Genomic DNA, 241816 nt, shown 5'->3' with positions numbered 1-241816 from the left:
GATTATTTGTTATCATCACTATAATATAGCATTTATGTGCCAGTTCAGTAAACACTACCTATATTACCTCATGTAAACTCACAACTGCTCTGGAAGTGGGTATAATTATTATTCATCTTTACAGGTGAAGAAACAAAGGCTTAGAGAGGTAAGGTAATTTAAGTCCCATATCCAGTAAGACACAGAGGTAGTATTTGAACCCATATAGTTAGATTTCAGAGGTTGCACCTCTAAGCACTATACTCGATTGCCTTTGCTGGGTATCATCATGGATTCGGCATTTTTTTATTTGGTGGCCATGGTCCACATGTATTTTTCTGGGAAGAAAAGCCTTGGTTTTCATTATGATTTCTTACACAGTAGTCCTTTACCTCAAAGATGAAGAACCAGGGGCCTCCCTGGTGGCACAAGGGGCCTAAGTCTCAGCACTATCAAGCTGTCTGTTGGCAGCCACTGCAATATGAGTTCAATCTCCAGTCAAGGAGCTGACCCACATGGTGCAGCAGACGTCTCCTGTCTTGCCCACTGCTCCCCTCAGCAGTGTATTTCAGCAGATGTGTCTGTTTTGCTCCCCCTCAGTTTTGCTACTGAGCCCCTTGTCACCTTCTCATGCCCCTCCCCCACACACCTATGGCCTACATCCCAGCTCTTGTATGCATAAATGAGATAAATCTTTAATTTAAAAAAAGTGCTAGCTAACAAATCCCACAGAATCACTACCATCTCATCATCTGTTTACATAGGCCTCAGTTATATCTGTCAGATGAAATGCAAAGATCCTATTGCCAAAAGCCCTCCCCGCCCCCATCTTAGCCCTTATGCCCAAGTTCCTGCTCAAGGACAATATCCCTGGCTAGGAGGAGGAAGATCAGATTGCCTGTCCTGGAGACAGCAGGTCATGGGAAGTGATGATGGAGGGAAGGAGTTATCAGACCTCAGAAGTCCTTAAGTATGAACACAGGGTTGGACCAGGAGGCTCAAAGCTCTCAATTAGTTTGTCCCTGGGTGAAGATGAGAAAGGAGAACCCCTGCTCCAGGAATGGAGACACCAAAGAGGTAACTGTGGATTTGCTCCTCTGCCTCCCAGTCTCCCTCAGGACTAGAACCTGCTAGGGATGTCTGGCCACTAAATCCTGACCCTCCACATCTACCTCTAAAGGTGGTCAACAGTTTTGCTACTGGGCCCCTTGTCACCTTCTTCTACAGATATTTCCATGTTTCTCATAGAACTCCTTGGGGGCATGTCCACATTACATTCCCTAGAGGCATTCTACTCTTACTGCTAACCCACTTGGGATATATCTGTGCTTGTCGCTACCTTTCCCATTCTCTGGGAATGTTTTTAAAATGCCACAGAATCATCTAGTCTCTATCCCCTGAGAGCATTTCCACATTTTACAGTCCCACAGTATGCTCCAAAAGGAAGTGCTCACTGGCTGCTGGTTCTACAGGGATTATGAAAAGTTAGACCACCCCAACTTGTGCCTGCCCAGCAAAAGTCACATATGCTAGTCCTTCTGTAGCCACAAAGAGCTAGTGACTCATTTATCAAAAATCCAGAAAGTTTGGTCCCTCCTGGAGGAAGGGGAGATTGGGAGACACACCCTCTTTCTAAGAACCTACTACCTCCTTAAAGAAGATGAAAAGGAAGTTAAGAGTTACTTCAGGAACCATCATATTCACCCAGCCCATTTTACAATCTGAGAATAAGAGAACATAAGTCAAAAGCCTCCTTGGCTAGATGGTAGTAGGTCAGGCTAGGCCCAGGTCACTGAATATCAGTCCTGTGTGTACGGTCAGGAAAGCCTCAGCAAACAACCCCCAAGAATATGATACTGACGCAGGGAAGGTCAAGAGGTCATACAGAGTGCTTGATGGAGTTAATGTCCTTCTCAGAGGCCCTCTGCAAAGATATAAAAGGGTCTGGGATTCCTGGAACCAAGATTCATCATGCATTATCCAGGGCACCCACTGTGTACCAGAGCCTGCTCTGGCCCTCATCAAATTACAAACAGATTGAGGGAGGTTCAGGGGGGGTAAGCTCCCTGCCCAAAGTCACACAGTAAGTTAGTGACAGAGCCAGGAGTGACAACAGTACCAGCCAGCCAGTGCCCGCCCCCTCTCCTGACCACTGCGGGAGCCTCCCAGATTTTCTTTCCTGGCCCTGCCAGCTTCCTGGTTCTCACATTCCCAGCTCAGCTCTGGGGAGAACCATTCCCTTTAATAACGACAGCAGCTGTGCCCAGAATATTTTTATATTGCTTTCCAAGCCACCTGTATTCCAGTCTATCCTTGAGCAAAGAGCAGGCTGGGATGGCACTCCCACTTGGAAAGTCAGAAGTTCTCTTCCTACCCCTTCTCTTGCCCCTTTCTGTGAGCCCAGAGAAGGACAGCACAAGCCTTGTAATCATCAGCACTAGCCAGTTCCTGTCCTTCTTAGTGGGCAACTCTGGCAGTTGGGGAGCTGCTGAAGCACCAAATACAGGGAACTCTCAGCCCCCACCGCACCCTAACATCAACCCTAGAGACACCCAGATGCAGCCAATGACTCACCTTTCTGTGGTCAAAACAGCTGGGAGGCAGCAAATTTACTGGGCTCTGGGACTCCAAGGTAGAGAGTGAGGGTCAGGACCACAAAAAGGGACCCCAGTCTCCACAGACCTTCTGGAAAAAGATCCAGGAATGAGGATATCTAGGAGCCCTATCAAATGTGAATGGTGCTGAGTCCAGGGGGGAGTTCTCAGTAGAAGGAGATGTGTGACTTATGTTGTGCACTTACTAGGTTTTTGCCCATTAAAATGCATGACTCTGATTGGCAGCATGACCTCCCTAAGCCGCTTCGCCCCTCTGGGCTTGTTTCTCCTTTCCAAGATCCAACCTAAAATATGCACTAATTGGAGCTCTAAGAGTAGTTGCACAAGTCATCTCATATGAAGTCACACTAGCCATTATTTTATTATCTGTTCTTCTAAGTTCCGTTTTGGGGGCTGGGAGTAACGTCTGGTGAGGCGCTGCACACTTGTCTGGGATTAGGAGCATGTTATTATATTAGGCCGAGGGGGAGGTATGAGTGTGTGTGTGTGGGGGGGGGGTTTGTTCAGAATCTGCAGCAGGAGGGAGGGGATTCAGCCACCATCTGGCGCTGCCCCAGCGCCCCGGACCTGGCGTTCCAGGTCGCCTCCGAACTCCTAATGACCCCCCAGTTAGACCGAACTGCGCGGTCTCCTCTCAAATCGCAAAGAGAAAGTAGGGGGTCAGAGGCCTGACCTCAGACCTTGGACTACCAGGAAACTGTCGAGGCCCTTTCAGTCCCGCTGCCTTTCCGAGCCCCTCGCCCGCGGGCCCGCCCCCGACTCAGCGCCCACCGGGTCACCGGAGGACAAGCGACCCAAGCGGGGCGGGGGCGGGGGGGCGTTGCCGGCCTTGGTGACGTCTCAATGTCATATGCAAATAGGGAGACGTCACGGTCCCCCCGTGCGGTAGCCAATCCAGAGCCTGGAACTCAGCCCCGGCGGCGGCCGGCGGAGACAGACAAAGACCCGGGAGCGGGGGACGCGGGACGTGCCCCGGGGCGCGGGGAGCCCGCGTCGGGGCGTCGGGACTCACCTCGGGGCGGAGGCGGGGCGGCGGGCGGCGGCGGCGCTGAGGTAGCTGTGCTGCGGGAGTCCCGGGCTCTGCAGCGGGTCACAGGCCGGGCCGCATCGCGGGGACTCGGCTGTGAGGCGGCGGGGATGCGGGGCCGGCGCCCGGGGCTGCTGCGCTCGCCCGCGAGCCTTTGAGTCTGTGCAGCCGCAGCCGCCGGGCTCACGGCACAAATTAGAACGTTCAAACAGCTGATTGTGACGTCACAAAGGGGCCCGCCCGCGTCGCGTCACCGGCCGGCGGCTCGGCGGCCAATCCCAGCCGGCGGGTCCCCCCTCCTTGCTCCCTCCACGGTTCGTCGGCCCGCGGCTCCTGCCCTCCCGGAGCCGGGCGCCGGGCTTCTGGAGGCTGCTTCGGCGGAGAGGCGGTTGCTGGGAACTTAGCCCTTCCTCCCCAGGACGCCCCTCAAACCTCTCCGCGAGAAGGGTCATTCTTTCCTACACAACCCCATCTTCCTGCATTCCCTCCACACGTCCCAGCGCCCCCATCCCTCCCACAGCCCCCCACAGACTTTCACCTGCATCCTGCATCCAAACTCCCCAAGCTGCACCCTTTTCTCAACTTCCCCACCCCGTCCATTCTCCCCCATCACCCTTCTCCCAGCTCTTCGTTTTCACCTCCCTCCTACTCACTTTGCTTCCCCACCCGGTTTCCTCTGCTCGTCAAACTTGAGAGGTAGGGGATATCTCCCTTTCTTGGTTGGGGTGTGAGGCATCAGGGAGTGTAAAGGCGTTGATTAGGCTATTGGGCAATTTTTCAGAAGCGGACTTGGAGATCAGTTGCTCTGTGCTGAATAAACATTGACTAGAGACGCATCTGTGTTGGAATCTCTACACATTAATACATGTTGCTACCTGGATTGGACAGAAAAGTGTCAGGACCAGGATTATTACTCCTAATTTACACACTGGGAAGCAGGCTCACAAATAGTATGATTACTAACAGGCTCACTGTTAATATGTTTAATAATGCACTCAGTGAACATTGAGTACCTTACTGTTGCTGCTGCCAGCCCACTACCTGACATTGATTGGACACTTACTGAATGACAAACACCAGGCTAAAGCATTTTATGTGTGTTTTGATCATCAAAGCAAGCCAAAAGGTGGTATTTATTTTACAGATGAGAACATAGAGAGGCTAAGTGACTTCCAAGTTCACAAAGTAATAGTAAATGGCAGAACCAGAATTTGAACTCATAAATCTTCACCCAATCTTCTGTGTCCAATTGGCCCCAAATTATCTAAACCTGGAGTGCTTCAGCCGCCTCAGGGGGACCTTGGCTTAATCCTGACTGCCCCAAATTTGCTGTGTAATCTCAAGCAAATCATGGTGCCTCTCTGGACCTCAATTTCCCTTATCTATCAACTTTAATATATCCAAGCTTCCTTGCAGAACTGACATGGTAAAGTTCTTCCAAATTGGGTACCCTCTGAATTGTGCCGATCAATCCCATGCTCTAGACCCCAGCCCTCCCATTGGGCTGGGAATTGACTGGGAGAAATCACAAATACACTCCTTAGAATCTCCAGGGCCAGAGGTTCTGTGTCCTCTCTCAGTAGAGCAGGGTTAGTGGGAGAGAGTCTGAGTGGTGCCCATCTGCTCCAGCAGAAGGACGGGGGTGATCTAGGTCGGAACTTCATGCTCTGATTACTAAATCCTGTCTAGCCTGAAACCCCAGAAGTCCACTCAGGAGAAGGAGCCAGGAGAAGGAGCCAGGACATAATACTCAGAGGCTTGAAGAGAGTAGGGGAGAGAAGAACAATGTTTTGGCCCTGGAGTGATGTCTCTCCAAGCAACCCTGAGCCTCTGCACATCACATCTACTTCCTCCTAACCTCTACCCTCTCTTGATCTTCTTACTGACTTTAAATAATCCCTAACATGCCTCTCCTGTCACACCACTTGTCTGCTTAACACAACATTCATGGCCTTCCATGATCCAGCCCCAGGCCTCCCCAACTTCATCTCCACTACTCTCACATGCACCTTGTGCCGAGGTCAAACTCTTCACTGTCTACTTGACACTCTCCCACATTCAAACTTTGCTCAAGTTCTTTCCCCTGCCTAAATTAAATTTCTGAATTTAAATCTTTCCTGTCTGCAGTATTCTATTCACCCTTCTTTGGGTAGTTTTTCTTATCCCTCATGTGCTCCAAGCTACCTTAATGGACAGTCGTTTATTTGTTCAATAAATGACAATTAATTGTGTGTGTGTGTGTGTGTGTGTGTGTTCCCAAGTGGCATCCAAGGGCAGAATCTTTGTTCATTTATTCCACAACCAGCCTTTGCTGGTCCTAACACACAGTTGACTCTAGGCAGTCCACTATCAAAGCTCAGCACTTACAGCCCCAAAAGGGTAGCTGGTATGAGTCTACACCTGAACCCTCTATTCTGGCACAGGAGGTGCGCGCCAATCCTATGTACAAAAATGCATATACATGGGCGATCTGTGTGTATACATGAGATGTTCATGTACAGACATACATACTTGGGGTGCATGAGCTCACATCATAGGGTTAACATGCCTACACCCATGTAATCTGTACAAATGTAAGCACCTGCCAAATTTGATAGGATTCCAGGATTGGAGGTCAAGACTTTGCCCTCATCAAACCCTGGGAGCTCATCCAAGTCTTGGGGTCCCCTACTTTAAAGGACAGAGATGTGTCAGCCTGGGTGTGTCCCTCATGGGACCTTGCATGAACTCACTGAAAAAGGTATGAACCCACTGAGAGAACTGGCTCAACTCTCCCCCTACCTGCTTTCTCCCTCAAATAAAGGACAAAGCTGAAAGGAAGCCCAGCCTTGGAATGTGAATCAAAATCAGCAAACCCTGATTAATATAGAAGCAGAGCTCTCCCCATCCCCCCAGCACTAGCCCCAGATCTATAGAGTTCGATAATACTATTGGTGTTTCTATGTGCCTGGTGTCCTCTGTGTCCTTACCTGTATTGATAACCCATCTAATCTTCACAACAATCCTCTAACATAGATAATGTTTTACTGGTGAAGAAAATAAGACAGAGAGGCCAAGAAATTTAATCGATAAAGTCAGGGCAAAGATAATCCCCACATTTCCCCAACAGATGGGGAAAGGGCCTTAACAAAGGGCCACAAAGGGCCACACTCCCAGAATGTCTACTCAAAAAACTTTATTGTTCAACCTAGAAATGTCTCAACCGAGGGTTACTCTGTGTGTGTATGTTACTCCACAAAGAAAAACTCCAGGTATAATTGTCAGTAAATTCAGATTTCAATCATAGTTCTGTCCTGGGCTCATTGCCTGGCCCTAGACAAGTCGCTTTCTTTGTCTGAGCCTCAGTTTCCCCATCTGCAAAATGGCAGACTCCAGACTTCCTAAATAATAACCTTCATTCCTGACCTCTCTGTATCGGGTTTGTTTTGTGAACTGTGCGTAGTGTCATCACAATGGTCAGAAAGGATTTATTTCAGGAAGAAGAGGCAGGAAGTGAAATCCCTTAGTTTTAGTTCATCTGTCCTTGGTGTGAGGGTGAGGCAGTGACTGGGGTTCTGTGGGTTTGTGAGTGTGAACAATTACCTGAGCAAGCTGCTCTGGTGTGAGTGCCCTACATGAATTTCCATGTTTAGAAATCCTGTGGGGAAATGCTTCCCTAACCACCTGTGGTGGTTAGAGGCAGCTTTGGGACCACACAGGAGCAGGAGGTGTCTGGAGTTGTACTCTCTGTTCTTGCCCAAGAAGGGCCAGATTCTGCACCTACTCCTGGGACTCTGCTGAGGGTTCCTAGCAGATGTTGAGGATGGTGAAGAGAGGGTGGACATCAGGGTTCCCTCCTGATGAACTGCACACTTTTCTTGGAGTAAATGGACCCCCTAAAGCTCAGACAACTGCCCTTTCCTATTCACAGGTTCCTTGGCTTCCTACCTTCCCTAAGCTCAAGTCAAAATGCTGGTAAAGCATCCTTTCACCATACCTGGTACACAGTAAGCATTCAGTAATTACTGACTGGGTGAGTGAAGCTGCCCTTACCTACATTTTAGTCTTTTCCGTCAACACAAACACACACACACACACACACACACATACCCCATATGCAAATGATCACACTTCAAACCACCACTAGCTTTCCTGCTTTCAGAAACTGATTATTGCCATTTCCTCCTCTTAGAAAACTCCAACTTTTCACCTACTTACCTCCTTGTGTCTAGATCACCTCTATTATTCTTCAGCACTTATACACTAATCAGCAACATATTTATTGAGCATTAACCATGTACCTGTAGCTCTCCAAGATGAGCACTGTCGTTATCCCCACTTTATTTTTTTTGAAGATTTTATTTATTTTTATACAAGAGCTGGGGTACAGGCCAGAGGCACGGGAGGGTAAGAGGATTCACCAGAGACAGAGTGGGGAACAGAACAGGCAGATGACAGAAATACACTGCTGAGGGGAGCAGAGGGAGCGACAGGAGAGGTCTACCACTCTCTGTGGGATTCTCACCAGCTGAGGGAATTGTACCCACACTGCTGAGACTGCGGACAGCTTCACAGCGTGGCGCTCAACATGCTGCGCCACCGGGGAGGCCCTGTTATCCCCACTTTACAGATGAGTGAATTGAGTCTCAGACTGCTGAAATCCAAGATCACAGAGATGATAAGAATCAGTGCACAGTTCCATGTATTCAACCATGTGCAGAAATACCATATGTGCATGTGTAATAAATAGTATAAAAATTATGAGGCTTATGTGTGAAACATGTACAATATTTTACCTAACATAAAACCATTTTCCTAAGCTGATACTCCCAAGTCGACCTCCACATTGTGGAGATGGCCACACGGCAAGGATCCAAGAGGGCCTCCAGAAACTGAGAGGGGGCTCTGGTCAACAGATAGCAAGAAAATGGGATCTCAGTATGTAGCCACAAGAAAATAACTTCTGCCAGTATAGGAAACTCGGAAGTCAATCTTCCCTAGCTCAATATCCAGATGAGGACTCAAGTGAGCAATACTTTGATGTCAGCCATTGAGCCCCCCTGAGCAGAGAACCCAAATGAGCTGTATCTGGACTTCTGATTTATAGATCTGTGAACTAATATAATTTATAGATCTTTGAACTAATGGGTCTTGTCTTGAACCCCTAAGTTTGTGGTGGTTTATCACACAGCAATAGAAAACTTCTACACATGTTGATTAAAAAGTGGTTTTTTTTGTTGCATGAAAATTAAGAGGCACTAGTTGAGTTACTAATCTTACTCCAGTACATTTTGTTTTAGTGTAGTATTTTTGTGAAATTCATAATCAATTGTGTTATCATTGGGAAAAGTCATTTTTCTTTTTTCTTTTGCCAAAGCCATATAATTAAAATTGAGTGATTTGAATATGTGGGATGCAACTCTAGGTAATATATCAGCCAAATGATACTCCCTCCAACAAGCTCTCCAAGATCTCTTATGGGAGAGATAAATGTTTGCCCTTTCCTCCCAGGGCACTGCATATATTTTCAATTCACCAGATGCTCAAGTGTGCCTAGTTATTTCTGAGAAATAGATATCTTTCCTATAATTGAGAATCTTTTTTAGTGTAAAGAGAAACATAATCACAGACATTATAATACAGAGAGATGAGGGCGAGGACAGTGGGTAGCACAAAAAATGGAATAAAAAAATTGGAATTCAAGGAAGACTTCTTGCAAGAAAGGACATTTGAGCTAGAATTTGAAGGACGAGTTGGAGCTTGCCTTGGGGCAAAGAGTTTAAGGGTTTGAAAAATGATGGCCTCCCGGGTGGCCTAGGGGTTAAGTCTCAGTGCTATCACCACTGCAGCCTGAGTTCAATCCCTGGCCAGGGAGCTAATCTGGCACAGCAGACCCCCTCCTCTCTTCACTGCTGCTCCCCTTAGCAGTGTATTTCAGTAAATCCACCTGTTCTGCTCCCCACTCTCTTGTGAATCCTCTCACTATCTGCACCTCTGGCCTACACCCCAGTTCTTCTACACAAAAATAAATAAAAATCCTTATAAAAATTAATTAATTAGAAAAAGAGTCTGGAAAATGATTTCAAATCAGGAATCCTACACTTTGTCTTGACTCTGTCCCTCTGTAGGCCTCTGTCAGTACAATGGGGGAGTGGATAACAGATTCCTTTGCCTGCTCCCTTTTCTTCTGACCTTTGCTTTTTAGGGAGGGTTTTATCTTGTTTACCTGCTTTCTAGGCTTTTGAGATACAGAATTGAAATAACAGGGTGACAGAGACAGGATGGAGAGGTGATCGGAAAAAGGGAAGGAAAAGAAAAATCAAGGTTTGTGAGAAAGGGCCAAGAGAGACAATTTTTTATAGTGACAGATTTGGTGAGGTTACTGTGAGGCAGTAGATTATGAGAGGATTAATGAGAACAAAGGAGATTGTAAGGAGTGCTGACATGGATTAGAGGCCCTTTGATGTTTTTCAAGAATTACAAATATATATTAAAATCAGTTTTAAATTATTTTGGTGAATGGGACTATTGTTCTTAGATTTAACAGATTTTTATTTTTTGTGAAAAGGTTAAAAACGCGTGTGACTCAAAATCCCAGAGAACAAAAGAAAATAGGTTTCATTCCCAACTTCTTACTTCAGCACCCTCTAATCAACTTCCACTCCCAAGGACAACTGCTATTACCAGTTTCTAGTGTGAATTGTTAGAAATAGTCTCTGCCTGTACAAGTATGGATATGTACACGCAATCTCTCCATTTTGAACATAAATAATAGTGTATTATGCACACTCTTGAGATTTGCTTTTTTTTTTTAAATTCAACTATACAACTTGGAGTTTGGTCTCTGATAGTACATCCTGAGCTGCCTCATTCTTTATTAACAGTCACAATATTTCATCGTATCAAAGAAGTTACAAAATAAAGTTATTCAATCATTTCCCTGTAGCTGAACATGTAGGTTGTTTTCAGCAATTAGCTCTTTATACTGCAGTTCTTGAATGTGCTATTGAAAGTACTAAGTCCCTGAGCCATGTGGGTCCCTGGGATTTGGGAGTTTTGGGGTTCAATGGTACATTTGAAAGATTCTCATGCATTTCCTGGATCATATTCTTTCCTCTCTCCTTCCCCTTCGCACTACCCACCCTACTATCTGGATCCAGAGTGACAGCCTCAGTCCTTCAGCGTGGCCTGCTTTTTGAAGTCCTCAGAGATTGCCCCATGCAACCCTCCTGGCCCCATCTCCCTGAGTCTAGCCAAAAGTCTACAACCAGGGGTTTTGGCAGAAAAGTCAGGGAGAGAGACTTAGAACAGAGTATAAATATTTATTGATCAATTTCTGAACTTGACTGTGACCTCCCTGTTTATTCTCTACCTCTTGTCTGGTTTTGTTGGATTTTGCCCTCCCTTTCTGCCAGAGGCATTCACTGGGTCTATTCCAAGTGCCTGTGAGCATTTAAACAATGTGCCATTTTATAGAAGAAACCCTTCCACCTATAATGAAATTGCATGGGATGGTTATTTTGAGATCATCCAGTCCCTTGTCTAGTTTACAGATGAGAAAACTGAAGCCTGGATGGTGGGGAAGGACTTGTATAGGAAAACAGAACAAGTGAGTGAAAGTGATAAAACAGGGCCTCCCCGGTGGCACAGCGGTTGAGCGCTGGGTTGCAAAGCTGCCCGCGGCCTCTGCGGTGACGGTTCGATCCCCGGCTGGATCCCCGGCTGCTCCCCGGCCACCGGAGGAGGGTCCCACATGGCGCGCAGACCTCTCCTGCCGCCCGCTGCTCCCCTCAGCAGTGTACTTCGGTCCTTCTGCCTGCTCTGCTCCCTGCTCTGGCTCTGGTGAATTCTCTCACCCTCCCGCGCTTCTGACTGTACCCAGTGCATGTGTAAACAAAACAAACAAATAAATAAATAAATAAAACATGCCTCTATTAAAAAAAAAAAAAAAAGAACATTTCTAAAAAAAAAAAAAAAAAAAAGAAAGTGATAAAACAAGAAAATTTATGTCTTCTAGCTCCAGTTCTTACAACTTTACCCTCTCCTCTCCTAAACTTCCAAACTTTATTCTCTCAAGATCTAGTAAATGAAGGCAACATAAATGTGAAGCACAGGTGTGTGTCACTTATATTCTGAGAAATATGTCATTTGGCTGTTTTCTGTACAAAGGCAACAATAGCATTGGTTTTGCATACTTAGGGGCCTTGATGAACAGAACAGTGAAGATGAAATCAAGCACAAGGGAAGTGATGCTATCAAGAGATCCAGTAAACTTTCGATGGATGAGGTTGGTGTTGTAGTAAAACCCTATGACTGTAAGACGGCTACTATGTCTCCAGTCAATAGAATTAGGAGATCACATCTGTATCTGTCCATCCTTTACCAAAAACGTTATGTGACACATGACTGTTTTCAAACAAATAGCTACCACTCAGCAATTAAAAAGCAATGAACTGCTAGTGCGAGCAACCAGTTTGGATGAAACTTAAAACCCCATGCTAAGCTGAAGAAATCAGATGCAAAATAGTACTTACCATATGATTACATCTATATGAAGTTCTTGAACAAGCAAAAGTAATATATACTGACAGCAGATCAGTAGCTGCTGGGAGATGGGTGAAAGGACTGATTACAAAGGGGAATAAAGGGAACTTTCTGGAGTCAGAGATGAATGTATTCTATATTTTGATTGTGGAATTTGCTACACAGTTATATGTATTTGTCAAAACTCATTATAGCTCAATGAAGTTGGTTTAAGGAGAAAAAAGGCAACATTGAAATATAATTACTCAATTCAGTTAAGAAAATATAATGTGACCACTGACCTACACACACAAAATCAGCATTGACCAATTCATTTGCTAAGGGGCAAGTTCAGCAGTTCATAACTCGCAAGCCAGACATTTTCCATCATTGAAGTAAAGTTGAGACAGATTTTGAAGTTGTGACAGAACATCGTTTTCCTTAGATTTTTTTTTTAAAAAGAACTTCCTCTGTTGTGGCAATGGTCTCAATTTGGGTTGGATTAGATTAGTGACTATATCCAAGTGATTTATTAACTTTTCAGTTTTAGCTTTTCTTCTGCAGGGGTCTTCAAAACTTTTTAAATTCTGTCCTTTACAATAAAGTATTTGTACAAGTAATCATAATCATGACTAACATTCTAAAGATTTCTCACAGGACATCTCATCACAGCTTCATAACAACCCTATGTGGGAGCTATACTTATTTTTCCCCATCTTGCAGATTTGGAAACTGAGGTACATATATGAATCTAAGTTTCCACAGCTACTAAGAGACAAACTAGAATTAGAATCCTGTCAGTCTGGTTCCAGAATTCACATTCATTTTTTAAAGATTTATTTTCATCTATTTATGCACACAAGAACTAGGTGCAGGCCAGAAGTGTGGGGGGTTAGAGGATAAACCAGAGACAGAGTGGGGAGCAGAACAGGTGGATCCACTGAAATACACTGCTAAGGGGAGCAGCAGGCTAGACAGGAGAGGTTTGCTGTGCCATGTGCGTCACCTCCCTGGCTAGGGCTAGAACTTGTGCTGTAGTGGCTGTGGACTTAACCTGATAGTGCTGAGACTTAACCCTTTGTGACACCAGGGAGGCCCCAGAATTCACATTCTTAAGCACAATACAGGTTGCCTATTATCATGATGCTAAGAATGATAACAAAGTCCCTTTGCCTCACAATCCCTTCCTCACTGGTGTTATAAACTCCATCATAGTTAAGTATTGCCACCTTTAGATACCTCCTAAAAAAGAACTGGTCAAGAGAGGAGGAACACTAAGTCTCTACACATCTAATTGAATGGATTTTTTAGATCCCTTTTCTCCACTGAATGAACTGAAAGAGAAACACAGACTGGGAGATGAGGAAAAGGGTGGTTGGGCAATGAAGGCGAAGAACAGAGAAGCAAGCGGTCAAAACCAGATGTGCCAACTCCCCTGTGTTGGTCCTGCTCAAACTTACACTGATAAGGCCCTCTGGAAATTTGACCCTATGGTTAATCAACTCCGGGTCTCAGTCCAGAACTCTGGGGACAAGGAGCCAAGTGGGTAAGAGGTGACAGGAAAGGTTCTTTGGAATGCTGCAGGGATTTGCCCAGGTGCCTACTTCTGAGCCAGGGTGTCCTTGGGGAAGACAGGTAGGACAAAGGACAGGACAGGAATCCCTCCCTCCGAAGGTCAGCCTCACATTTTTACCCAGAGGTGGCTGAAGTGTATCTACCTGAAGTCTATTTTTAAAAATTACAATAGCTTTTAAATGATGCAACAATTTACACAAATATTGCATAAACTCCAAGCAACCTTTGTAATTAATATAAACATAAAATTCAAACAACCAAGTCAAGGTCTCTCTTGACCACTCCTCATCCAAGCTCAGAGATCTTTCTCCATTGTCCCGAATTTGGAATGTCTTCATTTCTCTTTTCTACACAACACACATATAAACATAGAGGAAGTGTTTGTCTCATAGGGCTTGTTTTGCTTCTAGTTTTAGAATTATATTTTAAATTGCTTAATTTACTTGCTTACTTCGGGGATATAGTTCAAATTTCCAGTTTCAATAGGGAGTACAATGAAAAACAGGTCTCCCTCCCTCTCCTGTTTCCCAATCATCCAATCTCCTCCCTGGAAGCAACCACCATTTCTAGTTTTCCGTGATTCTGTCCAAAGATATTCTATGCACTTAAAATCCTACATATATACATGTATGTATTTTTCACAAAATAGATATACTGTTCTGCACTTTGTTGTTTTCACTTCACAGTACATCTTGCAGTCTTTTCCTTATCAGTATGGAAAGCAGTCTTACTCATTTTCACACATGCAAAGTAGCCCATTGTATGTATACACTATATTTATCCAATTCCCCTATGGAAAAAAAGGTAGCTTCACATATCTTGGTATACAAGCAATGCTGCAATTAATATTTTTAGCCACTTTGAGGTTTATTTAAAGGTGAATAAAAAATAGTGGGAATTAGTTGATTAGGGTTATTTTAATAGTTTAAATTAATATTTCAAAAGTTGATAGATGTTGCCAAATAGTCTCCATGATGTATCAATTTATGCTTTTTGTAAGTCTGTCTGTTTCTATGTAAATATATCATATTATATACTTGGCCCTACAGACTCACATTTTTTCCTCAGCAAAATGATTTGGAGTTCTACCTATGTTGACACAGGTAGATCTACCTCATTAAAATAAAACTTGTCTTGGCGGAGCAACATGGCGGCGAGGAGACGCTGCGAGTAAGATCTCCCATTAAAAAAAAGTTAATAGGGAGGAAAAGCGGCAGGTCCCAGTGAGAACTGGGACACGGAAGATAAACGGACGACTCCAGCAAACTGCCCGAAGAAGAAAGTTGCCATAAAAGAGGACGAGAAGGGAGGGAAGCGCAGAACCCTGCTCCCCTCCCCCGCCCACAAAGTCGGCACTCTCCGACCGACCAGCAGAAAGGAGGGAAACAACAAACCAAAACGGCCAACAAGAAAAACGGACGCAGCAAGTGGGACTGTGAGTGGAAAGGAACTATTGCAGCCACCACACCCCGTGAACGGGAGAGGCGAACCCTGCAGGATCCGCCGCGGAGGTGAGCTCCAGGCGCCATTAAAGAGAGCCCCGCCCCCAGGAGGAGACCAGCACCAGCACACAGCCCCGGCCGCCCGGTAAGGTTGCGTGCGGAAAGCGGCGCGGATCCGGACCGGATCGCAGCTGCCCAGGTCCCCGCGCCTGCGACCTAGGCTTGCGGGGAGACGGCGGAGGCCCTCCCTGAGTGAGCAGGAACAAGGCGCCCAGGCAGGGGAGCGGGATTCAAAAGGCGCCATTCCCGCGCCACTGATCTGGGCTACAGCCTGAGTCCTGGAACTGAGGGCTTTGGAACTGAGACCCGGGGCACGAAATTAGGGGGAGACTGCGGAGGCCCTCCCTGAGTGAGCAGGAACAAGGCGCCCAGGCAAGGGAGCTGGATTCAAAAGGCGCCATTCCCGCGCCACTGATCTGGGCTACAGCCCGCGTCCTGGAACTGAGGGCTTTGGAACTGAGACCCGGGGCACGAAATTAGGGGGAGACGGCGGAGGCCCTCCCTGAGTGAGCAGGAACAAGGCGCCCAGGCAGGGGAGCGGGATTTAAAAGGCGCCATTCCCGCGCCACTGATCTGGGCTACAGCCCGCGTCCTGGAACTGAGGGCTTTGGAACTGAGACCCGGGGCACGAAATTAGGGGGAGACTGCGGAGGCCCTCCCTGAGTGAGCAGGAACAAGGCGCCCAGGCAGGGGAGCGGGATTCAAAAGGCGCCATTCCCGCGCCACTGATCTGGGCTACAGCCCGCGTCCTGGAACTGAGGGCTTTGGAACTGAGACCCGGGGCACGAAATTAGGGGAAGACGGCGGAGGCCCTCCCTGAGTGAGCAGGAACAAGGCGCCCAGGCAAGGGAGCTGGACTCAAAAGGCGCCATTCCCGCGCCACTGATCTGGGCTACAGCCCGCATCCTGGAACTGAGGGCTTTGGAACTGAGACCCGGGCACGAAATTAGGGGGAGACGGCGGAGGCCCATCCTGAGTGAGCAGGAACAAGGCGCCCAGGCAGGGGAGCAGGATTCAAAAGGCGCCATTCCCGCCCCACTGATCTGGGCTACAGCCCGCGCCCTGGAACTGAGGGCTTTGGAACAGAGACCCGGGGCACGAAATTAGGGGCGTGGGTTCCCCACGACAGTGGGGCACAAGGCAGACACAGCACCCCAAAGCCGTTGAGGTGTACCCTATCATCCCCGCTCTGCTCCCTGTCCCACGGGGTGGAAAATCAGCTCCCCAAGGGCTCTAGGAGAGACCTCTGGCACCACCTAGCGACTTGAAGCCAGCAGAGGCTCCTGAAGGAGCTAGTGGCCAGCTGGGGAGTTTGCCCACACCGGGCCCCTTCCGAACAAGTAGTCTGAGCCCTCAGGGAGAGCGAGCACCCACAGCCGGGGCAGACCAGGCGCGCAGAAGAGTGTGCCTGAGACCAGACACGCAGGGAGTGTGTCCCACATCACCATTTTAGAACAGGGACATTTCTTCAGTAAAGACTACCTGCAGAAGGCTTCCTCAGGAGCCAGAGGTGAGCGGGGGAAGTTCGCCCACGCCAGACCCCCTCTGGCCTGCAGTCCAAGCCCAGAGGGGAGCAGGAACCCACCGCCGGGGCAGACCAGGCGCACAGGGGAGTGTGTCCCTACATCGGCATTTTAGAACAGGGACCTTTCTCCAGTAAAGACTGCTTGAAACTGACAGATGACTCCTGGAAGAACCAGAGGGGAACAGAGAAGCCCACCCAAGATGCCGGCCAGTCCCAACTACACAGTGTCCCAACGCATACGGCAAATTAGAAAACAGACAGTAGGGAAGAGAAGAACCACACGCAACCTAGCAACTCTCCAGAGAAAAAGCACACCACAAAAAGAAAGCCAGCCCCCAGATTGCAAAGACAATAACTTGGAAGAATTTCTGAGCCTTCCAGAAAGAGAATTTAAAATTGCCGTGATTAAAAAACTAACAGAAGTCATAAAGGAAAACAATGATAAGGGAAAAATAATCAACGATCAGAAGAATGCAATTGAGTCCCTAGAGAGGGAAAACAATGGTCAGAAGAAAGAAATTGAGTCCCTAAAGAGGGAAGTAAAAGAAATGCAGGAGATCAAAGAATTAATGGAAGAACTAAAGAATTCTGGGAAAAGCAATGAAAGCAGAATAGATGAAATGGAAGAACGAATAAGTAATCTTGAAGACATAGAAATAAAAAGAACCAAAACAGAAAAGGAAAGAGAAGTACGAAGGAAAAAGAACGAAGAAAGACTTCGGGAACTATCTGACTCCATGAGGAAAGGAAATATAAGAGTTATAGGAATACCAGAAGGAGAGGAGAGAGATGTAGGAACAGAGAAAATATTCAAAGAGATAATTGAAGAGAACTTCCCAAATGTGAAGAAGGAGCTGAAAATTGATATACAAGAAGCAAGAAGAACACCAAACTTCCACGACGAAAGGAAAAATACAGCAAGACACATAATAGTAAAGCTCCCAAGAATCCAGGACAAGGAAAAAATAATGAAGCTGGCAAGAGGGAAGAAACAGATAACATTCAAAGGAAAACCAATCAGGCTGACATCAGACTTCTCCGAAGAAACACTACGGGCAAGGAGAGAGTGGAGGGACATAGTCAACAGACTCCAAGAAAACAGATGCCAACCAAGAATACTCTATCCCGCAAAGCTCTCCTTCCTCTTTGAAGAAAGAATATGGACCTTTCCAGACAAACAGAAACTCCGGAATTTCATTGCAACTAAACCCCCACTCCAAAAAATACTACAAGGAGTCCTAAAGCCAGAACCTCAGAGGGACGAATAACAATGAAAGAAGGCCAAAAAAAAAAAGTTATTAAAAGAATAAATAAATAAAATCAAAGGAAAGACAAACACAATGGCAAATACAGATGTTAACATATCAATAATAACTCTGAATGTAAATGGACTAAACTCTTCAATAAAAAGACACAGAGTTGCAGCCTGGATTAAGAAACAAAACCCAACCTTTTGCTGTCTCCAGGAAACACATTTAGCTACAAAAGATAAAAATAGGCTCAAAGTTAAAGGATGGAAAACAATCCTACAAGCAAATGGACCAAAAAAGAAAGCAGGAACAGCTATACTTATATCAGATAAAACAGATTTCAAACTCAAAAAGATAAAAAGAGACCCCAAGGGTCACTACATTATGATCAAGGGGACAATACTTCAAGAAGAAATAACACTCATTAACATATACTCACCAAACGAAGGAGCACCAAAATATATCAGACAACTGTTGTCCTCTCTGAAAACAGACATCAGAGAAAACACATACGTAGTGGGAGACTTCAACACACCACTATCAACAATGGATAGATCAACAAGACAAAAAATAAGTAAAGAAACTAAAGCTCTAAATAAGGACCTAGAGCAATTGGGCTTAACAGACATCTATAGAACACTAAACCCCAAAAAAACGGAGTACACATTTTTCTCAAGCGCACACGGATCATTCTCCAGGATCGATCACATACTGGGGCACAAGACAAACATCAACAGATACACCAAGATTGAAATCATATCAACCATCTTTTCTGACCATGAAGGCATCAAACTAGAAATAAACCATAAAAAGAAGGCAAGGAACTTTCCTACCTCATGGAGATTAAAAACCACACTACTGGAAGACCATTGGACTAATGAGGAGATCAAAGAAGAAATTAAAAAATTTTTTGAATTGAACGACAAGGAGGACACCAATATCCTAAATGTATGGGATGCAGCAAAAGCAGTAATAAGAGGAAAATATATAGCAATAGAAGCTCACATCAAGAAACAAGAAAGAACGCAAAGAAACAACCTAATCTCGAAGCTCAAAGATCTAGAAAAAGAACAACAAAAAAACCCCAAAACCAGTAGAAGAAAAGAAATAATAAAAACCAAAGCAGAAATAAATGAAATTGAAACTAAAAAAACAATCCAAAAGATCAATGAAACCAAGAGCTGGTTCTTTGAAAAAATCAATAAAATAGACAAACCCCTAGCCAGGCTCACAAAGGAAAAAAGGGAGAAAGCACAAATAAACAGGATCATCAATGAAAGAGGAGAAATCACAACGGACACAGCAGAAATCAAAAGAATAATCAGTAACTACTATGAACAGTTATATGGAAACAAGTTCAACAATCTAGAGGAGATGGACAAATTCCTACAACTCTACAATCACCCAAAGCTAGATAAAGAAGAAATAGAACACCTAAACAGACCAATTACAATTAGCGAAATTGAAATGGTAATAAAAAACCTCCCCAAAAACAAAAGCCCAGGACCTGATGGATTTACAAATGAATTCTACCAAACATTCAGAGACGAATTAGTGCCTATCCTTCACAAACTCTTCCAAAAAATTGAGAAGGAAGGGACAATACCAAACACGTTTTATGAAGCCAACATTACACTAATACCAAAACCGAACAAGGACAACACAAAAAAGGAAAACTACAGGCCAATCTCCCTAATGAACACTGATGCAAAAATCCTCAATAAAATTTTAGCTATCAGAATCCAACAATGTATCCATAAGATAATTCACCACGACCAAGTTGGATTCATTCCAGGGGCACAAGGATGGTTTAACATCCGAAAATCAATCAACGTTATCCAACACATCAACAAAAAGAAATATAAAAACCATATGATAATATCAATAGATGCTGAGAAAGCTTTCGACAAAGTGCAACACCCATTCATGATAAAAGCCCTTGAAATTCTTGGGATACAAGGAACATACCTCAACATCATAAAGGCCATCTATGACAAGCCAACAGCCAGTATCATTCTCAATGGTGAAAAGCTGAAAGCAATTCCATTAAGATCTGGAACAAGACAAGGATGTCCACTTTCACCATTGCTTTTCAATATAATACTGGAAGTCCTAGCCAGGGCAATAAGACAAGAGAAAGACATCCAAGGAATCCAAATAGGAAAAGAAGAAGTCAAACTATCACTATTTGCAGACGATATGATATTATATATAGAGAACCCCAAAAACTCCACAGAAAAGCTAATTCAACTCATCAATCAGTTCAGTAAAGTGGCAGGATACAAAATCAACACGCAAAAGTCAGTAGCCTTCCTATACACAAACAATAAATCTGAAGAAGAAGAAATCAAAAAGACCATCCCTTTTGTTATTGAAACAAAAAAAATCAAATATTTGGGAATAAATCTAACAAAAGAGGTAAAGGACCTATACAAAGAAAACTATAAAACACTGTTAAAAGAAATAGAAGAAGACACAAAGAAATGGAGAGACATCCCCTGCTCATGGATTGGAAGAATAAACATTATTAAAATGGCCATCCTTCCAAAAGCAATATACAGATTCAATGCTATTCCAATCAAAATTTCAATGTCATTCTTCAAAGAAATAGAACAATTATTGATGAAATTCATATGGAATCACAAAAAACCCCGAATAGCCAAAGCTCTCCTGAAAAAAAAAGAAGGAAATGGAGGCATCAGACTCCCAGACTTCAAACTATACTACAAAGCCATAATCATCAAAACTGCATGGTATTGGAACAAGAACAGACATACAGACCAATGGAATCGAATAGAAAATCCAGAAATAAACCCACAGATTTATGGTCAACTAATCTTTGACAAAGGAGCAAAGACTATGCATTGGAGCAAAGAAAGTTTGTTCAATAAATGGTGCTGGGAAAACTGGGTCGCTACATGCAAAAGAATGAAGCTTGACCACCACCTCACACCATACACAAAAATCAACTCAAAATGGATTAAAGAACTAGACATAAGACCTGAAACCATAAAATATATAGAAGGAAATATAGGCGAAACACTACGTGATTTGCACATCAAAGACATCTTTACAGACACATCACCCAAAGCAGTGATAGTGAAGGCAAAGATAAACAGCTGGGACTACATCAAATTAAAGAGCTTTTGCACAGCAAAAGAGACAATAACAAAAACAAAGAGAAACCCCACCAACTGGGAGAACATTTTTGCACCCAACACTAATGATAAAGGACTGATCACAAAAATCTGCAAAGAGCTGATGAGACTCAACAACAACAAAGAAAATAATCCAGTCAAAAAATGGGCAGAAGAGCTTAAAAGAAACTTCTCTGAAGAGGAAATGCAAATGGCCAACAGGCATATGAAAAAATGTTCAACATCACTTGTCATCAGGGAAATGCAAATCAAAACTACCATGAGATACCATCTTACACCAGTGAGAATGGCACATATTAAAAAAACTAGCAACAACAAATGTTGGCGAGGGTGTGGAGAAAAAGGAACTCTTCTGCACTGTTGGTGGGAGTGCAAACTGGTCCAACCACTGTGGAAAGCTGTGTGGAGATTTCTGGACCTACTAAACATAGAGCTTCCATATGATCCAGCAATTCCACTCCTAGGTATTTACCCAAAGGACACAGAAACATCAATTCCAAAGAACACCTGCACCCCTATGTTTATAGCAGCACTGTTTACAATAGCTAAGCTTTGGAAACAACCCAAATGCCCAAAAATAGATGACTGGATCAAGAAGATGTGGTACATATATACCATGGAATATTACTCAGCATTCAAAAAAGATAAACACATGCAATTTGCAGCAACATGGATGGCGCTGGAAGGGATCATGCTCAGCGAAATAAGCCAAAAAGAAAAAGAAAAATACCGGATGGTCTCACTCATAGCAGGAATCTAGAAAACTTAAATAAGGGACCAGGAAAATGAATAACTATAAGATAGTGAAAATCAAAATCAACAAAAAACTATGAACCAGAGACACTTTTAGGGGGGCGGGAGGGGAGGGATTGGGGTCAGAATGGGGGGGCTGCAATTGTATGGGGAATATAACAATAAAATTTATTTAAAAAAAAAAATAAAATAAAAAAAAAAAAAAAAAAAAAAAAAAAATAAAACTTGTCTTATGGTTTTCCATTGTATAGTTGTAGATAGCTTTTTAGTTAATGATCTTATTGGTGGACATTTAAGTGGTTTTCAATTTTTGCCTGCCACAAACAATGCTACAGTGACTATTCTTGTACGAATGGAATAGATTCACAGGAGTATATTGCAAGATTAATAGGTACACATATTACAAATTTCAATAAATGCTATCAAATTTTTCGCCCAGTTTAGACTTCCACTAATGGTGCATGGGAAGCTGAGATTTACATCTAGAACTGGCTCATGTGATTACTCCTGAATCAAAGCTTAAAATTCCAGTTATCACTGGCATCTCCTTGACCCTGAGCCATGCATCCCCTGAGGATGGGAGGTAAGAAATTATCTCCTGAGAATTTTCTTTTTTTTCGATAATAGCTTCTTCTTCTTTTTTTTTTTTTTTTTTTTACAGATTTATTTATTTATTTATTAATGCAAGCATGGGTACAGTCAGAAGTGCGGGAGGGTGAGAGAGAGCCAGAGCCAGGAGCAGAACAGGCAGACTGACGAAGTACACTGCTGAGGGGAGCAGTGGGCGGCAGGAGAGGTCTGCGCGCCATGTGGGACCCTCGCCCAGGGGCGGGGGATCTAACCGGTGCTGCAGAGGCTGGGGGCAGCTTCCTAACCCAGTGCTCAACAGCTGCGCCACCGGGGAGGCCCCTCACCTGAGAATTTAAAGCCACACCCCTGCCCTCAATGAGCCTGAAGTACATATTTATATCAGCTGTATGACTTGGAAGTCCCAAGCCTGGAAATTGACATCAAAGGAGACCTACTCTGAAACTATCAGACCTCTGGTAAAAATGGAGTAGTAGGAGGATGTACAAAGTAGAAAGTACCAAGGGAATGACTGTTGATATCTTACTTTCTCAGGTGCAAATAGGTCAGAATAGTGAGGAATGGGGCCAAGGTGAGAGATAGATCATGTTGGCCCTCGCAATCTCTCTTTTTAGGTTCTTATTTACTTTTTTTATTTATGCAAACAAGAACTGGGGTTTAGGCCCGAGATGTGAGAGGTGGTGAGAGGACTGATCAGAGACAGAGTGGAAAGCAGAAGATCTACTGAAGTACACTGCTGAGGTAGCAGCGGGCAAGACAGGCGAGGTCTGCTTCATCATGTGAGCTAGCTCCCAGGCCAGGGATCAAACTCATGTGGTAGTGGCTGGTAATAGCTTGACAATGCTGAGACTCAACCCCTTGCACCACCAAGGAGGTCCAGATTTTGGTTCTTAAACTAGGTATAAAAAAAAAAATGAAGGACCTCCCTGGTGGCGCAAGGGGTTAAGACACAACCTATGAAGCTACCCGCAGCCTCTGCAGCACGAGTTCAATCCTTGGCCAGGGAGATACCCACATGGCGTAGCAGACCTCTCCTGATTCGCCCGCTGCTCCCCTCAGCAGTGTATTTCACTCAATCTGCCTGTTTTGCTCCCTACCCTGTCTCTGGTAAATCCTCTCACCCCCCACATCTCTGGCCTGCACCCCAGCTCTGTATGCATAAATAAATACATCTTTAAAAAACAAAACAAAACAATGAAGGGTTTTCCGTGAGGTTTAGTGATATTTGGGAGAGTATTGCAGATATCTAGGAGAGAAATGCTGGTGGCAGAAACAAGGCTTAGACCAGGCTGGTGGTAGTGAAGATGGAAAGAAGTAGGTGGTCTTAAGTGATATTCATGTCGAAACTTGAAGTTGAATTAAATATGAGAGAAGGTGTAGGGTAAGGTAAAAAATCAGGCTTTTCTGGCCTCCCACCATCAGGATAGACGAGGGAACCCTGTGATCCTGAATGCATGCCTGATGGTGGGCACCTGAAGTGGGTACACCTGTGCTAAGACTGTGCTTTTTAAGGGCAGTGTCACAGGGACGCCAGTAGAAGCCGAAAGAGAAGAAGCCTGAAGCAGAAGCAGAGAACGCCAGAGAGCCCAGATAGAGTGAGGATTTGCTGGGGGCTGGGAGGACTGCCAGGATCCTGGCCCCCTAGCACCCCTGCCTGCCATATGCCTGGTGAACGCCAATAAAAGACCTGCAAAAAACCACTGAGGACTCTGACTCCTCCTTTACCCGGTCTGTTGGATCAGAAAACCTGCTCTGTGGTCTTCCTGCCCCTTACAGAAGGAGAATAAGGTGTCAAGGCTGATTCCCAGGTTTTTGGCTGAGCAACTGAAAGATTAGAGATGCCATTCATAGAGATAAGGAATGAAGAAGGAAGAATGGGTTTTTGGAAGGAAGATCATGAGCTAAGTTTTTGATCTTAGGAGCCTGAGGAGACTTTGGGCCATCCAGATAGAGATGTCTAGGAGGTAGTTTGATATGCATCTCTAAATCTCAAAATGAGAAATCTAGACTGGAAATAAGTATCATCAGTCATAAACATGTGGTTGGTAACCCAAGCCAAGGATGTGCATGAGAGCTCTTTTCCAGGCTGAGTTCCATCACCTGTTGTATGGGTTAAGAGCTTTTGGTTACGAGTAACTGAAAACCTAGCTAAAACTGCCACTGGACAAAGAAGCATGCCCGGGGCCCTCAGTCCAATCCCAAACTCCACCAACACAGGCAGATAAGCTGGGACCTGTTTAATACTGGGAATCGGAGGGATGGGCTGGCGGGGCCCCACTCCCAGTCCAGGAAAGGGCTCTTGAGGCTCTCTGGTCAAGATTTGAAAAGAAAACTCTGCATACATTTGGTGAGGGAAGGCAAGGAGTCAGCGTTTATTGATTAGCAAAAGAGCAAGGAAAGAGAGCTGAGGGATGGGAGGAAACTCTCTGGGCATGAGAGAGATTTTCTGAGGTACTACAGCTAGGGATCTATAGGATTTTAGGACTGGGGTTTGAGAATAAAGGCATTTAGCCTCACTGGCTGAGAAAGCAAGGAGAGTAGACTCAGCTAAAGTCTACTTAAGGTGCTAATTGTGAACACCAATCAGCTGCAGCTCAGTGGTCATGCAGGGCTCAGTGACCATTTCCAAGGTGAACATCTCATGGAGGTTGTCTGGCCGCAGCCCCAGCTCCAACTGGCCTGGTCTCAAGTCTGTGAATCTTTTCTTCTGGGTTTGCAACTCCCTTTTCTTCCCATAACAGCCAACTTGATAAGCTGTGGGAAGATAACTCAGAAAGGGAATTTATGGCAGCAGGTGTCCCCGCCTAGCGTCATCAGTTTTTTTTAACCTCTTGTTTACCTGCCCATGGGAAGAGCAAGATTAAACAGCAAAATTTTATCCTGTCCTGTTCTTGTCCTAGGACCTTTTGTCTTAAAACTGGTTAAAGTAGACAAGGAATTTGTCTACTTTAAGGAATAACTGCTTTTAGGCCTGGTGTTTCCAAGCTCAAATCCAGCTGAAAAGACGTGTTTTCCAAAATAATTCAATCCAAAAGTCCAGAATTGAGTCCTATTTGTTCTGATTGACCTAATATGGGTCACATGCTCATCCCAGAACCAAGCACTGTAGCCAAGGGTATGACTAGTTTAAGCCATTTAGGGCCCAACCCTGAAAATGGGGTTGAGGTGAAGCCCACTCAAATCACTGAGACATACTGGGTCCTGTTAGGAGTGGGGAGGAAGCAAGAAGCAAATTCCACTCTACTTGTCTCCTTTCCCAGAGGGGGTGGGGAGCCTATGTATGTTTGTGGGGAGGGTGTGAGGTGTCTGGATGCTTCCATTTCTGGGGAAGGTGTCGCCCCTGAGGAGGAAGAGGTTTCAGAGTGAAGGTTAGGGGAGGGAGTGCCAATCTTGAAAGTTGAGGTTTTAGACCTCTTTTACATCTTGGTTTTGTTTTTCTAACAGGATGGCTTTTGAAATGGTGGGCATTTGCAGGTAGGAGACAGGAAGGAAGCTGAAAGGCCTGGAGGTAGAGGGTCCCAGAAACCTGTACTCCGGACATTCTATAAGGTCTGGTCCCTGGGTCCTTTCAGAGGCCCTTACCATTCTTGAGGTCCAAGGATTAAGAAGAGCTGGCATTGGTCTCCCAGTGGGCCTCACCAGAGGCCTCAGCCCAGAAACAAGAAGCAGCTAGTGTAAGAGACAGATGGTGAGAACCCTGGTTTCTGGGCCCCGTGCCACTGCTGACTTGCTGTGTGATGCTGCACAGGGCTGCTCCTTGCTGGGCTGTATTTCCTCAATCTGTACAGTGAAATAGAAAAGACCTTTCCTACTTTGTCAATGTTAACCATACCTTTCATTACTTCTCCCTACATGCTTCCAGTCACCCCATTTGTTGTTACTGTTTAAGTTTTTAAATAGTGTATTGTCTTCTGGGGGAAAATCTGCCCAAATGCAAATCAAGCCAATACTGTATCTTTAATCCTTTTTTCTTTTAAAACAATCCTTTTTCACTCTGTTCTTGAGTTTCTTTTGCTGATTTTGTGAGTTCTTTCCTTCTTATCCAGGTCATATCTTACAAATCTGTGCTTGGGTTGATTTCTCTTTACATAACCCAAGGAACTGTAAAAATTTTTTTTTTTTATCAAAGTCTGTTATTTTGCCATTGCCAACATGGGTTGAAATCTGAAGACAGAGGTAATTATCTGGTGTGGTCTGGTACATTCTAGTTAGTTTTTCTAGGATTTCTGATTTAGGTATTGTTGCCTTCCCAGGGAAAGGATCTCTGTGACCATTTGTTTCTGTGGGAACAGTTGGTATGTCATGAACTTCCTCACTTGGTTGGTTACTGTGTCATTCATAATGGCAGCTGGTAATCAGGCTGTCAGGGAAGAAAAAAGCCTTCTGTTGTGTTTACTTGTCAATCTGAGATCATTGCTCTAATTTTCTGTCTCTCAAATTTTTGTTAATGCAAGTCTCAGATTTTGTCCTTTAAGTATTTAAGCAGCCAGGGTCTGAGTGCCAGCAGGAAGCTCGAAGGGGTTTGGGAAACAATTCATCAATGTTACTTCCAGAATAATCTTGAATCCACTCACTTCACTCTACCACTTTATTCAAAACCATTATACCTCTTGACTGCACCAGCCTCCTCACTGGTCTACCTGCTGCTACCCTCCTTCTAATCCATCCTTTGCTTAGTAGCCAAAGGCATATATATCCATGTATTTTTACATCTTATTTATTTTTTTAAAACTTACTTTTTTAAAAAAAATTTATTTTATTTATACAAGAGCTGGGGTACAGGCCATAGGCATGGGAGGGTGAGAGGATTCACCATAGGCAGAGTGGGGAACAGAACAGGCACCGCGCTGAAGAGGCTGCAGACAGCTTCACAGCGCTGCACTCAACCCACTGCGCCCAACCCGCTGAGCCACCCGGGAGGCCCCTATTTTTACATTTTAAAAGGACAGGTGTATTATATAAAAATAAAAAAAGGAAAGAAGATGCTTGCACAAACAACTGGGCAGGAAGAGCTGCTGTTTTGCAAGGGGAAAAGTTTTGTGAAAAGAAACACCTGTGGAGTCACAGGTGGCCAGGCAAACTGCCGCCAAAGGAATATTTTTAAAATCTAAATTGTGATCATGTTCCAGCTCTATTTGTAACCCTTCAGTGGACTTCCCATTTTCTTAGGATAAACATCCAATTTAGCATCATGGGTCCATAAAGGCATTTGAGCCTTTCTTACTTCCCCTTTCTCAGCTCTTGCTCACTTCACTCCAACATGGGCCAACACTCCAACATTGAGGGATCATTGCAACCTCTTTGTAACCTCAATCCTCTCCTCCACACACCATCCTCAGTTCTTTACATCAGTGCTTCCTTCTCACCTTTAAGTCTCAGTTTTAAATATCACCACCTCAGGCAGACTTTCCTAATCACAATCTCTATTTTATTTGTCTGTTTAGATCTATTTTTACATGACTACCTTCTAGACTATAAACTCCAGTATAGGAGGGACTGTATCTATCTTTGTCACAACCATTAAAAGTGGACATTTACCCTTCACCCAACGACTTCCCCAGTTGCCTTCAGGGGGTGCTCTCCTAAGGCAAGCATGGTAGCCTCACGTTCCAGAGTCCCACATATCCTTTTCTCTTCCCCTACACATAGTCAAGAGTCAGGTACTAGACATAATCTCAATCTATCTGTTCTTTCAAGAACTTTGACTCTTGAATGGCATGATGCAAGATCACTAAAAATTGGTGTTGGTTCCTGCTACTGAAGACCTGTGTTGTTGCCTACCTGCGCCCCAACTTTCCAAGTCTAGTTTCCCAGTCGTCTCCATGACACTGTGAGTTCCCTAATAGCTTCCTAGTTGTTTTCCTTTATTTTAAAGACAGACAGACCAGTTTGCTATTTGAAATAAAAGAGATGGACTTGATAGATTAAACTGTATCTCCACAGTCTGGTGTAGGACATGGCAATGTTCAATAATGCTAAAGGAAAAACTACCCAGGTGTGTGGCTTAAAGGTGGCTACTTAATATCTCAGAGCCTCAATTTCATCCTCTTTAGTTAGGCCATATATTATCTGGTTTCCAGGAGATAAATCTCCTTGCTTTCTCCTTTATTATTTCTCTCCTTTTGATTCTCTACCCTTCATTCTCAACTACAGCAACAAAACAATAAAACCCAACTCAGCCCAACCCAATCCAAATTCCTCTCATTTTCTCAGGCTGAGTAGTTTAACCACAATATCAGAACCCGGATATGCCATTTACTAGCTGTGTGGCCGTAGACAAAATTACTATATCTCTTTGTGCCTTAGTTTCTTTTTTTTTAAGTAGGGTTTTTTTTTTTTAAAGATTTATTTATTTATGCATATAAGAACTGGGGTATAGGCCAGAATCCTCTCTGGTGAGAGGATTCACCAGAGACAGAGTCCGCAACAAAACAGGCAGATTGACTGAAGTACACTGCTGAGGGGAGCAGCGGGCAAGACAGGAGAGGTCTGCAGCGCCAGGTGGGTAGTTCCCTGGCTGGGGATCGAACTCGTGCTGCAGTGGCTGCGGACAGCTTCATAGGTTGCATCTTAACCCCTTGTGCCACCAGGATGTGCCTCAGTTTCTTTATGTGTTTGTGGTGATGGGAAAATATAATGCCTATAATTTTATATGTATTTTAAATATATAGATGTATATATATACATTATACATATAGTGAGATGAAACATGTAACATAAGAACTTAAAATAATACTTAGCATATCATAAGCACAAAATACTAGCTATTTTACTTTTTTCATCTTTCTGATGAAAAAAATGAATTCTTATGCTTTCAGGGTAATGTTTTTCAAAGTATGGATGTTTTTCAAAGTATGGCTCTTGAACCACCAGGGTCAGAATAAATTGGAGAGATTAGTCCATTCCAGACCCAGTAAATCACAGTCTCTATGGCAGAACTAGGAAATTTACACTTAAGAAATATATGTCCTAAGTGATTTTTTAAAAAAGATTTATTTTATTTATTTATGAATACAAGAGCTGGGGTGTAGGCCAGAGGTGCTGGGGTGTGTGTGTGATAGAGGATTCACCAGAGACAGAGTGGGGAGCAGAACAGGCAGATCTATTGAAACACGCTGCTGAGGGGAGCAGCAGGCAAGACAGGAGAGGTCTGCTTTGCCACGTGGGTAGCTCCCTGGGCAGGGATCCAACTCCCTGATAGCTTTATTGTGCTGAGCCTTAACCCGTTGTGCCACCAGGGAGGCCCTCCTAAGTGATTCTGAGACTCAGTAGTTTTGTTTGTTTTTTAATTTTTTTAAGATTTATTTATTTATACAAGCACTGGGTACAGTCAGAAGCGTGGGAGGGTGAGAGAATTCACCAGAGCCAGAGGGGAGAGCAGAGCAGGCAGACTGACGAAGTACACTGCTGAGGGGAGCAGCGGGCGCAGCAGGAGAGGTCTGCGCGCCATGTGGGACCCTCGCCCGGCGGCCGGGGACCAAACCAGCACTGCAGAGGCTGCGGGCAGCCCAGCGTTCAACCGCTGCTTCACCGGGGAGGCCCAATAGTTTTTTATTTTTGCATATGAGAACTGGGGTGTAGGCCAGAGGTGCGAAGGGTAAGAGGGGATACCAACATTTACATCTTTAGGAAGAAAGGTTGTATAGACTATATAGTTTATAGTTCATGTGTGTTAAAGTTCATGTGTGTTAAAAAGTTCATGTGTGTTAAAAATATGACATAGTGCTTGGCAGAGCAGGACACAAAGGAGGAGAGTGCTTTTTTTGATTCCCTTCTCCACTAGAGACCTCTCCTACTGGTCTGGAAAGTTATGAGCTCCACAACTGATTTTTTTTATTGTAGCATCCTGCTCCCCCTTTTCCTTCTCTCATCATGGTTTGTGATTTTACTTTTCCTTTTGTTATTCTTAAGAGTATTACATCTCTTCAGTTATCCTCCAAGGGTCATAAAGACAGGGGCTATAACTTTGTCACCGCTGTATTTCCCAACACTCTGTACAGGTCTTGGGGATATATTGATCTTTAAAAAAACTTAATTTTCTGGTTTAAAGTTCTCCAATAGCACAGATTGCTCTTTGAATAAAGCCCAGATTCCCAACCATGGCAAAAGATCCCTACCTGATTGGCTCTCTGCCTTTCCATTCACACCTCTATCACTCTCTCCACTTGGACCATCCTTGTTTTCTTTCTCAAACACACCTTGTAGTTTACTGACTCAGAGTCTGTTCCCTTTGCTTGTAAACTCTGATTAGTTTCTCAACCTGTAGGTCTCAGCTCACATGTCATCTCTTTTCAAACTCTCCTCTTTCCACCCTGTCCAGTGTTACCATCCTTCCACCGAATTATTTTTTGTTCGTGAGTACTGTTTCATTTTATTCACAGATATGAAATTTCCTTGTACATTTATTTAGTATTAATTATAGTCATACTTAAGCACTCACCGTAAGAACTAATGAAGTGGTATGCTGCTTAGTGCTTATCAATGAATTCTCCAAACTCTAAAAGCCTGATTTGTAGTGTTCGCATATTTCTGTAGTATAAACACTCCCAGTGGGAGGGAGTTCAAGCTACCTACTGACGTCACTGAACACTGATTCGGGAAGAGAAGGGCAGTAGCACATCACTGGGTAGTATTTGAAATATTGATGTAGCAGAGGTAAACAACCTCAGTTGCACCCATAAAAAAAAAAGTGTATAAAATAATTAGGAAATGATGCGTTTTGAGTACTTATTACTTCGTTTTTAATATTCAATCGTAAGATTATATAATTTAATTTTGAAAATGGTTGTGCTTAAAAGCGGCTGTCAACATTTTTAAACATTCTCCGGTCGTTTCTTAGGGAGACTGCAGAGCTGACAACCAGCACATTTTTCAGATGAGACTCACAAAGGTTAAGCAAATTGTTCAAGGTCGCAGAGCTAATAAATCTGTGGACCACCAGGGAATCCACTATCCACAGAAGCCACTGTAGTGCCTGGCAAAGACTTGGGTTTCAATAACAATTGTGGAATAAATAATTATTTAGTAGTCTTTAAAAAGCTAAAAGGGAAACATTTAAATATCAAAAAAATACACACAAGTGAAACTGACAACTCTTTAAAACGCGCTCACAAGCAAAGCGCAAGATAACTGCTTCCGCTTCGGTCTACTTTAAGCCGCAATCCACCCCTGAGCGGTTTCACAATTAACCAGCTATTGGAGGAGGAATCGCCCAACCCTTAGCTGACAGTTTGCGACGCCCGGATTTTGTCGTTCGCCTATTCTCGCCGCACGGTGTTCTGGGAGTGGTAGTTTCAAAAGCGCAGCAGCATCGGCTGCAGCCGCTGGCCGCGCCAAGCCGCGGACTACAGACCGTGGCGCGCAGAACTCCAGGCTCTTCCGCCTGGACTTTCGATCCCCGCCTGCGCGCCCGCCCCAGCTATCATGGCGGCTCCCTTGGCCCTGGTGCTAGTGGTGGCCGTGACCGTGCGGGCGGCGTTGTTCCGCTCCAGCCTGGCCGAGTTCATCTCCGAGCGGGTGGAGGTGGTGTCCCCACTCAGCTCTTGGAAAAGAGGTGAGGCCACCGGCTCGAGTAGGGGCCAGGACACCCTGCTGCTCTCTCCTGGCCTCTGTGAATGAGAGGCGGGATCTGTGGCTACAAGCTCGAGATTCTGCGGGAACCGACCCACTCCTGGGTACTTCCCTGAGGGCGGGGCTGCTGAGAGGAGGGGGCTTCGGGCAGTGTGGTGAAGTTTGAACCCGGGAGCCGAATCATCTGGAGTGGGGACCTGAGGGGGTGTGTCTCACTCTGGGTCTGGAGCAAAGGGGCGTGGTCTGAGGAGGGGTCTGGACGAGCAAAGGCACTTTGGGTGTAGTGGCATTTGCTGGTGGGTTTGGGATTTAGCGTGGGTTGCAAGTGGTGCTCCCTGGGATAGAAGGTCGTGCGTGAGAGGGGCCGGGATGGAGGGACCAATCTTGCTAAATGAAGAGAGTGTGGGAGTGTGGTTAGACGCTGCTTCTCAGCCTGGGACTTTAAGTGTTTCGTCTTATTTAAATACTTCATCAAACTTTGTTTTATACTAGCTCCTACTAGAAGACAGAATTTGGGCTGAAGGATTCACAGGCTAATGGGAGAGACAAATAGTTATAGTCATTTATGAAAAGTGTACTTCCTGTACACTTTCAGTTCTTTAGAATTCTGACCCTGAAGAAACTGCCCTCTCCCTTTCCAGTTTTCTAAGGATGCAGAATTTGAGCTAACTGTTGAAGAATGTGGCGCTTGGAAAGGATATTAGAGAAAGGGGAGTTCCATGTAGCAGAAGGTAAACAGAATCAAGAAATATTGAAGTATGTAAAGTGTCCCAAGTAGAGTAAAAGGATGGGGATTAGGTTAGGAGCAGAATTTGAAGATTTATATAACTATATATATTTTTTAACCGAAGTACTATATACATACAATGCGCATATAGTAAGTGTGGAGCTCAGTGAATTGTCACAAACTATACTCATGTAGCCAGCACCCAGATCAAGAAACAGAACACTGTCCGTAAACCAGCAGTCCCTTTCATATCCGTAAATGAAATGCTAGTTTTGATGTTATCCCGTAGACATTTTGCAACGGACATGGCATAATGAATGGATGTTTATGAATAATTAGAGCTAAGGTTTTAAAAAATACTTTATATCAGGGGCTATGCTAGCCTCATTTTATCCCCCTGTTCTATGTGAGAGATAGTGCTATTTTCCCCCATTTTGCATATGAGGAACTGAGATTTAGAGAAATAAAATGACTTGCTCAGGGCTCCCAGTTGACACATGGTAATAAATATAGTAGTAATTCATATATGTGATGGTAAGAGCTTGGACTTAATACCTTTGCATATATTTGCATATAATTATTTGTTGAACAAACAGAATTGTTGGTTGAGGCTCCTTTGTTCCTGCTTTCTTCTGAATAAGGGAAGACCCAAGGCAGTTTTAGTTTCTCTTGCTCTAGCACTTTCCCTATACCACAATTAAAGAGCATTTTCACTTTATGTCTAATTACTCCACTGTACCATAAGCTCCTTGAAGGCTAAGATTGTTTTATTTATTCCTGAATTCTTTATACCTGACATAGAGTAGGTGCATAGTTACTGTTGATTAAATATTGAAGAAAAGAAAACATAAGATCTAGTTACTTAGAGGACAGACAGGGTGAAGGATCCAAAGATGAGGCAATGTAGTGTGATGATTAATTAAAAGCATAGGGTTTATAATCTCAGAAAGGGTTTTTGAATCTTTATCTGTTTCTGCCACTTACTAGTTCTGTGATCTTTAATGTGAGTTTTTTTCTGTCTGTAAAATCATCAGTTATAATATGTACCCCACAAAATGAAATAATCTGTGTTGCAGCTCCTAGCACAATTAACAGAATCCAAAATGGCTAATTCTAAGAGTTTCAGTTTAAAATAATAGGGAGAATAGTGATGACATTGACTGAAATAGGTGAGTCAGAAAGGACAGCTGCAAATATTTGAATTATATATATTCAGAGGATTAGGGCTGGAGTTTGTGGCCAATGTTAGAGCTACAAAAAGAAATTTGGTAATTACCAATCTGGATCTGTCAAAGTCAGGATAACTATTAATATTTGTCCCATTTGGGTCCTCCCCGTGGCGCAGCGGTTGAGCGCTGGGTTGCGAAGCTGCCCGCGGCCTCTGCAGCGCCGGTTCGATCCCCAGCTGCTCCCCGGCCACCAGAGGAGGGTCCCACATGGTGTGCAGACCTCTCCTGCCGCCCGCTGCTCCCCTCAGCAGTGTACTTGGGTCCTTCTGCCTGCTCTGCTCCCCACTATGGCTCTGGTGAATTCTCTCACCCTCCCGTGCTTCTGACTGTACCCAGTGCATGTATAAACAAAACAAACAAACAAATAAATAAAAATACATGCCTCTAAAAAAAAAATATTTGTCCCATTTGGGTGCACAACATCTGTAAGTATCACTTCAAAGTATACTTTAAGATGGGATTTTTTTTTCTTGTGTTCTAATTTTTTTAATTGAGGTAATGGTTTACAACATATAAGATTTAGTGGTATAGATTCACACTTCTTCAAATATCTGTTACCACACCAAAGCACAATAATAAGATGGAGTATTTCAAAAAGCAGTTGATAGTTTTGAACTCTGAAAGGAGGCAGCTCTCTTCCTGGTCTTCCTGTGACTATGCAGGTGTCTCTCTTTTTTCCTCTTTCCTTTTCCTAATAAACCTGTCCTTAAAAACCAACCAACCAACCAACCAAACACAAAAATCCCTAAAAGACAAGGCATTTAAAATATTGAAGTAGATGGAATCTATATTGTGTTGCAAAGCAGTGTTACTGCAGTTAGAATAAATAAACACATACATGTATTTAACTTGGAGTCCTTTTGATTTCACATGACATTTTGTTTTTTATATGAGTCACCAATTCTTTGGGTTAAGGGCCCTGGATCCAAATAGATTTTGATTCACCATAATTGTATACTGATTTTTAATAGGAATACATGAGAGGTTGTATACTTGGGGGAGAGGGTGATTGTTTCTTCAAATATGTGAAAGATTTTTAATTGATGCGTTGTCCGTTCATGAGCAGATGACAGAATCCTAACTCACACTATCCAAATGACAATAAAGAGTGTACTAATTGGCCAACTTAAGGGGATAATCCAAGGTTAGATCCTTACTTCAGGCCCAGCTGGATCTAGAGACTCATGGATTTCCTCAGAAGTTCTTTTTCCATTTTGATATTGACTGCATTCAGGAAGACTTTTATGATATATTGGCAAAATTAGCCACAATCAGAATCTGATTTATATCCTGATAGTGTCTGGGGGAAAGACTTGACAATAAAAAGCCTTGAAATTTAGTCATGTTGAACTTATTTAGGTAATATGTCAATTCTTAAAACAATTACTGATTCAGCCTGGATCATGTATCTATCTACTTCTTTGGAGAAGGGGCAGCTTTCCAAACTATGGAAGAGGGGTTATCCCATAGGAAAACTAGGGTGTTGTTGCTAGAAGAGAGGTAAGTTGATGCTATACAGGTGAAAATAACAGATATCCAGGAAAAAGAGGAAAGATTGTTTTTGTGTCGTCTATTTGCACAGATCAATCAGTTTAATAGTCCAACTAAAATTTATACCAGTTTCCTGCTGACAACATATAAGCATGTGATTCTGAGTCCAATAAAACTGATGATAATACTGATATAATACTTTCCACATGCCAGGCACTGTTCTAATCACTTTTGGTATAGATATAATTAAACTAATTTTATCTCTGGGCCTCCCCGGTGGCACAACGGTTGAGCGCTGGGTTGCGAAGCTGCCCGCGGCCTCTGCGGTGCCGGTTTGATGCCCGGCTGCTCCCCGGCCACCGGAGGAGGGTCCCACATGGCGTGCAGACCTCTCCTGCCGCCCGCTGCTCCCCTCAGCAGTGTACTTCGGTCCTTCTGCCTGCTCTGCTCCCTGCTCTGACTCTGGTGAATTCTCTCACCCTCCCACGCTTCTGACTGTACCCAGTGCATATATAAACAAACAAACAAATAAATAAGTAAATAAAACATGCCTCTATTAAAAAAAAAACTAATTTTATCTCTGCAATGATGTAAAAAGTAGCACTACCCCCATTTTACAGACGAGCTCATTGAAGCACAAAGAAATTATGTTATTTGCCCTAAGTCACATAGATAACAATTTTTTGTGTGAATAACCAGCAACCTCTAGGCATGGCTCCTCCACTAGAGTTCACTCTATAATATCTTGTGTAGAAATCTATCAGGAGTAATATTGGAACCTTTCTGCATATTTGGGTATCTCCTCAGCCTTTGACGTAAAGATTAGGATTTAGTATAGGCTTAGCTTCCTAAATTCAGGATAGAGCCCAAGCTATTAGTGCTTATTTAGAAAACTACCTCCAATGCAGCTACAAGAGTGATGGTCAGGAGGAATACTTCTGATATCACTATAGTAAAAAACAAAACACTGCACTTTTACTGTGAAATAAAATACAGAATAAGTCACACAACAATTTATTGCACTGTGAATTATTATAAGGCAAACATTTTTGTGACTATCATCCAAGTCAAGAATCAAAATTTTGCCATTTATTCCATAAGCCCCATCTTGGTCATAACTCCCTTACCCCCTCCTAAGTAACCATTATTTTGACTTTTTAAAAAAAATATTTATTTATGCATACAAGAACTGAGGTGTAGGCCAGAGCTGTTGTGGGTGGGGTGAGAGGACTTACCAGAGACAGAACAGGGAGCAGAACAGGCAGATTGACTGAAACACACTGTTGAGGGGAGCAGCGGCTGAGTCAGGAGAGGTCCACTGGCCATGTGGGCCAGCTCCCTGGTCAGGGATTGAACTCATGCTGCAGTGGCTGCCAATAGCTTCATAGTGCTGAGACGTAATCTCTTGTGCCACCAGGGAGGCCTCTATTTTGACCTTTACAGTAATGACAGCTTTGTGTTTTTTCAGTTTTATTACCCAAATCCTTAGACACTTTAGCTTTGTCTTACCTTAAAAATAAAAAAATAAGGATTTATATACCTTATAAGTCTCCCTTAATCTTTAGGGTCCCATCCATCCTTTCCTTTCTTCTCCCTTTGAAGAAACCAGACCATTTGACCTGTAATTCTAGGTCACCCATAGTTTGAATTTTCCTGATTGCGTATTCATGGTACAGTTTAACATGTTTCTATGTTCTTTGTATTTCCTGAAAATTGACATGTGGATATACCACTATTTTGTTTGTTTTTTATAAGTTACATCATTGTATCTTTGGGGATTATAGGTTTAAACCACTACAATGTATATTTTCACACCATGCCCACCACCAGTGCCTCCAATAATCCTCCACCATTTCCATTGGATATCCCTCCCTCCCCCATTCTCCCCCTTACATGCTTCTCTTCCAGTTGCCTCAGTTTTGCTGTGAGATGTTAGTTTATTATTGCTTCTGATTTTGACTGACCCTTTGTTATGTCTCTCTATGTGTTTTTTAGCTTTGATATTTATACACTTTAGCTTTGATATTTATACATACATACATATATACATACATATATATTTGTGTGTATATCTATATATAAATAAAATTAGGATTTGAGGACTCCCCCAAGTATTCTTTTATTCTGTTATACAAAGAATAGATTCACTATTTTATTCTAGGGGATTCAGGTACTCTATAACTCAGACTTCAAACCATGCCAGAGTTTCAAATCATGTGCACCAAAATAATAATAAAAAGGACATTGTGAGAAGTGTATCATAAAGCTAAATTTTTTAAGTAAAAATATTGTGTTTATATTCTTACTATGTTTTTGTTATAGATGGTGATAGTAAATAGTAGTGTTTGTTTTCTTTTAAATATTTTTATATGAGATTGATTCATCCCTTTGATCAGTTAAATAATATGAGTCATATTTACTCATACTTGATGATCGAGATAGCAGAACCACATTCCAGGCACTTGTCTGAGAGAATACATTAACAAATTCACTGGTTTTCTATATCTAGCAAAAGCATAGCTGAGAGAAATTACATTTTAGACAGATTGCCTCACAGGTTAATAGTCTGTCCTCTAGCTGTATAACCAGGAGTCTCCCTCTGGATTAAATTGGTTTAGAGTGATGTTCTTGGGCAGCACTTTATATGTCCTCTGTAGAGTTACCTTTACTGCTCTGGGATAGGATACCATTGACTTAGGTTGAGAGTTGCCTTATGAAGTGTCTTGATGAATCATCTCCATGGGTCTTCAGCAAAGCTATTAGTAAAGGATTTAATAGTTATGCTACATAGTAGCCTCTTTATGGAGCTCCTTGAGAGAAGTTTCTTTCTGATGCTAGTATGAGGACCAATTACAATTGTCTTGAGCAACCAGCTTTGTTTTATTTATAGATAAAATTGTGTAACTGATTGTTTCCTTTTAGGGTGAGTCTGTAAAGTTTCAAGTTTTATTTATGGTCCACTTATTACAAATACATGGTTTTTTTGAACAGCCTTTATAACTTTGATTTTATTTGTTTGATTGATTGATTTTTGAATAGGTAATTCATGTGGTTCAAAAATCAAAGGTGCAAAAGGCTGTATGATTAAAAGGCACCCCTCCATTGCTTTCCTATAACCACCCAATTCTGTTTCCTGGAGGCAATCATTGTTATCAGTTTCTCATGTCTACTTCTGAGATATTTTGTGCATTTATAAGCTTATTTATTATTATAGGTTTTTGTGACTCCATTTTATGTTTTTTTATATCTTGTTACTTCTTAAATTTTTCTATTTTTTAAATAACTAGAAAATAATACATGCTCATGCTAAAGATTCAGAGAATGAAGATAAAAGAAACTAAGCATCTTCTGTAATCTTATTACCCAGAGATGGCCATTGTTAACATTTTTGTGTTTTTTTTTTAAAGATTTATTTATTTATGCATGCAAGAGCTGGGGAACAGGCCAGAGGTGTGGGGGTGGGGGTGAGAGAATTCACCAGAGACAGAGTGGGGAACACTCTGGCGGATTGACCGAAGTACACTGCTGAGGGGAGCAGTGGGTGAGTCAGGAGAGGTCTGCTGAGCCATGTGAGTTGCTCCCTGGCTGGCCGGGAATCGAACTTGTGCTGCAGTGACTGCGGTTAGCTTCACAGGGCTGTGTCTTAACCCCTGCACCACTAGGGAGGCCCAACATTTTTGTGTTTATGTTTATTTTATTTAATGTTTATTTTGAGACATTTCTCTTTGAATACAGATTTATTCTCTTCCAAATAATTAAATGAACAGATGCTTATAAATATTTGAAATAAAATTTGACCATTTTATGATCTCCTTTTCACTTAAGACTATTTCATGGACATTTTTCCTTCAGTAAATATATGTGTAGTGTACTATTTAATTTTAACTCCTTCTTTTGAAATATTTTAGATTTTAAAAAAGTTGCAAAATAATAGATAGAGCTCTGTTTACTCTTCACCCTGCATTTCTTCTAGTGTTAACATCCTGTGTAAGCATAGTATAATGACCTAAAACAAAATTAACATTGATAGAATACTACTAACTAATCTGCAGACCTTATTAGAATTTTACCAATTGTTCTACTAATCCTTTTTAGTGGAATCAATCCGTGATTCCACATTCTATTTAGTTATGTAGAAATCTCCTTGAATTTAATATTTTTAAAGATTGCTTGCCCCTTATTTTGTCATAGTTTACATTTGCCTGATACTTACCCATGATTATGCTCTTCTGGCAAGGCTACACGTTTATGGCAAGAGGACCACAAAAGTGTTTTTATCCCTATTTCAATGAATCATATCAGGAGCTAGTTGATGTTAATTTTAATTGGTCAACATATTGCTGGTGATATTAACTTCGTTGACTTGATTTAGGTAGTGAATGCTAGGTTTATCCACATAAAATTATTTTCCCCTTGCAGATATTCTGTTCCATCATATTTTTACCAACTAAGTTTTATATCCATTGATGATGATTACATTCACAATTATTACTGAGGGCTCTGCCAGATGGTGATTTTCTATTTCCACCTTTCCTTTTACATTTGATAACTTAGAATTTTCTTTAAGGAAGAACTTTCTTTTCTCTTCCACTAATTTATGTCAAAGAATGATTTTTAACTATGACATATTATTATCTATATATGTATCTATCCACACATGTGTGCATATGTATATATGAGTCATTTAAATAAATCTCCCTTAATAGACATTGGGGTTATTTTAAGAGTTTCAGTATTGAACACTGTAATAAGCATAGTTATTAAGCACTTGTTCAGTTATTTCTCTAGGATAAATTGCTCTAAGAACAATCTTTTCTGGGTCAAAAAGGTCTGCACTTAAAAAAAAATACATATTGCCTTGTAGAAAAGCTAACACAAAAGCATATGAGCATGACTGCGTATTTCCTCACACTATGGACATTTCTCACCACCGTCTAATTTGCTATCTTACTTGTATTTGAATGGGGAAGAATATACATAAATGAAACACTTTCTAGAGTGGGTGGTAGTTACAAGAAAATTGAAGGGTGTTTACAGTTTAACATAAAAACTTTCTCATAACGAGCACTGCCCAGCAGTGGAAAGGGGTGCTCTGTAAGGAAGACTTAAAATCACTTGTCTGGGAATGGAGTAAAGGGGGTTAGATAAACTGTGAGGCACTTCTTGGTCCTGCAAGTATTAACACTGGTTTTTAACTATCTGCATATTTCACTGAATTAAGAGTGAACTTGGTATTTTGCTTTTCAGTGGTTGAAGGACTGTCACTATTGGATTTGGGAGTGTCTCCATATTCTGGAGCAGTATTTCATGAAGTAAGTGTTCTTGTTTTCTTTCCTGGCTACCAAGAGTAGTTTATAGTCCCAGATATCAAAACCTAATCTCTGTTTTGTGCAAATGTTTTAGAAGATCTATTTTTAAAAATCCGTATTTAGAAACAATCCTTTTTTTAGATGTTCTCTACATAAGAAGGAGGTTTCACAATTGCAATGAAAATGATCCAGATTAAGATCGTAATGTGGGGAAGCACACGAGAATTCTGTGCAAGTTACCATTTTAATGGAAAATAAATTGTGAACAGTGTTCTTAGTCCATCAACAGGTTGTATGCTAATTGGCATGTTATTGGTTCTTTGAAACATGCTTTTTGATGAAAATTGTGATAGCAGTCACACTATCAGCATAACGTCTGAACACTGATGTTCAGAGTATAATGTTCAGAGCATAATGTCTGAACACTGACGGAAAGCCCACAAAAGCCTTTTAACACATAAAGTTAGTTCTCAGGAATTGTAAAATGACTTTTAGGTCACCATCAACTCTTGCTTGGGTTTCTGTAACAGCTTCCTCACAAATCTTTCTGCATTTTGCTTCTTTACTCTTTATTCTGTAATTCAAGCAGTCGTTCTGAAGTGTGAAAGTGATTTTGTCTCTCTCCTGCTAGTATCTTTGAGTGCTCACCTCTGATCCCAGAATAATCTCTAAAAAACTTCAGGGGTGTACAAAGCCCTGCGGTCCTGCTCATCACATTAACTGCATTTCTTTTCTCTTGGGCCTTCCCATTGTTAGTGACCATATCACTTTAACGTAGAAGTCTTCAAATTTGGTAACTTAATCCCTAATTTTTACAGTTGTCTTATGTCTACTTCGAGAACAGTTTCTTTTTTTTTTGTACTTTTATTTAGTTTTTTGAAAGCATTCAACTTGGTTCTTATGGCTGTAACAATGATCTCTTGTATAATACAAAGATATTTGTAATTTGGGGAAGCACATGAGGCTCCTGAACAAGTTAACATCTAATCGAATTGCAATAACAATTACTAGCAGAAACTGGTTAGAAGCAACTTACGAAACTCTTAATAAGCACATATTCAATTATTGGTAACAGATGTGTATGGACATAATCAAAGAGTAGCCATGAGGGCTCTGTGTGATACGTACCTTGGGTAATGTGCTTTCTGGACAGAATAGGAAATCCTGACATACTCTGATTATGCTCCAACATCATATTCCTATTACCTGTGTGTCTTTGCTCATGCTGCTATCTCCTTATGGAGAGTCATTCTTACCTCTTTTTTAGTTGGCGCTACTATTCAGATTTTTTTTCAAAGATTTATTTATTTATGCATACAAGAACAGGGATACAAGCCAGAGGTGCGGGGCGGGGGAGGGGATGGATTCACCAGAGACAGAGTGGGGAACAGAACAAGCAGATAGACTGAAATACACTGCTGAGGGGAGGAGTGGGTGAGACAGGAGAGGTCTGCTGCACCATGTGGGTAGCTCCTTGGCCAGGGATTGAACTCATGCTGTAGTGACTGCAGGTAACTTCTTAAGTGGCGTCTTAACCCCTTGCGCCACCAGGGAGGCCTACTATTCAGATACTAAATTTTACATCCTCTAAGAACCCATTCCTCATATTAGAGTAGGTAAGATGTTCCTCCTGTATCTTCCAATTCAACTTGTGCTTAGTCCTTTTCATGGCTCATATCATACTCTTGAAATTGCCTCTGTACTTGTTTTTTGTTTTGTTTTTTAAGATTTATTTATTTATGCGTATAAGAACTGGGGTGCAGGCCAGAGTTGTAGAGGGTAAGCGGATTCACCAGAGACAGATTGGGAAACAGAACAGGCAGATTGACAAGAAATATACTCTTGAGGGGAGCAGCAGGTGAGTCAGGAGAGGTCTGCTGTGCCATGTTGTTCACCTCCTTGTGCTGCAGAGGCTGCGGATAGCTTCATAGTGCTGTGCCTTAACCCCTTGCGCCACCAGGGAGGCCTGCCTCTGTATTTGTTTTGTCTACCTTGGTACATGCTCCTCAGAACAAGTGCTGGCACCTTTTCATCATTATTCTATTCTTAGTGCCTAGTCTATATATGCGTATGTATTCTGATTGTCCCCTTTTCTATTTCCTTTAATAAATATTTGTTAAATATGCACTAAATGCCAGCTACCCCGTTAGGTGCTAAGGATACCAAACAAGACACAGTTCTTGGCCTCATAGTAGTTATATGTCTGAGAGAAACAGACATTAAGTTAGTAAAAAAGAAACAAATTCCAGAGCAAAGAATATGCCAGTATAATGAAGGTCACAACATAACAATCCCAATGTTAATGCATCTAGTAGCAGTTTCAAAATACATGAAGACTGGGAGAAATAGACAAATTCATAATTATAGTTGGAGATTTCAATATCCTCTCAATGGATTCCCGAATCTCATTTATAGTGTGAGATAATAAATGCGTGTTGTTTTAACATGTTAAGTTTCAGGATAATTTGTCACACAGAAATAGATAACCAGTACACCTAGGGAATGCATTTACATAAAGAAACATACAGAGAACTGGAGCACTCCAACACGGAGGGGAGGGGAGTTAGCAAATGAAGCTGAAAAGGAGGAAAATCAAGAGAGTGTGGTACTTGGAAGCCAGATGAAGAAAGTGCTGCAAGAGGGAGTAAAAACCTGCACGTTTGAGAAAATTTGGGCAGAACAGTCATCATTGATTTGTCAAATTGAAATCTTTGGAGACTTCGGCAACAGTAATTTCAGTGGAGTAAAGAGACAAGAGACAAGGAAGTAGAAAAACAGGATAGATAAGCTTTGAAGGGAGTTTTGCTTTAAAGATAGAGAAATGGTATGGTAGCTGTAGACGTCAAACGGAGGACTGAAAATACAGGAATCTGTATATTTAATTGCTGATGGGAATAATCCTGTGGATAGAGAAGTTGATGATATAAGAGATAGAGGATAATTGAATGAGCAGTGCTTTTGAGGAAGCACAAAGGGATGGATCCAATTCATAGGTGGAGGATTTCCTGTAGGTAGGAAGAAAGGAATTTCATCCATTGTTAGTAAACTGAGAAAGGTAGAGGGAAGGATATCGGAAGCTTGTCAACTGGGGAGTAGGAAAATAAGGTGGTTCTCATCTAATTGCCTCTCAGAGGTATAAGAAATGAGGTTGTCAGCTGGATGGAAGTTGGAGGTTAGGAGTGGGAAGATATGAACTAGTCTTTTCATGAAAAATAAATGGATAAATGGAAGAGCTATGTTGATCTACTTCACCATCATTTAAATGTTGTTTCTTTGGAAAAATGTATTTTTAGATACAGTAAGGGAGCCTAGTACACTTTCTTTCTCCTTATCAGGTTATGCAGGTTGTGTGTGTAAGAGGAGATTAAGGCATGAGGTAGTAATTTCCTGCTACCAAAAGTATGTTAACGCTATGTACCTTATAACAACTCCTTTTGGACTGTTCACCTTTAAGAGTGGTGAATTAAAGGGCAAGAATAGTTGCTTTTCCTGTGTATGGTGATGGGAAATGCTCCTCATTCCTGAATGTGGGTTAATTTGCTTATAGGGTGGGTATTCATAAGAGCTAACTGTATTTTAATATAGTTTTTCTAAGTAATAATTATGTCAAGCCAAATGAAAAGAACACTTGAAGGGAAAGCTTATCATTGTGTTCTTTCTTAATTTTCAACAGACTTTATTATCTAATTCATAGGCAAAGGTAAGTCTGTCTGTTGATAGGGCTTCTTGAGGGATACTTTGTTATTTCTGAGATCTACTTTCCCATTCTAAACCATCTGAACCCAAAAAACACTTTGAAAAGCTATTGGTAATATAAATATCAAGTTATTACTTCTTACTGGCAAACATAAATGCAAAATAGAATCCATTAGTAGATAGTTGTAAAAGCTTAATTCTCTTAGAACTTTGAAAGGCAAAGCTGATGACCGTTTTAAATATATATATATATAAATTATCTCAGATAGTTACATAATTGAGGTTTACTGTATGCTAGGCACCATGCTAAGTGCTTTTGTATGCTACCAGTTAGTCCTCTCAAGAACCCTGAGGAAAGGTGGCTATTCTTAACTTTACAGCTGAGTAAACTAAGGCTCAAAGGGAAAAACAACATGCTCAAAGGCACACAGGTGGAACCTGGTTTTAAACCAAAGTGTGACCCCAAAGCCTTTTTAAAAAAAGATTTATTTATTTATGCATATAAGATTTGGGGTGTAGGCCAGAGGTGTGGGGGACATGTGAGGGTTTACCAGAGACAGAGTGGGGAGCAGAACAGGCAGATCTACTGAAATATAACGCTGAGGGGAGCAGTGGGTGAGACAGGAGAGGTCAGCTGGGCCATGTGGGTAGCTCCTTGGCAGGGGATCAAACTCGAACTTCAGTGGCTGTTGATAGTTTCATAGTGCTGAGACTTAACCCCTTGTGCCACCAGGGAGGCCCCCCAAAGCCTGTTTTAATAATACCATATTAGTTTGTTCTCATTAAGAAACCTGTTGATCATCTTTACAGTACGGGAAGACACATTTTTACTTGTGGTTGGGATTGGAAAGAGGTGCTTCTGTGTTACCAGCATGGGGTCACTAAAACCAAATCATAAACTATGTTTCTGAGTCTGGTGTTTTGGTGAGCTGGCTTGTAGCAGCATGTCAACCCTCCCACCTAGAACAACTAGAGAAGCAAGTTAAATACAGAAAACATGTCTTTGAAGGCAGTTGGAAAGTACCAAGATAGCCAGGATGCAAAGGCACAAATTCCCAGAGAGGAAAGTGCAAAAAGTGAGAATGACAGACTGAATTGCTTTCTTTTTTATGCATTTACTCATTTGTAAGTGACACAGACCAAGGGAGAGAATCAGAAATTGGCTGGTAAGAGGCTAAGAAACTAAGCAAAACTATCGGCAGTTTTATAGTGCTGGGGAAACAAAAATCTGAGTGCATGGCCAGCTGAGGTGGCAGGGCTCTGGTAAAAGACTCGATTTCCAGTTAGGAATTGGGGTAGACTACATAGACTAGTCTTACAAAGACTAAATCTAACCTCTAATTAGCTAAATTCCTAATTGAATTAAGATGATGCAGTTGTATTCTAATTGCTTACTAGAAGCTTAAAGAAATCCTTTCTGGGATAGACTCACCTAGAACCTCTACACTTTTTCATATACAATGTTCATCATCCAGTCAAAAATTACAAAGCATAGTAAGAACCCCCTCCCCCAGACTCACGGGTGATCTAGGTATTAGGGTTATCAACCTTGCACTTTTGAATAACTGTGAACAATGATTAATATGTTCAGAATATAGATGATGAGATAATTTTACCATGAAACTGGAATATACAAAAGTAAAATTCTAGATTTGGAAAACATAGTATCAGATTAAGAATACAATATACAAATTTAATAGCAGAGAACACAAAGTTAAACAGAGTGTCACTAAAGATAGTGATCTGGAAGATGTGAGAGAGAGAGAGAGAGACAGAGAGAGAGAGAGAGAAAATATACACAAATGGGTTCCAAAATGGGAAAAGAGAGAATGAGGCAGAAACAATATCTGAAGAGATTAGTGGCTCAACATTGTTTCAAAATTTATGAAAGATTTCAGTTCAGGAAACTCTATAAATCCACATGGCATAAATCCAAAGAAAAGCATATGTCATAATAAAACCACCCAATCCAAACATTAAAAGCAGCCAAAGGGAGATAATTATCTTTAAATAACAGTAAGATTGAAACTAACTTTTCAAAAAATAATGATGGGGTCCCCCTTGCTTGCACAAAGGGTTAAGATGCAGCACTATGAAGCTATCCGCAGCCACTGCAGCACAAGTCGGCCAGGGAGGTGACCCACATGGCGCAGCAGACCTCTCCTGACTCACCTGCTGCTCCCCTCAGCAGTGTATTTCAGTGGATCTCTCTGTTCTGCTTCCCACTAGGTCTCTGATGAATCCCCTCCCGCCCCCTCGCATCTCCAGTCTGCACCCCAGCTCTTGTATGCATAAATAAATAAATCTTTAAAAAAAATGATGGCATACAGAACACAATAGAAAGTTATCTTTACAGTGCTGAAAGAAAATATCTGCCAACATAGAATTCTATGCTGAATGAAAATCTCTTGTAAATAAAAGCAAAATAAGGACCTTTTTTTTTTTTTTTTAAGATTTATTTATTTATACAAGAACCGGGATACAGACCAGATGAGCGGGAGGGTGAGAGGATTCACAGAGACAGAGCAGGGAACAGAACAGGCAGACTGATGAAATACACCATTGAGGGGAGCAGCGGGCGCTGACAGGAGAGGTCTGCTGTGCCATATGGGATTCTCGCAGGCTGGCCGGAATCGAATCCGTGCTGCAGAGGCTGCGGACAGCTTCACAGTGTGGTGCTCAACCGCCTGAGTCACCAGAGAGGCCCAAAATAAGGACATTTCTAAGCAAATCAAAATATATAGAATATATTGCCTGCAGACTTACATTTAAAAGCAAAAAAAAAAAAAAAAAGTCAGGATTGTAATCCTAACTAGCATCATAAAAAATGGGATGACTGAATAACAATGAAAAGGTAAATATGTGGGTACATCTAAATAAATATTGACTATATATACAACAACAATAATAGGGCCTCCCTGGTAGGGCAGGTGTTAAGTCTCAGTGCTATCAAGCTATTGCCAGCCACTGTGGCATGAGTTTGATCTCTCACAGGGAGCTAACCCACATGGGGGCAGACCTCTCCTGTTTCCCCTGCTGCTCCCCTCAGCAGTGTATTTTAGTAGATCTGCCTGTTCCGCCCCTCACTCTGGTGAATCCTCTCTCACACACACCCTCCCCCCCACCCCCCAACCTCTGGCCTGCACGCCTGTTCTTGCATATATAAATAAATAAATCTTAAAAAAATAATAATAATAATGTCTGTGGGTTTAAAATATGTGTAAACATAAAGATATAACAAATAATAGAAAAGGCTAGGAAGTACTATATGGAATTAATGCAAAGAATCCAAAGATTCTTATATTGCATAGAAAGTGGCAAAAATAATTATATTGTACTATAGTTACAGTGAAGTGTATATATATTATAATCTGTAGGTTATCTATTAAAATATAGTAGCTAAATGTGTAACCAACAAGCTAATAGAAGGGAAAATGAAACAATTAAAAATAATGCAGAGGGCCTCCCTGGTGGCCTAGGGGAAGAAACACTAATCACATAAAACTTCTCAGAGACCTGTAGGAGGGAAAACATTTCCCAACTTACTTCATTAGTTTAACAGTCTTGGTCCACTGTGGAATTCCCCTTGGCTGTTATATGTGACTTAAAACTAAACTTCACTGCATTCCTTCAGTATGTTAATAATTCCTAAGCAAATAGTTAACACATGTCAGATTTTGTTGATTCCCTTTACTCAATTCAGCAGATAGTCCCAGTGGCACAAAATAATCAGTGATACTGAATTACTCCCCATCATGTGTACATTGGTCAGCCAAGGTAGAAATGTATTCTAGGAAAGCAAGATTTTTGCTGACAAGTAGCCTTCAGGACATCTCCTACTCTAGAAACTGGCTGTGGCATATTTAACTAAAATTTTGTTTGTTTTTCTCCTGCAGACACCACTAATAATATACCTCTTTCATTTCCTGATTGACTATGCTGAATTGGTATTTATGGTAAGTAACCTTCCACATAAAATCAATATGTATATATTTTTAATTTTTTAGTCTTTTATTTTCTTGTTTTTAGAAAAAATCTGAAAAAAAAAAATAAAAAAAAAAAAGAAAAAATCTGTTTTAGGAGCCTGAGGTTATCAGACTAAAGCAAAAATCCATCTTCAATTTATAGTCATTGAATATAAGTTGTAAATAGTTTATGACATCTGACCAGTTCCAGTTCCTCATACTATTTAGAATTTGGTTTCTGTACTATCTAGTATTGAAATTTCTAGCTCCAAGATTCTGTGAATAGTTTTAACTCTGGTGTCAGTATAGAGGGCATGCTGAACGTCCTAAACTTTATGCTATGAGATTCTGTGAATCATTATGAAAGAGGACATAGGCCTAATAAGACTTCCAGGGGCAAGAACTTCAAAACTGAGATGATAGGGCTATATTTTGAGAACATAGTAATTTGAAATACTTGCCTAATCTATGGTTAAAACCCTGGGTCACAAAATACCTTGGAGAACCTCTGAGATGGTCTTTCTTAATAATGTTTATGGTTGCTGTTTATCGAGGACTTAATATGTGCTAAGCACTAGACATACAACAGTCCTATAGAGCAGAGCATATTCTTTCTTTTTTTTTTTTTAATAAGATGCTCTAATTTTTTTTTTTTAAGTTTTATTTATTTATTTATACAAGCACTGGGTACAGTCAGAAGTGCGGGAGGGTGAGAGAATTCACCAGAGCCAGAGAGGAGAGCAGAACAGGCAGAGTGACGAAATACACTGCTGAGGGGAGCAGCGGGCAGCAGGAGAGGTCTGCTCGCCAAGTGGGACCCTCGCCCGCGGTCAAGGATCGAACTGGTGCCGCAGAGGCTGCAGGCAGCTTTGCAACCCAGCGCGCAACCGCTGCGCCACCGGGGAGGCCCAGAGCATATTATTTCTATTTTACAGAAAAGTAACTTGCAGTTATAGAGCAGACGTAGACACCAAACTGACATAGCCTCGAAAAGTCCTAATGCTCAGGGTTTTCTTCTCCCCAAAAAGGCTTATCTTTGGGTAGTCAAAATGAGGGTTGAGGTTCTGCCTGACTATGAGTTCGTACTGAGGTTCTGCCTGACTATGAGTTCAGTACTGAAGTTCTGCCTGACTATGAGTTCAGATAGTCTACCACCATCCAAAAACTTCAGGCCCTGGCAGCATTCCATGACTCCTATACTAGTTTTGTTCATTTCCTATTTTTTCTCTTTCTCCTAACAGATAACTGATGCACTCACTGCCATTGCCTTGTATTTCGCAATCCAGGACTTCAATAAAGTTGTGGTAGGTAGTCAGTGGGTGGGACAAAATTGGTGGAATTTGGTTGCTTGCTGGTCTCTATTATTACAAAGAATCAAAGGTCATAGATCCAACTCTTTGAAAAATACTAAGTGGGAGTGAAGCTTTTGGCTTGTTCATTCAGCTCTGTAGTGGCCAAAGCCAAACCCACAAGGTAGCTTTAATAATAGATTACACAAAGGTCACCTTAATCTATGTAGCATAATATCCGCTCACCTGTACAAATCCATACTTTCTGGAGCAGGTGGAGTGGCACTACATCATGTCAATGAATACCTTTAAAAAATCTTCCATTCCTTTTGTCAGTTCCTCTTGTCAAAGGAAAATGAACTCCTGATTGAAAAGTGTCAATGTAAACTTTAGTCTGAATTCATGTATAATAACCAAGGGGCACTGTATAGTGGGACCATTCTTATTTTCCTTGTTTCTGGGAGAGTTAATAGATAAGCAATGTGTACTATCACTGTCATTATTTTAAAAGTTGGCTGTGTTCCTCCTCCCTGATTGGCTGGGAGCCACTGAGAGGATTTAGACTGGGGTGAGAGAAGGCTGCATACCATGGGTGTCTGTTTGTGATTCATTTTTCTCCTGTTACCAAGTAATAGGAATAGAAATAGCAGTCTGCCTTTCTGTGGCACTGGTCATCAGTAACAAGTAAGCTGGTAAATTCTAGAATTTTAGACCTCAAAGAGATTTTTATAATATATAAATTGAGGGTTCTTAACTTGGGGACCATTGATAGGCTTAGTAGGTCTGTAAAACCTTAAAATGGTATGAAAAATTGTATGTATATGTGTTATTTTTTTCCCAAGTAGAGAGTTGGTAGCTGTTATCAGGTCTTAAAAAGTCCTTGACTCTTCTTCTAAAGAATTAAGAAAGACATTTTAGAGAGTTGGTATCACTGAATATCAGGGATTGCACATTTTATTTTATTTATTTTATTTTTTAGAGATTATTTATACATACAAAAACTCGGGTACAGGCTAGAGATGCAGGGGGTGAGAGGATCCACCAGAGACAGAGTGGGGAACCAGAACAGGCAGACTGACTGAAATACACTGCTGAGGGGAGCAGTGGGTGAGACAGGAGAGGTCTGCCTCGCCATGTGGGTTTGTCCCTGGCCGGCCGGGGATCAAACTCATGCTGCAGAGGCTCTGGATTGCATCATAGTGCAGTGCTTAACCCCTTGTGCCACCAGAGAGGCCCGGGGATTGTACATTTTAAACTAATGGAACATTTTGGGATGCATGGATGCATCTTGAGGGCATTGTGCAAGTGAATAAGTCAGATAGAGAAACACAAATTCTATATGATCTCATTTATATGTGGAATCTTAAAAAGTTGAATTGATAGAAACAGATTGTAGAATGATGGTTTGGGGGGGCAGTGGGGACATGTAGGTCAAAGGGTACAAATTCCTATTTGTAAGTTCTGGGGATCTCTTATACAACATGGTGACTACAGTTAACAATAATGTATTATATACTTGAAAATCATTAAGAGAATAGATTTTAAAGGTTCTCAGCTCATGCACACACACATACAAACGCACGCGAAGGTGAAAGGAAATTATGTGAATTGAATGATATTCCAGCTAACCTTAGTGTGGTAATCATTTTGCAGTATGTATCTGTATTAAATCATAACATTGTATACGTTAAACTAACACAAAATCATATCTCAATATATTTAAATAAAGCTAGAAAAGAAAAGAAAATTTTATGGGCTGAGGTGAAATGCTTTAACAGTATTCCCTTGAGGGCTTAGAGATGAAATAATTGAGGAGGAGATTCATAAGCTGAGAAATTCTGAGATTAATTGTTATTTTTTTTCTCCAAGATAGATTGTGCACGTAGACCACAATCTTTTTTCTTTGAAGTTAGATGCTAAAATATTTAAGAATGAGGTGTCATGATATCTGCAATTTACTTTCAAATGATTCAGAATTTTTTTCTTACAGATTTTTTTTCTTATTTTGTGTGTGTGTATGTGTAGAGATAAAAGAAATGTAGTAAAATGATAATTGGTACGTCTATTGTTTTATTGTTCTTCTAATTTCTCTGTAGTTTGAAATTCAATTTTCAATACAAAACACTGAGGAAAAAATATATCCATGTGACTACCCACCAATGTCTATATGTTAGACATTACACACACAATTATAAGATATAGATATGATTAAATACGAATTAAGGGGGTGTGTGTGATAGCTTTCATTTAAGAAAACAGCCAGTCAGATCCTTTTAACCAAAATGTAAAAATGAAATGTGTTTTAATGAAAGTTAATTAAAGATGCCAATATCATATGTATTATGATTTTTTTCCTGTCTGTCCTAAAAATACCACACATAGATCTTAATTAAAACAAATTTCTAATTATTGAGGTACTTTATTGGGGAAGCAACTAGGTTTTGGTTACTTTTATATCAAAGTGAGCCTTCAATGTCATTAGTAGAGATATTTTTAATATAGAGTACCAATAATTTTAATTCTTCTGTTATTTCTCAGTTTATATGGAAACATATTTGTTTCCTTTGTGTTATATAAAGAGAATGTGAGAAAACTAAATGGGCTTTTGTTAATACTTTGTTTTTTAGTGCACAAACATTCTTTTATCACTAAGACTGAATTAAACTTTGGAATAGTTTGTTTTTCTATCAGAATTTGTCCTATTGGAACATTAGGTTTCTAGGTTTCTTGGTCAGAATAAGAGTTTTATTTATACTATGTCAAAAATTAATTCATTCTAGATGACAGACCATTGATTTGGGTAGAATATCAGCACATCTTCCTTCAGATCTTCCCCTCTTTGTTAGAATGGGCCCATATCATATAGCCTGGAAACATTTTTAGTTTTGTTGGAATTTGAGATTTTTATCCCTGCTTATTAAAGCAGTGTCTGCACCAAAATGCATCCCAGAAAACTATGGTGCTGAGAGGGGAACTCCATCTCCACCCTCCATCTCCAGCTAGCCTGTGTAAAGTGAATGCTGATTGGTTGTAACATGTTGATTCCCATGACATTTTACATCTGCCTTCCTTGATTAAAAACAATGTTAATCTAGCCAGTCTTTTGCTGAGATTGTGCTTCCACCTTGAAACTCAGATTTCCTGTTAGAAAACTGCAAGTGGTTTGATAGGAAATGATAAAAACCTGTATCCTTTAATGTGTAACTTTGGAGGATAGACTCCTGAATTTGGAAAGTGATTCTCTCCCACTCCCCATGCCCAGCACCATAATTTTGGGGACGCAAATTCGTGTAGACACAGCTTCAATGATTAGAAAAAGCTCTTTATATTTTGATGTAGGGGAATTATGTCCTTGCAAAACCAGGTTTTCCAAGGGACAAGAAAAGGGCTTTATGGGGGAATGGATAAAAGAGAAGGAAAACCCCACTTTGGAGTTCTTTTGAAATTCAGAAGTTTCTACGGAAATGTAACATGTATGGAAAAGCATACACACATCAGTGTATAAGTGTATAAGCTGATTAATGATCATAAATGTACATCGAGGTAGTTACCCTTTAGGTCATTTTTTTAAAAGATTTATTTATTTATGCATACAAAAGCTGGGGCACAGGCCAGAGATGCAGGGGGTTGAGAGGATTCACCAGAGACAGAGTAGGAAACAAAACAGGCAGACTGACTGAAACACACTCCTGAAGGGAGAGCAGGTGAGTCAGGAGAGGTCTGCTGAGCCATGTGGGTTGCTCCCTGGCAGGCTGGGGATCAAACTCATGCTGCAGAGGCTGTGGATTGCTTCACAGTGTGGTGCTTAACCCTTGCACCACCAGGGAGACCCCCCCTTTAGGTCATTTTTAATCTCTCCTGTGATGGCTTTAAATTTCATCATTTTCAAGGTTGCTGAATATCTATACAAATACTTTTCTTTTGATTTTAGACCATGCTTTTTAACCTCATTTATTTTTGTACTTCTCAAATTTTCTTGGGGTGTGTATGTGTGTTTAATTTTCCTTAGATTTTTAGCCACTTTCCTATCTCTAACTAGCTGCAATGGAGAATTTGGAAAGAGATTTTGTCTATGCTTAGGGAAGCTGCCAGTATTGGGCCCACCAGGCTAGGCACAGGGCAGCTGTGCTGGTGAGACTGAGGGAGGCAAAAGGAAAGGTAGCAGAGAACTTGAAGACTGCCGCCCTGACTGCCCATCTCTTGGAGGCTTCTTTGATGAAATTGTTCTGTTTTTAAAGTATTTGGGAAAATTGGAGCTATAAGGAAGTACTTTTCTTTCATTGTTGGTGGTGTCACCTTTGTGTAGTCTACACATCCCTGTTTAGCTGCCTCCATCTTTTTATATAGTCCTGCTGGCTGCCCTCCAGCCTGGGGAATGGGCCTGCATTCCCACCTGTCTCTGGCTACTCCTGGATGAACTGCCTGTTTCCTTTTAACAGGTTTCTTTGTGGCATTCACACTCCCCAGGTGGCCTTTTTTTTTGCCACTTCAGGAACCCCTAGCTTGGCGGGAGGAGGGGGGGCTTCTTTCTAACGCTGCTGCCCCTGTCCTCACTAAGTGCTTTGTTTGCTGAGCCATCCGCCTTCTCTCTGATAAAAGCACCTTAGTTTATATTTTGTCCTTTTAATTAAACAACCTCAGCTGTGAATCGCAGCATAAATCTTACTGATGATAATTCGTACCACTTAACTTGGGCTCTCAGTGATGATCAAAAGGTTTTTAAACTTTGTTCAGGTTTTCTGATTAAGCTGCTATTGCAAGAAATTTGGGGTTACCTGTATTCTTGTGTTGACCTCTTATTTTCCTTTGAACTGAAAGATGATTCTTTAAAACATTTTTTATATTTTAAATTAAAAAAATTCTAAAACAGGGCCTCCCTTGTGGCGCAAGGGGTTAAGTCTCAGTACTATGAAGCTATCAGCAGCCACTGCAGCCTTAGCTTGATCCCCCCGGCCAGGGAGCTGACCCACATGGTCCAGCAGACCTCTCCTGTCTTGCCAACTGTTACCCTCAGCAGTGTATTTCAGTCAGTCTGCCTATTCTGCTCCCTACTTTGTTTCTGGTGAATCCCCTCATCCCCTGCATCTCTGACCTGCACCCCAGCTCTTGTATGCTTAAATAAATAAAATAAATCTAAAAAAATTTCTAAGATACAAAATGCATGTATAATAATACTGTGAACCTGTTTCAGCGAACCTATTTCAGCTTAAAAAATAAAACATTACATATAATAGTTGCTTCTCTCTGATAATTTCATCTCTGTATCCCACCCTCTCACTAGCTACCACAGTTTTTTGCCCCATGTTAATTAAAAAAGTTTAAAGGGAAAATTATCCATCACTGTAAATAACCCTTTAGCACTGTTGGAATATTTCATCTTGTGCATATATGCTTTATTTATTATAAAATACCACTATTTTGAATATAGTGTTTGTCATTCCCATACATGACCTTAACTTTTACTACATTGGTAAATATCGCTAAATAACTTAGTATTGGTTTTCTTTTCTTTATGTTGAGGTAACATTAGTTTACAACATTGTATAGGTTTCAGGTGTAGTTACCTCAGCAACTGTGAATGTCATACCACACCCACCTCTCAGTGAGACTCAGTATTATTTTACATGCTTTTAACTTAATGTAAATGGTACAATGTAATATGTAGCCTCTTGTGATCTGCTTTTGTCATCATTAAATATTTAATCAAGCACAGAACATAAGAACTTGCTACTCTGGTTCCTCAAAATACTCTGATTTATAATAGGTTGCAGCAAAGACTTTATACTATCTAAATAAGATTCTGTGATTATTAAATCAGCAGGGCTACCCATTTTGGGTTCAGAGGCTCTTTCCATCTATAGCCTGGCCTGTTTGCTTATAGTATTGCCTAACTTTTTTTTCATTCTGGAACACACCCATGAACTTGTTGGGATACACCAGGGGAAGGTAAGTACTTTCCACCCCCATCTCACTCCCTCTTAACTATTCAGCTGCCCAACCACACCCAGTCCTCCTCTTCTTCATCAAGGCCATTCCCCACCTCCTCTGTGCAAGCCAGAAATCTGAAATAAGAGAGCCCTGGAGAAAACCCAGGATACTGTGACATTCAGGGGATTATTCCAATCCACATGAAATAAAGATTTTGCTTTGTGATGGAACTTTGGGTTCTTTGGACAACTGATGATAGTTCTTCAAAATGGCTAAGAACTTTGCTTTGCCACTCATTATTCAGCCATTCAACAGATATTTATTTTTTGTTCACTGTGGCAGGTGTTAGCACATTAACATGGTCTCTGCCCTCATGGAATTCATAGTCTAGTGAGGGAGAAGTGTATTAACGGGTCATATAAATATCGTTGCAACTGTGCACAGTGCTATGAAAGAATGTATATAAAAGGAAGTTTTCATCTAGCCAGGGGAGGTGAGTGTGGAAGTAATGATTTAACTGAAATCTAAAGACTATGTAGGAGTTTATTAGGGAAAGACAATAAAAGGTTATTCTATGTTCAAATGCAAAGGCCTGAGAGCAGGACTGGGGCATAGCTTGTTCTTGGTGCTACAACCCAAAAAGGGAGAGGTGGGTGTGAGATGAACCTGGAAAGGTTGGGCCAGACCAGGCAAGTCCATGCCATGGAAGAACTCATATCTTCCTTCTAAAAGCAATGGGAAGTAATATGTTTCATGTGTTTTGTCATTTTTTTTCCAGTTTAAAAAGCAGAAACTCCTCCTAGAACTAGATCAGTATGCCCCAGATGTGGCCGAACTCATCCGAACCCCAGTGGAAATGCGTTACATCCCTCTGAAAGTGGCCCTGTTGTAAGTATTCTCTGATAAAACAGGGCTTAGTGCCAACGAGTGCGAGGAAAATTTGATGAGACTTTCTCATGTTGTTTGTTGTATTTTTGGAGATTTGCAGTCTTAGTCACCAAGTATTTGCTGTAGTTCTGTTGCACAACTGGGGTTCTGGCCAGCAAAAAAGACAGAGCCATTCTGTCTCTCTTGAGACAAAGCCTTACACAGGGACATGCACAATCAACCCTTCACAAATGCTTTTTCACTTGATGCTGATATGGCCTCCAGCCTACTTATAACCAGTGTTTCTTTAAAAAAAAACAAAAAAAAGTGTCTCCAGTTGATACTCATGGATTGAATAAAATTCTGATCTATATGTGGCTGTTGTTTCAAGCAGCTCCTATGTTTTAGGTATAATTTAGTCCCTAATTTGTAGTTCATAAACTGAAATAAAGTGCCAAACAGACATACCTTAGCTTGGTGACCAGTATGGGAAAGTGGAGCTTAACTAAGATTTAAAAAAAATTTGCTAGGAGTACTCAGTGCTGCCAGTAAATTTAAGTCTTTCAGGTTAAAAAAAAAAAGATAATCCCTCAGGTTATTCCTGTTTATATTCCTGAGATAGGCAGATGTGGATACATATTCAGTCAACTAATAGTCATTGAATATTAGTAATACACTAGTTTCTAGGAATACATAGTAAATAAGACAAGTTTCCTCATGGAAAAATATGACCATAGAACTTCTCAGTTAAAAGGGACCTTATGAGGACAGTTTATTCAATCTTCTGCCTTGTGTGCAAATCTTTTATTCACTATCTAGATGCCTCTTGAATATCATCTGTTATTTAGAAATGGCTTTTTCTTTCCTTTTCCACAAAAAGCTTGAATATCAGTTCACATCTGTGTATTTCAGAAATATTGATGGGAACTACCTAATAGAACCAAAGATTTAGCAATATTATGAATCCCTTATGGACTTATGTCTCTTGGGGATAGTTTTGTAATAGCAGTAGACATTTTTTTAAAGGTTGTATAATAGGACTGTCTGTGATTGTTGAAAGAAAAAAAAAACCACCAACAATTTCTAGGCCTTTGGTTTTAGAACTGCTAATCTTACAACCCTGGGAGGTATTGGATTTAAGGTCTTTATTTGTTAACAATAATATAATCTCTTTCTGAGACATTGGTATGTTTCATCCCATCTGATAGTCAGAATTATGTAATTGGTCTCCCTTTTCACTTTGTCTGCCAGGACACTCAGAGCCAGCTTTGAAGCTGATTATTACAATGTTGTAGGTTTTCTTTCCCTGGTCCTTCTCTTTGGATTTGTTTTCTCTGTTCTCAATTCTTTATTTCTATTTTTATTTTTAATTATCTGTTCTTATTTGAGCTACCACAAATCTTTTGAAGAAACAGGATAGAAACAAAAGAAAGTAATAATACATTATGACTATATAAAATTTCCCTACTCACAACATTTAAAATGTATTTTCATCATCCATTCCTTCTCACCTCAGGAAAAGACTAGATGTTTCAGATTAATTCATTTTTAGTAGTCCAACTTCAGATGTCCTGTGAAGGTCTGTGGCAACTAGCTTGTGAGTTTAGCAGATACTTATTTTGTCCTTAGGGTCTGATTCAGTGGCTATCAAGAGGGCTAAATCCAAGCTACTTTTGAATGAGGGGAGTGGGCTGTGTCAGACCTTAGGCACCTAATTGAAGAAAAATAGTTTCCTGGTTTTCATAGACAGCTGTCACCTTTCCTAAAATATATGGCTCTGTGGGAACTGAAGAATTTTATCATTTTTGAAGTCTGATGTAGTAGAAAGACCATAAGCTTTAGAGTTAGAAAGACCTGAATTGAATGTATTAGCTAGTGAAACCTCAGGCAAGCTAGTTAACTGCTGATTCTCAGCTTCCTCCTCTGTAAAATAAAAATAGCGTTATTGCTAGTTTATAGGATTTCTGGATAATTAAATATGATGGTTTTCTATAGAGAGTAGCACAAGCTGGCAGTGACGATTCAGTGCCCTCTACTCACTACCCCAACCCCATTGTATTCTCTTTTTCTCAGGAGAACTCATTTCTAAGAAATTGCCTCTCTTGAGTATGCTTTTAGTAAAATCTCTTGAATTTCCTGACTGTGGTGATCATTACCCCCAGGTCCTTTACCAGGATTACTAATGCCAACTATGTGTGTTCTTCCCCAGCTATCTCTTAAATCCCTACACCATCTTGTCATGTGTTGCCAAGTCTACCTGCGCCATCAACAACACCCTCATTGCTTTCTTCATTTTGACCACGATAAAAGGTAAGGCCCAAAAGAAAAGTACAAAGCTCAGCTCTTAATTTGTAGGGTTTATAACACCATGTTGTGAACTTTTAAAAGAACAATGCAATCCTTAAGAGCATTGTAAAAAGTCACACAAGTGATATAAGATTAGTATTTAAAAGTTAAATAATTCAAGAGAAAAAATTAATTAAAATATTTTGAAATTCTACCACTCAAAGAATCACTATTCACATAGTTAAAATTTTTTTCCTAAAAGGCTGATAATGGGACTAGCAACCTTCTGCCTTCCTCTTTCTACCCCTTGTTCAACTTCTTTGAAACAACTGCTTTCTGACTATTGCTATTATTTACATCTATATTTCTAAATAAGACCTTATTTTTCCAGTGAATTATAAATTTTAGACATTATCAATTTCATTCCCACTGTGGGATATAAATATTCAGCTCTTTTTTTTTTACCAGTATCTCTACCTCCCCTCTACTAATTGTCCTAAAGGAATTATGTCACACTTTTGATAAAATTCATAGTATCTGTATTTTGTGACACTATATACATTATTTACTGCTGAGCTAAGAGTAATATGTAAGTAGTAGGTAGCAACTAAGTAATTAACTGATTTTATTTTTCTTGTATAATCTTTTCTCTTTTCTCTTTCCTCTTTCTCTTTCTATGATAATTATCTTTTTTCTTTTTTTTTTTCCCCTCCCTATTCTTTTTATACTAATCACATTTTTTTCCCCCTTCAGTTGCTCTGCCAGATCTATAAAGTGCCTAGCAGTAGTTGGTTTGTTTTTTTGTAAAGATTTGGGTTTTTTTTTATTTATGCATGCAAGAACTGGGTTGTAGGCCAGCGATGGGAGATGGGGGTGGGTGAGAGGATTCACCAGAGACAAAGAGGAGACCAGAACAGGCGAATCTACTGAAATATATTGCTGAGGAGAGCAGTAGGTGAGACAGGAAAGGTCTGCTATGCCATGTGGGTTAGCTCTCTGGCCAGGGATTTAACTCTGGCCAGCTTGATAGTGCTGAGACTTTAACCCCTGCACCATCAGGGAGACCCAAGTTGGGTTTTATTTTTAATGCTTAGATACATCAAGTAGTCCATTGGTTCCATTATTATTCTGGAGGCCTCCCTCACATATCTTCCATCCTACCCTAATTTGTCCTGGTTGTTGTCTGGACATGGTGCAAAGCAGTCATACCGAGACTTCTCTTTATAATTCTCCCATGTTGTATCCCTTCTTTCTTTGATACCTTGTCTCCTTTATTGATTTTTTTCTCTTGCTGAAGTATTTAGTAGTTTTCTAAGACAGGATATAGGAGATCTATATTTTGAATCATCTGAAAAATGTCTTTGTTCTAGTTCAGTACCAAATTAATCACTGGGTTAGTATATAGAATTTCTAGACTGGGAAATCTTTTTCTTCAGAATTTTGAAGGCATTGTTCTATTGTCTTCTAGCATCCTGGTTGCTCTTGAGCAGTTTGATGCCAGTATATGTAACCCAGTTTTTCTTTCTGACAGATTTAGAATCTTCTTTTTATTTTCAATGTTTTGAAATTTACGATGTTGTATCTTAATATGGGTCTTTTCTCATTCATTATCCTGGGTACTTGGCAGTCCTTTTCAATATAGAAACTAGGTCCTTTAGTTCTAAAAGGTGTTCCTATACTGTATTTCAAAATATCTCTTCTCTGTTTTCTCTGTCTTCTTGTTTGGTACCTCTATATTGTACTTGCTTGCTTGACCTAATTTGTGCATTTTATTTTCTATTAATTTTTCCATCTTTTTTTACTTTTTAAAAATTTTTGTTTTTATCTTCTGTTCTGTTGAATTTTTAATTTTTAAGTTCTTTTTTTTTTTTAAAGATTTATTTATTTATGCATATAAGAACTGGGGTATAGGCCAGAGGGGTGAGGGGTGAGAGGATTCACCAGAGACAGAGCAGGAAACAGAACAGGCAGACTGACTGAAATACACTGCTGAGGGGAGCAGCAGGCAAGACAGGAGAGATCTGCTGTGCCATGTGGGTTGCTTCCTGGCTGGCTCAGGATCGAACTCATGCTTCAGAGGCTGTGGATTGCTTCATAGTGCAGTGCTTAACTCCTTGTGCCACCAAGGAGGCCCTTTAAGTTCTTTTAGTCTCCAGCTGTTTCCTTTAAGCTGTTTCCTTTAATATTATTTTATTACAGCATATTTTCTTATCTCTCTGATTTTTTTTCAGTTTCCATATGATCCAAGCATGTCATCGTCTTCCTGGTCCCCCTTCCCCTTTTTTTATTTGTTTTGGGAACTCTGCACAGCAGGATGTGAGCATGATGCATGTGTGTATGTGTGCATGTGTGCTGATGACTCATCCTCACCATGGAGACATCAGACAGTGGGCTAACTTTTTTTTATTGGAGGTATCTCTAAATGTCATCATTTATAGATTTTCTTTTCCTCTGTAACTATTTAGTTTTTCCAGAGAGGAATACTCCAACTTCCTGCCTAGGGGTAGCGGAGTTGGAGTAGCTGTGGGTGCGGTTGTTTATGTGATCAACTGCTGGAGTTGTGAGAGCAGAAACAAAGGATTGCAATATGGAGAGTGATTTCTTTATTTTTCAGCCCATTCTTCTTCTCAGACTAGTGCTGTATATAATATCCCCTCCTCCTGTGTCACTAATTTTCTCCAGAAGAACCATAGTCTCCAGGGGATGGAGTAGAAAGTCAGGGGGGTGAGGTATATAGGGGTAGTCAACTGACTACACATAGTTTGGATGAGACCTGGGGTTCTGACAGGACTGTTTACAAACTTTCAGCTTTATTTCCATTTCTGTACCTTATCCAAATCTTTTTTTAAAAAAGATTTATTTATGCATACAAGAACTGGGGTACAGGCCAGAGGTGCAGGGGGTGAGAGGATTCACCAGAGACAGAGTGGGGAACAGAACAGGCAGACTGACTGAAATACACTGCTGAGGGGAACAGTGGGCAAGACAGGAGAGCTCTGCTGCGCCATGTGGGTAAGCTCCCTGGCCAGCTGGGAATTGAACTCGTGCTGCGGATAGCTTCATAGTGCTGTGCTTAACTCCTTGTGCCATCAGGGAGGCCCACCCCAACTTTTCATAGTACCTGGTTCCTTCAAAGTGCTGAATTTCTCACAAGTTCTGTGGGGTGAGTTCGCCTGATTTTTATTGGCATTTCTGTCTGTTGGCCACTGGACTGTAATTTCTTCCACATTGGTAAGTCATTTATTACTGCTCCACCTGCTTTATATTTCCACTATTGTGTTAAAATTTATTTTGTTGTAATCTCCTTCTCTAATTTTTGTGGTTTAAGACTAGTTTTGTTCCTATATTTTAGTCAGGTTTTTTTCCCCTTTCTTTTTAAGAAGTAATACACAGGTGGTCTATCTATCATTTTTGACTGGAAATGTATTTCCAGATTTTTTTCCTCCATTCTTCTTTGGGACTTTTAAATATTTTATCAATTAACCATCACCATAAAATGTTATTTAATAAATCACTCCAAAGCTCAGTAATTTAAAACAACAGTGAGCATTGATTTAGCCCATCTGTAAGTCAGGTAGTGGGGCAGCTGATCTAGGTTGGATATAACTGGGCAGTTTGTTGGTTTCATTGGTCTTACTCTTACATCAATGGCTGACTGTAGTTGGCTTTTGTAGGCTGGGCTCTTTTTCACATGTCTATTATCCTGCATCAGGGGACTAATTTAGACATATTCTTCCCCTAGTGATGGCAGAGGCACAACTGTGAAGAAGTCCAATTCAGGAATATGCTTTTTAAATTTCTCGTTGTATTATATTGTGGTAACATCGATCATCATCATCATCGATCATCGATTATATTGTTGTCGTCAATCAAAACATGACACAAGGCTGAGCCCTGAGGTGGAGTCTTCCATCCTGTCCACAATGCAAGAGCACTATAGCATTATAAGGCAGAGGGCCTGGACATAGGGAGAGGTGGAAAATTGGGGCCAGTAGTACAATCTACCACATATATCAAAAAGGTCTATTCTGCCATTTTTTTTTTTTGTTTTTAAAGATTTATTTATGCATAGAAGGACTGGGGTACAGGCCACAGGTGTGGGGTATAGGCCATAGGTGTAGGGGGTGAGAGGATTCACCAGAGACAGAGTGGGGAACAGAACAGGCAGATTGACTGAAATACGCTGCTAAGGGGAGCAGGGGGCGAGTGAGGAGAGGTCTGCTGCGCCATGTGGGTTAACTCCCTGGCTGGGGATCGAACTCATGCTGCAGTGGCCGCGGATAGCTTCATAGGTTGCGTCTTAACTCCTTGTGCCACCAGGGAGGCCCGTATTCTGCCATTTTTTTTAATGTTTAATATATTTTATTTTATATAATTCTTACATCATTTTTCATTTTTGCACAATGTATGCATTTTCATTTTGGTTATATTCCTCACACAATTGCACCCCCCTTATTTTGACCCTAATCCCTCCTCTCCTTTCCCCCTACCCCCCATAGTGTGTCTCTGGTTTATAGTTGCTTGTTGATTTTGATTTTTTCTTTATTATAATTAGTCTTTTTCCCCGTCCCTTATTTAGGTTTTCTAAATTCCTGCTATGACTGAGACCATCTGGTATTTTTCTTTTTCTTTCTGGCTTGTTTCGCTGAGCATGGTCCCTTCCAGCTCCATCCATGTTGCTGCAAATTGCATGGGTTTATCTTTTTTGAATGCTGAGTAATATTCCATTGTGTATATGTACCACATCTTCTTGATCCAGTCATCTATTTTTGGGCATTTGTCTTGTTTCCATAGCTTAGCTATTGTAAATAGTGCTGCTATAAACATAGGGGTGCAGGTACCCTTTTGAATTAATGTTTCTGTATCCTTTGGGTAAATACCTAGGAGTGGAATTGTTGGATCATATGGAAGCTCTATCTTTAGCAGGTTGAGGAATCTCCACACAGCTTTCCAAGTGGTTGGGCCATTTTGCACTCCCACCAGCAGTGCAGGGGAGTTCCTATTTCACCACATCCTCGCCAACATTTGTTGTTGCTAGGTTTTTTAATATGTGCCATTCTCCCTGGTGTAAGATGGTATCTCATTGTAGTTTTGGTTTGCACTTGCCTAATTACAAGTGATGTTGAACATTTTTCATATGCCTGGTGGCCATTTGCATTTCCTCTTTGGAGAAGATTCTTTTTAGCTCTTCTGCCCATATTTTGACCAGATTATTTTCTTTGTTTTTGTTGAGTCTCCTCAGCAATTTGTAGAATTTTGTGATTAGTCCTTTATCATTAGTGTTGTGTGCAAAAATTTTCTCCCAGTCGGTGGGGTTTCTCTTTTTTTGGTTATTGTCTCTTTTGCTGTACAGAAACTGTTTAATTTGATGGAGTCCCATCTGTTTATCTTTGCCTTCACTATCACTGCTTTGGGTGATGTGTCTGTAAAGATGTCTTTGAGGTGCATGTCATGTAGTGTTTCGCCTATATTTCCTTCTATATATTTTATGGTTTCAGGTCTTATGTCTAGTTCTTTAATCCATTTTGAGTTGGTTTTTGTGCATGGTGTGAGGTAGTAGTCAGCTTCATTCTTTTGCATGTAGTGACCCAGTTTTCCCAGCACCATTTACTGAACAAACCTTCTTTGCTCCATTGCATATTCTTTGCTCTTTTGTCAAAGATTAGTTGACTGTAAATCTGTGGGTTTATTTCTGGGTTTTCTATTCAGTTCCATTGATCTGTGTGTCTGTTCTTGTTCCAGTACCATGCAGTTTTGATTATTATGGCTTTGTAGTATAGTTTGAAAACTGGGAGTGTGATGCCTCCATTCCCTTCTTTTTTTTCAGGAGAGCTTTGGCTCTTCAGGGTTTTTGGTGGCTCCATATGAATTTCATCAATATTTGTTCTATTTCTTTGAAGAATGTCATTGAACTTTTTATTGGAATAGCATTGAATCTGTATATTATTTTTGGTAGGATGGCCATTTTGAAAATGTTAATTCTTCCAATCCATGAGCAGGGGATGTCTTTCCATTTCTTTGTGTCTTCTATTTCTTTTAACAGTGTTTTATAGTTTTCTTTGTATAGGTCCTTTTCCTCTTTCATTGGATTTATTCCCAAGTATTTGATTTTTTTGTTTGAATAATTAAAGGGATGGTTTTCTTGATTTCTTCAGATTTATTATTTGTGTATAGGTAGGCTACTGATTTTTGTGTGTTGCTTTTATATCTCTTTCCTTTTCTGTTTTGGTTCTTTTTATTTCTGTGTCTTTGAGAGTACTTATTTGTTCTTCCATTTCATCTATTCTGCTATCACTGCTTTTTCCAGAGTTCTTTAGCTCCTCCATTAATCCTTTGATCTCCTGCATTTCTTTGACTTCCCTCTTTAGGGACTCAACTTCATTCTTCTGATCGTTGATTATTTTCCCCTTATCGTTGTTTTCCTTTATGACTTCTGTCAGTTTTTTGATCACGACAATTTTAAATTCTCTTTCTGGAAGGCTCAGAAGTTCTTCCAAGTCACTGATGTTGCAATCTGGTGGGTAATTTTCATTTTGTGGTGTGTCTTTTCCCTGAGGACTTGCTTGGTTGCTTGTAGTTTTTCTTCTCCCTGCTGCTTGTTTTCTAATCTGTCCTATGCGTTGGGACACTGTGTCTCAGGTACTGGCTGGCATATTTTTGGTGTGCTCTTTCTGGGATGTCAGAAATTGGTGGTCCAGTCGAATCAAATACTGTTAAGCCAGAAGTCCAGTAGGGCAGTGTTAATATGTTAATGGTCGCTGTCACAGAATATCTCCTCCTTCTGTATTTGTTTAATTCCAAAGGTATGTCTGCCCTGGAGGTGGGGTGGCTGTATTGCTCGCTGGGCTCCAAATCACTGGATCCCCGTCTAGGCTCCGACTGTTGGCCAGATGGGTCCTGGCATGAGGGGGCTTCCCAGCTCACCTCTGGCTGCAGGCAGTCCTCTCCCAGTTCCAAGCAGTCTTGGTTGAAGCAAAGGTCCCTAATCTAAAATGGTGAGTCAGAAGCACACGTACCTGCGCCTGAGGTCTGCCCTGGTGGCAGCTCTCTGCCATTTTTAATGACTTATAAGATCCCATTGTATGGATGAATGTATAGAAATTCTTTAATGATCTTCTATTAAATATTTACATAATTTTTCAGTTATTTAAGTAATACAGCAAGTGATTTTTTCTTTTTTTTTTGCATAGACAAACTGGAGTATAGGCCAGAGGTGCGGGGGGGTGAGAGGGTTCACCAGAGATAGAGTGGGGAACAGAACAGGCAGATTTACTGAAATATACTGCTAAGGGGAGGAGTGGGTGAGACAGGAGAGGTCTACTGCACCATATGTGGGTTAGCTCCCTGGCAGGGTATCTAGCTCTGGCGGCAGCAGTGATAGTGTCATAGAGCCACCAGGGGGGCCCATATATGATACTTTAATAACATCTTTTATATGACTTTTTAAGTCTGTGGAAAGATTTTATTTGTGGGAGAAAAACATGTAAAAAGTTTTATGTATCTCTTTTGCAGCCTTATTGTTTTTGGTTCCACAGAGGAAAAAAATGATGTCATTCCAGATTTCTGGAAGATGAATTCATTGACATTTTTATAATATACACATAATTTTGTTTTACTTTTATCACTTATTTTACATGAATCATATTTGATATTGGTCACCTATTTGTTGACATCTTTAAATTTTGATTTAATTTTAAAAATGTAGAGGAAGTTCAAGTACTTGCTATGAATAAAAGAATTTCAAACATATAAAATAAAAAATAAAATTCTCTGATGACCCAGCCCCAATCTCCACTGCCATTCCTCATGTATATTTTGCCGTGGGGTCCCACTCCTTCCTTTTTGCTGGATATTTATTTTCCATTGTTGGCAGTTGTAAGTAGAAACGATCACAAACAGTATTTCTAATCTAAAATATTTGAAGAATTCTATTTTAGTTAGGTCTCTGAACTACTCTAGCATTTGAGTATGTTAGAAATCCTTACTAACAGTATAGAATAGTCAGTTATAAAATTGACAAACTGTATTTCTGCATTTCACATTTTTATCACATAATTACTTATTTAATACACATAAATACTTATTTACTTATTTAATAAAAGACTAGCTCACTCTATTTAAAGAAGAAAGCAGTTGGGAGAATTCGTAAGAGTAAAAATTGTAAATTGTTGAAAAATATGAAAAAATATTCAGCTCTGGGCCTCCCTGGTGGCACAAGGGGTTAAGTCTCAACACTCTGAAGCTATCAGCAGCCACTACAGCACAGTTTGATCCCGGGTTAAGCAGGTGACTCACATGGCAGAGGAGACCTTTCCTGTCTCACCTGCTGCTCCTCTCAGCAGTGTATTTCAGTCAGTCTGCCTGTTCTGCTCCCCACTCTGTCTCTGGTGAATCCTCTCACCCACCCCTACCCTACACACCTCTGGCCTACACCCCAGCTCTTGTATGCATAAAATAAATAAATCTTTAAAAAATACATATATTCAGCTCTGTAGAAAAACAAATTGAAAGAATAAAGTAACCTTTTTTTCCCCTTTCAAATTGGCAAGGATTCTAGGAGATAATTCTCAATGCTGTGAAAGGTGCTATCAAATAGACATTATCCTACATGGCTAAATCCTACATGAATTATATCAGTACAGCCTTCTTGGGAAACCGTTTGGCAGTTGTCTTAAAATGCTTGTAGTTTTGATTTACTAATAATACTTTTGAGAACCTATCCTAAAGTAATGCAGAATTATAGACAAACATTATGTGAAGTCATTAATTGCAGAATTTATGACTGGAAAAATTGAAAAATACTTCAAAAATAGAGGAATGGTTAAGTAAAATATGGTTTACCCATGTAGTTAAATAAAATACAGTTTACCCATGCATACAGTATTTAAAAATAATTGTAAATTGTGTGAGAATACATTAAAGCAGAATACACTATTGTGTATTTTAATAAAATATAATCCAAGCTATGTTAAAACAGCAACAAAAACAGATAGAAAATAGATTTCATAAGAATATTACTTGTCTGTGTAGTGATTTTTATTTCCTTCTCATATAATTTTTTTCTCCAAGGTAAAATAACTTGATTAGTAAAGAGATAGATAGTGGAAGTAAACTTGGCAATTCTCTCCTCAGACTTCCATGGAGTTGGTGTCCTGCAGAAGTGAGGGCTTTGTTTATTCTGTCCCCTTAAACCCTTCTACTTGCTCTTCCTTGACTTCCTTTGTGGCAACCCAGGGTTGCCTGGCACACACTAAGACAGGCCCAGGCCATTGTATTGTGGTGTCCTTGTTGGGCTGTTTATAGGGAAACAGGTCTGTGGGCAGGGATGTTATTTTAAAGGAGCAGCTTGGTTTTCACTTCTGGTTTAGGGGTACTCTGTCTTCCAGTGAGCTAATAAAAATAATTCCACTCTGTAAGACAGTCTTTGTTAGGAGCTAAAATGAAAAACAAACAGGTTACTTCTGCTTGTTTATTGTTGGTGTTTGTCAACAATGAGATATAATAGAAGGAATTCTTGAGGTTTGCCACTCAAGGACCCTTCCAACTGTTAATTCAACCCTATGTGACAGGGAACTTGCTATCTAAGGAAAAAGAAGGATTAATACTATCAGAGGCAGCCCGAGGTGATAAGACCTTAGGATTCTGTGATGTATGATCTGATAGTTAATCCCAGTTCCATCATTTCCTGGGTTTATCACTTTAAGCAAGTCATTTAACTGTTCTGGGTCTCAGTTTCCTTATCTTAACGTAATTGAAACAGTTCTTACTGCATTGAGTGAATGTAAAGGATGAATGAGATGATGCATATAAAACACTTAGCATAGTGTTTTATAACACCATGTCTTAAGTGTTCAGTAAATGGTGGTGTTGGTTGTTAATCTTAATAGTATCTTCCCTTTTAAGAGATCCCTTAGGTATTTTGGTGGTGGGTGTGGTGTTGTAATATAAATCATAAGAGACATAACCCTATTTCCCTAAATCATATACAATGTTGTATACCACTATTACCTCAGTAAAAATAATAAAATTACAAATAAAATCCCTCAGACTTGATAGGGTCTCCCTGAACCTTTTTAGGGAGGACTAGGAGAAGGTTAAAATGAGAGATTCTTGGGCCTCCCCCGTGGTGCAGCAGTTGAGCGCTGGGCTGTGAAGCTGTCACAGCCTCTGCAGCGCCGGTTCGATCCCCGGCCACTGGTCAAGGGTCCCACATGGCGCACAGACCTCTCCTGCTGCTCCCCTCAGCAGTGTACCTCGGTCCTTCTGCCTGTTCTGCTCCCAATTCTGGCTCTAGTGAATTCTCTCACCCTCCTGCACTTCTATCCAGTACTTATATAGATAAATAAATCTTAAAAAAAATAACTAAATAAAATGAGAGATTCTCTCCAAAGAATAATCAGAGATTACTATGAACATTTATATGCAAACAAGTTCAGTAATCTAGAAGAGATGGACAAATTCCTAGAACTATGCAATACTCCAAAGCTGAATAAAGAAGAAACAGAAAACCTAAACAAACCAATCACGAGCAATGAAATTGAAACAGTAACCAAAACCCTCCCCTAAAACAAATGCCTAGGACCAGAAGGTTTCACAAATGAGTTCTACCACATGTTCAAAGATGAATTAGTTAGTGCCTATCCTACAAAAACTATTTCAAAAAAATCAAGAAAGAAGGAATACTACCTAATACATTTTATGAAGAAAACATTACACTAATACCAAAACCAAAGACAACACAGAAATAGAAAACTACAGGCCAATCTCCCTAAAGAATACTAATGCAAAAATCCTCAATAAAATCCTAGCAAACAGAATCCAACAATTTATCAAAGAGATAATACACCATGACTAAATGGGATTTATTCCAGGGGCATAAGGGTGGTTCAACATCCGAAAATCACATCAACAAAAAGAAAAAGAAAAACTATAGGTCATATTAATAGATGCTGAGAAACATTTGATAAAGTTCAACGTTGGTTTATGATGAAGGCCCTCAAAATTCTTGGGATAGAAGAAACATACCTTAACATAATAAAAGCCATAGATGACAAACCCACAGCCAATATCATTCTCAATGGTGAAAAGCTGAAAGCCTTCCCTTTAAGATCTGCAAGACAGGGACGTCCTCTCTCACCACTGCTTTGCAATATAATACTGGAAGTCCAGAGCAATAAGACAAGAGAAAGACATACAAGTAGGGAAAGAAGAAGTAAAACTGTCACTTTTTGCAGACAGTATGATAATATATATAACTCTAAAAACTATACATGTAGACTAATTAAAATAGTAAACCAGTTTAGTAAAGTAGCAGGATGCACAATCAACTCACAAAAATCAGTAGTCTTCATATATGCAGTCCGTGTGAAGAAGAAATTAAGAAAACTATCCCTTTTATAATTAAAACCAAAAAAAATCAAATACCTGGGAATAAACTTAACAAAGGAGGTAAAAGACCTATACAAAGAAAATTATAAAACATTGTTAAAAGAAATAGAAGACACAAAGGGAAAGACATTCCCTGCTCACGGATTGAAAGAATTAACATTATCAAAATGGCCATCCTACTGGAAGCAATTTACAGATTTAATGTAATTCTGATAAAAATCCCAATGGCATTCGTCAAAGAAATAGAACAAATATTGATGAAATTCATATGGAATCACAAAAAAAATTTCAAATAGCCAAAGCTTTCCTGACTAAAAAGAAGAATGGAGGTATCACATGCCTAGACTTCAAACTATACAAAAAAGCTATAATAATTAAAACAGTATGGTACCAGAACAAAAACAGATACACAGATCAATGGAATCAAATTGAAAACCCAGAAATAAAGCCACAATATATGGACAACTAATCTATGACAAAGGAGCAAAGAATATGCAATGGAACAAGAATAGTCTGTTCAATAAATGGTGCTGGGAAAACTAGACCACCACATGCAAAAGAATGAAATTACTGCCTCACACCATGCCCAAAAACCAATTCAAAATGGAAAAAGACTTAAACATAAGGCCTGAAACCATAAGATATATAGAAAAATATATAGGCAAAACATTCCATGACATACATCTCAAAAACATATTTAAAGACTAATCCCCCAAAGCAAAGAAAGTGAAGGGAGGGCCTCCCCTGTGGCGCAGTGGTTGAGCGCTGGGTTGCGAGTCTGCCTGCAGCCTCTGCAGCACCGGTTCGATTCCCAGCCACCGGGCGAGGGTCCCACATGGTGCGCAGACCTCTCCTGCCGCCCGCTGCTCCCCTCAGCAGAGTACTTCGTCACTCTGCCTGTTCTGTTCCCCTCTCCGGCTCTGGTGAATTCTCTCACCCTCCCGCGCTTCTGACTGTACCCAGTGCTTGTATAAATGTATAAATAAATAAATAAATCTTAAAAAAAAAAAAAAAAGAAAGTGAAGGGAAAGACAAACAACTGGGATTATGTCAAACTAAAAAGCTTCTGTATAGCAAAAGAAACAATAACCAAAACACAGAGACACCCTACTGATTGGGAGAACATTTTTGCATTCCACACAACCCATAAGGAACTGATTTCAAAGATCTACAAAGAGCTGACATGAGTCAACAAAACAGCAAACAAGCCAGTCAAAGGATGGGCAGAGAACTAAAAAGACACTTCTCCAAAGAGGAAATGCAAATGGCCAACAGGTATATGAAAAAATGTTCAACATCACTTATAATCAGGAAATTGCAAATCAAAACCACAATGAGATACCACCTCACACCAGTGAAAATGGCACATACTAAAAAAACTGGCAACAACCAATGCTGGTGAGGATATGAAGAAAAAGGAACTCTTACGCTGCTGGTGGTAACGCAAACTGGTCTAACCACTATGGAAAGCTGTGTGAAGGTTTCTCAGATTACTAAGAATGGAGCTACCATATGACCCAGCAATTTTCCTAGGAATCTACCCAAGAGATGCAAAAACAGGGCCTCCCGGGTGGCGCAGCAGTTGAGCGCTGGGTTGTGAAGCTGCCTGCGGCCTCTGCGGCGCCGGTTTGATCCCCGGCTGCTCCCTGGCCACCAGAGGAGGGTCCCACATGGCGTGCAGACCTCTCCTGCTGCCCGCTGCTCCCTCAGCAGTGTACTTCGGTCCTTCTGCCTGCTCTGCTCCCCACTCTGGCTCTGGTGAATTCTCTCACCCTCCCGCACTTCTGACTGTACCCAGTGCATGTATAAACAAAAACAAACAAACAAACAAATAAATAAATAAAAACATGCCTCTAAAAAAAAAACAAAATAAAACAAAACAAAAAAAACCAAGAGATGCAAAAACATTAATTTGAAAGGAAACCCACACTTCTATGTTTATTGCAGCACTGTTTACAATTGCTAAATTATGGAGACAACCTAAATGCCCCAAAAACAGATGGCCTGATCAAGAAGATGTTGTATATATACACAATAGAATACTATTCAACAATCAAAAAAGATAAACTCATGCCATTTGCAACAACATGGATGGAGCTAGAGGGGATTGTGTTCAGTGAAATAAGTCAAAAGGAAAAAGAAAAATATCAGATAGTTTCACTTACAGGAGGAATATCAGGGAACCAAATAAGGGATCAGGAAAAAAAAAAAAAGACAACTAGCAGGCAACTATAAATCAGAGACATTCAGCAGTGGGCCTCCCCGGTGGCGCAGCGGTTGAGCACTGGGTTGCAAAGCTGCCCGCAGCCTCTGCATCACCAGTTTGATCCCAGGCTGCTCCCTGGCCACCAGAGGAGAGTCCCACATGGCGCACAGACCTCTCCTGCCGCCCACTGCTCCCCTCAGCAGTGTACTTCAGTCTGCCTGCAAAAATGAACAATGATGATTGTGTGTGTGTGTGTGTGTGTATATGATATTCGCCTCCTGCTGGACTGATAATACTGAGGCCTGACTATCCCTTCACTTCCATGTGAGGTTCCTCTAGAGTAAAGTCATGCCCATGACCCAAGGACAAATAGTTTTCATCAGATCAACCCAGCTACAAAATCTGTCCCTTCCAGTTACCAATTCTGTAGCCTCAGGCGCATTATAATCTCAAGAGCTTCAGTCTGATCACGGGAATAATGTTGGCCTCATGGGTTAGTAGAGGAATAAATGAGAAATATAAAATGCTTAGCATATGCTTCCTTAGCAGAACCTCTTCAAAAATAGTTGCTGCATTATTATGACTTTTATGGGACAGCCAGAGATTGAAATCAAGAAGGTACAATAGTGATGCAGTTGAAGAATATGGTGATATGGAATGAGGTGTTGAAATCCTATGATTATTACTCACTAGTTTTGTAACCCGTGGCAAATGGTATCTCTGTCTTTTTTCTTATCTGTAAAGTGGGGATAGCGTAGTAGTATCCATTTCATGGAGTTACTAGAACGGCTAAATGTTGTAATATGCGTTGTGTAAAGTATTTATCGAGGTGACTGGGACAGAGTAGTGTTCAATAAATCTTCATCATCTTCGTCATCTCTGATGGCTGGACTATTCTGAGAGAGCCTGCCCTGTTATAAGGACATCCTTGGCTAGGAATGTAGAACATAGGCTAGGCCTTCTTCCTCTCTGGCAGGCTTGCTGTTCAGTCCCTGGTGCTACTTCGTCTTCGGTGTGTCCTGTGGAAGCTGAGCCCTTTTGCCCACATTCCAGTTTGTCCCACTGCCTGTCCTGTTACAGGTCACTGTCTGTGACCCAGTCTCTGCTCATTCCACTGGAAGTCCATATCCTGAACCAGTCCCTACTGCTCTACCTCATCTATTTTTCCCACTCAACCCTGTAGCTTTGCCACTCACCCAGATCATGTCAAGGTGCAGTCTTTGGGGGAAGAGTTTTACCCCAGGTCTTACCAAGACTTGTTTTGTTCTCTCTCTCCACCCCTCGCCCCCCAACCTACACAGTCCCAAGATGTGTTCAAAACTAGTTTTGGGTAGATAATGAAATTCCCTATAGCCAGTGCACATACCTTTGACTGACTGACTTTAATATTCCTGCGATAAGGCCAAAGGCTAGAACTTATACAGAAAACCTGTGTCTGAGTATCTGGGCTATACTAGCATATAAACAATATATTATATCTTATTTTGGTAAAACTCATAATCCTCTTGGTACTGTTGTTCTGCTTGATAGAACAGATGAACAAATGCTTTAGCTCTTGCCCACATGAGGCTGCTGTTTCAGAAATGATAATTTTAGATGCCCTGTTTAGGCCTGTGGGCAGATGTTTTTGTTTTTGTTTTTTTAATTATTTATTTATTTATACATATAAGAACTGGGGTACAGGCCAGAGGTGTAGGGGGTGAGAGGATTCACCAGAGAGTGAGTGGGGTGCATAACAGGTGGATTGACTGACACTGCTGAGGGGAGCAGCGAATGAGAAAGGAAAGGTCTGCTGTGCCATGTGGGTCACCTCCCTGCCTGGGAATCAAACTCATGCTGCAGTGATTTGACTGCAGATAGCTTCATAGTGCTGCAACATAACCCGTTGCGCCACCAAGGAGGCCCTGGGCAGATGTTTTTGAATGACTATGCAAGCTAAGCCTTCCATGATCTGACCTCTACCTACCTATTTGCTGAGACATTTTAGCTTATATCTTCACTGATGTATAACATGTATAAAGAAAAGTACAGAAATCACTGGTGTGCAGTTCAATGAATTTTCACAAAATGATGAGTAATTAACACTCGGATCAAGAAAGAGAATGTGACCAACATCTGTAAGAGTTTCTTTTGTGCCCTCTCTAGTTACTCCTCCCTGCTCTTATCTCACCCAGTTTTTGCCATGTTGAGTTGATTTACAGTCCTCACCCCGCCACCCCAGCACACCACTCTCTCTCAGTGGGCCTATGTTGTTCCCTTGGACTGTCAGGGCTTCTACTCTGTTCAAAACTCAGGTGCCAGCTTCCCTTAATGGGTAGGTATAGTTCCTTCTTACTTTCTTCGCATGTTTTGTCATTGTTTGCTGGGAGCTCCGGGAGGACAGAAATTGTGTGAGTCACCAGTCTCCCTGGTTCCCAGCAGTGGGCAGACACTCCAGAAATGTTTGCTTATTGCACACTTTGTCTAAAATATTTGAAGTCAGCTTTTACTTTTATTTCCCCTGCCCCTGCTCCAAGCACATAACTACTTCCATCTGCCTTCCTAATCTACTCTTCTTGCACCTTCTAGTTTTTTTACAAAATGTATCAACCCTGTCTCAGTCTGTGTGCCTCCATACTCCCCCTCACTTTTGCTCAGACTGTGTGTGCCCTATCCACACCTGTCCCAGCATCCCACACACCAGGCTCCTGGCTGTTGTAGCAGCACAGTGCTGCCTCCAGAGCCCGGAGTGCAGACCGAGCCACCCAAAAGTGTACTCTGATAGGCCGAGACACCCAAAAGTGTACTCTGCTGAGAGCATTCTCCATGCCGAGCCCCTGCCACAAGTCCCCAATTACTTTTCTATAGTTCTGTTTTATTCAAGTCAGATTTATTTTGTACTCTGCCAATGTTCATTACCCTGTTTTATACTTCTTAAGTTTTCCTTCCCCATGAACATTGGTTTTCTTTTATATGCTTTCCTTTTTAAAGACACATGAAATCGGGCCTCCCCTGGTGGCGCAGCGGTTGAGCGCTAGACTGCAAAGCTGCCCGCAGCCTCTGCAGTGCTGGTTCAGTCCCCAGCCGCCCACATGCGCGAGGGTCCCACATGGCGCACAGACCTCTCCTGCCACCCGCTGCTCCCCTCAGCAGTGTATTTCGTCAGTCTGCCTGTTCTGTTCCCTACTCTGGCTCTGGTGAATTCTCACCCTCCTGTGCTTCTGACTGTATCCAGTGCTTGTATAAATAAATAAATAAATCTTTAAAGACACATGAAATGCTGTGTATCTCTAAATGAGATCATTCATCATATGTGCCAGGCACCGTGCTAAGTGCTAGAAATACAAAGAGAATTGTATTGCCCTTGAGAAATTCAGACAGAGTATGGGGAGAGAGACACATTAGCTAATTATTTTTTTTTAAGATTTATTTATTTATGCATACAAGAGCTGGGGTATAAGCCAGAGATACAGGGGGATAAGAGGACCCACCAGAGACAGAGTGGGGAACAGAACAGTCAGATGACTGAAATACACTGCTGAGGGGTGCAGCGGGTGAGACAGGAGAGGTCTGCTTCGCCATGTGGGTTGCTCCCTGGCCAGCCGGGGATTGAACTCGTGCTGCAGAGGCTGAGAACTGCTTCATAGTGTGGTGTTTAACCCCTTGTGCCACCAGGGAGGCCCTGTTATTCCTTTTTAAAAATTTATTTATGCATGCAAGAACTGGGGTATAGGCCAGAGGTGCAGGAGGGTGAGTGGATTCACCAGAGACAGAGTGGGAAGCAGAACAGGTGGATTGACTGAAATACACTGCTGAGGGGAGCAGTGGGCGAGACAGGAGAGGTCTACTGCACCATGTGAGTTAGCTCCCTGGCCAGGGATCGAACTCATGCTGTGGCAACTGCCAGTAGCTTCATAGTGCTGAGACTTAACCCCTTGTACCACCAAGGAGGCCCACATTAGCTAATTTTTATAAGACAGAGACAGTATTGAATGAGTTAAGAGAATGGGCATTGGAATTAGCTGTGTGGTTTTGGATACATACTTAACCTTTCCTTTTCTGTGTCTTGATTTCTTCGCCAGTAAAATGGGTAGAATAAAAATGTGTGGGAAAATAGAGCTTTTATGATATTATATTTACTGGGGGCTTTTTTTTTTTTTTGAGTCGGGCCCTATTCTTGATGCAAAGAGAGTAACTGCCTGGCACCTAGTGTGATGAGTAATGTTAGCTGTGATCTTTATTATTATCATCTTTGTTTAGGTCTCATAACAAGGAAATAGCATTCACTCACCACTGAAGGATGGGTCTCTAAGAGGGAAGGTAGGGAAGGATCAGCTGAAGCAGAAGGAAGAGCCTGAGAACAGACATAGAGGAATGAAAGACATAATGTTGTCCAAAATTGGGGAGTGATCTGTGTAGCTGGAAGACAAAGTATGTGTAAGAGCACCCTCTTATGCAGAGCTACTGCTGGGGAAATAGGACCCAGCTAGTGAAGGGTCTTGTTTGCTATTGGAGTTTGAACTTAATCCAATAAAAAAGAATCATCAGAAGTCTTTAAAGAGGACCTTGTCATAATCTAAATTGTGTTTAGAAGGCTCCTTCTGGTATTTCTGTAAAGGGTGGACTAGATGGGAAGAGGCTGGGGAAACAATTAAGAAGAAGGAAAAGGCTTCTGAAAACTCTTGGTGAGAGATGATGAGACACAGTGGTGATTGGTGCTGTGGTTTAGGAGTGTGGGAGCTGGTAGAATGAAGAGTGGCTGGGGTATTTGGAAGGATCTTCATGCCACTAACCAGCAAAGATACTAGCAGAAGGAACAGGTTTTTCCTTCCTAGTGATTTCTTTTTTGTTTTTTTTTTTTTAATAGAGGCATGTTTTATTTATTTATTTGTTTGTTTGTTTGTTCGTTTGTTTTGTTTATACATGCACTGGGTACAGTCAGAAGCGCGGGAGGGTGAGAGAATTCACCAGAGCCAGAGCAGGGAGCAGAGCAGGCAGAAGGACCGAAGTACACTGCTGAGGGGAGCAGCGGGTGGCAGGAGAGGTCTGCACGCCATGTAGGACCCTCCTCCGGTGGCCGGGGAGCAGCCAGGAATCGAACCGGCGCTGCAGAGGCTGCGGGCAGCTTCACAACCCAGCGCTCAACCGCTGCGCCACCGGGGAGGCCCCTTCCTAGTGATTTCATCCCAGGAAGAAAGACAGCTTCTTCCAGATCTTGGGAACAAATATTCTAAAACTTTCAAGTCCAATCTATCAGGCTATGAGCCATTTCTTCTCTCTTGGGCTTTATAAATAATTGGTTGCTCCAGACAAACAATTACTGATCTCAGGCAATAAGGGCAGGAGGTAGCTGTGTTTATTTCACTCTCTGGTGTCTCCTGGGGGAAAAAGAGATGAAAGTCATATGTTTGTTTTCATTTTTAAGAATGGGTGGGGCTGGAACATTAGCCTTCCTCCTCAGGTAGCAGCACATGGGCCTCCTCTGTCTCCAACCCCCAAACTCTGATAGAAAACCATGTTTAACAGGGTAAAGGCCATGTTAAATCAAAAAGTTCTTTCCAATTTTTTCCCTCTTTTAAATTGTTTCCCACAAAATGTCATGCACAATTTTGGCCAAATCAAGTAATCCTGAGCCCGTGCTAGCTGTTGGGCTGCAGAATCTTACCCACCACTGCTGTCTTCCTATCTCAGAGTGGACATGGTTCTGGTTCTAGGTATCTGTGGCTCAGCATGTATGTGTGGGCCTTTGCTGGTAAGCACTGCTTGACTGGGCATGACCCTGTCTCTGCCTAGTCATACAAGTGTCCTGGATATAGGATGTCGTACCAGCCATGGTGAGACAGCCTGCCCCATACAGTTCTGTCCTTGGCCTTTATACTCCAGCTTCCTCCTTTCTCTGCCTTTCTTCTCCTTTGTTTCAGCCAGGAATTATTCCTTACTATAAATTTCTTTGGTTTAAGAGATAGGCCACTCAAAGTTCTTTTCTCTCCACTCTATTTGAGGTAGTCAAGTTTATAACCTTCCCTCTTCCAAGACAGCTCCTAGACATTTCAAGTATATATACCACTTTGGTGGGCATAAATCTGTATGGATCATCTTTTGTCTGTCTCTGGACTTGGGTTGGAGGGGGCATAAAATTCTTTGTACTGATTGACATGATTAGTTTCTCCATTTATGAAACACCCATTGAAAGGATGTCTTATTTTTGGTAAACAGTTGACCCTACACTAATAAGAATGATGATGGGTATTGCCATTTTATGAAACATAATCAGGCACCAGCTTTGTTTTTTTTAATATATATATTTTACATCATTTTTCATTTTTGCACAATGTATGTGTTTTCATCTTGGTTATAGTCCTCATACAATTCCCACCCACCTCGCTTTGATCCCACTCTCTCCTCCCACCCCTGCAGTGTGTCTCTGGTTTATAATTGCTTGTTGATTTTGATTTTTACTTTATTATAATTAGTCTTTTTCCTGGTTACTTATTTAGGTTTTCTAAATTCCTGCTATGAGTGAGACCGTCTGGTATTTTTATTTTTCTTTCTGGCTTATTTCGCTGAGCATGATCCCTTCCAGGTCCATCCATGTTGCTGCAAATTGCATGAGTTTATCTTTTTTGATTGCTGAGTAATATTCCATTGTGTATATGTACCACATCTTCTTGATCCAGTCATTTATTTTTGGGCATTTGGGTTGTTTCCATAGCTTAGCTATTGTAAATAGTGCTGCTATAAACATAGGCAGGCACTGACTTTGAATATTAATTGCACCCTGCTGCTTTCTGAGCCACTTTCAAACTTCTTATAAACTGGATTCTCAAACCTTGACTTTAGAGTGCTCTCTTGTCTTGAGCAGTGTGGAAGGGAATAGCTTTTTTATTTTTAAAGAAAACTGTTTTTTCTTATGACAAGAACAAAGAATGTTCATTATAAAAAGTTTAGAAAATACAGAGAAGCAAAAATGAAAAACCATTCATAATCCAACTACCCAGGGAAAAAATACTGTAAACTTTGTGGCTTAGCTGTTTATGTTGAATCTTTTTTAAAATATATTTATGCATTTTTTTTAAAAAGTGATCATCATATTTATCTCTTTCCACATCATTGCAAATTCATTATAACAGCAATGTTCATTGATTCCATAGTGCTCCATTTAATGTTGGGGGACATTATTTATAAAAATGAATATATTTTAATTTGAAAGAAAAAAAGAGACATGAACTGAAGATAGTACATAAGGAAGGGGGGTTATAAAAATAATGATGGGTGTTGCAACATCCCAAGAGATAGTTTTCAGTGCTCTGAAAAGCACAAACAATAATTGTTAGCTTTATTAATGGTAAGTTAAATAGGAGATGGATGTTAATTAGCTTGATCCCTTTATTCACTTTTGGGCTAAAGTTTTATAAAACCTTTATGGGTCTGAAAATTTTACAAGAAATATACCTATGATGTCTCAGGTTGCTAAAAGTAAATGGTTTTGACTTCCTTGCTTTCCTTTCATTGAAAATCAAATCAAGAAGACACTTTCATTCTGTGTTAGTTTGCACAGTACCGGGAGACATTTGGTAGGCAATTATTTGAGCATTTATGGAGTCTACTCCTGGTCGATGAGAATGGATTATCCCATACATATTCTTATTTCTTTTTACAGGTAGTGCCTTCCTCAGTGCTATTTTTCTTGCCTTAGCAACATACCAGTCTCTCTACCCACTCACCTTGTTTGTCCCAGGACTCCTCTATCTCCTCCAGGTAAGCACTTGCTGATCAGAAGCCAGCACTTAGTTGGCATCTAATGTGAGTCCTGGCCCCTCTTTGGGGGAAGGAAGGGCAAAGGTCAATAAAGACAATGGGACTGGGTCCCCAATTCAAGCTTGCTTCTAACTGAAAATACAAAGAAACTCTATGAACTTTAAACAAAGTAGACCTAATAGTTATAAAGTTCTAATTATGTATGTTATTACAAATATGTAAGTGCATTTCATTTTATGTATTTGTAGTTGGGATCAACCAGCCATCTTTTATTCTCCCTTTCTTGCTAAATGTTCATAAGCCTCCTCTCTGAGCTCATTTACTTAAACTTTCGGTGTAGTAATATTATATAAGGTTTTTATAGGGATTAAATGTAATGGGCACATGTAATGCAGTGCTTGAAACATAGTGGGTGATCAATAAATCAAAGAATTCAAGTTGCTGACATTTACTGAGAAATGACTACATGTCAGGCACTATGCTAATCACTCTAAAGGCATCTCATTTCAACTTCATAAGAATTTTATGGGGTAGGTGATATTATTAACCATGTATTAGTCTAATATTAGCCATATCAGATGTATGAAGTATAACTGGAATGTTGGGTAGTTTACACCTCCAGTATGCCTAAGGTCACACGGCCAGTAAGTGACAGTGTGGAGATATGAACTCAGACATCTGGGGCAAAAGCCTACTCTTTAAATGTCTCTCAAATAAGAATACAAACATCATCTTTTTTTTAAAAAGATTTATTTATTTATTTATTTATTTATTTTACTTATTTATACAAGCACTGGGTACAATCAGAAGCGCGGGAGGGTGAGACAATTCACCAGAGCCAGAGCAGGGAGCAGAGCAGGCAGAAGGGCCAAAGTACACTGCTGAGGGGAGCAGCGGGCGGCAGGAGAGGTCTGCTTGCCAGGTGGGACCCTCCTCCAGTGGCCGGGGAGCAGCCGGGGATCGAACTGTCGCTGCAGAGGCTGCGGGCAGCTTCGCAACCCAGCGCTCAACCGCTGTGCCACTGGGGAGGCCCACAAACATCTTCTTAAGAACAAGTAACTGCTTGCAGGCCCATGATCCACGTATTCTCAGAAGAGAAATATTTCTTGAAAGAGTTTGAGGGGAGCAGTGCCAGAATTTAAATGAAGATGTGTCTGATTTCAGAGCCTTTTTGCTTAATTATAAACACTGTTGTTTGAACCAAGTATGTACCCCCATTTATTGAAATAGGCCTTTTGCTTATCATTTTAAGTGACTTGTTACTGTATCTTTGTGTTGATGTACCTATGATACATGGTTAGCTTCATCTTTCTCCTATTCAGAGAATTTGAGATGTGCCCTATCACTAGTAGTATAGAAATGTATTTTTCTTAAAGTTATTTCCAACTGAATCATTGGCCCCAAAGGTATGGGAAGTTTCATAGTTATTATGCAGGATGAGATGATTCACCAGAAAACCTGAGCTAATTTGCAATGCCACTCTCAGTGTCTAAAGAGAAAGAAAATATTTCCTTCCAGGCTGCCTGCACTAACTTCACTAATTTGATTTATGTTTGTCATTTTAATAGATGTATCACCATACATATAATGAAGTCTTTTGCTTTTTCCACATAACACTGTGCTGTCTATAATTTCTTTTTTTTATTGTTTAGAAAATCTGAGCACTAAAGAGAATGCATGCACCTGGGATTTTTGTGCAACTGTTTATTAGATAAATACTATAGAAATATATTATTCCTACATATGAAATGACAAAAAATCTTTAAATGGGCTTGTTAAGTCAATTTCTAAATACCATTTTACGTTAAACAGCTTTTGTTTAAAACTCCAGGATATTTCTTGACAACAGTGTATAGTACAACTGACTCATTAAATCAGATAGCTCAAGACAGTCACTTTATTTGGTCCCTCCCTCTACCAATATTTACTGAACACCTCCAGTATGCTAGATTATGCTATGTTAGGCTCTACAGATAGAAAGCAATTGCGGGTTGCTGAGCAGGGCAGTCCTCCACTAAGTCTGTTCTGGCACAGCCTGTGGGGTGTGCTGAAGTTGGGAAAGTTAGACCATCTTATTAGATTGATTCAGAGAGGGAAATTGGGGGCCTGAAACAGTGCCGGGGAAAATGGAGAGATGAAGGACTAGAGGCAGGTTTTTAGGAGGTGAAAGTGCTTGTGCTTAGCAGCCATCTATATATAAGGAAACAAGAACAAGAATTTAAGATGTACTTAAGGATGCCATCCAATTTGTGCAAAAATTAAAGTTCCAGCCCATACTGTATGTCTTTATCTCTGTCTACCTATCTACCTATTTATCTACCTATTTATCTATCTATCTATCTATCTATCTATCTATCTACCTATCTATCTATCTATCTGGCTGGCAGGCTGTTTGTCTGTCTGTTTTCATATAAGTAGATGAAGTGACCTTAAAGACAGTAGGCTTTTTGTGTATTTGGAAAATCAGTCCAGTCACATCCAGGAAATAAACCGACCTATTTAAATATGAGGTATAGGGCATCACTGGTGGCGCAGGTGGTTGAGCGCCTCTATGTGAAGCTGTCCGCAGTCTCTGCAAGGCCAGTTTGGTCCCGGCTGGCCAGCCGGCAAGGGTCCCACATGGCGAACAGACCTGTCCTGTCACCCCTTCCTTTCCCCTCAGCAGTGTATTTCGGTTGGTCTGCCTGTTCTGTTCCCCAGTCTGTCTCCGGTGAATCCTTTCACTCTCCCCCACATCTGGCCTGTACCCCGGAGGGTGAGAGGATTTACTGGAGACAGAGCCAGGAACAGAACAGGCAGACTGACGAAATACACTGCTGAGGGAAGCAGCGGGCAAGACAGGGGAGATCTGCTTCACCATGTGGGTTCTTGCCGGCCGGCCAGGATGGAACCAGCATTGCAGAGGCTACGGGCAGCTTGACAGTGCAGTGCTCAACCGCCTGCGCCACCAGGGGAGACCCTAAGTAAATCTTTAAAAAAAAAAAAAAATGAGATATAGAACAGAAGAGGAAATTACCCACTAGGGCTGAGTTCTGCAGAGACCAGAAAGTGGACCTTCTTGGCCTGAGTTTCACAGAGATCCATAGCTCCAAGGGGAAAAGCTAGAAGTAATGGGTGGGAGCTACAAGCAACTCAGTATAAGGCAGTTGCAAAGTATTCCTCAAAGACTAAGTTCATAATTATGCTAAGTTTATAATATTTAATCTAGGTAACATCATATATGGTTGACTATTGTATTAGTTTTTCAACTTTTTGAAAAACAAAAAGAGGGAAATAAAATACAGGCTTTAAAGTTGGCTTGGCTTGGGTATTTATGAGCTCTGGCCCTGGGAAAGTGACTACTTCTCCCTGCCTCAGTTCCCTTATCTATAAAATGAGGATAATATAGGAGTTAACTGCACAGAGTTAATGCATGCCAAGTATTCAGAACAGAGTCTGATAATAACTCAGTAGATATTAGTTGTGATTATTGGTATTCAGATGTTTGTAGAAGGGAAATGGTCATGGTCTAGAGGTACATGGGTAATGCAGGGAAGGAAATAACTCACTTTCCAAAGAAAAATGAACTGTAAAAAGCAGTTTTACTTCTTCCTTTGACACTGCAAACCTGTTTCCATTCTGCTGGTATACTTTTTAGAGGGTACAAAAGACAAGTGATAGACAAGCTAATATCTGCTCAGTGCCAGAGGCAAAGCTGTTTTTCTCTTCCCATGTGAGTCACAGGAAGGCTTCAGGATCAAAGGCCAGGGATGCTGCATGTGGCTCCCTGGTGAGTCACTTAGGAAAATGGTAATTTTGAGCTCATCTGCTCCCTCTTCCCCAACTTTACTCTTCTCTGACCTTGGCTTAGGGCCTGGTTTCCAAAGTTGAGAGAAGCTTAAAACGTCATGCTCTTATAGCATACAAATAAAAGAGCCTTAAGAGACTATAGACCAAGAGACGATGGTGAAGGATACACCAAGTGCAGCAGACAGGCTGAGGCTGGCAGAGGCTCATGTTGTAGTCAGGAAAATTTCTAGTTCCTCCCTTCCTTTTGCTTGGGATTTCTAAAGCCTTCAAATCCCCCTCCCTCCCCACTTAGGTAGTTTGAAGTCTTTATTTTCTTTGAAAGAAAAGTAATAGAAACCAGGGGAAAATAATACCTTATATGGGCTTTTATGTTTCCTGCTTTAATCTAATCTAAACTCTTATCTTTGAACCAAAAAGGTTAATCCTGTGATTTCTATACTTTCTGGAGCCTGGGAAGGTCACATGACACTACCTTGTACCAAAGGAGCCAAACCCAATCTAGGCCTGTCTCCATACTTTCTTTGGGGCTTGTTTAGAATTTTCACATCTTAACTTTTCTTTTCCCTGCAACTTTCTATTGTTTCTGCTCATTCCAAGAGGGGACCAAGGCATAAGTGTCAATTCTGTTAACTTCTTTTCATTTTAAAGTAGATAAAAATGAGGGTAAGGGGCCTCCCCCGTGGCGCAGCGGTTGAGCGCTGGGTTGCGAGGCTGCCGCAGCCTCTACAGCACCGGTCTGATCCCCGGCTGCTCCCCGGCCACCAAAGGAGAGTCCTGCATGGCGCGCAGACCTCTCCTGCTGCCCACTGCTCCCCTCAGCAGTGTGCTTCAGTCCTTCTGCCTGCTCTGCTCCCCGCTCTGGCTCTGGTGAATTCTCTCACCCTCCCACGCTTCTGACTATGCCCAGTGCTTATATGAATAAATAAATAAATAAATAAATAAATAACTCTTTAAAAAAAAAATGAGGGTAAGGGCATAATCATGCACTTGCAATAAACTTTTCTACCAGTTTTATTGCCTATAATATACCTGTCATATAAAGTGTCTGTGTTTGAAATTTTATAAATATATAAAATAAATCTCCTGGGTCTCAAAATGAGACTCTACGAGCCTAGGTATAAAAAACATTTGTTAGGTTTCAAATTTCTTTGAGTTTATTCTGATAACTGACTTTCCCCCCTCTCATACCATGCTTCTGTTTATTGCTTTAGAGAGTTGAGGAAACGGGGTGGAATGAAGATAATTATACATTCCTCCTTTTCTATATTATAGTTTGACTTTTCCTGAAATAGTCTGAGAATTTGCTTACTTCCCTAGCATGCTGTTATATGTTAGTAACAATGTGACTTCAGAGAGAGAACTACTAATTAAATTTCTAGATTGAGGAGGCATAGCCCATGGACTGGGATTTTGTTTGACTCTAATGTTTAATTTTTTTTTAATTAGTTGTCAATATTTTCAAAAATCATATTAAAAATTTACATTTCTGGCTTCTTTTGAAAAATTGGAAGATATGTCTCCTTTAGTCAGGGCATACTCTGTACAGTTAACCACTATCTCTGTGCTTCATTTCTGTCATACTGTTACTGGGCAGGGGGCGGGGACCCCCAAACTGGCCTGCTCTAAATAGGTTCTGCCATCTGCCGTGACACATCAAGACAAAACATACTCTAGTGTTTAAAGAAACTTTAATATAATTAGTGTGCAATAAAGAGAAGAGAAAGGAAAGAATAGATAAAATAGTTTTCACACAAAACACCCAAAGTTACCCATCCTCTCATGGCTAAATGCCCAGTAAAACAGGGTTGGCCAAAAGCAGGACTGCTGAAGCCCAATAGCTTGCCATATGTCTAAGGCACCTTCTGCTGGGGGCCCATGGGAAAGGAGCAGAAGAGGCCAGACAAGTCTGGAAGGAAAAGAGCAAAATCAAAAGCAAGATAAAGGCTGCCACTGTTAACCTCCCCAGGGTCTCTCACCCACTGCTGTTTCAAGTGTCTCCTTCCATGTTCCCCAAGTTCCTGGTACCAGTTCAAAGCCAAGAAGCAAACACAGCTTCTTCACATGTCCCTCTGCTCCATGTGTCTCCTCCAGGCCTTCCTCTTGGTCTCCTTCCTATTTCCCAGGCTTCTCTTCACCTTCTTCTCTCTGCTCAGTCCACCCTTCCTTGGGTAGGGCAGGGAACCTGAAACCACCCCTTTCCCCTGGGGACCACCCTGTTATAACACTTCACTCATTTTTTACCTGTGTGCTCCCTGTAGGTATTTGAATATATATGTGTATATGTATGTGTTCATGTCTGTATTTATATACACTAAAAAGTTTAGACACAATGAGCATCCTTGGGGCCTAGATTGTGATCTTAAAATGTCATTTACCTATTTTTTTTTTTTTGGTGACTTTTTTTTTTTTTTTGTATAGAGGCATGCTTTATTTATTTGTTTGCTGGTCTGTTTGTTTGTTTTGTTTATACATGCACTGGGTACAGTCAGAAGCGCGGGAGGGTGAGAGAATTCACCAGAGCCAGAGCAGGGAGCAGAGCAGGCAGAAGGACCGAAGTACACTGCTGAGGGGAGCAGCGGGCGGCAGGAGAGGTCTGCGCGCCATGTGGGACCCTCCTCCGGTGGCCGGGGAGCAGCCGGGGATCGAACCGTCACCGCAGAGGCCGCGGGCAGCTTCGCAACCCAGCGCTCAACCGCTGCGCCACCGGGGAGGCCCTGTCATTTACCTATTTTAAAAAATGGGTTTTCTTAGAGAAATGGCTGATTCTAGGTTTAGGGCAGGAAATGAATGGGATGATCCTGGAATGCTGTGATACCAGATAACAAGGAAGCTCTCAAAGACTACTGTGGTTATCACAGAAAGACTCAGAATTCAACTTGAAGATCACTGACCAAAGATGAACTATTTGGGTATTAAAAAGAAAACCTAATTGGGCCTCCCTGGTGGCACAAGGGGTTAAGACACAACCTATGAAGCTATCTGCAGTCTCTGCAGCACAAGTTCCATCCCGGGCCAGGGAGCAACCCACATGGCGCAGCAGACCTCTCCTGACTTGCCCACTACTCCCCTCAGCAGTGTATTTTGGTCAATCTGCCTGTTCTGTTCCCCTCTGTCTCTGGTGAATTCTCTTACCCCTCGCACCTCTGGCCTGTACCCCCGTTCTTATATGCATAAATAAATTTAAAAAAAAAAGAAAACCTAATTGATCAAATTAGAAAAATTCATTGGCAACTAATTCATTATCTTTTTTTTTTTTTTTTTTTTTGTGGGACCCTTGCCAGCGGTGGGGGACTGAACCAGCGCTGCAGAGGCTGCGGGCAGCCTCGCAGCCCAGCGCTCAACCACTGTGCCACCAGGGAGGGGAGGCCCCTAATTCATTATCTTTTATTATCCTCCCAACTCATTATCTTGAAAACTGAATACAAAGGTAAAAATTAATCATTCATCCTGCCTTACCTGTACAACTAGGTAACCACATAGTAGGTGAGGAAAAACATCTGTAAAATTATTACAGCTTACAAATGAAAACAAGTTGATAAGCATGATTTTACAACACAGTTGACCAAGGCATTGAGCATTAATAGCTACTAACATCAAAGAGAACACATCATGCCTGCTGATGAAAGAACACACTCCCACACCAAAGTTTTGCCAAAAGGATCAAATTCAAACTTGCTCAGGTGTCTGGATCCAGATGCCAATTGCAAAAATCAAGTCCTATACATTAAATGCCCCAGGTTCTTCAACAGATGAATTGTAAGAAAAGAAAATAAAGACGTGAATGGGAACTGAAATGGAGTGGGCGATCTGTAAATTAAGACTTAGAAGTTGTATTAGTTTTTTAATAATGGGCAAGACCAAACTATAGTGTAAAGGAATGCATATTTAGATGGAAATGAAGAAATGCAAGGAAATGATTACTGCGAAAGCCAGTATAAATGTTTATTTGCAGGGAAGAGGTTATGGTTGGGACAGGGCAAAGAGAGAGTCTTGGGGAATGGCTAGAAATTTCTTTCTCTTGACCTGGGTAGTGATTAAAATGATGTTTGCCTTATAGTTATTCACTAAGCTATAAATTTGTTCTAAGTGGGGTTTTGTTTTGTTTTTGTTTTTTGTTTTTTGCTTTTTTTGTGTGTGTGTATGTGTTTTTTCATTTTCAGTTTTATTTTACCACAAAAGGGGTTTAAAAAAAAACTGATCAAAATGTTTAAGACAGCATTCTTCCATCCCTTCTGTTTACATCTTTTTTATTTTAAGTCAGCATTTGCTATTGGGCAAAAGAAGTAGGTAAAATGAATGCTCATCTGTCCACTGGGAAATTTGCAATGTCGACGTCTAGCTTAAATTTGACTCTAGAATATATAAATAACAAATCATCAAAGGATTGCTTGAGTTTCTTTTTAAAGAATTTCAGGCATGCCTCACTTTATGTAATAGGAGTAGTCCTAAAAGATTAAGTGTAAGCCTAGTTTTTATAATTAGACTCAGAAAATATTCCACATTACTTTATATTTTTAGGGCTCTATTCCCCAAAGCAAAACTCACTGTAAGAAAAATCTTAAAGTCAAAATTATACCTAAAATTTAATGTACATTTTATAATCATAAATTTACCAGAAATAAATTAATTCTCTACTCAAACATCCGCAATAACACTTCAGTTCTCACAGAGCACTGAGAACATGGTGGCAAACAGAAACATGGGGGCAGATGATGGGATTTGCAAAGAGTGAAACCTCCTTTCCTGAAGATGACCTTAGGACTCTCCTGAGAAAGCTATTGGGTTGTCAGAAAAGTCATGATGTATTTTTTGTTTTTCAAGCAAAAATTCATCATAATTCTTCTAACAACCCAATACTTTTTTTTTAAGATTTATTTATTTATGCATACTAGAACTGGGGTACAGGCCAGAGGTGGGGGGGGTGAGAGGATTCACCAGAGACAGAGTGGGGAACAGAACAGGCAGACTGACTGAAATACACTGCTGAGAGGAGCAGTGGGCAAGACGGAAGAGGTCTGCTGCGCCATGTGGGTTGCTCCCTGGCCAGGGATGGAACTTGTGCTGCAGAGGCTGGGGATAGCTTCATAGGTTGCGTCTTAACCCCTTGCGCCACCAGGGAGGCTCAACAACCCAATGCTTTGACGAGTCTACCTGACTCAGTTCTTCATGCTGCCCTTTTCACTTCCTGCCTTTTTTTTCTTTTTTAAAATATGTATTTCATTAATAGGGAGGAATGGAAAGCAAAAGAAAACTTTTGCTTTCAATTGTTTCTTCCCTCCTGGGCGTGTAGTTTCCTCCTTCCTCCCTTTCCTCTCTTCCTCCTTTACTAGATGGCATCATTTTCAGGAAGAGAGATCAAGATGATCAAAGGCAGGTAGAACTCTAGAATGGAACTCAGATCATAAGTGCCCTCCTCTTTGAATTTATCTACGATGCCTCCTTTTTGATAAATTGTTTTCTATTCCAGAAATGTATTCTCTTGAAACTTTGTTCTTTTAGAATATGATTGTCCAATAGAACTTCCTGTGATGATGAAAATATTCTGTATGTGTTGTCACAAGCCACATGCAGCTACCGAGCACTTAAAATGTGATAGTGGGACTAAGGGATGCTGTTTTTAACAAATTTAATTTTAACGAATTTTTTTTTCTCTCTCTTTTTTTTTTTTTTAAAGATTTACTTATTTATACAAGCACTGGGTACAGTCAGAAGCGTGGGGGGGGGGGTGAGAGAATTCACCAGAGCCAGAGCGGGGAATAGAACAGGCAGACTGACAAAATACTCTGCTGAGGGGAGCAGTGGGTGAGGCAGGAGAGGTCTGTCGTGCCATGTGGGATCCTCACCGGCGGCCGGGGATCAAACTGGCGCTGCAGAGGCTGTGGGCAGCTTCTCAGTCCAGTGCTCAACCGCTGTGCCACCAGGGGAGGCCCAATTTTAACAAATTTAATAAATAATTTTTTTTTCCAGTAATTTAAATTGCCACATGTGGTTAGAGAGGGGCCGTAGGTTGGATCAGTTTCCTTTCCCCTCTGTATCTGTTATCAGTCATGTTATCTCCAGCTTTCCCATTCTCCTTAAAGTCTTTACACATGGAGTTATAATATCTAGGTTTATTTTATTTTATTTTTTTAAAAAAGATTTTATTTATTTATTTATTTATGGACCCAAGAGCTGGGGTGTAGACCAGAGGTGCAGGGGGGATGAGAGGATTCACCAAAGACAGAGTGGGGAGCTAAACAGGCAGATCTACTGAAATGCACTGCTGAGGGGAGTAGTAGTGGGCGAGACAGGAGAGATCTGCTGTGCCATGTGGGTTAGTTCCCTGGCTGGGGATCAAACTCGTGCTGCATTAGCTGCTGATAGCTTGATAATGCTGAGTTAACCACTTGTGCCACCAGGGAGGCCCTATATCTAGATTTATTTTAAAATACTTATGCGTAGACCATGTGATAGTGTATATGTGCCAGTTAATTTCAAACTAAACTCAAGGGGCATTGAGTTACTGGTTTTTTGATGTATTTTACATCATTGTTCATTTTTGTACAATGTATGCTTGTGTGGTCTTTCAGGTGTATTCCGCGTAATAGTACCATCACCAGTATCATCACCATGAACCATCACCACAGTCTCTTGTGCCCTTATTCTCCCCTGTATTGGCATTGAGTTACTTTAATGAAGCACCCAATCCCCACAGTGATCCTCTAGCTGTAGAACAGAAAGGCCACACTCCATAGGCAGCTACTGTCAGTTCTTCAGTTCTCTAGTTTGATTGATTTATTAATTTATTTTTACAATTTATACTTTAATGAAAACACTTTCTCACCATCTTTAAACAAAAATGATTTCCACTTTTTAATCTGAAACTGCTTTGGCATTTGGACTTAGTTGCCTTGTAGTCCAGAGGACTTAGGTGCCAGCCTACCACTAGTGCTTGAGGCACCTGTTACTGAGTCCTCCTCCGCAGGAAGTCCTTGCGGCAGCTGTAGGTGCTTGATTCTTTTTTTTTTCCTTTTGGTTTGGGTGCTTGATTCTTATCAAATATTTAATTACTTTCAGTTTTGCATTCACTGAAGGGATATGAACTTGAAAAGTATGTGCTTTTTCTAATCCAGGCAGATTTACTGAAATGCACTGCTAAGGGGAGCAGTGGGCGAGACTGGAGAGGTCTGCTGTGCCATATGTAGGTCAGCTCCCTGACTAGGATCAAACTCAGGCTGCAGTGGTGATAGCGTGAAAGTGCTGAGACTTAACATCTTCACTGCCAGGGAGGCCCTTTATCTGAAATTTTTGACTTGGTAAATCTGTGACAAATCAGTCTGTGCAAATGAGAGACTCCACACCTTTTGTCACAGTCTGTAGTCTAGGGGGTTGTTGGACTCCTGAGCACAAAATCCCTGCCATATATGGTGACTATTCTCCCTAGGGCAATGACTGCTGAATGTTCAGGCTGAACTTCTGTAGCTCGATTTATGCTTTTGCTCATTAGCACAATAAATGTGAGGAGCAGATTGGGTTTTTGTAGGCTAGATTAGTATTTTACTAACTAGCAGAATAAATATTAGACATAAACTTGGTGGTTAAATTGAAGTATTCAAAAAAAGTGAAATTGTCTAAAATATTTTCGAGACACATCCTACTTAGATGAAGAGGGACTAAGAATCTAGGAAGACCTGTAACTTCATCCCTTGGATATGGTGCCTGAGACTTAATTCCTAATCAGTCCTTTGTTAGGAGAATTTCTGGTTGTCTGATGTGACTCCTAGAACAACAGAACCTTGACTCTGAGATATTGTCACTTCTGTCTTGAGTAAACCTCTCTCAGGTGATGATTGTAACAACTAAAAAGGGGGCCTCCCTGGTGGCACATTGGTTGAGCGCTGGGGGATAGTTTAAGCTAGCTTCTAGAATAGTTTGTGTGAACTGTTTGTTAACCTGCTTGCTAATGAGTCTTTGTTTATTAAATGCGGATAAGTGTGCCATAATCCGGTCTGGAATTTGTTCTCTTTGTGGTGAGAGTGTAGAGGGAGCTAACCCTCATCCACCCCACACTTTTCCAAGGCAGTTGTTAAAGAACCTATGTAGGGGCCTCCCTGGTGGTGCAAGGGGTTAAGACGCAACCTTTGAAGCAATCCGCAGCCACTGCAGCACAAGTTCGATCCCCAGCCAGGGAGATACCCACATGGCACAGCAGACCTCTCCTGACTCGCCTGCTGCTCCCCTCAGCAGTGTATTTCAGTCAACCTGCCTGTTCTGTTCTCCACTCTGTCTCTGGTAGATCCTCCCACCCCCCACGCCTCTGGCCTGTACCCCAGTTCTTGTATGCATAAATAAATAAATCTTTAAAAAAAAAAAAAAGAACCTATGTAAAGACCTATGACCCACATGGCTTAGATCCTGTATAATTTCTGATTTGAATACTCCCTACCTCTCTAGGTTTATCTTGTATCACTTCCCTCTCCATACACCTCAAGCCACACTGGCCTTTTTTAGTCCTCCAATGTGACAAGCTCCTTCCCACCTTAGGACTGTGCCCATGATGTTCCATCTGCCTCAAATGTAATTCTTCATTTTAAATTATCTCTATTTTATAATAACATGTATAATAAAATAAAGACCAGTGTTCCCACTACTCTACTTAACAAATATATTATTTCGAGTACTTTTGCAGCCCCGTGGCTTCCCCTTTCTCATTGCATCTCCTTCCCTCTACCCCAGAAGATATAGCTACTTTAATCATTCTTGTGCTTTCCTTAAGAATTTTACCACGTGTGTGTGGATGGCTAAACAGTTTACTTAGCTTCATATTTTCCCACCATTTTATAATGAAGAATTTTAAAAAGAGAGCAAATATGGACATTTAATTACCACCTAGATTCTAGCATTAACGTTACCAATTTGCAGTCCTCCCTGGTGGTATAGGGGTTAAAGTCTCAGTTCTTTCAAGCTATCACCAGCCCCTGCCACCTAAGTTTGATCCCCATCCTGGCCAGGGAGCTACCCACGTATGGCACAGCAGACCTCTCCTATCTAGGCATCTGCTTCCCTCAGCAGTGTATTTCAGTAGATCCACCTGTTCTGCTCCCTACTCTGTCTCTGATGAAGCCTCTCACCCCCTGTACCTCAGGCCTGCACCCTACTTCTGGTATATATAAATTACAAAAATAAAAATAAATCTTTAAAAAAATTACCAATTTGCTCACATATTCATTTTTCTATTCATCAATTAGTCCTTTTTTTTATGCAGTTCATAGTATGTTGCATATGTCATGCATGCCTCTAAATAATTCAGCATCTATATCATTATATAAAGCTCATTATCTATTTACAATTTATTTTGCTTGAGGTAAAATTTACATACAATGAGGTATACAAATATTAAGTATACCATTGCATAGACCTGCGTAATCAAACCCCTGTCAAGTCACAGAATGTTCCCTCAGGCTCCTTCCCAGTTACTTCCCACCCTGTCCCTTCAGGGACAACTGTTCTGATATTTTTTTAAACCACAGACTGGTTTTGCCTATTCTAGAACGTTATATAAATGGGGTAAACGAGATAACTCTTTTGTATAAGGCTTTTTTCAGTCAGTTTATTTTTGAAATTCATCCATGTTGTTGCATGATTTCCTTTTTTATTTCTGGATAGTTTTTTGTTGTGTAGCTATACCACATTTTGTTTATCTGTTTCTTATTGTTGGAAAGTTGGCCTGTTTCCAGTTTCTGTCTGTTATGAATAGAGCTGCTGTGCACGTTCTTGTACATGTCTTTTAGCGAGCTTACATTTTCATTTCTCTTGGATAAATACTTAGGACTGGAATTATTGGGACATAAGAACATGTGTATGTTTAGGTTTACTAGAAACTGCTAGACATTTTCCCAAATTGTTTGTACTATTTTACACCCCCACCAACCAATAATAAGAGTCTTGGGCCTCCCTGGTGGTACAGGGAGCACTCCCACCATTTGTCTCAGCGCTGTCAGGCCTGAGTTGAATCCCTAGCTAGGGAGCTAACCCACATATGGCACAGCAGACCTCTCCTATCTCATCCACACTCTCATCCTGTCCCATTGTAACAGGGTGGTCCCCAGGAAAGGGGGAGGTTCCCTGCCCCACCCAAGGGAGGGTGGAGCTGAGCAGGAAGAGAAGAAGCTGCAGAAGCGACTGAGGAAGGAAGCAGGATGGAGCCAGGAGACCTGGAGGAGGCACATGGAGCCTAGAGACACGTGAAGAAACTGCACTTGTCTTTTGGTTATAGACTGGGTGACACAGATGTGGGTGAGACCCATGGGGAGGTGACAATGGCAGCTTTTATCTTGATGTTGATTTTGCTCTTTTCCTTCTGGGCTTGTCCGGTTGTTTGTGACCCTTTTCTGTGGGTCCCCACTGGAAGATGCTTTAGACTTGTGGCAGGCCTTGGGGCCTTGCTCTGGGCCAATCCCATTTGGATGGACTTTTACCCACGAGGGGATGGGTAACTTTGGGTGCTTGATTTAGAAATTAGATTCTTTGCCTTTCCTGTATTGTTTCCTAGTTTTATTAAAGTTCCTTCCCCTTAAAGTCTCCTATGTTTTCTGTTGATGCGGCGGATGGCAGAACCCATTTAGAATAGGCAGGTTTGCGGGGTTTTGGGCTGCCCCTCTCCCTGTCCTATAACACCCTCAGCAGTGTATTTCAGTAGACTTGCCTGTTCTGTTCCCCACTCTGTCTTTGGTGAATCCTCTCCCCCCCCACCTTTGGTCTGTACCCCAGTTCTTGTATGCATAAATATATAAAAATAATCTTTTAAAAAATGATTCTAGTTTACAATAATTCCTTACCAATGTTTGGTGGCATTGGTCTTTTTAATATTAGCCATTCTGGTGGGTTTGTATTAGTATCTCATTAAAGGTTCAGTTTTTTGTTTGATTAAAGGTTTTACTTTATTTTTGAAAATTCAAACTTGTATTCAACTAATACAACCTTTAAATATAGAAAACAAAAATTGACACAGCTAGGAGAAAATGATAAACCAGCTATCAGATTTTAACACAATTCTCTAAGAATAAGCAGCCAAAAATTTTAATAATTACAAACTTTTTTAACATCACAATTAGCATGCTTGATTTTATGAAGGTTAAAAGCAAAGGGTGCTGTCTTTCATACAGCATACATATACTGTAGAATTCTCTGATTTTTAAAATTATCTGCAAAGTATTTTTTTAACCAATCTGGCAGCAGTTTTCTCTCTATTTTTAAAAACTTTACATTTTGAGTCAATTTTAAACTTAAAAAAATAACTTGCAAAAGTAGTTTATAGGAAGGCTTTTCTTCTATCACTTACCTCACTTCCCCTAATGTTAACACCTCACTTCCCCTAATGTTCCCCTAATGTTAAACTTAAATAACCATAGCATAATTATCAATAACAAAAATTAACATTTATGTAATATTATCTAAACTACAGACTTTATTAGAATTTTGTCAATTTTTCCACACTCAGGTGTGGTCACCGTAGTTCTCCCACCACCAAAGCACCCACAGTCCACTTCCCAGCCCTTCCCCCCACCCCTTGTTTGTCCCTCTTCTCACCTCTGCATCCCCTCCCTTCATGGATGCCTCTTATTTATGGTCAGGTTTCAAGGTTTTTCTTTGTCTGACCCTTTATTTGGTTTCTCAATATTCCACATATAAGTGAAACCATCCAATATTTATCTTTTTTCCTTCTGAGTATTTCGCTTAGCATCAACTCTTCCAGCTCCATCTGTCCTGCTGCAAAAGAATGTTTTTCTTCCTTGATCTGGAATTGCTTTGAATCTGTAAATTGCTTTTGGTAGGATGTTCATTTTGATAATATTGATTTTTTTCCAATCCATGAGCAGGGATCTTTCCATTCCTACTATCTTTCCATTTCTCTGTCTTCAATTTCTTTTGACAGTGTTTTATAATTTTCCTTATGTGGGTCCTTCACCCCCTTTGTTAGATTTATTCCCAGGTATTTAATTTTTTTTTTTTTTGGTACAATTGTAAATGGGACGGTTTTCTTAATTTCTTCCTCTTCAGGTGATTGTTTGCATATAGAAAGACAACTGATTTTTGTGTATTGATTTTGTAACCTGCTACTTTACCAAATTGGTTTATTGTTTTATTTTTCCCTGAAATTTTTAGGGTTCTCTCTATATATTATCACATGATCTGCAAACAGTGATAGCTTTACTTCTTCTTTCCCAATTTGGATTCCTTTGCCTAATTGCTCTATCTAGGACTTCCTGTACTATGTTGAATAGCAGTGATGAGAGAGGACATCCTTATCTTGTACTGCATCTTAGTGAGAAGGCTTTCAGTTTTTCTCCATTAAGAATGATACTTCCTGTGGGTTTGTCACATATGGCTTTTTTATGTTGAGATATGTTCCTTTTATCCCAAGTTTTTCAAGGGCTTTCATCATAAATGCATGGTGAACTTTATCAAATGCTTTCTCTGCATCTATTGATATACTCATATGGTTTTTATCTTGCTTTTTGTTGATGTGGTGAATTACATTTATTGACTTTCAGATGTTGAACCATCTGTTGTGTGTCCAGGATAAATCCCGCTGGGTCATAGTGTATAATCCTTTTGATGCATTATTGGATTCATTTTGCTAATTTTTTATTGAGGATTTTAGCATCTGTGTTCATTAGAAAGATTGACCTATAGTTTTCTTCTTTTATGTTGTCTTTATTTGATTTTTATATTTGATATTTGTGATATCAGCCTCATTAAATGTATTTGGAAGTATTCCCTTCTCAATTTTTAGAGAGAATTCAAACAGAGTAAGTATTAGTTCATTTTTGAAAGTTTGGTAGAACGTGCTTGTAAACCCATCTGTTCCTGGGCTTTTTTTTTTTTTTTTAAAGATTTATTTATTTATTTATACAAGCACTGCATACAGTCAGAAGCGCGGGAGGGTAAGAGAATTCACCAGAGCCAGAGCAGGGAACAGAACAGGCAGACTGACGAAATACACTGCTGAGGGGAGCAGCGGGCGCAACAGGAGAGGTCTGCACGCCATGTGGGACCCTCGCCCGTGGCCGGGGATCAAACAGGCTGCAGAGGCTGCGGGCAGCTTTGCAGCTCAGCGCTCAACTGCTGCGCCACCAGGGGAAGCCCTGGCTTTTGTTTTTTGATAGTATTTTGAGTACTGTTTCAGTTTCCCTGCTTATAATTGGCTTAAGTTTTCTATTTCTTCCTTATTAAGTCTTGGCATAATTCAAGGATTTGTCCATCTCATCTAGATTGTTGAACTTTTTGGCATATAAATGTTCCTAATAACCTCTCTTATTATCCTCTGGATTTCTGCTGTGTAATTTCTCCTCGTTCATTAATGGGTTTTCCTCTTTCATTATTTTAGTTTTCTCCATTTTTCTTTGTGAGCCTAGCTAAGGGTTTACTATTTTGTTTATTTTTAGAAAGAACTAGGTTTTGTTTTCATTGATCTTTTATACATACTGTCCTTTTGACTTGTATTTCATTTATTTTTGCTTTAATTTTGCTTTAACTTTTGACTTGTATTTCATTTTATTTTTGCTTTAATTATTTTCTTCCTAATACTTGCTTTTGGGTTTTTTGTTCTTTTTTTAAAGATTTGTTGGTGTGGGGCAGCGTGTGTGAGAGGCTTCACCAGAGACAGAGTGGGGAACAAAACAGGCAGATCTACTGAAATACACTGCTGAGGGGAGCAGTGGGTGAGGCAGGAGAGGTCTGCTATGCCCTGTGGGTCAGGTCCCTGGCCAGGGATCGAGCTTGTGCTGCAGTGGCTGCTGATAGCTTCATAGTGCTGCAACTTAACCCCTTGTACCACCAGGGAGGCCTGGTTTTCTTGTTCTTTTTCTAAGAACTGACATGTTATAATGTTGATCATTCTAAACAATAAACAGGGACATCTATTCATTTGTTGAAGTGTATTTTTGTGTCTTTCAGGAGTACTTAAAAATTTTTCTTGAATAAGTTGTTACACATTTCCTATTAAATTTAATTCTAACTTTTAATATCACTTAATACTATAAATGTGATTTTCTCTGCTCTTGTGTCATCTAGTGTTTATTATTTGTGCATATGAAAGCTATCTATATGTTAATATTATATCCTGTTACTAAACTGAATTATTATTTGTTATTTTTATCATGAGTGGTTAAATTTCTTTATTTTCTGTATAAAGATACAAGTAGGATTTTTTATGTTTAAGTTGCGTGTGATACATATATTAATAGTTTTCCTTATATTGAACTAACATTAACTTTTTAAATACACTATCTGGTTAAGCCACTTTATCATCTTTTTCCCATGTTGTTGAAATATTAGATATTTAGTATTTTTATACTTGTGTTGGTAAGTGGCTTCAGTATCAGGCTTAAAGTATTTGCTGTGAAAGAGTTAATCTAAGATTAGATTCATTAGCTTCTTGAATATTCGTAGAACTTTACTGTAAAGCTAGCTGGGCCTGCTCTTTTCTTGATGGGAAAACTTTTTCATTACTAATTTGATTTCTTTAATAGTTATAGTACCATTCGAATTTTCCATTTCTCTTTGAATTATTTTCCTAATTTTATATTTTATACTTTCAGAAAAGTTGAAAAAGTAGTATATTAAATACCCTATATTTAGATTTTCATTTTGCCACATTTTCTATATCTATGTCAATATATGTGTTTTTCCCTTTGACTCATTTGTAAGGAAGTTATAGACAACAAGATATATTAACCTTAAATACTTAGCAAGAACTAGAACATTCTAGTGCCTCCCTGGTGGCACAGGGGTTAAAGTCCACGCTGTCAAGCTATTGCCAGCCAACCACTGCTGCCTGAATTTGATCCCAGGCCAGGGAGCTGACCAATGCCACAGCAGACCTCTCAGGTTTCGCCTGCTGCTCCCCTCAGCAGTGTATTTCAGTCAGTCTGCCTGTTCTGCTCCCCACTTTGTCTTTGGTGAGTCCTCTCACTCCCCCCCCCCACTTCTGGCCTGAACCCCAGTTCTTGTGTGCATAAATAAATAAATTTTTTAAAAAGATTTATTTATTTATTTATACATGCACTGGGTACAGTCAGAAGCGCGGGAGGGTGAGACAATTCACCAGAGCCAGAGCGGGGAGCAGAGCAGGCAGAAGGGGAGGGGAGCCGCGGGCGGCAGGAGAGGTCTGCGCGCCATGTGGGACCCTCCACTGCCGGCCGGGGAGCAGCTGGGGGTGGAACCGGCTTTGCAGGGGCTGCGGGCAGCTTCGCAACCCAGCGCTCAACCGCTGCGCCACCGGGGAGGCCCTAAATAAACTTTTTTAAAAAACATTGCTTTATGGCATAATTTAGGTAGGTGGTAAGTCTTTGGAAGTGCCCTAAAAATGTTTTAAAAGAATGTGAATTTTCCGTGTATTAGGTATGCTGTTCTGTATAAGTATCATGTTTTAGGAGATCAAATTTTTTGATTACTAATTTTTTGTCTGTTCTACCAATTATCGACTGATGATATATTTGTGTGTTTTTCCTTTGCAGTTTTGTTCATGTTTGTTTTATATTTTGAGGCTATGTTATTAGATACATACGAGTTTAGAATTATTAAATCTTTTGATGAATTGAACCTTGTATCATCATGGATTATTTTTATCTCTGAAATACATTTTACATTAAAATCTGGTTTTTGTCTGGCAAAAAAATTGTAACTTAAGCTAGTTTTCTTTTGGTTAGTGTCTACCTAGCATATCTTTTCCATCCTTTGATTTTCAACACCGGGGAGGCCCTATCTTAAAGCTTAAGTTGATAACCATTCTCTATCCTTGATGTCCCTAAATGTATCATTTTGCTTTCACTCCTAGCGGCAGTACATCCCTGTGAAAGTGAAGAGCAAAGCCTTCTGGATCTTCTCTTGGGAGTATGCCATGATGTACGTGGGAAGCCTGGTGGTAATTGTTTGCCTCTCCTTCTTCCTTCTCAGCTCCTGGGATTTCATCCCTGCAGTCTATGGCTTCATGTAAGTAATGACCTCATTAGAAAATTTTGAAATGTAGTTTGGTTCTTACAGCTCACATGGAATTAGAGGGAGAAGTGAGCATAGGGAATATCTAGAATAGTGGTCCTCAAATTTTAGTGTGCATTAGATTCATTTGTAAGGCTTGTTAACATCTAGATTGCTGGGCCCTCCCCACAGAGGTTCTGATTATGTAAGTCTGTGATAGGGCCCAAGAATTTGTATTTCTAACAAGTTTTCAGGTGATGTTGATGCTACTGATCATGAGAATCCCTGGTCTAGGACATTCCTTCAATCTAGTGGAATTCAAGAGTATCCTTTAGGAATGTATGAATTCTGTGGGTATGCCAAGAGAGATGTTGCTGCCCAAGCCTTAAAGAACTCACAGCTCAGTGAGTGATAGGCATTCTGGCAGGGCAGGGCACGAGTCTGGAGTCGCAGAACACCCCTTGGGGATTCTGGACTGCAGAGCTGTGTTAAATCCTGATTAACAGTAACTTAGTAACTTTCAGCTCTTCATGCTCTCCCTTGGATAAGATTTTGTACTTTCTGGTTAAAATCTTTTACTGATTTCTGGCTGGGCTAAATTGTGTTCCTTACTTCGTTCACAGGAAAGGAGATATAGTTACAGCAGGAGGCAAACTTGTCCTGTGTGGAGGCCTGGATCAGTGAAGTCTGACCAAGAGCCTTTACTATTTCTCCCTCTCCATATTTCAGTTGTTATCCCTTTAAAATTGTGAAATAACATCAGTTTCAACTCTGTATTTTAAAAAATAAAATATATAATGTGAGTTTTATTAGAAGAACCAGAATTGCAGCTGATCTTTATCTAATATAGCTGGACAAAGAGTTTCCCAGTTAAATGTTTCTCAGATGAGGTCTGGGATCCTAGCCAGACCTTCCCATGGTTCATCAAGCCCCCAGAGGTCTCTGCAGTGTCAAGCTTTCAGTCTTCTGGCTCCTGCTGGGGAAATGGAGCAGGAACAGGGAGGAGCAGGACCTTTTAGTCTGTTCCTGTAGGCAAATCTCTAGAATGACCAAAATAGATACTGTTTATTTAAAACCCATTCCTCTTTAGTTACAATACTGAGTATCTCCTGGTTTTACATTTGGGTGGTAAAAAGGGCCTGGACTTTTGATTTCTAGCATGAATCACTGCTTTATTTTAGGTCTTTGATTCATGCCAGAGTTTGGATTAGCTCTTACCGATTTTAGTTTATTAGTCTCTGTGTCTCTGCCCCCTCCTTTTTTTGTTCATTACCTGTATTCATTGTACCTGGAGAGCCCCTCATCTCTGTAAGGACAAAGATCCTTGGCTGCCAAGCAGTGACCAAAGTCTTCAGGAGAAAACCAGGCCAAAGGAGATCATTTATAACTTTGCTTTCTTTTTTCTCTCCTTTTGTTTTCTTCATTCCAGACTTTCTGTTCCCGATCTCACTCCAAACATTGGTCTTTTCTGGTACTTCTTTGCAGAGATGTTTGAGCACTTCAGCCTCTTCTTTGTATGCGTGTTTCAGATCAACGTCTTCTTCTACACCATCCCCTTAGCCATAAAGCTGAAGTAAGTGGTTCGACTTGCTGCTTCTTCATCCACAGAGCCATCTGAGTGTTCCCTGCCGCCCGGGAGCCTTACAGGTGGTCTTCACACTGGGAGCTTCTGCCATCTTTGCCTCGGTGCCAGTGTCCTTTGCCAGCAATAGTCACACACCGATGCAGACTTCAGAGAGGGTGCTTTAAGCCCTGATATTTCCTGTGGTCTCCTCACTTTGGGGTATTTAACCCCAAAGTTGGCTGCTGCTGAGCTGACTCACTGTTTTGCACTAGAGCAAGGGTGTAACATGGGCGAGTGTCTTTAGGAAAAGTGGATCTTGTTTGATGTCTTCTATGAGTGGCCCACTGCCAGATTATCTGAGGGGCTCCAAGATATGATGGTTGGGTCACTTGTAGCTGTAATTAATCTTTTGATCAGTTCCCCTCAAAAGGGTTTCCTAGGGAGCCCCCTTCTGCAGTGTAAGAGAGCCAGCATTTGTTGAGCCCTGCTCCCTCCTAGCTTTCTAGACTCTCTGAATTGTAATTATACTGAACCCGCCCAGCAGCTATTGGAGGAAGGCATTATTTTATTATCGTGACTCCCACTTTATAGTTGAGGACACTGATGCCCAGAGAATTGGAACAATTTTCCCAGAGTCACATAGCTAGTAAGCACAAACTGGGATTCAGACCCAGGCTTGTCTAGCTCCAGAATCTATGCTCAAGCCTCTACCATGACAGACTTCTGAGAGAGGTCACTGGTAGTAACCTCTAGAAATGATTCTGCTATCCTAGGTAATCACAGAAGGGAAAACATGCCAACAAGCACTGACAGTTATGCTTAGATTGTCTAGAAAATCTGTAAGAGAGAGAGTTAGATTTCAAGAGCTTGAGTTCTACCTCTAACTTTCCTGCCATTCTCCATGGCCAGTTCACCATTGGTTCTCATTACATAAAAACTCAGAGCTGATGATGCCTTCTCATGACACAGCCTCAGCCTGGAATCTGACAGAAAACCATCCTTCCTTGTTCTGGCAGACTGTAGAACTCTTGACAGTCTTGTCCACTCAAGCTCTCCAGTGGTCTGTGGTTCACCTTTCCTACCCTTGTTCTGGTCAGATGTAGCACCTGAGCTGAGAGAAGCAGAGGCCTGGAGCACATTTCCTAGCTCTGTGTAGAAGCTTTTATTGTTTACGGAGTAAAAGCCACAGCTAGCTCCTGGGTAGACAGTGGGTCCACTGTCGTGTGAGCCCCCCAAGCTACAGCCTCAGACTTATGGGGACAGAGGCTATGAAGATACCTGACCTCCCTCACTGCTGACCTCTTCTGCCTGGATATGAAGCACCACTAACTCTGCAATCCCTTCGGTGCTTACTTTCAGTGCTAGCTCTGTGAGAACAGGGCCCTTCTGGTCACCCTCGCCCCAGGCAGTGTCACAGGAGGTTCTGGTCTCCATGATTTTAAAGATTTATTTTATTTATACAAGAACCAGGGTATAGGCCAGATTGTGGGGTGTGAGAGGATTTGCCAGAGACAGAGCAGGGAGCAGAACAGGCAGACTGAGGAAATACACTGCTGAGGGGAGCAGTGGGCGAGACAGGGAGAGGTCTGCCACACCATGTGGGTTGCTCCGCAGACAGTGAGGATTGAACCCGCACTGCAGAGCCTGCGGACAGCTTCACAGCTCTGCACTCAACCGCATGCACCACCAGGGAGACCCTCTGGTCTCCATGATATTTTTTTTTTTTTAAGATTTATTTATTTATACAAGCACTGGGTACAGTCAGTAGCACGGGAAGGCGAGAGAATTCACCAGTCAGAGCGGAGAGCAGAGCAGGTGGACTGATGAAGTACACTGCTGAGGGGAGCAGCAGGCGCAGCAGGAGAGGTCTGCGCGCCATGTGGGACCCTCACCCTGGTGGCCGGGGATCAAACCGGCGCTGCAGAGGCTGCGGGCAGCTTTGCAGCCCAGCACTCAACCGCTGCGCCACCGGGGAGGCCTTGGTCTCCTTGATTTTTAATACCACACATTTACTGTCCTTTTCATAGAAATATTATCACTGTTCCCAGCTACCTAAAACACCCAGGCAATGATGTGGAATGTGTTTAAGAAGATTTTCATTGAGCCTGCTGAACCCTTCTTAGAGACTATGGGATGATGTGACTGTCAAGCTAAATTTCTGCTTGTAAATTTTGCTATGTAAAAGCAGTGGCATGTTTGGGTGTGTGCATGTTTGTCTCCACATCTCAGATTTATACCTTTTGAGTCATCTGACCTTTGCTTTTAAGACAAATATGCCAATGACCTCTGAAGAAAACCTTCATGAGTTGAGCATCCAGGAATGAGCCACATGCTTGTTGTTTAGGGGGAGCCAAGGAGGGTGTGTGGTGTCCATCTGACCTCTTTCAGTTAGCTTCCCTGTGGCATTTGGTCAGTTTTTGGAGGAGCACTGGAGATTGAGCTCTGTCCCCACTCTCCCTAACTAGACCTGTGATGGTGCTGGCCACTCAGGAGAACAGGATCAGTATCAGAGGTGGTTAGGAGTTCTGGAGACAAACAGCTCCTTTTCTTACTAACTCATTTACCTTCTCTGGAATTCAGTTTCCTCATTTGCAAAGTGTGGGTGAGGGCTAGTTAAGTTATAGTGAGACTCATGTGAGATGAAGCAAGAAAAGCATAGAACTTAGCACAGAGTGAGGTTCAGGAAAAGGTAACAACTCCAGTTCAGGCCCTTAAGAAACAAAAAGCTGTATGCAGTTTTAAGTTCTCTTTTTTGGAAAGGAGCTCATCATAGCTCATGTTCTATGGACCCCGTAACTATGCTGTCAGTGAAAAAAGCATCAGTGAGGAGGCATTTCTGCCCTGAGTCCAGTCTTCAGAGGGGCCTTTGGCAAGGGAGACTGCCTAATTATTCTGACAAGCAGTCATTTAAGCCCAGTAATAAAGAGTGCTGACTTCATTTGTTTTCTTCCTGGGTGCCTCCTGGGGGAAGGCCCAGAGCTGGTAGAGGCTGGGGCTTGATGGGAAATGTCTCTGTGGGCTGTTTCTCTAGTGTTTGCTGCACCCGCCTCGCTACCTCTGGGCATTTCTGAGTCCCCCCAGTTTTCTGCTCCTCTATTTGGTTTTAGCCTCATATTTTGTGGGTAGCTGAGCAAGCCCCTGCCTGTGTTCCCTAGGGAGTATTTTTGGGTTCTCAGAATGGAGTCAAAAGTCTCTTGGGGTGGGCCCTGGTCCCTGACTGATATTTCTCTTTCTGTTTGTCTACCTTGCCCTGCCCCAGGGAGCACCCTATCTTCTTCATGTTTATCCAGATTGCCATCATCTCCATCTTCAAGTCCTACCCGACGGTGGGAGATGTGGCCCTGTATATGGCTTTCTTCCCCGTGTGGAACCATCTCTACAGATGTGAGTACTCCACCTCTAACCCCATGGTGGCTGATGTCTATCTGCCTGGCCCGTGGGTAAAACAGCTGGGGAAAAGGGATTGATAGGCATGCACTAGGCATCTGCTGTACTGAGAAGCACTCTAGAGAGGCAGTAACATGAGGCTCAGTATTTACCTCCTGGGTGTTGTGCACTTGTGATGATGATAAAAGTAACTATTGAGCACCTACTATGTACCTGACCAATATGGTTCTTGGAGTATTACATGTACTAGCTCATTTTATCTCTACACCAGCCTTTGAGAAAACTGAAAGGTAGAAAACTGAAAGGTCTGTTCAAGGTCAAGTGATTAGTATGTGGGAAGCACTGGGATGAGAATCCAGATCTGGAGCCCTAGCTGGCACTGCCCAAAGGGCTTTCTGTGATCCTGGAAATGTTCTGTATCTGCACAGTCCAATAGAGTTGCCACTTTAGTGGCTGAGAAGTTGAATTTTTTATTAAAATTAAATTTAAGAAGCCATATTTGGCTAGTGGCTACTATATTAGTGCAGCATGAGACCTTGAACTTTGAACCAGTGCTGGACCCAAAGGACCATAAACATTAGACTTCCTGCCTACTCTGAAGACTCCTTTAAGTTCAAACCATCTCCCCTCAGAAGATAGTGTAGGGGGATCTAGTGTGATTCCTAGGCCCCCCAGTGTTCCCCTGATGTGGGTTCTTTCCAGTGTTTGTGAGCATCCTTTGGTAGGCATAATGACTCCATTGCCTGTGTCTCTGGTCTCCAGGATCAAATCTGATGTGAACAACTCACAGATGAGTGAGTTGTGGATGGGTATTTCAAGCCTCCCTAAATAAGCCAGTGTCAATGGCCCAACACTGCTTCATTCTCTAAAATGGGAAGGGAGCTGTTGAACTTTCCTTGCCTAACATGGGTGCCCAGCAGGGTTCAAGAATGAACCAGGGGAAGGCAGTCTTCAAAGGAAGTGAGTCTTTGTTGTTGTTTTGGGCCTGTCTGGGTGTCAACCAGGAAGTGAAACTGACCAGCTGCCAGAAAGAAATTTACCTGTAAGAGTGGGCCTCTGAGCAAAGGTAAACAGCTGGGTGGGCGGGCCAAGTCAGGGCTCTTCTTGCAGGTGATGGCCTGTAGGGCCGTGACTAGTCCAGCCTGACTGAAAGGAGGAAGTAGCTTCTCTGCCTGCAACATCCTCATTGCACAGACAAGAATCACCCAGTCTAGCGAGATTCAGTCAACCTCAGGCCTCTTAGCAGAGCGATTGCTGACAAGTCACAAGCCCACCAAATATGTGGATATACCCCAGTTTGCACCAGGGTGGATCTTAGGGATATTGGCCCTCTCCTCAAAAGTAAAATTGTTTTTCCCTAACTATCTGTCCACACAGGGCATCTCTCCCTCAGTTAATACCTTTTATCCCACATAGCTGAATAATCTGGAGCCAGACAGACTTAAGTCTGAAACCTGCCTTTCAGATTATTAGTTGTGTGTTGTTTTTGTTTTTTGTTTTTTTTTAATTTTTTTTATTTTTTTATTTTTTTATAGTTGTGCGTTTTTAGGCAAATCATTTAACCTCTCTGAGCCTCCCATTTTTCCATCTGTCAGGTGTACAGAATATATATCATTTAAGAAAGAATATATATGAATAGCACTGCAGTTATTATCATCAGTGATAATTATGTGGTGGGGTGGGTAGGAGCTCCAGCATGATCAAAGCTTCAGGCTTGGTAGCCAGAGTCATTCAAGTCATTGGAATAAACATAGTTTCCAAAACTTGAAATGAGCTATTTTATGCCCTCTGGGGTGATGAGAAACAGAAAATAAGGATGAGGTTTCCAGAAACTTGGGTGATCTAATTGATGCTGTTGCTGGTTTTACTGAGCAAGATCAGCTTGTCTGAAGGTCCTGCGGCCAGCGCTGGCTGCCACCTTTGGACACCCAACTCCTGTAACAGAGAATATTTGCACTTGCAGTAGCCGTTTGGAGTTTGATAACTGAATCTTTATATTCAGCCAGGAGTGTCTTCATTCCTGGTTCTTTGGACCTACGAGTGGAGACTTTGGAAAGTCTTTAAGTATGAATGTGTTCAGACTTTTATGTGGTTAAAAATTCAGTTTAAATATTAGTTACCAGTGCGAACATGCCTACTGGTGCATTCACCTTTTTGTTTTCCTGTCCAGTTCAGTGGGCGGAGAAAGAGGCATGTGGGCCCTTCCCTGCGTGTTGGCCCCAAATACTGGGACTCTGTGGTGCTTGGGGCCAGGATGAGTCATACAGACACACAAGTGTGGTGTTAGGGAGCAGCCTGCTGGTAGAGCCAGTGCCAGCCTGCAGTGGTTGAGCTGAAAACCAATTACCAAAGGGCGAGAGAGAGAGAGAGAGAGAGAGAGAGAGAGAGAGAGAGAGACATGTGTGTATGTGTGTGTGTGTTTTCATTTTGTTTTACTAGCCAGTGTATAGAAAGAAAACAATACCGTGAAAGAATAACACAATAAATTCCCATTAACCTAGCACCTAGTTTAAGAAATGGGAACATCACCACGACCTTTGAAGTCCCTAAGACCCCTCTGTGCCCCTCCTTATGGACAGGGCTTTTCAAGTGGAATTTTATTTCTGAATACCTGTGGCTAAGAGAGGGAGAGTCACTCGCCTGAAGTGTCAGTAGTGGAGCCAAAGATTAGATAAGCCACCAAGTGAGTGTAGTGGGGAATCTGATTCCGTCTGACCTAGTAAGTCTGATGAGGGCGAACCCTTTCATCTCATTAGACTCCGACATCTCTGACACCTCCTGGTGCCTGGAACAAGCTGTCCTGTGCCCTGGGTCCCCAGCTCCATTTGCTCTGGCAAAGAGCCTTAATCCTCTGGCCCGTCAGCCAGCAAGAGTGAGCAGCAACTCCCTGCTCCTGCAAAGGTCACCACAGACCAGAAGCCAACAGATTGCTGGTGACCATTCCTCCAGGCACATGAGAGTGTATCTTTGCAACTCTTTGTCATTGTACCCAGGAACTGCCTGTGAGCCTCGCTCGGTTACTATGCACTTTGGTCACCTTTTTGTCACCCTGTCTGAAATCCGGTGTGGCTAAAGGCATGGAACAAAAACCCACCTGGGCTGTCAGGCCCCAGTTTTATTTTAAGAATAGTGTATATTCTTTTCAGCAAAATAATTTCTAGGGACTGGGGAAGAGAGGAGAGAGCACAGCGGATTATGGTAGCGGTCTGTGGGTGGTGGATGAGGCGTGATAACAGCACCAGGAAGGAGCGACCTCTAAAACACAAACAACATGGTAAACCAGTGTTACTCAGTTAAAATAATATAATAATTTCCAGGGGATCAGAAAGACCCATGGAGATATGTAACTAGTGATGTTGGAGTGGAGGAATGGTAAATAGATTTCTGCTCTTGAGGCTAGGAAATGTTTAATAGTAACAACATTAATAACAGTAATAATAATTCTCAGTGCAAATATCCCTCTTTCCAGACTTCTTATTCTGGAAGCATGTACCAGAGGCTTTCCCTGAGAGGTCCCAGGAGCTTGAGTCAGGGCTTTACCTACTCAGCTTTGAAAACCCAGAACCATGGAAATTTCAGATCAAGAAGCTGGCTTTACAAGCCTTCCAGACCAGTATTTCCAAATTGTGGGGTTTCACATACCACTAGCATTTCACAGAACTTTGGTGACAGAATTGCCAACTTTTTATTTTGCTGATGAATCAATACAGCCAGCTATCAGTCATTCATCCACATTTCATAAAAAAAAAAAAAAACAAAAAAACAAAAAAACTTCACAACAACCAGCAACAAAAAGACAGCTCTTATTTCTCAATAAAGAAGGAACCTTAAGTTGCAAGTATTCAGGTTTACTTTGTCCTTACTGTTCTCACTCTGACTCTGACCAGTGAATCCTCTGTTGTGGACTGGTAGGGGCCTCTTATTTGATAAGGGTCTGTAATTCAATGTTTCGCAACCCTGGCTGTATATTGGAGTCACTGGGGAAGCTTTTAGAAACTAATATGGATGCCTGGGCCCCATCCGTGGCAACTCTTAGTCTGGATTGGGCTCCTCACGTGATTTCATTTTGCAAATGACCTCTAAGTTGAGGACCTTCAGCTGCGGAGATTGGCCCCGATTAGCCAGAAGGGCCAGTATAATCCCTAGAATCCCTAGACACGGAAGAGGAAGCAGGGCGGAACAGGAAGCAGAGCGTGTATAAGAAATCTCTATCTTCTATTCAGTTTCGCTGTGAACCTAAAAGTGCTCTAAAACGTAAGTCTATTTCCAAACAAAAGGTGAGAGAGGGAAGCAAAAGAGGAGGTCAGAGTGATACTATGTGAGAACTTAATCTGCTGGTTGAAGGAGGAAGGGATCACACGCCAAGAACGCAGGCAGCCTCAACAAGCTGCAAAAGCAAACAAATTGATTCTCCTCTAGAACCTCCAGAGGAAATGCAGCCCTGCAGATACTTTGATTTTAGCCTGTGAGACCCATTTTGGACTTCTGACCTTCAGAGCTGTAAGATATATTGTTTAAGCCACTAAGTTTTGTAGTAAGTTTTATGACAGCAGCAATAGAAGGAAAACCAGTACCTGCAGTAATACATCTGTGCCGGGTTTTCAAATATCTTAATTCATATACATATGAAGTAGGCATTTTCATGCTATTTTAGAGATGGGGATACCAAGACTTAGAGAAACGTGCTGGCAGAGCAGGAATTTTAACCAAGGTCTCTCGAGGCCAAGCCTGTGCTTTACAGTCATGCTGCCTTCCCCTCCATCAGCTCCGGCTTGCCCATGGACCACTGTCAAGGTCATCCCTGGGCCTTAGGGAGCATGGGGCGTGGGGGGTGGAGGGGTAATGTCAGAGAGAGAGGGTGTCAGGAAGAGATTGTGTAATCATTTAAGGAAGAGTGGGGGACATTTGAGGAGCAAGGCAGGGGGGAACTAAGACATGAATTAAGGTGGATAGAAAATGTCTTCCCAAGACCTGGGCCTGTGGCACCATAGGAACTTACTGTGGGGCACTAAGCTCCACAAGCTCATGCTGCTATTCCCAGCCATGATCTGATGTGGTCAGACAGCACCCTGCTTGGGAGAGGGGAGGAATTACTCTGGGACCCTCTGAGATGAGGTATAGACGCAGTGTCTTGCTGAAATATCTCGTTGCTGCACCCAGAGAATTCACTCCATTGCCAACCATAGCTGATCTTCAGCCAGCCAGGCCTACAGAGGGAGATACAGAGTGCAAATCTAGGACCTGCCGCCAGCTTTGGCCGTGGGGAACATTGACTCAAGGGTCGGAGGTTTGCCTCTTGGCAGTCGGGTGCCTCTGAGTGAGGAGGGGGTTCTACTTTGAAGCAGCACCATGCTCTCCCTGGGCCTTTCCATCCTGTGGCACCATCACAGCAAGGAAAGGGTCCCAAAGAGAATCTCTCGCACTAACTGTGATTGTCTGTCTTTGCAGTCCTGCGAAACATCTTTGTCCTCACTTGCATCATTATCGTCTGCTCCCTGCTCTTCCCTGTCCTGTGGCATCTCTGGATTTATGCAGGAAGTGCCAACTCTAATTTCTTTTATGCCATCACACTGACCTTCAATGTTGGGCAGGTAAGAGTCATGGAAATTGAGGGGACAGGGATTCATTTTATAGCCTCAGACATTTGATCTAGGCCCTAAGCTCTGCAAGCGAGAGATGTCAACCTGGATGAGGGGACAGTTCCTCCCCTCTAGAAGCCCATGGTCTGGTAGAGAAGATAGGAAAGTAAGAGCCAAGGAAAACTGAGTCTGGCTAATATTTATAGGCACCACACTGAGCCATGGCCTCTGAGTTCTCACACCAAGCCAATGAGATGGTGTTATCTCTATTTTACAAATGGGAACTAAGGGGCCAGAGGTTTTCTCTTGCCCATTTTCATCAGAGGGACCAATAACTAAATTCAGGGAAGGATCAATTTCTGAGGCTACCCTCTCTGTAACAGTGCCTTGGCTTCTGGAGTCTAAGATGGGTGCCTCTTGAGAGTGGGAAAGGTAGTAGGAGCAGGGACAAGGAGCTTCTCAGACTCCAGACCAGCAGGAGCAAAGGCAGGAGGTAAAACATAGTTTGGTCTCACTGTTGGGTGAGTCCAGAGAAGAGATTGTGTAGCTGAGATTATGGGGAGAGGAGGCTGTGGGGGTCCCAGAATGAAAAATACCAGCAGGAAACTCCAACCTCCCTTTGCCCTGGACAGAGCCTCTCCTTGGTGCACTAGAGCAGGGTTCTCAAGCATGAGACTCATGGGGGAGCTTGTTACAAAGGCAGATTTCCTATTAGTGAGTTTTAAATCCTGTAGTCATTTTGTGATTGTCGCAGTTACATGGCTTTGGTTGTCTAAAGGGAAAAAAAAACAGATGATTCCCTGGTCCTCCTTGCAGAGATGTTGATTCAATAGATGTGGGAAACAGCATCAGGAACTTGTGTTTTTAAATAAACTTCCCAGAGATTCTGTTGCAAGTGGCCAAGCAAACTTCTCTGAAGTTCCTTCGTCCACTGTCCTGTGTTCTCTCAGGTCAGCTCTTTCCTCGCTGTCCAGGCCTTATGAGAATCAGTTGTGCCATGCACCATTTCAGTGGCATTGGCGCAGCCAGGCATTTCCTGTGCACGCGGGACTGGATGAGAAGCATGGTGAGCTGGAAGGACTGATCGTCCTGGTGAATAAGTCCCAGGGGTAGTCTTGTTCCGAGATTATGAACAAGAAGGCAACGAAAGGCATTAGGGCTTTTTGCAGTGAGTGAGAGGGCTGGTGTTTCCTCTGTGGACACTCCTGGACTATTAATGTCTGGCCCAGCTATTTATCTTGGTTTGTGAACAGCAGTAACAGAGATGGAGGCCCACGTAGCCTGGTGGGACCAGCCCAGAGGGCCCGTTCTGCCTTCACAGAGGTTATTATTTTTCTTTTCTTTTCTTTTTTTTTTTAAGATTTATTTATTTATTTATACAAGCACTGGGTATAGTCAGAAGCGCGGGAGGGTGAGAGAATTCACCAGAGCCAGAGCGGGGAACAGTACAGGCAGACTGACGAAACATACTGCTGAGGGGAGCAGTGGGCGCGGCAGGAGAGGTCTGTCGCGCCATGTGGGACCCTCGCCGGCAGCTGGGGATCGAACCGGTGCTGCAGAGGCTGCGGGCAGCTTCGCAGTCCAGCGCTCAACCACTGCACCACCAGGGGAGGCCCGACACAGAGGTTATTGTTGCTGGGTGCTCGGCACCTCCTGCCTATGGCACATGCAGACAGAAGTCTGCAGGATCCAACTTAGAATCTCAAAAGTTCTTCTAGCTCTTCTGTTTTACTGAAATCCCCTTTTCCTTTGAAAGTGATGACTAGTATGGGAGGGCTCTGGACCTTTGGGGAGGTCAGCACGCTGACCTGAAATAGTTTACAGCTGTTTGGTCATAAGTGTCAGGCGTGGGTCAGGACTATAGTTGCAGTGATTATGAAGCATCCATGGAACTTGCCAGATAATGTCTTTTTCCTTGTGGCTCAGAGACAAGGGTCTCTGAAAATGGCACAGGAGAAGTTTGAAGGTAGTTGGGTGCCACCGAAGGCTAGAGAAGCTGAATTGTTGGGGAAAGGAGCCTGGGGGTGGGAACCAAAGGCCACACCATTGGACTGTGTTAGTGGCTGAACTTACAGAGAAAAACCAGACTGTGCCTTTAGGCTTTGTGTTTTAACTTTTTTAAAATCTCTTTTTAAAATGTATTTTAAAAAGTGTAAGTGAACTTATACTTAAAAAGTATAAGTAATACTTAAACGTAACTTACATGAAATGAAAGTCCCTCTGGGCCCGCATCCGTCCCCACCCCAGTGCAGGCGTGATGAGTGGGGCCATTTCTCTGTGTCTTTGCAGACTTTCTCTGTGTATTACAGGCAGCTCCAAGGACATGATGCACAAACAAAGAGCTTTTTTTGTTTATGTAAAGAAATGGCATCATACTCCAAATACTGTTCTTGGACTTACTTTTTTTTCACTTAATGATCTCTTCTTGAGATCATTTTTTAATGGCTCCATGCTCTCCCATGGTTAGGATATACTGTGATTTATTTGGCTAGGTAGGCCCCTACTGGTGGACATTGAAGTTCCTTCTGGTTGTTTAGCTACTGTAGCCTTGCACATTCCTCCACATGCCAGTATTTTCTGGGATAGATTTCAGGTGGTAGGATTTGCTGGGTCAGAGGGCACATGCACTGCACATTCTGGCAGTTATTGCTGAGTTGCCCTTCAGACAGGTCATAGCGACTGCCAGACCTCTCAGCAGTGGTGCCATGCCCCTAAGCTGGCAGTTTGCTCTGGCATCCAGGCTCCCAGCAAGGCAGTGTGATGGGCCTCCTTGGGGTGAGCTCTGTGGCTCTGAGCCAGAGACAACTCTGCTGGGTTGCTGCTTCCTGGGACTCAAGGCTTTGGGCTCTTTGGCTGTGCTGCCGGATCACTAAAGAGATGCTCATGGGGCACTAACTCACCAAGGTGGTCACTCAAATTCCATCACTGTCCAGGAGCTCTGACTGAGGTGCAAGAGTGCACTCATGAGGGGTCTCCTCAGATCTGTTGGGAGACTCAGAGCAAAGAGACCTTTGGGATTTTAGTAAGAGTGACATGTCACTTTCTTCACGAGGCCTTCCCTGAGGTTCCCCTGCCCCACTGTCCCAGCCCCCTAAGTGGAGCAGGGGAACCTCAGGGAAGGCCTGGGTTAGGTTCATAGAACTTAACTCAGTTTGTATCTTACTTCTCTCTCTGCCTCCCGGACTAGCCTTTGAGCTTCTTGAAGTCAGGGTCTGCCTGTCCTACCCACCCCAGGTCCCCAACTCCCAGATTTGTGCTTGGCACAGAGCAGTCGTTGAACAAATATTGGTGTAAAGAATGGACATCGTGTGTTTAATGCCAAAATATCTGAGAGTAACTGCTGGGGGCACCTAGGGGGTGTGACCAGGGAAAGCCTTCTCCTTAATACCTTATCCTCACCTGGTCCCCGTTCTTCCTTCTGGGAGGGGAGCTCAGAGGTATCTTGGGAACCGGTGCCTATGGATTTTCAGCAGGTGTCCACAGTTTGGCCCATCATCGCTAATTACTGAGCTAAGTAGAGAGAATTCTTGGCTTACAGATTTTTTTGCTCTATTTTATTTGAATGGTCACTGTCATACCCTATTAATAGGAACAATTACTGGTGGATTATTAGTTACACCAGCAGGTAAACTAGTGACTTAGACCTGCCCCTCTTTTCCCCTGAGGCCATTAAGTATTTTTCAGCTTGTGGCATGGGTCATTTGCTAATTATAATTATGCCTCAGAGTCAGTAATCAGGAAATGACAACAGTAAAACATCCACAGGGTGGGTGGGTGGGTGGAGGTGTGTGTGTTTGAGAGAGGAGGAGGAACTGAGGTGGTTTGGTTGATGTCCTCCTCTGCGTCACTGTGTGACCTCCAACAAGTGATTGAACTACTCTGGGATGCAGTTTTCTGGAATGAGGATGATAACCCCAATCTCCCAAGGTGTTGAGAGGATTGAACACAATGTGTGGGTCCTGGTGTCATCATCTGTATGTTGACATGGGCCATAGGCTCAGTGGCAGACTTTTCACATTCCCAGAGCAAACTCCTAGGGCAGCGCTTAGAACCGAAAACTGAGAGAACTACTACCCCTCCTCCTTCTTTTTAAAAACTCTTTTCTTGTGTAGGTTAGAAGGAAAAGGTCAGTAACCAGCAGAAGAAATATGGTTATCAAGGGGTTATATAAACAAAGGAATGTGCTTAAATTTAGCTATTATAAAAGAGTAAGATAAAATGTTCCACTCACCCTAATTCAACTTAAAAAACAGGGGACATAAAGAAATATTTCCCTGAAATTATAATTAGCGGTGGCTCATGTTTAAAGAGCGCTCACTCACTAAGGCCCGGCCCGTGTGACCCCTTTCGTCATCTTGATCATGTGCTTGTACAGCCTTCTGGACCTTTCCTTGTGTGTTTACATGTACTTGTATGCTGGTGGGGAAAGAGTGAGTGAGTGAGTGTGTGTGAGAGAGAGAGAGAGAGAGAGAGAGAGACTTGGCATTATGATGAAAGTATGATTCTTTTCCTTTTAATGAGGCATCTTGGTGATCTTTCCTTGTCTGTGTGAGAGGGGAAGCTCCTTTTTATTTCGTTTACGTCTTGCACATGTGGATTTACAACAGTGGATATAACTACTCCTTACAGCTTGTTTTGTTTGTTTTAAATATACCTATTTTTAAAAAATTAAAAAATGTATTTACCAAGATTTTTTACATTAATTTTTGCTCCTTAACATCCTTGTAGTCTCCATAGTTCTCCTGCCCCCGTGTCAGCCATGAAGCATCACCATATTCCCTTGTGTTCATCCCTCCTCTGTTTTGCCCCCCTCCTCTCTCTGTGTGCCTCAGTTCTGTGGCACACAGAACTGCTTTGACTTTTTCTTGACCTTTTGTTTGGTTTCCCTATATTCTACATATCAGTCCTTACAACTCTTTTAGTTGGCTTTTGTTTTGTTGTGTTTTTTTTTATTTTTTTTTTAAGATTTTATTTATTTATTTATACAAGCACTGGGTACAGTCAGAAGCGCGGGAGGGTGAGAGAATTCACCAGAGCCAGAGGGGAGAGCAGAACAGGCAGACTGACGAAATACACTGCTGAGGGCAGCAGCGGGTGAGGCAGGAGAGGTCTGCTGCACCATGTGGGACCCTCGCCAGTGGCCGGGGATCGAACCAGTGCTGCGGAGGCTGTGGGCAGCTTTACTGCTGCATCACCAGGGGAGGCCCTTGGCTTTTGTTTTTTAAATTGAGCTAATGTTGACTTGCAATACTGTATTTGAGGAAGCATCACACAGATCCGTTATCTCTCACATGTAGGTTATCACAACGTGCCCACCAGCAAAGCACCAGTAGCCCCCACCACAGTCCATCGGGCCCTCCCTGCTCCCTCTCCCCAACTTGTAACCTCTGTAGCTCTACAGTCAGAATCCAAGGGTTTGTTTGGGTTTTGTTTTCTCTGTTCCTTTGTTTTGTTTCTTCACCTACTAGTGAAATAATCCAGCATTTGTGTTTCTTCTCCTGACTTACTTTGCTTAGCATAATTCCCTCAAGTTCCTTCCATGTTGTCACAAATGGCAAGAATCCATCCATCTTTATAGCTGCTGAGTAGTATTACACTGTCCTTATACACACGTCTTTTTTTATCTGCTCGTCCACAAATGGGCACTTAGGTTGTTTTCATCACTTGGCTATTGTAAGCAGGGCTGTAGTGAATATAGGAGTGCATGCATCTTTTTGAATTTTTTTATATTCTTCAGATAGCTACCTAGAGGTGGAGTTGCTGGATCATATGGTAGATCTATTTTTAATTTTTTGAGGCATCTCCAAGCCATTTTCTATGGAGGCTGTATCAAGTTACATCCCCATCGACAATACACAGGGCCAAAACTCCACACCCTGGCCAGAACTTCTTGTTTCTGGTCTTATAGGCCTTTCCTAAAGGTGTGAGATCGTGTCTCACTGTGGTTTTGATTTGCATTTCCCTAATAACAGGTGATGAGCCCTTGTCCATGTGCCCAGTGGCCATCTGTACATCGTCTTTGGACAAATGTTTGCTCAGATCTTTTACCCATTTTTTTTGTTTTTGTTACTGAGTTGTACAAGTTCTTTATATTGCTTGGCTATAAATCCCTTGTTTGATGTATCACGTGCAAATATTTTCTCCCATTCAGTGGGGTGTGTTTTCATTTTGATGATAGTTTCTTTTGCTGTTCAGAAGCTTTTTAGTTTGATGTAGTCCCATCTGTCTGTTTGCTTTTGTTTCCCTTGCCATTTGAGTAAGTCCCCAAAGACGTCTCTAAAGCCAATGTTGCGGGGCCTGTTTTGGTTTTGTTTTTAATATATTTTATGGTTTCAGGTTGTATATCCAAGTCTTTAATCCATTTAAGTTACTTTGTGTGTGTGATGTGCGGTAGTGGTCTTCTTTCATTCTTTCACCTGAGACTGTCCACTTTTCCCAATACCATTTGTTGAAGAGACTTTCTGCATTGTATGCTCTTGGTTCCTTTGTTGTAAATTAACTGGGGGGGGGGGGGAATGCATGGGTTTATTTCTGTACTCTTCAATTATTTTTTCCTAAATATTTATTCTGTTATGCATACAAGAGCTGGAGTATAGACTGGAGGTGCAGGGGGTGAGAGGATTTACCAGAGACAAAGTGGGGAGCAGAACAGGCAGACTGACTGAAATACACGGCTGAAGGGAACAGGGGGAAAGACAGAAGAGGTCTGCTGCGCCATGTGGGTCACCTTCCTGGCCGGGCATGGAACTTGTGCTGTAATGGCTGCGCATAGCTTCATAGTGCTGAGACTTAACCCCTGCGCCACCATGGAGGCCCTGGATTCTTCAGTTCTATTCCACTTATCTGTCTACTTTTATTCCAGTACCATGTTTTGATTAGATTGCTTTGTAGAATTGCTTTTTTCTCAGGATTGCTTTGACTGCTCAGGATCTCTTGTGGTTCCACATAAATTTTTAGTAATGTTTGCTCCAGTACTTAAAGAGTGCATGTGGAATTTTGATAGGGATTGCATTGGATCTATATATTGCTTTGGTAAGAGGGCCATTTTACCAGCATTAATTTTTCCAGTCCACAAACAAGGAATAGCTTTCCATTTCTGTATGTGTTCTATTTCTTTTAAAAATGTCTTATAGTTGTGTGTAGGTCTTTCACCCCTTTGTTTATTCCTAGGCACTTAGTTCTTTTTGATGATTATAAATGGGATTGTTTCTTTCTCTCATTTGTCATTTGCATTTAGAAACACAACAGATTTTTATATATTGATTTTGTAGCCTGCCACTTTATGGATTTATTGTTTCTCGTAGTTATTTAGTGCAGTCTTTAGGGTTTTCAGTGTATATGTTCTCCTTTTATTAGGATAAAGGACTTCACTTAATCCTCATAATAATCCTTTGAGAGAGACACTTATTATCAACTCATGATACAAATTAAGAGGTTGAAGCTTGGAAGTTACAAGCTCCAAAGTGGTGTATTTATTGTTGCTCTTGTTTATCGCACCGTCTCCATAGACTGTGGGTTCCATTAGGGCAGCCTGCAGGTTTATCTTGTTCATGACTATATCCGCAGCACCAAGAAGAATATTCAGTGACTATTTATTGATGAGTAAATGTAATGAGCTGGAATCAGAAGCCACATTTTAGAGTCATCTCAATCTTGACATCCTAACCTACTACTTTTAGTCTGTTTTGGTCAGAAGTTGGCCTGTGATAGGAGTTAGATTCCTACCAGGTCGGAGCCAGAGCTCCCTACCCTCATACCCGGTGGCTAATACCAAGGACCAGCCCCTGCCTTGTGCATCCAAAACAGACTCTGGTAGCCCCTTCTTTACCCTTCCTCGCTGGGTCTGGAACATTCCATGGGCTGTGACTTCTGCACCACAGGGGATCAGAGCCATCCACCACCTTGTGCCGAAGGTCCTGTAGATCCTGGGCTGATCCTGCTTTGGCCATTCAGGCCTGGCTCCTGGGGTCTGGGCAACCTACAGGCCCATCTCCTGGGATTGCCTCTCTGTTGTTCTGGGAGTGGGAGCAGTGAGGAAATGTTCGGGAGCATGTTAGGCAGGTCATCCCTGGCAGGGTGATGTGTCGCCTCCAGATGCTGGGGTCGCCTTTCAGGTTTATACCTTTGGCTTGTGTGTAGCCCTGGCTGCCAGACCCTGAGTCTGTGTGTGGGAAGATTTGTTCCTCCTGACACGAGGTGCCATGGCCCAGCCTGGAGCCCTCGCCCAGCTAGGTGTGCGTGTTCATTTTGCCTTCCTCAGCCTGTGGTATTTTGTCAAGATCTTAGTTCTTTCCTTTGTCCTGTTCATCCTCAAACTTTTAGCTCATGCTCAGCATCTCAAGCTTGTCTCTCACAGGCTCTTCACCTCCCCCCACAACCAGAGTGACAAGAAGAGTCTGGACTTAATATAGAGGGGCAGAGCCAGCAAGAGGCCTGGGCTTTGGAGATCTGAACTCCATAGTGACTCCCAGCCCCATCATCCTGGCTTGCTGGCTCTATGCACGTCACATAACTCTGTGGGGCCTAATTTATTTATTTACAAATATTAATTAGATGCCTACTATTTGCCAGGCACTCTGCTAGGAGTGAATGGGACACAGTCCTGCTTTCAAAGAGCCTACATGTGGGAAAGAAGGAAAAGGGGGCCTCCCTGGTGGTGCAAGGGGTTAAGGCAGCACTGTGAAGCTGTCCGCAGCCACTGAAGTGCAAGTTTGATCCTCGGCCAGGGAGCTGACCCACATGGTGCAGCAGACCTCTCCCATCTCACCCACTGCTCCCCTAAATAGTGTATTTCAGTGGATCTGCCTGTTCTGCTCCCCACTTTGTCTCCAGTGAATCCTCTCATCCCCCGCATCTCTGGCCTGCACCCCAGCTCTTGTATGTATAAATAAATGAATCTTTAAAAAAAAAAAGGCAAAGGAAGAGGGTAGGACAGGGCATCATGGGAATGCTATAAATGGGGCTTTTAAAGAAATTTCTGGCAAAAGGTGCTTGAGGCACCTAAAGGATCTACCCAGGGTCTAGGTGGGGAGACCTGGGGGTGAGCGTTTGAGGGCATCAGTATGCAAGGAGCTCTGTAGGAGGGGCGTTTGCCCCCTGGTGGTGTATGTCAGGATGGGGAATGAGGCCATTTTAGGACAGCGTGAACACAGGCCTCACCATGCTGAGCACCAGGCTGAGGACAGATTCCTGGGATAACTGGGATCAAATTCATGCTCTGACAAACCTCGCTCTGCCTGGAAGGAAAGAGGTGAGGGGTGTGAGCCTGGAATCTGGAGCAGAGGGAGGAGGCTGCTGAACCAGGTGTAGGTGACACCCGCCTTGGTCTCCTCAGCCCGGCAGGTGGTTGTGAGGGCCCGGTGTGGAGTGGGGCGGGAAGCTCTTGTGAATTGGAAGCGCCGTGTGGACGTGAACCCCCATCGCAGGGCTTTGCTCTTCCTTGTGACCTTCCAGACCCTAAGGCCGCTGTCCAGTGGGTTCCCTGCTGTGTCACATCCTCAGAGCTGGAGGGCGGGGCTCTGCTTCTCTGCCATCTCCTCCCACTTGGTGTCCATTCGGGCCGTGAGTTGGCAGGTCACGCCAAAGCCCAGTCTGGCTTTACACACTGGCCATCAGCCCTCTTGCTCCGGGTGTCCTAGATGCCTATGCAGTGTGGCGAGAGGAAGCCACAGTTGGCCGACTGTGACATCACAGGAGCGCCCAACACACAGTCTGACTGTTGAGTGTCAGCATCTCCAACAGGAGCAGGAGACCTGGGGACCAGGTCGTGCCTGGGGTGCCAGCGCCTGCTTCTCCAGGAGGCTGCACCAGGGTTGGCTGGGGCTGCTCTCCTGAGCTCTGCAGCTTCCAGAAGCACTGAATTACCGGCCTCTGCTGGCTTGATGTCTCAGAGACTTTGGCCTTTTCCCAAAAAACTATGTTCTTGGCTCAGTGACAGAGCTGTGAACAGGGGAGCACAGCCTTGAGAGGGGTGTCGGTATGGGTCTGCACGTAGCAGGACCTGTTTGGGTGCTACCCCTTCTTCCCACTAAGCATATTTAATTGAGGGGCTTGTGGGGTGACAGGAAGAATTCGAGTTTGGGCCTCAGATAGGTAGACGGACATGCAGCATCACCACTTCCCTTACTCTCACAACATCTGGGCAAAACCCATAACCTCTAAGTTTGTCATCTTGTATTGGGGGTTACACAAGGGGAGGTGACGGTGTGGGATACTCAGATGTTCATTTCCTCACTCTGCTTTCTTCTGGCTGATCTGTGCATCCCACTTCTCATTCGCCCTCCCTGTCCCTGTCAGCCACCCTGTTAAGTCTTCATCTTGGCCCATAGGGAAGTCCTGGAGGGTTCAGGGCGGCCAGTGAGAGGAATGTGGTCTGGGGAGCCCTCATTGAGGGCAGTGCTGAGGGGCGGGGGCCCACAGACTGCTCACAGAGTGCCAGCCCTGTGCTGGAGCAGATGCCACCCCGTTGGGTGGGAGGCCAGCAGAAAATGAGCTCACTTCAGGTGTCACATGCACAGGCATGGGTACAGGAAAGACCCCAGGGGAGAGATGCTGCCTCTGCAGGGATAAGCAGGAGCCCTGAGGAGGAGGAGGTCATTCGGGCCCAGGGGTGGGTCATGAGCAGTGGCGCCAAGGTGAGGTGTATGATGGGCACAGAGGGGTGCAGTGGAGGCTTCTGTGCAGGCAGATGAAAGGCTCGAGGGGTGGGGGTCTGTGTGTGCGAAGACGTGGTGGTGAGAGGGTGAAAGGGGGCTGAGTTGGATGTCTGAGGAGGGGAATGTGGATGGGGCTTTGTGGTTAGTGGCAGGAGAGACACTGAGGCGCTCAGCCACCCTTAGTGTGGGCAGCTATAAAGAACAGGCCACTGAGAGGGGTGGAGCCAGAGCTCAGGCCAGCTCCAGGGGTAGGGGCCGCGGGTATAATGGACTAGTTTACCACTGTCCTCTCACAGCTGAGGAAAATGCAGCTCAGGGAAGGGGAAGTGACTTCCATGGGGTCCCACAGCCACAAATTCACCCCTATTTCTACTCCCCTTGCCCAACTTCCCCTGCCCTGGCGTGGCAAATGGGGTCTGGCCTCAGCTGCCATGTTGGCTGAATCCTGGGGCCTCTGGGAAGTCCCTTCTCAACCCAGAGGGAAGGTGTCAAGGTCAGAAGAGGTCGCTCGGCGCTTCCCTTGGACAGACCAAGCCTCAGGCCAGCCTGGTGTCTGGAGAGGCCGCCTCCGCGCTAGGGGCAGGGCGCCGGCTTTCTCTCTGTCCCGCCACTCTCCCCAGCTTTATTTTGAAAATGTTCACACACACACACCACCCCCCCACCACCACCACCCCCCCAGAATGAAAAGACCTAACACTTCGCACCCACATTCCCGCCGCCCGGACGCCGCGGTCCGCTGCGCTGCACGGCGCGTTCTCCCTCCCGGCTCCGGGAGAGGGTGTGGCCGGGGCTGCCTTTCCTCCTCAGCGTTGTCGTGGGCGTTGTTCAGGGGCCCGTCGTGCTCACATGCACGAGTGTGTACCTGAGCGCACGTTCCCCGTCCCACGGTCCGGTGGTTCTCAGTCCATTTCCGCGGCGCGCACCGGCCCGTCTCCTCCCCCGCCCCGCGCTGCCATGTTCCTCTCCTGCGCAACTCGTGGTGAGAAGCACCGTCTCGCGTGGCCATTTCCTGAAGCTTTCTTTCCCCCAGACGTTGGGAGGACCGTCCCTGCCGGGAGGCGTGGTGACAGCTTGTTGCTGGAAGAGCTCCAGGCAGCGCGGGCGTGCGCCCGACCCCCAGCGCCCTGGTTCACATTCCGTGTCGCGTGGCGAGCTCGTCCGAGCCAGGAGACTGACCTGGCACGTTCTGTTGACCAAACCAACTGTGGCTGCCCGTTCTCCCCGGGATGCCCTCGGGCCTCCTCGCCCAGGCCCAGGCCCGGGCACATCCCATTTACTTGTCGCGCCTGCCCACGGCCCGGCTTGCTTTCTCGGCGTTTCCTGACTCCTCACCACCTGGCCTGTCTTAGCCCGTGGAGGTGCCCAGGTGGGCTCTGTCGGGTGCTTTTCTCAACATCAGACAGGGCTTGGGGTGTTGAGCGTGTCTGAGAGAGACCGGCTGGCCACGCGATGTCCTCGATGTCCTGCTGGCCACGCGACCCTCCCTCGCTGTAGGGCTCGCAGGTCCCTGCGGTGCCGTCACTCCGCTCGTGAGTCGCTGAGTCTGGCCCACGCAGGACTAGGGGGTAGGGAGTGGGCAAAAAAGTTGACTCCTGGGGGGGGTGATGATTGAAATTTGGGGGAAAGCCACAAGATTTGGCTTTTCCCTCATTATTTGTGAGCTGATTGTTTTTAACTGGACTTCAGTGTTCATCAACATATGTCACAATTCATGTAAGGAGCATGAATAGCTCCCAGCGCCCTGGCTATTTGTTCTGGTACTTCTAAGGCGCATGCTTTCTCTACTGTTTGTACTGATTTTTCTCCTTTTCTGTTAGTGTGAACCATATGTAGTAGCCAATATGCAACCATGCTTGGACCATACGAAGGTGCCCATAGCAGCCGTTTTGAACCATTTCACATGATTCAAATAATACTTAGCGTTTGACTTCCCGCTTGTCCAGCTGACGGTGTGTGACAAGAGAGTTGAGTTTTGTGTGTGTGGAATGTGATTGCACCTCCTCTGACCTGGCTTGGGGATTAGCCCCTACCAGCTTAGCCTTAGCTCCCGGCTCCCCCTTCCCAGACCAGGCACCTCGGGCCAGGGTGAGAAAGGCGCTGCAGAGTGTGATGACGCCCCTCCCAGCCCCCTTCCCCCCAGGGCAAGACCTCAGCAGCTCCCTGGACTCATCTACTCTCCTGACCCCCTCAGCAGTGGAATTGTGTGCCTTTGGGCACAGATTGGACCCCCAATTCCTGGTGTTGCAGGTTTGATGGCTAGTACAGCTCTCAGCATAGCCTTAGGCCAACTGGAACCCACTGAGTCTCAATTTCCTCATCTGTGAGACAGATACCATCAGCCTGGCCTTCCCAGTGGGCTCCTGTGGTGATGGCTTGGTAGTTCCTTCCCTGAGGCCATCGTTGTTGGTCCTGAGTTCCCCTTCAAGCCCCTACTTACTCTTTCCTGGCCAAGGTGTGAGAGATGCTGCCTCGGGCAGGGGTCTGGGGGTTAGAGGTCAGTGTCTGCAGGGGTGAGTTACTCTCCCTTTCTGCGGGGCTGGGCCTGGCCTACTGCTCCAAGTGCTGGAGAGCTTGGGTGAATGACTGTAACCCTGGCAGGTCTGGCGTTTAGGGCACTGTGGCAAATCCCTGGTCCCCTCTGACTTCAGCGTGGTAGGATAGAGGGCTCGAGATACTCAGGCCCATTTGACTCTATGGTCCATATGGGAAAAACAGACTGAGCTGGGCATAGACACTAGGGTGTCCAAGGTGAGGGGCGGGTACTTGCCTGCTGACAACTGGGAGGCAGTGGGGGCCACCACAGACATCAGTCATATGGATGGACGTAAAAATGGCACTTTGGGTGAGTTTGTGCTACTAAATAGAGGCTCATGGGCCAAGATGCAATCTAGGGGGGCAAAGGATGGCTTCTTTGATGCCTCCTGAGAACTGAAGGACAGGAGGCACTGAAGAGACGAAGGGGAGAGAACATTTCAGGCAGAGGAAACAAAGATCCCACAGTAAGGAAGAGGCCAGTGTGCGGAGCCAGGCGAGGTGAACTGGGGAAGGGTGATGCGTGCGCAGATGTGGGAGTGCAGGGGCCAGAAGGGTACAACGCCTCAGCGCCCCAGGGAGGCTTCTCTTCACTCTAATAAGCCAGAGAAAAAGCCTTTGGAGGACTTTAAGCTGAAAGGTAGTATGACAAGATTTGTTGTTTGAAAAGCTCCCTCTGGCTACTGGAGAAATGGACTTGGGGTTGGGTTGGGGGTGAGGCCAGGGAACGAAAAGGGAGAGTGGCTTGTCATCTGGACACGCCATAGCGGCCAGTACAGCTGCGAACGGGTAGATCTGAAAGCTTAGAGGGGAAAACTGACGGACACATGGGGGCTGGTTGTATGAGAGGGATCACGTGAGCACCTGGTGGATTGGGGGGGCATGCGTCCCTAGTGGGAGGTTTGACAGGGGCTGGGTTGTCAAGACCTGTGCACCTGAGAAGGTGGCGGGGTCTGTGGTGGCAGATGTACCCGTCTCAAGTTTCAGGCCAGGGCTTGGGATGGAGGCGTCAGCCAAGGGAGAGAGTGGGAGGGCAGTGGGTTGAGAGCTCTGCAGGTCCCTGGAGGCTCATGGGTAGGCCCAAGGGTGGAATGGGAGGGCGAGGGAATCCCTGGGCAGGGTCCCTCAGGGACCCGAGGTTGAGGGGGAAGCTTACCGAACCTTCTCATACCCTCTCTCTCCAGATCCTGCTCATCTCCGATTACTTCTACGCCTTCCTGCGACGGGAATACTACCTCACACATGGTCTCTACTTGACTGCCAAGGACGGCACGGAGGCCATGCTTGTGCTCAAGTAGGCCTGGCTGGGCACAGGGTTGCACAGACTTCAGGGGGTGGAAGGACCAGAAGTTGGGCCAAGCCCTCTAGCCAGAGTTGCCAGCCGGCGCGTCCTCCGGCAGATGAGGTTCAAGTCCAGGATCATGAATCTCTGGCTCTAGAGGAGAGTCATGGCTTGCAGCAAAGCCTGTGGGGAATAGGCAGGAGCACCTCTGCTTGGACCCCACTTTGTGGCTCTGTACACCAAGGAGCCTCCTCCCTGACAGGAAAGGGGAGGAAGCAGGTGAGCGGGCTTGCTAGGTTGTGGCTACTTAATAAACGTGTTTTGTTATGAAGCAGCACCGAGATCACGCTGCATGCCTGGGAGTGGAGGTTGGGCACCTAAAATCACCCTGGCGCACGACACACAGGTGGGGTTCCCCGAAGTTGCATGTCTGTGCACCGGTGTGCTGAGAAGGCCTGGGACAGCCCCACTGGCACCCCCCACACACACTCCCCAAACAGCTGGAGGCAAAGGGCCAGGCAGGCCTGAGCAATCTTTATTCTGCAGAGGGACAGTGACTACAGATCCATACACCATATCAAGATCGAGCCAGGGGCCAGTCCTTCAGGGTGGGCAGGTCCAGGCAAGGGGGCAGAGCTTCAGGTGGGGCAGGGCAGGTGGGCAGACAGGCAGGGGCCTAAAAAAAAGACAAACCACACAGAGCACAAGTGCTGGGGCTGCTCCCCACCCTCCCCATTCCAGCCGGCACTGGGAGGGGCAATCCTAAAGAGACTGCCCAGGCCCCACCCCAGGGCGGAGCGGGCATGGTGGTGCCCCTCCCCAGGGAGTGGCATCTCTGCCCAGCCTGCAGGGTCAGAGGCAGCTCAGTTTGGGAGCCAGGAGCTCCCTAGACCGATCCTGACATGACCCCCCACTCCCAGACCAGCCCCTACAGCCGGCTCAGAAGCCGAAGGTCTCCTGGGAGGCGTAGACCATGTAGAGGAAGCCGTCCTCGTCCTTCTCCTGTTCGTAGATGTCCGCGATGGGCGTGGACACGCTGACCATGCTGTGCTGGTTCACCAGCAGGAAGAAGGCCTGCGTGGGGTTCAGCTGCAGGCGGCGCCTGAGGTGGGGAGCAGGGCGACCGTGAGGGGCCTGGCCGCGGGGGTGGGGGGGCACCCTGACTCCCTCCCAAGGATGCTTCCCATCCTCCACACCCACCGGCCCCTTCTGGAGGTTCCCAGCGCTGAACCGACACGGCCCCCCCCCCCCCGGCATTTCTCAGCCTCCCCGGGACAGGGACCCAAACCCACGTCCTCCGACTGCCCGCGCACCGGATGATCTTGACCAACTCGCTCATGTTGACGTGGTCCGGGACCAGGAACTTGGTCTTGTCCAGGACTGGCAGCTGCTTCTCTCCCTTGTAGCGCTCGATGATCACCTGGGAGCCCAGCGGGTGGGGGACCGTGAGCCCGGGGCGGGGCGGGGCGGGGCGGGGACGGGGCAGGGGGTCGAGGCACTCACCGGGATCTTGCTGGGGTGCTGCTCGCGGATCTGCTGCACCTCCTTACAGCGGTCGGCTGCCGGCGGGAGGTCGCGGTGAGGCCGGGCCTAGGTCCGCCCGCCGCGGGGCCGCCCCGCCCGCCCGCCCGTCCCCAGGAGGCGGGGCCCCTCGCCCCGCCCAGGCCTCGCCTCCGCCGCCCCCTCCCCCCGCGGGGGCCGTCAGGCCCGTCAGCCCCGGCACCGCGGGGCTGGGAGGCGGAGGCCCGGGGCCCAGGCCAGACTCGGCCTCCCAGCCTGGGGTCTGGCCAGAGCCTGACGTCACGGGGCTGACGTCAGCTGCGGCAGTCGGGGTCGGCAGGTCTGCACCCCCGCCCTGCGCCCCCCCCCGCCCGGGCAGGTCGCCCACCAGCGGGCCTCACCGAAGCTCCGCCGCTGCTTGAAAGGCCGGTCCGAGGGCATCGCGCGGGCCCGGCGGGGCGCGCAGGCCGGGGCTCCCGGGCGCGGGGATGTGGCTGCGGCTCAGGGGCTCCCGGGGCTCCACGCCTGGCGCTGCTCGAGGGCTCCGGGGCTCACGCTGAGCCCGGCGGCGGCGGCTCGGGGAAGTAACTCGCCCGGGTGACGTCAGGTCACAACATTCCTTAAAGGGGAGGACGGTGCGTCGCTCCCATTGGGCCGACGCAAAACCCGCCCGCCCGGCCCGTGATGTCACGGCGCAGCGAGCCTGGATTCCCGGCCCGCGCAGTGAAGGGCGGGGGCTCCGAGGGTGCGTCACAGTCCCGTGACGTCACGACCCAGCGCCCCGCTCCCAGAGGCCTTGGCTGGAGAAGCTGGAAAACTGGTGAAGCCCTTGGGAACGCAGCTCCGCTGCTCCCGCGGCCGGAGCGCGCTGGCCGGGCTGGGCCGAGGACCCGTCGCCGCGCGCCCGCGCCCGGCCCGGGGCGACCGCGCTCAGCCTCGCTTTCCAGGAGCTCCGTTAGAAGCAAGGGGGGGGATTAAAACATAAGAGCAGCACATTAGAGAGGAACACATGGAGGTTGAAAGACATTTCTAGTTTAAAACTCTTGAAATTCACATCTCAAAGGATGAGGCAAGAAAGATTAGACACAGCAGGAGAGAAGGTCATTGACCTGGAGGAGCGATCAGGAGCAGTTAGGCAGAGAAACAGGTGAAGGAATGAATACGAGGCCTTGACAGGACAGGGAGCGCGCACAGGCCAGTAAGAGCTCAAAAGGGAGCTAAGGAGCCAGGGCTAAAGGGGGCCCCGTGGTGGCTCAGTGGGCTGAGCACAGCGCTTGGAAGCTGCCCGCAGTCCCCGGAGCCCGGGCTCGATTCCCCGAGGCCGCACAGCAGACTGGCCGCTGAACGCCGCTGAACGCCTTGTCTCGCTCTGACAGACGGCTGGCTCACCCAGCGGCCCCCCACTCCATCTGCCCACCCAGCTCTACGCTCCACCCCTAGCAAATCCCCCCACAGGCCCGCACCCCAGCTCCTGTATACCTAATTTTTTAAAAAATGACATTCTTGGAGAGAGTCCAACATTGACTTATAGACCAGGAACCTCACCTAAAATGCAGAGCACGGTAAAGAAAAATAAAATCAGCATCTAAGCACACTAAGGAATCTGCAAAACTCTAAAGAAACGAGATGAAATGGGGTGTGCAGAAACTGGTAAACATGTCAGCAGATGGAAACAAGCACTTAATTGGAACGTGACTAGTGATGATTAATCTGTGGACTACAAAACAAGGTGCAATACAGGTACGACTGGAGGGGTAATCAGAGTTAAAGGGTGCTAGGAAGCTTGATTTGAGAGGAAAGATGATGAAAATTTTCTCTGTAAAAATCAAGTGTGTATTTAGGACATTTGAGAGATCATTAAGAGAATAGAAGCTATAACTGCCAATGCAGTGGGGGGAAAGGTTAGTAAAGGGTATTAAAAGGAGAGGAAAAAATAAAAGGAGAAAAAGGAAGGATGGGATATAAATATTGAAGCAGAAAACGTTTTACATCCATCTATTAAAACAAATGATCAGATTGACCAAGAAAACTAAAATGCAGCTCTTAGAGTCAAAAGACGGAAAGAGGCATTCCAGGGAAAAACTCACCTACAGGTCTGCCCACAGCAAAGTCAGGCAGACAAGGCTTTAAGCTAAAAGACATAGGAGGGATACAGTGAGTCACTACAAAATGACAACAATTTTCTAGAAAGCTACAATTTTGAACTTGTTTGTCCCAGGTTACAAAAACAAAAACTTGGGCCTCCCTGAGGGGTTAAAGTCTCAGCGCTATCAAACTACCTTGACCGCCACTGCAGCTCGGGTTCAATCCCTGGCCACACGGCGCAGCAGCCTCTCCTGCCTCACCCGCTGCTCCCCTCAGCAGTGTATCTCAGCAGATCTGCCTGTTCTGCTCCCCACTCTGTCTCTGGTGAGTCCTCTCACCCCTCACACCTCTGGCCTGCACCCCAGCTCTTATATTGCACAAATTTAAAAAATTTATAGATTGACAGAGACATTCTGCAGGGGAGGAGGAGGTAGAGGAATGAAAATGGGAGAGAAGAACTGGTGATGGGAATTTTAGGGGGGCTATACCTGAAAGCATACATTGGACAAAATGAACTGATGTTTATATATATTTATATATATGTGTATATATATATATGTTTTTATATATGTGATGTATATATATATTTATATAGAAACTGATTATGTATATAAAATATATATTATAATTATATATATATATACAGAGAGAGATTATAATACAATTACTAGTTCTGAACCTAACATGTTTTCAAACAGAAAATGTACCAAAAATGTACTAGGCTCCCCAACAAGCCTCTACAGATATCACATACTCACTTTGATTCAGACCATCCTTTTACCACAGACAAAAGTAAAATGTCCAAAATCTTGGACATTTACCTCTAAAAAAAAATTCAAAGATGAGACTATATAGAGATGCAAAAACTATTTGAGTCAAACCAAAGGGCCTCCCTGGGGACGCAAGGAAGGGGTTAAGATGCAACCTATGAAGCTGTCCGCAGCCTCTGCAGCACAAGTTTGATCCCCGGCCAGGGAGCTACCCACATGGTGCAGCAGACCTCTCCTGACTCACCCGCTGCTCCCCTCAGCAGTGGATTTCAGTCATTCTGCCTGTTCTGTTCCCCGCTCTCTCTCTCTGGTGAGTCCTCTCACTCCCTGCATCTCTGGCCTGTACCCCAGCTCTTGTATGCATAAATAAATCTTTAAAAAGTTTTAATAAATAAAATGTGCTTCAACTGGAATCTTCCTATCTATGATCTGACTCTTCTTCCCTTGACCACTTGTCCCCCCGAGCACACACACCCAGGCCATGTTCAAAATGTTTGCAAACTATCACTTCTCATCGCTCCCACCACTGCCACCCAGACCAGAGCCACCATCCTCTTACCGGACTACTACTGGGGTCTCCTCACTGGTCCCCTGCTTCCGCCTTGCCTGCTTCACTGTGACAAGAGGGATCCAGCGCACAGAGGAGTTAGATCTGCTATTCCTGCAGCCCCTCATTTGGTGTGAAAGTCAAGCTGAAAAGTGATCCAGGAGACCCACTGGATCTGGCTCCCTGCTCTCCCTCTGTCCATCAGCCTCCCCGCCTTGCTTTCAGCCGCCCTGACCTCCTCACTATTCCTGGAACCCCAGATACGCTTGTGCCGCAGGGCCTCTCTGTTCTGGCGGTTCCCTTTACCTGGAACATTCTTCCCTGAGATCTCTTTGTGACTCACTCTCATTTCCAAGGTGTCCCCAGGGAGGACTTCCCCAGTGATACTTAGTATTGCAGCCCCTACCCCAGTCATTCCCTATCCTCCCAATGTCTTTTTTAAAAGATTTATTTATGCATATAAGAGCTGGGGTGTACCCAGAGGGGCAGGGGGATGGGATTCACCAGAGGCAGAGTGGGGAACAGAACAGGCAGATTGACCGAAATACACTGCTGAGGGGAGCAGCAGGCGAGACAGGAGAGGTCTGCGGCGCCATGTGGGTAGCTCCCTGGCCGGGGATCGAACTCAGGCCATAGCCGTGATAGTGCTGAGACATACCCCCCAGTCCACCAGGGAGGCCCTCCCAATGTCTTAATTTCCCCCCAGAGCTGTTAGTACCTTCTAAAATGTTATATATTTTTTCCAAGCATTATGAAAAATTTCAAACATATAGAACATTTGAAATAATTGTTCAACAATCACCTATATACCCACCAGTTACATTCCACACTTAATGCTGCATTTGCTTTATCCTGCCTGTTTGCTCATCCATCCATCTTGTTTTTCCAACATCCACTTGTGATAAAAACACTCCAAAAGTGGGTATAGAGTGAGTGTACCTCAACGCAATAAAACGATAGATAAGCCGACAGCTGACATCACACTCAGTGGTGAAAATGTGTCTTTTCATCATTGAAAGTTGCAAGTTTTCTCTACAGTCAGGAACAAGGCAAGGACGCCCACTCTCCCCACTTACATCCAGCACAGGACTGCAAGACCTACCCAGAGTAGTTCGGCAAGAGAGAGAGACCTCCAAACTGGACAGTGGGAAGTGAAACTCACTGTTTGCAGGTAACATTTTATACAGACGGTCCCCAACTTACAGTGATGCCACTTAAGATTTTTCACCTTTCCAATGGAATGAAAGCTGTATATATATTCAGTAGAAACTGTACTTTGAGGGGCCTGCCTGTTGGCCTAGGGGTTAAGTCTCAGCGCTATCACGGCTATGGCCTCAGTTTGATCCCCGGGCCAGGGAGCCGACCCACATGGTGCAGCAGACCTTCCTCTCCTGCCTCACCGGATTGGGTAAATCCACCTGTTCTGCTCCCCGCTCTCTCTGATGAATCCTTCTCCATGCCCCCCCACCTCCAGCCGACACCCCAGTTCTTCTATGCAAAAATTAAAAGGACAATGAAAAAAGAAACTGCCCTTTGAATCTTGATCTTTCCCCAGGCTAGCAGCAGGCAGCACAGCACTCTCTGCTGACCCTGGACAGTGGCACAAGCTCAGCTTCCAGTCAGCCATGTGGTCACAGGGGTAAATGGGTACAACCACCAATAGTCTATGATGTCCTGGGTTGTCAGCATTTTTTGACTTACATGTCTTCAACTGCTGATGGGTTTATCTGGATGTAACCCCATCATAAGTGGAGGAAAATCTGAAAATAAACTGAGTAGATTTGCAGGATACAAAAATCAATATATAAAAATCTGTTGCTTTTAATAAGCCAGAAAGAAAAAGAAAAATACCGGATGGTCTCACTCATAGCAGGAATCTAGAAAACTTAAATAAGGGACCAGGAAAATGAATAACTATAAGAAAGTGAAAATCAAAATCAACAAAAAACTATGAACCAGAGACACTTTTTGGGGGGCGGGGGGCAGGAGGGGAGGGACTGGGGTCAGAATGGGGGGGTTGCAATTGTATGGGGAATATAAAAATAAAATTTATTATAAAAAAAATCTGTTGCTTTTTTATATACTATTATGGGCTATCAAATAAATTAAGAAAACAGTTCCATTTACAACTGCATCAAAAAGAATGAAACAGGGGCCTCACTGGTGGTGCAAGGCGTTAAGCGTCAGCACTATGAAGCTGTCTGCAGCCACTGCAGCCTGAGTTTGATCCCCAGCCAGCCAGGAAGCTAACACACATGGCGTGCAGACCTCTCCTGCCTCGCCCACTGCCCCTCAGCAGTGTATTTCAGTCAATCTGCCTGTTCTGCTCCCCACTCTGTCTCTGGTGAATCCTCTCACCCCCCACAACTCTGGTCTGCACCTCAGTTCTTGTATGCATAAAATATATCTTTTTTAAAAAAAGGAATCAAACACCTAAGAATAAATTTATCAAAGGAGGTGAAAGACCTATATGCTTAAAACTATAAGCCACTGATGAAAGAAATTAAAGACACATAAATGGAAAGCTATTTGTGCCCGTGGATTGAACATTGTTAAAATGTGCATATCATCCAAAGCAATCTACACATTTATTACAGTCCCTTTTAAAATTTTGATTGTATTTTTCACAAAAAAAGCACACACAATATTAACATTTGCATGGAACCACAGAAGATCCCAAATATCCAAAGCGATCTTGAGTAAAAACTTGCAAGTATCGGGCCTACCCTGGCGGCGCAGCGGTTGAGCGCCATGGTGCCCGCAGCCTCTGCAGCACCAGTTCGATCCTGGGCCACCGGCGAGGGTCCCACATGGTGTGACAGACCTCTCCTGCCACACCCGCTGCTCCCCTCAGCAGTGTATTTCATCAGTCTGCCTGTTCTGTTCTCTGCCCTGCCTCTGGTGAATTCTCTCACCCTCCCGCGCTTCTGACTGTACCTAGTGCTTATACAAATAAATAAATAAATCTTTTAAAAAAAATTGCAAGTATCATGCTCCCTGACTTCAAACTATTACAAGCTGCAATCACCCATCAGTATGGTATTGGCATAAAAATAGACACATAGATCAATGGAACAGAATAGATTCCAAAATAAACTCACCCAGGGCCTCCCTGTGGCGCAGGCGTTACAGACAACGCTATCGAGCTACTGCCAGCCACTACAGCACGAGTTCAATCCCCGGCCAACCAGGGAGCAACCCACATGGCGCAGCAGACCTCTCCTGCCTTGCCTGCTGCTCCCCTCAGCAGTGTACTTCAGCAGATCTGCCTGTTCTGCTCGCCACTCTCTCTGGTGAATCCTCTCCCCACCACCCCCGCACCTCTGGCCTGTACCCCAGTTCCTGTATGCATAAATAAATCTTTAAAAAAAATAAATAAACCCATCCATATAGAGTCAACTTACAACAACGGCGCCAAGATGATACAGTGGGGAAAAGACAGTTTGTTCAGTCAAGGGTGCTGGGCAAGCTGGTCAGCCACGTGCAAGAGAATGAAAGGGCATCCGCAACACCGCACACAGTAACGCAACATGGATTAAAGAACTGACTGTAAGACCTGAAGCCATGAAACTCCGAGATGAAAACAGCTGGTCAGCAACTTGATATTATTCTCTGCACTGATGGTTTTGGATTTTATGTCAAAAGCCAAGGCAACAAAAGCAAAAATCAACAAGTGGGACCACATCAAGCTAAAAAGCTTCTTCACAGCAAAGGAAAGCAACAAATGAACAGGCAGCCTACTCAATGGGAGAAAATATTTGCAGATCTTATATCTGATAAGGGGTTAATATCCAAGACATAGAAAGGACTCATACAAGTCAGTAGGAAAAAAAAGCCCAACTGAAAAATGGGCAGAAGACTTGAATAGTCATTTTCCCAGAGAAGAGATACAAATGGCTAACAGGTAATGAGAATGGGCTCAACATCACCAATGACCGTCAGGGAAATGCAAATCAAAACCACAATATGATGTGACCTCACACTGTTCAGCTGGCTATTATCGAAAAGATAACAGATAACCAATGTTGCAAGACTGGAGAAAAGGAAACCAGTGGGCATGTGGACTGGTACAGCCACTCTGAAGACAGTATGAAGTTCGTAAAAAAATAAAATCTCAAACTAACATATGATCCAGCAATTCCACTTCTGGGTATTTCTCTTAAGAAAATGAAAGCACTAACTCAGAAACTTTTCTGCCACCCCACGTTCACTGCAGCATTGTTTACAACTACCAAGATATGGAAACATCCTAATGTCCAATGACAAGTGAGTGAAAAAAGTGTATAATATATACAACTGGAATACATGCTGTGGAATATTATTCAGCCATTAAAAAGAAAAATATTGCCAATTGTGACATGGATGGACTTTGAGGTCATTACACTAAGTGAAATAAGGGAAAGACATATCACGTGATCTCACTTATATGTGGAATCAAAGGAAAAAATACCTGAGCTCATTAATACAGAGAATAGATTGGTGGTTACCAAAGATGGGGTTCAGAGGATGGGTGAAAGGCGTGAAGAAGACCAAAAGGTACATACTTCTAGTTATACAATAAATGAGTCCTGGGGATTTGATTAGTATTAGTAGTATTAACAGTCATGCTGCACATTTCAAAATTGCTAAAATTAGGTCTTAAAAGTTCTCATCACAAGAAAAAAAATCTAACTGTAAGCTGATGATTGTTAGACTTACTGTGGTGATCATTTTACAATACATACAAATCCCCGACGGCATTGTATATCTGAAACTAACTCGTCCATCATATCTCAATGGAAAAAAGGAAATTAAAAGATCAGAGTAATTTGCAGTTCACTTTATTCTTAAACCCTTCATAGTCAGATTAGTATTTGGTTCTTTTCTTTGGGTGGGGGCTGGAATGTGCACACAATTAAATGCGGGTTTGAGAGTGCACTTGATGAGTTCTGACAAGTCCCCACACCTGCAGCACCCCAACCCCCATGGAGACACCGCCCTCTCCTCTCAGGAAATTCCTCTCCCCCCTCCCGCTCCAGCTCCACAGGCACAGCACATCCGCACCATCACAGGCCACTAACAAATGACTCCCAAACCCCAAGTTCCCTCCTTTTCGCTCCCTATTTCAGGCCCTGGTTCTGCCTCCTGGTCAGGGTGCCTCAGATTTAGGCATCTCAAACAACACATCCACATGAAGTTCCCATCTTCCCCATCACTAGCCGGTCCCCATCACCCCAGCCTGGCCCAAGCCTGAGCTGGTCCCCACCCCCCCAATCTAGTCACCCTTGGAATCCTCCCGAGTGGCTCTCAACCCCTCTGTCGCCTCCCGCTCCCCCCTGCTGTCACTCCTCCGGGCAGCTCTCCCCTGGGACCTGCTCCATTAACCCCTGGCTTCCCACTGTCCCATCTACCCCCCCCCCCCCCACTGCAAGGGCACTTCGGGGGACACTCCTGCCCTCCCAGCTAGATTTCTGCTTCCCCTCTCAGTCACTCCGCTGACTCCTCCTCACCGAGCACAAACCCCAGTTCCCTCATAACTACTTTCAAAAGCACTAACTCCCTCTTTCCTCTGCTAAACGAGTGGGGCTGGCCCCCAGGCCTGGTGAAAGGCAGCCCTGCGCGTAGCGCACGCTGCACCCTTGGCTGAGGCGATGCAAACTTGGGCTCTAAAGCCACCCTGGGCCGTGCAGCCAGCGCGCCTCACCGTCCGGGTTTGAGTCCTGCCCCGCAGCTCCAGCCCTCCCTTCCTTACCCACCCCCGGCCCTCCCTCGGCCTCCTCTTGGGGCGCAGGGGAATGGCTGTCCCTGCTCTAGGCTGAGGCCGGGGCTTCTCCTTGCGCCCCAGGCCACCCTCCCTCACCCCCTCCGGGCTTGGCTGCTCCTCAAGACGCCTCCGGAGCTCGGCCCCGCGGACAGACGCGTCAGTGACTCACCTCCAGCCCCGTCTCCCACTTCACGCTGAGTCTCCCCTTCTGGAGTGAAGCCCGCCGACGGGGACCCCAGGAGCTACAGTCCCCCTCCCCCCCCCCTCCGCCTTTGACAGAACCTGACTGTCCCTGGGGCGGCCGTGCGTCCAGCTGGACTTGGGTCTCAGCCTCACTGACTGCGGCGAGGAGCGGCGGGAAAACTAACTTGTCGGGGACACCTACGTGTGTGGGGGGGGGCGAGCGAGCCTGCGGGGCAGCGGGGCGTCTCCAGCAGGAAGACCCGGCTTAGCCGCGTGGGATCCCGACCTGGGCAGGCGCCCCGCCCCCGCCCCCGCGCCCCCGCCGCCTGCTCCGGCGCCCGCACAGCCCGCGGCCCGGCTCATTGCAAACCTGTGCGCCCCAGGCCGCCTGCGAGACGGCCCCGGACCTAAAGCTGGAGCCAGTGGACAACTGTGGGGCCCGTAACAAACACGAGGTCTGCAGGGGCAGCTGTGCCCTCCCCACCCGCAGGCTGCCGGGAGCCGCTGCCGCCGGCCGCGCGCCTGGAGGGCCGGGCTCCTCGGAGCGGCGTCTGCAGACCCGCCTCCCAGGGGCCTGCCCCAGCCTCCTCCCACCCGGGCCCCCAACACCGCCCCGCTGGGCTCCCGCACGGAGGCCGCCCGGGCCGGGGAGGCTGAAGCCCGCCCGCCCCCTCCCGGGCCGGAGAAGGCTGTCCTCGTCTGGTCAGATTGTGAAGCAGAAGGTTTTTGGGGATAGATGGGCACAGGCTTCCCCAAAAGCAGCGGAAAGTGCAGGGAGTGTCCTTAAAGGGCTGGGGCGCCAGCAACTATTTTGAACCAGGCCAAGGGCTAAGCCCTGGGGACAGCGCACCTCCAAGCTGAAAGGAGCCTGGGTCCCTGACTTCGGGGCGTCCCCATTCCAGCCCTGGGCCGCGGAGCAAACTCTGATCTTGCTTAATGAAGCCACTGCTAGTGTGAGTCTCCACAGCTGAACTGAATCCTCATTGAAACAGCTTTTGCTTCAATTGACCCCCCCCCCCCCCCGCACCCACTTCCTATTTTTCACGGGCTCCTGCTGCCCAGCTGATGCCTCTCATGCCTCTCCTCTCCGCTGCTGCTTTCACTTTGGTGAATTCATGTAAGTCCCTTGGCTTTAATCACAGGCTTATGGCTCCAAATCTCTGTTCAGCAGGACTGGCAGAATCGTGCATCCAGTAGTGTGTTCAACAAAGTTTACTAGACACACAGTTGTCAGACAGGCTCGAGTAGAGCAGGCCACCTCGAAACTGCTGGCCCTTTCTTCCCCTGCAAACTTGCTCTCCGGTCATCCCCATCTCAGTAAATGGCAGCACCTGGTTGCTGAAGCAAGCACCTGCGGTCTTTGAACAAGTCTACTTGCTTGTTCAAAACCCATCAAAATGTCCTGATGGTCTCCTGGAGAACGATCCCCTCCCCAGCAGTGGCCCCAAGCTACCCCTCTCTCATCCAGGCCCCCATGGGCACTCACCTGGCTGACTGGGCTCCGGATTCCACTCAGGCTCTGCATTCTCCATGGAGCCACCAGAGTGCAAAATACATGCACAATTTTAAAGACAGGAGACCTCAAAGACATTTCACGCTTGCATTGGGTATGCTTTGGTCCACTCCTCCAGATTCCCTCTGGGGTTCTAGAACTCTCCTCATTCTTCAGTCACTTCATTGAGAAAGCCAGCAGCATTGGCTTTCTTGTAAGCGTAGCTTTAAGTTAAGGCAAACTTAAACTTTTACCCAAGTAATATCTGTAGTATAGAAATCACAGAATACTTTACATGCAGATGTTCCTTCTGAAACTTACTTTCATGTTTCTAAATTGTGGTTTTCCAGTTTCTTTCATTTTTACCACGGAAGGGGACTTGACACTTGCCTCTTTTCGTCCTCCCATCCCCACCCCTAGTGTTAGCACTATTCAGGATTTGTAGTATTTTGCTTACATAACTATTAGCAGCTGAGATAGATTATATGCCCTACCTATGGCCTGCATTTGCTTTTTTTTTTTTTTTTTTTTAAAGTTTTGACTTAATTTTCCATGGCCCATTACCAAATTATTCCCCAAACTTCTTGCAGGGCTTTTGGCCCCTTGCAAACCATGAGCCAAATGGAAAGTGGGCTAGCCAGAGAGCGTATCACTCAAAGGGGGTAGTGGGTGGGAGATGCAGGCTGAAGGGGAGAGGGTGGTGGGCACAGGGCAGCCCTCTGAAAACTCACAACAGATGCAACCAGAAGCACAAGTTTCCACTTTAAACACACATCAGGTGGAGAGGCAGCAGTCAACTCACTACAGTATTGGTGAAATATAAACTTGCCTCATCTCACTCACTTAGCAACATGGGATAAAAGAGGTGGCAGCACAGGTGGGAAAATAAAGCCAAGGTCAAACTCTTGCTCCTCCTTCCCCCTTCAATACAGCAGGGCGAGGCAAGCTGTAGGCCCAAGCTGGGGAAGAGGTGGCCTCTATCTCCAAGTGCAATTCACAAGTATCATGGTCACCCTGGACTGGGCACTCAAGGGGGAGGCTTCCAGGATCCTAAAGTGATGGGAGGAGACTTGGCCTACATTCTCTTTGGCAGCAGAGGAAGGTGCCAGAGAACAGATCACAGCAGACCAAATGGGGCCTTTTGAGCCACTGGAGCTGTGATGGCAGAACTAGCTCTTGTGCTATTTTCCTTCGCAACTGAAAAGCTTGATCAGGTGCAGCTCATCGACATTGAGTGTTTGTACCAATTTGATGAGCTTGGCAACTTAGCAATTTTCACCTGCTGCAAAGATTGCCATTTGTGATCTCACAATTTCTCTTTTCTTTCCCCTTGTAATTCACCAGAACCTGAATTTAGTGTGGGATGTTGGGTTAGTATTCTGAATGGAGAAACATACAAAAGTGCAGCTGGTTTGAGAGCCAAACATATTAAAGGGGATAAAGCCTGTTTCCTTTAGGGTTTTTATTTTTTTATTTATGTATTTTTTTAAAAGATTTATTTATTTAATATATTTATTTATACAAGCACTGAGTACAGTCAGAAGCGTGGGAGGGTGAGAGAATTCACCAGAGCCAGAGCGGGGAGCAGAGCAGGCAGAAGGACCGAAGTACACTGCTGAGGGGAGCAGCGGGCGGCAGGAGAAGTCTGCGTGCCATGTGGGACCCTTGCCCCGTGGCCGGGGAGCAGCCGGGGATCAAACCGGCGCTGCATAGGCTGCGGGCAGCTTCGCAACCCAGCGCTCAACCGCTTCGCCACTGGGGAGGCCCTCCTTAAGGGTTTTTAAAGCACATTTTTGGAGAAAAGGAAATACCAGCTCACAGAGAACACAATTCTGTAGCCTGTGGCAGGTGCTGGGGTAGAGGGCTGGCGATGGAGGGCAGTCCCTGAAAGGCAACCACTCATCTGAAATGTAGGCCTGCTCAGGGACCCTGTGGAGGTGCACCTTGGAGGGTAAAGAACATACCTGAAGGGAATCAGAAAAGGTGTTGCCTCTGGTGAGTGGGGTGGAGACTGGGGAGCAGGAGAGCTTTCTGGCATAATGTGATCTTGAAATGGGGGGACTGGGTTGACAGGTGTACCTGCTAGGATTTATGCATTTCATTACTTTAAATCTTATCCACCCTCCACCTGTATTAAAACAATCTTATCCACCTGTATTAAAACAAACTAGTTAATATGCATGTTGAAATGTTTGGCCTACAATTATATTTTGAAATGCATCAAAAAATACGATGGATAGAATGGACAGATTACATAAAGCTAACTAGAAATTACAGAATAGAGGACATACAATTATTTCCACTTGTCGATATTAAAATATCCATAATGGTGGGAATAGACACACGCGTGTTATTTTGGCAAATTCACTTCTAAAATCCAGAAACCATACCCTTCCCTCCATGCCCAGGGCATTTGTCAATTTCTAACTCTAGCGGGTATTATTCCTCTATATTTGCTTTTAAGTACAGAAGGCCTGGAGAATTTACTATTATTTAGACTCTGACTGAAGTTCCGAGGTTTTGCCTCTGGAGAGTTAAACGGGGTGCATCACAAGCAGGAATGAAGCTCAGAGTGGAACCCGACTGCCCAGGGGTCTGGCGGTGAAGCATCATTACAAGTCATGGATTTTCCCCAAAGCCAGACAGACTAAATTTTCCTCAGGACCTTGACAGAAGTTTGGGGAGCTTAAATGCAGGTAAGAAGGACTGCATGAAGAAGGGAGGGCCACATCCCCAAAGCCTGCTCTGGAGCTACACCACCTGCTTCCCCAGGGACAGAGGCCCTTCCTCCGGAAACCCCACGTCCTCTGGATGATTTGTGTATCAGACCTTCTTGCCCCATTATCCTTGGAGAAACTCAAGCCAAGACAGGGAACCTGATCTGGACCCCAGCCTCAGAGAACAAAGGGAAGATACTGGTGGCATACCTCACTTTCCTTCAAGTGCTAACTTCCGAGAAAATGATGGATCCAGTCCTGCCATCACCCCCTCCTCAGGATGGGCTTCTTGGGTCTGCAGGGACAGGGCAAATGTACAGCGGTTTCCCAGAGAATCAGTTTTCCTTGAAGATTTGAGGAAAATTATTTGAAAAGACTTCTATGTTGACAGACATGCATTATGGAGTGGAAAATTCCTATGATCTTTCACTAAAATAGGAAATTGTGAAGAAATTTTGCCAAACCCTCATAAACTACACCCCTAGGCTCCGAGGGGTATGTTTCACTCTTCTGTTACTGATAAAATTTCACTGGGAAATGAGAAAAGCATTTTTGCTAGATGGGAGAAATAATACTATAGACAGGTTACTTATGGGAAAGGACAATGAAGGATTTCAAGATTTGCACTACACAATTTTCAATCTTTTCCCTCTGGAACAAGAAACAAAAACGTAATAAATACGTGTGCCTTCTGGGGGGATTCTAGAGTGCCGCTGGATGATGGGTCCTGCAGCCTCACAGTGGCAGGCACGTCCTGGGATCCCCTTATACAGTCCAAGGGGAAGCACAGGTTTGCCCAGGACGAGCTCACCCACAGGACCTTCTGGAGCTCCTGGGAAGGCAGCGGGGACGCGCAGAGCTAGCTTTTCAAACCAGAAACCTAGACCTGGCTGTGACACCTAAAGTGAGTCATTTTTTAGATCCCAATTTCATTTCATATCCCCTCCCTTTCCTTTTCTCAGTTCAGTGTAGGAAAAAACTTTGAAAACACTGGGAGGGGAGGGAAATGATAAGGGGGTGGCTAGGAACTAGAGTCCCAGGAACCACAGAACCGAAGACAACCCAGGCTCAGCTCAGAGGGGTGGCCAGGAGCGCAATGAGGAGTAGGCCTCTCAGCCATGAATAGCCTGCCCTGGGGCTGGAGTGGTACCGGGGCTTCCGCCTTTAGACATGTGATTACACAGGAAGAGAGACATCTTTTGAACCCCGTGTTTAAGACACACAAGCAGGTAAACATTTTGGTTATTTTTAGTTAAAGACAGCTTTCCCCAAAGTTGACAAAGTGAACAGAAGGTCAGAGGGAGGCAGGGTGTGGGTTTCTCATAAGCTCTTGCTCCAAAATCTGGACACGAGGAAAGGGCCCTCCCAGGAGCTCCGGGGCGCCTGGCAGCAGAGGGAGAAGTCTGGTGGGGTGGGTGGAGCTACAGACCACCCTTGGTCACTGGATGGTTGAGTGGACTCTAAGGTATCCCAGCTGATGGACATGATTAACACTATCATTCTTGGGGGGGCATTAAATTAAGGAAAGACGCAGGCCGCCAACACAGTGGCTTATTCAGTTGGATTCTGAATCACAATCAGGAAATAGTCTTTATCTGCAAAAGAGAAAAATAAAAAATAAATCACAATGGGAGAAAAACTAGAAAAAAAATTAAGTCATTGATTCACCAATCATAAAATGGGGGGAGGGGTGATAAACAACATCAACGATCATTAGGTCACTTCCGTTGCTGGGGAAACGGAAGATGAACTCGTAAGTTTCCAGTGGTGCTTCTGCCTACACGTGTGGCTGCCAGACAGCGCGGTCCCCCACTACACTTTCTGCCGGGGCAGCGCGCCCTCCCTTTCAGTCTTCCCAGTACCACAGGGAGGCGGGATCCCACTCCTGCTTTTGGGTAGGGAAACTCAGGTTCACAGAGTTTAAGTGAACTGCCCACAGCAGCGGCTCTCAAATTAGAGGGATTGGAATCACCTGGAGGACTGTTGCAAACAAACACTGGGGAGCCCCAACCCCAGTGCTCTGGGGTGGAAACTGAGAATTCATATTTTTAACAAGCTTGCAGGTGATGCTGACGCTGCAATTTCTGGGAGAACAACTGCTAGTTTAAGGCGACTCAGAGCTAGTTAAGAGTCAAAGATGTAATTCCAACCTCAACCCCCTTGGTCTTGGTTTAATGTCAATTCTATCAGAGGCTGAGCTGCTGGCCTTCGAGAACTTTCTAGATGAGAAAATTTACAAAGTACCAAGTCAAAGGCAGGAAAAGCTATCTGGATTCCAACCTGGTAAGAAGGAATAGCCATAAAAAAATCATAGCAAGTCAAAGTCCTCAGGAGTCAACCTGACTGCCCCTCATTTTATAGAAAAGGAAGCTGGAGAAATGGGGTGTCTCAACTTTGCCCACTTAATAATCAAACCACAAACATTTACCAAGTTTGCCACTGCCTGGTTCTGGGCCAACCACTTCTCACATGGCACCTCAGTGAATCCTTGACTTACTCTATGAGGCAAGTACTGCTGCTTTCTCATTTTATTAATGAATAAAACACTGAGGCTTAGAGAATTAAATGAGCTGTCCCAAGTCAAGGCAAAATTCAGGGTGGGGTAGCTGGGTCTGACCCGATGCTCTGATCACCTCTGGTGTGCCCCTGAGAACACGAGACAATGGCAGGAACTCTGCCACATCTGCATTGTCAGATTCAAGTCTAGTTTGCTCTTCCCATGATGGGGGGTTGTTGCATTTGGGAAGGATGACTAAGATTCATAGTTAACCAATTGCATAAGTAAAAAACTTACTACTAATAAAAATGGAATTAACAAGTCACTAATGCAAACCAACACAATTAGCAATGCTTGTATATATATTTTTTAAAGATTTATTTTATTTATTTATGCATGCAAGAGCTGGGGTGCAGGCCAGAGAGGTGGGGGAGGGGTAAGAGGATTCACCAGAGACAGAATGGGGAGCAGAACAGGCAGATTTACTGAAATACACTGCTGAGGGGAGCAGTGGGCGAGACAGGAGAGGTCTGCTGCGCCATGTGGGTCAGCTCCCTGGCTGGGGATTGAATTTGTGCTGCAGTGGCTGCGGACAGCTTCATAGTGCTGAGACTTAACCCCCGGTGCCACTTGGGAGGCCCCGATACTTGCATATTTTCTTCCAAACAGTTAAGCCCTAAATTCATTGATACCACTTCATGTGGTTCTCCACATGGGTAGTCCTAGGCCAAGAAGGGGTGAAATTGGTATATACACGGAGAGCCGAACCACTTGAAGCCACACTATTTTTGGCTTGGGAAGTAGCTTCTTAGTTTGATCAACAAAAACATCAGGTGAGAAGAAAGGGACATTGGACCACATTCCTCAGCAGGGCACTCCAGGTTGCTCCCACAGTGTATGGTGCTCATTTTAGTCCCAAAAGCTCCAACTCAAACACAGAGTATCTAGTCCTGTTCTATGGTGGGTGCTGTCCCTGTGGGGCTGGGTGTATGGAAACCCGAAGGCAATCCAGACCTAATGCCTCAGAGGTTCTGGTCAGTGGCTCCTGCCACAGGAGCTCTGGCACCAAAATCCACTATTTTCCCATTGTATTGAATTGGGCATGTCAAATCACTGGTTTTCATCCTAAATACCATGTTTCAGACATCACTGACCACCCATTGCCCCTGCTACCCTACAGTGGAGTGTCAGCAATGGAGAGGCGAAGGGAATCATTCATTTATTTAACAAATACTTGTTAAATGTTTACTATAGGCTTCCCTGGTGGCACAAGGGGTTAAGTCTCAGCACTATGAAGCTATCCACAGTCACTGCAGCACGAATTCAATCCCTAGCTAGGGAGGTGACCTACATTCACAGCAGAACTCTCCTGTCTTGCCCAATGCTCCCCTCAGAAGTATATTTCAGTAGATCTGCCTGTTCAGTTCTCCACACTGTCTCTGGTGAATCCTTTCACCACCTGCACCTCTGACCTGTACCCCAGTTCTTATATGCATAAACAAATAAATCTTTTTAAAAAATGTTAACTATGTGCTTTTGAGTCTCTGTCCTTTTGGAAGTGTCTACTGGGGAGACATTTAAAAATACAGGTGGGCCTCCCCGGTGGCGCAGTGGTTGAGCGCTGGGTTGCGAAGCTGCCCGCAGCCTCTGCAGCGCCGGTTCGATACCCGGCTGCTCCCCGCCATCGGAGGAGGGTCCCACATGGCACGCAGACCTCTCCTGCCACCCGCTGCTCCCCTCAGCAGTGTACTTCGTTCCTTCTGCCTGCTCTGCTCCCTGCTCTGGCTCTGGTGAATTCTCTCACCCTCCTGAGCTTCTGACTGTACCCAGTGCTTGTATAAATAAATAAATAAATAAATAAAATCTTAAAAAAAAAAAAACAAACAAACAAAAACAGGTGAGCAGGCTAGTGAGCTAAGTGGTTTTTTTTTTTTTTTTTTTCTCTAACTTCTTGAGAAGCAATGGGTAGCCAAGAGAAAAGGGCGGCCAGAAGGGAGTATATCAGGAAGGTATGTGTGAGGCCTAGGGAAAGAAGGTGGAAGCTCTTGAGGCTCTGAGAGGCAGCAAGGTGGCTGGAGAAGCAGTGAGGGTGTCCAGAAGGAACACTCACTGGACTCAAGGCAACCCTGAAAAGTCGTACTTCCAGCCTAAGAGGTGTGCACCACATCTGAGAGCAAGCGAGAGCAAGACAGCATGCACACCCTCCCTACAGGCCTCTGTGCGTTGCCCAAGAGTATGGCCACTTCATTCTCCACTAACAAGGCTGAGGAGCTTCTGGGCTTGTGAGCCCCAAGGAGACCCTCTACATTGGCAGTTGCCAACTTAGACTCAAGCACCAATCATACCCATGGATCTGGACCTTGAAGGAAAGTTGGAGATGGCTTTACGCAGAGCTGAGACATGGATGGCTGGCCAGTCGCTTTCCCACAGCTCTGCTGTTCCACAGCAGAAACTCTTGGAAACGTAATGTTTTTTTTTTGTTTACAATTTAAAAGGACAGGTTTATTAGGAAAAGGAGAAAGATTAAAAAAAAAAAAAGAAAGAAACACCTGCCTCGACACAGGTGGGCAGAGAGCTGCTGCTGCTGCTTTGCAAAGGGAATAAACAGAACAACTACACAGTCACAGAAAGGAGAGCTGCCAATTCTTGGAAACTTTTAAGCCAAGAGACACCATGCAGGAGAGTCTGTCTGATTTGAAGACTGCATGATTTGTCCTGGCCTCACACCGTGTGCTCCCAAGTAGGTCTAAGGCCTACGCTGACTTGGAGGGTCAGTACAGTGAGCATTCCCAGTCTACGTTTTACAGGATGGAGGTTTGTCCTTACCCAGCATGAAATCTTGGTAGGGATTTGAATTCAAATCTGATTCCAAGCCTTTCTGCCTCACCCTGTGCCAACACACTCAACCAGATGGGATGTCTCAAAAACCCAGAGCAGTCCAGTCCCCTACTTAACACTTTAAAGGTATGGAAACAGAGGTACATGGGTTCTGTGACTTATTTAAGGTCACATTCGTAAGAAGTGAAGCTGGGAAACAGATTCTGTGCCTGATGTAATTTGCCATAACAGTATAGAGACTTAATCATCATTTGGCTTGTGATGTATCAAGCAGTGATGACACCACAAACAGTGTATGACGGCATGCTTTTGGAATCAATGTCTCTGAAGTTACCCTACATTCTTCTCTGTCACCACATCTGTAGGGAGGGTCTCAAGGGTACCTGTGATGGGCTTTATGGGTCTCTCCTTTAAATCTTTCACATCCTTTCAGGGAGCTAGACTGGGCTGAACAGTCTGGGAATAGAACTACCATCATTCTGCTGCTGGGAGTGGCTGGCACCCCTCTCCTCTCAAATCACCTCAGAATTCTGCAGCCAGCCTCTTGCCATCTGTCTTGCCAAGCCCAGGGGCATTCAGTATCCCCAGCCTCTCCATTGTCCTCTTTCATCCAGATATATGGCAATTTTATCACCTTCTGTCATAAAATACTGCTCACAGGGTCAAGTTCACATAGCTGGGTTTGATGTTTGAAGTCCCTTCTAAGGTAGACCAAACATCTCACCGCCCACTCCATTCTGCACATATTCTAATGCTGTAGATAAGCTGCATGCAGCCTGCCTGCATCATAACATACGCACTTAGCTCATGCTCACTCTACTATGTTGCTCAGCCAAAAAGGAAAGAGGAAGAAAGAAGCAGCAATGCAAAAATGATCCTGGGGAACTCTTTCCACAAAGTGTAAGTGAGGTGAAGCAGGCAGGACAGTCGCCTCCTGTGGTCTCAGTCCTTGTGGGGTCCTCCCAGGAAAAGCATTTCATCCCCCTGACAATGATTCTAATACTTAAAGACAGGTACTGTTTGTACCAACAGCCCCCAGATGCAAGCTGGGCACTTCACATGAAACAAAAACAGGCATCCACTCTAATGCTGGAGGAAGAGCAGGTTGCATAGGGCCCAGAGAGACAGGACTGCATGTTACAGGCGGGCAGTGAAACAGTTTTTCAAGGATAAAATGTCTTTCCAGTATTTCTGCTTCTGCTTTGATTAAGAAATACAAAATCTTTTTTTTTTTTTAGATTTATTTATTTATTTATACAAGCACTGGGTACAGTCAGAAGCACGGGAGGGTGAGAGAATTCACCAGAGCCAGAGCGGGGAGCAGAGCAGGCAGAAGGACCGAAGTACACTGCTGAGGGGAGCAGCGGGCGGCAGGAGAGGTCTGCACACCATGTGGGACCCTCCTCCGGTGGCCGGGGAGCAGCCGGGGATCAAACCGGCGCTGCAGCGGCTGTGGGCAATTTCGCAACCGCGCCACCAGGGAGGCCCAACAAAATCTTTTTGACTTCACACATAGCCAGCTTGCTTACACTTTCCTGTGCTGTTAGGTTCAGCTCAAATGTCCCCTTTTCTAGAAAGCCTTTGCTGACTGCCCCAAGCACAATCACACCCTCTTCCATGTTCCCAGTGCTTTTTGAATACTCCACTCCAGGGAGAGGGTTACGCACACCGTGTCATACTTTAAGTGGCTATCTTCCCCATGATTCCCCTCTGTTGCCTAGAATCTAGGGCAGGGCCAGGCAGTGAGGCAATCAACTCTGTATCTTCATCTCTTTAGGCCATTTTGTGGAACTTGTGAAAATAATAACGTGCTAAGTCTTCCTAATAGGCTAGAGTATGTGCTGCGAGGGTGTGCTCCTAAGTGGGGATATGGAAGGCCTCTTACCTGGTGCAACCATAATTTCATTTTTCTTGGAGCGAATTCGAAGGAAGGTGAGGTCATTCTGGGGATCAATTTCACGCACAGTGCCCCGGGCCTTCAAGATGAAGTTGTGCATAAGGTTGGCGTACTGTGTGGTAGTGGGATTATCCATGGTGCTCTTGATAGGAATGCCTGGGGGGAGAGCAGACAGAGACTGAACAGGATTGGAGCTCCTTCTTGCCTCCCAACTCCACACCCCTAATTCTAGAGCACTGGTCTGAGTTGATTGTGTGTGAGTTAAGGGTTGTAGTTAACGACGAACGCCACTATTTACTGAGGGCTTGCTATGTACTATGTTGAACACTTCAAGTACGCTGGCATTAGTTTACAGAACTATTCTGAAGGCAGTAACCATCTTCACGTGCAAACGAGTTAACAGAAACGTCAAGTGGTGAGCACAAAAAGATAAGCATTAGGGCGAGGATTCAAATGTAGGCCCGTTCGCTCCACTGCTGGGCTCTTTTCACAGGGCTGCGCTGTCTTGATTGATTTCCAGTAAGTAAAGGCAATTATCATTCACAACAATTACAATGCGAACAATGACAGCACTTGCAAATGTATAAATATTGACAAACAGGAAAAAGAAAAAAGATTAGCTTATAACAGGACATAACAAGTGTTTTCTTCCAGCTCCCACCACAGGAGGCGTAGGGCCCAATTATAAACACACTGTCTATAGTTAGGTGATCATGCTCCCAAAAGTGGCACCTGTTTCTGATTGCATGTACCTTTGTAAAAAGCATTGCTACTGCATTCAAAGAGCCTACTAAGTCACCATCCACAGAGTTAATCATTTTCCTATTATTGAGCACTTTGGCTGCATTTTTTACTTAGTTAACTGTGTACTGCACAGATGTGTTGTGAACAGTACTGCACATCAAGTCTTTTCTGTTTCCTTGTAATGAACTATTAAATGGACTCCCTCACTAGACAGTGTCATGGAGGTGAGGAATGGGGCTCAGCGTGACCCACCTCTGGCCACAACTGTGTCACCAGGTACCTGTGAATCACTGTGACTTGAAGGCAGAGGCTTTATTATCAATGAGGCCCCAAAAGCCCTCATTGACAGCACAAGGGACTTCTCACACTTTTGTGGCTGGATTTTGGGCCTAGGACACTGCGAATATGGCCCACAATTGATTAGTTTAGGGATCAACCAAAAGCAGTAACTCTCAGATCTACACAAGAAATTGGCTCAACCTTGTCTTCTTATGTCAAAGGAACACAAGTGTCGACAGAAGAGGACATGGTGCTATTGAAAAAGCTGAGTCTGAACAGCTGTTTTGAGTCAAGTCACTACAACCAGTTATAGTGGCCATTTGCCACTTCTTTAAGGGACAAGAAAATCAGGTTATAAAGGCTACTGTTGAATCCTAGATGCCAACAATGTGCCTATTAGGGCCCCAGGAAGCCTTGCTGGATAGTGAAACCTTTGTGCAGATAGGGTGATAATTGAGTAGAAACTGAAATGTGATGACCCAGGCTTACCCCCAGACTTTGCCCCATCATAGCTATGTGGCCCTTAGGTAAGTGATTTAACCTTTTTAAGACTCCACTTCCTCACCTGTAAAATGCCTGTGCTTCACAATGCTGCTCTGAGGATTAAACATGGCTAAACTCATTTAAGAATGTTTATAGCAAGAGTACTCACGTAATATGTTGGTTATCAACATCACCTATAGAATAAATCCCATCCCCACCCCCAGTCCCTTGTGGGCAGCAGCAAAGGATGGCAAGGGTAAAGGTACAAAGGTGACACAAAGGGTCAGTCTCAAGGCCTTACAAAGTCTGGGTGATTCAACCTCTTAACCTCTTTTTATATACTACCAGACCACCTCTATCAGTTCCCCTGTCTGGAACTTTCCTTCCTTTCCCTATTCACTCATGACTGTCACTAGTCCCTCAGGTTTCCATCTTCTAATGGCTCTAACCCTCCTCTCCTAGCTGTGGTGATTGTCCCCATGCTACCATGCCAGCACATCAGTGTTCTTTTGGAGCAGTGACTTGAGATTGATATCACATCTTTATGAAAGTGATCATTGTGTTTGTCCCCCGCACAATGAAAGCTCCCTGAAGGCCAGGACCAGATCTGATATGCTCACCAGTGTCCTCACAAAAGACTACATTAAGCATTTATTACTGTTGATAAATGAGCAGCCACAAGATCTACTTTCAGTAGTTCAGACAAATATCATTAGTTTGATCACATTTCTACCAAATGAGAGTATATGTAAAAGAAACAAGAAACTAAGCACTTGCTGGTTCACTCTAAAAACAAAAGAGAACATGGAGGTGGCAGGGCAGGGACCCAAACTGGGGGGAATTTCAAATAAGGGCAACAGAATAATTCCAGATTCACAGTATGCCAGGGCTGGGGACACCTCGAAGATGGTCTAACAATTAGGCTACCTATTCTAAGCCTCTGCCCTCACAAATGGGGACTTTGCAGACTACAGAAGTTGCTGGTCACCAGGGAGGCATGACTTCTACTCAGGACTCAGATCTGTGAGGCTATGCAGGTCCTCCCACCACACTCAGCCCATCAGTCAACATGAAAAAAAATTAACAAAAATTAATGCATATTTATTAATGAACCAAATCTGTGTTAACATTGTTCGAGGTGCTGTGGGTACAGCAGTAAACATGCAAGATAAATCCCTGCCCTGAGAGGTTACACACTTGAGTCTTTTATTTTGCAGCAGAGGATGGCAGAGGGTCGAGAGGTACAAATGGAATGGAATGTTCCTTAAGTTCTTGGTAAAGCTGCTTAAACTCATACTTTTATTATGAAACATCATTTGAATTTGGCCTAGGCAGAGCTATCAAAAGGCAGTGGAAAATGGCTGGTAAGTGATCAGGACAAGTGTTATGGGTTCAGGAGCAGGAGCTTCACTCTGGGCTGGGGTGGTCAGGGGTGTCATCCTGTAGGAAGAATGAGAGGGGCAGGAAAGCCGTAGAGGGGAAAATAGAAATTCCTAACACAATCATCTCCAATCATCCTTAATGGAAGTTTCCAGAGGGCTTAAAGCCCCCCTGGAAAAATAAGTTCTGGACCTCCCTGGTGGCGCAGGGGTTAAAGACAGCACTATCAAGCTATTGCCAGCCACTGCAGCACAAGTTCGATCCCCAGCCAGCCAGAGAGCAACCCACATGGAGCAGTAGCCCTCTCCTGCCTCACCCACTGCTCCCCTCAGCAGTGTGTTTCAGTAGATCTGCCTGTTCTGTTCCCCACTCTCTCTGGTGAGTCCTCTCATCCCTTGTAACTCTGGCTTATACCCCAGTTCTTGTATGCACAAATAAATAAATCTTTAAAAAGAAAAAAGAAAAATACGCTCTGATCATCCCCATCCACAGCTGGGGGCCTTGGGCAGGTCACCTCACCTTTCTCAGTTTGGGTTTCTCATCTGAAAATGGTCAAACACCCCAGCCTTATAGGGTTACTGTGTGAAATGTAGATGAGAGACTGAAGTGGGAGCTCTGTGATTGGGGCACAAATTAAGGAAACACACACACACACACACTCTAATCGTAACATTTAGATGCCATTTACCATGTATCAGGCACTGTTCTAAAAGATTCCCTTAGAAAAAGGTGTATAATTATCCATATTTTAAGGATGAGGAAATCAGAACAGAGAGGTTAAATGACTTGTCCAAGATCACAAAGTTGACAAATAAGTAGAGTCAGGACTCAACCTGTCAGTCTGGTTCTATATTCCACATTCTTAGCCACTGTGCATTATTACCAAACTGGTATACAAAAAACAAGTATTCATTTGTATCTAAGAGGTAAGTAATTGGGGCTCTATTTTCTCAATGGAAACGCTCCATTTTAGGAGTTCTAAAGCAAGAATGAAGGCTTGTGATTTGCGAATTTCGGCAGAAGCCTAGGGGACCCACCAGGAGAGTCTGTGCTTGGGGCTTAGCCTTACAGACCTCGGCTAAAAAGTGCCCCGATTCCGAAGACAGTCTCTCTTTGTGTGGCATACAGTCTTTTGGGTCTAGGAACAAAAAGCACCTACCAGAGATTACCTGGATTAACCACACTACCTGGGTTACTGAGGTCCTAGAGGGTAAGGGGCCTGACCTAGGTCATCCAGTTGATCAGTGGCAAATCTGAACTGGGACTTGCTCCTGACTCCTAGTGTCCTGAGTATTCCCAACCTGCAGTCTCCTTTGAAAACAATTACCACAAGGTTTCATTAGAGTTTGATAAAGCTGGGGAGCAAGGTCTGCCTAGCTCTGAGCTGGCCTGTCTGATGGCTTAGAAAACAACATTCTAACTGAGGATATGCCACCTCTACTTTGTCACCCTCAAGAATTCTGCCTTTCCAAAACAAGGCTTCTAATGACAATGCATATACACTAGGGTGCACAGAAGTCTTGAACAAATCAGACAGACTGAGGAGAGGAAAAGTAGAGAACTGGCAGAATCGAGCTGGATGATCCTGGGCACGGCCTTGGCTAGACCAGCACCCACTCTCTCTGGTCCTTCATAGCACAGAGTAGGGGAAAGTGCACAAGTGGACTCAGACAGACTTGGAATAAATCTTGGCTCTGTAACAGCAGGTTTTTGATTTCTGGATTCAGTTTTCACCACTGCAAAGTGGAGACAACAGGGCTGCTTTACGGATCAAACACAATGATATGCTTATAAAGCATAAGCCTTGTGCCCTGGCACAGGATGTACATATGAGAAATGTCAGTTCCCCCTTCTACCATATCTAGAGCAGCTTGGAAAATTTAGTATCTGTAGCTTTAAAGTTGTTAAAGTAATTTCTTTCCCTCCAAAAGAGGAGGGAAAAGCTAAAAGCACAAAACAGTTCAGTATTACTTAGCAAAAAAGTACAAACACCTTAGAGTATGGTTAATAAACATTGTAGTGGCCGTTAAAAAAATTTGCTTATGTAAATCATGGAGCAATATAAAAAAGCAATTGAATGAACACATGCAAAAGAGTAACAACTATAATTATGACCAAGAGAAAATATGCCTGGACAAGTGCTGAAAAGGAATGGAATATTGAAAAACAAGCTTGTTAGGGCAGTGGGACTAACTCCATAGTAGTGCTACAACACTGGAGGCTGCCAAAACAAGCTGAAATTAGATCATGTATATGAAGGCACTCAGTAAACACCAAATGGTATGCTGTGTTTAGGCTGTCTTCTGGGATCTTCTTGTGTACAGGTCAAGGCCGAGGGAGGGAGTACCTTCTGTGTTCACCACGATGATGCCCTGCACCCCCTTCTGGCTCTGAAGTCGTTTCAGTGTCTCCTCCACCTCTGCCTGCCAGAGAGAAGAAGACGAAGGTTAAGGAGGGACCAGGTAGGTTGTATTAACTCCTCCATAGCCCTGGCAGATGACAGCAAACAGGTAACACCCAGGCACTTGGCACCTCCTCAAAGCTCCCCAGGCCTGTTTGGTATGGTCCTTAAGCCATCGGCAGCACCTGAATCATCTGCTTACACTTCCAGCACGGGGCTGCTCCTGGCCCTTTGTCCATTAGGCACTAGTGCTGCCCTACCCCCAACCCCCAGCTCTAGGTAGCAGAGTATAAATACAATTCCCAGGATAGCCACATCTATGACTCATATTTGGTACAGCTGGGGTATAGGACTTAGATGTTTTGAAAAACCCAACACTGATGTCTAACAGGAAGGAGAGACACATTATCATTGTGGCCTAAAGAGCACAACTAAAAACATTCCAAAGGAAGCAAAATGACCCTATGAGGATAGACTCAGTGACTTACTACGATGGCATCTTAGACAATGTGACACCTGGCACACCGTCATGGGAAATGTGCCTGGGAAGGATTCATTAATGCTGAGTGTCCAGAAATTAGTTAGAGTGTGTGGGTTACTCTGGCACACAGGATTTGTAAACAGAGGGACAATAAGACACTGGGTCCTCACCCTGCCATGCAAGGTCTTCTTTTTCGCTCCCACCTCTTTGCCCCTTCCCTCCACTCTCCATTTACAGGACCAAACCTCCTGATGACATCTTTTACACCAACAAGGCCTCTTCTCTACTGAAATCCAACAAACTTTTTCAGACCATGCGAGACATCACCTTCTCATAAAGTATTTACCAGTCTCCATGTAGTGAAGTCTTGCCTCCCTCTGACATGCCAAACTCCTGACTGTCTCTCCTTGGGGAGTATATTACATACTATTTTACTTAGTCTCTACAATGGGCTGCAGAGTAGGGACTCAGTAAGCAGCTTCTTAACTGAACAAGGTCTACCTCTTCCTATGAATGAAAAGTGGCCTCCAAGTGGGCCTGCTCTTAGGAGGCATCTTCCAGACTGGTCCAGAATCCAGTCAGAAGCAACTCCAAATCTGAGAGTCTGATTGTGCTGGAAACAGGATCCATTCACCAAAAATGAGTGATTCCTTACCCCAGGGGCTAATGAGTTGGGGGAGAGGTGGACATCCCTAACACTGGATAGAGATAGCACAATGAATTATTATTTTTCTAGTAGGCACAAGGCTGATAATCCAGTCACCATCAAACCATTCCCCCTTGATATAAGAATACTCCCAACTGCTGCAGAAAAGGACAAACAAGTCCTCCGGCAAAAAAGCACTCAGCCTGATACTTCTAAAGTCTGGAGCCTGGGTAAAAGGACAATGCTAGGTCAGTGGATGTAGGTACTAGACAGTGGGTCATGCATATAGGAAATCATAATTCTGCAACAGACTTATTAATTCCTATTGAGTTCTTACTATGTGCTACTCTGGAGAGGCGGGGAAAGCACAAAAATGGTCAATACTACACAGTACAGTATGACCTAGTAACCTGTCTGGAAATTTATCCGCAGGAAATAATTCCAAAGATAGAAAAGAACACAGCAAGATGTTTGTTTAGTAAATCCTACAACAGCAAAAAGCAGAAAGAGTCCAAAATTGCCCAACAAGGGAGAAGTAAATTATGAAATGTCTGCTCACAGACATATTACATATTAACAATGGTGAACAGAATATACAACTGCAAAAGGTTTAAGATATAATGTTAAGTGAAAACAGTTAAAAAGAAAAAATAAAGTAGTGACTACAACTACATGAAAACAAGAAGAGGGATTAAAATAAAAGCTCCCTTAAAAGCAGAAAATTATAGGTAAAGTTTTATTCTTTTTAAAGCCCTTTTTAATTCTTTTAAAAATATCTTTAACCCTTCTCTGTGTATCTAAGGGAATCTCTGAGATGAGGGCCATATGGCTCTGACAAGCTCAACATTTTAAGAACAAGATTATAAATTTGTCAATTGTTTGAACAATTTTAAGAACAAACAATGATAAGAACAAGATGATAAGAACAATTTGTCATTTGGATGGCAAATTAGGAAGTTCAATTCATCTGCAAATCACCCTGGGGAAGAGGAATAAAAGCTAAAACCAAACATATCAGAATCGAGGTCCAAAATATTCCCCATGGGTTAGAAGGTGGGGCTGAAAACTACGTGGGCACCTTCCATATGCAAGACATTGTTTTAGGCCTGGGGATGCTGCAGGGAACAAAATACAACAAATATCTCTGCTTAATGAAATGACACTTGGCTGGGAAGGAGTAGACATTAAAAAAGAGTAAGTAAAACCTAACTACCAGCCACAGCAGGGAAGGTGAGCTAGAATACAGGAGCTACTGGCAACTTTAAATAAGGTGGTCATACATGGCATCACTAAGATGAGAACAGAAGGAAATGAGGGAGCTAATCATGCAGCTCTCTAGGGAAGAACATTCCAGACTGCACCAAAACAAAACAAAACAAAACAAAACAAAACAAAACAAAACAAAACAAAACAAAACAAACCCGAGTCCTGAGATGGGAAAGCAGAGTTTCCAGGAAAAACAAAGGAGCCAGTATGGCTGCAGGGCTGCAGGGGGAAGGTTTAGAGCAGCAAAATGAGAGGTAGCAAGGATTAGGGGCGATTTCAGCAGGCCCGGTAGAAGACCACAATAATGACTTTCTTAATGGGGACATCCTGGGGGAGCCAGTAGCAGGTTCTGAAGTAAGGAGTCACATGATTTAATGTTTCAAAAGGATGGCAGCTATGGAGAGACTGGGCTGCAAGGTGCAACACAGCCTACTGTGAGCCAGGGGTGTTGGCATGCTCTACTCCTCTGAAAAAAGCAACCTCCTCTCCCTCCCTATTTGATGTAACTAACTCCCAACCCTTTGGACTCAGCTCATGAGCCTTTTATGGGAGAACTTCTCTGATAACTGCCCCTCATCTGGGTACCCTGGGGACCCCGCTTTCATAGCATGTATCACAATGGGGGTAACTGCTTCACTTCTGTTTCCTCCTCCAGACCCAAAGCACACTGAAACCAGGGTCCTAGATTTCATAGTCCTAGTAACCAGAACACCACAGGTTCAATGAACTTAAGGAACAAATAAAAGACATTTCTGCAATGGTGTTTCACAAAATCAACCTTTTTAAGTACAGGAGAGGGAAACATGGCCTTACAGTACCCAGAGTGAAAAAAAAGGGTTAAGGTTTAGCTGATGCTAAGCTTGATGAGAAACAAGTCTGCTTCTTTGCTTAATAAGTAAGGGGCGCCATGGCACTACATTCAACTAGGGGCTGGCAAGTTATGTTTGTCAGAAAAATCTTGCTTGCAGGGCCTCCCCGGTGGCGCAGCGGTTGAGCGCTGGGTTGCGAAGCTGCCCGCGGCCTCTGCGGCGCTGGTTTGATGCCCGGCTGCTCCCCGGCCACCGGAGGAGGGTCCCACATGGTGCGCAGACCTCTCCTGCCGCCCGCTGCTCCCCTCAGCAGTGTCCTTCGGTCCTTCTGCCTGCTCTGCTCCCCGCTCTGGCTCTGGTGAATTCTCTCACCCTCCCGCGCTTCTGACTGTACCCAGTGCATGTGTAAACAAAACAAACAAATAAACAAACAAATAAATAAAAAAAACATGCCTCTATAAAAAAAAAAAAAAGATATTGAAACGATTCACTTTAAAAAAAAAAAAAAATCTTGCTTGCAATTAACCATTTAGGGAATGATCCCTGAACCTTTGGGGCACATATTCACGATTTGCCTTTTGGAGTGATTTAGTAGAAAGGTTTATTACAATCCTCAAGATTTTTTGAAGGGATTCTTTTGCCTAGTGTGGGGATGGATTCAATGTGGAAAGTCTGGAGGTGAGGAGACAAGCTGAAAGGCAATTTTAGCAGTCAAATTCAAAGATAAGGATCTGAACTGGGGTAACTTTTTGTGAATGAGGGAGAGGAATGATTTTCCAGATTTTGATGTTGAATTTCATGGCTAAAATTAGGAGAAACAATTCGGAAGATGGGGAATAAAGTTTGAATGTGTTCGTTTGAGAAACCTGTGACATCTCCGTTTAGCTGCTAGAAGAGGAGGTTGCATGCCACTGTGACTGAGAAATTCTTCAAAGTCATGCTGCTTGGGTTAAGAATTCCAATTTCACTGCTTATTAGTTGTATAATCTGAATAACTGAAGGTGAGCTATCAGAACACTCTGCACAGATACAAAAGTGTTCTCTACCTTTTAACAAAGAGACTGGCTTCCACAGAGGTATGAGTTGAATTTAGTTTTCTTCAGAAGAACTTCATAATATACTAGAACGGGAAGTTTTTTACGGAGTAAAGCGCCATGTTCAAGCTTGAAGACTAGAAGTTTTGCAAGGGGAGCAAAAATCTGATGAAGAGAAAGATTTTTGAGACTTACTGCTTATTAAAAAACAAAACAGTAAAAAAAAGAAACATACACTTACCAAGAAAGTAAAAACAGACAAGTACACACTGTTCTACTTAGGACAGGTCAGACATTGGGATGAATGTTTTCAGATACAACTCCCATCTGAACCTTCCATGGGTGGTATAATCCCCAAAGAAAACTGACCTTCAGAAAGGAAAAATTTTGGGGCCTCCCTGGTGGCACAAGGGGTTAAGTGTCAGCACTTTCAACTATGTGCAGCCACTGCAGCAAGAGTTTGCTAACCCACATGGCGCAGAAGACCTCTCCTATCTCACCTGCTGCTCCCCTCAGCAGTGTATATCAGTCAATCCGCCTGTTCTGTTCCCCAGTCTCTGGTGAATCCTCTCACACACACCCCTCCCAACTCTGGCCTGTACCCCAGTTCTATGCATAAATAAATAAATCTTAAAAAAAAAAAAAAGTAAAAGTTTTGCCCAAGGTCACATAGCAGTCAAGAGAACTGACTATACCAGTGACCACAACTGCCAAGGTCCTTGCCTTTAGGGAGCTCATATTCTGGTAGAAGAGACCTTCAAAAAACAAGTGATCAAAGACTCTTTCAGGGCACAGACAGGGCTGGGGGACAAGGAGAGGCTACTCTGGCTAGCAGGAACACCTGAGGATGATGTAAACTTCAAGCCAAGAACTAAATGATAGAAAAGCAAAGCACTCCAGGCAACAGAGTGAATGCAAAGGCAGTGAAGTGGGAAAAGTTTGGCATGTTCAAGAAACCAAAAGATGACCCTTATTTCCAAGTTTTTTGTTTCTTTGTTATTCTGATAGGCAAAGATCAAATAATAGAAAGTCAAATTTTCCTTAATTTTTGAGCATTATCAGTTAAGTTGAAATCTACCTTACTGACCACACTCTTTTTTTGAGTCTTTTGGTTTTTCTGTATTATTGACTTTTCTAAAAATCCTGTATGTTAGAAATATTACTTTTGTCATATAAATTGAACTCCTACTTCCCTCATTTAGTCTTATGTTTTTTCGATAATCAGAAACTTAAAATTTTAATGTAGTCAAATTTAATAAAAATTTTCCTGTCAGGCTAGAGAATAGCTTACCTAACCAACAGAGGGCTGGAGGGGTGGATAGGTCTGGGTAAATGGGATAGCCATGAGGACTAGAGGGGTCTCCAGGAAAGTACAGGGACCAGCAGTTACCTATCTGGGTATAGGACAACTTAAAATAAACCTCAAGTTCATCCCTGAAGGAGTCAAGGAAGAAAACAAAAGTTGCCCCCAAAATTCTAAGAAGCAATGGGGATATTTGCAGATGGGAAAGGTGTGTACTCAGGCATCGAAGTCATGTCAGTTCTGCCTCAAGGCTTGTCATTCCTACAGCACTAAGAAGAGCTACCAGAAATACCTGAGTGGTCATGCAACTCCTCAGGGTCAGCTCACATCTCCAACGTCCTCTCTGGTTCCTAGAGAGCCCAAGTGGCATCTGCAGCATCCTGGGTCTTTAGGACTATAAACATGGGTGTCTACATCAGAGAAGGGACAAAGCTTCTGGGTTCTCTAATTCCCAGATGGGTGTTGACAAATGGGAATATAAATTAACAGTACAGCTCCAGGATTATTTCTCGGTTTAGTATAGAAGGGATAACCTTCTGAAGCAAATGATTTACAAAGGAACTATGACCAATATGACTACTGAGCTGAAAATTTCAATTTCTATAAACAAAAATTAATCAAATAGGATTTTAAAAAATCCCTGCATTGAATGACATACAAAGACATCACAAAAAATGATTAAAATAACAAATCTCCAAAACTTTAAGTGGGCAGAGATGACAACAGTAGAAAACACACTGCAGAGAATTTACACAAAAAAATGTTCTCTGGGGCCTCCCCGGTGGTGCTGAATTGCAGGCTGCCCGCAGCAGAGGCTGCGCCGGTTGGATCCCCCGGCTGCTCCCCGGCCACCGGAGGAGGGTCCCACATGGCGCACAGACCTCTCCTGCCAGTCCGCTGCTCCCCTCAGCAGTGTACTTCGGTCCTTCTGCCTGCTCTGCTCCCCACTCTGGCTCTGGTGAATTCTCTCACCCTCCCGCGCTTCTACTGTACCCAGTGCTTGTATAAATAAATAAAGTCTTTTAAAAAAAAAAAGTTCTCTGTTCTTGAGGTATCTTGTTAAATGCTGGCAACATTATGGCAAAACTGGTACCACAGCATTACAACCTATGGAAAGCAACAGGACAACCCAATTCCAAGAACCATAAAACTGTTGGTTCCTTTGCCTCAGAAATTCTTTTCCTGAACATTTCTAAGGAAATCCAATTAATTTATTTTTTTTAAAAGATTTATTTATTTATGCATACAGGAGCTGGGGTACAGGCCAGAGGTGTGTGTGTGGGGGGGTGAGAGGATTCACCAGAGACAGAGTGGGGAGCAGAACAGGCAGATTGACTGAAGTACACTGCTGAGGGGAGCGGCAGGCGAGTCAGGAGAGGTCTGCTGCCCGATGTGGGTTACTCCCTGGCAGGCCGGGGATTGAACTCGCGTGCAAAAGCTGCGGTTATCTTCATAGGTTGCGTCTTAACCCCTTGTGCCACCAGGGAGGCCCAAATCTAATCAATTTAAATAAATCACACACTCAGAGGCATTTATCATAGTGTTATCTCTACTGATGAAGAACCAGAAGCAACTCAAACGTACACCAAAGGAATGGTTTGGCAAATTTATGGTACAACTATTTCACTATATGTCACTAAAAGTAATTCATTCCAAAATGATGTAGCAACAAAAGTAAATGTTTTGGACACCAAAACAAACAAAAAAGGAAATACCAGCATGTACATCTTGAAAAATAAGCACATGTGAACAAAGAGGAAAGAGAACACACATGGAAACAGTCGTGGGGAAGCAACTCCAGGTGAGACTTATGGATGATTTATACTCTATCACTTTAAAAGGCAATTTGGTAATTTTTACCAAAATGTAAAATATCCATGCCAGAACTACTTCTTCTAATAATCTGTCCTACATAAACACTATATGAACACACACACAGGCGAGAATGGTTATCTGGAGTGAAAAATGAAAAACTGCCTTATATATGTATGTGCATGTAGTACTGTGACAGAGTACTATAAAACCCTCAAAAAAAAAAAAGATTTGAATACTGACATGAAAAAAGTTTGATATTTTTGAGAACAGAGTAAATTGCAAAATGAAATACTTATAAACACAGCTGAAAGTGAACTTTGCATGTTTAAACATGTAAGCACTAGTTTCATGTAATATATAGCTTATATATAGTTGTGCTTACACAAAAATAAATCTGGAAGGAGACACTCAACTGCCAACATTGCTACCGGGGGAAGTGAGGTGGGAACTGCATGCAATTTCTAAGTTACATACTTCCCATGAATTTGTTAAAATGTACATTTAAATATATACTGCTTTTATGAGAACATAAACACAATAACATGGTACAGGTTGCAGCATGCCACTACTTGTATAAAGAAAAAAGAGGTGATACTCATGCTTGTATTAACACACAAGAAATTAATAATGGTTGTTACAAAAAGAGATTGAGGCTGGGGTCAGGGTTTGGTGGGAGATTTTTTTTACTTAGATCATTTCATAACTTTTGTTTACTGTGTACAAGTATTACCTTAAGAAAATTTTTTTATTTTTATTTTATTTTTTTTTTTTATAGAGGCATGCTTTATTTATTTGTTTGCTGGTTTGTTTGTTTGTTTTGTTTATACATGCACTGGGTACAGTCAGAAGCGCGGAGGCTGAGAGAATTCACCAGAGCCAGAGCGGGGAGCAGAGCAGGCAGAAGGACCGAAGTACACTGCTGAGGGGAGCAGCGGGCGGCAGGAGAAGTCTGCGCGCCATGTGGGACCCTCCTCCGGGGACGGGGAGCAGCCGGGGATCGAACCGGCGCCGCAGAGGCCGCGGGCAGATTCGCAACCCAGCGCTCAACCGCTGCGCCACCGGGGAGGCCCACCTTAAGAAAATTTTTATAGTTTAAAAAGTGATGTGAAAGGTGAAGTTATATTATCTGCAGCATTATTACATGTTTTTAGTGACGTGAAGATATTATTCTATGGTGTAATAATAAACTGAAAAAGCAAGGGCCAAAACTGTATATTGAGCAGGAGCTGACTATATAAAGCAAAATAATGACGAGAAAACGATTAGAATATGCCTAATTAAAACTAAAACTGGCTGTCTCGAGGTGAGGAGTTTCTTTTTTACCTTTCAACTTTTCTAGGCTTTAACATTTTAATTTTTGAACAGGGAATAATATTCACACGACTTAAATTGAAGATCTTTCCCAATTTTTTTTTTTTTAAACAAATTGGGAGAATTAAAAGCTTGAGAAAACCAACCTGCAAAGGCGCAGGGAACCCCAGCGGGGAAGGCAGGAGGCTCTGGGGTGGCGAGGGGGTGCCTCCCCCGTCTGACTCAGGCGCCGAGTGCCAGCCGCTCGCGGCCAAGGCGGGGACCCTGAGGCGGCAGCAAGCTTCGAGGGATCAAATCCACCTCCGCCATTTCCCGGGCCAGGCGCTCAGCCCCACCCGGCTTTACATTCCGAACAAATATTACGGGGCCGAGGCAGGATGGGCCGCACGGGCTGTGGTGAGGCGACGCCAGGGCAGGAGGCGCTGGGCAGTGCCCGGCACAGGGTAAATCGTCATCGCTGCTCCCGAGCAACACGGCCCTGGACGCCGGGACGCAGGCCCCGGACGCCGACCTCCCCGCCGCCGGGACGCCCCGGCCTGAGGCCGACGCCGCTTCCGGTCCAGGGGCAGCGGGACCCGGCGGTTCCGCCTCAGGTCCCGTTGGGTCCGGGTCCCGGGAACCGCACCCTCCAGTCCTCTCGGGCCTGGCCCCGCCCAGCCCCGCAAATTCCCACCCCAACGCAGAGACGCCCCTGGAGAGGGTAAGACCAAGCGCAGGGTGCTGGGCGGCCACGCTCGGCCGCCCCCGACTGACCGCTCACAGCTCGGGGCGGACACTCACCATCTTGGACCGGACAGACACCTCCGCGTCGCCACCGCTCGGCCCAGGCCGGCTACTTTTCCGCGCCTGCGCACAGGAGTCTGTCAAAACGGACAGCGCCCGTAGCCTATCAGGAGCCGGCGTGCGCCGTGCGGGCAGGCGGGGCTTGGCTCCCCCCGGGGCTCGGGGGACGTTTGCCTTGTGCTGTCAGAGAGCGAGACGCCAAGGATCGCCTCAGCTGTGGAAAACTCCCGGTTCTGGTTGTGCCGGAAAGACGCTAGTTAGCAGTCGGAAGGGATTTTCAACTCTTGGACTAAGTCCGAGCTGATTCTGAAAGCCCCGGGTGGAGCGTGCTGGGCGGGTGCGAAGGCGAGGAAAAGGCGCGTTGAGACCGCTTGACGCCGGTTGAGGCAAAGTGAGGCGCGCAAAATGCGCCCAGGACAAGGTAGTCTGGAAGTTGGGGTGGGCGTCTGTTGTCCGTGGGGCCCCCAGTGCTACTCCTCGGTAATATTCCTCGCAGGCTCTGAGACGACGTGGTCGGGGTCAGCTGGGAGTCTGCAGCCTAGGGCCCCTCGCTCCGCGCCCCGTGTTAGCGAGCTGGCAGAAGCCACTCCCGTCTTTGCTGCTCCTCTGGTCTTAGCGCTTCGAAACGGGGGCCCTTCTTGCCAGATCCCTGTGTTGTTCGTTTCTGCTGCTCTCTAACCTTCTACTCCCGCAAGCCAGAAAATTTTCTGGGTTCTCTGGCAGGAAGTTAATTGTTAAAACGCGCTGCCACATACTGAACCTTGTTTCAGTTATTACCCTTACACCGCTACCTCCAGCAGCCTCCGCTTTCCTTTGCAAATGCTGTTTCTTCGAGGCATTAGGGTTTGCTGAATTCGGCACAGATGACCTAACTCCAAATTTTCATCCCCTAAGTCACTTTGACTTGGGAAAGATTTGGTGCTACTCTTATGGGGGTGTCTTCAAGTTAAGAGGATTGCATAGACACTGGCTACAGTATCTATGAGGAATAGTATGAGGAAACCTAGCAGGCACAGGTAATGGGATGTGTTGATGTGTGCCCTCTGATAAGATGAGCTAAGGGCATATCATCACCTCTGTAGTACTTTTTTTTTTAACTTCACGACCTTAACCGTGAGAAAACATTAGACCAAATTTGTGGGACAGTCTACAAGGTACTTGGTCAATATTCTTTAACATAACTGAAACAAGGTTTACTTTATGGCAGTGCGTTTTAACAACTATCTTCCTGCCAGAGAACACAGAAACTTTCCCGGCTCGCGGGAGTAGAAGGTTATGTTATAGGACAGGAACCACCCTGTTACAGTTAGAAAGCGGAAACGAACAACATAGAGATCTGTCAAGAAAGGTAGGTCCCCTTTTAAAAGTTAAGGGCAGAGACAATGAATGAATGAAGGAACTGCTAGAGTGGAGGTGATCAAGAAAAACAATACCGATGGGAAAGCTAGTGAAATCTGAATAAGGGCTGCGATTTAGTGTTATTTTACCAATATTATTAGATTTGTTAATTGTACCTAGTTATTTGGTAAAGTTGGGTTGGAGGAGAAGCAACCTCCTAGCCAGTGGGTGGCGCTCATAGCCAACTTTATGGCAGAAGGTGGAGCTTTCCAGACTCCACCCCCAGTGGGGGCTGCTGAGAAAATGGGGCATAGCAGATGCTTTTTGGCTAAACTCAGGGTTTCAGGCAGTTAAACTACTGGTAAGGAGGAAGTGTCTGTGGAAAACCTGCCAACTTGCCGCATAAGGCTTTGGCTTGAAGGTTGATCTCTGTTCAGTGGACACTATCGAAGATAGGACAGAATCTGGCTCTGGTCCAGCCTGTAAACACGCTTTTGGCGCTCCCTTTTCTCACTCCCTAGCTGTTTCTCACGTGTCTGCTTTTGAGTTGTGTTCTGTAGTCATAAGTGGTGAGTGAGGACCTGCCAGCTGGGTTAACTCTAGTCCATGGTTCCGTTTGAGATTGATGAGTGTGCAGGAACTCTGTACTATCTTTGCAATAGTTCTTTAAGTCTAAAATTATTTCAAAGCAGAGTTTAAAAAAAAATACTGGATATGAAGAAATGACTATTGAACACGGGAAGTATCAGGAAAGCATTTAGCAAGGGGAAGTAAGGCTGTAGCCACTGAACCTTGAAGCATCCTGAAAGATAGGCACTCAACTTATTTTATATATGGAGAACTAGATTCCATATATGCGTAGGGTGGGGAAAAAGGACTTTAGCAAGGTCACACTCATGGAAGCAAAACAGAGAATGTCCAAACAAATAATGTGACAGCTACCAGACATGAGGATGATGGTGGAATTGGAAATGGGGCCTTAAATAGCCTTGACAGGCTTATGATGGTAATGGAAGAATCATTGTTAAGATTTTAAGCAGGAAATAAGAATCAGACTGAGGTCTTCCATAGATCATTCTGCAGCAGCAGAGATGACCTGGAGCTGGGATAAAGGAAGTAATGACATGAAACTTCTAACATTCAGGTTAGGAATGAAGGATTTAGGTATGTTGATGGGGATACTCTGATAGCAGTGATTCAACAAAATTTTGGAGACAGATTTGACAGTATTTGTAGACTAATTAAATAGAACAGCTGAACTGATTATGGAAGATACCCAGGGTTGTGAGCAGCGGTATAGCAAAAATTTAAGCACCCAAGTGTTGGAGTCAGACAGTCTTATATTCCAGTTTGCACTGCTGCACTCCCTTAATAGCTGTGGACACAAGTCACTCAATCTCTTTGTATTTTTCTTATATAGTTGTCACTTACATACTTGTTCTTATATACAAGTCACTTGATCTCTAAGTATTTTTCTTATATACTTAGAAAAGAGACACATTCTTCTCTGAGAGTGTCCATACAACAGTACATGTAGTGTATCTAGTAGTGTTTGGGGCACATTAATAAATACTGGCATTTGTCCTGGGACTATGTGAATATGGGTGTAGTATTGGTTGTTAGAATAGGAAAGACAAATATTAGAGCAGATCTGGATTAAAAATGAAAAATAATAGCATAGGTGTTTTTAGTGATCTGCAAGTATCACTGTAAATTCTCAAGGTCCTTCCCTTTGAACAATCCCTTTTGCCCACAGCATCTTTGCTTAATGGGACTCTGTTCATAAGGTACCAACATTGTCCTTTTGAGGGTCCCACTGAAGACTTTTCCTTGCCAACCAAGAAGATTCCCTTTAATCCTTCCCTGAAAATGTCCTTACCATAAATAGGAGCCCTATAGACACATAAGAATTGACAACTGAAATGGGCTGTGAATTACGTAAGTTTCTGCTCTGCAGTTGCACAATGTGGGACATATTCCTTCAAAGTCCAGAGAACAGCATTCAGTCAACCACAACTGAGTCCTGGTTTGATGGTGTCCCTGAGGGGTTGGGGCTGGAGAGCCAAATGGACAGAAAGAATTACTTATTTTCCAGATTTACTAATGCTTAGGGACACACCATTTTCCCCATATGTGTATGTCTATGTATGTGTGTGTTGTGTGTAAAATCTGTTTTGTTTTTTTTTTTGGCAACACTGAAGTTAGCGCCTTCTAACTATGTCATATTAAACAGTTTCTGTCATCACTGTTAGCATACTAAAAAAGAAAGAATCCACATCTCTCCACTGGTTCTGTTTTAAAGGAGAGCATGATCATTTGATTTCGTGTAAGAGGATACCTTACTGAAAGTAGTCTTTATAGCTAGGTAGTGGTTCTTTCTACCCAGCACCTATGGCTGGGGTCCTGTCTTACACAGCACCTTTAGTTGTCTTCATCAGTTCTCTTCAAAATAGATAACAAATAGAATCGCACTACAGTTGAGTCTTGTTTTTTTCCTACCCACTCCACAGTACAGACAGGTTGAAACCTGCCTACTTACAAAAACAGAAAGACAGCAATATATACAACCCAGTCATTTTAGAAGGCTTCTCTGAAGGTGGAGAAAACCTTCTTACTCAAAACTAACAGAAAAGTGTGCAAATGAAGGACCAAAAAAGTTTAATTATAAAGTCTTACATCTTTTATGGAAATTCAAGTGAGGCAGCCCCCTGAAGGACCTTTATAAGAGCACTTGACTCCCTGTGATTATTTGTAGAGTTACCTGAGTATTTGAAATTACAGTTCAAGAAAACAAAGGAACTCCGATACAGTCATATACAATCCAGTGCTGCCATTCCCTGTTTTTAGTTAATGAAAGCATAGCATATATACAAATACTTTTGTAAGTAAATCTAAAAGGAAAACAAATTGGGGGTGGGGGGGCTGGAGATACCAACAATACTAAATAGAAGTAGCTGGAGAAGTCTAATTCTGTGAGTCACTTCTGATAACATTTCAGATTATAACCAGATAAATAGAAAGTGGCAGCGTGGGCTTGACTGAAAAAGTTCGTTTAGGATCTTTGTGGGCAGGTGAGTCATGTTTCATTAAAATTTCTGATGAATTGAAATTGGTATGTCAATCTCTTGATGAAAAATTAGTACCTGAATTTCAAATAGAGTTATTGTAAGTCTTAAGAAATTAGATTCTTCTGCAATCACATATAAGATCATAAAAGACAGAGGAATTATTATTATGAGTTGCTGGATCAGTTTTAAAGCACTCTATTTGATGAAATAAATGTGGTTCTTTTCTCCTGACCCAGGCTGTGAAATGCTGCTTTCCCCAACCTCCCAAAAGAGCAGAAGAATAAGGCAATTGCTCATTTACTTTGTTTTTATTTCAACATAACATGCAGTAAAAAAATTAACAGGACTTATTAGCATTTACAATGCTTACAAAGAATAAGGACTCTAAAAGCAATTTAGTTCAGATTTAAGAAATTGTTCTAATTAAACACTTACAATAAATCTATTTCCAAATGTTCAGTTTGGAACAAAATTTAAGATAGCATTTGGTAGATATTTATGTCTGCTGTCTAGTTGCAGTTATTTTTATATAACCTCTGATTCTTGGGATATCCAGCCCCCATTTTCCTAACACAGCAGGGAAGACATATACATGTGGCCACTTAAATTAAAGGAAGAAATGGAGTAAGGGAGATCCCAGGCTGCAAAAATATATACAAGCATTTACCTTTTCCAGAACTAAATGTTTCTTCCATAAAAATATTAAATAGCCAAGCCCTATAGAACTAGGGCCAGAGCTACTTCAAATATAACTATTCTGTATTTTAAAAATATAGGGCAGAAAGCCTTTGGGTGATATTTATACATTTTCACACAATATTTCTAGGTCCCTAAATGAATCATCAAGCATTATGTAGAACAAAAAAAGTCTACTTTCTTACATTATCTCTTAATTTAATTCCATAAATCTCTAGTAAACATTGTAGGTAACTACATTTCAGTGAGAATTCACCTCAATAGGAAGTCTGTATAGAAGGCTTAATCTCCACAGCCAGATATATTACCAAAGTTCAGAGTTATATAGTGAATGGGTAGTTGGCAGACATTTGCTCTGAAAGACAGAAGTAATAGCATTTTTCCTCTCCTGCCACCAAAAAGGCAGAGTCCCTAACTTTGAAAACAGCTAGGACTTTTATAGACCATACATTTCCACATACTTTCCTGGAATATGTGGATTGAAAAAAAAACAAAGATAGGGTTGAGGAGAACATAATCCCTCCTTTTACATTAACAATTTCTGGATGAGGCAACCCTTTCACTCATATAAGTCTTTTTTATGATGGCAGTGTCTTAGAGCACAGATATATATATATAAGTTTAAAAATGTTTTTGTTTTCCAGGATGGAAAAGGAGAGTAGCTAGGGACAAAGAGACAAAACAAAAGAATAAAAACATTTTCTTTCCATATGAAAAGGGTTTTGCTACTCTGCTTATTTTTGGCTCAATGCTACTTGTTCATGCTACTAAAACCTGACAAAGTCCTTGTTTCACGAGTTCCCAGGCTGTACTCAAGGTCCAGGTATGATAGGCACTCAACTGGCTTAGGCTTCATCCCACTGTTCATAAAGTCAAAACTGACAGCAGCCATCTTGACAGAGTCTAAGCTAGGGGAAGTTAAAAGAATTATCTACAGAGAACTTCAAAGTGCATAAACCTGTTAACATTTTAGGAATAAAATTCAAGAGAATATTGTAGGTAAGGGATATCAGTCCAATTCAAGACACTGTAAAGGAAAGAACTACTCCAATTATGTGTCAGAGAAATGATAAATTTGAAGATAAACGTTTAATTCACAGAGAATACATTTCTGTGGTTACTAGAAATGTATTGCTAGTAAATATATAATTTCCTTTTTAGACAGTACCACAGCTCTCCCTCCCTAATGAAAATATATTTTTAGAGGATGTTTAAATGACCTCTATTTGAGCTAGAAAACACTCTAGTTACCACCTGAACGCCTTAGCAACAATTAAACATTACTGACGTTATTGGATTATGATAAAATTATAAAGCAATTTATATACAGGGACATACAAAAATTATCAATGACAGCCTTTGATAAATTCAGCTAATTCCAATTCTAGGTAAAATTTTAAAAATGACAGTGAAGGAAGGAAGCACAGTGTTAATATTATTTGTAAAGTTTAGTATTTGCAAGGCAAAACAATCAAACATCCAAATGAAGGGAGGTAAGAAATGATTTGCAGGCTGGGACCAACTTCTCCCTGAATTCGAATGAACAAAAACTACTTTATAGAGAGATGCAAAAGTCTTACATCACTTTCCAGGGATAACATCAAAATGATGCATGAATTCATGCTCTAGAAAGGGATTACAACAGTCGGGCCAGGCTGAAATGAGAGGGAGAGCACAAGCCAGAAGTATGCTCATGTCCCCAGAAACTGGGCTAATGAGCTTGCACTTTTAACAAATACCTCTTACCAAGAGTTATAGAAGATCTTATATATTGCAGTTACCAAGGGAGTTTTCTGCATATCTGCAGAATCTCTGAAAGAAAAAAATCTTATCCCAGGTGAGATTTTTGACACACACATACAAAATTGTTGTTAAAGAAATGATCTAGTGGAATAAGACAAGGCAGATATCATTGCTGTGTTAAATCTCATATTAAGTAAGATTCTGACTAGTCGTTTGCAGATCTGAATTCTGGAAACATTGAGGAGCAATCCAGAATCACTGGTAGATAAATCTCAATAACATTAATTTACTTACACTCAGATAACTTTCTAAAAAGTCACAGTCCAATTTTACAACAAGATGTGCAACAGGCAGAGAAGGAAAAGGACAAAACATTGCAAATAAGTTCTTGTCCTTCAGTGGTGCAAGTTCTCAGAAGTTTACTCTTGTCCAAATCCTTCTGTTTCTTCAATGGCAAATAACAGCTTTTCTTTTAGTTGCTCATAGCTCTTATAGGGTGGCAGGTCCAGACGGTTGAAACTGTAAGTAATAATTGTTAATATGAGAAAAGGAAATATAGAAAGAATCCTATAGACCATGTATGACAACATTAATACTTAAGTCAGGAAAAACTGATGCAAATCCTAGCTCTGCCACTTGGTCTTCAAGTAAGTGCTTTAACTTTTCAAGTCTTCGTTTCATTGGCAAAATGGGCATAACAATCGTTATCTCTCAGGGTAGAGTGAAGAAGAGGCAAACATAACATAGAACAGTGTCTGATGCTTAGCAGGTACTCAGCAAAATGTTGGTTTTCTCATTCTCTCCCACCCACCCCAATCTAGACACTAGTCAGCAAACATTTCTATAAAGGGTTAAATATTTAGTAAATATTTGTGACCCATAGATATTTTATCAGAATGTTATATGTATACCACTCTTTTTTTATATTTCATTCATTCATTCATTCATTCATATATATTTATACAAGCACTGGGTACAGTGAGAAGCGCGGGAGGGTGAGAGAATTCACCAGAGCCAGAGCGGGAAGCAGAGCAGGCAGAAGGACCGAAGTACACTGCTGAGGGGAGCAGAGGGCGGCAGGAGAGATCTGCGCGCCATGTGGGACCCTCCTCCGGTGGCCGGGGAGCAGCCAGGGATCGAACCAGCGCTGCCGAGGCTGCGGGCAGCTTCGCAACCCAGCGCTCAACCGCTGCGTCACCGGGGAGGCCCTATATACTGTATACCACTTTAAAAGTAAGAAACAATTTTCTTCTTGAATACCTAATGTTCTGCTCTTATTAGATTTTTCTGTCCTATTCTTAGCTGTAAGTTTTTAAAGGTCTCCTCCTAATTGGGATCATATTAGTATCACCGACACAATTAACAGGTAATGAATATGCCCTAAAGCCTTGACCCACTGCTGTATTTTAGGGTAAAGTCTAAGCAAATATTTGATAATAGAAGAAGCAATGCTATTCAAGAAGGGAACATAAATGTACAATTATGACTTTTGTTAATGTTTGCAAATGGAAACATGGAACTTGAGAAAGTAATGAGGCCGATTTTTAGGTGACTGAAGTAACCTTTTCACAGCTGTGTAATTACAGTATGACAGTTTCTTCCAACTTTGAAAAAAGCAAGGGACAAGAGGTAAATAAACATGCACAAGATGAAAGTACAGAAACTAACTGCATTTTTCTATACTAGCAATAAAACAATCTGAAAATTAAGAAAGCAATTCCATTTAATGTAGCTTCAAATAGAATAAAATGTTTAAGAATAAAGGTAGCAAAGTGTAATACATATAATGAGAACATTATATAACAGAGTTGAAATAAATTAAAGACCCAAATAAATGGAAAAGAATTCCATGTTCATGGACTGGGAGATTTACTCTCCCCTTCCCCTGCAAGTGATCCACAAATTTAAAGCAATTTGTATCAAAATCCCAGTTGACCTTTTTGCAGAAATGGACAAGCTGATTGTAAAATTCACAGATATTCACCCAGAATCATGAAGCACTTGAAAAAGTTGGAGAACACACACCTCCCGATTTCAAAACTTACTACAAAGCTATAGAAATCAAGAGATGCAACACCTGCCATTAAGGATAGGCATACAAATCAATGGAATAAAATTGAGAACCTAGAAATAAACTCATAATTTTATAGTCAATTGATTTTGCAGCAAGGATGCCAGGGTATTATTTAAAACCCCACATTTTGTATGTGTATAAAACAGTAAAGGAACACACATTGTATTTAAGATTTGGATTGAGTTTTACTTCTGTACATTTTGAAAATGTGGTTAAATTACATTTATAATGAGAATGTAAAATATCTCTGTTTAACATGTTAGAAACATAGCTTTCCCAATAGCTAACCCAACTAGATTTTTTTTCTCTGCCTTCAGAGAAGTTTTCTAAATACTACATTGAAAAAAAGGGGGCAGGGGAATGTAAACAGAGACTGACTGCAAATGAACATTAAGGAGCATTTTGGATAATGGACACATTCTAGAATTGGATCGTAGTGATGTTTGCACTACTCTGTAAATCTACTAATATCACAAAATGGGTAAGTTTTATGGTATGTAATTATGTTTCTAAAGATCAGTTATCAAAAAATAAATACCACATGGTATTCATTTCTAACTTCTAATAAGCTTTAATATCTACAGAGTAAGAAAAGGGCTATTTTCTTTTCTTTTTTTTTTTTTTTTTAAGATTTCTTTTTATTTATTTATTTATACAAGCACTGGGTACAGTCAGAAGCGCGGGAGGGTGAGAGAATTCACCAGAGCCAGAACGGGGAGCAGAGCAGGCAGAAGGACCAAAGCATACTGCTGAGGGGAGCAGCGGGCAGCAGGAGAGGTCTGCACGCCATGTGGGACCCTCCTCTGGTGGCCGGGGAGCAGCCGGGGATCGAACCGGCGCAGCAGAGGCTACGGGCAGCCTCACAACCCGGTGCTCAACCGCTGCACCACCGGGGAGGCCCAAAAAGGGCTATTTTGTTTACTCTTTCTGATTTTACTTACCAGGTATGACTTCTGGGTAACCAATTTTCTTTCCCAACCTTTTCAATGCAGAATTTCTGTGGTCCATTACTCCCTAAAACACAGTAAAGTTATCAACAGTTTGGTAATGCAATAGTTCTCAAATTGGATCCTCAATCCAACAGCATCATCAGCATCAACAGAATCTTAGATCCACAGGCTCTATTCCAAGTCTACTGCAATGAATCAGAAATTCTGGGGGGGTGAGGCTCAACAAGTGTTTTAACAAGCTTCCATGTGATTCTGATTAGTGCTAAAGTTTGAGAAATATTTTGTTAATGTATGTTCAGGAGAAGGAAATGCATTTTTTTTAAAAGATTGATTGATTGATTGATTTATACATATAAGAACCGGGGCACAGGCCAGATGCGTGGGAGGGTGAGAGGATTCACAAGAGAGAGTGGGGAACAGAACAGGCAGATTGACAAAGCAGCAGGTGAGACAGGAGAGGTCTGCCGCACCATGTGGGACCCTCGCCAGCCGGCATCGAACCAGCGCTGCAGAGGCTGCGGACAGCTTCACAGCGCTGCACTCAACCGCCTGCGCCACCAGGGGAGGCCCAGGAAATGCATTTTTTACCCAGTATATTCTAGAACAGAATAACATTGTTAACTTTATAAAAAGTAAACACCCTAGTGAATTCAGTATTAATGTTTAGGTTTATGGGTCCTACATATCTTTATGCACACAGACCCAGTTCTTGCCTCTCATTTATCTTCTGTTGAAGATAGCTGTGAATGGTGATCTTACAGCACTGCTTTTCTGAATGATCACTAATGAATGCTCCCTAAGAAGTACTTATTGGTGGTATCAATGACTGGTGGTGTTACTCACCTTCTTAAAGAAGAAATTAAATTCAAGTTTAATTTGAATCTAAAATGTTCTGCAATGTGTAAGAACATCAAAGAATTTTGTCATCTTACCTGACTAAACCCAATGTGCAAAGATATATTGGTAGGACTTTTTAATCTATTAACACTGAACTGTTTTTACAAGTTATGTGAAAAGCCCAGTAACATAGGAAATGGTCATTATGAAAAAGGACAGTTACAATTTTAAAGTAAGCATGAAATTATTTAATAACTTACTCACATTTCTCTATTCAATATTTTATAGCAGTTGTAAACACACGGTGGAAATCAAAGTTTCATTTACTAGTGCTAATTAATAGATGCAACAGAAGAGTAGTCTGGGTTGTTTTTCACTTAGAATCAAGATATGAAATGAACTAATGAAGGCTATTTTATAAATATGTTACAGTACTATCATTCAGAATGCTTTCTAAAATTTTATGGAATAGTAAGATATCAAGTTATAAACACTACATAGAGAGTTTATTTTTAGGTATTTTGTTGTTTTCAATACCTTTTATGTAGATTCTTGCACATGTTCCAATTTTCAGCCTATTTCAACTTTCAAATGATAAGGTCTGTGAGGCTTTTTAAAAAACATCAGATCGGCTTACAGAGCAACATGTTTTGGCAGAGAAATTATCCCTACCTCACTTATGTTATTTCCCCTTTTTCTTATTTATTTAGTACATTATTTCCTCTATTTTCTCTGTTCTTTCATATTCCAGTGCTTCTTATGCAGAAGGGCTTCTGATCATCTCTTGAACTCATACTTTTTCCTTTAAGTAGGAATAAGTATCTGACTATTGTATCTTCTAATAAGTATCTGACTATTTTATCTTCAAATGTACACGGAGTGAAATAAATATTTCATTATAAATCACTTTTTTAAAAGATTTATTTATTTATACATATAAGAACTGGGGTATAGGCCAGAGGTGTGTGGGGGTGAGAAGATTCACCAGGGACAGAGTGGGGAACAGAACAGGCAGAATGAAATACACTGCTGAGGGGAGCAGTGGGCGAGTTAGGAGAGGTCTGTTGCACCATGTGGGTAGCTCCCTGGCCAGGGATCCAATTCGTGTTGCAGTAGCTGAAGATAGCTTCATAGTGCTGCGACTTAACCCCTTGTTCCACCAGGGAGATCCTGGTCTGGTTTTTAAATCTTTTTTTTTTTTTAAAGATTAATTTATTTATTTATACAAGCACTGGGTACAGTCAGAAGCATGGGAGGGTGAGAGAATTCACAAAGCCAGAGCGGGGAGCAGAGCAGGCAGAAGAACCGAAGTACACTGCTGAGGGGAGCAGCAGGTTGCAGGAGAGGTGTGTGCGCCATGTGGGACCCTCCTTCGGTGGCTGGGGAGCAGCCGGGGATAGAACCAGCGCTGCAGAGGCTGCGGGCAGCTTCGCAACCCAGCGCTCAACTGCTGCGCCACTGGGGAGGCCTTGGTTTTTAAATCTTTTAAAGTGGCCAAAATTGCCTACTTATTCTTTAATTCTGATTCTGCTTCAGCTGAAGCAGGCTTAGGGATCACAACAACTGTCCTCCTATGGTACTTGGCATAATGTCGGTATTAAAGAAAGACAACAGTTTACTTATTTAGCCACAAAATAAATATACCCATGGTTATTTCAAAACAAAGCAGATTTTAACAAGTAAGTGCTATGTATCAGGTACTGTGATGGGTACCAGAAATAAAGATGAAGAAGATATGGATCTTTATCTCAAGGAGCTCCAGGTATAATAGGAAATGTGTAAATACATTAAAATATAGTATAATACAACTAATAGTACCTGTTTCATAGAAGATTCTAAAATGTTTGCCAAATGGCTGGATGATATATTTAAATATTTAAATATATTCAAATATTTAAGTATAGGAGACTAATGTCCTACTGAGTTAAAATGTGGGGTCTAAGGGTTAAAAATTTCTAGAGATAAGGACTATGAGGTAGTTTAAAAGTTTACAGAAAGTTTATAGAAATCCAGATTAACTATGAATACTTGTTTTTTGATAAAATGTATACACAATGGATGTATACATGTATACACCAATATTACAGCAGTGTGATAAACAGTTTTTTACGAGAAAAATGATCTTATATACACACCCATGAGGTCAGCAAATCCTCCAACTGGCAATCGGCAGGTTCCAGTAACAAACTGCAGAAGTCTCATTCTCTTCTCATTATCAATTTCTTTAACAAACTGTTTAAAGCACATTTAAAGAGATATATAGGTCATATGCTATGCTTACTAAACATACTAAACAAGGAAGAGAAACCATCATTTTAAATCTTGAACAGTTAATGTCAGATGTACTAGATGGTCTGTACCTACCACTATAGAGAGAGGAGCTTTCCATATTTATCTAAGTCCCACACACTTTCTCCCATATAAATCTTAGGACCACATCCTAAGAGGGAGGCAGAAAGAGAGTCCTCAGGCCCAAAAGCTCCCTACTCATGCAGTTTCAAGATCAGCAATTCTAGGACAGTGCCATCTTATTCAGCAGATTTGCCTGTGCTACAGGACATTTATGTAGTTACATAGGACACAATACAGGCTTTCTGGTTTTATGAAGAAATGAAATCAAGCCCACAGAATTGTGATACAGATATATACTAATAACAACCAACTACTCTCAATGTTCTTTAAGGTTTCTGTGTAGCTATGTGTGTCAGAATTATGTGGCTTTTAATTCCTACAACTCTAACTTAAAAAAATAGGTTTTTAAAAGTTGCTTTGTAGCTTATAGCACAATGATTTTGTCTCAGTAAACATTTTTTGTAAAGAGTAATTTTTTATCTTGTACTACTTTCAAATGTTTAAAAATGCTTATCCTATTTCCTTGAGTATACTATGCTAAGTGAAACAAGTCCAGCACAAAAGGACAAGTATACATGATTTCACTTATATGTGGTATCTAGCATAAGCAAGTTCGTAGAGACAGAAAATTTAACAGGGGTTACTACTGGCCAGAGACAGGGGAGAATGAAAAAATAAGTTAATTCTTTTGTGTATATCTAACAGTAGAGTTGCTAGATCATATGTAAACTCAATGTTTAACTTTTTGAGGAACTAAACTTTTCTACAGTGGTGTACCATTTTACATTCCTGCCAGTAATGAAGAAAGAGTTCTATCACCACCCAGGTTGAGTATTTCCCATTTTTTGATCACTGTCATCCTAATGGGTGTGAAGTGGTATCTCACTGTGGTTTTGATTTTTTTTTTTCCTTTATGAATAACTCAAACCTTGAGCATCTTTTCATGTGTTTTTAATTCTGAGCAGACAATTTCTGAACATTACATAATTCCTATTTATTTATTTATGCACACAAGAGCTGGGGTATAGGCCAGAGGTGCGGGAGGACGGGGGAGGTGTGTGTGTGAGAGGATTCACCAGACACAGAGTGGGGAACTGAACAGGTAGACTGAAATACACTGTTGAGGGGAGCAGCAGGTGAGACAGGAGAGGTCTGCTGCGCCATGTGCGTTAGCTTCCTGGCCTGGGATCGAACTCGTGCTGCAGTGGCTGCGGATAGCTTCATAGTGCTGAGACTTGACCCCCTGCACCACCAGGGAGGCCCTATGTAATTCTTAATGAGGTATAAATGATGAAAACCATACATTAGAATTCTATAAAATTCCAAAATCATTTAGAGCAAATGCAGGAAATCTTATTATCTAGAGTTGTCTTATACTAAAGGTACAGGGTATAAGTTGCTTACTTCACAACAGTCTTAAGAGGGTGCTTTCATAATCTATACTCATTTATTATAACGCATAAAATGAAATGAGGGGACTGAACACACTGGTAGATTTTATTCTGTGACTCATTTTCATAAGCAGCAAGCAATTTCTACAAAAATTATACTGTTTGCCAAAAGAAACAAACAGACAAACCTGCCAAAACCACATGATTTGTTTGCTTGTCCTAGTGTAATGACGGTAGATAGCATGTCTTTGCCAATCATTCAAGTCAATCTCTTGCATTCCACATAAAAGAACCTTTAGGGATGAAAAAGACAAATGTTTTCTTTAGGTAACATATAAAAAATTAGGCATAGATTGAAACTTAGAAAATTATTAAGAGAAGTTTGTAAGAAGACCTATGATCATTTCATAATGCATACAAATATTCAAGCATTATATTGCATATCTGAAATTAAAATAATGTATGTAATTATACTTTAATGTTAAAAAAGACTAATATAAAACAATTCTCAGAAAACAAATCAATCAGAAGGCTTTGGCTTATAAACTATCAAGAATTGCATCTATGATGCTCATGAAGGTTAAGTATAAGTATGTGATACCACAGACATGTTCAAATAAAGTCACTCACTACAGAGATGTTATGACTTTTTTTTGGTAACATGCTTATATTTGGATAAATTAAGGATTTTAAAAACTACTCAGGATGCTTCAAAACATCCCATCAGCATAAAGGATACTATTGCCATTGGGAATATAGGACAGTGAGTTGAAAGCAGACATCTGAAAGCATTTTTTTATTAGCATGCTACAGAGAAAGACAAAAACTCATTACCTCTAACTCCTTTGCATCAAAGTATTGTAAATACTGCTGGGGAAGAATTTCATTAAAGCCCTCAAAGAAAGCTTGTGTTTGTTCTTCAACACCTCGAGACAATCTCCATTCAGCTACCATTCTGGTAAATAAACATTAAAAAGGCTATCAGGAACATTAGGTTTCACCGTTACATTTTGAGTGTAAAAGTAATTTTTAAAAACTTTACTATTATGGGCCTCCCTGGATGCACACGGGTTAAAGTCTCAGCACTACCAAGCTATTGCCAGCCACTGCAGCATGAGCTTGATCATTGGCCAGGGAGCTGACCCACATGGCACAGCAGATCTCTCCTGTCTCACTGGCTGCTCCCCTCAGCAGTGAACTTCAGTGGATCTGCCTGTTCTGGTCCCCACTCTGTCTTTGGTGAATCCTCTCACCCATTGCACCTCTGGCCTGCACCCCAGTTCTTCTATGCATAAATGAATAAATATATAAAAACTTTACTATTATGAGTAAACCTCAATTATATACAAAAGTAGAAGAATATAATGAACCATCTTCAAGCAACACCAATCTTACTTTCTATGTCCCTACATACTTTAGCTATCAAATTATTTCATTTTAACATCTTATTTCAGTGAGCTCTCTTTTAAAAAAACAAAACTATAATACTCTTACCACACAGAAAGTGAACAAATAAACCCTTAGTCCAAAGCCTACTGATTAACTTAATTTTTAAAAAACTATTACTTGATTCAGAATCTAAAAATTGTTCATATATCCCAAAATCTTTTAGTTTTTAAAAAAAGATTAGAAGAACTGGAGTGTAGGCCAGAGGTGCAGGTGCAGAGAGGATTCACCAGAGACAGACAGTGGGGAGCAGCGGGTGAGACAGAATAGGTCTGCTGCGCCATATGTGCGTTAGCTCCCTGGCCAGGTATTGAACTCAGGCTGCCTCAGTGATAGCGCTGAGACTTAAACCCTAGGCCTCCAGCTTAGGAAGGCCCCTACGCTGCTTTTAATTTACAGATTTCTCCTGTGAAAATTTAAAAAATTGTTAAAATCTATTCATTTAAGGAAAGCAACATAGTAGACTTATAAAAAACATAAGCAATTGGGTCAAACGAGAAACAGAGCAAACTGACATTATGTAAAAGTAAACAATCAATTATATAAAGTGTTGATGAATTAAATAGTCTTGTTTAAAGACCTAGGTTGTTAGATTAGTTGAAAAGACAAAAATCAGCCATGTACTACTAAGAAACCTAGCTTGTAAAACAAAATGTTTAGTTTAAAAGGAATGATTTATCATTAAAGCACTCTACTAAATATTCTAGATTTCAACTCTTTCTTGTAATCTTCATTTACATAGATATTAAGTTTTAAAATCACACCAAAGATAAACTGATTTTTCATTTTATTGCAGAATATTTAATTTTTGAGGAGAGAGCATTCTAGGCATTTTTAAAAAGATTTATGCAGGGCCTCCCTGGTGGTGCAGGGGTTGAGCGCTGGGTTGCGAAGCTGCCCGCAGCCTCTGCAGTGCTGGTTCGATCCCCGGCCGCCGGGCGAGGATCCCACATGGTGTGCAGACCTCTCCTGCTGCCCGCTGCTCCCCTCAGCAGTGTACTTCGTCAGTCTGCCTGTTCTGCTCTCCGCTCTGGCTTTGGTGAATTCTCTCACCCTCCCGTGCTTCTGACTATACCCAGTGCTTGTATAAATAAATAAATCTTTTTAAAAAATTAAAATTAAAAAAAAAATTATGCATTCAAGAACTGGGGTGTAGGTCAGAGGTGTTGGGGGTGAGGGATTCATCAGAGACAGAGTGGGGAGCAGAAGAGGCAGATGTACTGAAATATACTGCTGAGGGGAGCAGCGGATATGACAGGAGAGGTCTGCTGTGTCATGTGGATCGGCTCTGAGGCTGGGGATCAAATTTATGTTGCAATGGCTGGTCATAGTTTCATAATGCTCTGTCCCTAAACCCTGTGCCACCAGGGAGGCCCCATTTTAAGGATTTTATTACTTGATGACTGCTTAGGACAAAGTCCTAAAATTTATTGAAGTCTCTTAAGTTCTGGAAAAGAGCAGTGTAGGTTATATTGGTCTGGTGAGTACAGTGATAAACCATGGGCAAATTATTAAAAAACAGATGTTTGGAATCCACCAGGAAGAAACCAAAGGCAAGCAGAAGCTGGTGGGGATGATACTTTTTTTAAGGGGTTTGGCACACTGAAGCACATCTGCATTTATTCTTTTTTCGTTGAGGGTACTTCCCAGTTTACACAGAGTACAAGAGATTGAGGCTCAAAAAGAAAAGCAACAGTCTTATAGGACAAAGGAGACATGAGGCTGAGATTGTTGGGGTTACCAAAGCTGGTACAGAAAAAATACCAGAAAAAAAAAGACAAAGGAATATCCAAATCTGCACAGAAATTTACTTCAAATATTTAATTGACTCCTAAGTTCACATGTATAAAATGATGAGACTGCACAGAACCCTGTACAAAGTAACAACTGGAAAGACAAAAACCCAAGCAAAAACTTCAGCAGCTACTTCATGATGGAAAGACCAAATTTAAGAGTTAACATTTCACAAAGTTTCACAGTAAACACCTGCATGAAGGAGCATGTACTAGGAGTAAAAGTTATGTTGTAGGATTAAAGACAGAATGTAAATAGACCCTCTCCAGCAAGGTTCAACAGGATCATTGTAATCTGTCAATATTCTTCAGAGGAAGAAAAAAGAATCCAGAGTTTCTACTCATGTATCATCCACAATGAAAAGTGAAAATAAATAAATCTTAAAAAAAGGGGGGGGGGGACAAAAAAGAGATGGAGATTCTCAGCAGAGAAACCCTTAAAAGAAACAGATGGAAATTCTAGAATATCTGAATATCTGGAATGAAAATGGGCTTTAAAGAAGTGAATTCAAGGGTGTAGAAATCAAAATGATACAAATTGGATAGAAAAATGATACAAAACACATGGAATCTAGGAACCATGTGATGATACCAAAGGTTAAATTACATGCAACTAAAATCTTTGAGGTAGAGATGGAATGAAGCAAAAGAAACTAGAGATAAAGCCCCAAATATTCTACAATTGCTGAAATAACATGAATTGCCCATACTTCTAGGAAGCTCAGTAAATGCCCAATATAAAAGCAATCATAATTAGGTAACTATGAGAATCAAAATGGTAAAAACCAAAATTAAAATAAAAAATTTAAAAATTCATTGAATAAACACATTTTATTGAGAAAGACATACATCATGAAAATCCATAGAAGCCAAAAATGGAATGATATTGAAAGAAAGTTTGAAAAAGATGAATAAAATAGGAAGAAACGAATAAAAGAAACAAAAAACATATCACAAATGTATCATCTTGGTCCTGTTCTATACTAAAGCATGAATCTAATAAAGAAATCAGTGCTCCCCCCTCCAGAAAAAGAGAAAAAAACAAAAAACCCTGGAATCTTTAACTCTACTGAAATAATCCTTTGAAACTAAAAGTGACATAAAGATATTTCCAGATAAAGGCTGAGGGAATTTGTCAGCAGTGGCACTCTAAGAGAAATGTAAGTTGAGTGAAATGATCACACATTAATTGGATCTTGGAAAGAAAAAGAGAGCCACAATGGTAATGTGAATAAACATAAAAGACTATTTTTTCCTTAATTTATTTAACAATTTATTGATTAAAAGTGAGAGTAATAAGGTATTATGGGGTTTATAAGAAATAAAATATGACCATAGCAGTATGAAGGGCTGGGATAAGAGAAATAGAATAATACTCTTATGAGTCCTTTATATTGCACAATTAGTAGTAAAATAAGTTATAGCATTATTTATAATATTAATTATAAATCTGTAACTTATCACTTATAATGTGATTATTATAATCATCAGAGCAGTGACAAAAAATTAAAGTGGTATAGCAAAAACAAATAAAAACCCCCAAAACTTAGTAGGAAAGACAAAAAAGGAAACTAAAAATTACTCAATTCAAAAAAGGACAGGAATGGAGCAACAAAGGAAATTGGGAAATACAAGAAACAAATTAAGTGTGAAACTTAAAAAAAAAATCAGTAATAACATTAAGTGTAAATGTACTAAATACTGCAATTAAAAAGTAAAGATTATCAGACAGAAAAAAAAAATAAGACCCAATGATATGCTGCTTATAAGAAACAAACTTTAAATACAAAGACACAGGAAAGAAAGTGAAGGATGGAGGAAGCTATACCATGCAAACATAAATCACAAGAAAGTAGGAATGTATATACTAATATTTGAAAAACAGAAAAGTAAGCGAGACCTAGAAACTAGATTCAAGAGGAAACACATATGTAAAATCTAACCCTGATCTGAGAGAACTGGTGTTGAATGAACTAATAATTCTTGACATTAAAGTATGAACCAATGTAAAGCATGACAGTATATACAATAAACCATACTGTAAATTTCTACGTCCTCTTAAAATATTCACCATGAAATTTCTGTATATAAATTAGAGATTCAATTTAATGACACATCACATGGCACCGTAGTTACAAAATTGATGTATTTTTTAAAAGATTTATTTTATTTTTTTATGCATATAAGAGCTGGAGTACAGGCCAGAGGTGCGGGGGTGAGAGGATTCACCAGACACAGAGTGGGGAAGAGAACAGGCAGACTGACTGAAATATACTGCTGAGGGGAGCAGCAGGCAAAACAGGAGAGGTCTGCTGTGCATGTGGATTAGCTCCCTGGCCAGGGATCAAACTTATGCTGCAGTGGCTGCCAATAGCGTCATAGTGCTGAGACTTCACTTCTTGAGCCACCAGGGAGGCCCCCAAAATTGGTATTTAAAAGAGTGATCTAGTGCTACTTCTACCGTTAAAACTCCCACTTTGGGGAAAGTAAAAGTTCCATATGACCAAAACTCTTATTCTATTACTTTACAAATTTTCCAAATCCCAGTTAAACTGAAACTGCACTGGAATGGGAGTATAAAACCCATTACCACTAGACTATTTCTTTGTAAGGTCTGGTTTGAGATAACCTTCAGGATAGTACCTCCATCCTGCTTCCACCACCAGAAATCCTCCTACCTCTCATTGTTTTGTTGCCAGTCTTGCTGGATGAGAAATTTAGACTGACTACTGAATTTAATATTTAATTTCTTTTAATCTGGTCTCTGTATCTACTAATTGGCTATAGTTCTATTCTTTTAAAGGTTATTTTAATTCATTAACTTCCACAACTTTTCCTTGTCTTCTAAAATGTAAGACATGGCAGAATGGAATAGCAACTCTGAGCTACCTCAATCTGACTACACCACAGACCATGTCTACTCGTCCTATTTACCAGATGTGATTTGTGCTTTCCAGTCTCCATTATCTTTGCTCAAAACTTTAGCTCTCATTTCTGTACAACTAAATCCTTCCCAACCTTAAGTTGACTTAAATATCGACTACTTGTTCTAGCTAAATAACTACAGTTAGATGAAATGGTTGCTCACTCCTTTGACATCCATAGCACTTTCCTTGTTCCTTTCCCAACACATTTATAAGGCAGAAAGTAATCCTTAATAATGTATAATCAATTCTCATAATATTAAAAGGCAAATATTATTATTATTTTTTTAAATTTTACTTTATTTATGCATACAAGAGCTGGGGTACAGGCCAGAGATGCAGGGGGTGAGAGGATTCACCAGAGGCAGAGCAGGGAGCAGAACAGGCAGACTGACGAAATACACTGCTGAGGGGAGCAGCGGGCGAGACAGGAGAGGTCTGCTGCGCCATGTGGGTTGCTCCCTGGCCGGCCTGGGGACCAAACTCGTGCTGCAGAGGCTGCGGATTGCTTCACAGTGCGGTGCTTAACCCCTTGTGCCACCAGGGAGGCCCGCAAATATTATTTTTTGAAATACTGTCCACTAGTACTACTATGCAAATATCAACATGCTGTACTCCAACAGAAAGGCTAAACTATGTTAAAAGAATTCTCTCTCACCTGATATATTCTTCTTTATTTTCTTCTGTTACAAGAATGTTGCCACCATTGGGTTTCAAATCATGACTCTTGATTTCACCTAAAATTTCTTTATCGACGGAGAAGTACATTTCCAAACCGCATTCTTCAATATTATTTTCTCTGCACAAGTGAAATTAACACTATCTATTAACACTAATACAATCATAAGTTTTTAAATAAAGGACTATGTTCTTAAAGAATTACTATTAAACTGTAACATCAACATAAGAAAACTGGAAGATAATGCTCTAAAGTAACATTTTTGCCTAAGAGGTTAAGTATATTTTTGTAAAATGTATCATGTTAAATAATGAGACAAGTTTGATGTAAGACTAAATTTAATCAATCACATGCTTACAGTTTAAATAAGTTACAACACCATAATGAAAATATATAGGTTACATTTTGATAAATTAAATGGAAATGAACTTACTTAACCCAAATGAGAGAATTGTAAAACTCTGGATCAATAGATTCTAAATCCTTGAGTCCAACTGGTTTGTTCAAAATACGCTTATAGAATGGCAAAGAAAAACCAGTATCTATGAATTTCCCATGGAACAAGGCCTATGCAAAAAAGAAAATAATACCACTTATACGTCATTTTATAATGTTAGATGAGTTCTTCACTTAAGAAAAACCTCCCTTATATGATCAATTATGGCACATTTCTGGGGAAAGAACAAATGCAACAAACTTAATCTTAGAAATGAGAAAATAGCAAATGAGAAAGTTAAAGAAACAATGTTTTAATACTGCTGAATTAGCAGATTTACAGTTTTTGACCTTTACTTACCATGGCAATAAACCTGCCAATAAAACGGAAATATTTTAGATGATCTGGATTGATGTAAGAAGCGGGGTTTATCTGCAAGCAGTAGTTATCCTTTCCTGCATATTCAAACAGGCAATACATTGGGTTCAACACCTCATGTGACAAAAGAAAGAACCATTCTCTGAAATCAAAAGAAAATTCAGGGTGAAAAATCTTCTAAGCAACCATGCTAATAAACCAAAGAACACTTAAAATTTGTGAGGAATCTATACATCTTAGCTAGTGATAAGTTTTTATTTAAGTTTTTTTTTAAGATTTATTTTTTATTTATACAATAGTTGGGGTACAGGCCAGAGGCACAGGAGGGTGAGAGGATTCACCAGAGACAGAGTAGGGAGCAGAACAGGCAGACAGACTGAAAGCACTGCTGAGGGGAGCAGTGGGAGCGACAGGAGAGGTCTGCTGCACCATGTGGGAATCTCCCTGGCTGGCTAGGAATCGAACCCGCATTGCAGAAGCTGTGGACAGCTTCACGGTGCTGCGCTTAACCCACTGCGCCACCGGGGAGGCCCTAAGATTTATTTTTATTTATTTATACATACAAGAGCTGGGGTGTAGGTCAGAGGTGTGGGAAGTGAGAGGATTCACCACAGAACAAATGGGGAGCAGAACACATGGATCTACTGAAATATGCTGCTGACGGGAGCAGTGGACAGACAGGAGAGGTCTCCCACACCACATGGGTTAGTGCCCTGGCCAGGGATCAAACTCATGCCGCAGTGGATGGCAATAGCTTGGTAGTGCTGAGACTTCAATGCCTGTTCCACCACGGAGGCTCTAGTGATAGTCGTTTAAACCCATGCTGAATTTTACCGCTTCTGTTCAAACTGACATCTACTGCACAGCTAACATTTACATTTACACAGTTTATTTATTATATTTCAAAAAAATCTAAGACACGGACTTTGAACACCCCATTACATGATGAACCACTAAAAATTTCTTTCCAGTTAAAATGGTTAATTTAGAATATTAAAATATGAAAATGATGGTCTTAGACTCAATGAAATGTTATACATAGTTAAGGTTAAAATTCACTTTGAGGGCCTCCCTGGTGGCGCAAGGGGTTAAGCATCGCACTGTGAAGATGTCCGCAGCCTCTGCAGCACAAGTTCGATCCCCAGCCGGCCAAGGAGCAACCCACATGGTGAAGCAGACCTCTCCTGTCTCACCCGCTGCTCCCCTCAGCAGTGTATTTCAGTCAGTCTACCTGTTCTGTTCCCCACTCTGTCTCTGGTGAATCCTCTCACCCCCTATATCTCTGGCCCGTGCCCCAGCTCTTGTATGCATAAATAAATATTTTAAAAAAAAATTCACTTTGACACATGTAATTAGAGCAACTGAAATGAGTCTAGCATTATTACATGTATTTCTAAGACCCACAAAAGTAATCCTCACCAAGTGTCACTTTACTTTTCCAAAGGCAATCAAGTACTTAAGACATTCATTTAAAAGAAAAATGGGGCCTCCCCGGTGGCACAGCGATTGAGCGCGGCTCAACAGACCTCTCCTGCCACACCTGCTGCTCCCCTCAGCAGTGTATTTTGCAGTCTGCCTGTTCTGTTCCCTGCACTGACTCTGGTGAATTCTCTCACCCTCCCAAGCTTCTGACTATACCCAGTGCTTGTATAAATAAAGAAATAAATCTTTTTTTTTTTAAAAAAAAAGGAAACATGCTCTTATTAGCTCTAATTCAAATGCTATGAAAATATCAACATATGACTATAAGATTATAGTTACTGTGTGCAAGGGTGGTTGTTTTGGAACACTAGGCAGAGTTGCTCTGGGGCAATATATGCAATATTCAGCTTCTGTTTAAGAGTATCTTTTCCTGTTAGTTCATGGCCTCTAGTGGTATACTGTACATACTTAATATTGCTAGTTGATTTCCTAATTAAAAATGCTGCCATTCTGAATTATCTTTAAAACCAAAATTAAATGGTTCTACTCATTTTTTACTAATGATTATTTCATACATTCTAAAATGTGAACTTTGAAATACAGCAAGTTAAAAACTACTAAAATGTAGCTACCAGTTAGGGAACACACAAAGGTCATTAACAAATATTAATTCTATTTTTCACAATAATCCTAGAAGAGTAGATATGAATATACTTACTTTACGAATGAAACTGTTTGTCCTAGATTATATTACTGTATGTAAAAAAAGGATTCAAATCCAGTTGACCCCAAAGTCCTTGCCTTTCCACACTGCACTGCTATGCAAATTTTTAATTTCATATAATAAATGGAATAAGGAAAGCAGTTTTCTTTTGAGTCTATCTTCTAGGGTTTGATAAGAAACTCCACACAAAGAAGGCAGAACTAAAAATTTCCACTCCTATTTTATATAGCCTCTATATCCCGAAAGACACATTATTAATGCCAGTTGAGAAATGGATAACTGTCTGATCATTCTATCATTAATAACTGATGGGGAGGAAAATGACCTGATCACTCTAGGGCCTTACATGGAATCGACATGAAGTAGTGATTACAATAATGGATACTGATTTGATGATGCAAAGCTTGTTTTCAGGCTCTACAACTTAGTCATGTGCTTTAAGTGTGTTGTAAACCTCATCATTTTTATAAAGTTCTATCTCACAGTGTTAATCAAAGGATCAAATGAGTGATATGGATGAAATCAACTAGCAATGCCTTAGAGAAAGTGCTGAATTTAAGTTTATTGAAATTCTGTAGCTGCAGCATAATAAAGATAAAGTAATTTGCTCCATTTCATTTTCCTGAAATATTAGATTGAGAAAATGTTTTCAAGCAAAGTATAACAGCACCTTTGAAGAAAAGGAACTAAGTTTTGAATATTCATATTACATATTACCACTACCTTGCTACACCTCCATAATCTAAGCCTTCTTCTCCTGGAAAAATCACCCACAAACGTCTTCGCAGGTCTTGGGGACTGAAGCTCATTATCTAGAAAACAATACAGTAAAAGAATTCGTGAAAGCAGTTACTGAAACACCATTCTACCATATCCAGGTTTAATATCTTCATCACAGGTAACTTAAATTCCTAATGAAGTAACATGGTGTTTATGGTCTAGTCAACACCATAAATACAGAAAATACATTAGTTTCATATTTTATAATTATATATATTTTATTCCTATATATTTTTAAATGATCTTAATATTGACTTAGTAAGTTGCTCCATTCACTTGCTTACATCAGAGTACCTGTGGGCATTGTCAAAGGGTTAGGTTTTTAGTTTTGTTTTTTTTGGTTTGGTTAGGTTTGGGTTTGTTAATAGAGAAAGGGTACACATAATAAGTCAACTGCCTAACTTGGAAATGAAAACCAGTGGACACAGAGGGAATATATTTAACTTTGGAAACCCATCTCAGTGGAAACCTATTAAAACCCGAAGAACTACTTAGATTTTTGCCCTACTAGAGTGGTTAATGAGGTCATCTTCATATTTGAAGGGCAGTACCATTATTGAGGTATAATGCATAGGTCATTTGGGTTCTTCCTTTGTGAAACTAATTATTTTTCCAAAATTGAGCCATTAGAACATTACAAATATTAATTAATCTTGGGGGGTGAAGAGAGGAGGCAGGGCCTAGAGAAAAAGAAGTTGATACAATGCTTCTGTTTTATAAATAATAAGAATGAACTCTAACATTTAAAAATATCCACAGAGGGCCTCCCCTGGTGGCGCAGAGGTTGAGCGCTGGGCTGCCAAGCTGCCCGCAGCCTCTGCAGTGCTGCTTCAATCCCCGCCTGACGGCAAGGGTCCCACATGGTGCAACAGACCTCTCCTGCCGCACCTGCTGCTTCCCTCAGCAGTGTATTTCGTCAGTCTGCCTGTTCTGTTATCCGCTCTGGCTCTGGTGAATTCTCTCACCTTCCCACGCTTATGACTATATCCAGTGCTTGTATAAATAAATAAATTTTTAAAAATAAATAAAAAATAAAAATATCCAGAGAGGTTCACGAAGTAACCTGTATTGTTATTCCAGGGATCTTTAAGTTCCTACAAACAGATAATAACATTTTCATGAATTCATATTCCACTCAAACAAGAAAATCCTAAATGTAACCAAAAAATTAATGTTTTTTGACAAATATTCTGTAAATACTATAGGCCAAATATAGAGCAATACAAATGAGATGTTATAGGTTTAAAATGTCTTTAGGGCATTTCTAACAAATGCCTAATATGAAGGAAAAGCAAATTTTTCTCTTACAATTGCCCCATAAGGAGTGGTGCTATGTTAACAAAAACACTACCCAAAATAACTTTATCCAATAGTTTGTGAAGAAAATCTGGTGCTAATTTTGTTATCAGATTTGTCACTCTTCCAAAGCAATAAAAAATTTTCCTCTTAAGTTTTTACTTCACATTATTCAGTGGATGTCAAATGTAGGGTGAGAATTTTAAACTGTATTTTTAGTACCATTTGGCTTGTCATTCTGCTGAAACCTTTAGGTTTCAAAAGTAAAAAGAGAGAAAAAAGGCAAAAAGATAAAGAACACATAATCATGTTTTGCATCTTTTTAGCTCTGCCACTGGAAAATTATGTTCCAAGAAACTGGCATACCGAGAATGACACAGTGGCTATGAATACGAAAATTTGAATAGGTATCAACTGGGGTGGGGATGGTCTTGGATACTTACAGCATGATCAAGGGAAAGAGTCAGAATTCTCATCAATAAAGCTCTGACACCAGAAAGCTACCTGCTCTTACTTAGGACAGCTGACTGGTTTTGGCTTTAATGTTAATAACCAAGGTTCAATTAGAATAAACACATAACTATTTCAGAAACCAAGAAGCCAGCTACCGTCAACTATCTCAGACAATTTCTTTGCCTTTTGCATCCAGCCTGGAAGTTCTTGAAGCTGTAGCTACCAAAAGGGGCTTGATAATAATCACTTCCACATCTGACCATAAACATAGACTAAATGGGGCCTCCCCAAGACTAAATGGGGCCTCCCCAAGGGCGCAGCAGGTTGAGCGCAGCGTTGTGAAGCTGTCCACAGCCTCTGCAGCGCCGGTTCCATTCCCGGCCAGTCAGGGAGATGCCCACATGGTGCAGCAGATCTCTCCTGTCTCGGCTGCTGCTCCCCTCAGCAGTGTATTTTGGTCCTTCTGCCTGTTCTGTTCCCTGCTCTGTCTCTGGTGAATTCTCTCACCCTCCCGCGCCTCTGGCTTGTACCCCAGTGCTTGTATAAATAAATAAATCTTAAAAAAATAAAGTGGATGTTTTCATTTTAAGACTTTTTTTCACTGATCATTTTAATTTTCTCTATGGAAAAAAAAATCACAACATTTAGGGCCTCCCCCGTGGCGCAGCGGTTGAGCGCTGGGTTGCGAAGCTGCCCGCAGCCTCTGCAGCGCTGGTTTGATCCCCGGCTGCTCCCCAGCCACCGGAGAGGGTCCCACATGGCGCGCAGACCTCTCCTGCCACCCGCTGCTCCCCTCAGCAGTGTACTTCAGTCCTTCTGCCTGCTCTGCTCCCCGCTCTGGCTCTGGTGAATTCTCTCACCCTCCCGCGCTTCTGACTGTACTCAGTGCATGTATAAACAAATAAATAAATAAATAAAAATAAATAAAATACATGCCTCTTTAAAAAAAAAAAACACATTTAGCTGCTATTGGTTGGTAAATAAAATTGCAAAATAAAAGATGTAAACTAATTCAGTTTTTAATTTTTTTAATAAATGCTTTTGCTTTTCCCAAATGTAAGAAACTTTCTCTTTTTTAGCTAACAGTAGTAAATTACATTAATTTTTTTGTAACATAAGCTTTGTTTTTCTCTGATACCTGAAATTTAAAGTATTTTTCTTATCTGATGGCAAACACTCTTTTTCCCATTCTATAATAAATATGAATATATTAGAGAGGGTTTAACAAAAATGTCATATATTTGAGGCCAGAACGCTTTAAGGAACCAGGCTGATCTCAGAGCCAACAAGAAAATAAATAGCCTGGCACCTTGGTTCACAAAGTTACAGCCTCCTCTATCAGAAAGATAAAAAAGTCCACCCATTGGCAGATCCAGGAACCTCAGATTATCTTGGGAGAACCTGACAGAAGAAGATACCCAGAGATAAAGGTGAAGTCTGATGGCAAGACCTTGGTATGCTCCTGACACTTGGGATGACTGACCATTTAAGAACTATCAATTGGAGATTCTTTATTAAAAGTTATTGCAAAGTAACTTTTAAAAGTCTAACGTTATTTCTTTTCTTACTGAATTTATAAAAACTGGCAAAGTTGTCTGTTTCAAGGTTCTTACCCAACTGACAAGCCCATTCACACCTTTAAGCCTTGGGACCAGGCACTTCTAAAAACATGGAGAGATGGAAACACTCAGTTACAGCTAACTGAGCACTAGTCTGGACCATATGATGTGCTATTAACCACCTACACTTCTTTAAAGTTCACAGGTATCAAGCTGTGGGTACACCACTCTCCACTGAAGAACAACTTTGAGGGATGAGAACTGGAACAATTAATACTCCTAGCCACTAAAGACTGGAAAGCCAAAAACCTCTCAACATACTCATATCTTTGCAAGAATGTGACTAAATGTTCTTTTTTTCCTTATTGTTCCCCACTAGCTGGCAGAAGAATGCTCAAATTGAACTGCCAAAGGGTAGCTATAGAAGGAAACCTGACTGACTTCTGGATTGGTCATCTGCTTCCTAGATTAGTGGACAATAAGATACATGCTCTTAGTAGCCCCTGTAATTTATCTGAGGTGTTCAATGTGGACTGCAGTCCTGTTCATGGACTTTGGAAAAAAAAAAATGGAAAAGCAAATGCTGCTTATCTCTACAGGCTCTCAGGAGGAGATTGGATATCATTTCTTAGGCCAAGCTGATTCAAACAGAACTGTACGAGGATGGCAGATACTCGTACCACAGATATGGGAGAAGACATTGATAGTTGGGAGTTGTAAGTCTGCATTTCTACTGCATATTGTTTCTTTCTTTTCTTCTTTGTTTCCCCATCCCCTCCCTCATGTTTTTCAGGATCCAGGCTGCATAGGAACAGCTAGAGGACTAGCTCTCACATTTTTTTTTCCAAAAGACATTCATCATCTTTTGTTGTTTTAAAAGACTTTCAATGGAAAGGAATTTAATATAATTAGTGTGCAATAAAGAGAAGAGAAAGGATATAGTTAAAATAGTTTCCAATTAAACACCCAAAGTTAACACTCGAAGTCCCCTTGGGGGTAAATACCCTGCCAAATAGGGTTGGCCCAAATGATAATGGAATATGCCTCATAGAAGGTAGTTGGTTCTGGAAGGGGTCAGAACAGCAAACTTTTAAAAATAAACTGGTGTAGCCTGAAAATCTTGACAAGGCACTCTCTGCTAAGAGAAAAGCAACAACAGAGGTATATAAGTCAGTCCATGCAAACCTCACCTTCCCATATAATCACCTTGCTGAGTTGGGAAGACAAGATGGTTATTTGGGATATTTAAGTCCCCTATCTTTTCAGGTTGCTGGCAGCCAATTAAAGCTGCTTTCGTTATATCAAACTTCCTCTGCTATGTATTGGATCTTGTGTGATGACTGGCTGAACCCTGGCCTCTCCCAACAGAATCACTAAAAAAATCTGTTGACTATTTCTAAAATTTTTCCAATAGATTTTGAGATATGTCCTCAATAACCAATTTCTCTGACACACAAAATTTTTATTTTTTCATGTGTAAGGGCTTCGTTGATTTTAGTACTTTTTCCTTATATTTTTAATTTTTGGACAATATATTTCTCCCCTCAGGTATGGTGACTGTAGTTCTGTCATCACCAAAGCACCCATAATCCATCACCACAGTCCCTTGTGATCTTCCTACATAAAAAATTTTAAATTATAACAGTAAAATATGCTGTTGTAAAAAGCGTTAATACAAAAGTACAAAAAAAGCCCCTCTCCTTTTCTACTCACCCAATTATGTCGGATATGTCAACATTTGTCTATCTACAGCCTATTTTCTTACTTAAAAATCTATTTCAAATCAAACACTTAGTTTAGAAATGGAAACCTAAAACTCACTAATCAGTGTAAGTTGTTGACACTTCAAAAACAGAACACACACATATAAGAAATACAAACACAAAACCATATGCATATGCCCCTGTTAAATACTACTAAGGTAGCTGAAATGGGATTAGAGTTAGAAATGCAAGGATTTCAACTCTAAGCATTCCAAGCTGTTAAAACTGGACAGGCAGCCAATAGGATAAACTATTAAGTGAATAAAACAGTACCTGCTGAAAGGAATCCTCAAACAATGTTTTTCGTGTCACTGTAATCTTTATGTGCTGTGGCATGGCCAATTGCTGAAATATAAGAATGATATAAAAGTCAATTCTCACCATTAAAATGGCATCAAAAAACCAGAAGGGAAAGCTTTATTTACTTTTATCTTTGCTTACAGAAGCAAGTAGATTATGAACATTAAGTAATGTTTAATCATTCACTTGTGATCATTCATACTAATTATAATTTATGAGAAACAGAAAAATCTCATGTGAACACTGCTTATTTAATGAGTTTAACAAATCTTTACTTAATTTATTTTCACAAAGCTAATTCAGATTTTTCTTTCTTACATGAATCAGTTAATTACAAGAGTTTGGAGTTTAAAAATATATATCCTTCACTATTATGTTAATTTAGAAGCTATAAAAATAATTGATTCAGTACTTATACATCAGAAATAATTAATCACATCTTGGAAAATTACTATAAGCATACATATGTATCTATCAAAGTCATTTATACCAAATGCTAAAGATGAAAGGGGCTGGTCAGAATTAATAAGAAAATGTTTAAACCCATTTGTTTAAAGGTTTCTGCAATGTGAAGTAACAGGTACTGCAGAAAAGAGTAGAAATGCTTTCTTACTCAAATGGCTTCAAATTTTTTCTTCTGGAAAACAGAAGCCATAAAATTACTAAAATTGAAAAACAGAAGATATTTTGATGCTTTCTATTGTACCTGTTTATTTGAGTTATTTATGTTCAAAATCACTGTGTAATATAAGCAACATAACAAAAAAAAGTGAATACAGAAATATAGTACCAACACTAACCTGACACCAGAACCGGAAATACTGAACCTTTGCCTTGAAGTCGCGTACATAGGCTATTTGGGGTCCATTGTCTCTGAGGAAGAATGTTAATATATTAGCATAGCTGCTTAGCAAGATAAAATACTAAAAAAAAAAAAAAAAAAAAGCAAAATACCACATCCCCTTAGTTCTTAGTAGTCAAATACAAAAACCCCTATCTAATATAGCATGCTCTTTTTTTAAAAGAATTGTTCCATTATTGTAAGATTTTTATTTATTTTATTTATTTATGCATACAAGAACTGGGATGTAGGCCAGTGGTGCGAGGCATGAGAGGATTCACCAGAGACAGAGTAGGGAGTAGAATAGGCAGATCCACCGAAATACACTACTAATGGGAGCAAGCTGAAGAAACAGGAAAGGTCTGCTGTGCCATGATGCTTAGCTCCTTGGCCAGGGATCAAACTCCGGCTGTCATGGTGGGCTTTCGTGGTGCTAGTGCTGAGACTTAACTCCCAGACCACCAGGGAGGCCCCTAATACATAACATACACAATACTTTCTCTTTTTAAAAATATTTCTCAGTGCCTACTTAAAGGTAAGACACAGAAAAAAATTCTGCTTTTTTAAAAGCTATTGTTGTGGACCTTTCCTAAGTACAGTGAAATCTAAGAGGACTAGGTAAAGAAGGTTCTAGTAATTTGTCCCCATATCCATTTTCTCTTTTGTCCTTAAATCAGATTCTTAATATTTACTTGGGCAAAATGCTACCTAGAATAAAAACTACATTTCCTAGTGTGGCTTTGGCCAGAGAGACGAGATAGCTGGGAAAGGGATTTTCTTCACTTTCCAATTTGCCGTTCCTCCATATTCTAGGTTATGACAGCTAAAGTTTTATAATAGCTGTTACCACAAAACAATGAGGTGCCTTGAAGATAGAGATTGAAATTAGTTTTTGAAGGTAGAACCGAAGAAAAGAAGTTTAGATCACTGGTCACATCATGAGGCTTCCAGGTTAGCCCTGGATTTCACCCCAGTAGACTATTTGCTTTCCCCACTAAGCTACTTTAAATTTTCATTTTATAAATTTTCAGTGTAGAAATACACTTGATTTTGCTTATTGACTTTGTATCTGGCATGGCAACACTGTTAAATTCACTTGCTAGTTAGAGCAGTTTTTACTAGGTTCCTTATGATTTTCCATATACACAGTTATATTTATCTGTGAGAAACTAAGTTTTAATTCTTCCTGACCAATCTATAACCTTTATTTCTTTCTCTAATCTTACCAATACAATACCAATACAATGTTGACTGGAAGTAGTGATGGCACGTTATCTTATTCTTGATTTTAAGAGCGATTTCATCAAGTGGATGTTGGTTGCAAGTTTTTTGTAAATACCATTTTCAGGTAGCAAAGTCTCCACTGCTGAGAGTTTATCATATCTTGTATTTTGTCAAATGCTTTTTTGAAATGATTATTTTTCTCCTTGAATCTGCTACTATGAGGAATTACACTGATTTGACATTTTAATATTAAACGGATCTTGCATTGCTGGGGGTAAACTCCACTTTAGTCAATTTACATCTTCTTGGATTTAATGTCATGGCAGTTGACCCTTGAATAACTGGGCAGCAGGGAAGGATGGGATTATTAGAAGTGTCAATCCCTTGTGGTGGAAAATCTGTGTGTAACTTTTGACTGACAAGACAGTTATCCCTTGGTAACCACTAGGGATTGGTCTCAGGACCACAATCCACACTCTGCCAAACTACGTGCAATTAAAACTATAGAACATTGCTAAAAGAAATTAAAGAAAAAAAAAGAAATGTAAAGACAGTGTTCACAGATTAGAAAACAATATTAAGATGCCAATACTGGGCCTCCCCGGTGGTGCAGCGGTTTGAGCGCTGGGTCGCGAAGCTGTCCGCAGCCTCTGCAACGCCAGTTGGATCCCCGGCTGCAACCCGGCCACCGGAGGAGGGTCCCGCATGGCGTGCAGACCTCTCCTGCTGCCTGCTTCTCTCACCCTCCCATGCTTCTGACTGTACCCAGTGCTTGTATAAACAAACAAACAAACAAATAAATAAATAAATCTTTAAAAAAAAAAAAAAAAGATGTCAATACTAACCAAAATGAACTATAGCTTCAGTGTAATACCTAACAAAATTCCACTTCTTTTTCCCGCAAAAGTAGAAAAATCTATTCTAAAATTAGTATGGAATCTCAAGGGACTTGAAGACCACTCCTATATTTTCTGTCTCTATGAATTTGAGTACTCAAGTGGAATCATACTACATTTGTCCTTTTCTGATTGGCTTATTACTTCATTTAGCATCATCTCTCCAAAGTCCATCCATACTGTAATTTGTATCAGAATTTAAGAGGTAAAATGCCAAAACAATCTCAAGGGACTCTATATGTCAAAACAATCTCAAATAAGAACAACAAAGATGGAGAACTCACATTTCTTGTTAACAAAATTTATTAAGAGCTACAGTAATCAATTTAGCATGGCACTGAAATAAAGACAAACATATGAACCAATGGAATATAAAGCATATTAAATAAACCCTCACATATGTGATCATATGATTTTTAACAACTCAATGGAGAAAAGACAATATTTTCATTAATTACTGCTGGGAAAACTGGATATCCACTTACAAAAGGATGAAGCTGGACCCTTAACTAGTACCATTTACAAAAATTAACTAAAAATGGGTTCATGACTTCAAGGCAAGAGCTAAAGCCATGTAACTCTTAGGAAACACACAGAATGGGAGAAAATATTTGCAAATTATGAATTTGAATATATAGAGAGCTCCTAAAACTCATCAAAATACAACATAAGCCCAAAATGCACCCAAAATGGTCAAAGGACTCAAGTGGATATTTTTTCAAAACTACAGATGGTCAATAAGCACAGGAAATGATGTTCAATATCGTGAATCATCAGAGAAAAATAGAAACTGTAAGATACTATTTTATATCCATTAGGATCGCATTAAGAACAACAAAAACTATGAACAAAACAGAAAGCAAAAACTGGTATGGATGTGGAGAAAGCAAAAACCCATACATGTTATTAGTGGGAATGTAAAATGGCATACTCACTGTAGAAAGTGCTCCAAAAACACCACATAATTACTGGGCCTCCCTGGTGATGCAAGGGGTTAAGTCTCAGCATTATGAAGCTATCCACAGCCACCACAGCACTGAGTTTGATCCCTGGCCAGAGAGCTAACCCACACAGCACAGCAGACCTCTCCTGTCTCACCAGCTACTCCCCTCAGCAGTGTATTTCAGTAAATCTGCCTGTTCTGCTCCCCACTGTGTCTCTGGTGAATCCTCTCACCACCACCCCCCCACCCCTGACTTCTGGCCTACACCCCAGCTCTTGTATGCATAAATAAAATAAAATTTTTTTTTAAAACCCACAGAATTGGGGGTCTCCCCGCTGGCGCAGCGGTTGAGCACTGGGTTGCGAAGCTGTCCACAGCCTCTGCAGCACCGGTTCGATCCCCGGCTGCTCCCCAGCCACTGGGCAAGGATCCCACATGGCGCGCAGACCTCTCTTGCCACCCGCTGCTCCCCTCAGCAGTGTACTTCGGTCCTTCTGCCTGCTCTGCTCCCCGCTCTGGCTCTGGTGAATTCTCTCACCCTTCTGCGCTTCTGACTGTACCCAGTCCTTGTATAAATAAATCTTTAAAAAATAGTAATAAAAAATAAAATAAAATAAAAATCCCACAGAATTACTATTGGATCCAGTATATACTATTTCTGAGCATATACATTAAAGAACTGAAAGCAAAGACTCAAATAGATATTTGTACAGTCATATTTATAGTAGCAGTACTCACAACAGCTACAAGGTGGAAAGAATCCAAATGTCCACAAACATATGTATAAACAAAAGGTGGGACAGACATATAAGGAAATACTATTCAGCCTTAAAAAGGAATGAAATTCTGATACAAGTTACAGTATGAACTTTGGAGAGATGATAAGTGAAGTTAGTCAGAAAAGGACAAATATTGTATGATTCCACTTATATGAGTAGTCAAATTCACAGAGACAGAAAATCTAACAGTAGGCTTCAGAGCCTGGGGGGAGAGAGTGTGAAATGGGGAGTTACTGGTTAATAGGTAGAGAATTTCTGTGTTGGATAATAAAAAACAGTCTGGAAATGGATGGTGGCGATGGTTGCAAACAGTGTAAATGTATTCATGCCTCTGTACGATACATTTAATGGTAAACTTCATTATGAGTATTTATCAGAATAAAGAAAAGGTCATCAAAAAATATTAAGCAAAAAACAAAACACAAAGTTACTTGTCAAAAACAAAACAGAAATGGGATAAGATGAAAGGGTGCCTCTCTGGAGGCCTAGGGGTCAAGTCTTAGCACTATTACTGCTACAGGCTGAGTTCAATTCCTGGCCAAAGAGCTAATCCACATATGATGCAGCAGATATTTCCTGTCTTGCCCACTGCTCCTCTTAGCAGTGTATTTCAGTAAATCTGCTCCCCACTCTGTCTCTGATGAATCTTCTCACCCCCTCACTCCCCTGCACCTCTGGCCTATACCTGAGTTCTTCTATGAAATAAATAAATCTTAAAAAAAGGGGCTTTCCTGGTGGCGAAAGGGGTTAAGACGCAACCTATCAGGTTATTCGCAGCCACTACAGCACAAGGGGTTAAGACGCAATCTATAAAGCTACTCATTCACAGCCACTGCAGCACGAGTTCAATCCCTGGCCTGCCAAGGAGCAACCCACATGGCACAGCAGACCTCTCCTGACTCTACCGCTGCTCCTGTCAGCAACAGAATCTGCCTGTTCTGTTCCCCCCCCCGTCCCTGGTGAATCCTCTCACCCCCCCCCACACCTCTGGCCTGTACCCCAGCTCTTGTATGCATAATATAAATAAATCTTTTTTTAAAAAAAGGTAACAGAAATGAAAGGAGACATCAGAAATCAGGAATTAGTTGGTGGCAGCACTGTACTGATAATTTCTAAATAGTCTCACTTAGTTCTATGTGACCAGATGGTAACAAAGATGAAAAAGCTCTAGGAGAAGATATTAAAGGGAGTAATGAAAATATAAAATACTTAATGAACAGAAAACTATGAGTAAGCCAACTGAAGAAATAACAAGAATTGCACTTCTTGCTAATTCTGATCTTTAGATCACAATCTTAGGAAATCGGTTTTACTTTTAATCTACAATGCTAAGATAACTTACAGGGCAGATTTACCAGTGCGGGGATCAATATAGGTGGTAGTTCTTCTATTATGGTCCACAAAATACGGAATTCCATCCACTGTGAATCTCATTTCCCAGCCTTCAGGTAAGGGCTTTTCATTTAATTGTCTAAAAACATGGGAAAAATATAACAAATAAAAAATGTTAGAGTTGCTTATTGCTAAATACTGAAACTAAAAATATCTGTAAATGCAGTAGAAATATTCTAAAAAACCATTTAGTCCAGTATTTAAAGTTTACTAGATCTTTCTATCCATATATCCTACAAATATGTTAAATATGCTAACAGATCCATCAACCAACACTTGGTCTTCCCTTGTCTATCTGACCTGTAGTGCCCATTTCCCTGGCAATCCACCTAACCAACTCATGGTAACCAAACTCGGCCTATTCACTGTAACAATCTTCAAGTTCATCATTGTTTGCAATCCCCAACCCATGCTTACAGTGGCTTTATTCATCTCTCTTTTAAACTTTCACAACAGATACATAATTGGTTTTCCTGTCTCTAGTTTCACCCTGGTCCTACACTCTTATTCATATTGCTGACAGAGCATTAAAAACTGAGATCTGATCAAGTTATAACTTTCTCCTTAAACTTTAAATCTATCAAAGGTAAGATTTAAACTCCTCCTCCTGGCACTCACTCTGTCGCTATACTCTGCCCTCAATTTTCTCTTTCAGGTATTTTCTGCACTCTATCTCCAACTCCCTTCCACGAACTATGATTTCAGAGTATATGGCTCTTCACCATTTCCCTAAACAAGAATACCTCCAACACCTCCAAGTGAAGCCCCACCTCTTGTCCACAATCTTTCTATTATTACTCTGTTAAGGCAACTCAAATGTTCTTAATCAAGTATTCCTACCCACTTCCTAATTTGGACCTTGCTTAATCTCGGTAAACTTCAGTTTCTTTGTCCATGAGGTGGAGATAACAATGTCTATGTGATAAGACTGTATAAGGAATAAATGAGACAATAAAAAGTTTAATACATAGTAAACTCAAATTCTATTACTACTGTTCCTACTATACATTGATCTTTTAGACCTTTCATACTACTTTCTTCAAGCTGCTAGCACAGCATTTGTCAGTTATTTCAACCTGTGTTTTATCAACATCCCACCCTGTAAATATGATGTGAGATAAAAACAGGAGAAAGATTACAGGCCATAATGACTTATACAAATGACAACTTGATATATATTAAAACCACTGAGACATTAGAATATTAAAAACAGCTTACTTACGAACCTAAATAATTTGTTTTTAGATTTCAAAATATTATACTAGAAAGAATAAGGAACTATGACTACTTCTTTGCAATATGTATTTGTGTATTATGCATAATGGCAGCCAGTCTTTTTAGGAACTTAGATTTTGTAAGTGTCCCAAGTTTTATCCATATGTGCCAGTTCATTTTTCTTTATTCTACTATTTGAATTTTCTCATCTGGCAGATTAAGTATGAGAGAAAACAATGGAAATGTTGGGAGTTCACATCAGAAAGAATTAGGGAGGGATGGGAGGCATTAAGTGCAATGTTTTACAGAAAGGGAATTCTAGACTGCTGACAGTAATGTCATTTTCTTTAAGTGTACCTTAGAAGAACCAAAGGTTGAGAACCAATGCCCAAAACAGTATCCTGTAAGCTGTATAAATGGTTAGGAACATTTACCTGTATTTACAAGACTTTATACAAATATCAAAAAAATAGGCTACCAAAATCTTTTTTTAAAGACAACATTTTCATTTGTCATTAATTATATTTCTAAGACAGGCTCAGTATTAAATTGCCTTGAAAACAAATCAAAGTGGATAGAAGTGGGCCATTTATATTATTTATTAAAATGTGATTCTAACTTTAGCTCTGAAACTTTAAAGGTACGAGGGGGGAACCAAAAAATGGTAGCATATTACAGAAAAGTGTATCTCTAACCTTAGAGATAGAATTTGAGAGAGGAATTAGAGGTGTTACCTTTGAAATTCTTAATTCTTCCTTTTGAGGAAATTCAATACATTTTAAATACCATAACTTTGTAAAAAGTGTTGAGATTTGTTGTACCCAGAAAAATATTTTTAATTTAAAACGTATCTTTAGAAAAGAGGTTCTTAAAACTTTGTGCCATGGAATGAGTTCAATGAAGGATTAACCATACCCAAAGAAAGGTCTGACCTTTGTCCCTTAGCTTTGAAAAGTGTTCATTAGGTCTCTGGAAAGTCCTGCCTGCCAGACATATCTTTGTTTGCTTGAGGTGTGAATACAAGATAATCAACAACGTGATTTATGATGAAGATTTTGAGGCATATCCTTTTAATTCCAACCTCTGGAATAACTGGAAACTAATGGTATTAACCCAAACTCTGGGGAGAGCTGCAAAGTTAGCCAGACAGGCATTATAGAATAGAACCACAATAAAAACTCTGTATAATAGACTTGGGCAAGATTTCTTGTTGGCAATATTCTATACATACTGTTTCACATCAATATGGGAACTTGGAACCTTCCCAGACTCTGCCTCTTTCCTTGTGCTAGTTCTAATTTGTATACTTTCCCTAAATAAACATACCTATGACTTTAAACAGTCTTCAGTGGAGCTCTAGTCTCTCTAGAGTTATCAAACCTGAAAGTGGTTGTGGGAATCCCTGAATCTGTAGCCAGTTAGTCTGATACGAGAACAATGCTGGAGAACCCACATCTCATGGCTGATATCTGAAGTGGGGGCAAATTTGGGGGGGCTGTGGTCTCTGAAGATAGAAGTTTCCAAACTCCCTGCAGAACAGAATATAGAAGTTTCCAAACTCCCTGCAGAACAGAATCCTCTGGCAGTCTGCTATCTGCATAGCATTAGATATTGTTATGGGCCAAACTGTGTTCCCCAGCAAGTTCATATGTGGAAATGCAACCTTAGAATGTGACGGGACTTGGAAACAGGGTCACTGCAGATGAAATCAGTTAAAAAGAAATCATATTAGAAAACAGTGAGCCACTACTCTAATATGACTGACATTCTAATAAAAAGGGGAAACATGGACACTGGACATGCACACACGAAAATGCCACATGAAAACTGGAGTTACGAGGCCACAAGTCATGAACTATGTAAAACTAGTGGAGAGACCTAGAATGGATCCTTCCCTAGTACCATGAGAGAGCATAGCTTGGTTGACAACTTGATCTTTTGGACTTCTAGCCTCCTCAACTATGTGAAAAATTTGTCGTTTAAGTCACTCTGTGGTACTTAGTTAAGGCAGCCTTAGCAAATTAATATCCATAATGTTACAAAGAAAAGCAATGATGTGAAGTTATCAAGACAACAAAAATACAAACTTGTAAAGTCTCTTTTTCAAATATATTCACTAGCAAGTTGCTGTAACGATGTACATAAACAATATTTTGATATATTTACAATAACTGCAGAATGATCTAAAAGACATGCGGTTTTTATTGGTGGCAAATTCCTAGACATTATTATTCTATTACAGTTGTTGCCTACAATCATGATAGAAGGAAATGCTCAATTTCAGGTACAGGTTACTGAAAGTGAGCATGTGTTTTTTTCCCCCCCATTTTCTCCAGTGATCTCAGGTTGCAAAATCCTGCTTTCGAGTACTACACTGGTCTTACTGAAAATAAGTATTTTTGAATACATGTGTATTCACAAATATATACATTTATAACAACATTGCTTTTAACTATCTGTTTAAGAAACCAGTATCCACCATATTAATAGCATAATTTTGTTTTTTCTAAAGTATGTGAATGATTATAAATAAGGGAAAAGAATATGTAAACTTTGACCCTTTTCATAACTGGAACAAATATTTGGTATAATCCTTAAGAGGTTAACTGTATGCTAGTAACTGCTAATTCTTACCCTTGACTTCTGGGGTCTTCCCACTGGGTAATACGAGTGTTGTGGTTGACAAAATACACTCTACCATTGCTGTCCGTTCTCTTCTCTGAACAAAACAAAACAAAAAGCAAAGCATTAAAGTTTGATATACTTTTCCTTCTCAAACTAAAATAAGCTGAATGTGTCCATTTCTCATGGTACTGTTGATTTTGTAGTTTTTAAATCACTATTCACATACTAAAATTTAGAAGTATCATTATATCTTAGAAGTGAGAATGACTAAATTACAGTGTCCTGCCCACAGGACCATTTTTGCTCAAACCAACAAAAGCAGGAAGAACTAACCATTTTGACTTTTCAAACATGACCACATTTTATCTTTAACAGTTCATGGGGCAGTTGGTTTTAGCTTATCTTGAAGATAATGAAACACTCACAGGTTATGCAATCTGCCTAAAATCTCAGAATTAAGTAGCAACAGGAAGGAAACTCAGATTTCCATTTAGGAATTTTTCATATCACACTATCTCATTACTTAAAATATCATGGGAGATAAAACTTAAAAGTTTCTTTGGGATATATGAGGCTTATTCAATGAAGGAAGACATTGTTTCAAATATATATCCTGTTCCTTAAAAAAACCCAGTTTCCAAATCCTAAATATCTACCCTAACTTTCCACCCAAAAGCTGGGCAGCAGTATTCAGCTTTTTTAATTTATTGCACCTGAAGCAATAAAGACATCTATCTGTCTGCCCCCATCTCTTGCTTTAGGAGTGTCCTTTTTTCTTTTTCTCACTCTACAAAAATTTCCTGCTTCCCTGAACTTTTTTTAAAGTTTATGGGTCATGTATATATCATTTTCTTTTAATAACCAAGGTTTTGCATTTTAGTATTAAATTCTGTTGTTCTGAACTATTGTTGTCTGCTCCTTTACCAGGTCATTCCTCAAATTATAGGTCTCTTCCTGTATCTGAACTTATTTTTCAAAAAGACTTATTTTTATTTATTTATGTATACAAGAATTGGGGTGTAGGTTGGGGGTGAGAGGATTCACCAGAGACAGAGTAGGGAGCAAAACAGGCAGATCTATTGAAATACACTGCTGAGAGGAGCAGCTAGTAAGACAGAAGTGTGCTGCACCATGTGGGTTAGCTAGCTCCCTGGCCAGGGATCGAACTCATGCCGCAATGGCTGGTAACAGCTTTATAGCACGAGACTTTAACCCCTGTATCTGAACTTTTTTTTTTTTTTAAAGATATTTATTTATGCATACAAGAAGTAGGGTACAGGCCAGAGGTGCAGGGGATGAGAGGACTCACCAGAGACAGAGTGGGGAACAGACCATGCAGATTGACGGAAATACACTGCTGAGGGGAGTCAGGAGAGGTCTGCTGAGCCATGTGGGTTGCTCCCTGGTCGGCTGGGGATCGAATTCGTGCTGCAATGGCTGCATATAGCTTCATAGGTTGCATCTTAACCCTTTGCGCCACCAGGGAGGCCCTGTATCTGAACTTTATAATTTGGCCAAGATCTCTCAAAGAATATAGCTGAAGTATTAGAATACAGAGTGGATTCCAACTTTTAAAAAGGCATAGTTTCTGGGCCTCCCCGGTGGCGCAGCGGTTGAGCGCTGGGTTGCGAAGCTGCCTGCAGCCTCTGCAAAGCCGGCTCGATCCCCAGTTGCTCCCCGGCCACCGGAGGAGGGTCCCACATGGCGCTCAGACCTCTCCTGCCGCCCGCTGCTCCCCTCAGCAGTGTCCTTCGGTCCTTCTGCCTGGTCTGGTCCCCGCTCTGGTGAATTCTCTCACCCTCCCGTGCTTCTGACTGTACCCAGTGCTTGTATAAATAAATAAATAATAAATAAATAAATAAATCGTTAAAAAAAAGGCATAGTTTCTAAAAATTAGCAATTTTCAAACAAAAAAAATTTTTTTAAATGAAAGAACCGGGGTACAGGTCAGATGTTCGGGAGGGTGAGAGGATTCATCAGAGACAGAGCAGGGAACAGAATAGGCAGACTGACGAAATACACTGCTGAGGGGAACAGCGGGCACGACAGGAGAGGTCTGCTGTGCCATGTGGGACCCTCGCCAGCCGGCCAGGAAGGAACCGGTGCTGCAAAGGCTGTGGACAGCTTCACAGCGCTGCACTCAACCACCTGTGCCACCAGGGGAGGCCCTTCAAACAAAATTTTAAGCTCAACTCCATGCTGATAAAATCAATTTTTACACCCGGCTGGCGAGGGTCCCACATGGCACAGCAGACCTCTCCTGTCGTGCCCGCTGCTCCCCTCAGCAGTGTATTTCGTCAGTCTGCCTATTCTGTTCCCTGCTCTGTCTCTGATGAATCCTCTCACCCTCCTGAATGTTGATATCCATTTTTCAAACATTAATTTAGAAACCTTGGTTTTTTTTTAATTTTTTTTACATCATTGTTCATTTTAAAACAATATTTGCTTCCCCTCACCCCCTCAGGTGTAGTGCCCATGGAATTTCCTTCACCAATGCACTTGTGCACCATCATCTCAGTCCCCTGTTCTCTTCCCTCCCTCCCTGTTCCCTCTCCCTCCTCCTCCCCTGCAGTACGTCTCTGATTTATAATTGTCTGTTTTTGCTTTGTTGTGTTTTGTACTGTTATTATTTTTTTACACCGAGTAGACCCCTTGGATCTTTAAGCAAGACACTGAAAGATGAATCTTAGGCCAAATTACATAGCTTTTTTAGGTCAGCATTTGTTAAATTTTACTTCTAGCACTGATTCTCTAATTTCAAATAGCAGTGATAATATGCAGTTAGAAGAGATATACTGGTTAGTACTGTGAATCTGTTCCTGACATTAGTTACTTTCTACATCAGCTGATCCTAAAATGGAACTAGAAGTCCAGATATACATAATATAGAGAAAAAGGCAACTCTGCATTTTTTGGACACACTCTGAATATTAACTGGTGTCCCTTGTGATGGCATCCTGAATATGGAAGCATGTAACTTTAAGGCTGTCTCTGAGGCAGAAAGAAGCATTTACAGTACTACTGCTGGCTAGTGCTACTGCTGGCTACTTTATAATAAAATATGTTAATGTTCTTGGCAGTCATAATAAGTTTAATTTTTCTAAAATACTTACAGAGTCAACAAATTTTCTTGTATCCTAATAATCTTAAAGTAATTATTATAATCTAAAAATAATAACTTAAGTGCACAACTGAGCATATTTTCATTTTTTATCTGCCATGTAAGGTAGATTTCCAGGTAAGAGGTTTATTTTCACTTCAAAAGCTAACATGAGACAAGATTAAGTTAACAGAAAACTATGCATGTTCTAGGTATGTACTGCTGAAATCAGCATTTCTTGGAAAAGGCTGTGAAAAACAAAATTTCAAAGGCGGATCCACTTGCAAACTGAAGGCTCATCTGCTTTAATGAGAGGAAGTACTGTGTCTGTAGAGCTGATTTCTTTGTTGAAAAATCACATGGTAAACAATACTGAAATTACTGAACATCAAACCTGATAGATCAGCATACTTCCTGAGTTGATGAGTAAAACAGTAAAAAACTGAAGCTTCTTGGCTGTTTTGTTTTCTTTCACAACTACTATGAAAATGAGAAAATATCTTTATCTTTGATGGGTAAACCAACTACACAAAGTTGGTCCTGTTAGACAACATTGTTAAACTAAAAGAATTCCTTGCTCTCCAGCCTGTACAGACTGCATGTGTTAGAAATTCTTCACTGTCAGATATAATGTGTAAGATGTAATTCAAGCATATAAAAAAGGGTAAGAAAGTGAATTTAAATATACATATAGTCACATAAGTAATGTTATCAACTTCAGAACTCAAAAGAGGTTGAAAACTGGGGTTTTATTTCCTGGGTAAATCTTGAGGGTATATCTCATTTGTTACAGTACCAATGTTGTCACTAGTTCTACAAATAAAGGTATGTGCCTGAAAGGCGGACAGTCATAAAGCAGTGCTTGGTCTGAATAACAGCACGATCATAAACTCATTTAGGAAGAAGGGCACACTACAACTTTAGAAGTGAACCTAAAAATAATGAGCAGAATGTAAAATAAACAAGGCAAGATTCTTATAATCTGGATAAGGTAGGATTAAGACTTCAGAGGCAGTATTTTAGGGAGGTGGTGTGGGCTAAAGTAAAAATGAGAATGCTCCTAATGATGAGGATAATGATAAATACAGGAGATAAGAATTAAGTTGCAGGAAAAACTTTTTAATTTATGCTTCTGTGAGCAAGAAGCTATTTTTCTTACAGCTTTTCTGTCTAAGCAGTGAAATGGTCTATTCCTGACAAAAAATTGGGTCATATTTTTTCTGCAATAAAATTAAGAAGATAAATACATGGACCTTCAGATATAACGGTTTAATGAGTTAATTTCCCCTCTATAACACAGACATACAACAATTCTAGGATAAAGTGGGGAAACACCATCATGGCTGGGACTACAATCTGACAGATCTAATTCAATATGCCACAAGGGCAACATTCCCTTTTACTTCCTATCAACCACACACTGTCCAACCTGAGACTCCAGCAGAGCCGAAAGACCCTTTCCCAGAGTGTCAGGTTTTGGGGAAGTTAATAATTCTCAACTTTCATAAAATCCCCATTTATTACAGCTAGTAACAATAACAGTTGTAGATATGACCTATTACCTTTTCTTTTTTTACCTGACTCACAGGAGTGTTAAGGATAAATAACTTAAGAACAATGGGTTTCTCAAAGGCAGACTTATATAGTAACAATCATTTATTCCCAGATTCATGTGATCTTCCTAATACATCAATTTTTTCCTCCATTCCTCAGAGTAATGATAGAGCAATCACTCTTGGGAACCAATGCTTCCCAACAAACACCTAGAAATATCCCTTTCTAAATTTAGCTTAATGTTCTGAAGTGTCTGCAACTCTTGAATATAAAAACTTCAACTGGTTTTCTAAGTTGCTTTACTTTGCTGTTTTCCACTTGCTATATTCACTTTGGCTGCTACGCAGAAGTCTTTCAATATTGCCTTGTTTATTCAGGAACATTGTTACAGCATTATAAGTTGTATAGTGTTATACAATAAAATTTAAACTTTGGTAGTGTAGGCCCACCTTAAAATCTATTAACAAGGCCTATAACCAAATGTACTAGAATACAGCATTCTCATGTGTTACATGGTGTCAACACAAAGTCACCATCTTATCATAACCCTGTTTTCACTTTTCTTTCAGATAATGTCAACTCAATCAAATGCTGAGCTGTGTTTTGTAAGCACCAATGAGTTCTAAATACTTTAAACTTCATATTTTGAAGTAATTATTACTCACAGGATGTTACAAAATTATTACTCACAGGATGTTATCTTCTGAAATTTATGTTTTTCACTAAGCACAATGCCCTCAATATCCACCTAGACTGTTCTATCAATAATCAATTTCTTTTTATTGCTGTGTGAACAAAATATTTTTAAACTTTGGAAGAGTAAAATAATTCTAAAATTTCAGTAAGTTTACTATAGTAAAAGAGTCAACTTAGAGCTTTCGGGAAATCTAATGCCCATATGGTATAATGAATTAAACCAACACACCCCAAAAGCTTCCAAGTTATTCACTCAAGCAAGATCAGGGTGCCATCTACAAATATTTTATTTCTAAAATGAATGAATTCAATGAAAGAAGTTCATGTGACTTACCCCATCCAGGTGGCAGGGGACCAAGAGGATCAAATTCTTTATTTTGTGATGTAGCAAACAAATCTTGATTCTAAAAAGAATATGAAATGGTGAAACAATGAACAACTTAAACAGACAATCTGAGAGCAACCATATAGTCTGATACATCTTTCCTGGCCTTGTACAACATAATACATTCTTACAGAGCTCACATCTAAGGGAAGTGTCACACAATCCTGCATAAATGCCAATACACTCTGGTGGAAAAAAGTAAATCTTGGCAAACATTATTTAATTTTTAAAATTATTTGAAATTCAAATATCACAAATACATAATCCTTACCCCCAAATGACCATTTTTAGTTCTTTAGCTACAGATCAATAAATTAAATAACTGTGATCCCTGAAAAAGTCATTTTTTAAAAATAAATTTTATTTTTATATTCCCCATACAATTGCAACCCCCTTATTTTGACCCCAATCCCTCCCCTCTCCGCCCGAAAAAGTCATTTATTAATAACAGTACTCGGTGTTATCAGATGACTGTAAGAAATCTTGTATTTCTAACTTGAAAAGAGAAGTTCACACATAGAACATGGTATACATAAAGAATTGTGGGAAGAGATGGGGGAATCAAGAACAGGCTGTCAAATAAGAAAAAGATAAGAATTCCAGTTAAAAGGAGCTGAACAAGCCTAGAATTGTATAGAGGACGCCTTAAATTTTTGTTTGTAGGGGCCTCCCTGGTGATGCAAGGGGTTAAGACGCAACTTACGAAGCTAACCCCAGGCTCTGCAGCACAAGTTCAATCCCCAGCCAAGGAGCAAACCACATGGCGCAGCAGACCTCTCCTGTCTCACCCGCTGCTCCCCTCAGCAGTGTACTTTAGTCAATCTGCCTGTTCTGTTCCCCACTCTTGTCTCTAGTGGATCCTCTCACTGCCCACACCTCTGGCCTGTACCCATTCTTGTATGCATAAATAAATAAATCTTTTTTTAAAAAATATTTGTTCGCAAATATCACATTGCACCAAATCTCTCAATGATTGTGTTTTGGTTAAAATGTATAATAAATGTATAATAAAGTGGGGATAATTTGTTACTGGTTAGCAAGACCTGGTTAAGCCCTTCACCAGTAAGGCAAAACATAAATAAATAAATAAATAAATAAATAAATAAATAAATAAATAAATAACTATAATAGCTTAAAAAAATACAATAGGACAATATACCACATATATCCAGCACCAAGACTCAATAATTATTTTTTTGTACCTACTCTTTGCTAAAGCAAAAATCAGATATCTTTTTTTAATCCCTATGTACTTTAGTGTGCCTTTCTAAAATTTGTAGACATTTTCTTATATAATAACAAGACCATTAAAACACCTAGATAAGAATCTAGTTAATTCTATCATCTAATACCCAACCCCAAATTAACTGCCTCTGATTATTTGTTCTAATCAGAATACGAAGTCCTTACATTACATTTGGTTGAATTTCTTAAAGTCTCAACCTATAGCAGTTCTTCTGTTGTTTTTTGTTTTTTTTTTACCCCCATACTACTGACATTGACTTATTAAAGAAACTGGGTTGACTTACTGAAAGTTTTTAAGATTTATTTAATTTATTTATGCATACAAGAGCTGGGGTGTATGCCAAAGGTGGGAGGGGAGGGGTGAGAGGATTCACCAGAGACAGAATGGGGAGCAGAACAGGCAGACTGATGAAATACACTGCTGATAGGAGTAACAGAAGAGACTGGAGAGATCTGCAGGCCATGTGGGTTAGTTCCCTTGGTGGGGATCAAACTCATGCTGCAGTAGCAGCTGATAGTGCTGGGACTTTAACCCCTGCGCCACCAGGAAGGCCCCCAAAACACAGTATTATTGTGAAGCATAAATAAGATGGGGGTCTATAAAAATACAAAGAGAGGTAGATATAAAGGATGGTCAAAACCGTCAAAACAATCCTGTGATGGCTGTTTTACAGAAGATGGCAGGAAAAACTGTTATATGAAACAAGTTATCTTTCTTAGTCATTACCAGGTAGTGAAGGCTGCTGATAACAGTGAATTTATCTGTATTAGTGAGTGATAACTGTTATGGTGATAGCAAATACTCATATTCAGCTTATTATGTAATAAGTTGCTCACCCCATAAATGAATCTCTGGTTAAATTGCTGCATTGCTCCTTGAAGCTGACTACGTTGGAGCTGCCACTGTTCATAGTTCCGTACAGATTCCAATGTTGGCCTCTGCCACGTTGTTGTTCTTGTGAAATGGTCAACATAATAAATACGTCCCATGTTGTCAACTCGCCGTTCCCAGCTAAATAAATACAAAAACAACCTAATTCAACAAATACTTCTGAAACAGATATTAAACAAACAAGAATTTCGCACTGACCCTGGTGCATATTTGTAAGATTTTACCTTGAGAAACTACTTTTGATTTACTTGCAGTTTTTCATTTTACCAATTTTTAAGCAATCTATCAATGAACTTAACAGAGATGCCTCTTCAAATTTTTTTCTTGAAAAGTCCTCAAGGGGCCTCTCTGGTGGTGCAAGAGGTTAAGACGCAACCTATGAAGCTATCTGCAGCCACAGCAGCACGAGTTTGATCCCCAGCCAGGGAGCTACCCACATGGCGCAGCAGAGCTCTCCTGTTTCTCCCACCAGCTGCTCCCCTCAGCAGTGCATTTCAGTCAATCCATCTGTTCTGCTCCCCACTCTGTCTCTGGTGAATCCTCTCAACCCCCACACCTCTGGCCTGTACCCCAGTTCTTGTATGCGTAAATAAATCTTTTTAAAAAAAAGTCCTTAAGGTCTATCAGTCAGAGTCTTAAAACATAATGTATATTCAGGGAATAAATCTCAGTCATTAGGAGAAAAGTTAACTTTCTTTTCAGTGTTCCTTTGACTGTTCCAATTCTAATAGGGACACAATTATATATATAGCTTTACACAAATATCAAAAAGCACTTTTTCACAGTAAGGGAACTATCTTTTTTATCATTTCAAATAGGTACATAATATTAAGCACTGATACAACAATTTGGTGATTGGCTTTTAGGAATATGTATCATCAATACTCTGATATTAAAAGGAGTAAAATAATAAATACTTAGTACATTGTTTTTCTTATCTTGAATTATTTCTTTTTAAAAAAAAAAAAAGATTTAATTATTCATGCATACAAGAACCAGGGTACAGACCAGATGTGCGGGAGGGTGAGAGGATTCACCAGAGACAGAGTGGGGAACAGAACAGGCATACTGAACAAAATACACTGCTGATGGGAGCAATGGATGAGACAGGAGAGGTCTGCTGCGCCATGTAGTTATCTCCCTAGCCAGCCAGAATTGAACCTCACAGCGCTGTGCTCAACCGCCTGCACCACCAGGGAGGCCCCTCTTGAATTATTTCTTCAGGATAAATTTCCTAGAGAGAATTACTTAGGGTATGTGCATTATTATGGTTACACTTTTTCTGTAAGAGCTGTAACTATAATTTATACTCCTACTAACAATGTTAGGTGATAAAGTTCCTCTACAAGCTTACCAATACTGGATATCATCTACTAACTTAACAAGTAAAACTGTACCTTTAAAGAATGTAATTAAGATTACTAGCAAGGTTAAAAATTTCCGTTTGCTACTGTTTTATTGCCTTGAATAAAAAATATATTCTTCCCAACATTTTATACAATATAAATGTTAAATGCCCAACACCACATATTTATTTATTTCCCCAAATACTTTGTAATGACTTCACTATAACAATGAAGTTTTGTTTTTGTTTTTAACAAAATAGGAACTTTTCCCTCATATATATGGATAGGGGCTATAACTCTTTCTCAAATAATTACTCTTGAAGAAACTAATCCCAGTACTCTATGGTTTGAGTCAGGTAAAGTTCAGAAAGAAAAACCTGGAAGCAGCAAAACCTATGGAATCTTTAAGTCAGAAATGAGTGAAAATAAAAATCACTCATCATGCTCAGTGAATTCTCTTACTCTTTCTTTCTACTTTGTACCCACCACAAAAGACTATCAAGAGGAAAAGCAGAAATGTAGGGAAGATTTTATATAAAATTTACATATGGGTATATGTGTGTGTGTGTGTGTGTTTATGTGTGTGTGTAAATATATACACACATACACACACACACACACATATATAAAATATATATATGTAATCTAGAAAGGTTTTTTTCCTTCTTTAATTAGGATACTTACCCAGGGGGCAGAGGTTCCGGTCTATCCCACGTGGTTCTTTTCTCAATATGGTCTACATAGTAAACTCGCCCATGCTGGTCCACTCTTTGCTCCCAACTTAAACACAAAATTTAAAGAGGACTGGTATGGTACTTGTCTCTGCCTTTTTCTCTTATATTACCATATTATAAAACTAAGGAAAATAAGCATGTCAGTATACAAAGAAGATACCAAAAGAATTTAGGAATAGTCAAAAAAATGTTATCTTGAGGGTGATAAATACAGTGGATGAGATTTCTTCTGATACAAGTATATGCTCTAGGAGATGAGTTGTATTTCTAAAGAGGTTAAAGGCTGATGCATTCCAGAGACAAACTCTATCTCAGGACCTGAGATAAAAAGAAAGTTGTAATTAAGGTTATGAAATCTGTAGAAAGACTGAGTTGCTACTGAAAGAAAAAGGACTGTTTGGGTTCTAGACAAACTGGAATCAAACAATAAGACTTTATCCAATGTACCTCTGCACAGTACTATAAAGAAATTTAATCTGATTATCTTGTCATCTTGGTAGGTTTATCCCCAAAGTGAAGATAGGAAAACCATCCTAACTTAGATAGGCCAATTACTTCTAAGAGCGCCCAGTTATTCCTTGCCAATCTGTTGCACAAGCAACTTTTTAATGTGGCTTCCCATTAGGCTTGCCAAAAGGTAAATAGCCTAACTATTGTCACAAACAATATAAAATCTATTTAGCAATTAGAATTCTCATCATGACAGGTTTATCAGTCACTTGTTTAATTCTGATTAGCTTTCTGAGCTCTGGATTAATTTGAACACTACAATGTATATACATATAAATAACTAGGGTTATTAATGTTAAAAACATTCAGATTAAAAGGGATTATAAAAACTAATTAAATAGTATTACTTTCTATAATGGCTTTATGAGGGAAAAGTTTTTAATTTTAAAAAGTTATTTTTTTTCCCTTTGAAGAAAAAGAAATTATGAGTTAGGTGACTATTTTATTACTTGGTCTTAGCTAACTTTATGGTTTAGAGTCCTTAAAAAAAAATTTCCCCCCATTTTGCTTTGGAAAAGGGTGGGGGGAATTTCAAATGTGGCAAGTTTTTGGGTACAGTTTGACTCCACATCCCTAAAATCAGTTACAATTGCCTGAAGACAATTTTTTAAAGAATGGAGTTTAGTACCATTTTCACTATTAATAAGTATATGCAGATGCCTCCCAAAAAAAAATGTCAACCAAAACCAGTTACTCACCCAGGTGGCAGGGGAGCTTGAGGTACAGGATTTAATGGCCTAGGGCCTGAGCCTCCAGATATAGTAAGAGGAATTATCAATCCAGACGCTGCTCCCTCAGATGTATTTGAATTTGTATTTGTTGGTGGCAGAGAGCCAGTACTAGATCCATCACTTTCAGAAGTGGCAGATGGTGAACCATTCACAGATGCTATAAAAGATTTAGGAAAACAATCTTTTGTTTTCAAAAATCTGAATTCGAAATAGAATTTCAATTTTAAAAGATAAAAAGGTAGATGACAAATATAAATTGAGATATAGATAGGCAGGTGAAATTACTTAAAATAATGGGATATAGACAATGACCCTACTTAATAGGCTCATTCACAACTTTTTAGTCTATCCCATTACCTCTTTTAGTTACAAAGCATATATAGATTCTAATTTCCTGATGCCACAGTAAGCAAAAACTTTTAGAATAGGAAAGTGTTGGTATCCCTTGGTATAATAAGTTCATTTAGCAATTTTCTAGATCATAAAAATGGTCTTTCCTATGAAAACCTGCAGTTCAGAAAACAAATTTTGATAGTAGTTTTAATATAGGATATGACTGATTAACTATTTGCAAGAATATTACTGTTGAAGTACATATTACACATTCAGGAAATACTTGTTGATAAAACAATTCCTGAAGGAAGTCACTAATATTATGAAAAGTAGTTTATGACCTTAAAGACTAGGAATATAGTGTTAACACAATTATCTACAAAAAAAGGAGGAAGATGTATAATTAAAATCATTTAATAAAATGATATCTCAACAACCAGTTTACGCTTCCAATATTGAATTCCTTTACATTCATTCTCTGTTCATCCTAGCAGAAGGAAAAATAAAAAATAAAGGATTTGTTTTGGCTAATCAGATGTTAACATTTTTACCACATGAAATATGTTCATTTGTTATATATATATTTTTTGCTTTAAAATCTGAGTATCATTTATCTGGTTGGATTATTTGCCATTTAGTAACTGTCTTTTTAAAGAATATAATGAGACTAAGCAACCAGATCCTTGACTATAAGACATGCTTTATTCCAGTTACAATCCCACCAGAAAGCTGCAATCTCATCTATACTGCCTATATTAATATAATGCACAAAATTTTCATTCTCAACATTGCTTCAATGACCTCCCCTGGAGGAAAATCTTAGGAAAAAAGGCATTTTCTATAGTTAATCACAGAAAGATCATTCTTAGCTAAAATATAAAATACTGCCAGAAAACCAGCCTAAACCTGACACTTCCCTGTATATCAATTTCAAAATAGAACATTATTGATAATCATACTACTGAGAGCTACGTCCCTAGTGTATGCCTGGAATACACACCTGGTCTACGTGGGGTAGGAGGAGGTGGTCGTGAAGGTCTTGGAGGCCTAGAAGGCTTAAAACCGCCATTTGAAAGTGATGGAGAATTATTCCCATTGACCCTCCTATTTTCACCAGACCCTGCATCCTCAGGGTCATCTGATCCACTTGTGTTCACTCTGGGTAAGAAGGGAGGAAAGGAGAGGAAAAGAGAAAAAGAATGCTTTTTGAATTTAACTACAACAACAAACAACAACAGCAGGAGATGAAAACTTAAGATTTTAGAAGCTTGACAAAAGATTCCCTTTTTCTGGCCAGTATTATGAAATACATAAACATCCTTTTTGGGTAGAGTCTTATATATAATCCTTAGAGACCACCCTGAAAGAGTGAGCAGTTGCCCAATGGCACAAGAACACCTCAGACCACTCAAAACTATTAGATATGCTGATTTATATTTCAAATTAGTCTTCGGAGCCACTGCATAAGTAGAACAGAGTCAAATTCTCAAAATCTCAGTATCTTAAAAGGGCATAGATAACTTCACCATCATCATTTTCCTGGTTTCTGCTGGCTCTTAATATTATTCAGGTTTGGGGCAGGGTTGACTGCTTCATGGCAAGAGAAAAAGTACACTTATTTCCTAGGGGCAGGGTGCTCTAACCATTGCTCATTTCAGCAAATGGCATATAAAATGTACAAATAGAGTACAGGTACCCACAGATCTTTCTTTAAAGGAGCTATCACTTCCTAAGAGGAATGATATCAACTGGAAGGAAATAAAGGAAGGGTGGGTGGAGGCATAGGGACATTAATAAGAAATGTCAGAGTCACCATTACTACTACTGTCAGCAAAATATAATCTGACTGCGGGCCTCCCCTGTGGCGCAGCGGTTGAGCGCTGGGTTGCGAAGCTGCCTGCGGCCTCTGCGGCGCCAGTTCGATCCCCGGCTGCTCCCCGGCCACCAGAGGAGGGTCCCACATGGCGCGCAGACCTCTCCTGCCGCCTGCTGCTCCCCTCAGCAGTGTACTTCGGTCCTTCTGCCTGCTCTGCTCCCCGCTCTGGCTCTGGTGAATTCTCTCACCCTCCCGCGCTTCTGGCTGTACCCAGTGCATGTATAAACAAAACAAAACAAACAAATAAATAAATAAAACATGCCTCTATTAAAAAAAAAAAAATATATATATATACAATCTGACTGCTTTTCCTAGAGGATCTGGTCATAAATTAAAAGCAGAGTGTTAATTAGCCAGCATGGAGATTCATCCTCTTAGGCACTGATATCTACTACCTGGCAAGCAGCAAACTACTACACACTATTCACTGAACCTCCTGAACCTTTAATAAGCCTGAACAAAATAAAATCTAAAAGATTCAAGAAACCAAAATATAGAGGCAGGACCCTGTAATATATCATTTTTTTTTTTTTAAGATTTATTTATTTATTTATACAAGCACTGGGTACAGTCAGAAGTGCGGGAGGGTGAGAGAATTTACCAGAGCCAGAGCAGGGAGCAGAGCAGGCAGAAGGACCGAAGTACACTGCTGAGGGGAGCAGCGTGCGGCAGGAGAGGTCTGCGCGCCATGTGGGACCCTTCTCCGGTGGCCAGGGAGTAGCTGGGGATCGAACCAGCACTGCAGAGGCCGCGGGCAGCTTCGCAACCCAGCACTCAACCGCTGCGCCACCGGGGAGGCCCAATATATCATTTTCAAACTATGTTCCCAAGAAGTTCTCTAGGGCTTTTCTACACCGCTGAGGGGAGCAGCGGGCGCGACTAGAGAGATCTGCCACGCCATGTGGGAATCTCCCTGGCCGGCCAGGAATCGAACCCGTGCTGCAGAGGCTGTGGACAGCTTCATGGTGCTGCGCTCAACCTGCTGTGCCACCGGGGAGGCCCCATTTACTTTTTCTAAAAGTATTCTCTAGTGCAAACAAGCAATGCTAGAGAATGTTCCACTTGAGAAATCAGGTATATTTCAATAGAGCAAATTAAAGATTCAAATTAAAGGGGCAGACTGTTCTACTAAAGATCCTGATAAATTTTCCAATTTGCCCAGTAAGAAAAAGTTCTTAAGTTTCCATTGCCAGTGACTCACAAGATAAAAAGTTGTTTTTTTTTTTCTTTTTACTTGTTAGCATATGTGCTGCTGAAATGAGTACTTAAAAAGATATCATAGCGGGCCTCCCCGGTGGCGCAGTGGTTGAGCGCTGGGTTGCGAAGCTGTCCGCGGCCTCTGTGGCACCAGTTCGATCCCCAGCTGCTCCCTGGTCACTGGAGGAGGGTCCCACATGGCGCGCAGACCTCTCCTGCTGCCCACTGCTCCCCTCAGCAGTGTACTTCAGTCCTTCTGCCTGTTCTGCTCCCGCTCTGGCTCTGGTGAATTCTCTCACCCTCCCGCGCTTCTGACTGTACCCAGTGTATGTATAAACAAAACAAACAAACAAACAAACAAATAAAACATGCCTCCATTTAAAAAAAAAAAAAAGATATCATAGCTCAAGTCTCCTGGGAACTAAGAAATTAGAAGAGACAGATGACTATGAGAACCTACACCACAGTTTCATTGGGATTGGTGTACTGGTGTTAGAAATAAAATTAAAAATTAATACTGATTTGGTAGGACATAGAACTTTTACTAAGTCCTGTACAATTATATAGACCCAGATTGACAGACCCAAAATGATTGCTGTAACTGCCAAAATTATTGTAGCTTCCACCACTTCCAAAACTGCTTCCATTATTACCAAATTTATCATAGCCATCCTCACTGCTACCATATCCACCACTACCATGTCTTTCATCAAAACCACGATGACCATTAAAGTTTCCTCCATGACCAAAATTGTTATTCCCACCAAAACTTTACAACCGCCACCAAAGTTTCCAGAACCATTGTGACCTCTTTGACTGGATGAAGCACTGACCATTTCGTACTTACATAGGGGGCTTTTCCCTTACCTCACATTATAGTCATTCACTGTGTATTTCTTTCTTTTTTTTTTTTTTTAAGATTTATTTGCTTATGCATACAAGAACTGGGGTGTAGGCCAGAGGTGCGGGAAGTAGAGGATTCACCAGAGATAGAGTGGGGAGCAGAACAGGCGAATATACTGAAATACACTGCTGCGGGGAGCAGCGGGCAAGTCAGGAGAGGTTTGCTGTGCCATGTGGGTTGCTTCCAGGCTGGGGATTGAACTCATGTTGCAGTGGCTCCGGACAGCTTCACAGGTTGCATCTCAACCCCTTGCGCCACCAGGGAGGCCCTAGTTTTTTTTTTTAAATCTACTCTGACCTTGAGATAAGCTGAAGTTCTAATGTGATTTCCCCACCCCCTCATATCCCCCCTCACACTATTCCCTGGCTTGAGCAGTATGAGCCCGGATTCTCTTCTGCAGTATCTGATGTCCTGCCTTTTCAAGGCATTTGTTTTTCTATTTTTCTGTTTCTTTCTAAAAGATTTTGAAAGTGAAAAAATGACTTCTAATTATGAAATAAAAATTACCTTCAATCCCACATTCTGGAGATTATTGCCATTAATATATGGGAGTATCTCTTGTCATCCTAAGTAACCTTCTTCAGTTTGTCCTCTTCCTCTCATTCGCTAACAGAATCCTGTGGTTCTTTTCTCATCTTCCTTTTTCTTATCCATGGATTTCCCCCCCCCAGGGCTTCAAATACCATTCCAAAGATCATCTCTAAAAATGAACTCCAAATCAGTTTCCAATCTTCTCTCATACCCTTCTCCGGTACCAAATTATTAAATAAATGCAGGAGATCTAAATAAATTTTCAATTCTAGGTTACTCTTCCTTCTATATTCTGGGTCTAGGGATTGACACTGCTATCCTCCCAGATTACTTTTTTCCTTCTCTTGTGTTTCTTAACACTTAGTACCTAAATCTCATTGATATTCCACATTCTCTCTACTCTTCCACCAAAACAGCTCTACTTAACTAGTTAAAGTAACTGACCTCATTATCTCCCAGTGGATTACTAGAACAACTTCCCACACAGGCCTTCCCACCTTCACTCATCACTATATAATCCAAACTATAGACATCTGTTAAACAGAATTTTTCCTATGGAGTTCTCATCATACCAATGCTCTATTTCAAGCATTTTTGGGGACATTCCTCTTAATAGAAAAAGATCCCATAAGCTGTTACTTGCAAACCAAAAATCTCCATATGACCTCAACCTACCTAATAGTAAAAATAAGATTTATTGAGGGCTAAGTATTTACATGAAAAAAGAACAGCATCCCACTTTAGGTGACAGTAAAATATGGTAATTATGAGCTCAGATTCTGAACGTAAAGCAGTCCCAGGTTCAACAGTTTCACTTACACTATTAACTCAGACAAATTACTTTTCCTTTCTGAGCCTCTTTCTCAATACCTACAGAAATACCTATTTACTTCATAGAAATGTTTAGGGACTAACTGAAATAACGGGAAACATGTTCATCATACTGCCTGACATATAATACGGGTAGTAAATATTAACTGATTCTGCTATCAAATTTACCACCTGCCATTTCTCCCTTTCAATTTCTCTATTTTGAGCAAATACGCTGACTGAAGATTTCTAACAAACATTCTGTTCTTTCTTACCTCCATGACTGTTTTTCCTCCTTTCATCTGTAATTCCTGAAACTCTCTAATACCCACAAGACAGGCATATCCAAATTATAATTATTCATTATAGTCTTAGGTCAAATGCCGTTTTCTTCCATGAAGGTTTTACAAATTTTATTTTATAAACCAATTAACATTTTTAAAACCAATCATGTATTATTTTGTAACAACAGAAATAAAACAGATCAAAAAAACAAGATTCAAACTAGTCCTACAGTAAAAGAATATGTATGAGGTTCAGAAGGAATGACATTTTTGGCAAATTCTATAACCTGGACATTCAAGAAATAGCCCTTGTTACATAACCTTTCAGTCTTAATAGTTAACTATAACAAAGAAATAGCTAACCATAGATGTTCTCAAATTGTAGGCCTAGCACCATCATCACCACCTGGAATACTAGTGAGAAATGCAATTCTCAGGCCTCACCCTGGACCTAATGAACTAGGGACTAATAAGAAGACTCATAACTGAAAGACATACAAGGAATCCAAATAGGAAAAGAAGAAGTCAAACTATCACTATTTGCAGATGATATGATAATATACATAGAGAACGCCAAAAACTCCACAGAAAAACTAATTCAACTAAACAATCAGTTCAGTAAAGTGGCAGGACACAAAATCAACACGCAAAAGTCAGTAGCCTTCCTATACACAAACAATAAATCTGAAGAAGAAATCAAAAAAACCATCCCTTTTAATAGCGAAACAAAAAAAAAAAAAATCAAATACTTGGGAATAAATTTAACAAAAGAGGTAAAGGACCTATACAAAGAAAACTATAAAATACTGTCAAAAGAAATAGAAGAAGACACAAAGAAATGGGAAGACATCCCCTGCTCATGGATTGGAAGAATAAACATTATTAAAATGGCCATCCTACCAAAAGCAATATACAGATTCAATGCTATTCCAATCAAAATTTCAATGTCATTCTTCAAAGAAATAGAACAATTATTGATGAAATTTATATGGAATCACCAAAAACCCCAAACAGCCAAAGCTCTCCTGAAAAAAAAAAAGAAGGGAATGGAGGCATCACACTCCCAGACTTCAAACTATACTACAAAGCCATAATCATCAAAACTGCATGGTATTGGAACCAGAACAGACACACAGACGAATGGAATCGAATAGAAAATCCAGAAATAAACCCACAGATTTATGGTCAACTACTCTTTGACAAAGGAGCAAAGAATATGCATTGGAGCAAAGAAAGTTTGTTCAATAAATGGTGCTGGGAAAACTGGGTCGCTACAAGCAAAAGAATGAAGCTTGACTACTACCTAACACCATGCACAAAAACCAACTCAAAATGGATTAAAGAACTAGACATAAGACCTGAAACCACAAAATACATAGAAGGAAATATAGGCAAAACACTACATGATATGCACATAAAAGTACATCTTTACAGACACATCATCCAAAGCAGTGATAGCGAAGGCAAAGATAAACAGCTGGGACTACATCAAATTAAAGAGCTTCTGCACAGCAAGAGAGACAATAACCAAAACAAAGAGAAACCCCACTGACTGGGAGAACATTTTTGCACACAACACTAATGATAAAGGACTGATCACAAAAATCTACAGAGCTGATGAGACTCAACAACAACAAAAATAATCCTGTCAAAAAACGGGCTGAAGAGCTAAAAAGAAACTTCTCTGAAGAGGAAATGCAAATGGCCAACAGACATATGAAAAAATGTTCAACATCACTTGTAATCAGGGAAATACAAATCAAAACTACCATGAGATACCATCTTACACCAGTGAGAATGGCACATATTAAAAAAACTAGCAACAACAAATGTTGGCGAGGGTGTGGAGAAAAAGGAACTCTCCTGCACTGTTGGTGGCAGTGCAAACTGGTCCAACCACTATGGAGAGCTGTGTGGAGATTTCTGGACCTACTAAACACAGAGCTTCCATATGATCCAGCAATTCCACTCCTACGTATTTACCCAAAGGACACAGAAACATCAATTCCAAAGAGCACCTGCACCCCTATGTTTATCGCAGCACTATTTACAATAGCTAAGCTTTGGAAACAACCCAAATGCCCAAAAATAGATGACTGGATCAAGAAGATGTGGTACATATACACCATAGAATATTACTCAGCATTCAAAAAAGATAAACACATGCAATTTGCAGCAACATGGATGGAGCTAGAAGGGATCATGCTCAGTGAAATAAGCCAGAAAGAAAAAGAAAAATACCGGATGGTCTCACTCATAGCAGGAATCTAGAAAACTTAAATAAGGGACCAGGAAAAAGAATAACTGTAAGAAAGAAAATATCAAAATCAACAAACAACTATGAACCAGAGACACTCTATTTGGGGTGAGAGGCGGGGAAAGGAGGGATGGGGGTCAAAATAAGGGGGTTGTAATTGTATGGGGAATATAAAAATAAAACTTAAATAAAAAAAAGGAGATTCATAATCTGTTTGAATAAGTACTTCAAGTGATTTCTAATACACTCTGAAATTTGAGAAACAGCCATACTGAAACAGTACCAGTAGTTTATTTAAGTCGTTTAGTAAGTGGGTGTGAAGCTAAACTTGCAATGGATTTTAAAAATCATTATGGAAACCTGAATACTACACAGAACTGTCAGTATGAACCCACTACCACCATTATCTTTCAAAAGCAATTGGCTACTAATCATGAGCTACTATGGCTTTGTTCCCTTGCTCCACAATTTTATAAACCTCTGCTTACCTAACCACCTATATACATCTGTCCCATATGTTCATAAACAGGATAGAGAACCCTGGCAAACCAAGATGTTAATATGGTTAAGGTTATAAATAATGCTACAAATCAAAGGACAGTCAAGAAGTCACACCTAAAAACAAAAATTTGAACACCAGGCACCAATCCATTTTGGGAGTTCATAAAAATAACATTAAGACAACACTAACAGGGCCTCCCTGGTGGCACAAGGGGTTGGGATGCAACCTATGAAGCTTTTTGCAGCCACTGCGGCATGAGTTTGATCCCCGGCAAGGGAGCTACCCACATGGTGCAGCAGACCTCTCCTGACTTGCCCGCTGCTCTCCTCAGCAGTGTATTTCAGTTGATCTGCCTGTTCTGTTCCCCACTCTGTCTCTGGTGAATCCTCTCACTGCCCCCCACACACCTCTTGCCTGTACCCCAGTTCTTGTATGCATAAATAAAAGAATCTTTAAAAAAAAAAAGACAACACTAAGAAATATTAAAACATTCAGGTACGCTATAGAAGAAAGCATGATACACTTAGTGCTTAAATTTGTACAAAAATAACTTAAAGCTGTTTAGTAAACTTCCTAAATTATAACAGGGTTGGGGTTAAGAGGACACAAAAAGGGTCCTTATTCCGTAGATATATGTTGCCCTGCATTTTTAATCTTACAGTTTAAATAAAGTCAGCAAATACAAGCAAAGGAAAAAATCCAGACAAGGCCATATATTTTGTGTAGTAACATTTAAACCATAGTTGATAGTTTATAATGCTTTTCAAGCCCATCATTTCAGAGATATGACCTCTAGAATAAAAGCTAATGCAAAGAAATTCATGATCAACACAAAAGACACAAAGAATAGTCTGGAGATCTCAGAAATCTAGAAGATTTCCAAGTTATTTATGACAATAATTCACTTGAGAAGATGTAAAGCACTGAATGAATAAATGGTATGAAGCTAAGGGCTCAAACAAAGCCCTGGCAAGAAATTTAGAGCTGCCAGTTTTTTCATAAAGCATTGTAAGAAAGAAATTTGAAAAAAATATACAAAAACCATCAATAGAATGGTAAAGTAAAAACTTTCTATAGGTATATTAAATTCTACCACATTTTTACTTACTATAAAAAAATATGGGTTTAGTATTTAAAAGAGTTCACTCACCAAAGCAAACTGAAATATTAAAACATTTTTATGGGGGAAATTTTGGGAATTCAAAATAAAATTCTATTAAAGATAAAACTAAGAAAAAAAATGAATTTAAAACTAAGAAGAGGTATAGAAGGTATAAATTGTCTTCCAGTCTACATAGATATTTATGTAATTTAAAGGCCTTTTCTATAGTTTTTCAATCACAGTGAGAAAAAAGGTAACTGTTCTCTAGGCAAGAAGTAACCTCCCTTTGTGAGGGTACTATGATTCCTTGTCACAGGATTGATTCTGTGAAGATAAATCTGGTAGGTACAACCTAACAGCTTTACAAACTGATTTTCTAAAGATCTTGATGAGTTGGCTTTTTAAAAACTTTTTCTTATGAACAGTAAAATAGTACAACAAACTCCCATGTACCTAACAACTAGGCTGCAACATCTTGTTCTATTTGTTTCACCTATCCTCCCCTATAGCTCTGACACTATAATATCCCATTTTTCTGGATATTTTCCCCTTATGTACTATTAACACCACTTTCCTGGTTCTTCTCTTCCTCCTCTATTCCTGTGGTTTATATTCTTTCTACCCATTGCTTACCCAGTTTTGGAAAAAAGAAGAATCCAACAGCATTTCAGCACTCTATTTGAAGACACTTTAATTGCCTAAGACTAGGATCATCTCCTTTCCTAAATTCATCTCCTTTCACCAGTTTCCAAGATAAACAATAAAAACTTGAGTTTGTTAAGTCAGTTACTACAGCTGAAGATATACAATACTTTTCAGCCCTAGCCCTGAAGGCAGAGTTCATGAAGTACTGACCGAGCAAACAGCTGTTATTTATCTCTGCCTTTTCTAATGAAGGACCAGTAGCTATAGCTAGTGTTGACCTTTACATATATTTAAACTGAACATCCCCGCTTTCCTAAAAAAGACATAACAGTCCAGTGATGGCCCTGGAATTCTGGTCTCTCCACTTCTGGAAAAAATGCCAGTATATTTACTTTCTATGATTTGGATATCCCTGGCTTAGTCACATAAGCTGTGAATCGTGACGCTTTCATAAATATTTCCTCTCTTACTTTTTCTGACATTCATTTATTCTTATATCAATCTGAACTTACAGTTTTTCCTAAAATGAATCTCTATTCATTCTCGCTGGTCTTTTTCTGAATTCCATGGTAAGAAATTAAGTGAACTCTTACCTTGTTTCATCTTTGGGTCTGGAGCCATCATCATTCTGTGAAGCGCCTTTAACATCAACAAAATTTAGACAGAGAAAATGAGTTTCAAAAGGTTTTCACCTTTTTCCTAAACATGTTATAAAGGCAAATCTCTTTACTAAATCTTTCTAATAAACAACACATAATTGAAATTCCTACCAACACTTATAAGGAAAATGTAATCATTGTTTATGTAATTGAAATAAAACAATTACCAAAATTTTGTGCAAATGCTTTTAATTATGGTATGAGATGTTAATGTCAAGGTATATTACTTGAGGTACTTCTGCCTTCTCTGAAATATATTTTGCTTGATTCTAATTCAGATCTAGGAAGTTAGCTATCTTTTATATTCCAAATATCTCACAAAGAGTGCTGATCACCAGCCAATTAATAAACAATTCTGAAAACACAAAACCCAGTAACAGCTCTCTTTTGCAGGGGCCTAGAAGACAGATTTATGAATAGAAAAGGCATACATAAGTACCAATGTGGCCAAAATAAACACAACATTCATTTTCTTCAAATTTTATTAATAGGAAACATCAGTGAGGGGCCTGTATACTATAAACACGCTAGAGAAAGGCTAGAGCTAGGCACACTGATTCTAGAAAAAATAGACAAAGAAGAAAAAACTGTAAATTGTTTCTAGAAAAACTCCAATTTAACAGTGTTGGTCCATTTAAAAAAGAACAGTCCCTGAATACAGTATTAAACAATGAAATCACCACTACAGAATAATTAATGAGTTCATTAAAAAGAGGGTAAGTCACCACTATACTATACAATGCTCAGCAAAGTTGATTAAGTTTCTCACCTAATCTAAATAATGTGTACAGGTAAATGCAGATAAAATACAGTATATCTAGGAAATGAAAACTGTTCAGTAATAAAAAGGAGCAAACTATTGAAACATACATGTCATAGATGACAGAATTTGAGAGACAAAATCAATTAGTAGTTGTCCAGGGCTGAGGACAGTAACAAGATTTCTTGTAAATGGGCAAAAGGGATCTTGAGGGGGAATGTGATGGGGGGGGGGGGAGGTGGAATGAAAAATGTTCTAGACCTGATTTGCAGTAATAGTTAAATCACTCAGTTAAGTTACTAAAAATCATTATATATATCTGAAATGGCTGAATTTTATGAAATATAAGCTACACCCCAATAAAGCTGTTTAAAATACACAGTACAATGAAATATATTTAGGCTGAAAAGGATACATTTTAATTCTATAAAAATTATTTTTATATGGAAAATATCCCCCTAAAATACATTCCCCTAAAATTGCTGATAAATGAGACAGAGACATAAATGAAGCCAGAAAACCAAGCCAAAATATCCAACATACTAAATCTGTCAATTTTCTCAAAACCTTAATTCTTTCTCATTTATTTTAGTGAAGTCCATTTAATCACATGAACTGAGGCAAGACAACCTGTTATGTATCCCAGCTTCATCATGTACTAACTTGATGACTTTCCAGTGTCTTTTATCTCATATATAAAATAGGGACAATAATGATACCTACTTCACAGAATAGCTGTGAGAAATAAACATTCAAAACAGTGCCCAACGGATAAAAGAACTCCTTTACTATTAGCTATTATTATTTCTCAAAATTTACAATTCTTCAGCAAAATCTTGTCAAGGGCCATTTAGACTCAATCTTTCATTGAATTACAATGCAGAATAAAGCCACACCTATAAAATTTATGACAAATTATTTTCATCTAATCTTGTGATTCCAGCCAGAGAACAGTTTAAAAGAACGAAACAAAGAATCTGAAATTTAATGCCATGATTGTCCGAGAAAAGAAGAATGGCTGTGTTTATAGTTTGCATTTTACAAATGTATTGCTCATTAAAAGTATTCCCAATCCAAATTTTCTAAAGAAAACTGATCAGATTTCTAAATGCACATGATTGTCCCACAGGACACTTTGGAAGATCTACAAAGATCTCTTCTATTCAGTGTAACACTCAAAAGGGCCCTGGTGCCACAAAATAACCAGCTCTAGGATGAAGTAACATACTGCTCCTATTTACTGTGAAAGGGCTACTATCAGCAATGAGATAGATCAAAAATTAAGGTTTTGGTTAGCATTAAAGTGAAGGGGCTGAATCAGAGATTGCCCTATTAAGCTGGGGAATCATAGAAAGGAGTTAAAGTGTTTCCAGTAAGTATAACACCCTGTCACTAGCAGAAGCAAAAGAAATTTTCTCTGGAGCAGAGAATCCCCAATTTAGGCCCTTTAGAGTTCCATACACTAAGATTAATCTTTTATTTAAAAGATTTATTTTAGGGCCTCCCTGGTGGCGCAGGCGGTTGCGCACTACACTGTGATGCTGTCCGCAGCCTCTGCAGCACCGGTTCGAGCCCAGCCGGCCTGTGAGAATCCCACATAGCGCAGCAGACCTCTCCTGTCTCACCCACTGCTCCCCACAGCAGTGTATTTCATCATTCTGCCTATTCTATTCCACGCTCTGTCTCTGGTGAATCCTCTCACCCTTCCACACATCTGGCCTTTACACCGGTACTTGTATAAATAAATAAATCTTAGAAAAAAAAAAAGATTTATTTTATTTATGCATACAAGAGCTGGGGTGTAGGCCAGCGGTGCAGGGGGGTGAGAGGATTCACCAGAGACAGAGTGGGGAACAGAATAGGCAGATCTACTGAAATACACTGCTGAGAGAGCAGTTGGCGGGACAAGAAAGGTCTGCTGCGCCAGGTGGGTTAGCTCCCTGGCTGGGGTTTGAACTCGTTGCTGCAGTGGCTGCCTCTTTAAGAAACAGTTTTAGGAAACATGGATAGCCACATGCAAAAAAATGAAACTATATTCATACCTAACTCCACACACAAAATCAATTCAAAATGGATTAAAGACTTGGTTGTAAGAGCTGAAACCATGAAACACTTTAATCATAAAACAAAGGGGATACACTACAGGACATCAACTGCAAAGATGTATTTGGGGATGCAACTCCAACAGCAAGGGAAATGAAAGTAAAAATAAACAAATGAGACCATATCAAACTAAAAAGCTTCAAAGTACCTCAAAAGAATCCATCACAAAGACAAACAGGCAACTTATAGACTGGGAGAAGAATATTTGTACATCACTCATCTGACAAAAGACTAATTTCCAAAATATATCTAGTACTTACACAATCCAAGAACAACAAAAACCCCAGACAACCCAATGAAAAAATGGGCAAAAGCTGTAAACATTTTTCTAAAGATGATTTTGAGATAGCCCACAGTCACACGAAAAATTGCTCAACATCATTTCTTATTAGGGAAATGTAAATCAAAACCACAATGAGGTATCACCTAATCCCTGCGAGAATAGACCATATCAAAAAAAATTAGAAACAAATGAGATAAAATGAAGACTAGAACATACACAATAAGAACTGGAAGTCATCTATGCTAAAAACCCCAAATTAAATTTTAATCTATCCAGAATATACACAGGAAAGAGTAAAGATCTTACAAAACGATGTTCCTATTTCATAATCATGAATTTGAATGTAAAATAGATTTTTACTTCTCTTAATGAAAACTAGTGTCTTTGACAAAACTTTCTGGTGTTTCCTGTTCAATGTCTTATTTGGGAAGATAGGTGTTTTAACAATCCACCACCATCACCTGCCCAAGTAAAAACAGATGAATGGGAAGCTCTTGTAGATATAAACAAATTGAACATATTCAATTTGTTGAATTAATTTAGAATTGAAGGCTACAACAATCAATCTACCTAACTAGCAAATTAAATAAAGATTTCTTCCAGAGGCTCATAAAAGTCCATTAACTCTTACTTAAGTGAAGGACAACATCATGGCAAATTATGTAGTCACTCTTTAAACTAGAGAAATAAAGTATCATGCTCTTGGTTGGATATTAAACTTATTCCCAGATAAGAGGGCGCAGGATGGAGGAAGTGGGGTAGGGATAGAAAGTTCTCTTATTCTCAAAGCTTGAAGAAAGGGTGAAAACTACTGTTTCACTTAAAGTGAAACTCTGTTTCACCTGAAAAAGGTTTACCTATGAAGCTGCTGTTTTTCATAAAATTTATCCACAGAAGACTAAAACCAAAAACTTGTTAAGTACCAAAAGAGATTATGATGTCTCATCAAGACAATCCAATGTTTATTAAATTATCTAAATATGTAATGAAGCATTATTTGGTAAACTTTAATATCATCATTCATTTTTCATAAACATTTTTCAAAAAGTTAACCAAGAATATAAAAGTCAATAAAAGACCCATCCCTATGTATTCTTGCACAAAAACTTCTGAGTAAATATTCTCCAAAAAAAAAGTAAAAATATGTAACATTAGAAAAATATTAGAATACAAAGGCAATCCTCTATCCACCCCTGTTCTTTTCCAACCAATGATCAGCTGCTGGGAATATAATTTTAGCATTAAATTCCATTTCTTTTCTGGCTTGTAGTTACAGTTACAAAAATGGAACCAATCAAATAACAAGTGCAGTTCCTACCACACAATTGTGAGTTGAACTGGGTTTTGTTTGTTTGCTTATAACTACTCATGATTTGATTTGAAGTGTACAGGTAAGCAAAGGAAACAATAAATAACTTGTTTCAACTTTGATTCCACATCATAGTAGTTGGCATGATATTGAACATATGAACTCTTAGTATCTCACTTTCCTTATCTGCAAAATGATGGCAATGTCTTACAAATTTGTGATGGTTAAATGAGAATATAAGTAAACACACCAATATAGCACTTGGTACTTGATAAAACTTTAAAAAAATGGCAGTTAGCTATTTATAAGGCAACTCTAATCCTAAAATTCACTGTGACTGCCCAGTAAAAACACCTTTTTACTTCAAAGAATTAGATTAAATTTTGTCAATTATTTTTCTACTTGAACAGAACACTGGTGATAGAGAAATGTCCACTTGTGTAGGAAACAGCAAAGCCTTAACTATAAATACGCAGTTTAGATTGTAGTATGAAACATGAAGAATGGCATGCTTTACTTTTGCTAATTATTAAATATTCTGCATTAGAAATAGTTTCAATTTGTAGGGGGGAATATCTTAATGTTGAGGTTAAGATAGATTTAAAATGTGAGTTAACTTGTATATTTTCCAGAATTCCAATTAAGAGAAATATGTAAGAGCTCCTCTGACTAGTAGTCAACTAAAATGAATGTCAATTTGAAGCAGTATGACTATTTAAGAAATTTTTCGTTATGCTCATTAATTCACCCAAAGAACCAATCAAATATACACAAGGACTATCTTGAAGGTCATACTATTTAAAAAAGTCATGAGCAAAAAGGAAGTAGGATATTTTCAAAGTAGAAACTAAAGAATAACAGCACCTAACAGTTGCGAAATGTTTCATAATGCAGTTTCTAAGTAAACAGAAAGATTGCTATCAGACTAATCAACGGAAATATTAATCTGCTCTTGTCTTGGGGCCTCTAAAATCTGTCTGATTGAAGTAAAAAAATGAACATTCGTAAGTGATAGAAATATTTAAAGAAATCCATTAAATAGTTTCATTAAGCATGCTAACTATGCAGGCAGTAACAGGTGCTATCACACTTCTCTTAATCATAGCTCATGCTTATTCCCTTTAACACTAGCAAAACATGCACTGTAAGACACACTGACACACACAACAATTGGTTTGTCATTATTATAACACAAGCCACTTCTGCAAAGTAGCCTACAGTACTAGGAAGAATTCAAATCAAATTTAAACTCAACCAGACACTGCTACAGACAATAAACTTCCACTGCCATTGTAGTGTGGCATCATTTGGAGGTATGGTATCATTTATGCCATATGAGCTACCATTATTGGCTAACAGAACAAATACTTCAAAAATTAAGTCATAAAGTCAACTGTAGTTATACTTTTGGCTAACTTTTCAACTTATAAAAAATGTTTTATTCATAGAGCAATACATTAAAAAGAAAATATTTAAAATGATCATTGTTTCTATTTTATAAAAAGGAAATAATTTCTTTAATGTGAAAAAGAAAAGCAATAATTACATACATACAGAGCAGCTAATGTAAGAAGAACTGTTAAATATACTATACAAAGTGATTGCTTACTTTCTGAACACGTAGTTTCACCATTAGTAACAACTTCAGACTCTAATTGCAATCCATCAAGACAAATTGACAAGTCTCCTATTGTTTCTGTTGGTTCTTTGTCACCTACAAGCTGTAAAGTCACAACTACTTCCTCAACTGGAAGAGAATAAAATTACAACAAAATGGTCACTTTTTAAAGTCATCTTAACTGCTGAAACCCTGTCAAAAAATTTACATTTATGTGCATAGAAACTGATCTAACATACTTCATCCAAGGTTTCAGATCATATGACAGCAAAACATGTCAAAATAGAACAAAATTTGTTAATGCTCAATATCCATAAAACACTGGATAGCTTGATCATCTCATTTATTATATTCATCCCATCTTCATATAAAATGAATCAACAGAACCAAGACAATTCAGTAATATATATTAAAGTTACACTGAGCAAAAACATGTAACTTAAGAATTAATTGTAGCTCATAAATTTTAAACAAGAAATAAAATTCCTAGAAGTATGTTTTAGATAGGCATGGGGTAGAAAAGTATATCTTAAAATCATTTATTTAAAAAAGCACATTTCAAGTTTTTATATGTCTGTATTTATACACAAACACACATACTGATAGAGTTCAGGGCATATTCCCTCCATATATGTCACATTGGCATTCTGATTATTTTTTATTAAAGTTGCTTGAGAAAGAGCAGGTGCAAAAAGGACACTGACACTCCTCTGTGTACTTGGAAGGAGACATGCCTCATGTTAAAAGTATTCTTCCAGTCAACAAACAACTAGGAACCAGAGACACACTATGGTGGGGGAAGCCGGGAAAGGAGAGATCGGGGTCAAAATAAGGGGGTTGCAATTGTATGGGGAATATAAAAATAAAATTAAAGAAAAAAACAGTAACAATAATAGCAAAAAAATAAATAAATAAAACCTTTACCCTCTTTCAAAAAAAAGTATTCTTCCAGTAAAAAGAGGATAGAAGTTATATTTATTTCCAAAGATAGGAAACTCAAGGATGAATCAATAAACCATTATTTATTTACTAATTTACCAGCCTCAACCTTTTTTGTCAATTATCTTTTGTCAAAAAGATATAAAAGTTGGATACTTTGGTCACTTTGCTGGGTTCCATATATCTCTAGTAAACCTACACATATGAAACTAATTTTTTTCTTATTAATCTTTCTTGAGTCAATTTAACTATTATACCAGCCAAAGAACCTTGAAAGGGAAGAAAGGAAAATTTTTCCCCCCACAGTAAACATATTAGTAAAACAACAGCCATCCAAAATGAGGACATCAAAAGATAATCACTTGAAAAGGAAATCAGTCAATTAACCACATTTGTCTTTCTGAAGTGGGATTATGTTTTTCTTCAACTCTAACCCATATTTTTCAGTTTTTCCATCATTGAGTATATAGGACTTTGATATCTAAACTTAATATTAAAAATACTGGGTCCAAAATGAATGACCAAACCAAGGTAACTCAGAATTTAAATAGTTTAAGATTCTTCTCATTGCTAGTATTATGGCTGAGTGAACTTTAAAAACAGTGAACACAGTCATTTTGCATTTTTACCATATGAATTTCTTGGAGCAAAAAACAGCTGAACATAATTTCTAAGACTTTTACATACATACGTTTCATATTATTTGACTTTAATGTTTCATAGATATCTAAGGCAGCAGTTCCCAACAAAGCATCAGATTTCAGTGTCTGGTGACTCCACACACGAAAATGTAATTTACTCACAGGGGTGACAATACTAAAAGTGAAAAAAGATGAAAAAAATTATTTTCACAAAATGTCACAATGGGACTCCAAATAAATTACAGTTGACTTTTTCATGTTTAAGGTCATCCCACTGAACCCCTTTATAGTTTTCTGTACAATCAATATTGCCTATATTCTATAACTGTATATAAACCATATCTGAATGTCTTTAATAAAAGTATGCTTATGTTATAAACTGTTGGAAAAATGGCTTCTTTCTGTAGCATAAAAAGTGAATTTACAAATTAAATTCTTATTTTATATGTCAATCTTGAGCTAGAGATTATTTCATCTAATCTTCACAGAAAACCTATGAGATGGGAATTACCATCCCCATACTCAGAAATAGAAACTAATATTCAGAAAGGCTAAGCAGGGCCCTCCTTGGCGGTGCAGGGGTTAAAGACACAGTGCTACCAAGCTATCGCCAGCCAATAAGGCACAAGTTCAATCCCCAGCCAGGGAGATGACCCACATGACACAGCAGACCTCTCCTGGCTCGCCCACTGCTCCCCTAAGCAGTATGTTTCAGTGGATCTGCCCGTTCTGCTCCCCACTCTCTCTGGCTAATCCTCTCACCCCCTGCACCTCTGGCCTACACCCCAGTTCTTGTATGCATAAATAAATAAATCCTTAAAAAAAACAAACAACAACAACAAAAAAAAAAAACCAGAAAGCTTAAGCAAATTACCCAATGTTATATAGCCAGTCAGTGGCCAATACACTGGAAGAAGAGCTGTAATTAAAATTTACACTGGGCCTCCCCTGGTGGTGCAGCAGTTGAATGCTGGACTGCAAAGCTCCCCACGGCCTCTGCAGCCATGGGCGAGGGTCCCACATGGCGCGACAGACCTCTCCTGCCGCCCACTGCTCCCCTCAGCAGTGTACTTCGTCTGTCTGCCTGCTCTGCTCGCCCCCCTGGCTCTGGTGAATTCTCTCACCCTCCCGCGTTTCTGACTGTACCCAGTGCTTGTATAAATAAATAAATCTTTAAAAAAAAATTTACATTAAAAAGTTCCTCAGTTACATAATGATTTGAAAATTACATTAGATACCCCAAGTTTTATAATGATAGAGGACATTTTGCCTGGACAGGTGTCAAACACAGACTCACTCATATCTTGCTAAATGTCAATAAGGAATGCTATCTGTAATGGTAATTTCTAAATCAAAGAACAGGAAATTTGAATGTGCAATTATATAAAAACAATTTTAGAGCCATTAATCAGAAGAATAGGAATAGTTTATCACAGTCCTAAGATTCAATGATATAAAGACAAACTCTAGAAATGTTTGAAATTCTCTGTATCTCAAATCTCTCTAAAACATGATCAAATTTTGGAGAACAAGTTAACACTTTCCTTCTTAGAAGTCTACTGATGTCTAACATATTCATGCTCATATTTACACCATCATTTTATTAAGAGAAATAGGTAGTTAAACTAAAAATATTCACCTTAACATTGCTTTTGGGGGTGGGGCTACAATAAATTCATTCTTTACAAAATTCTCAACTGTAACTTTCAGGAAAACACATAGTATAAAATACATTAAGAAAACATTTCTCTTAGTTATCTGGGAAGTAATAATGGGGATGAAATAAAACAGTTGATAATTTTACTTTATTTGAAAGGATAAAGTATACTGTGAAAGATGATCTTATCCAAATTATATTGATTAAGTTCTAAAGAGAAGTCTGGAAAGCCTGCTATGTAACAATGGAAGGCTTGTTAAAACTGCACACCAGTCTGCTACAAATTAAAAATTCAGTAGAAGAACTTGAAGCATGTGCTCCTCCAAATATCTGGGCTCAACAACAGCACTATCATTTGGGGATACAAGGAGAATTTCTTAAGTCTTAAACCACCAAGGAGTTCGTTCATGTTTCTATCTGCTTAAGAACCTCAAAGTACGTCTCTATTGAGCAGAGATGGCAGTTGGTAGAAAGTAGGTAGCATTAGTATACTAATCTGCTAAACATCTCTAGTCATAATCTTTATGAGGGTTGTGACCGCTTATATTTTTTAATTCTCATTCACATATTTAGCTTCAATTTCTAATGTGTTATTAATTAAAAACAAAGTCTTAAATGGGCTCTCTCAATTGTTCAGTTGCAATAATACCATCAAATAAAGTGGAGAAGACAGAAAAGGACAGACTGGAAGAACATAGTATCTAAAGGGAAAAAAAAAACAAAACAGGACTAGAGAAGGAGTTCTAAGAATGAGGGGTGAGGAATAAGAAATATTTTTAAAGCTGCATTTCTGCTCACCTACTTAACAAAATATACTGTGAAAATACTTCCAAACCTACACTGTAAGGGATTGCTTCCATTTGGGACTGTTCGTATTGTTGCATTTCTCTGTCTTCTTTGACTGTCCATCCACTGTGACTTCTACATAAGGACTTGGTCCAAACCAATTCTTTTTATTTTCTTTAAGTTTTGCTGAAATGACTAGGTAAAAGAAAAGAGAAAATATTTTAATATTTGAGATGTTAGCTCACCCTTCAAATCAACTCAATTTCATGAAGGCTTAAATATTATTTTTATTCAAAGCAGTTTTGCTCTAAATTACTCACGAATTTTATTCATTCATGACCTTTGTATTTCCTCCCATTCTAGCAAATAAATTACAATCTACCCAAAAGCCTATCAGTAGATCCCAACTGTCAATATCAGCAGAGCTAGAGCTCTGAAGTCAATTAAAAGTATACTGATAAGGGGCCTCCCCGGTAGCTCAGCGGTTGAGCGCTGGGTTGCAAAGCTGCCCGCAGCCTCTGCAGCACTGGTTCGATCCCTGGCTGCTCCCCGGCCACCGGAGGAGAGTCCCATATGGAGCGCAGACCCCTCCTGCCACTCGCTGCTCCCCTCAGCAGTGTACTTCGGTCCTTCTGCCTGCTCTGCTCCCCGCTCTGGCTCTGGTGAATTCTGTCACCCTCCCATGCTTCTGACTGTACCCAGTGCTTGTATAAATAAATAAATAAATAAATCTTTAAAAAAAAAAAAAAAAAAAAAGTATACTGATAAATTAAATCAACAAATATTTGAATGTCTACCATGTGTCATATATTGCTTTAAACTCTAAATAGATCCATTTAAGTAAAGAAGATAAAGGAGATAATATACTAGTTAGAAAAAAATCCTTACAATGAAAAACAAGCTAATGTAGTAGACTATCACTGGGTACTAGGGAGGGTCTTGGAAAGCACTTTTAAGGAAACATCCATATAAGGAGCTGGCCATGTGAACACTGATGGTGGGAAGAGGGGAGCATTTCAGCCAGGAAAAAAACTAAGCATATCTGTGGAAAAGTATGGCAAATAGGGAAGAATGGTAAATAGGGAGCGATAATATTTAGCTTAAAAATTAAGATAAGGGATTAGGATTTTATTCTAAGCGTGCTGGAAAGCTAATGAAGGGCAAGTCACAAATGGAAGATTATTTGTGACATCCAATATGTCTTACATTATTTAAATAAGAGTTTTCTACATTGTACACTTTGAAATACTGATTCTTTAGCTTCACCCTAACAATGGTAAATATGGATGCTGCATGACCCAGTGACTCCATTCCTATGTATACACTTGCAAGAAGTGAAAGTATACACCTTCACAAAAACTTCTTTTTTTTTTTTTTAAAGATTTATTTATACAAGTACTGGGGTACAGGCCAGAGGTGCGGGGAATGATAGAATTCATCAGAGACAGAGCAGGGAGCAGAATAGGCAGAAGGACCGAAGTACACTGCTGAGGGGAGCAGCAGGCAAGACAGGAGAGTTCTGCCACGCCATGTGGGAATGTCCCTGGCCGGCCGGGAATCGAACTGACACTGCAGAGGCTGCGGACAGCTTCACAGCGCTGCGCTCAACCAGCTGTGCCACCGGGGAGGCCCTTCACAAAAACACACACAAATGTTCATAGTGTTATTCATAACAGCCAAAAAGAGTAAACAACTCAAATCAAATGACAAATGAATAAATAAAAATGTGGTATGTGGGCCTCCCTGGTGGCACAGGCAGTTGACCACAGCGCTGTGAAGCTGTCCGCAGCCTCTGCAGTGCTAGTTGGATCCCCGCCGGCCACGGAGATGCCCACATGGTGAGGCAGACCTCTCCTGTCTTGCCCGCTGCTCCCCTCAGCAGTGTATTTCATCACTCTGCCTGTTCTGTTCCCTGCTCTGTCTCTGGTGAATCCTCTCACTCTCCTGCACATCTGGCCTGTACGCCGGATCTTGTATAAATAAGTAAATCTTTGAAAAACAAAAGTGATATGTGGGCCTCCCTGGTGGCGCAGCGGTTGAGCGCTGGGTTGCAAAGCTGCCCGCAGCCTCTGAAGCGCCGGTTCAATCCCCGGCTGCTCCCCGGCCACGGGGCAAGGGTCCCACATGGTGCGCAGACCTCTCCTGCTGCCCGCTGCTCCCCTCAGCAGTGTACTTCGGTCCTTCTGCCTGCTCTGCTCCCGCTCTGGCTCAGTGAATTCTCTCACCCTCCCACGCTCTGACTGTACCCAGTGCTTTTATAAATAAATAAATCTTTAAAAAAAAAGTGATATGTGCATACAAGGAATAGTATTTGAAAATAAAAAGAAATGAAATACAGCATGCGTGAACCTTGAAAACTATGCTGAGTGAAAGAAGTTAGAGACAATAGGCCATACATTTTATGATTCAGTTTATGAGAGAAACAGAATAGGCAAATCTATAGACAGAAAGTAAATTAGTAGTTGTGGAATATGAGGAGCGACTCCTAATGGATACAACGTTTCTGGTGTGAACAAACTATAAATGTTCTGGGGGGCCTCCCTGGTGGCGCAGGCAGTTGAGCACAATGCTGTGAAACTGTTCGCAGCCTCTGCAGTGCAGGTTTGATCCCCACCGGCCACCCCAAATGGTGCAGCAGACCTCTCCTATCTCACCGGCTGCTCCCCTCAGCAGTGTATTTCATCAGTCTGCCTGTTCTGTTCCCCGCTCTGTCTCTGGTGAATCCTCTCACCCTCCCGCACATCTGGCCTGTACCCCAGCTCTTGAATAAATAAAAATAAATCTTTTATAAATAAATAATGTTCTGGGAACCCCCCCTCTCAGACCTAGCAAGCAAGAGAACAGTCACCTGTACAGGCTTTTAAGTCAGATCGCTGGGCTTCCTATTCCTGTTCTGTGACGCAGCCATATAGGAGTCTAATGCCTGTGGGTAAACCATCCTTTCAATCACTACCAGATAAAGAAGATTTAAACAATCGGTACCCAGGCTTTGCATCTGCACTGTTCATTCTTTAGAAATCAGGACAAGTGATTAGACCCAGGCATTTAGCCTCTTCTACTCATAGATCATCAGCACATCTTTAGTTCAATATAATTTAGGAAATCTATAGATCTAAGCCTACAATAAACCAAAAGCCCACTTCTGTTCTCCATCCCTAACAGTCAAGAATAATTTCTTAAGGGCCTCCCCGGTGGCACAGCAATTGAACGCTGGGTTGTGAGGCTGCCCGTGGCCTCTGCAGCACCAGTTCGATCCCCGCTGCTCCCCGGCCACCGGAGGAGGGTCCCGCACGGCGCGCGGACCTCTCCTGCCACCCGCTGCTCCCCTCAGCAGTGTACTTCTGTCCTTCTGCCTGCTCTGCTCCCCGCTCTGGCTCTGGTGAATTCTCTCACCCTCCCGCGCTTCTGACTGTACCCAGTGCTTGTATAAATAAATAAATAAATCTTAAAAAAAAAAAAAGAATAATTTCTTAATATCAATGACTCAGAGGCCTCCCTGGTGGCACAAGGGGTTAAGCACCGCACTAAGAAGCAATCCGCAGCCTCTGCAGCACCAGTTCGATATCCAGCCGGCCAGGGAGCAATCCAGACTGCTGCTTCCCTCAACAGTGTTATTTCAGTCAGTCTGCCTATTCTATTTCTCAGTCTGTCTCTGGTGAATCCACTCACCCCCCCAATCCCCACATCTCTGGCCTGTACCCCAGCTGTTGTATGCATAAATAAATAAATCTTTAAAAAAAAAATCAATGACTCACTGTTCCTATATATAAACTAAACTCAAATTCACAGAGTAAAATTTTGTTAGACAACTTCCTGGATTCAAATACTCATTTGGATTATCTAATAAGCTCTGTCTAATATTATTAAAAATTTTATTTTTGTCAACACTGGAGTGGTAAGTATGTTCTAAAATTGACGATGGTGATGACTGAATAATTCTGTAAATGTACTAATAATCACTGACCTACATAAATGGGTAAACAATATGGTATGGGAATTATCTCTCAATAAAACTTCATACAAACTAAGCAAACAACTGCCCAGGCACCTATGTTTAATGTACCAAAAAAAAAAAGCATAAATAAGTCTTTAAAAAAAAAAAAAAAGGGGGCCTCCCTAGTGGCACAGGCAGTTGAGCGCCACACTATGAAGCTGTCCACAGCCCCAGCAGCATGGGTTCGATCCTGGCCGGCCGGTGAGAATCCCACATGGTGTGGCAGACCTCTCCTGCCTGCCTCACCTGCTGCTCCCCTCGGCAGTGAATTTCGTCAGTCTGACTGGTCTGTTTCCCACTGTTTCTGGTGAATCCTCTCACCCTCCCGCACATCTGGCCTGTACCGTGGTTCTTATATAAATAAATAAATCTTTAAAAAAAAAAATCAAAAAACATGCAAAAGACACAAGAACATCCTGAAATTAAAAGGTAATTTCTACGTATCTAAAATATTTTGTTCATTCATTCATTTAAGCAAATACTAATTCAGCATCAGACATATGAGTCACTCAAGATTTTCTTAAGATATTTTACCTTAGGAAAAACAAAAAGTAAAGCAGAGGATCTTTTTAAAACTTACCAGTGATCTGAAGTTGTGATTTCATGGTCAAGCTACCCATTGAACCAAGCTGTGAGCCACTGTCAGACATACCACCAATAGAATAGAAAACCTGAACATGGCAAAGGAAAAACTTTTGTAAACATCAAAGCATTCCCATTTAAAAATATGTAAATAGTGCCACCAGACCATTTCCATATCCCACTAAAGGCCACATAATAACTAATGGCCTTTATACTGCTAAATTTTCAATTCTATTATTTATCCTGACTAAACCATCAGCAAAATTCAACACAGTTGATCATTCCTTCCTCCCTTGAGTTCCCTTGTTTTACTTTCTTCCCTTGAGTTCCCAAGAACAGAATAATTCTCTAGGTCTAACTCCTACCTCACAGGTTCCTTTGATGATTCCTTCTAATTGTGATTTATAACCACAGTGGCACAGCAGGTTGAGCGCAGAGCTGTGAAGCTGTCCGTAGCCTCTGCAGCACGGGCTCAATTCCAGGCCGGCCAGGGTGATTCCCACATGGTGCGGCAGACCTCCCCTGTCTCGCCCGCTGCTCCCCTCAGCAGTGCTTTGGTCCGTCTGCCTGTTCTGCTCCCTACTCTGTCTCTGATGAATCCTCTCACCCTCCCGTGCCTCTGACCTGTACCCCAGTTCTTGTATAAAAATAAATATTTAAAAATAATAATTAAAATATATAGTGATTCATATTTTACACTTTCCCCACACACGCCCACCTTTTCACAGTTCCTGGCTCACAGACCCCAAAGTCCTAGGAATTTCCAAAGATAACGGCAATGGGTCCATTCTTTGTAGTAACATTTGGCCTTTTGTCCGAAGTTCCTGAAAACTTAATGACTTTATAAGCTTCAGACCCATAAAGGTAAAATAGGTGTCTTGATATTTATAACAGCTCTTTTACACCCCAACTGGCCTTATGTTAATTAAGTGACTTTTAGAAAGCACCCAAAGATGGGGATCAGGTTATCAGGGAAAGCAACTAAGAACAGAACACTGAAATTTTTCAGTCCTGCCTCCTGATTTCTGGGGAAGGGAAAGAGCTAGAGGTTGAACAATCACAAATGGCCACTGAGTTACTTATTCATGACCAATTAATGAAGCTCCAAAAAAACCCAAAAGGAGTGAGTCTTAGGAGTTTCCAGAAACAAGAGCACTTTCATATGCCTATGAACCAGGTCCCAAACTCCATGAGGACAGAAGTTCCTTTATTCGAGATCTCACCCTATATATCTCCAACTGCTAATTCATATCCTTTAATATTCTTTGTAATCAATCAGTAATCTAGTGAGCAACCAGTGTCCTGAATTCTATGAGCTGCTCTAGTAAGTTAATGGACTTGTGATTTATAATTAGTAATTGAGAGATACTGATAACCTAGACTTGCAACTATATCCTGAGTTGGCAGGGGTCACTGAAGCCTCCAATTTGTAGCTAGTTGGTCAGAAGCACTAGCTTGCCATCAGAATGTGAAATGGAACACTGTATTGTGAGACTGAGACACTACCTATGGAACCTGATGCTATTTCCAAATAGTTCAGAATTAAGTTGAATTCTTGGATACTCTGCTTGGTATCTGAGAAATGCTTGATGATGCGGAGAAGTTACTCCTACAGCACCCCACACTAAAGCTTGGTCCAGGAACCCATTCAATTCTTACCCCCTCTACCACAAATCTGTTCAGTTTCCCCTGATAGCACCTATTTCCTAGATTATGCCATTCTTTACAAACAGGTTTCCCTGTTTCTTCCCTTTTCTAATCTCAGTACCTTTAATTAACACAACTAAGATAATTCTTTAAAATGTTCCAAACCCTGCAAAATGCTCCCTATTTTACTCATAGTAAGTTTTTACAATGACCTGAAAGATCTTATATTATTTGTTATTCCCTGCTCCTAATTTCCTGACATTTCCTTCTTTCCTCTCCCACTCAGGAACCTACCTCCTATTGTAACAGGGTGGTCCCCCCAGGAAAAGGGGAGATTTCAGGTTCCCTGCCCACCCAAGGCAGGGTGGAGGTGAGCAGGGAAGAGAAGAAGCTGAAGAGGAGACTGGAAAAGAAAGGAAGAAGGATGGAGAGCCAGAAGGAGGCACATGGAGCAGAGAGACATGTAAAGAAGTCACACTTGCTTTTTGGTCCTGGGCTGACTGAAATAGATATGGGTGAGAGACCTGTGGGCAGGTTAACAATGGCAGCTTTTATCTTGATTTTGATTTTGCTCTTTTTCTCCCAGACTTGTCTGGCTGTTTCTGACCCTTTTCCATGGGTCCCACAAGGTACAGTAGACTTGTGGCAGGCTTTCAGGCCTTACTTTGGGCCAACCTTGTTTGGCTGGGCATTTACCCATGAGGGGATGGGTAACTTTGGGTGCTTGATTTGGAAACACTATTCTTCCCCATTCTCTTCCCCTTTCCTATATTGCACACTAATTGTATTCTAGTTCTTAAACAATGGAGTAAGTTTTGTCTTGATGCAGTGTATGGCAGAACCTATTTAGAGTGGGCAGGTTTGGGGTTCAGGGGTGCCCCGCTCCCTGTCCTGTAACACATTCTCAAATATGCCAACACATTCTAGACATGGAGACTTTTGTTCTAACTGTTCTCTTAACAACATTACAATC

At 41.6% G+C, this 241816-nt stretch overlaps 4 protein-coding genes across 5 annotated transcripts; 1 reads left to right on the top strand and 3 right to left on the bottom strand.

Moving 5' to 3' along the window:
• Positions 1-31691: 31691 nt before the first annotated feature.
• On the top strand, positions 31692-124926 carry PIGU (phosphatidylinositol glycan anchor biosynthesis class U; the record flags this gene model as incomplete). Its single annotated transcript, XM_084247656.1, has 12 exons — positions 31692-32027; positions 40739-40803; positions 48393-48452; positions 49703-49765; positions 56457-56566; positions 58755-58855; positions 80065-80162; positions 99772-99926; positions 101341-101484; positions 104735-104859; positions 110311-110453; positions 124813-124926. Exons 1-12 carry the CDS (start codon positions 31898-31900, stop codon positions 124924-124926), a joined length of 1308 nt encoding a protein of 435 aa, XP_084103782.1. The 5' UTR covers positions 31692-31897.
• A 485-nt stretch (positions 124927-125411) lies between these two features.
• MAP1LC3A (microtubule associated protein 1 light chain 3 alpha) lies at positions 125412-137272 on the bottom strand. Of its 2 annotated transcripts, XM_084247253.1 has the most exons (6): positions 137225-137272; positions 126812-127029; positions 126414-126469; positions 126224-126330; positions 125843-126012; positions 125412-125586 (listed from the first exon to the last, which is right to left on the bottom strand). In XM_084247253.1, the coding sequence occupies exons 2-5, from the start codon at positions 126849-126851 to the stop codon at positions 125850-125852; spliced, it is 366 nt and encodes a 121-aa protein (XP_084103379.1). In that variant the 5' UTR covers positions 126852-127029; positions 137225-137272; the 3' UTR covers positions 125412-125586; positions 125843-125849. The 2 variants fall into 2 exon arrangements, with proteins under 2 accessions (XP_084103379.1, XP_084103378.1); XM_084247252.1 differs by having other exon boundaries at positions 125412-126012.
• Positions 137273-141498: 4226 nt separating this feature from the next.
• DYNLRB1 (dynein light chain roadblock-type 1) lies at positions 141499-152494 on the bottom strand (the record flags this gene model as incomplete). The annotated part of the gene is made up of 3 exons (XM_084246665.1): positions 141499-141542; positions 147168-147335; positions 152413-152494. Coding segments are annotated over 3 exons (294 nt in total), but the record flags the coding sequence as incomplete, so codon positions are not given.
• A 16684-nt stretch (positions 152495-169178) lies between these two features.
• ITCH (itchy E3 ubiquitin protein ligase) lies at positions 169179-239264 on the bottom strand (the record flags this gene model as incomplete). The annotated part of the gene is made up of 23 exons (XM_084248053.1): positions 169179-169278; positions 171775-171847; positions 174756-174852; positions 176552-176656; positions 177198-177318; positions 183185-183325; positions 183639-183772; positions 184002-184161; positions 186889-186977; positions 192290-192361; positions 193117-193189; positions 198342-198470; positions 202241-202325; positions 207916-207985; positions 210049-210223; positions 212134-212229; positions 213392-213581; positions 214758-214915; positions 224459-224504; positions 230589-230726; positions 232228-232352; positions 234674-234815; positions 239195-239264. 23 exons carry the CDS (start codon positions 239262-239264, stop codon positions 169179-169181), a joined length of 2589 nt encoding a protein of 862 aa, XP_084104179.1.
• Between the last annotated feature and the right edge of the window lie 2552 nt (positions 239265-241816).

This window comes from Talpa europaea (assembly GCF_964194135.1).
Source record: "Talpa europaea genome assembly, chromosome: 11".
Lineage (NCBI taxonomy): Eukaryota > Metazoa > Chordata > Mammalia > Eulipotyphla > Talpidae > Talpa > Talpa europaea.
Note: the sequence above shows the minus strand (reverse complement) of the source record. Positions and strands in the feature narration are given on the sequence as shown.

Excerpts from the sequence above, each read along its gene's own strand:
- MAP1LC3A (XM_084247252.1), bottom strand. The coding sequence starts at position 126,851 with ATGCCCTCGGACCGGCCTTTCAAGCAGCGGCGGAGCTTCG. Across the intron at positions 126,470-126,811 it reads CAAGCAGCGGCGGAGCTTCG|CCGACCGCTGTAAGGAGGTG; the intron begins GTGAGGCCCGCT and ends TCCCGCCGGCAG. Across the intron at positions 126,013-126,223 it reads GAGTTGGTCAAGATCATCCG|GCGCCGCCTGCAGCTGAACC; the intron begins GTGCGCGGGCAG and ends TCCCCACCTCAG.